Below are 234,048 nucleotides of genomic sequence, written 5' to 3' on the forward strand. Positions count from 1 at the left end.
TAATGGTTTTTTGTAAAAAAAAAACTCATAAATACAGACAGACGAAAAACTATGCAAAACAGGCCCATGTTCCTATAGTGAAATGTGTTTGTCTTTCCCTAAGCAATAACGCTATATACATGTGTCCAGAAAGTTACGGGACACCCTGTATATCACTACGATGGTGACCAGTGCGCAAACTGCGCATTATAGTAGGGATAAAATCTCGTCACTAAAAGCATGACGAGTATCGCAATACTCGTTGACGAAAATTCCTTCGTACCAAACAAAATCTAGCATTCCAGAATAACATTAGCATAATATTTATTTATGAAAATAAATACGCACTCCACAGCAAACCTGTAAAGAATGCGAATTTCCTTTGTCCTATTGTACACTGATATAATTTAGCCAGGAGTAGAATTCTAGATTATAACATCTAATATAATTATATCAAGGTAATACAAATAACTTCAAATACCTTCCTATTCTAAAAAACATATACTTGCATAAGTAAAATGCTATAGTGACTCATTAGTGCAAAAAAACTGCGCCCTGTGGAGTTTTAAATTCAATGCATGAGCTGGTTATTATGTCCCTTAGGGCTGCTTTGCATTGCACCAAACGAAATAAATATATTTAACTGTTTCAGTACAATAATTGTAGTGTCCTACAGCACATTGTAGCTACCATACTCTGGTGGTTTTATTTACTCGTTAATAATGGAAAAGCAAATAGGTACATATAAGGATGATGGGTACTTTATTTTAGGCAAGATTGTAATTGTATTTAATAATGTTAAAATGGTGTGCTGTATTTTGATCTGTTTGAAATAAGATCTGTATTTTCTAGTGTACACATGTTGAGACAGATTATTTAGGAAAAAATTCGTCTGGTTTCCACATTAAGTTCCAAAAGTATTTTTTTCAATTTACAGGTTGACAGTTCTGACAGTTGGTTTTTTTTTATTTATTTTTTTTTTTAGTTTTTAGTTTAGTTTTCGATATGTAAGCCTATGTGTATTGAAGACAAAATAATCCGTTTAATTTTATTAGAAAATAAAAAAGACCGTGACAAAACAAGAGAGAAAACTCCGGTAAACCGGTGCTTCGTTAGGAGACATCATGTTAGAAAACAAAGCGTTTTGTTACAAACATTGCATTGTGGGAAACAACAATCACAGTGCAAGAACTGTTGTTTGAATGTCGCTGCTTATTTTCAATACATGTTTTGTCCTCTATTACACTGAATGACAATAAAGGATTCTTTAAGTTTTGCCTTGAATACTTTACTCGATTTCGGTTATTATTTTATTCGGTAATAAATAATCATTTAAAAACCTTATATCCTATAAACTTTATGTTTTAACTTAACATTGAACAAAGGTATTAGGTGGACATAAGGAGCTAAATATGGGTAATTGTAATAATACTGTTCAAAAATGGTAAACCTGTATATTAAACTAAATGAGCATGTAACTTAAGCGGATATGAGATTGAAACTTGTATTAAATGAAAATAATTTATAGAGATGTGGGCTACACACGGTACGGTACTGTGATAATTGTTAAGTTCTGCGTGAACTGGACAAATCCAAGAACACATGTGGTGGTCGCCATATTGTGTGCAGCGGACCGTCACACATAATATTGGGTTGGGAAATATTACATAATAATCCATAATAATGTAAACAGACCATGTTTCGTAAGGAAAATATCATTTTAAAACCACCGGTATACGTAATGCAACATTAAATTAGTATTTTATATTTTATACTACAAAAGAGGTTTTTCTCACGAAATACATTGAAACATTTGTTTACTCAAGTCTGTCTGTGTTTCTTCATGATTTCCTTGCTATTCAAATTACTTAGACAAATAATGTCTTGGCTAAGTTTATGAATAAAGAAACACATGCATTGGCTATTTTCTTTATCAGTTAGTTTTTGTTTTATTTATTCAAGTTTAAACACATTTTAGACAGTTTAGGCTATAAGAGAGCAAAAATCCAAGTGAACATATCAACAGCACTAGCGAACTACTGTACTATTAGGGTTTGGTTAGCTCTGAAACTGTCGAGGAGAAAAGTACAGGAAGTAGGCCTAGTTAGTTATAAAAGCTAAGACTAACAACTCTTTTATCTCAGGTAAGAAAGGAAGATAAGGGTGACCAAACCATAACCATAAACCCTTCTATAACCCTTTAGTACAATCCAGAGAACATAAGACGTACAGGAAGTGATGGTTTATGAGTAATACCATTTTATAGTTATGGTAGAAAAGAAAACTTCTAATTAATCAATTAAACAGATTTATCATATAAACACTCAGTATTAGAATCGTTATTTCGAGGCGTATTTGTTTTACTACATGTTAGAATACTGGTTAAAAGAACAATACAAAACATGATAGTTATACGTATTCCATATCACGAATAGCGTACACAATAATTGCAGTACGATTGTGTCAGTCAAGTTGGGACAGCGACTACGTGTCACCTCGACAACCAGTCACCCCGACCAACCGTCACCTTTTAAGACAGGTTTTGAGGTGACACGTTGTCACGCATCGTTCCCGACTACCCGTCACCGTTTGAATGAGGTGACAGGTAGTCGGAGTGACAACTAGGCGCGAGCGTGCGAGGTGACAGGTTGTCATGTACGAAGGCGTCTAGTCGTCACCTCCAAAGAGAGGAGGTGACACCTTGTCTGGGTGACACCTAGACGCGAGCGTGAGAGGTGGCGGTTTAGCGTCGATGCAGCCGACAACTTGACACCGCCTCAAACCGTCACTCCGATAGTATCATCACTTTTAACTAAAATTACATATATGAACAAACTAGCAGAGTACCCGTCCTTCGTACGGGGCTGGCGTATACGAATACAATGTTTATTGCAGTTATACTCATGCTTTGCGTTTATTATAACAAATCTAAAATAGACATAATGTTCTACCACTGTACCTAAATAATAGAAGAAAGTAAATTTTCAAACATTCGCACAATACCGCAAATTAATAATTAAAAGAAAAATGCATACGTAAATGTAAACGATACTACTTTGCAATTTTCATTGTGTATCACAGCTTTTTGTTGCTGCTTAATTCAAATTAACTGTTGTCATAAAATAAAAAAATAAATAATAATAGTGCTGCACTCTGTTGGTAAATCTTTTAATTTTTAATGGTATTGAATATCATAGAACCAACCAGTTTAGTTGAAACAGCTAACTAAATTCTGTAATTCCTTTTAAATATGAATACTATTCTTTTCTTTAATCATACTAAATATTATAAATGTGAAAGTTTGTGTGTTTGTTTGTTCGTTTGAAGCTCAATCACGCACTAACTACTTGTCGGATCAGGCTGAAATTTGGCAGGATGATAGCTCACATCCTCGATTAACGTATAGACATATTCTTACCTCAAAAATCCTTTCGGGTTCCGCTCCAGCTAACCCAAAATATGTTTTTCAACTTTACATCACTCGTGAAGGAGATGTATACATCACGCTTGGGATAGGGAAGTTTAACATGGCGGGTTAGGTAAAAAATATACCTCGACGTTCATGTGACGTTGCGTGATGTAAAAACGCTCTTACTACACTTGTAATGTAAATAGCTATAAATGGGTTTCATTACATCACCGAGTGAGTTTTTTTCAACTTTACATCACTCGAGAAGTAACGAAGTTATATACATCACGCTTGGGATAGGGAAGTTTCACATGGTGGGTTAGGTAAAATATATTTCAAGCTTCTATATCATATTAAGACAGAGACATTCACCTGCGTGATGTAAAAACGCTCTTACTACACTTGTAATGTAAATAGCTATTGTAATATTCAGTAGATTAAGACGAAGTTAAAAGGTTAGTAAAAGGTTAGTCAGTTTTGTTGGAAGAACAGAAATGCCTCAAGTTCAAATAAGAAATATTTATAACGGTAGGAGGAGACAATTAATAATAAAATATCTTATCTGTATGAGGAGAGTAGAATAGGCCTGCTCTAACAGATACTCATCCAGATACACATTTACTTGGTAAGATATATGCCAGTTCTGCTATGCAACTTACTTTAGAAGTGAAAAACATACGAAGCACATAGTGTTGTCTTGGTGGTAAAGTTAACTTGCTTAATATCAGATCAAATTAATGCATACAAGAAATGTTTTACTTCTGACACTAACAGATCGAGATATTTCAAACATTTACGAAACCATAATAATGCCTTGACTGTGATAAATTCAAGTTAGATTATACCAAATCTTGGCGGACCTTATGTCTTTATTGTAAACTTTAGAATTACTCACTCTACCTCAATTGAAAAAAATAACGCAAATGGGTCGTTTAAGCAACTTTCAATGGTGTTGTTACTTTAGCCTATTCAAAGCAGATTATGGCTGTCCAGTTGGTAACCCAGAGTTTGTGGGTAAAAAATGGAGCACATGAAAGGGTTGATATCACCATCACCCCACTTTTCAGGATTCTCTACGGAGAAAATTCGTTTGATCAAGGGGATGCCTCAATTCAAAGAAATAAAATGGCCCAACTTAAATTACTTAACACAGGTTATCAGTGAGGCAACAGTTTTTAAAAATTTTTATTCTCAATGCTGTGATAACTTTGTTGCGACGTCATGTTAACTCGAACTGAAGCAGATCGTTTAGCATTTATTAGAAGTTATCAGTATAAAACTGAGAGCAGAAATAATGTAGGCGAACCTTGACGACGCAAATACGGATATTTATAATTAGTTTCTAACAAGTGTAACTCTAAGATGTAACTATAATTACTCGAATATAAGCTTAACGCTTTGTTCGGCGCTATGTTTCATACTATGCGGCTCATTGAGCCGCGCGGGTTCTCTAGTATTAAATAAACTAGGTAGCATTCGCAGAGGCATCCACAACATTGAGCGGAGTCATCAGGGTTTATTTTATACTAGGTGAAACCCGTAGAAATCGACGGTTAGGGGCCTCCTCGTTTATATGGTCGTGTAGCTTCATTGGCAACAAATAATGTAAATGAAATAGCAATGTGGCATATCCTAAGCAAAAAACATACTGTAAATTGGCTGTTACGTAAATATTGACATTTACATGCATTGTTAATCAACGTATCTTATAAAGGATTTAAAAAGAATATGACCTTTCTGTCATGACAGTAGCTGCTTAAATAGTATTTACTCTTACAGCCAAAATATCGTGTTACTTTCAATAATGTTACCAACCCAGTGAGCCACGGTCCGTAATATAGACCAAACTGCAAATAATTTGTCAAAATAGGTACCATTTTAGGCAAGGTTTGTGTGTTTGGATGTTATTAGACACGTTAAGAGCACACTGAACTTCTTCTGCAGATGAATAACTGTTGGAGAAATATAAGCCGAATCATAAATGTCACAATGCGAGTTTGAGTTTTAGGCTGCTGCTCAGTGCACTTTAAGAATATATTTTTTAGAGATAAATTAAATTGTTTTTGTTGCTGAGTAGCGCCAGTAAACATGCACAACACTTTTCGTTAAGCTAGTAACATTCAAAGGACCTCGAAGAGTTCAAGAAAATAACATTGCAAAAAATACTTGTTGTTCCTTTGGACAATTCAGTAACTCTCAATAAGTGTTTGTTGTTTAAAATACAATTTAAAATTTAACAGTTGTTTCATAAAAAAACAAAAATTATTATCCACATGGCCAAAATGTAAACAAATCTGTGGAGGGATCTTTAAAGGCTTCTGGGGCAGAGCCCTAAGGGAATTTACTTCGTTTTTCTTTTGATAACTCACCTATAGACCAAGACTGTTCTTTGGACACCTCTACCAAGTTTCTACGCCCAGTCGTTATCTTAAATTAGAGGAGGAAAAGTTTCTAATTAAATAATTTAGATTCCCCCATGTTAATATTATGGGAGAAAACCCAACTTCCCAACCCAACTTTGATGGAAATTCCAGTCCAAACTAATAAAGATTTCAAACAAATAAAAAAACAAAATAATAAAACACTTTGCAAAACTACAGATCAGGGCCATTCTTTTGACACTTTAATCATCAAAATCGGTCCAAAAATGAGGGAGGAGTTCTGTTTACAAAAATCAGCTTAGCGTATTATATAATAGGATGGATGGATTGTGTTGACCTGGTCCATCGAGCTTTATAATTATTCAACCTACCATTTTAAGTAAAGACTTAATTTTCGTAGAGATAAATATGTAGATGCAGTTGTATTTAATAAGTGGGATTAAAAAGGTGTCGTAATCTAAGAAATATTCAGGTAGACTTGGTCAGACTTAACCCGCTGTTGTCAAAACATAGGTATTGTTGTAAGACGAGAGGGACGAGAGGGTGCGCTACCCTTTCCCGGCGGTCATTGCCACTGTTTCTGAGAATTAAAGGGAGGCAGTAGCAATGACCGCTGAGACGCAACCCCTCGGCTTCCCAGAGAAGAACAAGAGCTACTGTATGTTTTGACAAAAGCGGATTAGGCCTGTCCGGTATCTGCGCGATGATGGACGCAAACATTGTGTGACGTGGCTAGAATTGGAACACCCTGGAGAAAAAATAAAACATGATACACAATTTTTAAAGATGTTTTGTTAACAAGCACAAAAAAACTTCTCAAAATTGTTTTCAATTCACAAAACTTAAATGACATACCAGTAAAATCAGTTCAGATTATATTTTGGCACTATATTTTGTCATTTTTCGATCTCTGAAGATATTGTGATATGATCTGAGGACTTATATACTATTATGAAATTTATAATTTATTACGAAATAAAAGTTTAATTCATTGTTCAGGACTTAAAAGACTCCATTTAAAACAGATGATTTACACAATTGGCAGTACATGTGGGTGATTGCGCCAGTGAATAACCGTGCGTATGATATAAAAAAATCATATCAGGCTTCCGGTCTTCCTATTCTATGACAAGTAACTTTCGGTCCTTACATGGTATATACTTTGTGGCTGATTAAAATACCCCCTCTGCACATTTATTCCTTGGTTTTTTTATATTTTTTTGTAAATAGTTTAATATGAATTAAAACCATATTCCAAATATATTATACGTACTTATCTTTTATCCAACCTTCAATAATTATATAATCCTATAGATATATTTTGGTCTAAGACGAACCTTCAGTGCAATACCGGTTTTCGTTTAAGCTATTAGTCATTCCAATCGGACGAGTTTCAAGCAAAGGCAAGGTGAACAACCTACATAAAAATTATTTTCTATAAAGTTTGTCTATGATTTAAAATCAATTGCTCCAGTATTGTTTATGTTTTTGACTCAAAATAACCGTTGAATTGCAGTTTTTAATTTGATTGTTGAACTATTGATTGTTAGAATCAGCTAAGTTCAAAACTCTACTATATCAAGAAACAATATTAATAAATCAAAAATCATAAATTTGATCATTTCTAGGATATGATAATTATTTCGACACTGCCGAGCAGAATGGGTCTTTTAGTAAATTCATATTTTATTTCCCGTGCATCGCAGAGAAAATCTACACAAACCTTTTAGAAATATATTTTCCTGTATATGTGCGGAAACCCTATATAAATAAAACAGGCTCAAAAATAAGTACAAAAAATAATACCTCCGCTGCAACAAGCCTGCAGTCTAAGCGAATTCCCATTTACTTGAACTGATTTTCAATTAGGCCTAAAAATGCATTTTTAGCATTCAGTTTAGCGAGTAACTAAGTTTGCTGCTACAGGGAAACTAATAAAGTGTTTTTTTTTTTTAAAAATAATAATATCTCAGTATATAATAAATAAATTTGCCAAGTTTGATCAAAATATTTCCATAAACAAGCAACTACAACATTTTACAATATTCTTCATAAGAATAACATAGGAAATTTCAGATCATATTTTTTATAAATTTTCTCTGTACAATAACTAATAATTGTACAAAAATACTTAGATATACTGAATTTTTTGTGTTTTAAGCTCTCTAAAGAGGTCTATAGACAATTTGGGAAATTTTGTGTCTTGAGGAACAAAAATGAGAAAATCCAGATTTTTAGCGGAGCGGAGCTCTTATACGTCGACTCTTATAACAGTTAATAGTAAACAGTGATTAACAGTTAAATAACAGTCAAACAGTTAACAGTTATATATATTTTTTTAAGTAACCCGTTTTATTAGCAATATGGATTGGTTTGTTAGTTCGGGGTTTAAAAGAATAGAACGACGTGTTTTAATGCGAACAAATTTGAAGTGTTTACATGGTAAGACATACAGCTTTTTAAATAATAGTATCTTAGTCGGTATTGTGTTTTTTTATGCGATAGGCTTACTTGAGAAATATTGAATTTATAATATTAGCATTCATAAAATAATTAAGTACTATGTACCTGTTGCTCGAAATCTAGCAATTGTCAAGTACCGTTGTTATAAAGGCGTTATTTAAAACTGCAGTAACTACAGTCAAAATTTTCGATTTTGATAAGTTAAAAAAACTCAAAGTTTGTATATTTGTATTAACAAGAATACCTTTTACTTAAGTCAGGTAAATGCATCCTTTAACATTTAAAAGTCTATTCTTGAACTTCCCAAGAGTTATGTGTTCAATATGTAAGATACGTTTTTTTCAGTGCTGTTTGAAAGCTTATATTTTGGAATATCAGGTTTAATTTTTAATTGAATAATAGTTTTTATCTGTTGAATTACATGGATTATAAAAATTAAATATATATTTGAATTTAATGATTGTAGTAAGCTAAAGTAAAGGAACTTAATTTTAATTTAGTATGAAACGTATTTTTTTCTGACATATCTTGTAGTTTTTTTTTTATATTTAACTAGTTCATTTTTGTGTTTGAATGCAAGAAACAAATTTCTCTCGTGGCCATAGAAGGCCTAGTGGATAATAATTATTAATTCATCCAAATACACTATGAGCTATTTCAATATATGTTCAATTAATTGGTCAAATGTCTAACGGCGTCTTAAAAATTTAGTCTCAAATGTAACATCTGTTATGATCTGAAATAAGTTTATATTTAGCACTAACATGAAAAATTTTAATCGCAAAAGGTCGTTTTTATTTCCTCAGGCACAATGACTGACTTCTATTTAAGCTGAGATCATGCAATGTTGGCTTAAACTAAAATTTATGTAACAGTGTCACTGAACTTTTTATAAAATCTCCTACATTGGAAAATGTCCTAACTGCATTTAGATTGCAAATATTTTTTTTCTTCTACTTGTTGCAGTATACAGAACCAACCTAATGTTATTTGGTTCTAACTACCTATATTTTAGTATTATTTTATTAATTTGTTAGATTTTTTAGTTTTATTACCCGGGTGGAGCCTGCGTGTATCATCTAGTTAGTGAAGATTAAACGTGCATAATTTATAATGTATTTTATTATTTATTGTAACATATACAATTTTTGTTTTCAAGCATGGTAGCGCCGATAAACCAAGTGGAGAAATCCTATTATGCGTTATAAGAAAACGTAAACAGATGGAGCGGGGTGGCAGGTAGTCGGGGTGACACGTTGTCGCGAGTGTACGAGGTGACTGTTTGTCGTAAACGGCAACGACAGATCGTCACCTGGGCCTAGAGTAGGTGACGGGTAGTCGGGGTGACACGTTGACGCAAGCGTGCGAGGTGACAGGCAGTCGTCTCTACACACGACAAACAATCACCTCCAGAGAAGAGGTGACAACTAGACGAGGTGACACCTAGACGGCATCGTTATATTTTTACGAGGTGACACGTTGTCGTCTGTGCCCAAAATACCGAGGTGATGGGTTGTCGGGGTGACACATAGACGGCGACCCGTCAAGTTATATTAGGCATACACTTAGCATACTGATTTAGAAACTTTTAACAAGGTGGAAAAAAGTTAATAGTTTCACCGCAGCAAACCTGCATTCAAAGCGATAAATTATTTCTTTAAGATGACAAATTTATTTCCTATCAGGTTTGATTTACTTAGGTTCGCTGCTTCAGGTAAGAAAAAAATGTTTTAGCGCATTTCCGTATAGGGAAGTAGCTATTACCGTAGGTGGCACGGTAAGACCTAGGCCCGGGACAGATTTAATTTTCACTTTAAAATTATCCAAACAAACCAAAGTATACTTAGTAAAGCTACAGCATGAAAATGCTTATAGTTTTGTATCCAGTTTTCAATCAAGTTAATGATCGAATTCCGAATCTACCTATTGATCTGAAATCTTAGTGCAAAGATCTGTTTTGTGTGTGTACTAACATGCAGGGGTGTCCAGAGCGGGTACAGTGACCCTGTACAAATTTACGCCAAATAATATACAATTGTCCAGCACTGTGTTGGAGTAGAGTAATGCACCAAATATAGTGTTGAAATTTTTAAAGACGTTGTCTATTGCAATACAGTACTGAGGACATGTTGGTTGAAAATGCAGATTCTGAACTATGTATTGAAAAAGTTCCAATTCGTCCATTAGTTAGATATAATTTGGTATTGTTAAATGAAATTTCCTATCGAGCATTTTATTTTTATTTTCAGCAAGTGTGTTTTTCTTTGCCTCAACCTTATTAAATACTTGAACTTTTTGTTTTATGTGGTAAGGAGAAATTGTCAAGTAAATTGATGGGGGGAGGTTTAAATAGAGGGCAGAATGAAATTGGGGGAACTGTTCCTCTGGCTTAGGGGGGGGGGGCACCTCTATCATCATGCGCATGCATAATTTACATAAAACATGTATACTCTATTAACATGGTATACTAGCTCTGTATGATTGTATATAAATAAGCTCAACATAAAAAAACATTCATGAATACATGAAAATATTGCAAAGGCAAAAGGGAAATAGAAGCTGCCACAACTAAATGACAGCTCTATGCTCAGATCAAAAGCGAACTGACACTTCTGATTCTGAGACGTGACAACTTAGAAATACCAAAACATGGTTTATTTCATTTTTATCTGTTGAGAAAAAGTGTTTTCACAACAAAGTGTTTATAAATCAAAGTGTTTGTACATAATTGAATAAGAGTATTTGTACTGTTGAAATTGCATTACATATTTTAAATACGTTTAGGTTTTATTGATGGCAAAATCCTTCCCTTTCCTATTAATAGGATTAATTTAATTAAAAGCTGTGTCTAAGGAATATGTCGGCCTTAGTCACAAGACTACAAGGCCACTCATATTACACTCATCTCCCATTCCCATTCATACTTGGCATAAAATACCTATAAGTATCTTCCTCTTGTATCGTTTCTTTCTAAACAGATCTATTCGATTTGAAATATAAACGAATAACCGATTAAATAAGTTATGTGGGTGATGCAGTTTTTTAAAGATCTTTAATAATTTTTTGTACGTTGTTGAATCTAAATTGACTGGTTTAATAAGAAATGATAGCTCCTAGCATAATTCAATTCAATCGTGTATATGCAGAAAATAGCAATAGTATTTCAATAGTTTGGTGGCCAATAGATATGTTACTATAGTTAATTAGTTAAACTGTGGGGATGTAATCTTTTTAGATGAATAGTTTAATTGAATTTGAAATTTCCAATTAAATTAAATATGAATTTCAGCCTATAACTTAATTCAATACGTTTAAGACATGAAGGTTGACAGGCCAATTAGAACTTTTAATAAGATGTTGAATATCAAGAACACTTTGCCAGCCAACGATCTTTGCTGTTGTTTAAGAATCTTTGTTTGTCGTTTATGAAAAATTCAGACTATGAATATTTTAAACCGCATAAAATACTGAAAAGTTTACCTCCACCTACAGTGAAATTGAAGTTTAGTATTTTACTTTACTAGCAGTGTGGGTGTTGGATTTTCAAATTTATATAAGATTTAGCCTACTCGAAATGTTGCATAAATAGAGGATTATAACTAATTTGAGAAACGTAAGTCAGTTTCATGGATAGTCCATGTTAAGTATATTTTATGAGCGTAGAAAACTTGTATTATATTGCAGAGCATTTTTACGAATTTCAAACTAATTCAATGTAATGACGCTTCCATAGATAGCTGTTATTATGTATGTGTGTGTAAAACATTTATGTAGCTGTTTACAATATTGCCAACTTGCAGTTTTCATCAACTGAAATAAAAGGTTTTGAGTTGTAAGTATTCGATGTTGCCAATTTAAAAGTAATATCGGACAATTTCGAAGTCACGCACCATAATTCTGCTCAATGGTCCAACACATTTTGTGAAATCTTATATCGGAATATTTACTACCTACTTACTGTATATTTACAGCTTGTACTATGAAGTAGATACTTACTGGTAGTTTAATAATAATTATCTGTAATCAAGTTTCTCAAAATATCTTAGATATAATCATTATAATCAAGGCCACAACTTGGATATAATACTAAAGAACATAGTAAACAACGTAGAGGTGTAAAATGAATAATAAATAGTTTTCCTACTGTCACCTGACAAAGTGGGCTACCTTGCACTGATTATAGTACAGAAAGTTGCTAATTGCTGCATTTACTTACTTTTGCCACACTCCTGTTTTCGGCACTCCAGTATTCCAACCAAACAACACAAAACAGCGTGCTTATTAGGCATGTAGTCCGTGTACGCTTGAAAATAATTTTGCAACACTTAAGGATACCTCAACTACGATCAGCTGGTGCAGCGTTTCCCATTTTGTTCAACGTTTGGTTTCAACCTTACCTGAAAACATGTTGTATAGTGTTTAAAATACTAAATATTTTAATGTTTTATAGTACCTATAGGAAAAATATAAGTGTAACGCGAGTGCAAAGTGTCACTTGGCACACTAGTTACACAAATAACTAATTTCTGCGATAATCGGCTGGATACAAGTTTTTATTTACTATTGAGTTACCACCAACTCTTACCAATCTCTTAGAATCTCATACCAAATCTATCGCAGTCCCTTAAGTTTTTATTGTCTATTAATAATAACTAAGAGGTTAAGAGTTTGGTATTTTTCCAATTTAATGTTCACAAGAGAAAGATAAACGTATTTCTATTTCATACAATAAATCCAGTCACAAAACAATTAAGAGTTCGCAGAAATTAAATACCAATACTGTATAATCAGTACAAGCCCTCGCCAATGATGTAATTGCTTTGATGGGTGACAAAAAAATTATTTTTTGTCATATAATTACTGAACTCGTCACAGCTCCTTTCTTTTTATCATATTTTTTAGTTTAACACCTGAAGATTATTTTCAGCTCGGTAAGAATACTAGGAAAGACTTTGCCATTACCCGTTTTCCTTCTACGAAACAATATAAATCTATTGTTATCATATACTGGCATTTTTGAACATTTAAATTTAGTTATACATTTCATTATTCATTGCCAATATCTCCAAAATAAGTCATCTGTAATATCGTCAACACATCACAGAATCACAGGATAAAACTAACTCATATTCCAAAGCAGTTGTGTTGAAACAAAATTCAAGAAGATAATTCAATTACCGATACCATTATATCCGTGGGCTTTGATAATACCATTATCATTACGGTAATGACCATTATTAACCAAAGAAAGCCAACATTATGGGTTTAAACCATTGTTTAAACCCTGTGTAGTATGATTGATTACATGATTAACTGATCACGCAATTGAATTTGTGGGATGATTTTACTACTTAATTTAGTTTTGTAAATAAGTGCTTAACATTAGATATCTAAGAATAAATCTGAGTTTTAAAAGTAATAATACTTTACTGAGAGTCATAAATAGAACGTTTGCTATGCACACTGAATTGCAAAGTCATTCTCAAAAAACACGTTGAGTAGGTACTGTAAATTACTACATTAATTCAAGCTTATTAGACGACATATACTGCGTGAACGGTATTATGCATTTTAACTGAATTTCTCATGTGTTATTGTAATTAGTTTCCCCTTTTTAAACAAGTGGGATTTTACACACACAGTATTCGGTGGTATGTAGAGGTAGACTCACTAAAAACCGATTGTCTTCTAACAATATCTAAAGTTAAAGTAATCATAGAAATCTAGAGAGTTTCACAGGATTACGACAGAAATCTAAATTAGAATAAGTTTTTCAAAGTCACAAAAAGCGATCAGACCACACGTCTGAATTTTAGGTTTGATAAACAAAAAAACAAATACAAAACCATCCCAAATACATGAATGGAATAGTGGAATATCAATCTGGTTGTCTTGGCTTAATTGTTTCCTTCTCACATTTTGTAAACAAAGTTAGAGTGTTGATTATTTTCTAGCAGTTAGGCTATCGCCGTGTTATTATAAACCCATCTTAATCTAGCGCACAATTATCATTGTCCCATAAACATTCGAAGTTAACCCAAGTTACAAGATTTTATCCACTATAGGCTCATCCAAAGATATAATACTTCATGAAACAAGGATTTTGTCAGTAACCTCAATTTTTCGCCCATCCTACTTCATTGAATAGCAGAGGGACGAAGGGTAATTAAAAAGATAATTTCTTTAGATCTCTGCCCTCCTAGCCCTTGATTTCTTTGAATTCGGAGCTTTCAACGGTTTACGTGCTCCAGACCAACGTCCTTTAAACCGGAATTTTAATGTCAACTTATAAACTTATTAACTACAGTTGAATGTTAACACTCATATTGTACACAAGATACGAAACAGTTTATAAGAATTAATTTTAAATATACAGGGTGAGGCAATGAGAACGCCACAATTTGTTTTAGCTGTCACATGTTAATTTTTGCAACAACGAATGATCAGCTGTGCTTAAAACATCAATTAAACTATGCCATTTTAGTAAATATTATGCCCGAGGCTATTAACAGTGAGATTTTGATGTGCAAACCTATTTTTAAAATAGTGGTTCTTGTGCAAAAACCCAGACATTGTTTGGACCACATTCCATCCTTGGTCAACATGGCACTGTTCCAGATTGGAAAACAATGGTGAACTGGGTAAAATTATTATAGGATAAACACTTAAACCTTAAAAATAATCAGTAGGTGCCGCAAAACCCTTTGTACACCAGCAAAAATGTTGAAAGAGTGCGAGTCGCAGTAACTCAAAGTCCAAAGAGATTTGCCAGGAAGCTGTTGTTGTTGAAAGCTTTACGTTGGCTCCTTTTTTTGAGGGGGGGGGTTTCTAATAAGCTACTTGAAGTTCAGGGTTTTTCAAAGTCACCCCACAGATTTGCTTGAACCGAAGCTAAGAATTGTCCAAAAACTAAAGTGATTCCTGAAGAAATGCTGGAGAAGTATTTGATGGAGTTTTCAAGTGCCTAATGTCAAGTAGGACAAGGACGTCACTTGCAGGATTTCGTTCTCAAGAAATGGAAAAATGATTTTGTTAAGTTAAAATGACAAAAGATAAGCTGTGTTTTGATGTGCTATTTATATCCATAGGGTGAATATTATTGAGTTTGTACTGCTTATAAATTGAGGCGCTTTCATTGCCCCACCCTGTACTACTTTCATTGATAATCGTAACCTGATTTAGGTTACAATACCAGTTTTTATGGTTTAAATAATAATCAACATATTTAAATATTATAAATTGGTATTTTTATTAAGCTAATAATGTTGTATAAATATTCTAATTATTTTTATTCTCATAATATGATTTTTTTCTGTAATGTAAACATTTTCAGCTTTAAAAGTCCTTGAAATTTTAAAGGGTATTGCTTTATTCGTTATGGTACAAAGGAGTTATTAAGTTTTGTGTTTTTGGCAAAAAATATAAAACCGCCATCTTTACTTTATAAATCAGCGTTCCCATAACCCGTCAAGTAGAGCGCGTCTGTGCAGATTTGAATATAAGAATTTGATGGATTTTACTCGAGTTGTCATGCTTAAAGGCACTGATATACATTTATTCAACCGGTCCTAGGTCTAGGTCTAGGTCGGGTGAGACCTATGGTTATAGCTTATTCAAAAAGGATCAACAATAAATAATGGTCCAAACATGTATACGGTTTTAGTGGAACAATTATAATGTAATATCCTACTGTTATAACGTACTATTATAATGTAAGGGCCACGGATCACTGACAACCCTCATTCAGTAAGCTGGTCTTGTTTGAGTGTGAAATTCCTGTGAAAGATCTGAAGAAGGCCTAGTCAGCTCAAATCACCAATACTTCTTTCCCTTGACTAAGTAGTTCTGAGCCCTAATTAAGCATACCAAGATAGCCTCATAACAAAAAAGAATTCAAAGTCATGCTAGCATGAGAAATTGCCTTATAAATAATTAAATTATTGTTCTAACTACACATACTCTATTAGCCATACCTGGACTTCTTTCTTCTTTTGATGTATTTTACAAGTTGTATGATTGTTAGGAATGCTATCACATGAATACCTTACAAGGTTTAAAACTGCACAATAACTCCAATGATTTTATATTTTTACAAAGTTCATGAGGTTGACATGTTTAGCATAGCTTGAAAACTAGGATCATTTGGACGTATTGATCGTTTAAATTGTCATAGATATTATAAACTTAATAGTGATTTCTGTAAGGCTACGTGTAAGAAAAACAGTTTAAAACATTCCAAAAGTAATTAGTAAGACAGAGAAATTATGTTTAATTCCCGATTAACATTCGTCATTTGATACAAATTTTTATTTTTCACGTCAAACATATTACCGTATATTAAATCCGGTACATAAAATGATAGGTAAAGTGATGTGAATCAAGTGACAGAGCCTGTGATAGATAATTAGTCAAAGCCTTTAATTAGTAGTTCTTGTCCAAGTTCAGTTTACTGAAATTACAAGTTACCTGATCTGTTGGGTCTTTTTGGGTAAAATAGTTATTTAAACATTTACTTTCTAGATCGGATTATGATTAGATTGACTGAGCTGATGTGTAATCGTGTGATGTCATTTTTACTTTCTCCCCTATACATAGTAACTTAGGAGAAAGTATTGTTTTCGTAAAAAATTTCGAGTCTGAATTTTGGGTGGATATATCTGTGTTGGGTTCCCCTGAAACCAAAAAAGTGGTTTTCGGAAGTGATGACTGTTTGTGTGGTGTGAGTAAAAACTACGTTGTCCGATTTTGATGACGTTATAGCTATGTGCCCGTTCTAGGGACGAAATCTTGTCGTCATTTGAAACCTTATTATATTCAGATCAACAGATGAATTTCATATTATTTGTGAAGTTTTCCAGTTATGCCTGCAAACCTATTATAGAAATACTTACGTACAACATTCAAAAACACAATATCAGACACTTTCAAGCTAAACCAAATGCTTTGCAATTAAATTTCACCCGAATATACATCTGTTTTGTCCTTTTTGATAACAAATGATTAGTTTAACAAAGTACCGGTACCAATCGAGAGTCGTCATCAATTTTTTCCGTAGATAATTGGGTAAGACTACGTACCAATAGTATAATGACCACGTGCCTATTGGCGATATGGTCTAGCGATAGCAGCGGAATAGTGGTGAGTCGAAACCGAATGTGACTCATTGGAAAAGCGATTGTCACGACCAAAATGAAATCGCGAAGATCTTCCGAGATCCGCAATATCGCGATCACCCAGTGTAGTTGTGATTTTTTACTTGACACAACAGCATTCTAAACTCCTTCGGTTGTAGGTTTTTGGCACCAATGATTCCCCATGTACAACACTGATTCACGTTTTTTTCCCGGTTATCAAAACTCAAGTACATCTTTATACACTCTGGTTCCCGACCTGGATGATGGCTAGTTATTGCATTTAATTTACAGTTACATATTATTGTACTTGAGATCAATCAAACCCGTTATGTAAGCCACACGGTTATTAATCTCTGTTAGTTTTGGATTTGCTTAAAAACGTGATTGGAAATTGCTACACAATATTCCATTCATCTTAAGTTCTAAACAATGATTGAAAAATAATAATTGTAATGACAAGTAAAACTAAATTTACCATAAAAACAGCACTGAATGGTGAACACATCCCCGAGCATTCCAAAACTCGTCATGGTAAACTTCTCCATCAATCAGAGTGACAAGTTATGATTAGTTCTCACATGTCTGTCTTCTGTTCTGGCTGAATCTATATATTTAATACACAAGCAGTTTTCTTTTCATAGTCATAACTCGATAACAACCAACCCTGGGATCTTCTAAAGTCAATGTGCATTTATAATTCTTAGCAAGACTTGGCAACAAATTGTTTGCAACTGATTGTTTGAATTGATTTACCTTACGTCGTATTTTACTGAATTATTATGCTTTTTTTGCTGTTCAGTGTGGTAAAGTTAATGTTTAAAAGAGTACTTTATTTTATGTACGAGATTGAAACTGGAAACCATGTAGTATTATTCTACATGTATACATTCTTTTAGACGTACCATGTAGTATCATTCTACATATATATATGTTCTTTTAGAAGTACCATTGACTTTATAACCTGTAAACAGACATTCGATGTAAGTGAACAATTAACGTTTACCATTGACTTTGGATACTGAAAATAGACGTTCTATTCATACGAACCAAATATATCATCGACATTGGATACTATTTATGAGAACCAGATGAAACATAGACTTTGGTTCCTGCAAGTAGACAATTCATTTACTTAAATCAGAGTTATAATTGACTTTGGATACTGTAAATAGACATTCCATTTATGTGAACCAAATATACCATAACCATTGGTATTGGAAACTGCAAGTATATATCTCATTTACGATAAACAGATTTAACATTGACTTAAGAAAAGTATTGAGTTAATATGCTAGCTCCGCTCAATATTGCAAGCAGACAACTGCATTGTACACCTAGTTAAAACTAAAGCATACTGTTTTCGACATAAATTTCGTTGAATAACAAGTGGTATTTATACGATGAAAATATAGATCTGGTTTTTAAGAGTTAAATGTTACAGAAGGGTAATTAATAAATATATCTTATTATACAAGATGCCAAATCACACAATAGCTGAAAGACTACAATGACGCCATTGTGATAGTCGATCCCTCACCCTTGATGAAGATTGAGATGTGAAGAAAAGTCATTTTAACCGCCCTAATGATCCATTCTTTTTATACTTTCTCATTGAACCCTCAGTTATCAGACACCCTCCTATTATTACTTAGCGCCTTACGACCTCCAACTTTGTTCAGGAAATTAATTATTTTAACACTTACCTGTATTTATTTATAATTAAATAACACAGAAAATAGTTTCTTAAAGTCTTAATCTGAAATTAAAACCCTACAATTATGCCTGGCGTGGTAACATTTATTTTTAAACTTCAGTAAAACTAGGCGACCCGTGCGAAGCATTCGCATTAAATCCTAAAGTCCCACTTAATGAAGTACAAAACATACATTAATACTGCGTAGTAACTGCATTCTTGATTTCAGGAATAGATGTTTGTTTACGTTTTAAATAAATAACCTTTTAAAAGTATAATGTTAATCATATATTTATATATATATATATATATATACCGGTATGTCCGTTACCACGATAACTCGAGCAAAAATTATCCGATTTTGATAAAATTTGGTATAAAAGTGTAAACCTACATTTATTCAAACGAGTTCCCAAACCAGCATGATCGGACTATGGGAACGGGGGTTTATGGGGAGTTTTACGGGGTAAAAATGGGTTTTAAATGGGGGGGTGGTGGGGGTATTTTACATGTTTACAGGACCTATTTGAACACTCCGTTGGAAGTGATAATACGTGGCCATATGCAATTTTCGTTTTGATGGCATTGTTTTTACACAGACATAATTGATAATTGATAAATAAAGTCATAAGGTAAAGTCATATAAGGGGTGCGGGTAACTTTTAAGCGAAATTCCTTCTTGGTCAGTTTGAAAGGATTACGGATTATTGCGTAGTATGACAGTTTGACTGGAGCCAACCAACTTCGCTTTGATAGTGAAGGTGCCCAAGTGAGTAACAGCCAATCTTGGATATTGCTTAGGTTTCTCATCAACATAATAGAGTAATAGAGTTCTTTTTAGCGTGGGTTGATGTGGTAACGAACCTAAACTTTAACCGCTTTCCCCCAAGTGTTTGACTTCATTAAAAAAGTGCTTAAGTTAAAAGGATACAACAGAGCGTTCTACGTCCCTTAAAGAACCGAATCAAACCCATTTCCTATCCGTATCAATTCAACACAGCATAACCATTCATTTAAACCTGTAAAGGAAAGATAAGAGGTGATGTTTGAAGATGGAATTCTTAAATGTACGCCTATAAAGAATGGTCGGTACGTATGTCAAAATTAGGGCTATGTCTTAAATAAAGAAATATAATAAAAGCTAAAGAAGCGCGGTACTTACTTTTGAGTTGTTCTTGTTTTGACTTCTTTAAAGTGAATAATCATTTTTCATATCCGGGGTTTTTATCGCAGAAAGCACAGATTAAGATTAAGTTTGTTTGTTTGAGACTTATTGACACTCCGGTTTGAGAAATAAATATTCTTTTGTTTTGATTAATTTGATCCACATGTTTCAGCTGATCGAATAACGTAAATTAACATTTCAAGTTTAAATTACTTGCAGAATGGATATGGGCCTATATATAGTTTTTACGAAAAACTACTGAAAAATTACTAAAAATTAGTAGTAATCTGTGTACTTTCGTAGCGTATTGGGTAAAAAAGCTGACACCTCGTTTATGAAAATTGGTTAAGAATTCAGGAAGTTATGGTACCGACAAAAAACATACTTTAGAAATTATAATATAGATTTACAGGGTACTTATTTGTACCAAAAATTAAGTTTTCTATTTTCAGATTAGGGTGATGATGTTAATTGAAACCAACAGCAAACAACCCTCTACTCAAAACTTCAAACCTTCTACAACAAAAATCCTCCAGCCTCTTCTATAAAGCTCAAGGCTTATCCAGATTCACAAATTGTTTGTTATGGAATAAAGTTTGTAAAAATTTACATTAACACGGTAAGGCAATAAATGCCACATTTTTAACGAAACAGTTTCGTCCAGTAACTGGTTTCAGTCATGGCCTTGGGAAAGATGAAAGGGCAGATCCTTCCAGTCCATAGAAATCAAAGGCAGGACGGAATGGGACACACTGCCACACACGAGATAAGACCGTAGGCATACATTGTCAAGGGTATGGTTGAATTCAAAAGCTTGGCAAAAGCACGTCAAAGGAACCTCCTCATGCAAAAACTATATGCCGGATCTACCATATCATGCTCAAATAAGCGGTGGGGAATGACATACCCATAAAAAGGGTGTTGCGGGGGACCCACTACCGAATTCTATATATTAATAGGCAAGCATGTTTCTTTAAAACCTTTTTTTCTCAGTTTGTGTGCATCGGAAGGAAAATCTATAAATATTGTTAGAAATATATTTTCCTGTGTATACAATTAATGTACACAGAAACAGGATAACAAAAACCCCTTGCCACCGTATTGAACCACCTTTTTGAACCATAGATTTAACATACTCAGTTTATGATCTATTTATAGCCTATAGGTTAAATTTCATAACATAACATAAGTCAAGCCTGTTGAAAAGATGGGGAATAAAAACAAACATAAAATATTCCAGCCCAGTCATACATACAGGGTTAGTAAAAAGTGTGGAGACCCCCTGTTATTTTTTTAACGGCCCATACTAGAAAAACTAAACTCGGCACAACTTTATGGCATGTTATGAAGTACTTTTTGGGCATAACCGTCACTTGGTGTACATCCCCAAAATGGGGGATTTTGGGGGAAACTCAAAAATTTCAAATTCAAAGACCAGTCGAGTGACCCCTCATTTTGAAGGTCCTGGGAAAAGAAAACAAAAAACGCAATCTAGAGGTCTTTATCTCAATCCAGTAAAAATGGCAGCCAATTGAAATTCTCAGAAGTTGAATTTAACTTGCAGCTTTCCAAGTCTGGAGACCCCTTGTAAATGTTGTAGCGGCTCACACTAGGAAAACTAAACTCTACACACCTTTTTGGCATGTTATGAAGTACTTTTTAAGCCTAATAGCCACTTGCTTACCAAACCCAAAATGGGGGATTTTGGGGGAAACTCAAAAGTTTTTAACGATAAGCCTCATCAAGTGACCCCTCATTTTGAAGGTCCTGGTAAAAGAAAACTAGCAACGCAAACTAGAGGTTTCTATCTCAATCCAGTAAAAAATGGAAGCTGATTGAAATCTTTAGAAATCGGAAATAACTTGCTAATCCAGTAAATTTGTATTTAAATTTACTCATGGCAAGAAAGTTTTGGGGTAGTTTTGATTTTTTCCATTTCTTATGTATTTTGGGGTGCTGAATCCGAATCTGAGGTTTGCCAACAAAAATTCTCGACGCAACATTGACAAAAATGAGAAAAATATGGAAAAAATTATATCTTTTGTAATATTTAGCTTATAACTCACAAACTATCAACTTTTTGTTATTAGTCTACATTATAAAAATTAAAGTACACAAAATTTGCTACAAAATGTACCCATAATGTGGTAATCTCCGATGAACCGTTTAGGCTCCAGAGCTATTTGAAAATTGGAACATTTTGTGTTAGTTTTTACATTTCTCCAATTATTCTGTCAATGACATATATTCATTGTATATGCCCAAGCAAAGTTCTTATATAAATCCAAAGTGTTAAAATTGATTAATTTTGTGTTACTGAACCGTTGACTTTTTATTTAGTGTACAGAAAAGTTACACGAACTGTTGTCGTTTAAATTATCCTCGCTCACAGTGTTGTAATGAGGCAGGTTCTGGCAAACGTTTCGATGCATTATTTGTGAGCATTCTAGCTTGTTCATCTGGACAGTTAAAAAAAGGTTAAAACTTTAAAAAAATTACACATAATAATAAGTAATACCAAAATCAAAATTATCAAAATTAAAATAACAGCAATCTGTTAATCATGTAATATCGTATGCACCTGATGACGTGATATTTAGATATACGTAAATAATAAAATGTTATGTAGGCATATACTGTTGCTAAGCATTTATATTGTGTGAAGATTTAACAAGTTAATAAATAAAGGAATTTGCGTTTGGCACTATACTTACTTTCTTACTTACTTAGACTCTAGCATCACAGCCCATTGTACATCCTCAATCGTATTGGCACCCATTATAAAATTTTCTGTGTTAAATTTCAAGACCGATGCATGGCTTAGAGTGATTGGCACTGTTACCATAGGCAAATACTAATTTTTTCACCCCCCCCCCCCCCCATTCATTCACCCGAATGTAAATGTGAACTCTAAGCGAGTTATGTCCACCCAGCTGCTTGAGTTGGGGGCAGTGAGGCAAAGTTGGGGTTAGTTTTCTAGCAAAAATTTGTATTGACTATCTTAAGTCAATAAGCCCCTTACCACTCTCATGTAGGCCTATGCCCTACGCCCTAGGACCTACAATCTATCAAATCTACACACAATGTAAATGCTTAGCAACAGTATATGCCTACATAATGTAACATTTTATTATTTACGTATATCTTAATATCACGTCATCAGGTGCATACGATATTACATGATTAATAGATTTGTGTTATTTTAATTTTGATAGTTTTGATTTTGGTATCACTTATTATTATGTGTAATTTTTTTAAAGTTTTAACCTTTTTTTAACTGTCCAGATGAACAAGCTAGAATGCTCACAAATAATGCATCGAAACGTTTGCCAGAACTTGCCTCATTACAACACTGTGAGCGAGGATAATTTAAACGACAACAGTTCGTGTAACTTTTCTGTACACTAAATAAAAAGTCAACGGTTCAGTAACACAAAATTAATCAATTTTAAAACTTTGGATTTATATAAGACCTTTGCCTGGGCAAATACAATGAATATATGTCATTGACAGAATAATTGGAGAAATGTAAAAACTAACACAAAATGTTCCAATTTTCAAATAGCTCTGGAGCCTAAACGGTTCATCGGAGATTTCCACATTAGGGGTACATTTTGTAGCACATTTTGTGTACTTTAATTTTTATAATGTAGACTAATAACAAAAAGTTGATAGTTTGTGAGTTATAAGCTAAATATTACAAAAGATATAATTTTTTCCATATTTTTCTCATTTTTGTCAATGTTGCGTCAAGAATTTTTGTTGGCAAACCTCAGATTCGGATTCAGCACCCCAAAATACATAAGAAATGGAAAAAATCAAAACTACCCCAAAACTTTCCTGGTAAAAACACAAATTAACTGAATTATGCAATTTTATATTCAATTGGCTGCCATATTTTACTGTGTTAAGATAGAGACCTATAGTTTGCGTTGTTAGTTTTCTTTTATTATGACCTTCAAAATGAAGGGTCACTCAATGGGGCTTATCATTTAAAATTTTTGAGTTTCCCCCAAAATCCCCCATTTTGGGTTTGGGAACTTATGAGAATTTCAATTTGGCTGCCATTTTGTACTGAACTGAGATAGAGACCTCTAGTTTGCGTTGTTGGGTTTCTGTTACCAGGACCTTCAAAATGAGGGGTCACTCGATGGGTCTTTGTATTTGAAATTTTTTAAGTTTCCCCAAAATCCCCCATTTTGGGGATGAACACCAAGTGGCGGTTATGCCCACTTGTAAAGTACTTCAGTAAAAGTACTTCATAACATGTCATAATGGTGTGCCGAGTTTAGTTTTTCTAGTACCTATAGGGACTCCCTATTTTGTTGACCCGGGTCAACAAATTCAATATATTTAAAAAAAAACCCACTTGGAATGTAGATATTTACATGAAACTTGGAACGAAGGTATATCCACATGTATTCTACACGTATGTTAAATTTGGTAACAATTAAAAAATAGTAACCTAGGCTATTTTAACTAAAAACCACCCAAAATAGCTCATTTTATTTTGTTGACCCGGGTCAATCGCCTAAAAAAGGTACTTAGAACTAAACTATATACATGAAACTTGGAACGAAGATATATCCACATGTATTCTACACGTATGTTAAATTTGGTAACGATTAAAAAATAATTACCTATTTTATTAACAGAAAACTGCCGTAAAAGCTAATTTCATTTTGTTGACCCGGGTCATTCGCCAATAAAGGGTACTTATAATCAAACTATATACATGAAACTTGGAACGAAGGTATATCTACATGCATTCTACACGTATATAAAATTTGGTAACAATTAATAAATATTTACCTATTTTATTAACATAACACTGCCGTAAAAAGCTAATTTCATTTTATTGAACCAGGTCAATCGCCAATAAAGGGTACTTATAATCAAACTATATACATGAAACTTGGAACGAAGGTATATCTACATGCATTCTACACGTATATAAAATTTGGTAACAATTAATAAATATTTACCTTTTTTTAAACAAAAAACCACCAAAAATATTTAATTTAATTTTGTTGACCCGAGTCAATCACCTTAAAAGGGTATTTAGAATTAAACTATATACATGAAACTTGGAGCGAAGTTATATCCACATGTATGTTAAATTTGGTAACGATTAAAAAATATTTACCTATTTTATTAACAAAAAACTGCCGTAAAAAGCTAATTTAATTTTGTTGACCCGGGTCAATCGCCAATAAAAGGTACTGTACTTAGAATTAAACTATATACATGAAACTTGGAACGAAGGTATATAAACATGTATTCTACACGTATATAAAATTTGGTTACAATTAATAAATATTTACCTTTTTTATTAACAAAAAACCACCAAAAATATGTCATTTAATTTTGTTGACCCGAGTCAATCTCCTTAAAAAGGTACTTAGAATTAAACTATATACATAAACCTTTAAACATAAAAATAGGTAAATATTTTTTTATCGTTACCAAATGTTACATACGTGTAGAATACATGTATATATACCTTCTTTCCAAGTTTCATGTATATAGTTTAATTCTAAGTACCTTTTATTGGCGATTGACCCGGGTCAACAAAATGAAATTAGCTTTTTACGGCAGTTATTTGTTAATAACATAGGTAAATATTTTTAATCATTACCAAATTTAACATACGTGTAGAATACATGTAGATATAGCTTCGTTTCAAGTTTCATGTATATACTTTAATTCTAAGTACCTTTTTTAGGTGATTGACTCGGGTCAACAAAATGAAATTAGCTTTTTACGGCAGTTTTTTGTTAATAAAATAGGTAAATATTTTTTAATCATTACCAAATTTAACATACGTTTAGAATACAAGTGGATATAACTTCGTTCCAAGTTTCATGTATATACTGTACTCTAATTCTAAGTACCTTTTTTAGGCGATCGACTCGGGTCAACAGAATAGAATTAACTATTTTGAGCGGTTTTTTGTTAATAAAATAGGTAAATATTTTTTAATCGTTACCAATTTTTACATACGTGTAGAATACATGTAGATATACCTTATTTCCAAGTTTCATGTATATAGTTTAATTCTAATTACCTTTTTTAGATGATTGACTCGGGTCAACAAAATAAAATTAACTTTTTTGGGCATTTTTTGTTAATAAAATAGATAAATATTTTTTAATCGTTACCAATTTTTACATACGTGTAGAATACATGTAGATATACCTTATTTCCAAGTTTCATGTATATAGTTTAATTCTAAATACCTTTTTTAGGTAATTGACTCGGGTCAACAAAATAAAATTAACTTTTTTGGGGCGGTTTTTGTTAATAAAATAGGTAAATATTTTTTAATCGTTACCAATTTTTACATACGTGTAGAATACATGTAGATATACTTTATTTCCAAGTTTCATGTATATAGTTTAATTCTAAGTACCTTTTTTAGGCGATTGACCCGGGTCAACAAAATAAATGAGCTATTTTGGGTGGTTTTTAGTTAATAAAATAGGTAAATATTTTTTAATCGCTACCAAATGTTACATACGTGTAATATAAATGTAAATATACCTTCTTTCCAAGTTTCATGTATATAGTTTAATTCTAAGTACCTTTTTTAGGCGATTGACTCGGGTCAACAAAATAAAATTAACTATTTTGAGCGGTTTTTTGTTAATAAAATAGGTAAATATTTTTTAATCGTTACCAATTTTTACATACGTGTAGAATACAAGTAGATATACCTCTTTTCCAAGTTTCATGTATTTAGTTTAATTCTAAGTACCTTTTTTAGGTGATTGACTGGGGTCAACAAAATAAAATTAACTTTTTTGGGCGGTTTTTGTTAATAAAATAGGTAATTATTTTTTAATCGTTACCAATTTTTACATACATGTAGAATACATGTAGATACACCTTATTTCCAAGTTTCATGTATATACTTTAATTCCAAGTACCTAATCGCCTAACGATTGACCCGGGTCAACAAAATAAATGAGCTATTTTGGGCGGTTTTTAGTTAATAAAATAGGTAAATATTTTTTAATCGTTTCGTTACCAAATGTTACATACGTGTAGAATAAATGTAGATATACCTTCTTTCCAAGTTTCATGTATATAGTTTAATTCTAAGTACCTTTTATTGGCGATTGACCCGGGTCAACAAAATGAAATTAGCTTTTTACGGCAGTTTTTTGTTAATAAAGTAGGTAAATATTTTTTAATCGTTACCAAATTTAACATACGTGTAGAATACATGTGGATATACCTTCGTTCCAAATTTCATGTAAATATCTACATTCCAAGTGGTTTTTTTTTCTAAATATATTGAATTTGTTGACCCGGGTCAACAAAATAGTCAGTCCCGTACCTATAGGCCGTAAAAAAATAACAGGTGGTCTCCACACTTTTTACTAACCCTGTATATAATTAACACATTTCGCCGCTGCATGGTTACTTGATTGTGCCTTTTGTTGGGGTCTGACTTAGGGGAGGTACGAATGAGGCATTTAGTTCAAAATTCCTCCGTGAACAGCGTTGTAGTAGAGAGCACTTTGGCAATGAAGGTTTACTAATCGCAAAAATAGTTTGTTCTGTTCATAAAATAAAATTATAAATGCAAATTCAATTTTATTATTTTTTAAATTATAAAATTAAACTATCATAACCTAACCGAACTAACCAAACTTGCTGATAATGAAATAATATAACAAAAGTTTTGTAATAGAAAAAAATAATTCTGTTTATTAAATAAAACTAGAAATCGCTCAATTAAAATTTATAATGACTTCATAATAAAATAAAACTGTCATAACCGAACCAAACCAACCAAACTTGCTGATAATAAAAAAAATCTTGGACAAAAAGTTAATGCTACCAGCGGGATTCGATCCCGGGACCTTCAGCACGTCAGCCCGGCACTCTAACCATTAGACCATCGAGGCCGATGGCTACAAATCGTTTTGTTACGGAAATGGCGTTCCCTCAGCTAATAAGAAGCCCACCAGCTGGCATCGTAGCCTCTTCTATACCTCCCCTGAGTAAATACCCTTTTGTTGATTGAAACTTTTGTAAGCAGTCTGCAGAAAATTTTAAGATCGTCGTACTACGGAATGGACACACGGCAGGGACTAAGGCTAAAGGTGTAGTGACGTCATATCTCTAGTGGCTAATGCCTTCTCTTGAGGCGACACGATTACCGTAACGAAACGATGTGATTTCAGCGGCGTTCGTGGCATAGTTGGTAGCGTTTCGGGTTAGTGTTCAGGAGGTCCCGGGTTCGAATCCCGCTGGCGGCACTAACTTTTTGTCAAACAATTTTTCATATCAGCAAGTTTGGTTGGTTAGGTTAGGTTATGACAGTTAATTTTATAATAATAAATTTTAAAATTAATTTTATAATTAATAACAAATTATAAGTAATCATTAATTAGAATTTTATCTTGTGTAGTTTTTATATTATCAGCAAGTCTGGTTGGTTAGGTTATGTTATGACAGTTTAATTTTAAAAATTAAAAATTTATTTTATAATTTACTATTTTATAATTAAAAAGTTAATTTTATAACTAAAAATAAAAAAAAATAATTTAAATTTTTTCAACTTAGCAGTTCTAGCGGCGAACGCTGACACTACAAGATGTTAGCCTTAGTCCCTCCCGTGTGCCCCACCGGTCGTACTACTGGTAAACTTCAAAGTTCAAAACAACAAAAAAAACCAAACGTCGTTCAATCAAAAAAACTTGTTTTGTTTTGTTTATGTTATGTATGTCGGTGTTGGATTATTGTGTTGTGTTTGTTTGTAGAAGTTCTATTGGTATAATAGCGTTGCTGTAGTTAATTATGAATTAATGTTGTTTTAGTAGGTTTTTGCCGTGGATAAGTTATTGAATAATTCTCAATAAAGTACGCTACAAAACATTCTTTGAAAAGGATTTCAAGGTTAGTTAATATGTTGCCGCTGAATGCTGGTTTGAGATTGTAAGATTTACTTTAGCAGATCATCCTTCATCTACTTCCCTACATTGATTTAGGTCTACAGTTTATGATAGCTAGCTTTCAAAATAGGACCTTTCATGGTGTGATACGATTAGGAGTAGCCTAAGTTAATTGGTAAAAACTGTTTAATCATTACGGTACCAAATTTTACATAGGCCTAGGCTACGTGTAGTAGGTTGATATACCTTTGTTCCATTTTACCTTTTACCTGACAAAAGCTCAATACTAATTTAGGTAATTTAATACCAAATTACTGGTGAAATACCAAACTTACTTAGGTCTATTTGATTAAGCTACTCTACGATACTTTAAATCAAACTTAACTCAGCTAGGCCTAGTAGAATAATCAATTTTTCATTCTGTTTACAGTTAAAGTAGGTAGCTAAAGAATAATAAAGGAATTTAGACAAATGAAGAAAACTATAGCAGCAAAGAAGACGACTAAGACAATACCGCCTCAGTCCCTCACTCAAATTGCAGATGGAAGTCGTAAAATCCGAAATTCAATTGCTCCAAATTTTAGTGATCCTAGTCGTAGTGGCAGACCAAGGTAAGTAGTCCTAATGATTACCTGTAGCCTACTTACTAGGTGGCGTTCGCAGATGCATCCACAAAATTGAGCGGAATCATCAAGGGTTCATATTATATTGCTTTTGTTATACTGCAGTAAAAACAGTCGTCATTGATGCATGCGTTCCGGGTCTAAAGTAGCATTTTTCCTCTTTAGGAAATAAAATTCGTTTTTAGCCTCTATGGAGTAAAACACAGCTGTTGTCAACTCAGCTGTAAATTTCTATTGTAAACGATTGAATACGTATCGAAATATGTAACGATTCGTGCTTAATAATCATTTTAACCAGTCTCTTCCCATAGCATTTTAGCATTGCAGATACATTAATCCTTCCCCACACTCAACACTGCCCACCTTTACTACTTCCTTCACCACCCCCTACGTCGCGGACCTGTTTCCCTCTCTAACCATAGCATTTAAGTATTAGATACATTTATCTAACTGCCCAAACGGTTCCCTCACTTTGCACGGCCAGCCTTTACTACTTCCTTCACCACTTCCTAGGTCGTGGGGCCTGTTTCCTTCCCTTCTCATAGCATTTTAGGATTGAAGATAAATTAATCTAACTGCCACAGACGGTTCTCACAATATGTCCATACTTTATTACTTCCTAAGCCACTTCCTACATCGTGGACCTGTTTTCATCACTTTTCATAGCATTTTAGTATTTTAGATTAGACGTTAATCTAATTGTCACAAACATTGCCCACACTCCGCACTGCTAAACTTTACTACTTCTTTCACCATTTTCTATTTTGTGGGCATGCTTCCATCCCTTCTCATAGCAATTCAGCATTGCAGATACATTAATCTAACTGCTACAAACGGTTTCCAGTTCCCAAACTCCACACTGCTCACCTTACTACTTCCTTCACCTCTTCTTACGTCGCAGACCTGTTTCCCTCTCTTCCCATAGAATTTTAAGATTGTAGATACCAAGATACCTTAATCTAATAGTCATAAACAGTTCCCACACTCCGAAAAACTCGCCTTTACTTTCCTTCATCTCTTCCTACGTCACGGACCTGTTTACCTCCCTTCCCTTTAGCATTATTGGATTGCAAATACCTTAATCTATTGGTCATACAGATCCCACACTCCGGACAACTCGCCTTTACTACTAACTTCACCACTTCCTACGTCACGGACCTGTTTCCCTCCCTTTCCATAGCATTTTAGGGTTGCAGATACCTTAATCTAATCGTCATAAACAGTTCCCACACTCCGAAAAACTCGCCTTTACTGCTTCCCTCACCACTGCCTACGTCGCGGACCTGTTTTTCTCCCTTTCCATAGCATTTTAGGATTGCAGATACCTTAATCTAATCGTCATAAACAGTTCCCACACTCCGAAAAACTCGCCTTTACTGCTTCATTCATCACTTCCTACGTCACGGACCTGTTTACCTTCCTTCCCATAGCATTTTAGGATTGCAAATACCTAAATCTAATGGTCATAAACAGATCCCATACCCCGAACATATCGTGTTTACTACGTCCTTCGCCACTTCGTACATCACGGACCTGTTTTCCTCCCTTTCCATAGCATTTTAGGATTGTAGATACCTTAATCTAATGGTCATAAACAGTTTCCACACTAAGGACAGCTCGCCTTGACTACTTCCTTCACCACTTCCTAGGTCGCGGACCCGTTTTCCTCCCTTCCCATAGAATTTTAGGAATGCAGATACCTATATCGAATCGTCATAAAAAGTTTCCACACTCCAGAAAGCTTACCTTGACTACTTCCTTCACCACTTCCTACGTCGCGGACCTGCTTTCCTCCCTTCCCATAGCATTTTAGGATTGCAAATACCTTAATCTAATGATCATAGACAGATCCCATACCCTGAACATCTCGCCTTTACTACTTCCATCACCACTTCCTACGTCGCGGACCCGTTTCCTTCCCTTCCAATAGCATTTTAGGATTGAAGATACCTTAACCTAATTGTCATAAACAGTTCCCACACTACGGACAGCTTGCCTTGACTACTTCCTTCACCACTTCCTACGTCTCGGACCCGTTTTCCTCCCTTCCCATAGAATTTTAGGAATGCAGATACCTAAATCTAATCGTCATAAACAGTTTCCACACTCCGGACAGCTCACCTTGACTACTTCCTTCACCACTTCCTACGTCGCGGACCCGTTTTCCTCCCTTCCCATAGAATTTAAGGAATGCAGATACCTTAATCTAATCGTCATAAACAGTACTTCGCAGACCTATTTCCTTCCCTTCCAATAGCATTTTAGGATTGCAGATACCTTAATCTTATTGTCATAAACAGTTCCCACACTCCGGACAGCTCGCCTTGACTACTTCCTTCACCACTTCCTACGTCACGGACCTCAAGCTAGTGTCGTCATTTGATTATATTTATTATCCATACCACGGTTTATGTTCTAATATCTGTGGAATAATGCCATCAGCTATTTATTCATTTACTGCATTCAAAAGTCAACAGCTGATCATATGTTTTTGTTTATGTGTCAAATACTGCTTCCATAAGGATTACATTGAAACTTTGAGACCCAGTGGGGCGGATTCCCGAGAGACTTTTTTAACGCCATATAGATGTTGGCACTCACCGGTATGGTCTTTATCACCATGCAAAATTTGAAAACGATTGATTCACCCGTCTAGGAGGAGTTTGCGTATTACGAAATGCATAAAAGTCGACGTATAAGAGCTTCGCTCGCTCCGCTCAAAAAACTGTTTAGTCCAAACATATTTTGGGCGAGTTCTATGAAACATATTCCCTTATTCTTGTTAATAAAAATTATTTAACCCTTAGAGTGCCAGGCGAGAAATAAAAGTAACGCTCGAAAAATGCCGATGATTTTTCCCGAAGGTCACGCTAAAAATGCCGAGCACGATCTGGCGATTTTTAGGTTAAAATTTCGTAAAAATCGAATTTTCGATATTTCGACCAACGAAAATCGATGTATCGCATCTAGTAACTTTCGACTCAATGTTAATATATGGGTTAAAAGAATCCGAGTATCCATTCGGTTGTTATGACAACTGTTCGATCATTACGAAACGTCCGGTCAGCCGGATGTTGGCACTTTTGGCTCGTTCTAAAAACGTCCGGTCGGCCGGACGTCGGCACTTTTGGCTCGTTTTAAAAACGTCCGGTTCCCCGGACGTTGGCACTCAAAGGGTTAACTTAGGCTAAACAATAAAATATCAAATAGCCTAACCATAAATCTTTCACATTTTCAAACATGTCATAAATTTTGTTATGTAGGCTAGTAACCCTCGTACCAGTATGGTAAGCTATAACCTTCAGATGAAGGTGAAACTAATGATTAGCTTATCACTACGTAGGCCTATCTTATGTTTTTTTTTTAATTGATGAGCCTATACTTTTTCATGTTGAAACTGTCTGACAAGTCGTCTAGGCCGATATGATTGACATAGGTCATGAAGGAGTTGGTAACAGAGAACTCCTAGTGATTACCGTATATTATGCAGTAGGCTACAGTATAATATAGTTTCATTATAATTGTCCACTCATCATTCTAATGTTTTGAATGCATCAAGTCATTATGTCACTATGTCATTATGTCATTATGTTTTACAGCTCAAGACCTCCTCCCTTATCAAGAAAGGCATCCACACCTACCCATGACAAATCTGCAAGAACGGATTCCCCAGATGTCTCACGAATCTTGCCAACCGAAGTACCTGCTACTGTTACAAGTAGAGGTGGGCATTATATTTTCTATTATGATAATTTATACTATTATTGAGTCACATAATAATTACTTTGGTAATAGATTGAAATAATGCCGATCCTGTCTTCCTATTAACAGAAAGCTTATTTACGAAAAAATAAAGGAAACTCTAAATTTATCACAAATTTTGTACGTACTATAGTTGATCTGTCAATTGTAGAAATTTTGAATTGTATCCTAGTACCTTGGTAATGATTAGGCCTACTGGGACTAGTGAGGATACAAAATCATTTTCCAAAGTCATCTGAACTGTTAAAATGAGCAAGTGAAATAATGCTGGCAGTATACAGACAGAGGAAATTTGCTTATGGGAAGTGGAAGACCATGCGCTTTTTAGCTCCAGTAAGTTACCTATTGTAGTGTCTGAAGGATACTTGTGACGAGTAAGGAAGAACACGAGCGGCCAGCACTTTTGGATATTCCTATAGCACAGGACACAGCATTAATACACCGTGAGGGTTGTAGTACTTGAGGGCGAGGGAGCCAGTGTTGTATTTCCCTTTGACAACAGCAAATAGTGCTAGGTCCACTTAAATGTAGGCCTACCATTAGACGTTTCCTCTGTATCTTACATCTCTGTAATGTCACCTATTACCAAAAAGCTGAAGAACGTTCCTCACTATTATTATAAAGCAACAGGATATCCTATCTCAAGGAGGCCTATGATGCATAATTTAGTTTTAAGTCAAAGTGCATTTGCTATCTTCACAAAATAGTGGTAACCATAAGTTTTATTTGTAAAAAATATGATTAAACCTCAATTACTTTATTACCTTTGGCCACCATCTCATTAGGGTCGCTGCCACTCGGTGGCAGCGGCCGTCCTGTACAAGTTACTGCCACGCTTTTTCTTCACACATGGTGGTTGCCACCCAGTGGCTGAGACCTTCCCGCTAAAAAAGTGCTGTTCTATGTTTTGTGTGTGTCAGCGTGCTGACGGTCCCCTTCCTTCTGGCTATTGATGGCGGGCTTGCCTGTCAGGGATTAGATAGGTCCCGAGTGTTGCTTGCACTAAATGCGTCGGGGCGCTCCATTATGGACCTCTAGGTTCCGACCTAGTGGAACCCAGGTGGAGTGACGCTTAAACAAGCAGCCGGAATCCCTGGTTAGGATTGAGGGGCAACCCTCTTTCCGAAGGGTCTGCTTTGGCAGCCGGCGAGCCTGATGACCTTAAGTCATCCGCCCATGATGTGCTAAAGGTTGATGCGTAAGCTTCGGCCTACATCATGGGGCCCGGGTTAAGTCTCACGACAGGTACCGGGTACGTAGTCAGGGGGCTTCGGCTCTCATGACAAAGAATAATAATAATAATAATAATAATAATAATAATAATAATAATGTTCTCTGTTTTGTAACCTATGATTCATTCACTAGGATGGAACATTGAATTTCTTGTTTTTTTTTCCTTTTTACCCCATGTTCTGTGCAGCTTCAAACAAGTAGACATTGGTTGCGAACAGGTATACAGGGATGGCAGTCAGACGAGAAAGCAAGCTGTGCGCGCATATCCGAAAGCTAGGTCTGATCTACCTTATGTGAAGGACCAGGAATTTTACATTGGCCCGCTACGAGTTGAGTCGCTAAAAAAATAACGGTGGTAGCCACCGTCCAGTGACGTAGTTCCTTGGTGACCAGTTCGCTGCCACCGAGGTGGGTTGCTGCGACCCAATAGTGTGAAGGCTCCTTAATTTTAAGTCCCGATACAATTTTACAGTTCAAGTGGCTGACGGGTGGTTGCGACATGGTGGCTGTAACCTAGTGAGAGTGCGGGCTTATTATTATTCTTTTTTACTGTTCTACATCTTCTACTCAACAGAAGATTAATGGGACAAAAAACACACTTTTCATTATAAAACTCACAACATACATTTAAAGCACATGATAAAATTAAGTTAATCATTGAGCTATAGGCCTATGTGAGAGGACCACAGTTTGCATTTAATTCTTTAAGATGCAAACAAATAAAAGACGAATAATTTTGTTTGGCTACAGATAAAGTGTTTTCTTTGGTTTTTATGGCATATCACTGTGATTTGATTTTTACAAAATATAAAAGAACCTTCAAACAACATTTAAACATTATTAATTTCATGGTTGGAATAACTTCTTTATCATAAGTCAAGCAACTAGCTAGTGATAACTTTGGCTCTCCATCCTATATTTAAACAATAAATAAACCAGTCTTTTTAAGAATAATAGCTTAGCAAATAAATCTGCATTTGTACCTATATATAAGAAGAACTATTTTGTAGCATAACAGTACTAATTACTGCATTGCATATTATTTTAGGCTACATTATGTTATGAGTAATTTGTACATGCTCCTTACCCTTTGTTTCAGTCAAACCATCTATTTCCTCAAAACGACCTTCAACTCCACCTCCAAAAACTCATTCAGTAAGTATACATCACATTGTCGATGTGGCAAAACCAAAACTTAAATATCTAAAGTGTAATGTCTTGGATTACTCTTTGTAAATTTTATTTATCAGCTGACTTTAAAATAAGTGTGTGTACTATTTTTGTTTTGTATTGTTTTTATGATGCTGAGCTAAATACAATGGTTTTTTAATGTTCCTGAGTTTTTATATTTTATTAGTGATTTTACATTGTGGCGCTACGAGCAGCTTAAAAGAATTTTGACATCCTCGGATACCCTAGTACATTTTGATCCGAATTTACCCATCATTGTTGACTCTGATGCCAGTGACAAAGGTTTAGGCGCAGTCCTAAGTCATCAATTTCCAGATGGATCCATTCGTCCAGTTTGTTTTGCATCACGCGTGTTACAGCCAGCGGAGAGGAAATATTCAATAGACAAAGAGGCTCTGGGTATCATTTTTGCTGTTAGCAAGTTTTACAACTATATCTATGCTCGACATTTTGTTCTTCGAACAGATCATAAGCCTCTTATACATATCCTGGGAGAAAACTCGGAGCTTCCCAGAATAACCGGTGACAGATTAACAAGGTGGGCAGTGATACTGGGTGCTTTTGACTATGAAATAAAACACAATGAAGGTAGAAACCATGCTCCAGCCGATGTTCTTTCAAGAATACCTGTCAAGGCTAAAGAAATCCAAGCTAGAAATGAAGAGTTTGGAAACCAAGTCCTCCAACTACGTCTTGAAGATCTCCATATATCTGTCAAATTTTTGCGAGAGCGAACTGCAGCTGATCTTGAAATCCAGAACACATTAAAGCGAATGAAAAATGGATGGCCCGAGAAGAAAATTTTGACAACTGAGGAACACCCCTACTATGACAAGAGAGAGGAATTACACTTTGAAGAAGGACTGATGCTCTGGAAAGGTCGAATTGTCATCCCCAGAAAATTACGTCACGTGGTTCTAAAAATATTACATGAAGGACATCCAGGAATTGTAAGTATGTGTTCATATGCTAGGTTCTATGTATGGTGGCCCAGAATGGACTCTGAAATTGAACAATTCGTCCACAGGTGCAGAGATTGTCAAAAACTTACAAAGAACCAGAACTTCCGTTGTTTTCTTGGACCGTGCCACAAAACCCATGGTCTCGAATACACATAGACTATGCTGGACCTTATGATGGACACTATTGGTTGGTTGTTGTGGATGCTACCACAAAGTGGCTGGAGGTTTGTCCGACAGCAAAAATGACAACGGATAAAACTATTGCAATTTTAGAAGATATATTTTCAAGACTGGGTTTACCAAAGATGATTGTAAGCGACAACGGTCCTCAGTTCACAGCCTCGACATTGAAATAGTTTTGACATAAGACATAAGACATATTTTATTTACACAATACGTTCTTTATAAAGTACATTTCATACATAAGAACAGGTGTTTCGTCATAGTGATGTATTTTATAGTAAAATTAATAGTTAAAATAATTAAAATAAACTCATGTAGGATATCAGAGAATTTTTATCTACATTATAGGGTTCTCCAAAAATTCGTCAAGTGAATAGTAGGCTTTCTCAATTATTTTATCTTTTATTTTATCTTTGAATTGAGTAGCATTTAAAGTTTTAAGATACAGGGGTAATTCATTGTACAATCTAAGTACCATATATTGAGGGCTGTTCCTAAAAGTCGTCAATTTGTGATGTGGTAATCTGAAATTATATTTATTCCTTGTATTATAATTATGTGTAAATTTGACTACATCTGACAAATTTTCCTTAGTGTTATGTATCCAATTTAGAATTTCATTTATGTATAATCCAAAAATGGTGTGAATTCTAAGACTTTTAAACAGGTTTTTACATGATTTTCTCCTTCTTGATTTGGTTAAGATTCTAATAATTTTTTTCTGTAAAATTAGTAGGGATTTAACTTCTGTTTGACACTCCCCACAGTATGATTCCATACCTCAAGATGGATTCAACGTATCCATAGTAAACTGTGATACATGTATCCTGAGGTACACAGTTTATCAGGTGAAAGAAAGCAAAAGAAATAGATCTTAGTTTGCCTTTCATCTTATCTATGTGAATCTTCCAATTAATATGAGTATCAAGCAATACACCCAAAAATCTATGAGATTCTACTAAATTTGGAATTTTATCAAGAATTACATTGTTTTTTAAAGAACATTTAATTATATGAGTTTTATCAATATTCAGCTTTAAACCATTATCTGTAAACCAATTTTTCATACAATCCAAAGTGTTTTCTATTGATACAATTAAGTTATTTACTGAATCCTCTCTTATGATTGCTGTTGTATCATCAGCAAATAAGATTAAATCTCTGCCAATAGCTTTTGGAAGGTCATTAATAAAAATCAGGAAAAACAGAGGGCCCAATATTGACCCTTGAGGTAAACCATAATTAGATAAATTCCAGTTTGACATATGTTTCACACCGTTTTTGGTCACTATTGTTCTATACTTTCTGTTCTGTAAATAAGAGTCTAATAAAGAAAAACTTTTACCCTTTATACCATAGTCTTTTAATTTAGAAAGCAAAATTGAATGATCCACACAATCAAAGGCTTTAGACAGGTCACAGAAAACACCAGCAGTAGTTTCAGACCTGTCCAAAGCCTTTGTAACATCATTGATAAATTCAATCAGTGCACTGTTGGTGCTGAATGTCTTTCTAAACCCAAACTGTTTTTCATAAAACAAATCATTGCTGTTAAAATAGTTTACTAGCCGGAAATTGATAACTTTTTCAAATATCTTTGAAAAATTACTTAAAACAGATATTGGGCGGTAGTTATTTATATCGGTTCTAGCCCCTTTTTTGTATATCGGTGTAATATGAGAGTATTTCAATTTTTCCGGGAAAATACCACATTCAAAACATTTATTAATTATATCTGAGAGGGGTTCAGCAATTTTATTTGCTACTGCTTTGATGAGTGAAATGGGGACTTCATCCCAACCCACCGATGTCTTATTTTTCAAAGAAAATATTATTTTTAAAATTTCATTTTTGTTGGTTGGTTCAAAGTTGTACAGTGAACACCCCTTTATATCCACAGATATTTTCATATTTGGATGGACACCCTTTACAATAGGATTTGGCAAGTTTAAGCTATTAACAACATTCAAAAAAAAAGAATTAAAAGTTTTGGCAACAACATTTTGGTCTTCAATTAATTTATTATTAGAGACTTTTAATGAAATATGATTGCCACAAGTATCCTCTTTTCTAATGCCTAATTCGTTATTTACAACTTTCCACATAGCTTTTGGTTTATTTAATGCATTATTTATATATTTGCTGTTAGACCTTTTTTTAGAACTGTTTACAACTTTACGAAATATCTTTTTATAAGACTTTAGATAGTTAAGAAAAATTGGGTCTGTACTGGTTTTGGCTTGCCAATGCAACTCACGCTTTCTTTTGCTAGAAACCTTGATACCTGTTGTTACCCAATCCAATATAACAGTTTTTATCTTAGATTTCTTTTTTACAGCCTTTAGTGGGAAATAATGATTCAACTGCCCCATAAAATACCTCAAAAAATGGTTGTAACTATCATTAACATTACAATTATCCAAACATAATTGACTTTTGTCAATTTCAAAAGTTTTTACATATTCGTTCATAGCATTTTCACTAAAAGTTCTTTTATAAAAAACCTTTTTGTTGTTGTCATTTATCAATTTGTTAGGTAGATTTATAAACAGTGCATTATGGTCAGATACACAAAGACCAATATTATATTTACAGATAACCTTGAGTTTTGTTTGAGTCGCAATGTTATCAATGCAAGTGCGAGAGTTACCTGATATTCTTGTTGGTTCATTGAAGTTTAGATTAAATCCATTACATTCAATAATATCATAGAATTTTGAAATTAAGTTGTTACTTTTGAGAATATCTATATTGAAATCAGAGGCCAGTATGATAGATTTAGTTTTGTTTTCATTTTTTAATTGATTCATTAAAAGTTCTAGTTTAGTGAGGAAAAGCTTTCTTATGTTATATTCTGGAACTGTATAAATTGATACCACTAGTAAATTCATTCCCACAATTTCAACAAATGAACCTTCAAAAATGAAATCCTCATTTAATACTTCCAGGTCTGCTCTTGTTTTAAAGTTAAATTCTTTATGCACTAATATACAAGAACCTCCTCTTTTTTATTATTTTTTCTTATAAACACATTTCCCAAATTAAAATGATCAAAGGTGTTAAAAATATTAAATGAGTCCTCATTGATCCAATGCTCATTTAGTGCAAAAATCTTAATTTTACGTCCAAACTGTGATAGAAACATATTTAAATCAGCCACTTTACCTGGATTTAAGCCTTGAATGTTCATATGCATAAACATATCATGAACTGATCTCTGAAGTTTCAATAAAGAATTCTCATTGTTAAAAGTACTTTCTACCCTACTACAAAAAATATTATTTACAATAGATGTCTGAAAACAGTGAGTCGTATTACTATTTACATTGGATCCAATAATTGGCTGATTTTTGAGTTTAAAAATGAGGGCACCTCATTCTGATTTTGACCAACCTCAGCACTCACAACAGAAGCCATAGCACAGACACTTGATCTTGCTCACATAACAACATTCGACACATAACTACAGCTCCGTACCACCCAAGATCAAACGGATTAGCTGAAAGATATGTTCAGACATTCAAAAGACGTTTTGGAGCATCAAAAGCAGATGGACTCACTCTATCCAAGCGACTTCAAACTTTCCTTTTTAAATACCGAACCACACCACACCAAACTACTGGCAAAACACCAGCTGAAATGTTGTATGGTAGACAACTGAGGTGCAAACTCAGTACTCTTAAACTAGATATGATGGCAAACATCGATGAAGCTTTGGTAAGACAGAAAAAGAACCACGACTTACATGCAAAATGGAGAGAGTTTCAACCAGGCGATCCAGTGTGGGTAAAACCAACGATATACACAACTCATGGATCGCTGGCTCAGTGTTGGCCGCGCGGTCGAGCTTCCCCCACCATTGACTGGCAGAAGCCGGCGCAGCCCATACATTCACCATTATAAAATACACTTTTTATTTGCTGCTCTGTTGAAATTTATAGGGATAAAATATTGCTAACACTTGTAAAACTCTTTTTACTAGTTAAACCTTTTATGTCTGTTTTGTTTCTTGCAGAAAATAACCCATCTGAATTCTTTAAAACTACAAATTCACTAAACCCCTTTTGTAGATGCTTTTAGACAACTGATATTGCTAGTTCCAAATTGTAAATGGTTAAATAATAAGTGATTACAAAAGAGAAATAGAAAGTACAATATTTGTAATTGAAATTCTATTTTATTAATCGAAAAAATAGTACATAAACATTTAGAATAATTTTGCTAAGTTTTTGCCGCAGTGGTAACGTTATGTTTGACGTAAACGCGATATTTTTTTCTTTCAATGTTTAATGACAATGTATCTTACAAAATAGGTCATAAAAAAGTATGCTTATCACGTTAATGTGAAGCATAGATTTGCGGTAAAAACTGGACAAATGTAGTAGGGTTTTTAAGAGTTCAAATGTCTTATTTTCTGCAAGAAAAGAAAAAGACATGAAGTTTAGAATAGTAAAAAGTGTTTGGCATGCATTAGCAATATTTTACATCTATATATTTAAACAGAGCAGCAACTTAAAAAGGTGCGTTTTACAATGGTGAGTGTATGGGCTGCGTCGGCTACTGCCAGTAGATGGTGGGGGGAGCTAGACCGAAAACAGCGCCCGCAGTGCTACTGAGAGCGCAATCCAGTAGTTTTTACATCGTTGGGTAAAACAACAAAACAATCCGTGTGAAGAAGGAGTAATTTTGAGAAGGACTGGTCCCGTGTCATATATTGTAATTCAAGAAGGAAGGAAATACCGGCGGCACGCCGATCAACTGAGAAGCAGACATAACTAAGAAATAGACGTATTTTTCAAAAAGAAGAGCATGTGATTTTTTTTTAAGGGGGAATATGTGTAATGTCTTGGATTACTCTTTGTAAATTTTATTTATCAGCTGACTTTAAAATAAGTGTGTTTACTATTTTTGTTTTGTATTGTTTTTATGATGCTGAGCTAAATACAATGGTTTTTTAATGTTCCTGAGTTTTTATATTTTACTAGTTGCTCTGCCCGTGCTTCGCTACGGGGTGAGAATGCAGAAAAGAAAAATTCGGTTTTACTGCAAGATACTATAATACTATGAGAAACAGTTACAACACACTTACCAGGAAACATGTAGGCAAAAGCTCAATCCTGCTTATTGATTATTTAAACTAAGATCTCTTAATGTATTACAGTACTATCATTTTATATAGTGTATAGCATTTAAAATATATGCGAAAGTATAGTTCATTGACCACATGGCACCAAAAAACCATTCTCCTTGTAAACAAATTAAATTAAATAGCAGAACAGCATTTCTGACAACAGCTGTAGTTTAATAACAATGTTTGTTTCCCATGTTAATCTTATGGAGAAATACAAAACTTTGAAGGGCCCCAGGGCCTCACTCTCTAATTATTTCCCTAAAAAGAAAGTTTCCTGCACAACTTCACGTTACGCTCTTTCCAATGACACCAAAAACATGTAAATCGGTTCAGTAGTTTCGGAGGAGTAATTGTCACAAAAATCATGCTTGCGTATTAAATAAGTATAGATTAGTGATCCTACTAATATTATAAATGAGAAAGTTTGGATGTATAGATGTATGGATGTATGGATGTATGTTTGTGACAAGTGAACGCGAAAAATACTGGTCGGATTGGGCTGAAATTTGGCATGATGATAGCTCACATTCCCGATTAACATATAGGCATATTCTTATTTCAAAAATCCTTTCGGGCTCCGCCCCAGTGGCTCTGGAGTTTCCCATGTTAACCTTATGAGAAATGGAATTATTGAATCTTAACAGCTGTTTCAACTAAACAAGTTGGTTCTGTTCTATGATGTTCAATAGCATTAAAGTTACAAGGATTACCAACAGGGTGCAGCACTATTATTTCTTTTACATTTATGACAACAGCTAATTTGCAACCAAAAGGTGAGTGAGCGTAGCGAACGAACTTCAACCTGGAGGCGAGTTAGCGTAGCGAACGAGCTCCAACCTAAAGGTGAGTGAGCGTAGCGAACGAGCTCCAAACTAAAGGTGAGTGAGCGTAGCGAACGAGGTCCAACCTAAAGGCGAGTGAGCGTAGCGAACAAACTTCAACCAGGACGTGATTGAGCCATGCGAACGAGATAATCTTGAAAATTAAGAAGTTAAACGGGGCAAAGCCCGCGGGTTACAGCTAGTTTTACATAAAGCACCAAAACTTTGGAAACATATTCGTTTTGCAATTCAATATGTGAGTTTAAAGATATACAATTTTTTATCAAAAGTGATGTTATTATTAGTTTGAAGTAAGTCTTTTAATCTCATTTATGTACTTTTCATGTCTTTGTCTCAGGAGTTAAATTTATTCCTGGTTATTTTCATGATTTATGCTTTACTGTTTGGTTATCTAACTAGAAGACCACCACGTATTGTTTATTAAGATTGTTTTTTTTTTTTTTTTTTTTTTTTTTGTTAAACGAGGTTTTAAATAACTGAAATAACAAGAAACTAATTGTAAATACACAACCTCTACAGTGCAACTTACAGAACTAAGGATAAAATTGGCTTCAGCTGTTCAAGAATGGGAAATCTACTAAGGGAGTGTGTTTTATCCATGCTAAAAATGAATAAATCGTAGAATGAACCGTCTCTAATTGTAATACATACTTATTTTTACTATTCCTTATGGCATAATGATTTAAGACGTAGATGTAGATTGTGGTTCAAGGGCAAAAGAATGCATTGAAGTAAAAGTAACATTGTTGCAGAATTCCGACAATGACATTAGTCTTGCTGATCAACTGGACTTTGAGTACACCAGGTACATACAGACCATGTTCAAACGGAAACTAGCAGAAGCTAAAGTTTCCCAAGTGAATGTAAGTAGCTTAAATGTATTCAGCAATATTTCCCTTAAAGGGTGACGATTTATCAGAGGATTTTGCCATAATATTGTTAAATTATGTAGTTTAATTTATTATAGGTCAGATTTGTGAACATCGCTTAGTGCTTGGGTCCTAAGCAGTTTTTTCTTGTTGCTGTCAATTGAATTGGTATAAAATTAAGATAAAGCACAACATATATTCCCTATTTAGTTCCTGATTTTAGTGTTGATATGAGTCTGTGAGGAAAAAACCATACTACGTTACATTACAATACTAGGCCCATCATTGATTGTATCTAGTTCTACTGTCATTAAATTAGACCAGACAACATCATACAAAATATAATCTACAAAAACCATCTTGTTGGTCATGTCTCTAGAGTTTGGTGCTGTGCCTTGTTGCCAATCGTGAAGAAATCACAAATCTTACAAGCATAAACAATAACCCCGCCGCAGCAAACCTGAAGCCTAAGTGAATTTCCATTTGCCTGATTGGATTTTCTCCTTTAAGTATATCCTTTAACTTGTCGGATTGATCCTCAATGTGAATAACATTATCTTTACCAAGAACTTAGATTAGCTGCTACAGGGAGGGTAATAATGTTGTTTTTTTCTCTTTTTGTGAAATATAATAGACTAGAGCTCGCCTCGTAGTCTAAAACTTGACCAAAATAACATATTATGCAAACTTCTCTATTTTCACCCCACGCTGTAAATATAACATGTGATTGGAATTTGTTTGGATTTTCTGTTTATATTTTGTTGTTATTTTGTCACCAACATGGCAACCCATTAAGGCCCATGTTTTTTTTTTACATTTCAAATTCATTTTTCTTGCTTATTTTTGAGTCTATTTTAATTTATAAAGAGATTCTGCGCATCTAGAGGAAAATATCTTTCATTTGGTACAAACCGTGTGAAATTCGGTCCAGTAGTGTGGTCAGGCTAGCTGTCATAAGTTTTGCAACAGTTTTGTAGTAGGCCTTTACTGTACAAGATTAAATAAAGGAATTTACTAAATTTTATGAATATATATCTTATGAACAAGCAAACTACAACAGTTTGATGATTCTCCATAAGAATTGAATAAAAATTTATTCATTATTCCAACAAAATTGGGTTTTAAGCTCTACAAAATGGTTTGGAAAGATATTAAAACATTTTATGTGTTGCGGTACTAAAATAGGAAAACATCCTAATGGGCACATATATATGAAATTGATCGGATGGTTTTTTTGGCCTCTTTGGATATCTAAACAAAAAAGTAAATTGGTCCGGGGTCTAGGTTTAACCCTAAAATCTAAGGTAATAGTGTATACCCTAGAAGTTTACTAATAATCTCTATACAGGAAATTCGCTCAAAACAAAATTGTAGGTAAGCTACTTTATATATTTTACTAGTTTAAGACATTTTTATAATTAAAGTTTATTCTTTTCAGAATAAACTTGCATCCATGCAAAAAAGAATCACAGAAGACCAAGATGTTTTACAGAAAACAACAGAGAGGCTGAAAAATATAACCTTTAATAAAGAAGTTGAAATGCTGTATAAATTGAAAAACCCTAATTATGGTCGTGTTTTGGGTAAGTTTTTCAATATTGTTGTTTTTTTTTCAAAGTCTGATTTGCTTAACCTTCCGTCAGGCACATTGATTCTCAAACGCCAAAGGGCACTCACGGAAGTTACCTCCGGGAATACAAAAACCAGACAATGAGGAGTATAAAACATTACAATATCAATAAAACTGTAAGAAAAGAGTTATTACGCTACAGTAGTGTGACGGGTAGTCACCAAAAATTATTTTCTAAATTTTGGGATTATATTTCAAAAGTAAAAGACCTGGTAAATGGATTTCACAATGCATATACCAGTGTCAGAACATTGGCATTTAGTAGACAGAATTCTTGATGACACGTAGCTTGCTCAATCGACCTACCCACAAAAACCGTAGACTTAGCAATTGTACTTTGGAGAGACTGAGGTCGGCGTTGACCGAAAGGAAGACACTTGGCCCCAGTCATCCACGGGGACACTTCGCCGGTCTCCGGGTTTTTGGTAAGGCGATTACTTTATTAATATTTCAACTTTATAATTTTTGTGATTGTCCAGGCTAACTTAACCTTTTAAAGTCAGTGATTGATTGATACTAATCGTAATCAATTTTATAATAATTGATTTCATTTATAATTTGTGTGAATAAATATAGTGACTATTAAATTCCTGTTTGAATATATTAACGTGTCAAAAAGAATTATAATTATTAGAGTTTGATATATAAATTTCATTTGCTTAGGCCTACTTAAATAAAAGGAGCCTGTAATTATTTTATCATCCATTTTTATTATTGTCTTTATTATTATCTTTATCATATTGTCCATCCACTTTATTTGAATAACGATTAAACATTCTTTTACCTCTCACTAAAGAATTCTTATTATTTAAATCGATCCCAGTTACGCCCCCGGTCACAATTTCAATCGTGGCAAATAAAGATACTGCTTACTAACTTAAAGAATCTCCCTCTCATCCGGACACCTTTTAACCGGACATCGGTTTAACCGGACTACAGTCGACGGAAATGACATCTCTTTAACCGGACAATTATTATCGGCACATTGGTTTAACCGGACTAGATCGGCAGGAAGTGGGTGGTACTGTAACGACTGTTCTCGTGGGAAAGATTTGAGACCAGTGATCACATGTCTAAATACAACCCCTAAGTTAGCAATGCTCTCCTAAATTTAAGTCGAATATCACCGTAAACGGTCCATTTTAATGAGTTTTTGGGGATGTCGGCTAACCGGAAAAACCGTTATCCGGACTGGCCTCGGTCCCAAGGAGTCCGGATAAGAGGGAGTCTACTGTATTATTTATGTTATATATAAAATAGAAAATGTTATAATAAACAATAAAATGTGCAAGTTCTGTAGATAAAGACTTACTTTTTGTACATATACAGTACTATCGTATAAAGTTAGAAAAAAAATTAAAAAAAAATCATTTGTTACAAGGACAACTAATTTTGTCAAAGCTCTTAGAAAAAAATTGCATTATTTTTGTGCACATTTTTGCCTTGCACAAAATGTGATGGGATGTCTTCTTCAGTATCTAAAAGTCAATTATACAACTAAGTTACAGTAAAATGAAGAAAAATGTAGGACCTTGTTTTACGAGACAACTAGGTTTAAGGGTAATATGACTTTTTTCAGAAACTGCGGATAATACCAACTTCAAGGAGTATTTAGAAACAGTGACCGAAAAGATGGAATCGAGTCAGAATCAGTTGAAACTGAAAAACATAGAGCTTCCAGAGGGTGGAGTCAGTGAGTATCAATATCTAATCAACTATTTTTCACACTTAGTTACAACTTGACTGAATCCATAAAAAGTGGTTTTTGAAGTAATGTGTACAGAACCTGTGGTCCAATTTTGATAAAATTTGAAGACTATTTGAAAGTTTTTTTTAATTTTTATAGATCATTTATTAATTACCTGGTTGACATTAGTTTTGTTCAAGGAAAGGCTCTAGGCTAGGATATTGATTTGTAGAATAAGGCGGATAGCAGCTAGCTTACCTTGAAGAAGTGCAGGTAGGCCATAGCAAATACTGAAAAGAAACTGAACACAATATTTCGTCCCATGAGGGACTTTATCAAGAAGAAGAAAAGTGTTATGATATTGATTATTGATGATTCTCTTCTGTATGTTCAATGGCCTAACTACACTTCTTCAGGGTAAGCCAGCTGCTATCCTCCTTATTCTACAATTAAAAATTAACTGGTTAACAAACACTTGATAATGTTGATATTTTTCAGATGAGCTTTTTGAGGTGCTGAAGGATACTCTGGCTGCTTGTGACAAGTTGAAAGCCAACAAAAATCTTGAGGTTCCAAGAGTGATTGATGACATCAAAGAAAACAACATCAGCATTCGTCCTACACTAACCAGGTAAAACTCTACCAATTTATAGTTCTCTTGTGTGCAAATATTTGACTTGAGGTAAAAACTACTGTTCACAATGGTAAGTATTTGATTGTGAAATGTATACGAGGAATAAGTAAAAGTAAGGTACTATCAGAGCTAGGAGGATTAAACATTAAGGAGAGGGCACGCGAATAGGAATACACATGTTGCGGTGAAGCCAGCTTTAGCAGAACACTAGAGGGGCACGCGGATCTGTAGAGTGGCAAAAAGCCCCGGCTATAACATGGGAGGGATAGGAAAAAACACGACGTGCGCTGTTTCGAATTAAAATTGCTACTAAGCTAAAACGCCTGTCTTGTTCACCGATGGCATTCTTAAAGTAAATTCAATTTCCTATCAAAAGGTGTCAATCATTTCTATAAAAACTATTATTTATTATTGTAGATCAAAGTTGAAAGAATTAGCCTGGACGTTTTTAAAAACAAAAATTGATGTATCTATACAAATTAACAATTTATTTGTGTTCCTTAAGAGTTTCTCAAAATAAAAAATATTTAGTATTTACCTATATTTAAAATTGATATTTAGAAAAATAATTACAATAGTTTTTTTTATTTTTTCTGTTTACAAAACAATCTTACTAATTATAGGTTAAAATAAAAAATTTCATTCGGGTGGTGAAATACGTTTTAAATTTGTATTTTTCATAGTTTTCTCGATTTGTTAATACAATTTTTTACTAGTTTTAAGGCATTTATGTGCTAGGCAGGTGATTTTAAATAGCAAAAGTTAAGAAAAAATACAAAGCCGCTCTAACTTTTTTTACACCAACAGCCGCTACAATTAGGAATTACAAATATAAAAATTTAAACAATTTCTTGGCAATCAAATTCTTGACTTTGCAATATTATATTGTACTATATTTGATCTGTTTGCCCAAAGAAACTTCGAGTAAAAAGTGTACTCAGTGATTATCGCGTCTTCTGGTGCCAAAGTGCGTTTATCATTCTTTTAAAGGATTAAAACTTATTTTATTTCTCTTAAAAAAAAATGTTCAAATACACATACTAATTTATATATATTGTACTGTATGTGTATTTGAACTCATGATTTGAGTTTTGTGTAAATTACTCACCTTTGAACGTACTATTGGTTCATAAATATGACTTTCCTCTCAATAAGTTCCTAATTTTACGGTTAGAATTTAATTTTTAAATTTTTGTAGCATGATGTAGTCTAATTTTTAAATAGTTAATTGATATTTCTGTTACCAAATCTCGCAGTAACCCATACAACGCAGTATGAGAGGGGGGCGGGAGAGTAGCGCTGCCTCCCCTCCACCCCTCTCCTCCCCAGTACGCTGGCTTCAACGAAACTACAGCCTGTCCTCTCTTTAATGTTTAATCCTCCTAGTATCAGAGTCATTGCATACTAAGAAATGTGAATCAGTTATATATTACCTGATTAGTAATTGTATTGAACCCCCTCCATTCCATAACATCAACAACTCTTAGGGTATAATCAGGGCCGGATCTACAAAATATGGGCCCCCCTGCAAAAATCCTCCAAGGGCCCTTAGAGCTGGCATCAATAGCAGGGAGGCCTTATTTGCGGGAGGGGGGGGGGAATGTTTAAAATGTGTGTAGCTGAAACTGAATTTTAACGCTATTTTAAAGATAAAATATTGATCCTGTTTGTAAAAAACATTTTCGTTAAAATGCGGAATTTTGTAAAATTAGGCTATGTACTAAAAAAAAAACAGCAAACTTCAAATAAAGCTTTTTTATTCTTATGTCAATAGGATTTCTTAGCCTTTCAAATAGGTTTACAAATTATAAAATACATATTGTACAAAAAAAGTAAAAGGTTTTACATAAACAATTTCAAGAATAAATAATAATGTATAATAATAAACAAACGACTCAATTTAAACTTAGTTTCTTTTTACACTACTTGTATATTTTCAAGATAGATAGGCCTACATACAAATCATGGTTCCAGAGGGTGGGGCAGAGGGGCCAAAGCCCCGGGGCCCTGCCTGGGCTCTGAAGGGGGCCCAGCCTGGTCAAATGTGAATTGTGAAATATTTTCTGTACATGTAATCTGCTAAAATCAAAGATTTTAGCATGGTTTTTCAGTTCACATATTAATTTTTGAGTGGAATAAAGTTGCAACTAGGAGCAAGAGAATTAATCAAACTATTATGCGTTTTAGATATATTGTTAAATGTTTAACAAAACGGCACGGAGGCGGCTAGACACTAAATCGGGAAAATAGGGGGCCGGAGATCGCTCAGCTCAGAGGCCCGTGACGGCTCTCTCTGGCCCTGAGGTCGTTAGATAACGCTACAGAGGTTATTATAAGTCCCGCCTGTACTACAGACTTATTGCTCAGCTCAACTGATAGTTGACTAAGTTGACACTACGTCCACGTCGATCGGACTGTAGTGGATCTGTGAAGCGTGCACTGCAGCTGACGAGCTGACTGGACTGAGCTGAGCATACAGACTGGACTGACTGAAAGTGACAGTAAACCACAGATTAAACTGTCTACGGCGAGGTCCCGAGTTGTTGACGAGTAAAATCAGTAGGTCTAAATTTACTCAATAATTGTAACTTTAGCTTTGATATTGACAATATTTGTCTGTCAAAACTAAACTTACCGTCCTATTCAATTATGTTTATATGCATTAAAATAATTTTAAATTATAGAGCTCTTTGGGCCCCCTAAGGGCTTGGGCCCCCCTGCATTGCGGGGTTTTGCGGTTCCTAGATCCGGCCCTGGGTATAATATTTGTGTATGTTGTATATTATAAATATTTATAACATTACTAGCCGCTATACCCGTGCCTTGCAACGGGTTCAAGGTGCAATTTTGGGGTCAAGATGAAAGAAGAGTCAATTTTGGTTCCTTGAAAATAATGGAAAGCAGCTTGAGAACACTAAAGAGAACAATTATTATGTTAGATCTGCTGTATATAGATAGATTTTTTTATTAATTTACTACCTATTAATATAAACTGGCCACATAAACATAACTGTAAAAAATTCATCCATTCCATGTATCACAAATTAGCTGTTGACATAAATTTAAACAATTAATAGTGCTGCACCCTGTTGATAAACCTATTAACATTAACTTTTAGAGGCGGTTCACGAGTACGGGGTTTCGTGGCCCGCGGTTATCGTTGATCTCGACCAATTTTAACCGACGGTCAAAAAATGGGTTCACGACATAGAGCGTTAGCCGAGATCAAGCTTAGCCGAGACCAACGCTGGCCGTCGATCAAGAGCAGGGATTAACTGGGAATTTTCGTTGGGAGGTTGGCAACAGCCATCTGCCATGCCGCTGCTCGCGGTCGACGAGCCCCAAAACAATAGCATGACGTTGCGTCATTATGATTGGTACATAAATTATTATAATTGTACAGGGTATTTACTGATATTGTATAAAAGGTTGTGGACTTGCAATTAAATTCATTTTATACTAAAGTTTAAAGTTACTCAATTGTCATTGAATTTTGAATAATACACTATTAGTGAATACATTGCATCGGAAAAATGCAATTATGTTAACAAAAAATTTAACAAATCTTGGTAATGTTTGCAATAAAATTAGGTTACCAATAATTGTGTTCAAAAATAAGACATACTTTATCAGGTTTGCAGCTTTATCCAAACGTTCAAATTATTTAATAAAATGACTGCTGTTTTCAAAGATTTATGATTATCTTTTATGTATCAGTAATTTGTATAAAAAATCTATTTGGAGGAACAACTGGCTATTATAGGAGCCGAGATGCCTTCATACGTAAACAGTATTAAACGTAAATATAAAATGGCAAACCTACAATAACATTTTATGACACCAAGATCTTTTAAAGCTGTTCACAATTGGGGCCACAAACAGCAGGCCTAAGAACTAAACCCTTTGCATTTGCGCGCGTCAGTCGGGTAGAACCCAGCCCTATAAGCATGAGAAAACAGGTGTGAGAAAACAGGTTATAATTTAAAAAATATTTTGTTATTATACAACGTTTATATATTATTATCTAACAAAAAACCACTAAGTGGTAACACTTTCCCCGCCAAGTCAGCAATCCAAAAAAGATAATAAATCATTACTTTTTCCGCCAAGAAAAACAATGTAATGTATGTAAGTTTGGCAACTTGCCGGCAGACTTTTGCTCGATCACTTTAAAAATACCATAAAACTAGTTTCATTGAGCAAGTATCTCTCCCATTAGTACATTGCTAGGTGAGAGCTTATTTTACAAAACTTGACCTTATTTGTGCCACATTTCATAAAATCATAATAGTGATGGTTTTATATTTACTGATTACCTCGAAATTATTATACTTAGTTGGACTAATTAATTAGAGAAGTTGATTTGTGAAATTATCCACGAACGTAACTTAAATGAAAAAAAACCAAGCAAAAGTCTGCCGCCAAGTTGCCAAACTTACATACATTACATTGTTTTTCTTGGCGGAAAAAGTAATGATTTATTATCTTTTTTGGATTGCTGACTTGGCGGGGAAAGTGTTACCACTTAGTGGTTTTTTGTTAGATTTTATTTATTTTTGTAGAAAATTAACCGTTCAAATAAAAATACTCTTTTCTCTGAAAAAAAAAATAAATTTTAATGCTAAAGTTGACTGAACTCTCGATCTTCCGGTAGTCTTTGCAGAGGGTACCGGTTTTGTACTCTCATCCTGCACTTTTTTGACATTTTTGGTCTGGCACCACTTCCTGTCTCTCACATAAGGAGCCGAAGAGGAGTCACAACTTGTGTTGTAAAGTGGAAGGTCAGACCTGTACTTCTGCCTTAGTCTGTTGTATTCGAGAATGGCGGATTTCTGAGGCTTCACATCTCTTGGGTTAAAGTTAATAAGATGAAGCCCTTCTAATGAAGTCACTCGTGACAAGGCAACATATGATTGGCCACATGTAAATATGGACTCCCCAATATCAATTATTACGCTATTTAAGCTGAGGCCCTGGCATTTGTGAATTGTAACCGCGTAGGACATCGATATCGGGAATTGCTCTCGATACACAAATGCGTTATCCATAACTTGAAACTTGACGTTTACTCGCTGTAGGTGATGGGTAATGCCACAATCAAAGTTAATTGTCACTGAGTCTACGTCATCAGAATTGTCTGTATTAAACCTCAACCCCGTTACTGTTCCAATGGCGGAGTTAACTAGCCCCACAGTGACGTCAATGTTTCTAAGCAACATAACTTTAGCACCAACCTTAATAGGAATAATTTTCTCCATACCAGCCGTTCTGCTGCAGTCAGAGTTGTAAGAGGACAGTATCTTTTTAACTTTGTTTTGTTGACGAGGTAGACAGTCAACTGAGTCTTTTGCAACCAAGTTGCAAACAAGGACCACTTACAAACAAGGACTGTTGCAAATGTTGCAACAGGACCACTTATTCTATTGACCATTTCATCATTTATTATGGAGCATTGGTAACCAGTTGAACAAAGACACACAGAATTGTTGGGTAAAGCAGACAAGTAATCTCCTAATAGAGAAAGGTTTTCACAAGCAGTTTTTCCATTAAGATGTATTTTCTTGCTTTCAATTAGACGGATGTCCTCAACGGTCATATTGCCTACTCTGACTTTGCTTAACACATCAGCAAACTTAGAATCTTGAGCTTGTCGCATGTTTGTAGTAAGTTCATCATAAGAGAACTGTTCAGACCAGATGTTAACACAAGACAGAGAGCCAACAAAAGAACTAAGTTTGCTACTGTCAAGTTCAATGAATGTCGAGAAATGAATGAAGGGGAGTCTTCGTGTACTGGTGGAAGTTGTAAAAGGTCTCCAAAGAGCAGTATATGTTTTTTACCAAACCAGCCGTTACTTTGGTCTGAGGTGTTGAATATTTCACACAATCTGAGATTTATGTACATCAATGTTAGATTGGAGACCATGGACACTTCGTCTATTATGAAGAGCACCACATCTTTCAGGTTGGATCTCAACATTTTTAAAACATCATCAGTAAGAGCTTTGTACTTTGGAGTTTTTCCATGCTCAACTGGCAGCTGAAACACTTTGTAGATCGTAGAACCATTGATGTTGTAAGCACTTAGTCCTGTGGGAGCTGATATTGATGTAGAGGCTTGAAGACATTTTTTAGTCCAAGAGCTGATAGTTTTTATGAGAAAACTCTTACCAGTACCTCCCACACCACTTACAAAATGTCTGAGAAATTTATCTGTCCCATCAGAGTTTGCAACAACTCGTTTGACATAATCAAACACTCTCTTTTGGTCGTCATTGAGTTTTTGGTATTTTTTCTCAAACGGCTCGTCATTCGGCGACCAATTGCTGTCCCTGACAGGCTGGGATGCGGGGACAGGTTCATTAAAGGGCTGAAAGGCTATATTGGATGGATCAGCAACCTCTCCTTCTTCTGCATTGATCTCTTCAACTCGGTTTTGAATTTTGTCTCTTGCATTCTCCGATGCCGCAATAATGTCTTTTAAACGTTTGTCATAGTTGAAGGCTTGAGTGAGAAGTGTCCGCTTGGCCATAAAAGCATCTGTGTATGTTTCATGAGACTCTTTCAGCTCATCAGTAGATCTCCAACAAAGAAACATAAGAAGTAATGCATGGTAGTATTTTTCAGGATCCTGAGTGGGGCTGTACTTATAGTGATTCAGTAAGCATGGTCTGACTCTTTTAGTGAGGAATTTGCCTGAATTCAACTTATGCACTTCACGGTCGCCTTTAGGTGGTTGAGCAGCTATATCGTACCATCTCACAAAGTCGTATAAGTTCATATCTTCTAGTTCGTCTGGTCTAGTTAGGTAGTGGTCATCAACCCACGACTCGTAGAATATGTTCGATATCTTTTACTGTTGTAACAAAGTAATAACTGCTGCTTCTACTGTTCTGTTAATAACAGCATGTACAAATTCTTTGAACCAATGGGCCATCTTTGATTTGATATTTGTTCATCATTGGCTGTTGTCCAACCTGAAGATGTCTTTATGGTACAAGTGTAATGCCCTCGTGATATTGCATCTCCGTGATGAAAAATTGCTGCTGTAGGTCTATATGTTTTATTACCTATAGTCACTTGAGCACTTGGGACTCCTACTATGTTTGTTGCGGTTATCTTTTGTAGGTTGTTGTCAAAGATTAAAAATTGTAAGATAACACAGCGGTTTGACTTTGTAACGTGTACCTTGCCCAGGCTCGATCCTCGTTGGCCGCATTCATCATTACTGCACACATAATCTAACAAGGGCTCCCAGTTGTTTATCGTAAGGCTTAAAAGATTTTTTAGCGTTACCTTACCAGCCACCACGGGGATTCTGATTATATTGTCTGTCTCTTCTTGCCCTGTGAATGTGTAATGACAGTGCTGGCATTTTGTGGTTTTCACCGTGCTGTATGAGATGGCTTCTATAATGCCCTTGTTTGTCTCCAATAAGTCCAGCAAGAACAAAGCACAGTCTTGCTGCTCTGTCAGGGTATATGTATTGTTGTTAGGGAGATTTCTTATAACCACTGTATCTAAAACAACCTCCGAGGGAGAAACTTCGTAATCATGAAGATGTTGTTTTAACTCAGGACAAATTAGTTCAGAGTTCTTTATTATCTCTCTGATGTACGGAACAGAATACAGTATCTGAACTGCAACATTCGCTTAACAAGACACACGATCATTGTTCTCAAACCCTCTTAATGCTAAAGTTGACTGAACTCTCGATCTTCCGGTAGTCTTTGCAGAGGGTACCGGTTTTGTACTCTCATCCTGCACTTTTTCGACATTTTTGGTCTGGCACCACTTCCTGTCTCTCACATAAGGAGCCGAAGAGGAGTCACAACTTGTGTTGTAAAGTGGAAGGTCAGACCTGTACTTCTGCCTTAGTCTGTTGTATTCGAGAATGGCGGATTTCTGAGGCTTCACATCTCTTGGGTTAAAGTTAATAAGATGAAGCCCTTCTAATGAAGTCACTCGTGACAAGGCAACATATGATTGGCCACATGTAAATATGGACTCCCCAATATCAATTATTACGCTATTTAAGCTGAGGCCCTGGCATTTGTGAATTGTAACCGCGTAGGACATCGATATCGGGAATTGCTCTCGATACACAAATGCGTTATCCATAACTTGAAACTTGACGTTTACTCGCTGTAGGTGATGGGTAATGCCACAATCAAAGTTAATTGTCACTGAGTCTACGTCATCAGAATTGTCTGTATTAAACCTCAACCCCGTTACTGTTCCAATGGCGGAGTTAACTAGCCCCACAGTGACGTCAATGTTTCTAAGCAACATAACTTTAGCACCAACCTTAATAGGAATAATTTTCTCCATACCAGCCGTTCTGCTGCAGTCAGAGTTGTAAGAGGACAGTATCTTTTTAACTTTGTTTTGTTGACGAGGTAGACAGTCAACTGAGTCTTTTGCAACCAAGTTAACGACAGGACCACTTATTCTATTGACCATTTCATCATTTATTATGGAGCATTGGTAACCAGTTGAACAAAGACACACAGAATTGTTGGGTAAAGCAGACAAGTAATCTCCTAATAGAGAAAGGTTTTCACAAGCAGTTTTTCCATTAAGATGTATTTTCTTGCTTTCAATTAGACGGATGTCCTCAACGGTCATATTGCCTACTCTGACTTTGCTTAACACATCAGCAAACTTAGAATCTTGAGCTTGTCGCATGTTTGTAGTAAGTTCATCATAAGAGAACTGTTCAGACCAGATGTTAACACAAGACAGAGAGCCAACAAAAGAACTAAGTTTGCTACTGTCAAGTTCAATGAATGGGGAGTCTTCGTGTACTGGTGGAAGTTGTAAAAGGTCTCCAAAGAGCAGTATATGTTTTTTACCAAACCAGCCGTTACTTTGGTCTGAGGTGTTGAATATTTCACACAATCTGAGATTTATGTACATCAATGTTAGATTGGAGACCATGGACACTTCGTCTATTATGAAGAGCACCACATCTTTCAGGTTGGATCTCAACATTTTTAAAACATCATCAGTAAGAGCTTTGTACTTTGGAGTTTTTCCATGCTCAACTGGCAGCTGAAACACTTTGTAGATCGTAGAACCATTGATGTTGTAAGCACTTAGTCCTGTGGGAGCTGATATTGATGTAGAGGCTTGAAGACATTTTTTAGTCCAAGAGCTGATAGTTTTTATGAGAAAACTCTTACCAGTACCTCCCACACCACTTACAAAATGTCTGAGAAATTTATCTGTCCCATCAGAGTTTGCAACAACTCGTTTGACATAATCAAACACTCTCTTTTGGTCGTCATTGAGTTTTTGGTATTTTTTCTCAAACGGCTCGTCATTCGGCGACCAATTGCTGTCCCTGACAGGCTGGGATGCGGGGACAGGTTCATTAAAGGGCTGAAAGGCTATATTGGATGGATCAGCAACCTCTCCTTCTTCTGCATTGATCTCTTCAACTCGGTTTTGAATTTTGTCTCTTGCATTCTCCGATGCCGCAATAATGTCTTTTAAACGTTTGTCATAGTTGAAGGCTTGAGTGAGAAGTGTCCGCTTGGCCATAAAAGCATCTGTGTATGTTTCATGAGACTCTTTCAGCTCATCAGTAGATCTCCAACAAAGAAACATAAGAAGTAATGCATGGTAGTATTTTTCAGGATCCTGAGTGGGGCTGTACTTATAGTGATTCAGTAAGCATGGTCTGACTCTTTTAGTGAGGAATTTGCCTGAATTCAACTTATGCACTTCACGGTCGCCTTTAGGTGGTTGAGCAGCTATATCGTACCATCTCACAAAGTCGTATAAGTTCATATCTTCTAGTTCGTCTGGTCTAGTTAGGTAGTGGTCATCAACCCACGACTCGTAGAATATGTTCGATATCTTTTACTGTTGTAACAAAGTAATAACTGCTGCTTCTACTGTTCTGTTAATAACAGCATGTACAAATTCTTTGAACCAATGGGCCATCTTTGATTTGATATTTGTTCATCATTGGCTGTTGTCCAACCTGAAGATGTCTTTATGGTACAAGTGTAATGCCCTCGTGATATTGCATCTCCGTGATGAAAAATTGCTGCTGTAGGTCTATATGTTTTATTACCTATAGTCACTTGAGCACTTGGGACTCCTACTATGTTTGTTGCGGTTATCTTTTGTAGGTTGTTGTCAAAGATTAAAAATTGTAAGATAACACAGCGGTTTGACTTTGTAACGTGTACCTTGCCCAGGCTCGATCCTCGTTGGCCGCATTCATCATTACTGCACACATAATCTAACAAGGGCTCCCAGTTGTTTATCGTAAGGCTTAAAAGATTTTTTAGCGTTACCTTACCAGCCACCACGGGGATTCTGATTATATTGTCTGTCTCTTCTTGCCCTGTGAATGTGTAATGACAGTGCTGGCATTTTGTGGTTTTCACCGTGCTGTATGAGATGGCTTCTATAATGCCCTTGTTTGTCTCCAATAAGTCCAGCAAGAACAAAGCACAGTCTTGCTGCTCTGTCAGGGTATATGTATTGTTGTTAGGGAGATTTCTTATAACCACTGTATCTAAAACAACCTCCGAGGGAGAAACTTCGTAATCATGAAGATGTTGTTTTAACTCAGGACAAATTAGTTCAGAGTTCTTTATTATCTCTCTGATGTACGGAACAGAATACAGTATCTGAACTGCAACATTCGCATAACAAGACACACGATCATTGTTCTCAAACCCTCTTAATGCTAAAGTTGACTGAACTCTCGATCTTCCGGTAGTCTTTGCAGAGGGTACCGGTTTTGTACTCTCATCCTGCACTTTTTCGACATTTTTGGTCTGGCACCACTTCCTGTCTCTCACATAAGGAGCCGAAGAGGAGTCACAACTTGTGTTGTAAAGTGGAAGGTCAGACCTGTACTTCTGCCTTAGTCTGTTGTATTCGAGAATGGCGGATTTCTGAGGCTTCACATCTCTTGGGTTAAAGTTAATAAGATGAAGCCCTTCTAATGAAGTCACTCGTGACAAGGCAACATATGATTGGCCACATGTAAATATGGACTCCCCAATATCAATTATTACGCTATTTAAGCTGAGGCCCTGGCATTTGTGAATTGTAACCGCGTAGGACATCGATATCGGGAATTGCTCTCGATACACAAATGCGTTATCCATAACTTGAAACTTGACGTTTACTCGCTGTAGGTGATGGGTAATGCCACAATCAAAGTTAATTGTCACTGAGTCTACGTCATCAGAATTGTCTGTATTAAACCTCAACCCCGTTACTGTTCCAATGGCGGAGTTAACTAGCCCCACAGTGACGTCAATGTTTCTAAGCAACATAACTTTAGCACCAACCTTAATAGGAATAATTTTCTCCATACCAGCCGTTCTGCTGCAGTCAGAGTTGTAAGAGGACAGTATCTTTTTAACTTTGTTTTGTTGACGAGGTAGACAGTCAACTGAGTCTTTTGCAACCAAGTTAACGACAGGACCACTTATTCTATTGACCATTTCATCATTTATTATGGAGCATTGGTAACCAGTTGAACAAAGACACACAGAATTGTTGGGTAAAGCAGACAAGTAATCTCCTAATAGAGAAAGGTTTTCACAAGCAGTTTTTCCATTAAGATGTATTTTCTTGCTTTCAATTAGACGGATGTCCTCAACGGTCATATTGCCTACTCTGACTTTGCTTAACACATCAGCAAACTTAGAATCTTGAGCTTGTCGCATGTTTGTAGTAAGTTCATCATAAGAGAACTGTTCAGACCAGATGTTAACACAAGACAGAGAGCCAACAAAAGAACTAAGTTTGCTACTGTCAAGTTCAATGAATGGGGAGTCTTCGTGTACTGGTGGAAGTTGTAAAAGGTCTCCAAAGAGCAGTATATGTTTTTTACCAAACCAGCCGTTACTTTGGTCTGAGGTGTTGAATATTTCACACAATCTGAGATTTATGTACATCAATGTTAGATTGGAGACCATGGACACTTCGTCTATTATGAAGAGCACCACATCTTTCAGGTTGGATCTCAACATTTTTAAAACATCATCAGTAAGAGCTTTGTACTTTGGAGTTTTTCCATGCTCAACTGGCAGCTGAAACACTTTGTAGATCGTAGAACCATTGATGTTGTAAGCACTTAGTCCTGTGGGAGCTGATATTGATGTAGAGGCTTGAAGACATTTTTTAGTCCAAGAGCTGATAGTTTTTATGAGAAAACTCTTACCAGTACCTCCCACACCACTTACAAAATGTCTGAGAAATTTATCTGTCCCATCAGAGTTTGCAACAACTCGTTTGACATAATCAAACACTCTCTTTTGGTCGTCATTGAGTTTTTGGTATTTTTTCTCAAACGGCTCGTCATTCGGCGACCAATTGCTGTCCCTGACAGGCTGGGATGCGGGGACAGGTTCATTAAAGGGCTGAAAGGCTATATTGGATGGATCAGCAACCTCTCCTTCTTCTGCATTGATCTCTTCAACTCGGTTTTGAATTTTGTCTCTTGCATTCTCCGATGCCGCAATAATGTCTTTTAAACGTTTGTCATAGTTGAAGGCTTGAGTGAGAAGTGTCCGCTTGGCCATAAAAGCATCTGTGTATGTTTCATGAGACTCTTTCAGCTCATCAGTAGATCTCCAACAAAGAAACATAAGAAGTAATGCATGGTAGTATTTTTCAGGATCCTGAGTGGGGCTGTACTTATAGTGATTCAGTAAGCATGGTCTGACTCTTTTAGTGAGGAATTTGCCTGAATTCAACTTATGCACTTCACGGTCGCCTTTAGGTGGTTGAGCAGCTATATCGTACCATCTCACAAAGTCGTATAAGTTCATATCTTCTAGTTCGTCTGGTCTAGTTGGGTAGTGGTCATCAACCCACGACTCGTAGAATATGTTCGTTGAACTTGGGTCCATACTTCGTATCTTGTCGATTTTTTGTAGTCTTTTGCGTCTGGTCATGCCTACATCCAACCATCTTATTGTTGTCTCCGGGTCCGTGCCGTACAATGGAATGCCCAACAGTGTGTCACTAGCTTCTAAAGAACCACACTCACGGTTGTTTAAAGCTCTAAGGCCAACGTTAAACAGTCTACTAGCTAATGATTTTGTAGAATTAATCTCTGTAAAAACTTGGCCAGCATGACTTTGTTCACTTTTGGTAGTGTACTTTGTGACATACCAATGTAGGATAGAAGTGCTTTCGCCTACATACTGGATGTCCACGTTTCCATTCCAAGCTAGCAACACGGCCGGGTTGTAGTCATTGACAAAGCTCTCGCTTGGTGTTCTGGGTAGGTCATAAAGACGTGACTTAGACTTGAGAGCTTTTCTGCCAGCTACAGACTCGACAACGTCACGCAGAACAAGATTTCCTGTGATTGGCCGGGGGAACCCGAAACGACAAGCCTTACGAAACCCGGTTTTGGTTTTCTTTGTCCGCATACAGTACGAGTTGTGGTGATGCATTTGGTAACTTGTAACTCTGTTGTTGAGAGTAGGTGAAACGGATGCATTTGGAACCTTGCAAGTAATGTACTTAAGGATAAAGTCGGCTACTTCTGCGTTGCTGGACGTCCCCATTACAGGAGCATTTTCTACCCACAGAAGAAGATGGAAATGTTGGAGACCTCTGCTTTGGTATTCTCGCCTGTAGAAGTAGTGACTTACTTTTCCTAAAGGAGCAGCATCAGAGACAATAAAATCCAACATTGCCTTGAACTTTATATGGATAAACCGTGACGCACTGATAGGATCCATAGCCACAAGTTCACTAGTTTGTTTTTTTTCTGCGCCTGGAACACTCCGGTTAACTTCCCTAATGAACAATGCCATGTCATCCCAGTTCCAATCGCTTGGGCTTATGGTTAAAAACCATGTAGCTGGTCCATAATGCTGAGCCATGCAATTGACATCATTTCTAGGCTGTATCCAGTACTGGCTAGTGTTCCTGAGTTTGGAGAATACTGATGTCAGGTTCCCCTCTAATTCTCCCGATGCAAGGTTGTTCAAACAGTCTCTAGCACTAAGAGAGCCACTGAATCCAGTGACGTTGAGCTTGTGGAATACTCCTTGTCTTAACTGCCGAAGGTTTGCATCGTGCAGCAAATAAAAAAGGTACTGCTGATTCAGTCTGAACTGAGAATGCTTTGAAAGCAACCGACATTTGATAAATTCAGCAGAAGAGAGTTTAGTTTCTCTGGAATGAAACTGGCCAAATTTACCTTCGGGATACAAATCAGGGAAACAAAGCACGTCAATCTCTTTGTTTTCATGACTAATCGGAGGTTCATTCACTTTCAGCATCTTATAGAGCTCGGTGTCATCACTATAAGATTTTGACTCATGAAGAGCGTGGATTGTATAGTGAGACTCTTCTGAATCCCATTCCTCGTGAGTTACCTGAGTTAATATAGCACGTCTATGTAGTATTTCCTGAGGTGGCAGTTCGTTTTGATGGGTAGATTGAAACAAATTTGTGTCATCATTAAGGTTGAAGAGTCCTTCTGGATCTGTAGGTAGTACGATGCTACCATAATGAGCGTTGTTTTTCTTTAAGAAAATTAAGGCTGCGTGTACCTTATCCACACTAACCAACATTTGCCAAACTTTCTTTGCTTTGGTCGGTACCCCTCTGACCAAAACGTACAGCTCGTGGTTTGGATTCAGAGGGTCACTTGGTTTGGGCAATTTTTGCAGGGTTTCTTGAAGGGGTAGTGGCAAATGAAAACTTCTTCCAACGACTTTAGAAATTTGTTGCTGAGCTCGACTTGTTCTTTTCCCAACTGTGTTCATTTTTGTAACAACCTGAAATGCTTTGGCTCTCTGAATTAAAACTTTTTCATAACTGTTAAGGCAAGTTAGCTCTTTCGGCTGCGCACAAACATAGAGATCGTTAAGAATGCAAGTAGGAGGCATCTGACCTTTCCTTAGTTTTTCGAGGCAGCCCCGACAAATCCATCCTGTTTTGCACTCTTCTTTCTTTATGTCTTTTATTCTTTTCCATATGTGTCCTACAATTTGATTTTTTAGGTTTTTCAAAAGGCTTACTTGCTGCTTACTAAACAACTTATCGCATGAGACACAGGGAAACACTGGGGTTTCAGAAGAACGCTTCTCCAATGCCTCAAATGCTTTTTGATATTTTTCGAACAACTGAGACTCAGATTCAGGGACCTTGCTTTCACTTGTGTCATCTGTAAGAAAGGCTTTTGTTTGCTCTTTAAATTCCCTTTCTATCGAAAACAACACGTTCACCTGCACGTTAAGAATACCATTTTTAATTAGCATAATCTTCTTAGTTATTTTCAACAGTCGGTAAATTTTGGAGACAAGACTACGAATTGCAGGAAAGAGAAGGATAGATTGTTCTCAGAAAAGGAAGTTTCGAAACACATGCTCCTGAGTAACAGTCCAAAGAGTGAGGATGAACACCTACACGAGATGATACACCACTTTGACATGAGTGCTCTCCCATGCTGACAATAAGCTTAGAACCTTTAGTGAGAGAGCTGGCAACTATTTCATTGTAAAGAGATTTAAGTTGCTCTAAGTGGTCAGGCTCAATGAAGCACATATCTGAGTTGCATTTCCACTGTTTCTTTGGAGAACTATGAGCTGTGCTGGGCTCATTACCAACAGTTATTTGTTTACCAGGAAACACTCTATACGTAAACTCCCACAAATAAGGCTCCGACGTGGAAACATGAAGACTGTGCCCACACAACGCCTCAACATTGTCTTCAAACGTGCTTGTTGCAGATAGCTTAGCAAGAGACTCTTTAGCACGATTTTGCAGGCTAACAAATAGCTTAAGGAAATTGTTTTTGTAATTTTTATAAGCATGCAACACCCATTTCAAGAGCTCTTTAGCCCTTAGCAACCTTTTGGTATAACCTTGCTCAAGTATTTTCTTTGCTATAAGTCTGGCTATTTTCTCACAATTTATTTTCCCCAAGAAAATATGTGAAGCTGCAACAGTTTTTTTAATTTTCCTTTTTGCATTTTGTAATGATTTTCTTTTCCCATCAGATCTATTTCTAAAAAAAAAGCGTCTGCTTTGATAGGCTGCACACTTTCGCACCCTTTCGTGAAAAACCTTAAGTTTATATCGCAAGCGAAAGTGGCCAGGGTGTTTTGCACAAAGTACTTTGTAACGTCTCCTGCGATTAGATTGTTTCATTTCTTGTTTTGCACCGTAGTTTAAACGTTGTTTAGCTTTATAATATTCTGGATCAGTAGAGTATTTCTGACGCACTCTAGCCTTGTGTGGCTCAGGATCAGTAGAATACTGCTGACGCTTCCTAGTCTTGTGTGGCTCAGGATCAGTAGAATACTGCTGACGCTTCCTAGCCTTGTGTGGCTCAGGATCAGTAGAATACTGCTGACGCACTCTAGTCTTGTGTGGCTCAGGATCAGTAGAATACTGCTGACGCTTCCTAGCCTTGTGTGGCTCAGGATTAGCAGAATATTGCTGCCGCAACCTAGCTCTGTGAGGTTCAGGATTAGCACTGTACTGCACACTTTTTCTTAACCTCTCAGTTTCAATATTAGCTAGATAACGTTTTCTGGCTTTGGATTTTTCTCCTTTAACATGTTCAAGGTACCAAGCTTTAGAAGTAGAACTCTTATTAGTGGATTGTATGCTAGCTTCTTCTGTTTTTCTTTTTTTTATAGCAGGGGCGTTTTCTAAATACCATTCTTGTTTTCTTTTTCTTGCCAGTCTTTCTTTAGAAGGCATACTGATGTTAGATTAGAAAGAAAGTAAATGCAATTAAAACATGGACGTGGTATCTTACCAAATGATCCTAAGAAATGTTCTCAATCATCTCAATGTTCTTGAACTAGATCTCTTCACTAAACATAAACAATGCTGCTCTTTTTGTAAAAATAAACAAGACATCAAATTTTTTTTATTTACAGCTGGTAATTAAAAATGGTTATAAATAGTTTGGGTGAAATATATAGACCACGGCACAACTACATCTCATTTCATTTCAATAATATTGTTTGTGTAGAACTAAATTCTACATTTTTTGGTCTTATCTGCTATAAACCAATTAAAAACTTTTTGACACACCTACCAAAATTACTATTTAACAAAAATTGCTACGTTGGAAGTTTTTGAAAACATGTGTTAAACGTATAGTCAACAGGGTGGTTGTTTCTATTTATGATTTTGTCAAGAATATGTTTATTTTAAACTAAACACACACTTTGAAACTGTATAATCTAGTCATCATCCATTAATATAGGTTCTGTGTCTGGGGCTGTAAATTCAGCAATGTTCATCTTGAACAACATAAAATGCGTTGGTGTTACATAAGTGTTCTGATAATTAAACCCGTATATCTAAAGACTAGTGTAAATTGAGCCCTTATTATAGAAGTAAAAATGTAATCAAACAGTTTAGGTTTGTTGGAAATAGCATAAGGCAAAACGAATATTGAAAAACTAATTAATCCTATATTTACATTTTAATTGCTGGTTTAACATACGTAAAGTGACTTTCCCGATTCTTTTATTTGTTTTAGTGTATCAAAACATAAAACAAACCTTAGTACTAGTACTAAGTTTCAAGTTACTAGGTTTCATATGTTTTGATAAGTAGTATTAAACTGTTAAAAATGACGAACTGCTGTACCAGTGTACCATCGGTACACTGCATTTTTCAATGGAAAGTATCGGGGAATATCACTGCTCTAAGTAATTTTATATAGTAAGTAGTTCAAATCATTCGGTATACCTGAAAAAATACTTTATGAAAGTTTTAAAATAATTTTTCAGCTGTTCCTATGAATTTCTCTAACATTTAAATTAATTGAGATTTAATCGCAGCTGGTCCTTCTTTTGTTTTGATTTTAATCCCATGTTATTTAAATGGGCCAAAATCGTACTTTGAGGGCTTGCCAAGGGTTTATGGTTCAACTCACCGACTTGAGACCCTCAAAAGGCACATCTACACGTTAAGGGCTTTCAAACAACATAAAGAACATTAAAATTGAGCCAGTGGTTTGGGCTGTAGGTCCGTCAACATTCAAGGAGAAGGAGAAGGAGGAGAAGGAGAACACGGAAAATTTGTGAATTTTCAAACTAGTTTTTTTTGGCTCAAACACAACAGTTTTTTAAATTCTTTTTTTTATTTTGTTGAGGATGAGTGCCCCTATCCAATAGATGAACAATTATTTTAATAGCTTTTGTTTCTTCAGAGCTATAGACGAGTGAAAAAGCCACTTTGTCACGTCAAGTATATATACACTGCAGCAGCTGTGTACCGCTGGGGGACTTGGCGGGGCGGAACGCTGCCGCGTTCCTTAATATATTTAACTATTTATTTATCTTTTACCTCAGCAAATTGAAGCAATTTATTGTAAATCCCGATATGACAAATATTAAGACATTATCAGATGAAAATAACAAATGTTAAATCATAAATATAATAATATAAACATAAAATTTAAAACATCCGAAAAATTTTGGATACTCAAATAAAATGACCTATGTTTTATATAAATTTTATGGAGGAACAAAAATTGTACTAATTTTATACAATACAAATTCTTAGACAAACCTAACAGTGTTTGATGGAACCATTTTTATTTTGATATTATCAGCTGAAATAAAAGGGTTCAAAATTGCTAAAATGAATATAAAACATAAGATTCGATTGCAATTTAAATTTATATGGATATGTTAAGCTATAAGTTATATTTTTACTTAGTAATAATGAATTAAAATGTCTCAACAGCTACTTTTTACAAGTTTTGCATGTTTTCGGCAATTAGTAGTAAAAAAATTAAAAAAATAAATATAATGTTGAGGGTAATGAAATTGTTCGGAATTTAATGGCGAATCCGAATATAACATTCTTTTTGCTAACAAAAAAACAATAAACGAGCAAATGAGATAATCCCGACATGATGTCAACTTAACCCTGCCCCCTAGCAGGGTTAAGTTGAAGGCCAAAACCATTGTTATTTACGCCCGAGATTATCCAGTTTGCGCTAGACCATGACTCGTGAACCCGACATTTGGCCCGGGGTTTTCTCTAATTGAACCCGTGAAGCCGACTTTTTGCGCTCGGGTTTATCCCTGTCATAATTGGGTGAAGTTTATCTGTCTGCGCCCGAGCGCGGGTAACCTCGTACTCGTGAAGCCGATTTCTAAGCCGCGGCGCAAAAAACTGGCTATAACTGGATTTTGCGCTCGAACTAAGGATAACCCGTGACTCGTGAACCGCCTCTTAATGCTATTGAATACTATCACAGAATCAAATTGTTTTGTTGAAACCTTGAAACAGATGTTAAGTTTCTTCCATTTAAATATAAGTACACATAAGGTTAACACAGGGAAACTCCAGAAGCACTGGGGTGGAGCCGTTTGGAGGGATAATGAAATTGATGGTGTATAAACCTATTCCATGAAATTTTACACGTATGTACCAAGTTTCGTGGCCATTGGTCCAGCGGTGTCCGAGATTATCACTGCCAAATATACAAACATACAAACAAACCAACATCCTCTTTTATATAATACTAGCTGAACCCGGCAGACGTTGTCTTGCCTTTGACTATTTTATAATTTAAGTACCGTAACGTTTAATTGTCTTATTGTATATGAAGTGCTTATAACTAAATTAAAATACGTACAACAACTAATGAAACACATATAGTAGAAAGGATAACCAATTCGTTATTATTGCTCTTATATTAATGCTAGGTTATGCTAGCTTAATTATTAATGGTTATTTTCATTCATGGTTATTAATGACAGTATTTTTAAGATGATCTCGTTCGCATGGCTCAATCACGTCCTGGTTGAAGTTACAAAAAAAAAAAAAACATTTTCAAACATTAAAACAAATAAAATACTCAAAGCTTTTACTTACTTTTAAATGATAAAATCAAACATAGACAGACATTAATTTACAACATCTGGTTAATATTATGGTTTGAATGAAATGAAACATGTGATTTTGCTTCTAAAAAGCATTGCTCATTGCTCACTTATCATTGATTATAAAAACATCATTATATACAGGGTGATTTGTACTCAGTGTGACAAAATTTTTTTGGTGTAAGTACAAAGTAAATGAAGTGTGATGATGCATATCAAATGTTCCAAGTCTAAAAATTAGCTCCCAAAAAATTATTTTATGTTTTTCAAAAATAACCATGTTTTTAAACCTAATACAGCGATTTCTCAATTACCTGTATATGGATTTGAGTAGATAATGTAATTTTCGTGTTCTACATTAAATTTTGAACAAGAATAATAGAAAATGACGGAGGATCAGTCGTAAAAACTCCATTGTAAATAGATTCAAAGATACAAATTAAGATGTTTGAGAAAAAATTTTAAAAACAATGGTCTATTGCATTTTTCACACCCTGTATACAAGAAAGTGTCGGAATATGTTAAAAACTGCGCCATTTTATAAGCTTTCCAACCATATGCTACACCATTGAGCTTTATGTCTGATTATGTACGCTTTAGTGGTTTGAAGACTATAAAGCATGGTGTCTTTAACATTTAAAACCTAGAAAGTCGGCATGTATTAAGCAAAAGTTGTATTTTTGATTCAGCTTGAGCAGTAAAAACAGTAAAAAAGTTCCCTGTTTTCTGGTATTCAAACCACTAAAACAAACAAAAAAATATCTAAACCTCAATAGTGTAGCATATGGTTGGAAAGCTTATAAAATGGCGCAGTTTTTAACATATTCCGACACTTTCTTGTATACAGGGTGTGAAAAATGCAATAGACCATTGTTTTTAAAATTGTTATCAAATATCTTAGTTTTTATCTTTGAATCTATTTACAATGGAGTTTTTACAACTGATCCTCCGTCATTTTTCATTATTCTTGTTCAAAATTTAATGTAGAACACGAAAATTACATTATCTACTCAAATCCATATACAGGTAATTGAGAAATTGCTGTATTAATTTTAAAAGCGTGGTTATTTTTGAAAAACATAAAATAATTTTTTGGGAGCTAATTTTGAGACTTGGAACATTTGATATGCATCATCACACTTCATTTACTTTGTACTTCCATCAAAAAAATTTTGTCACACTGAGTACAAATCACCCGTAGTTTTTTATTGTTGTTTTTAAATTGAAATATTTGTATATCAGCTTAAAATTATGAAATTTAACGGCATTCAAAAAATGTTTATGTCAAGGGTAGGTTAAGTTTTAAGAGGAACTTTGTTGAAAATATACATGTAATGACCATGAAACGCTAGTAAAAAGTTATTCATTATTAGAATAGAATGTGAAATCTACAGGAAGTGTCAAAAGTTATAATATAGATAGGTAGTAGTTACCTCTGGATTAGAAAACATCATAACTAATCTATTGGTAGTAATATGAAATTATGATTTAAAAGTTTGTGAATAGGCAAATGGTGTGAACAATAATTATCTTTTAAAATGGCAAAAATATAGCCTACAATTCAATTAATTATATCTCCTTGAGAAAAGTTTAAATTTTTAAGGTGCCCTACTCTAAACACATGTTAAGTGTTCAAAAATGTTAAAATGATTCAAGTAAATGTGAACTTTTTAATTTCACTATTTTTTACACCAAAACCTTTCAATACAATCATTTACATTAACAAAATTTTAAATAATTAATTAGGGTTAGATACAGCAACAGATATACAATCTTACTTATTTCATAAAATCAATAATCAATGAACCATAAAATATAAGAATAAATAAACATGTCACATGATTGTAGAGAATATTAGGCTATATGCCTATTTATAAACCAGCTGTGGAATTGTGAATTAATGTGGTTTGACAGTTCAGCTTGTTTACATTTGGCCCATTTGGGTGGTATAAATAGTAAATTGCAAACATTGTATGTGTTCTCATGGCAGCCATGTAGACCAATCAATATTTACTTTTAAAATCCTCACCTTTTAAAGCCAAAGGGGCAAAGCCCACGGTCAGTATCGAAGTTTGAATAGTCCTATAATGGTCCTTGGTATGGTAGCTATATTTTTGTAAAATTTAAGCCCAGTCAGTTCAGAAGTTTATGCACCTATTATTAGTAACACACATACAGACAGACACCACTAGACTTTTATATAATAGTATAGATATATATGAATAAATAATAAATGTCAAGCAAATTGGAGAAAGCGCTTCCTGAAACCTTTTATTTTGTAACAAATTTGTGTTAAAAGACTGAAATCTATACAGCTGCTATTCATTTTAAAACAGCCTTGCCTATATGGATCTTAAACATAGCAGTGAAACCCTAATGAATGTTCAGTGGTGATACACTTTTATATCACTGTTCTAATAGTTCATATTGTTTTAGCTCCTTGGAAATGGTGCCTCAAGTTGAACAACTCATCCTAGACAAATTGACTTTGGAATGTTTGCTAGAAGATGATTAGATGAGCTATCTATTGTACCTCTTACACATTGCTTTATATTTATTATTTCAAAATAAAAAAGTTTGTTATCTGGTTTTTCTTAATCTTTTTACTTTCTCCCCTTTTAGGCTACGTCATCAGGGCTACAGATATACAAGGGCTGGCTCACTCCTTTGATGTTAGCGGTCGCCGCCTGATCCTACTTCCCCTCTCCCGCCCCTCCTCAGTGACGTAGGGCTGGTACATCGGCGCGAGCGGCGACGGTAGCCTAGCACGGCAGTGCATATGTCGCCCAGCATCTACGTGCATATTAATAATTGTGTTTATAATAATGTAGTTTTATAATGTGATTTTTAAAGTGGATTTCGTTAACCCTCCAACTGGCAATGGGTGAACTGTGAAGTGGCAAGACATTTTTGGCGATTTTGCAGTCATATATTTGAAATTTCATATAAACTAAACCAACAGACCAAACCTATAGGCCCATATACTTGAAGTTTTCGTAATGAAATTAAGAATTTGAAAATGACAACAAAATAAATATTTTGAATATTGTAGGGAATATTGACATTGACATTTATTAAGTAAAAAAAAAAAAAATGTTTTTTTATTTCTAAATTTGAAACTAAAACTTTGCTGCATAAACCAAATATGTTTCCTGTAAACTTTAAGATAAACAAATTGTTTGGAATTTATTTTCCTACATGGAAATGTAAAAAGATTCCAATTAGGCCTACCATTTATTTGTACAAAGTTATGTTCCAAAAACAATAAAATTACAAGTTTCACGATTTTGCACAACAAATTTCAAACAAAAGGCAAATAAATGTATTATCAAGAGATAAAGTAAAAGTATACATTTTTGTAAAGACAATAATATTGGAGATCGAAGGAAGTAAGAGTTGTTCATGGAAAATGATCGTTTGAATAAAGATTTATGACTTTTAATAAATGTTTATATTTTTCTATAAAAACATTTTTTATTATTGACACATATGTATATTATTTTTCAACACATAAAACCCACATACCAACTATATAAAATGAAAGTAAACTTATTCCTCTACATGAATATTAATATACGGTTATTAGGGCAAATATAAATAAATAAATATTTTATAGGTTTTTTCTATAAAATGCTTCTGTGTGCCTTTTTCATGTGGCGATCGGTTAGTTTATTATGACGGACAAATGTATCAAAAACGGGCTGAATGTAATGTCCCAGACCACAAATTTAGTAAGTATATCCACATAAAACAGTCTACAAACTAAATATGTACAAATTTACAACTAATAAATATGATAAATATGATGATAAAATCACACCCGCGACATTCGTTGTTGGTAAACAGTCAATAAAGATCACAAAAGCTGGCTAAAATAGTGTCTCAAGTTTATAAAAGTAATGTCGCATTTCAGACAAGGAAGTAGAATAAATAATATCCAAACTAACCATTTACAAATTTACAACCTATAATCATGATGTAAACTGATAAAGTAAAATCACACCAAAACTCGAATTGTTTTGTTGAACTAGTTGGTCAACAGAGATTGAGGTTAGTTAGTCAGACATTTTTATTTTAATGTATTGAAATATGTATAATAAAATGCAATAGATAAATTTAAATTATTTTCCTTCCTGCAAAAGTTACAAAATACTCAGTACCTATAATTTATGTGTATACAACTTCAATGTATTTTATATAACCGCAATGAATTCTTAAAGTTGGGATGAATAAATAATAAATAAATAAAACAGTTATTACACCATAACTTAATGTATTGGATCAATAAGTACAGTATTCTTAACCATCGCTTTACAGTCCACTCCCATCCTTAAATATCTACTAAACTTTTCTTACTTTCTTTTTTTATTAGAATTGGTATTATTCGTAATCCTATTTGAAAATCGATTACTTTTATTAAATACAGTAATACGTAATACAAAATTTGCAACTTAGTGCTTATTCGACACTAGATGTGCGGCAATACCAGCGCTCACATAGGCAAAGCTATACGGTACCGGGAGCCCGAGGTACCACTGTGACGTCACAGCGGCGGAGTGGTGGGGAGCCACCTGGCATCACTTTCTGAGCTCGTGTGGCCTAGCCCTTGTATATCTGTAGCCCTGCTACGTCATATAGTATAGATGCAGAAAGTATTGATTAAAAAAATTTTACATTTACAGTTTTGGGCGGAAATATCCATTTTGGATTCCCTGAACCCGTAAAAGTGGTTTTCAAAGTGATGTCTGTGTGTGTGTGTGTCGATGGGTACCGATACACCAATTTGAATGAAATTTGATATTTGGGTATTAATAAATGATATATCTAGGCACTTTTTCCTTTTGTTTAAAACTTTTATGTTTAACTAACTATGATTTTCTCATAAAATAACAGAAAAATCAAAATTTCACAAAAAAAACGGCTTCGATTAAAATTTAAAATATTTATATTTTATAGTACTTTTAACTCTGAACAAAGTGGCACAACCCTGTAACATTTACTGTATAAAAGTTATAGCAATGATTGTGATTTTCCCCATAGATAAATAGTTTTCCTCTGGCATTTTTCCATAATTGTGGATGTGTAATTTTAGTGTCAAGTGAACGGGAAAAATGTGTTAAGATTCCCGATATCTTTTATTTTGTAACAAATTTGTGTTATTGATGATAGGATTAGGTAGTATTAAAATGGCTATTTAAGACAAAAAGGAACTATTTATTGAAGGTAAAACATCATGTAACCGGGGCGAGGGGAAGTCTGGTCGAAGTGTTCCAAACTTGACAAGATAGTCACGTGTTGTCTCTCTCACTGTCACCCCTGGGACCTGGAAAATATCAGTCTTGCTTACATTGTTTGTAATGTAACAAACAAATTCGTGGTTAATCCGCAAAATACTATTGAATAGGAAAGGGTATTAAAATACGAGACAGTATTAAATAATGGTCATTAACATATCCATATTGCATTAAAACATAATTGAATGTTGTATTTGACAGGAATCACAATGAATAACATACGTATTTTTTAAAACAATGACACGTCAATACATAGAAGATCTACAGTCTTATAGATTTTAAAAAATTTATAAGACAAAATATCGTGTATTAATTTTAATTAATTTGAAAATAATATGTATAGTAACAGTTTCCTGTTTTAAACAAAGAAATATCTCTTTTTGACTCTACTTTCATGTTTTTTAACACAATTTTGTCTGCACTTAGAGCATTGTAATGCAATCAGGGTAAGACGGGGAGGGGGGGGGGCGCTGGTCTAGTGGTAAGAGTGTGGGACTTTGCTCTCCTGAGTTCGAATTCTGCCAATAACGTATGGATTTTAGGTAAAAAGTGATCATGCCAAATTCTCTAGGCCTAGCCTGAAGTAATTTGCGAAACCATCCCGGACAAAAAAGTAAGGTTTACATACCCCAGCTACCACTGAGCTGACTGAGATCTAGATACTGATGAGGAGACGCTGCCTCTAGTAGCTCAGTCAATTGTCGTACTAGAGAGGCAAACGTCGGCCGATCACTTGGCTTCTCCTTCCAGCAGGATAGCATGATGGCATACCTGTAGGTAAATGAAATGAATCTGTAAGATAAAAAAAGTACTGCACTTCCTTTAGTCAGGACAATGTATATAAAGTTTTATGGTTTAAGGACAAACCATGATGGGTCCTTTTCAAACCATTGAAAAGCTCTCAAGATATATGGTTGCCCACGTTACTAGAAAAACAATAAAATCCCCATTATTTCTGGTTGTGAAACATCAAATAGATCTTTTCAGCAATGGGCAGCATGGGTAAGTTTTTTAGCTAATTTAAACATTGTCTTGGTGCAAGCAGGGAAGCAGGCCTACTTTAGTTTTGTATAGCAACAAAAAATCCCGTTCTCTTCTCTATTATTATTCATTTCATTTTTATCTGCCCCTTATAGTTTAAAATATATGCTCCAAACTAAGACAAGTGACAGTTGTGAAACAATGGTCAACTCACAGCTCATTGCTGCATGTCGGTGGCTGTTCCATGCGAAAGCCGTGTTTCAGCAATCGGAACATGTGATTGGTCGGAGTGGAAGGATAAGGGTTGCCTCCCAGAGTCACTATCTCCCACAGTAATACCCCAAACGACCAACTGCAAACATACAGACGCACACAAAATGTTAAATAACTCTTTGTTTGGATTAAGTAAATTCCGATTGAATTCAACTGAAAGACAATAAAGGTTTGAACAAAATTCACTGTAAGATAAATTTTTCCTACAAAACTTTATTAATTAGGGTTTTTTGTTTTATTCCAACTTTTCAATTTTTTTTATACGTGTTAGATTTACAATCATTTATAATCATTAGTGTACAAATTCACTGCCAACCAACAGGTATTGCGTTGTTCATTCTGGAAAAGGATTTAGTTTAACTTGACACAGCACAATCAATAATACATTATAATATAAATTGTAAAGAAAAGCTAGCTAACAACCAGCCACAGGGTCGCTTTACCAAAATCAGAATACAAAATATTAAGGACGGAAAATGAGGTTCAACCAATCAATATTGGTTTCCTCTTTGCCAATCACTTTTACGTACTTTAGCGCCACTTACTATACATAAGTATTACAATTCCTACTTTCCTATCTTATTTTCATGCAGCATTTAATCTTATTTGGGATTAGTTATGGATAAATTTGCAAAGAAATCTGTAAAACACAGATTTCCTTAAGTAAAATCCATCAGTCTGCTAGGGTAGATATTCTCCGAGCTCTAGTGGCCACACAAAGAAATCAGAAAAGAACTAAGTGAATTTTCCTATTGGACTAAATGGCAAATCAATACTGTAAAAGTAAAAAATTATCTGCTAGATTTTTTGGACAGCCTATTATTTGCTAATTGTTTGAAGTGCCTAGGGTGATAGTGAGGTTTTAAATTGACCCAACCAATCAAACATACATACACGTCACTCTGGGTGGTGTATATCTGATGTAGTAGTGACTCTAACGCCATCCACTTGACTGGAAGTTTCTCTGAACTCTTCTTGCAGTAAATGTTCTGCTCGTAAACGTCTCTGCTGAGTCCAAAGTCAGAGATCTTGACGGACTGGTCATGGCAGACCAAGACATTGCGAGCTGCCAGATCTCTGTGGACAACTCTGTTGCTGGCCAGGTACTCCTGTGATTATCCATAGCTCAATGAAAACGTTAATTAAAGTATTGTGTTACCTTACAATATCCTTGGGTGTCTGGCTAAAACTACATGTTTTGTGGCGACTGCCACATCATCAAAGCAAAATGGCCGACACTTAACATTTCACTGTGAAAGTGCTCCTCATATTAGTGCAGTTATTAGTAGGTAAACCCAACAAAATACTTACTAAATACTCACCACCACAACCTCAACAGCAACTGTAAGTGTTACAAATATAATATAAGACAAATACAAGAGCTAAAGCAAGAATCCATTGATAAATTAAAAACACAGAGTTGACCTACTTTAAAAGGCAGCTACACATGAAGCTCGTATCCAATTTCAAGAATATACCACTGTGAGAGCAACTGAAGCACACACCTCTATATAAATTACAAATACTGTAGTTTAATTAATTAAGTCAGACAAACAGCTCATCTACAGTAATAATACTAAGAAAACAAACAGTTGACTGTGACGTCACAAATAATGCCAACACATGAGTGACTAAACACGTCACTGTTATCCAACACCATCAAGACAACCTCACCACAGGTGCTACACCATATGTGACAAGGCAGCTGACCCAGACACCGCGTCAGCAGTGCATACGCTACGACAACACCTTTCAGCTCAGGGCCGGGGATAGTAGCTAGTAAGGGCTAGACCACTCTTTTGATGTTTGGCAGAAGCCGCCGCGCCAGGTAGTGGGGGGGTCGGCGGCCGCGTGACGTCACGTGGTTGCCTCACACAGCGCTTCTGCAATGAACCCCTTGTTTGTTTTCATTCATTGCGCTAAGTATGTAGATAAGTTTTAATGTTACCTGTGGTTTGAAGTGTTCTGAAGTCAAATAATATGTGACTGATAGTTTGTTTATGATTTTTATCTGTTTCCTATGGAATTATTGTTTGTAAAATCCCGGATAATGTGGTACTGGCACAGAGATGAATCGCGATGGCATACCCGATGTGATCAATTGAAAAGACTGTAAAAGTAAAACAGAATTAAATTAAAAAGTACATACTGAAGTAGTAATCTTAAAATCGCAACTGAAATTAGCTAGACGAAAAAATAAAGTTTTAGCTAGCATAAAACGTAAGAATATCTTGCAGCTCTAAAAAGCTAAAGAGCACGATTGAAATTGTAGGTGTTTAGAAAGTATGTGTTTTGAACAAAAACTTTAAAAAACAAGTAGCTATAACAAAGTGGGCTGAGAAAAATATGACTTCTATGTAAATACAAAACGAATAATTAATGATTAATAATTTTTAATAAGATAGTAAATTATAATCTTATAGTTACCACTATAAGATTATAATTTACCATCTTATTAAAAATTAGTGTTTTAATACCTGAATGCGTATCTTAAAAAAGATCCTATGTATCATAATATCACAATAAATTATCATCCCATTCATATAGAACATTTTTGTGTGTTATTTTCATAATGCATTCATTCTGAAGTAAACATAAAATACAAGAAAATACTTCCTTTGATTTTGTTTATAACAAAACAGGTCAGTATGTTTTTTATATATTTATGTTATCCAGCTACAATTTATTGATTTTCAAAATACACTCTTAATCTTTTATTTAATTCATATTTGCAGATAGAGCCGTCTTGAAATACCTGAGCTTGACTAATACAAAAGTTTACTTTATTGAAATTATTTTATTCTTTTTAGAGCATTTGAATTTGGTTGTATTTTTTTTACAAGAATAAATTATTTTATGATTTTCATTGACTGTATAATTTGTTATATATTAATTATTTGAGGTTTTTCGATAAGCAAATTTTGTTTGAAACAATCAAAAGTGTCACAGAACAATCATTAGTTTTAAAACTGCTTGAGTTTTACATTTTTACAAAAGTTTTATTTTAAATTTTAAAAAGTTTAAGAAAATGATAGGAAATTCTAATTCAATATTTATATCGCCACCCAAATATTTTTTTATTATTTTAACCTAATTTTAGTAAGCTTGCCTTAAAAATTGTAAAAATAAATAAACTTGAATATAATTTTGAATATAAATATTACTACTGTATTGAGAAAGGCTAAATATATGTTTTTTTTTATTTCGAGAAACCCTTAAGGAACACAAATAAATTGTTTATTTAGTTAAATATTTTATATTCATTTAAAAAACATAATTAAAGTAACCACATGTTCAAAGTCTAGGACAATTCTTCGTACTTTGATCTTCAATAATAAATAGTAAATAATAATATTCATATGAACAAGTTACACCACTCCATAGACAATTTAATTTCCTTTCATGAATGCCAGAGGTTAACAACATTGGTCTTTATATTTAGCGGGAATTTTAATTCGAAACAGGACGCGCGCGCTACCGAGCATTGCCATCATACTACAGTACAGGCGCGGCTGACAACCACGTGACGTCACAGGGTGAATCGAGCGGGATGCAGGTACACCGGCGGAGTGGTCTAGCCCTTACTAGCTACTATCTCCGGCCCTGTTTCAGCTGACTGCAGTACAAATAACACTGTATTGTTTCTATCTGACTGACAAGGAGTTGATTATCTATAAATCAAACACATTTATACTCAAAATTTGACCTTTTTTATTTTATATGAAAATGACCACCATCTACTGACCTAAGCAGCCTGCCAAAGCTTTAATAAAAAACAGTATTTCTATCAATCAGACCACCATCTACTGACAGAAGCAACCAGCCAAAGCTTGCCTAAAAAACTGTCCAATTTTTACTACACAATATTTTCAATTTTCAACAGAAGCAAACAGCCAAAGCTTGCCTAAAAAACTGTTTCCACAATATTTTTAATTTTCAACAGAAGCAACCAGCCAAAGCTTGCCTAAAAAACTGCCCCATTTTTTATCACACAATATTTTCAATTTTCAACAGAAGCAACCAGCCAAAGCTTGCCTAAAAAACTGTCCAATTTTTATCACGAAATTTTCTCAATTTTCAACAGAAGCAGCCAGCCAAAGCTTGCCTAAAAAACTGCCCAATTTTTAGGCGCTGTCCAGAAAAACCAAACTATGTCTAAGACTCCATGTGGTGCATGTAACCTCTTGGAGTCAAGTACTCAGCAATAGTTTGCACAGGTCCTTGCAGAAAGTGGTTCCATTCTAAATGTACTGGAATGTCAACAAGTGATTTCAGAAAAATCATTAAAGCTGGTTACAAATCATGGAGCTGCAAAGAATGTAAACTTCAAAGGGACTCAGTCCCTTTTCTGCCTACATGCACAACCCCCTTAATCAATCAAAAGATTGAAACAACCTCTGAATGTCAAGTCAAAACCAGCTCAGAAGACCTTCAAGCAAAAATAAAACAATTTCAAGCTCAAGAACAGGAAGACTTAGAGACATCCCTAACTTTAGCTGCCGAAGTTGGTAATGTCCTACTTACAGAAAACAATAAGTTAAAACAAGACCTACATGATTTGACTATAGAAAATACTAAACTAACCCATCAGATTTTCAACAAAAATAATTCTCTTGAAATGAGTTATGAAGCAAAAATCGAGGAACTAGAACATGAGAAGGAATCTTTATTAAATCAAATAACATCGATAACAGAAACCTTAAATAAAGCTGAGCAACAGCTAATCAAAGAGAGACAACTCAGAGCTGAACTAACAACAATGTTTGAAGATCAAGACAAGGACAAAGATCAAGTAATTTGTAATCTAGAAAAAGAAATAAAGAACCTACAACAAACTATTAAGAACCCAACAAAATATAATGTTTCTGGAAATTATCAAGCAAAAAACACTTTAACATTCAAAAACTCCGAATCTCAAACCCACAGCTCTGAGCTCCCAACACAAAACAGCTCATTGTCCCTGCTACTTGAGCTAGCGAAGCTGAAGACCTGGCAAGAAGAAACAGAAAACACTTTAACAGCAATTAAAAGTAAAATATTTCAGCAAGAGAATGGCAAGAATACAAACTTCCCCAGTGATACACAACCCACACCGTCTTGTGAAAGCCCGAAAACCGATGCAAACGGAAGAATAAGGAAACAGCTAAGGGTAATGAATAGGAATATTTTTAGTGTGTCACTCCAGATGAAAAAAAAGTAAAGAAAAGGACATAAACATAAACAATACAAAATCGAAATTAAATACTCTCCAGAGCAGTTTAAAGTCTACTCCTTGCCCTAAGTCCACTCAATGTGCACAACAAGAATCTCCCATCATTGATAAACTTCCTGCTAACAGACAGACATTTAAAGTACAAAAAGGACCTCCCTGTACCGCTAAAAAACTACAACCAAATGAATCACTTGAAGACTTTTTAAACCAACACATGGAGTACATAAATGGGATCTCACACCATAAGCTACCACAATGTAAACAACATAACCAATCAATACTGAAAGACTCAAATCAGACCCTAAACCATTTTTTAGGTGTGAAGAAACAAACAGACGACAAAACATAGAATCAACTCCCCCCCTGAATGACAACAACCAAAACACAAACCCCAAAGCACAAAGAAGAGATAATCAGGGACATTTAGTTATTACACAAAATAAAACAACCTCCATCACAATTTTTCACCAAAATGTTCAAGGTCTTAGGAAAAAGATTGAAAGAATAAATCATCTAATGAGTGAACTCAAACCCACTATCTTGGTGATTACTGAACATGGACTCAGCTCAGATATGTTATTACTCACTAAGATTAGTGGGTACAACCTAGTCACATATTCCTGCAGGGAAGAGCATAGAATGGGAGGAGTTGCAATCTATATCCAGGAAACTGCTGCTATCAAGGCAGAAGAAATAGAAATCTCCAACCAAAGTTTAGAGTTAGTTTTTGAAGCAGCATTAGTGAAAATAAGGATAAAGAACAAAAACTTCTACTTACTTGGTATGTATAGACCACCAGGGGGACAAGCTAGGTTAGCCATTGACATCCTATCAGAAGTTCTGGAGTCACTTCAAGCTGACACCAAGACCGTTGTATTAATGGGCGATATCAATATAGACAGGCTAACTGAAAATGCCAGTAGTAACTATCTTGAAGAGGAACTGTCAACTTTTGGAGTTAGAAGACTACCACTCCCAGCGACAAGAATCACTAACCACTCAAGAACCTCTATAGACTGTATCTGTACGAATACACATGATAATGCTATAGATTTTGCTATAATTAACGCTGGAATAGCAGATCACACAGGCCAAACATGTACCCTCAAAATACAGAGTGAAGTTACTGCTAAAACGGATATGTCACAAAAAAGAATTTTTTCAATAAAAAACCTGGATAGCATGAAAGACGAACTCTCCAAAGAAAACTGGATAAAGGTGCACAATGCCCCTGATGCTGAAGAGGCATACTCTGCATTCCAAAGGACTGTAAGGCTCATACTGGACCATGCCTGCCCTATCAAAAAAATAAGAGCTAAGCAGAAAGGACAGAAAATTAAGGTTCAGTATGATGAAGAAGTCAAAATACTAAAAGAAGATTTTCTAGATGCCTTACACTGATACGAGCTTACCGGAAATGTAAATGATAAAACAACAATGTCGGAAAAAAAGAAAACATATGATTTAAAGCTCAGGTCCCTCAAGCAACAAGCCACTGCAGAATACATCACAAGTGCTGATAATAAATCCAAAGCTGTCTGGGAGATCATCAACGAAGAAAAACAATGTAAACAGAAGGAAGAACCAAATCTGCAGCTGGAAATAGAGGGGAAAATATTAGATAACCCTACTGACATTGCTGAACACCTAAACCAATATTTTGCAGAAATAGCAGACTCCACTTTAGAGAAAAACAGAAGCCAATTCAAAAACAAAAAAATTACACATCCACTATTTCTACCACAAAGCAATGTCCAGCCACTAATTTTAACTCCTACAACCATTAAAGAAGTCTTAGCAACAATAGCCTCACTGAAATCAAAGCTGTCATGTGGAGTAGATGAAGTGCCATCAAAAGTTGTAAAACACTGTGCCGAACAACTGGCAGCCCCACTTGTCAGCATAATAAACAAATCTTTTAGCCTTGGACAATTTCCCTCCGCCCTAAAAATAGCAAAAATGTACCCAAAGCACAAAAAAGGCTCACGCACTAAACAAGAAAACTACCGCCCTATCTCATTAATATCAACCTTTTCAAAAGTAATAGAAAAGGTCGCTCTGTCAAGAATGATGAGTCACTTGAAAAGCAATGATCTCATCACTAAAAACCAACATGGTTTTCTCAAAGGGAGGTCCACCACCACAGCTCTAACTAGTTTAATCGAACAAATCATTGACCATCTAGAAGCACGCAGATATGTATCAACAGTCTTACTTGACTACAGCAAAGCTTTTGACTGCCTGGGCCATAATCTCATCCTAAGGAAACTCACAGCCCTAGGAATAGAGGGAATGGCCAAAGACTGGGTGGCAAGCTATTTGAAAAGACGTACACAAATTGTTGAAATCCAGCAAAACACAAATGGGAGAAAATCTGTACATAGGTCCACACAACTTTCGATTAACAGGGGAGTGCCCCAGGGCTCAGTCATGGGCCCATTTTTGTTCATCCTTTTCACCAATGATTTTCCAGATTTTATTAGGAATGACAACTGTGAAACAATAATGTACGCTGATGACACAACTCTTCTATTTATGCACGACTTACCACAAGAATTACACTCCAACATCTTATCCTCAACAGACAAAGCACTGCAGTACTGCCTTCAAAATGACCTGGCCATTAATCCATCAAAAACAACCCAGTTAAATTTCAGCCGAAAACATGAACAAATCCAAGAAATTCCTGAAATAACCGTTGAAAAAAACTCAAAACTGCTGGGCCTGACAATTGATGAAGACCTCTCCTGGAACGACCACATACACAACCTGACCAAAAAACTTGCATCTGGTGTCCATGTAATAAAGAGGATGAAATGGATAGGAGGTCTGGAAACAGCTAAGACAGCATACTATGCTGTAATAGAATCGCATATAAGGTATTGCTTAATATCTTGGGGAGGAACATCAGAAGCAAACCTCAACAAAGTGTTGGTACTCCAGAAAAAAGCTGTCAGGGCACTCTCCGGCCTTGAGCGCTTAGACAGCTGCAGGGAAGCATTTAAATCCCTTAAGCTCCTAACAGTGACAGCACTCTACATCCATGGAGTTGTCCTGTACACAAAAAAACTTAACCTTCCCAGAAATGAGAATTTTCACTCCTACCACACCAGAAAAGCAGCCGACTACAACCTTCCGATCCACCACACTACACAATACAGCAGAAAACCCTCTTATATTGGCCGAAAAATCATCAACTCTCTCCCAAACAACCTCAAGAACGCAACAGGAAACCAATTCAAACAGCAACTCTGGGACTGGCTTGTGGACCGACCGGTGTACTCCCTTAAGGAATTTTTTGACCAATTATGAACTTTCAACACAAAAGAAAATGTAAACTGTTAAAACAATCTAAATGTTAAACATTCTGAATTTTTCTGACGCCATTGTATTTCTTAAAGAAATCACAAATAAAGAAAATTGTCTATTGTCTATTGTCTATCAGGTTCATCCTTTTCTAAAATTTGTCATACACTTAAAATTGAAACACACGTCAGGACACATTTAACAAAAAGACGTCACATTGTTGTAACGTTGCTGCTGATTAACGTTGATTAAGATCATGTCTCAAACAAAACATTCAAAACCGTTAAATGTAGTTTCAACTGAAGTTCAAGACTTGTGTAGTTAATATTCAAACAGTTTTTTTCAAATCAATCACTCAATTATGAGGACACTATTCTGTCCTGTGTGTATTTTAGGCTGGATATGAATGCAATGGAGTGAGATGACCTGTGTTACTTTGTTTCTGACTAAGATCGGCTGTTACATTGTTTAGGATCATTTAAGCAGCAAACCTGCAGGCTAAGTAAAATTCCATCCAGAATTTATTTATTTTTTACGTAATCTATATGTTCAAACATTTCTTTAACAATTTAAGTCAAATATTCTTACCATGCCAACAGCAATCTGACGAGCGAATGATAGTAAATGTTCAGACAAGTTTTTTCTTTCATGTTCCTTATTTCCTGGAACAAACAAACAAATGAAAAAAATTTAATGAAAAATTGTTTATTTAGACAAGCAAAAGTTAGGGCCACCTTGCCCTTTCTTAGCTGCCCTGTCCTAGCTGGACGGCAAGAGAGGCGCAACCGACAAGAGCCACAGATACAAACACATGGTAAGTAATGGGGGTGTCCTAGCTGAGCAGCAACAGCGGTGTCGCTCCTGTCGGCGCGCTACAAGTGCTTCAAGATACAAACATGTTTGTATTTGGTAGCGCTACACCAGCGACGCGACAAAGCGGCACCCACCTCAGCTGCCTCAGCCCGTGCCGCGTCGCCTTGTCACGCCGCTCAGTTTGGACACACTTTTTGTTGCTGACAGCAGCGACCGTTGGTTGCGTCAGTCGCGTCGCTCTTGCCGTTCAGCTAGGACGGGGCCTTACACTTAACTTGTAGTAAAGTAAATAATTAAGAGAAGAAGACACTAAAACAGTATTGATATTATGATTGAAAACTTTTTTCATTCAAACTAATTAAAGGAGTTCACAAAATAAAAACTAAAACAGTTCCCATGAAAATAACAGTTTACTGGGTACCCTTAAGAGATATATATTGATGAACTTTCAAAGGAAGTCTTCATCAGGCCACAAGGGGTCCATTTTCATTCATTTAGAACACGTCAGTTATTCTATCAGACAATGATACATGAAAACACGTAGACACTAACATTTGTTACAAAGTAATATGTGCAAAGACTGTTGTGCGGCATATTGGTGTAGACTCTACTCTAGTTTCTAAATTAACGAAAATTTTGTGGCCTGATTTAGACTCCCTTTGAGAGTCTAAGGCCCGGTTCACACGAACGACAAACCTATAGCAAACTAGGCTTGGACTAGGTAAGCACGACTGGGTAGCGGACCACAGGATCATATGGAGCCACTCACACGAGCCTAGGACGGCGCCGATTAGCTAGTCGTGTTCGAGCTTGATGTCCCAAAACCTAGTCGGGCCCCGCTTCTCAGTCCGTTGTGGCAACTACCCAGTCGCCCAGTCGAACTGCGTGTAGCAGTACATGTAGCCTTATGGGAGCGATGGGGTAGTCGAGCCGCAGCTCGCATTCTTACCTTTGTTCTCATTGTGCACCAGTGATGGAACCGAGTGGTTTTGATATCAATATTTTCACCTAGACCGTGGACATGTCGCTCGTGTGATCCTGTGGTCCGCTACCCAGTCGTGCTTACCTAGTCCAAGACTAGTCTGCTAGGTAAGTCGTTCGTGTGAACCAGGCCTAAACCGATAGCCTAACTACCGGTGCACTCCGGCAGCAAAGGATACTTCAAGTGATTCGGAGATTAACAATACAAAAAAATTCTGTAAACTTTAAACAAATTTTAGTCCTCCTTAGTGAGCCTAAGTATTCAGATGAATATCTACATTTTGGTCTATTCACAAAATTAAGGCGGTTTCGAGGGGAAGTTTCCCCAGCACTTTTCTTTAGCTTTCTACCCCTAAAATTGACAATATTTTGTGAACAGAGTTTAAACCAACCAAACTGTAATAAGTTGGCAAATGTAAGGTTAGTCCTTAGCTTTACTAACAATGATTAAGATTTTTCTGTAAGTGGTTTTAAAAGTTTTTTAGACACCCAATAATTAACCTGGAATCTATTAACAAATTTTAGTGTATAAATTATATAAAAAATGTATTCTTGACAGAACAGATTTGAAAAACATACTTACTGATATGAAAGTCGTACAAGGCATTTGATACCACACCAGGAGAGCTGGTTCTGTCTAAGGTTATCGGTCTGGCATAACTCCCTGTAACAGTGGTACCGGTAAATGATTTGGTACAAGATGAGGAATTTCAAAGTGTTACTCAAATGTGCGTGCATAGTGATTAGTGATTATTATATGAATTGTTGGTTGACAAATATGAAGGTACAAAATAAACTCTTGCTTGTAAACTCTTGTATACCAATTAAACTTACTTTTGACACAAAACAATAGTTATTGTTACTACTGTAAACTACAATTTCTCAGACATATTGACTAGCCACACTCTATACATGAAAACCTAAGTGGTCAGTACAACAGTTTCTCGGATTTTAAGCTCACAAATTAGGATTTTTTACCTTTCATATGAAGAAAGTGTGATTTTTGAGGTTAGTGTGCTGTAAAATGTATTCTTTACAAACACCGTTATGAAGTGCAGTCCATTAAATGACTGCGGCACATTTTAAACTTCCAATAGCTACTTCCCAATATTTATCTTCTACTAAAATTTAAGTTGAGTCACACATAGCGCTCTGGCTTACCATTGCTTTGCACTGTAATGATATCAGCGTACTGAATATTCCCTACAGTGTACACTTCTGTAGGATTGTTCTCTGTCTGTTTCTTCCATTCCTAGTTTAAAAACAAACACTAGTTAAAATCAATAAAAATTAAAAATTTATAGGTACTTTCCTGTTAAAGGGAACATTCATTATTATCGATGATTTTTTCTCGATATATCGATATTTTTATTTTCCGATCCATTACAAATTGACAACTAACTGATCTTGTTTAGGCTAAAATATTCAAAGCTAACCTAACATAACCAACCAAACTTGCTGGACCATTTAAAAATGCCGTTTGGGTTTGATAATAGAAAAGGCAAGTTAAACACGGAATTTTTAAATGTTATAGCAGGTTTGGTTAGTTATGTTAGGTTATTTTTTTTAGAACAGTTTTATTTCATTATTGTTTGTTGATACTGAACAATATTTATCGCGTAGTTGTCAGCTGATATGTTTCAATTTGTTACTATCGATATATCGAGAAAAAATCATCGATAATAATGAATGTTCCCTTTAACAAGAAAGTACCAATGTATATAAATTCATTGCATAAATATTCATTGGTTATTTAATTTTGTTCAGGATTTGAACATGACTTGCTTATAAAGATTATATGAGTTTCCCTTTTGTCTTAGCTTGAATCAGACTGGTTGATTTATTGTGTGTCTTTGTACTTTGGTTTATTTTCACTACATACTAAAATGGGTATTTCTTCATTAGAGAGTTTGAGATGATACACTGTTCCATATAGTTTTGGTTGAAAAAATTAAAAAAAATATATATTTAACTATGTAATATGTCTTCAAAATCTCAATCAAATCTACTTGGTAGAGGGATTATGTTTAAATATTTTTCAACAACCTCCTTATTTCTGAAAAACGATGAATATACTGGTTATAAACTTGTTTATTCCCTCATAATTTTTATTCCCCAAAAGTGTTACTCCTAAATAATTTTACTCATCCTACATTCATAGAGTAGAGTAACAATAATGGCCATTCATCAACACAAATTTCTTTATTTAAATCTCAACAAAATCATCAGCACTGATGCAGTTTTTATTTTCCGCCAAGCCCAAAGAAAAATACTGAATTACTTGTCTCAGATAATTCTGAAGGTCTCCCAGGGCGCAGAACTCCACAATGAGCAGCAGACGACAAGACTGGGTGCAGCAGCCAATCAGAGAGACAATATGTTTGTGTCTTCCCACAGTCTTCATCACTGCTATCTCCTTCTGGAACTGACGGCACTCCTCTGCTGTCGGGTTGGCTAGGGACATAGACAAAAGAATTAAATATAGACAGACAGCAGCGCTACAGTTAGCTTATATTCTGGCAACCACGGCTAGGAGTGTGCTAGTTCGGCGCACACCGCTGCAGGGTCAAGCGCTAGCAAGCGTTGCCATGACAAGTTGGTATTTGGAGCCAGGGTTGCCAACTTCTAGAGAATTCCCCTGAATCCGGTGAGTAGGTAGGAGTTTGTCCCATTATTTTTTTTGTGTTTTAAAATATTCTGTAGATAAAAAAGGGGATTTTCTGTTAAAATTACGAAATTTCAGAATTTTGTACTTTACCCATATTGAAAAGTTGTTCTGTTACATAGGTAGCATTTTGTTTGGAAGTGTGGTTAGTGTTCGTAGCAGACGGTGAATCGACGACAGCAGCAAATCAACTAACACTGAGCACGATCTTACGGGCACATCTTTGATCCTTCTTTCAGTCTCTATTTAATTATTTTGTCTATGCTAAGACCAAGTAAAAACTGTTTTAATTCAAATTCTTAAACATGCTTTAGAGCGTTTTCAATTTAAAACCTTTTTGATGCAAAAAAAGTCAGTGATAATCTCTCATATAACACTTTTTGTTTAAAATTAGATGTTTAGATCTGAATACTTGAGCCATTCATCAGCACATTTTTGTTTTAATTACTGTTAGTAATTACTTGAATCCATGAATGTAATTTCAATTATCAACCAACTTATAGTCTACACACAAATGCAAACTGAAAATTCCAAAAAAATATGTTAAGTTTAACTAATCATAACTCATTGGGAATCAAATTGTTCTACAAACTGCCCTCAGTACTGTACGGTAAAATGTTTGTATATCACCGTTATGTGTATTAAATAACGTCATTTTTGTAACCTGTATCAAATAACAAGAACATTGAGCCCAAGCACGAAATAATTGCGATGATATTAAGAAGCATACCACGACACCAAAACTGTCTATTATTTTAAAACCAAATGTATACTTAATATCGTCGTAATTATTTTGTGTTTGGGCTCAATGTTCTTGTTATTTTACGCAGGTTACAAAACAGGGGTTATTTAATACACTTTATGGTGAAAAAATAAAATTCTTCCAACTATGCATTGAGCCTAGTGGGTGACTCATGGTCAAAACCCAGAGCAGTCGAGCGAGGGCTAATATAGGGGCTGGGACACCACCCGACCGTCCTAATCCCTCAGCCGCCACGAATCTTTGCGGAAGGTATAAGCCATCTTAAAATATGGAGATGGCCTTTAATAATAAACACAATCTAAACATCACAGTACTGACCAGATCACATCTGATAAAGTTATAAATTAGCTGAAACTGTGACATCACGGCTCTTTAAGGCCATCTCACCAGAGACTAAACCAAGATAAGTAAAATATCACTGTTTCATACCTCGTAACATTTTGACTGCTACTTCCAGAGGAGCCCCTGAAGGTCTGCTGAGCAAGCCTTTATGTACAACACCGAAAGCACCTTCTCCAATCATGTCACAGATCAGCAAACTGTCCTTGGGAATCTCATATTCGTCCCCGTCAAAAGGTGGAACATCGCAACTATCTTCACTGCTTCTTGATGTCTTTTTCATTGGCTGAAATGTATCAATTTGGTATAAATTGACTCTGGGAAGATAAACATTTCCTTGCTGTTACTAGTTATGCTTTGTGGTTTGCTTTAATTCAGTGTAAACTATAATTCCATAGGAAGGAGTTAAGTAACTATGTTACTGAAAATGAATATAGCCTACTGTGTGTAATTAATTATACTCATTTGAGCAGCAACAGGGGTAGTTTTGGTAATTTTTTATGTACACTACTGTGCAATAAACTGTTTTGCTATATGTTTATCAACTTTGAAAATCCATCATTACATTTGTTTACCAAAGAAATCTTCTCCTTAAAACAGGTTTATACTCTCATATAGGTCCCAAATTCAGTACCTAGAAGGGTACATCAGGGGAAGAAAAGAACCCCCAAACCCCCCCCCCTCCCCTTTTGGTGGTAGGGTGGTCAAGAAGGGGGGGGGGTAGGGTTCATCAGTAGGGTTATAAAAATTTCACAAACTCACAAAGAAGAGAGTTGAACGTGTTTTTGTTCGTGTTAAGAATATACATATTCATAAACATCAACTGTTGTTGTTCCTAATCTGTCATTGAGTGAAAATTTTGAAACATACATTTTTATGTCCCTGGCCTTTTATTTCGTAGATATTGAATATGTAGTTTAACATGATGTGTTTTAATATTTTTTGGGACGGGGGCAACATGTTACACACAATTATTTGGCTTTAAATAGGTTCCAGGTATTTTTTTTTTTTTTTTTTTTTTTGTATTTATTTAAGTTTTGAAACTCACGACCGTCACGTGTCCCTAGGGTACATTTTGCAACGTTCATGCTGTTTTTAGAATAATTATTCATGCCGAAATATATAATATCATATTTTTATTACATCAATAGTTATTAAACTTACGAAAAAGGAGCATATGATAACTTTGTTTTCATTGTAAAATGACTACCATGACTAAATAGGTCTGTCCCTCGATTTGACGTCACTACCATTAGGGAAAAATTTGCAACTTTGGAGCACGACAGTGGCAAGCCTGGCGTCGATGGAGTCAGTTGGTTTTAGAGACTATCGGGGTGTACTTCAGGATTGTAGTGCCGGTCGTTTCAAGTTGAAAGGAGGAATTACAAGATTAATAAAGGCAAATTTGTGTTTGTTGTAATTTTGGTGTGTCCATGACCGTACGTAGTCATTTGATGAAGTAGACATGGTGTTAATTTTTGTTTATAAGATATTTCAATTGCTAGTATAACCTAGAAGTCCACTTTGTATCCTCGAACATGAGGTGCAGGGCTACCGCCAGAACAGAGCCAAATAACATGTAATGTCACGACCAACGTTTCACGACCATCGCAGGTTTTTTTCACGACCAATCCAGCCTTATGGATTATACTGTGTTTGGTCGTGACAATAACTTAAATATCATTGTAAATTGAACAGTTTAGTTCAATTGAAACACATATTTTTATTATAACTAACAGTATAGTTTAAGGATTGTTTAGAAAGATTTAGATTATTCCGGACAATTCATGGCCAAACCGCTTGTCCCTGACCATCACGTTTATGATTTCTATCATATACATTTCAAAAATTAAAATATCATCTTATTTCAATGTTCTATACACAAAAGAAGCACACCTCTATAAAAGCATAAAGATTTTTCGGGTCTCAGGTAAGGTTTTTCGGAGTTATAAAAACTTAAAAAGATTTTTATTGGCTTTTTTCAATTTTTTGAGTTTTTTTATTTTTTTTAGAAAGATCAAATATATCAAAAGCTTAGTGAGCCTTTTATTGTATAATGGCCCTAAAAGTAAATTAATTTATAGCAAAACATGGTTATAAAAATAATATTACGGTAACTATTTTTAATATTCAGTTTTATGTCCGTGATGGTCGTGACAAAATTTCTTGTTTTTCCATCAAAGATGCTCTATTATAAAAAAAACCACAATAGATATTGCGTTACCATGGACATTTTATGAAACTTCAAATGTTAATGAAATAAAAAAATAATAAAAGTTTTAAAAAAATGGAACAACAAGTTTTTAAAGTGCTTTTCCTGAAAACGTACGTTACAACATTTTCACTCCATTACCTTAACATGTTCGCTTCTTTTATTCATTATCTGTGTCTTTTGCCTGAAGAAAACGAATAACAGTGTGGCAAAAAGTATCAACAGAAAGCAGAAGATTGACAAAAGACCAGCAATCCTGGCAGAGAAGACACCTTCCTTCACACTGTAGTGCCAAAACCCTGAAAAATCAACATGTGGTTAATAGTCAGACATTCTACATGTATAGTAGTCAGACCTGCTTTTAAGTTACAATTAGTTCATTTTGATTCTGTGAACTTATGAAACAACTTACATAACCCTTACCCATGTACTGGTTGTTGCAGATGTCTGTAAGATGCATTGCTTCAACTTCACTAGCACCTGCTGGAGACTCAGCATACAACACCAACAACACAGGCAACTAACATAACCCTTACCCATGTACTGGTTGTTGCAGATGTCTGTAAGATGCATTGCTTCAACTTCACTAGCACCTGCTGGAGACTCAGCATACAACACCAACAACACAGGCAACTAACATAACCCTTACCCATGTACTGGTTGTTGCAGATATCTGTAAGATGCATTGCTTCAACTTCACTAGCACCTGCTGGAGACTCAGCATACAACGCCAGCAACACATCAGATAGCTGGTCTAGACTGGACAAAACCATTTCTGAGCAGTTCTGCAACAGAAATTATTGACTTTTGAATCATGAAGTGACATATCTCTATTTAGACAATTTATAAGAAACATATCGTTTTCAAACTTAAGAGTACCTATATTATACAGCTTTTGCAAGCCTTAGTTTCAGATAACTAACCTAGTGTATCGGTAACAAACATTAAATTTAATATAAATATCTAGCTTGGATTAACAGTTTCAGTTTCATAAAATCTACACATTTTAGGCAAGAAAGTCACATATTGTTCTATCTGCCTTATTTTTTGTATGTTCTTTGCCAGCTTAATTTGAAATAAGGAATGACAAACACTTTAAAGACAGGGATTGAATAATTTGAGGGATTTTGATTGGACCTTTTCTCCATAAAGTGTTGTTGTCCTCTATTTAAAAATGAATCTGGGGTGAAAACAAACAATTTTTATAATTTATCATTATTTTATTGTTTCAGATGGGGATGTTCTATCTATGTGTGTATTTTAACCCAAATACAGTATGGGTGAAGGTGAAGGTGAAGGATAAGTGTTGAATGAAGTGTGATGCATTGTGTAGCTTTGTTACTATGGCCAGCTGTTTCATTAGTCAGGACCATTTATTAAAAGCCCAGTGATCAAGGACAGCTGATCCAGTTTTGAATCATCAAAAAGCTACACACTTTTTCTCAGAATTGAACCAGAGACCTTTTGATTACTCGGCAAGCACTAACAACTGAGCACCCAAGTACAATACTCCCTTAATCCTAGAAACAAGTGCTTGCCTACAAAACTGCATGTTGTAGAAGTTTAAACACAGCGCACCTTATTCCATCCTAAGTTTATCCTTCACTCATAGAAAAGAACTAGCTGCATGCTTATCCTAATTGGTAGATAATAAATTATAGTAGTGAAACATCTCACCCCACAGACAGTGTAAGAGACAGAGTGGTAATCAGTATCCTTGGGGTCGTACTGTGTTACGGTGAGGTTGTAGCTGTAAGGTATGTCTGCTGGAGGTTGCCATTGCACATGGAGCTCACAATCACCAGAGTCTGACAGATGGTCTTCAGCAGTCAGCTCAGTGGGAGCCTGAGGTCCTGGAACAGGAATTATTAGTGAAGTAAAATAAATCATATGAGACAAGATAACGCTGGTCGTCGTTAGTACCTATTAAATCTAAGAAAGCACTCATAGATTAGTAAAATATGATATTTGTCTTTTAAATCATTGGAGTACCTACATCCAGCTACGTCACCATGAATTCTACATTGAGAGTATGGCCATGCCTTGTGTATCGATCCTATGGTTTTAGCGCTTCCGTAATTGTAGACTTTGTATGTTTTTGATTGGGTAAAGCAGCGTTGAGTAAATCTTAAGTTGTTCATAAATCAGTCTTTCCTGTAGTAAGCACAGGTTGAAAGTAAAAAAATCATATACACCTTAGCATTGCATATTGGTTGGTATAACAAGTTGCCATTTTATTTCATCATCAGTGATCACTGGTAGCTACATCTTTAGTTTGCAGTTCTTTTAGAATGTCCTGTACAATAGTTGGATTTGTTTAGTGCTCTCATTGTTTTTTCGTGCATTTATTTCTGATTACATAACTCATTTTGAATAACAATTTTTCTATGTGCAATAGTAGAACCTATAGGAATAACAACCTAATTGATCCAAATTATGCATGGCTACTTACTGGAACATTTTATGTTGACTGGTGATGGTAACAAATTTATGAACTCCTTAAGGATATGAGTAATTCTGTAAATTACTAATCAAATCTCTGGTTGAACAATACAATCCACTGCAGTGTTTTGGGTTGAACCCTAGACAATATACGAAGTTTGTTTTTTAAGTAAGGGCCATTATTTTGTATTGCTATAGCTCCGTAGTTCGTGTGTACGCCAACACGAGACTACTCACAGCTTAACTATCATCTATAAACTGAATGGAACCATTTGCAGCTATGTAGATGATGTGTACCCTTCGTGTGTTTAGAAAATTGATTTAACTATTACATCTATACCGTTGCAAGCACATGCAAGATAAGGCCAGTCATAGGTTTTTTGACCATAAGAAACATATCCAATACTGACATTCATCGCCAGATGAATTGCAGATGAATGTCCGTGAAAATCTTTTTCCGTTTAGTCTTCTGTGCAGTGCCGGATTTCGGGTACCTGTACTCGAGCGGCCCCCACCCCTATCAAAATTCCGAGTGATCGTAGTAAAAGACTCGTGAATGACGTTAACTGTAAGATGCAAGGTTAACTGTAAGAAAGGACCTCGAGGTCCTAAGTTCGCCTTAACAAAAACGGATTTTGTCTGCCCTGGACCAAAATCTTGGGGACAACATCATCGACACCCGCAACCGCGGCAAAATCGTGAACATATCCTGTGAGCCGAAATCACAGGAACATCATCACTGTCACCAGTGATCGCGTCAAAATCGTGAACATTTCCTGTTGGCCACAATAACGGAGATATCATTATCGACACCTTGCGACCAAGGCAAAATTTAACCTTAGGTGTCACCTAAGTGTCTAACCTTAGGCATTCACAGGCCATCTAACTTAGGGCCTCAGGGTATAACCTTATTCAGTCATCTAACGATGAATGTCGGCATCGGATGTTTCTTGTAGTAAAATTATGTATCACTTACCTTTTCTCGCTTGCAACAACAGTTACAGTATTTAATCATGTAAAAAAATTTAAACACAAAAAACCTACGTCAGCTGCACATGGTTTCATTCTGTTCACAAATGATGCCAGTAAGCGGCAAGGAGCCTCGTGTCAGCATACACACAAACTACGAAGGTACGAAATAATAGGCCTTAAAAACGACCCTTGTATGTTTATTTGATCTCATTGTTATCTAGTGCATTATCAGTCTAGTTGACACTCACTGCAGACTGTGAGGTTCCCAGGGTTGAAGTAGAGACAAGGAGGTACATCAAAGTAGAGCCACGTCACCTCACTCTCTTGCTCTAGGTCAGGGCCTGGTAGAGCTCGGACTCCAAACTTGTAACTGGTGCCCAGCTCTAGATTGGACACTAGGATGTGGTCCAAGGGTTCTGGCTATAACCAAGAGAAAGATAGACATGGGTTTTACATTCAGAATTTCAACTTACCAAAAAAACTTTTTAGCTGTATGATTTTTGTTGGGTGGACTAATCTGAATGAAAAATAGTTTATTCCAGCATACAAAACCCAAACAAGTTACACTATACAAAATTTAGAATATTTCACTGTCACTATAGCAGCAGTTACAAGGGAGGTAAGAATTAAGTTGGCAAGAGAGATGTCTTAACACGTTCGCTGCTGACCGTTAGATGCCGGGACGGCGCCAGGAGCTGAACTAACGCTCGCCGCTACGTAAACATTGCTGCCGATACACTGAATTACAGTAAAAACAACAGTAGTTGTACAGGATGGCAATGTTCTGCAATAAAACTGGTTTTGGACATAGTACTAAGTGATTCTGATAGATAGCAGCACTGCCCAGGTTGTAGTCGGTAAATTAGTGTCGCTATCTAGCAGGAAAGAGGTGGGACAATTAAAGCCCTGTTCTATACGACCCTGGTGGTGATTTTGGGAAACTATATTTTTTATTGTCAGAAAAGTACGTCCCCACGAGCTGCAAATAAATATAGGACGCTCGAGACGAGCTGGCTGATCCATGGTAACGTTAAACATCAATGAACGGTGACGTTCCGGAACGTTCCTAGCTCCTGGCGCCGTAGCCCGTTTGACATTCCAGAACGTCCGTAGCAGCGAACGTGTTAAAATCTAACAATCATCTTCTCAGCTCAAACCTTCAATCCTTGGTTGACAATATTGTCAGTGACTGTGAAATATTCTAACTTATGTATAGTGTAAAGCTTGAGTTTTTGTGTTTCTTGAAGCATTGTGGACCCTCATCAAAACAAGTTTCTTAGTAAACAAATAACACCGAAGAGGGACGGACACACAGAATAAGTTTCAGCTAAGTCATGAAGAAGTAACCTGAACGAACTTGGGTAGTTGAAGAAATCATACTCTTCTTTACTATAGTTACTACTACCATAGACAAATAGAATTAAATGTAGAACGACAGCAGTGCTGCGGTTAGCATATGTTCTGGCGTCTACTACTATGAGCGCCATGTAGTTACGTAGCGGGTGCGCCTTAACTACAAGGCACTCCCAGTGTTGGTCGCCAGAACTTATGCTAACTGCAGCACTGCTGTCGGACTATATTTAATTCTGTTTGTCTATGCTATTACAGACTATCTAAAACAATCTGATTGCAAATAATTGATATAAAAAAGCCTGTGCAAAGAAGATAAATACAGGTAGGGCCTGAGCGTAGGATCTGGAACTATAGTGGCACTTATTAAGATGCACCTTATATTTGAATAGCTGAAAAATCCCTTTTAAATTGTTTTAACAATTTGTGAATCATTCAGAAGTAACAAGATGAATGAAAACATATTACACCTATTATTTATGAATATTTCAGTCTAATTGCAAAAATAAAAGATTGAAATGGTTTTAATGAAACAACAAATTATTGGAAAGTTTCAAACTAGATCACAGATGAACACAAAAAAATAGAAGCTGAAGATTGGATGAGATAATGTTTTCTTACATATTTGACTTGAGACATGTTCGCATGAGAGATGGCAGCAGTTTTCCACAGAACCAGTCCATAGTGACATGGGAAACCTGTGGTACAAACAAAGTATCTTTTTAATTTTTAGCCTATCAATAACATTGTTATCCAAAAAACCAACGATTTGTAAAGCCGTAGCATATGGTTGGTACCTTAGTGAAAAAAAAACAAAGATTTTTACATTCTGCTTTATTGTGCATAAATACAGGATTTTCATAAAATAATGGTGGGGTTTAACTGTCTGTAAAACAAGTTATAAGACCATTATAAGATTAAACCCCTGTACAATCTAATCACAGAATATGACTCATACTTGAGAGGATAATCTATTCCCCACATCTTTACCAGCTACGATAGGGGTTGTGGTTGGCTATAATTATTATAATGGGAAGAAGTAATCAACGGGTGATGGATTTGAACCAGCTTGCCTGGTGGAACCAGGACCTTGTAGGAGACCCATGACCCATGTGTGTTTTTGTAAAATGTTTTTTATAATGCAATATATTACGTACGTTGATTATACTTCTCCGTTTGCTGATTGTGAGGGTAAAGCTAATTCTACATTTACAGTACGGAGTAAGAGACTGCGTGCCCACTTTGAGGTACATCAGCGCAGAGAAAGATTGCATCCCTTAAGTCTGCATGTTGACAGTAAATAGAGACTCACCCGGGGCAAAGCTCCATGAGAGTTCGGCAGATGCTGAAGCAGGGGAATCAGCCCAGACATCTTGCAGCTGTACGACATCTACTGGTGTCAGCACTACACCTTCTGATGGGCAAACAACATCACCCATAGCAGTGCATTACAAAGAATTAATAAATTATTAGCAATAAAAAATAAAATCAAACATGTTTTTGGACAGAGAAGTTTCTGAAATCAAATATTTTAAATTATTTTGTTCTATAGTGAATGTATTGGTAAATAAAAGGGTACTTATTATAAGCACTTTGTTACATGAAAAATTACCTGGAAGTGTTCTAAACTGATGTGATATTTCCTCTTCAGTATGATGATCCAAAATTATTTTCAGAGTAATTCTATACTCACTATTTGACTTGAGACCATCCAACAAAAAGGAACATTTGTCCATCTGTAACAGCACAAGATCAATTTTATTAGCGTTTAAAATGTCAAACACAATCATTTATCTTAAAAAAAGAAGTTAAACAAAAATTAGTTGGACCAAATACCTTGTCTTTCACAATAAAATTACAGTTTCAGTTTCTATTTATGTTATATCCCAATCAATGGTATTCGGTATTTCTTTGGCGTTAATCAGTTATTTTAACATTTTTATCTGCTCTGTAAAATCTCTGAATCAAGTTTCTTTATCACAAGTTCTCAATCACACACAGTTTCTTATCATGTCTCCTTTAATCTTATTTTATGACTGCTGTTGCATTTTTGCTACTATTTATAGGCTTCAAAACTAAAATAATTGTCTAATAGGTATCAAGAAGGTTTAGTTAAGGAGCAGTAATAAATCATTTGCAAATTGAGAATGAGCTACTAGTTACCTCACAGTGGCGGTTTCTAGAGAGGGGGCCATAGGAGCCATGGTTCGGACCGCGGTGAGGAGGCGGTTCAGGTTGTTCTCACGACAGTTGTGTGATGAGTATTTTCAATTAATATCTAATTTTGTTTAACTCATTAAGAGGAATATGAAAATATTTATATGAAGGAAGGATAGCATATTTTATAAAACTCTACATATAAAAATTTAGAGTAGGCTTTTTTAATATACTCCAAAATTTACTCGTTAATGAGCCAGAGATTTTTCGTGGCAAAAAAAGTACCTACAAAAAATGCATTACTATTATACGAAACTATCACTTAAACGTACCTAAAAAAAATTGTATTTTCACACCACTGTAAACATAAAAATAAACAAATCTAACAAAAAACCACTAAGTGGTAACACTTCCCCCGCCAAGTCAGCAACCCAAAAAAGACAATAAATCACCACTTTTCCGCCAAGTAAAACAATGTAATGTATGTAAGTTTGGCAACTTGGCGGCAGACTTTTGCTTGTTTTTTTTTTTATTAAAGTTACGTTGGTGGATAATTTCACAAATCAACTTCTCTAATTAATTAGTCCAACTAAGTATAATAATTTCGAGGTAATCAGTAAATATAAAACCATCACTATTATGATTTTATGAAATGTGACACAAATAAGGTCAAATTTTGTAAAATAAGCTCTCATCTAGCAATGTACTATTGGGAGGGATACTTGCTCAATGAAACTAATTTTATGGTATTTTTTAAAGTGATCAAGCAAAAGTCTGCCGCCAAGTGGCCAAACTTACATACATTACATTGTTTTACTTGGCGGAAAAGTGGTGATTTATTGTCTTTTTTGGGTTGCTGACTTGGCGGGGGAAGTGTTACCACTTAGTGGTTTTTTGTTAGATTGTATTTATTTTTGTAGAAAATTAACAGTTAAAATTTAAATCCTCTTTTCTCTTATATAGACCAGGGCACAACTACACATAAAATGCATTGGTGTTACATAAGTGTTCCGATAATTAAACCCGTATATCTAAAGACTAGTGTAAATTGAGCCCTTATTAGAGAAGTAAAAATGTAATCAAACAGATTAGGTTTGTTAGAAATAGCATAAGGCAAAACAAATATTGAAAAACTCATTTTTATCCTAAATTTACATATCACTTTTTACATTCACTTTTTTGCTTGTTTAACATACGTAGACGAATTTTCCCGATTGTTTTATTTGTTTTAGTGTATCAAAACATAAAACTAACCTTATTTAGTTAAATAAATTTTGGCAATATTATGAAGAAACAATGTTAAAACTAACCTTAGTACTAGTACTAAGTTTCAAGTTCCTAGGTTTCATATGTTTTTGATAAGTAGTATTAAACTGTTAAAAATGACGAGCTGCTGTACCAGTGTACCATCGGTACACTGCATTTTTCAATGGAAAGTATCGGGGAATATCACTGCTCTAAGTAATTTTATATAGTAAGTAGCTCAAATCATTCGGTATACCTGAAAAAAATACTTTATAAAAGTTTTAAAATAATTTTTCAGCTGATCCTATGAATTTCTCTAACATTTTAAATTAATTGAGATTTAATCGCAGCTGATCCTTCTTTTGTTTTGATTTTAATCCCATGTTATTTAAATGGGCCAAAATCGTACTTTGAGGGCTTGCCAAGGGTTTATGGGTCAACGCACCGACTTGTGACCCTCAAAAGGCACATCTACACGCTAAGGGCTTTCAAACAACATAAAAAACATTAAAATTGAGCCAGTGGTTTGGGCTGTAGGTCCGTCAACATTTAAGGAGAAGAAGGAGAACACGGAAAATTTGTGAATTTTCAAACTAGTTTTTCTTGGCTCAAACACAACCTTTTTTTAAATTCTTTTTTTTATTTTGCCAAGAATGATTGCCCCTATCCAGTGGATGAACAATTATTTTAATAGCTTTTGTTTCTTCAGAGCTATAGACGAGTAAAAAAGCCACTTTGTCACGTCATGTATATATACACTGCAGCAGCTGTGTACCGCTGGGGGACTTGGCGGGGCGGAACGCTGCCGCGTTCCTTAATTAAGTTTTAAGATAATCAAACTGGCATCCCGAATGTTTTTGAAAAAAAGCATCCGCGATGTTACTCAGACAGGTCAAGAGCGCAGACCGATTTTCGGCGTACCCCCACCCCTACAAAACCGGTTCAGAGCCACTCCAACCATATCTACCCCCAGGCTTCATAAAGAAACGCACGTGCTCTACCCACTAGTGGCTCAGTAGTCAGTTGATTATTTGTTTTGTTGCGTTTTTTTTTTTTAGTTAGTAACAAAGTTTGACAAGATTGAACCTATGTGCATCATCCCTCCACTTAAGCACAAGCATATGACAAAATTATAATGGTAAGTAATGGAAGCGTTTAAGGCTTAAGCTTTGCTTAGCCGTTTTCTAAGTTAGGTTTAGTGTAGACTCAAGATTGAGCAACCCATTACAGTACTACGAGTGTGACGGTGGCGATGTCTACCTGACTATCTACTCACACCACACTGACATTTCTACAGAGTATTCACTCACGTAGACATATGTGCGTTCAAGTGTATACATCAACAACGTCGCAGTGTCGCACGCTCACCCGCCCAGCTGGGAAATGTCGTACAGATACCATCTATGTTATAACTTAATACGGAGTACTGTGCTTAATCTTTGTTAATACTCCCCTGGATACTGGCACGCTGTGTGGTGGAAAAACGGGCCGTGCCCACCATTCGAAATGGTGGGATACTGAGGCCGGCAGGTCGTATGAACCTCTCTCTTTTACACAAACATATTCTCTCACCCTGCTCTGCTACACTTATTTGTTAACATAAAGATTTGAAATTTATATATATTTTTTATAACAGACAATGCTTATTACTGTGTAGTTTATAGTTTGAACCTTAACATATTTTTTTTGTAGTTTATCTAAGCAAATTAAAATTGATGGTTTTTAACACCACTAAAAACCTCAAAAATGTAGTAAGCAAGGAACTATTTTATTTTCTGAAAAAAATCATTGTTGAAGGAATACAATGCGTGTCGACATTACGAAACAAAACATTTAAAAATAGATAGGTGAAATTACAGGGCCGGTAAGAACAGAAAAAGTTGTATCACTGAAAAAAGGAAGTTTTGCACTTAAACTCTCCTTTTCAGATTACAAGAGATTAAACTTTTTCTTCGTCAAGACTGCTAAAAATGTTGACTTTGCAAGTATAATTTTTCACAAATTTCCGGGGGAGGACCCTGGACCCCCCTCACGCAACATGGGGGGTATTCCAAAACCCCCTGGTAGTCGTGGCCATGCTGGCCCAGAACTAGAATACCCCCCACACCCCCGAAAGAATGCCACCCCCCCCCCCAAAAAAACCCCTGGAACCGCCCATGTTACCTCATGTGCAAATTGATGGATGAGGGGACCTCGAATTAAAATATTAAGCTGGGAGTTATTTGGCCACTGAAAAAAAAAAACATAATGAGGTATACTAAATAAACTACATGCTCTTCTTAAAGAACTCACTCGATCTGTGCTGGTCCAAGAGGTGTCCTTGACTAATGAATACTGCACTATGTATTCAAGTTCTGGAGTTTCACACCATTTGAAAGCTATCCTATCCGTACCATGACAGAGCAACTCTAAGTTGTTGCTTCCTCTCCTCTTTCTTTTTACTAACTCTCCTGCAAACAAGTATATACAATAAGTTGGATGAATCGTATTACAAATTATATTCTGTACATAAAATTTGTTAAATTTAATTCATGTGAACTAGTTTAACAAACGTAGGCCTATTGAACAAGTTTCATAAAACGTGAACAATGAATAAAGGAGCATAAGTTATGATGTCTTTAATTGCCTTGTAGGCATCACCTTGCCTTATATCACCATTATCTTAATCTTTTACAAAAACAATGTTGATGGCATTAGAACTTGGGCTTTCACAAATGAATACATATAATGTTCAATATTACTTAGGTAATATATTTAAAATTAATCAAGATTTACTTGGACTTAAAATAAGACACCATGCTTAAGCATTGAAGTAGTTTTACATCATCTTGAGTTCTATCTAACATGGGTTGAGTTACAAAAATATAGCAAACCGGACACCACAGCCTTATGTATATCATATAGAGTCCTTTAATAACATATAGGTACCTACTTTATAAAGTTATTATATAGGCCATACTATTATGTACAGCTCGACATCTTAGCTGGCACTTCGCCGATCGCTACTAGTACCTATTTCAAAACGTTATGTCCCGTCATGTGGGTAGCATCAACTGTCCTCGCGATGATAACTTTTTTAAAAACTAATAAAAGTCATAATTTCCGATGAGTTTAAAAGACTCAACTCATAGATTACGTATCTAACAGTTCCATATAATAAACATTTCTTATAAATATTTTATCATTTGTCAAAAGCTGATCTGGTTTTTAGTGTATTCTACAAATGTTTCCCACAGCCGCATTAGGTTGTCCGTGTTGATCTTCGTCAATGATAATGTAAAATTTTAAGCGTAAAATAGACGATAAATATTGTTAACTGTCTAAAAGGTCGTTCTCAAAAATCCCTATTTTGTACACTCAAAGTTAATTATTCTCACCAATTTCCTGGCCATGGAGTAAACTGTGGGTGAAAAACCGGGGGTCAACATTCGTGCCATACATTTTAAGATAAAAATCATCATGGGGGTTAAAGTCAGGGGATGGGACAAAGTTCCGGCCAGTATTCTAGGTTTTATAATTTGATTTGTTCTGATTAAATTCACAACACCGTGAAAAGACAGGTAGCTTAGTTCCGCTTTAATTTTTTCAAACTCATATTGCGCAACTCAAAAGTCCCGGCCAGAATTTTGCCCCCTAGGCTGTGACATCAGTTGACAGTTTTGCTCAGTGGGTAAAATTCGAAGGGGGATAATTCCACTACCCCACTATAATTTGTAGTAAATACAAAATATTTTTTTTAACTTTATTTTATTTTACAATCTGTTCAGTAGGCACTGTGAACAATTAGTAAAAGGCATAAAATAATATAAATAAGTGACTTGACCAAGAATCTCCCCAGTGAAAGATCTTGGAAAAATAAATAGTCGTCATGGAACTAAAACTACACAAATCGGTATGGGAGTTCAAGAACTTTTACAATTTTTAGTAATTCATTACAATCAGGCACTAAAGAGAAATAGGTAACAATTTTCCACAAATGTTGTCCTTAATCTACCTACTACAAATTTCCTTTAGTTTATATAGGTACTTTGTCAGTGCTTATAAAATATCTGCCAAGCTTTATGTCTGTACTGTATTTTGGAACCCATTTAGCACTTTAGATGCGGCGTCGGCGCACCTATCAAAGATCAATATCAATACAATGCACGATCTTTGCTGTCGCTGGTGCATGCTCTAGTCTAGTGTAGTGGTTCACTTAAGCCCCGTCGTTGTTGGCAGCGCTAGCGCCGCGCCGCTGAATATTGAACAAGTTAAATCTCTTTGGCTTTCCGCTGTCTGTCTGTCACTGTCGACTGAATTGTTCGGTGTTTTTCTTACTCGTCAGCTGGAGCTGAATTGAATTCGAGTTTCGCAGGGTATTTACTCAGGGGAGGTATAGAAGAGGCTACGATGACAGCCGTGGGCTTCTTATTAGCTGAGGGAACGCCATTACCGTAACAAAACGGACAACAGCCATCGGCCTCGGTGGTCTAATGGTTAGCGTGCTGAGCTGATATACTGTAGGTCCCGGGTTCGAATCTCGCTGGTAGCATTAACTTTTTGTCCAAGATGTTTTTATTATCAGCAAGTTTGGTTGGTTTGGTTCGGTTATTACAGTTTAATTTTATTATTAAGTCATTATAAAATTTTAATTGAGCAATTTCTAGTTTTATTTAATAAACAGAATTATTTTCCGATTACTAAACTTTTGTTATATTATTTCTTTATCAGCAAGTTTGGTTAGTTCGGTTAGGTAATGATAGTTTAATTTTATAATTAAAAAATAATAAAACTGAATTTGAGGCATTTATAATTTTATTTTATGAACAGAACTATTATGCGATTAGTAAACCTTCATTGCCAAAGTGCTCTCTACTACAGCGCTGTTCACGGAGGAATTTAGAACTAAATGCCTCATTCGTACCTCCCCTAAGTCAGACCCGTTTCGCAGCATCTCTGGTTGCTTGAAATTGAAATGTTGATATCGTCGTCTGCTGGCTGTCTGCTCTGCTGTAGCCTAGCTGTTTTGCTGTTTAAAACCCTTCAAGTATTTTTTGCCAACATAATATTTAACGTAAGTAAAATATAGGACTATCACGGAAAAGAGAAGTGTAATCATAATTATGTAGGTACCTATTGTCTTAGTTTTATAAAGGTTTTATAGTCACATAACCTGATATCCCCTAGTCTAGACTTAACCAAAGCATTATTTGCATTATACTATACAGCACTAAAAATATCATGCCAAATTCTTGTTCTCTATTCCGGCAATGATTGAATGATTTACCTATTATAATTTGGCTGCACTTTACTTGACGTCCTACACTCATTCGATTGTTTTTTTCGATTCGATATTTTCATTCGATTGTTTCATTCGATATATCGTTTGGTTAGTTAGGTTAGGTTAACCTTACCTAACTAACCAAACGATATATCGAATGAAGCAATCGATTAATCGATATACCGATTGATATTTTCATTTGAATGAGTGTAGGACGTCAAGTAAAGTGCAGCCTATAATTTTACAAAATTCATATTATGTACAGTTTCTTGTTAATAAAATAAAACTGTCCCACCAGCCATTAACATAGGCCTAACTTACTAGAACATTTTGAAAAAAGTTGATATCAGACTTCATTGCATCATGGATTTTATAGGCCTATAAAGAGTTTGGCGTTTGATTAAGATTAAATTGTGATAACACTTGAATTAATACTTTAACTTAAGCTTATTTGTTTGTTTTTGTTTTATTTTTTATCAAGGTTAAAGGCTCTTCTTTAACTCGCAAATCTTTCCAGTTGTGATTTTCAGTCCATGAATAAACAGATCATTGATTGTAAATTAGGAATAGAATGCAATTCCCAGCTACTACAAAATAACCTTACAGCAACTTACGTCAGTTCAAAATTGTAAAAGAATTGCCTAAACTTATTTTCATTCGACGTAGTTAATGTTTAACAAAAGTTATTATTTATAAACTTAGACCTACTATTAGCTTAGCCTCGTGGGTGAAACGGTGGCTATTTGATGGGATATGTCCGTTGGGAGGCCACTCTACATCTTTGGGGTACTGTCATTTGATTTGTTTTGTGAGATATAGATGGAGGGTGGGAACCACTGGGACTGCTGTGCGGATCGCTCTTACCTGGATAGGCCTAGTCATCTAAAGTAAAAAAAGAATGAACTAGATCAGATTGCAGTCTAGGTCGTGTGAGAAATGAATGGCTAGACATGGAGCAAGCCCTACTGCCTAGTTGTGACCATTGTGACTAACTTAAGTGCGACAAGTGTTCCTAGGCTAATGCCCGAAGAGTAGAGGAAGTTTTTAGTGGGTAGTCTTTGGAGCCTAAACCTGTTTGAATCCTTGACTACAGGCTAGCCACCCGTGTGCGTAAACACATTTTCCCACCTTTCCCTCAAAAGAAAAAAAAAGATTTACGGTTCTACCTAAAGGTTATGGGAACGGGGTTTTAGTAGTAATTTACATACAATTTTTCAATTTCTTTTCAAACCTTTTTTGTAGAGCTAACAAAAATGTGTACCTAAGTGTAGTGTTGTTGCACAGTTAAAGAATACCCTACAGAAAAAAAACTGTATAAAAAAACATTGTTTTGTGAATTCAAATGTTATTCTTATGGTGATTAAATTAACGGTTGTAGTTTGCCTTACACTAAGCTATAATAATTTCACTAAAACCACTTGAATTATTAACCTTCCCTGCAGCAGAAAAGCTAAGTAGGCTACTCGTAAAATCTAATTTGACTTTATGGGTAATAAATCCGACATATTTTAGGACATAGCTTATTCAAGTGAAAATTCAATCAGGAAAATTGAAATTCTGCAGCTTTGCTACTGCAGGGGTGTTTTTTTCAATGTTTTTGCTAAGAGACTACCACTTGAAGAGCACTGACAGAACTTTTTGTGAGTTGATGTCTCTTGCTTCTGTGTTGACAAGTCAGCCAGTTCAGTGCCAACTCGACAGAGTTGATCAAACACAGCTAACAAGTGCCAAATTGTGAACTGAGCAAATTGTGAAAAGATGGTTATTTTCGTTTAAACTTCTCATTACGTTAGTTGTTGACCAGGAATGCATGTACACAACAAATAAAGGTCTATATTTTACCTTGTGATTATTTATTAGTTTCAATTAAGAACCTTGTGAAGTCTGTTTTCAATCATGTTCATTTTATCCAATACGGTACATTGTTTTTTCAGAACAGAAGCAGTTGATTCGTTTGCTACCATGAGTTCCTTTAAGACAATGATAAGATTTAGTAAACACTTCTCAAGATCTGCCTCGACCGCTGCCGATGCCAGTTCCACATTTTACTGTTACAATAGAAACCCAAGAAACCTTGAAAAACTTAGAATAGCCCACAAACCAGTTGGATGGTTTCTTGAGAAACCTGGGAAGACATATTGGAACAAGTTAGTAAGATCATATTTTTCTTGTAACAAGCATAGGCTACATTAAATATTTCCAGAGTCTACACTTACGTATTATTAATTAGTCTACTTTACTTTATCCACACAATAATGTTGGATCAAAAAAAAATTGAGCCTGACTTATAATTTTAAGTAGCATTATCTAAAAAGTTCATCTTTGAAAAACCAACATACAAGCCTCCATTTTGATATCTAACTTAATTGTATACCGCCATTTATATTGCTTCTGACCCTAATTTGATCAGTTTTCATTCCACATATTTTTGTCACATGTTTAATTTATCTTTCAAATTTCTTTTGGTCGTATATGAATGTCTAAATATCACAAATGTAAATGAGTTTATTACTTTTCTTAATCCCTTTTTCCTCCTGGTGTAATCTGATCACTTTTCGTGTCCCGATTAAGTTATTTTGTTACTCTCACTTAAGCCTATCTCTAGTATACAAGTTTAATATGTGACGGGGATACAAAAAATTATTTAGCCTACAGAAATATCGATTTTGATCACATGCTAACATTGCACTTGCGCATTGAAATAGTAAATAGTTGTAAAATATATAAACGCCATTTATAAAAAACTTATTCTTTAGAATCAGCAAAACATTAAGGAGGTTCCGTCATGTAAGAGCTTTTACCAACTGAAATTTTCCTTATACTCCGCATTATCTGTTTGACAAAGCTTGATAACTTCCAGGTTAGTGGTAAAGACAAACCGAAGTGCTCGCAGTGTGACGGGAGAAGTAGTCCACAACTCAGGCACTGTTGTAGTCTCAGCCTCAACCAAGGAATGGGCCCTGGCCAAGCAGTTGTACAGGTGTGTACGTGTACCAGTAGCCATTTTAGTTTCAGAAAAGTGGGTACTTTTAGCCCTTGATAATTGAATAGGCATCAAAATATCAATGATTGATGCCTCTAGCCTAAAGTATAATTTGATCTATCACAATAAGAGTCTCAAATCTTCCCGGTTGTGATTTTCCAGACAAACAGATCACTGATCGTAATTGAAGTCACTTCTAGCCTTGAGGACAACATAATTATTAAGGCTGAAGCAAATGAACTGTTAGTTATCAGAGCAACGATGGCCAATCCACTGATTCGATGATGGCGCAAGAGTTGGACTGCAATTCAAGCGCAATAGCATTTTGGTATTAAAAGCCGTTTAAGAAAACACTGTGGTGATTCAAAGATGAAAAACGATAATGACAGACTTCTTCATGTTTAAACTTGATATCGGTTGGCCCAGTTTTATTTTGAAGAACATTTAGCCTATATTTACCGCAGATCTCTTAAGATTACACAGATGTATTTTAAACTCTACTGGCTTGTAGTTTAAAGAGATTTTTGTAAAAAAAAAACTGATTAATTTTAACCCCTTGCCAGTAAAAAAGCAGATAATAAATTGCTAGCCTATAAGTTGACTTTTCTTAGCTTATTGGTTGGTAGGCTACTTATTTTCAGTCTTTTTATACAAAGATTTCATTTGATAACCCCCACCCCTGGTCCAATGATTGTTGGGTTATTGAGAGTTTATTGTTGGCTTAGAATACATTGGTATTGTCGCTATTCCAATTAAAAGTAAACAAGGGAAAATATTGGCTACTAAATTGTCACTCCTACTTAATTGGTTGACGTTGACAAATTTATTTAGTTTAGCAGTAATATGAGACTAATGCACTAAGTTAGTAGTTTAAAACAAATGTACCTAAAGATCAGTACACTGTTTTTTTATCTTTGATTTTGAAAAATGGTTAAATTTCTCAGTTTTTTAGTAGTGATTTCTATACACTGTTACAGCTTGGGTGACACAGCTGCATATGTTAACTTGGCTCGAGTCCTGGCTCAGAGATGTCATGAAACCGGAATCTCTGAAGTGGCTTGCTTTATAGAGCGCAAACCTGACACTAAGGTATGAACTAGGCTTGTCTAATGGAAAACTATTGTACGTGGCCCCAGGCCAAAGTGGTTGCATGACGTAAGGGTTTTTTTGTCCTAAGACGCCAGGCCCTAGCTCAGGATCGTTTTCTCATTACTTCAGGCTAAATCTAGGGGTTGTGGTGTTATCGCTTCGATAAAATCCTTTGTTAATTTGGTGGATTTGGACACAGGACCGAAGCTGTGCTCTACCACTACACCAGCTCACTCCCCTGTGGAAAGGATCGAATAGTTTTTAGTTTGAGAAGGTCGGTTCATTTAACTTGAACAGTCAATTTTCTCCTAACCCTACTAAAAGTTGTACACAAAGGTTGTATGAAATCTTTTACCCAACCTAGGTAAATGGTGTCCAATGGGTACAGTTTCTCGAATTTTGATTACCGGTATTGGGTTTTTCCAGGTGTTTTCTTTTTTAAGTAGTCTATGGACCTATAAGACGGTTTTTTATTGAGGACATGTTAGGTCTAGCAAATGCTTGAATCTCAGGGAAAATCGTCATTTAAGTAAAGCAAATCCACTAGAAAAATTGGAAATCGCTAATCCAGCATGTTTGTTTGGGACTTTGGCAGTAGTGTATTTATGAAAAAATTTAAATTACTGAATGCAATCAAAAATAGTTGTTATTGCAAGAATAATGGAGATATCGCTGAAATAAAGTATAAAAGCCAGGGATGTAGGTGTCAGGCCATTTTTCTGTGTTCAGTTTTAATTTTTCAGTAGGCATACCCTCGATTCAATCTGATTGTGTGAAACCTTACCAAGCTGCCAAACGTGCCTGGAAGGCTTTTTCAGTGTAGGGAAAAATTGTATTCATCATTACCTCCTAGATTTATATGACTTTAGTTTTACCCCTTTTACCTCAACTATTATAATTTAGTATATCAGGTAGTTAGTTATCAAACATGAGTTTCATTTGTAGGCTTTTTGTCTCCAAATACAATTATTAGTTAGCAATAAGCATTGACATCATCAATATTCAATACAAAAAAATACAACATAAGGAATGTATGAATAACAGATTCATCATGAACATAAATTAAGCCTGGTATATGACTGTTGTGTTGTAGGTGGAGGCTTTCCTACAAGAGCTTGAAAAGGAGGGTGTTACATTGAGTGAACCTGAGGAATACGAACATCCCAGACCCACACAGCTGGTCAAGCCTGAGAAGCCATGGGAAGTTTATTAGTTTCTGTTTTTGTAAGTTAAATTTATAGTTAAATAAAGTAAATTGTTTTGTAAGGGAATTTTAAAATTATCCCTTTCCTGAGTCAGATCCCTGCCTCCTCAATGTAACCAGTCACAACCGCGAAGATGGGAGTTATCTTACCAATCGTTTACAAAGTCTAGACAACCCCCAAACCTAAACCTTGGATCCCCCAAACCCATCGAAGTATATAACACAACTGGAACACCGGTTAGATAGGAGATGTGGGATAAAAAGCGCGCCGTTTCGGTAACCTTCCTCCACCACTATGGGGGACCCAACGCAGATATGTCAGTTCCTCAAGCCGTGCACGCGGTTGTTAATACGCTCCTGACCGTGCATACAAAAGGTTGACTGCAATTAAAGTTATATATTCGGAATCTGCATTAACTGCAGAATATGACAGTATAAATATAATCTTATTTAAATCGTAATTCGAATTTTAACAACTAAAAATGTTAAACAAATATCACACCTTGACATGAAAAAGTTACTAAGCGAGGATTTTTTTTATTTTTTGGTCAGAAGCAAACTTCAAGCGAGAAAATTGTAGCTAATGAGATGTTCTTCAGCATATAACCAAGCAATTTCAAATAAAATTTTCTAGTCGTGTGTAATGGAGTAATTAGTAACGCAAAGAGGTTATTTATAAATTGCGCCGCGGGCCGTTCTCATCTGGTTCCGCTGATCTTTACGTTTACGGTACTCCCAGAAACGTTTTGAGTACAACCAATAGTTATATTAAATTCATTTTTAACACATAGGTAACACATAACTAAATACTGAATTATCACCTTCTAGGTAAACTATTTACATACAATGTTGCCGTAAATTAAAACATAAAATGTAGACTATAGATACAGGGACAGGGACTGGTAATCCCCCTTTGTTTAAATGTAACAAGGGATCGTGTATTATCTGCTTTGTTTGGTAATTAATGAGAAATTTCAAATATTAAGATCAAATAATTGATAAGGTCATAAATACTAAACCTAGGAAGTATTTTTCAATAACAAAAATTGAATGATAAATTTACAAATCGAATTGTTAGTCGTGTTCCTTTGACAATATGAGTATTTGTATCATGAAACAACTTACTAACTAGTGAAACAACTAACTTAGTGGGGTCGTATAGCTGCATATAGTGGCAGAATATTTCAGTTCTGGCAGACAGGCTGCAATTTTAGGTGGTCATAGTATGCAAGTTTCTGAACCTAAAACCGCCCAGACCCCAATTTTTAAGGACCTCGGTCGTCCGTAATGACGTCATCAAAATGGCGGCCGTAAGAGGATGCTGGGTCCCCATGAATTGACTATAACGACCGAATGCCTGAACCGATTTTCATGAAATTTGGCACACAAGTGCTTGAATACATTATCTCGGCCTGGGTTGAAAATGGTCAAGTTTCATCAAGTAATTTCAAAATGGCGGCTATTCAAAACTAAAAAAAATTATGAGGAAAATAATTGTGAATTGTTTTATACAGGGTGAGTTTTAAAAGAGTTCCCCCCCCAAATTTTTATACATTTCTTAAGATATCAACTTTGAACCATGTCAGATCATTGTAGAGTACTTTATTTTGACTGGGTTTACATTTTTGGCCGCCATCTTGGATCCGCCATTTTGGATACAAAAATATTTTTTCAAATGTAAAGATAGGGTTGTGACCCACCGTTTCAAACAAAACCTTTACGCTGAATACAATGCTGCAATCCGTTAAAAAAAATGTTGATCCATTCTAAAGTTATGAGAACTTTTAATAACTTTATTTTTAGTCCATTATAACATTGTGCATTTACAAACTAAGGCCATAATCTCAAAATAGTGCTAGATAAAGATAAGTGGACACCACCATTTATTGTTGACCTATTTTCACTCGGTTATGACGGATGTATTTTTTTCAGCCGCCATATTGGATCCGCCATTTTGAAATGTGATAAATTATTTTAAATATGAAGGGGGTGTTGTGACCCTTTTGACCCATCATTTTGAACTACTTTTTTATGTTGAATTTAATGCCGCAATCCGTTTTTCATTGTCATGTTTGGTTTTTGAAATATTGACATTTTAAATCAAAATAATTGTTATATTTTATCAAGAAAGCTTGATAACAAAAAACGGATAAAAAAAAACTAGTCGAAATGAAGTAATCGCTACTCTACAATTATCTGACGTGGTTCGGAGTTGATATCTTAAGAAATGTATAAAAAAGTAGGGAGGGGAACTCATTTAAAACTCACCCTGTATAAAACAATTCACAATTATTTTCCTCATAATTTTTTTAGTTTTGAATGGACGCCATTTTGAAATGACTTGATGAAACTTGACCATTTTCAACCCAGGCCGAGATAATGTATTCAAGCACTTGTGTGCCAAATTTCATGAAAATCGGTTCAGGCATTCGGTCGTTATAGCCAATTCATGGGGACCCAGCATACTCTTACGGCCGCCATTTTGATGACGTCATTACGGACGACCGAGGTCCTTAAAAATTGGGGTCTGGGCGGTTTTAGGTTCAGGAACTTGTATACTATAACCACCTAAAATTGCAGCCTGTCTGCCAGAACTGAAATATTTTCCTGCTACCCAACCTGACTAAATGTTTTAAACACACGATTAGTAAAACGTGTTTTGAGTGTCATTGTTATTCTGTATATGTTTTAAAATTCATATCATCTCACATAAGAGAAAAGGGTTTGGTTAATAATACTAAACAGTACTTTTAAGAATATGTTTTACTGCCCACAATCGTGCTTAAATATTGTACAAAGGTTGCATTACATGTTGTGAAACAAAACCAATTTCTTCAATCTCTGCCTTACACCTAACTTATTTTTGTTACATTCATTCATAATGTCCCTAGCATTGGAGACACAATTGGTTTTGTAAAACAGTGTCCCTAACAGTTTCATTCATGGGCGGCAGCCCGGTACCGGTATTGATATTTATCTTCTGCAAATAAATGAAATATATGATAACATCAATAGAATAGTTAGTTGTATTCTTTAACTTATATCAACTATTAAAAAAGGTTAAAATTTATTTAGCTTTACAATGATCGAGTAGCACAAACACAAAGAGTTGCTGGACTGAGGAGGTTGGTGCGACATAAAATCAACCTCGTCACGCTATTAATCACTATACTACAAACTTAATAGTAAATTGCTCAATCACATGTTAAAAATCATCTCTTAAACTACAACTTTGTCGCTTACAGTTTTCATCTGACCCAAAAATAAAATACTTCCTCGCATACAAACTTTTTCATGTCGCAATGTAAAAATTGTTAACCCTCTAACTATGGAAATTCTATTTTAAATCAAAAGTAAAATTTATTTATACCATAAGATTCTGCATTTAATGCAGATTACGAATATATAAACATTATTGTACTTAATCTTTGTTATTGAATGCTAGGAGCGAGTTAACAACTTCGCGCACTATTCGATGAATTGGCTAAAATCCGCTGGGTCCCCCATGTTGGTGCGGGAAGGCTGCCACAATGGCGCGCTTTCGTGAACACGTACCTAGCATTCCAGTTGTGTTATATACTTCGATGCCCAAACCTTTCATCCAACCAACTCCACTTCAACATCCAACCCAACAAGTAAGCTTACATGTTTCAACAGGCCTATTTTTTGTCCTGGATTCGAATTACAGAGGCTTGCGGTAACACAGTTTGAATTGTAGAGGTTGACTTTAAATTTTGGAGGCAACAGTTCGAATTACGGCAACCAAATTCAAACTGTAGAGGCTTGAGTATGTGGAAATTTGAATTGTAGAGGCTGCATTAAGCGTAAAAATCACTTTGAATTATCGGTATACAGTATTATTTTTGAGGTTTTCTGAGGTGAAAAGACGAACATTACTAATTATAGAGGTTCAAATTAGCGAGTTTCTACTATAAGATCAACTGAACCTGTGTTTTATTTCAATTTATACTATTGGCAACACTGTCAACAACTCACTGGCCACCATATTAGTCCTAAAGAAAACTCTCTCTTCGTTAGTTGAAAATGCTGTAAGTGAAAGTGAATATCCTAATTTTTTTGTGTTTGTGTATAGTGTAAAGTTTTGTTTTTCCTGTGCCAGTTTGGCCTTTTTCCCATTCAGGCCAGCCTGCTATTGGAAAAAAATCCTAAAAACCTAGGCCCTTGTGCTCTACGTTACATTCTTTGCCGAGTAGGTACTTAATATATAAACTTTGAGATCATTCAAATTTGACAGGGAGTGCCAGTGTGAAAGTTACATTGTTTTGCAAAAGGTTGAGTAGGCCTAAGTATTGTGGAGTTTGTGTGTGGGAAGGCCTTATGAGGTTGCTTTGAAACATTTGTGTATGCATTCCTAGAGTAAATTGGTAAAAGGCCAAATTAAATGGATTTAACTAATTTTACCCAGTAATTTGTGACTATTTTAACAAAGTATATATATTTTTAATACTATCCACTAGATGGTTTACCTTTGTTGGTAATAAGTTTGAGCTTTGAAGAAATGCAAGACTCCATACAAGTTGAGTTCTGAAACAAGTAAAACATTGTTATAAGCAACGGTATCAGCAACCCACGACCAAGTCGTGGTAGTTATGATACTTTTGTGGGGAAACCATACAAAAGTTGCAATAACTTTAGAACTGTGATTTTTACAACATTGGTGGTTGTATCATTTCATTTTAGACTTAAATGGACTATAGCATACTTAATTTCAATCAAAATAGTGTGAGATTTTTTTATGAAAATCTTATTTTCCTGTTATTTTATGGGAAAATCACCACTAAAAATCAACATTTTAAAAAATATAAAATAAAACCTGGAGATATTACAGGTCCCTAGAAAGACACATCACTTGGAAATCTACTTTTGGGTCTAGTGGGACTCAAAACTAATATCTCCACCCAGCATTCTAAATTCATACATTTTTACAAAAACAATACTTTCTCCATAGGGCCTAACTATGTATTGGAGGAGAGAGTAAAAATTGCATATTGTTTATTGCAACAATAAAACTAAATTTGTTTTTTAAATCTCTAAGAAATGGTTTGGAATGGTCAAAATCGGTTTAAACCAATGTTTACCCCATGAAAGCCCCCATAAACCATTCTTCCTATAGTAAACGTTGATTTAAGTCAGCCAAATTCCAATATTAGTGCTCTAAAAATTCTCGCAAAATAAATTAAACTTAAAACTTACAATTTCAAAACTAAGATGTTTAGAGAGAGAGAGAGAGAATCTTTATTACATAAGCGTAGAGCTTAGAAATGGTGTCAACAAACAAAAACAAATCTGGAAATATACATAAATGTTACAAAAAAAATTGATTTCATCAGTCTTTTTCACAGAGGGTGTAGAACTCTTCCATGGTGTAGATGGGATTATCTATCAGCCAGGTAAGTAGTCTTTCTTTCAATGTCTTTGCATTGCCGGTCTTGATTGTTGTCGGAAGAAGATTGTAGAGCCTGGCTCCTGCGTATGATGGCTTCTTCGCTTATCTGGCAGTTCTGTGTGGGGGCAAGTTGAAATTTGCAGCGTTCCTTGTGTAATGCAAGTAGTGTATATTTGCATTTCTAGGAGTGCCTTGGTTGAGGGCAAAATGTACGACCTCAGAGATGTATATGGCGATTAGAGTTGGAATTTTCAGCATTCTGAAGACATTCCTGCAGCTATCGTCTTGCTGGAGGCCACCAAGAATTCTTACGGCACGCTTTTGCAATTTCAGGACACGCTGGACATTCTGCTTGGAAGATTTCCCCCAAAGCACTATTCCATACCTGAAAAGCGTCTCAGAAAGTGCATGGTAAGCTACACGTGCTGTGGCTGGAGAGGTAACTTTGTGGAGACTTCTGAATGCAAATAGCGATGAGCTGAGCCGCTGGCAAATGGAATTGATGTGGGCATTCCAACAAAGTTCGTTATCTAGAATGGGTCTAAAATGTTTGGTGGTGTCCGCCACTTGGATAGTTGGACGACTTGAAACGGCATCTTTGAATTTTCCAAAGAAGAGTTGCTGAGTTTTACTCTCGTTGAAGACTAAGTCGTTATTTGCGCAGTAATCCATAACTTGATTGATTGCGATGAAGTTGTCAACTTCCAGACACTCAGGATGCTCCCTGCTGGCCAAGAGAACAAGTCATCTGCAAACATGACTGTACTGTGTGGCAGTGGGGCTCCATAAATGAAGGTAGATCGGCAGCAAATAGGGCGAAAATAAGGGGGCACAATACGGAACCCTTCGGGACGCCTCTTACTACATTTAGCAGCTCTGACCTGACAGAATTTTCTCTACCTTTTGTGGTCTGCTTGATCTCCACCAGCTGTTGTCTTCCACAAAGGTCGGATTTAAACCAGGCTTGTGGGGCTTTGCAAATGCCAAATGTCTGGAGCTTCTTCAAGATGAGCTGGTGGTCCAGGCAGTCGAACGCTTTGCTTAGATCTAAGAAGGCGCCTCCAACAGTGTCGCCATCCTCCAAATAATCAATGATATGTTCAACAATTTCTGTAACTGCTGTGATGGTAGATCTGCCCGTCAAAAAGCCCCTTTGGAAGGAGGTTGTTGGATTTCAGGTGATCCATAAGCCGTGTTAAGACAACCTTCTCCAATAACTTTGAAAATGCAGGGACCAAAGATATTGGCCTAAAGTTGCCCATGTCATCCTTGGAGCCTTCCTTGTGGAGGGGGTACACTTTGGCAATTTTCATTTTGGATGGGACAGATGCCTGAGAGAGGGATTTGTTGAAAATAACGGTAAGAGGAGAACAGAGTTCCTCCGCACAGAACTTCAAAAGAAGACATGTGGACTTGCCAACCCTGGAAAATAAGCAGAAGCGAGTGAGCTGGTCCTAACACTCAGATAACTTGAATGATTTTCTTGTAGATTTCATTTGATTTATACAACGACAACACCAGGTTACATATTTTATGGGTGAAAGATGGTTAGCGTTGAACATATACCCAGTTAAATTTATGTGAAGATAGCTTTGTTACTAACTAAAATAATCAGCTGTTTCTTTAGCCAGGACAATTCATTACAAGATAGGTTCAAGACAGATAAGTCGAGTTTCAATCCGTTACTTTACTTTTCATACTTTTACTTTATAATGAAATGGCGACCATACAAAGTAGGTATTTTAAGCCACGTATGAATGGATATGAGTGTAGGATGAGTGGCGCGATCTTATAATCTTGTTAGTGACTAAGGCCGACATATTCCTTAGACACAGCTGTTAATTAATAGCCCATACAGCTAATGGCAACTAAAGGACCTACAGTTTATAACCACATTTTTGCCTTTGGTATATACGAATTGGTATAATTATCAGGATAAGCATTAAAAATCGTATGACAAAATTCTGGATTATGGCAAGTTCCTTATTATTTAAGTGATCTTGTTGTGTCAATGGCTCGGTTGGTATCATGAAAATCAGACTTAGATTGTTAAGCACCATACTCAAGCTCAATTTGGTATAACTGAATTTTCATTTATGACTTTTAATGTGAATCAAATAAATTGCACTACAAAGTACACGATGGCATAATCTTCATAGTCTGATCAAGCTACGTTTTCGATCCCTGATTAGAATACAATTTTGATGTTTTAACATATGTTTAGTTAACTATAAATTACATTCCTGAACAAGAGATGGGAAGTCTAGTATCAATTTGAATAACACTCTAAACAAGTTATACTTTAAAAGCTACTCCCCCTTAAACTACTAACTTATTTTGGGCAACTGCTTCTAACCCACGCTGAGGAATTCCTGCTAATCAATTATTCTGGCCTCTCAATTAATTACATTTCAACATTATTCTTGGAATATATAATTGAGATAGTCCGGTTCAATAGCCATAACATTCAGTTTGTGAAACTAAAAATTTATTTAACTATACCCCCGCCACAGCAAACCTGCAGACTAAGCAAATTTCCATTTGCCTAATTGGATATATACACTAAAAAGTCTCCTTAAAAATTTCACATTTATTATCTGTTTAGATAGCATTAGTTTGACGAGTACTCTAGGTTTGCTGCAACGGGGAGGGTAAATAAGTTTTTTTTTTTGTAAAATGTAATAGTTTAGTACGAAATAAATGCATTTTTGTGATCAAAATATGCTCATAAACAAGCAAACAGTTGACTTATTCTCCATAAGAATAACATAGGAATTTTAAATTTACATTTTTTTGTAATTTTCTCCGTAACCATTAGGTGCATAATAACCCTTCAATATACTAAATTATTTGTTTTTTTAAGCTCTACAAAATAGTTTGGAAAGAAATTGCTAAATTTTATGTTTTTTTTGGCCAAAAATTAGCAAAATCAATTTTTACCTTATAAAACCCCGTTCCCAAGGTTCGATCATGCTGGTTCGCGAACTCGTATGAATAAATGTATGTTTACACGTTTATACCAAATTTCATCAAATTCGGATCATTTTTGCTCGAGTTATCGTGCTAACGGACACACACATATATATATCTAATATATAAAATTCTCGTGTCACAGTGTTTGTCTGCAAACTCCTCCGGAACGACTTCACCGATCGTTATGAAATTTGGTGTGTAAATTCTGTAGGTATGCGAATAGAAAGTAAACTATTTCCCGTTTCGAAATTCTTAAAAGGGCTCCGCCCCAGTGGCTCTGGAGTTTCCCATGTTAACCTTATGAGAAATGGAATTAATGAATCTTAACAGCTGTTTCAATTAAACAAGTTGGTTCTGTTCTATGATGTTCAATAGCATTAAAGTTACAAGGATTACCAACAGGGTGCAGCACTATTATTTCTTTTACATTTATGACAACAGCTAATTTGCAACCAAAAGGTGAGTGAGCGTAGCGAACGAACTTCAACCTGGAGGCGAGTTAGCGTAGCGAACGAGCTAACCTGAAGGCAAGTGAGCGCAGCGATCGAGCTCCAACCTAAAGGTGAATGAGCATAGCGAACGAGCTCCAACCCAAAGGTGAGTGAGCGTAGCGAACGAACTTCAACCTGGAGGCGAGTTAGCGTAGCGAACGAGCTAACCTGAAGGCAAGTGAGCGCAGCGAACGAGCTCCAACCTAAAGGTGAGTGAGCGTAGCGAACGAGCTCCAACCCAAAGGTGAGTGAGCGTAGCGAACGAACTTCAACCAGGACGTGATTGAGCGATGCGAACGAGATCATCTTGAAAATTAAACTTAACGGTACTTTCTTTCCATCGGTCTGTCTTAGGGGAAACCTATAACTTTGGCGATACGAAGTTCGCCGGGTCAGCTAGTATATATATATAAATATTATGAAAACTGTAGTGATTAGGGCTACTATTTTGATATACAAATGCATTATTAAAAATTAAGTACCCTTTTTTTGAAACTCATTTTATTATTAATTCTATTCATTCGCCTATTGTGTCTGATTATAATTGGAGTGTCCAATCAAAATTGATCACCACTTACCATCTTTTTTGTATATTTACCGTGTTATGAGAAACAGTATAAGCGTAAATATATGTTTTAAGTGTTTTATTTACTTTCCGTAAATGTAATAACACGTACAATGCTGATCAAGAAGTTATTGAATTTAACTATCTTATTTATTTTGTACTCAATCTATTATCTGCACTTCTAACTGTACAATATTTATGTAAAAATTCAGATCTTTACTTTTATTAAGTGACGTTTTTTAATTGAGAAGCAACAATTTTAATTTTTTTGATCGCATCATAAAATCTTTAGGCCTAGTTGAAATTGTAATTGTTTATTTTATATCATCTGAACACTAATGAAGCAAATTTCCAAGAATCCTCTAAGCAGAGTTGTCTACAGGGAATCCTTAACCCTTGGAATTGATATTAGTGGTATAATTATCTATGTGTAATCATTGACTATACACAGTCAATGGTGTAATTTATTGAAGAAGATATTAGTTTCATGTGTAATATATTTAGCATACCTTCTCAGTAGCGTATCTGATTATATCTCAGTAATGAACCATTAGTTGGTAGTAATGAAGAACAGGTGTAATAGATTTGTAAATAAATTGACAAATACTTTTTGTTAATTGATTAAACCTTTGACTACCTATTAATTAGTAGCCAATAGTCAATGATTATACTAAAACGTATTACATACTGAAGTGTTTGGAACAAAACCATATACATTGCTCGATATATCATCATTAATATTAATAAATATATGATAAACAGTGGCAAATTAATGAGTCATAATTAATTGTTCACTGCATATCCAAGTTCTGGAGAAAGCCAACATACTAAAACGACAATTAAAATTTGACCTCTGTTTATCCAACAATTCATTATAAGCATTTTCTAAAGGAATTATCTACAACGTAATTAATTAGGTGTAATTGTTTACCTTGCATTCTTTGTGTATAATTGTTTTAAGCAATTCTAACGCATTGACTATTTTCAACTGCAATTTTGTTGGCTTATATAACCTTTGACGATTGATAGCACTATTGATTGAAGTACTTCAACATACAATATTTGAAGTAAAACCACAGAAAGATGAATTAGAATTACTTTAAGCCATATAAAAGAGACTAAGAAAAACAACAAGCTATAGAATGATACTCGTGCATATTTTTACTTTGAAGTTTGTCTTCTGTTTCAAATGTCCAAAGAGCATTCATATTTGCAATGTTTCCTAGAAAAGCATTTCACATCAAAGTTTATACCTACCGTAATGTTTGACTTGGATTTTGTCACGGGTTGTTTGTTCATTAATAATTCCCTGACTGAACTGCTAATAAGTTATGATACTGGATCAGGTAGGCAGTAATAAAAAATTAATAAAAAAATACACTTAATAGAGGGAGTCTTAGAACAACAATCCCTGAGAAAATGATCCTTTTCGTGTTGTAAGTAGGTTTGCCTACAGTTTAAGATGAACGGAACATTACTACTGTATGAGTATGGCATTACCAATTGGCTAAATGTTGTGAGATATTGTTGCGATTTAAACCAAGTGCTTCAAACTCTAGACTAGTCAGTACCTCTCAATTATTAATCTACTGGTAAACTTGAGAAATGGGCTCTAAATAAATGAAAGTCAAAACTTTAAAAACCAATATTTCTAAAAAGTTAAATTTACAAAATGTAAAATAATTTCATATTAAACTTAAGGTAAATTAAGAAAAATTATTTGAACTCAGCTTCTAAGTATCTAATGAACACCAAACAGAATGTTGTAACATCATGTCTGACAGTTTATGTGAAGAGTTACATATGTAACAGTTCTTTGAAACGTTGGCATTAACTGTAAAATGTAAACTTAACTCCTGACCTTTATGTTTGTTGTGTGAAAACTATCTAGATTTTACCTTAGATTTGAAATATGTTTACTGGGTTGGACAAAAGTCCTCACATTGTATTTAAAGTAAAACATATCTTTTGGCTTGCAAATAGTTACCAATGTTTTAAGAACTGTACTATCCAAGCAGTCAATGAATAAACATCTTTTAATATCATCATTTGTAATATTGCCCAAACATAAATTTGCCTTGAATTTAATATTCCAAACATCAATGTCACATGAATTAGGGTTAAATTTTTCACACCTAAGTTGACTTACCAACATAGGATTATTACAAGAGTTGCTAGTAATGTATCTTCAGACATTATAATGAATTAGACTGTGGAATTGAATAAACTATCTTGCACTCTTATGTTTTCCATAAAATCATCCTCGTCGCCAGTTTTATGTTTGAAGTAAATACATAAATTGATAGGTAAATTAGTTTAATAAAATAGAACTGAACTTATTCATGAGTCAAAGCTAGAAAACAAAAACAATAATAATAATAACTTAAAAGTCAGCTGCAAATAAACAATGTTAAAACATATCATATTTCATCAGATATTTGATTTCCTCTATTTGAGTCATAGTTGACATAAAGATTTGACAAGGGAAAGTTTCAATGAATCCTATAAAAGATCATTGATCAAAATAAGAAATGTCCCCGCTTTATTACAAATGATATTGAGACGTTCTCAGTATTGAATGATTTATATAGGTTTGACGCCTCAGTGATGACAGTAGTTTTGTCTTCTGTTTGAGATTTTAAGTATGGGTTTTTTATTCTTGATATAAAGTTTAGTAACTTATCACCCTATCGACTGACGAAGCTCTGCAGATCTGACAGGTTATATTAGTTGTGCAAATTTTCACCAGAGTTACACTGTGTCTGTCAACGACACATTTCAATAGTTGGTATTCATTTTCTACAGTGGGTTTTTTCCTCTCCTATTTGTAGTACCGGTACCACAAATTAAAAAAAAAATATGTCTGGCCGTTAGATAATAGAAATCTCCCAGCTCTTAGTCATTTTGATTACCATTGTAAAAACATTCAAAGCAGCTGCTAATTACAGCATTTTAATTTGCATAACCCTACGATGGATGATACTCGACAGTGGTGGTTAAATATATACAACACTCAATTCACTTTATAAACAACTAGCTGTACCCGCAGGCTTTGTCACGTTTAACTTCTTAATTTTCAAGATGAGCTCGTTTGCATGGCTCAATCACGTCCTGGTTGAAGTTCGTTCGCTACGCTCACTCACCTTAAGTTAGAGCTCGATCGCTGCGCTCACTTGCCTTCAGGTTAGCTCGTTCGCTTTGCTAACTCGCCTCCAGGTTGAAGTTCGTTCGCTACGCTCACTCACCTTTTGGTTGCAAATTAGCTGTTGTCATAAATTAAAAAAAATATAGTGCTGCACCCTGTTGGTTATCCTTGTAACTTTAATGCTATTGAACATCATAGAACAGAACCAACTTGTTTAATTGAAACAGCTGTTAAGATTCATTAATTCCTTTTAAATATGAAAAATCATAAGGTTAACATGGGAGCCCGAATCCCGATCAGAATAAAAACTTCTTAGTTTTCCTATTTAATGCCCAAAGAATCGGTGTACCGAATTTCAGCCTCCTAGGTAAATTAGTGGGAGAGTTAGTGATGAGTGAGTGAGTGAGTGAGTCAGTGAGGGCTTTGCCTTTTATAAGTATAGATTTGGCCGATGTTACTATGTAGCATCATAGGCTATCCAACTTTTGTTTAGTCTAAGGGAGTAAGATTAATCCATGGTAGTATTCTGTTGCTTTTTGTTTTGACCTATATCTGTTCAATAGATTATAATCTGTATATTAGTGTATCTTATATACTGTTCAAACTCAGAAATTATGCACATTGAAAGGAAAATAGCTGAGTGAACTGAAAAAAATGAGTGGAAAAAATTGAGAAATAACTGAAAGAACCTGTATACAAACAATTTGGATAGCTGTGAAATCATTACCTACTTAGCTTTTTTAACACATATCAACTGCACGTGTATACTGCAGCTTATAGCTTATTTTGTACGACTAAATCTACCGCCACCACTGCTCAAACTTAAGCCATACCGTACGTGTCAAATTTTGCACACAATTTATTTTTATTATAACCTTTATATTGAAATCAGATATGAAGACACAATAGGAAATATTTTTTTTAATTCATTATTATATTTTAACATTCTTTACCAAAATATTGTATAGGCGGTAAAAAAGAACTAACACCAAAGACATTTCAAATGATTTTAACTTTTAATTTCACAAAAAGTCATCACGTACCCATAATAAATTGGATAACATTAAATCTCTTTTCATGGTTGAATTAAAAAAAAAATACTCAATTTGGCACTACAATTTGGCTAACTAATGAGTTTGTTAAAAGTAAAAAGTAAACTTGTACAAAAGCTGCTTTCAGATTTAGTATCTCTGGAATTCAAAAAACAATAGTAATTTTTAAGAATTGGGATCTTGAATGAACCATAGAAATTTAGCTACTATATGATAATGAACGTTTGTACTTTACGCTTCAAAACACTTAATTCACGTGTTAATTTAAAACATTACTTAAAAGTTAATTCATTTATTTGATGTTCCCTTTGTACACTGTATGTGTGTAGATAAGTTAGAGCTTTACCACATTTTGCCAGAGTTAAAACATTTACCATTTTTGTATTACATTTAGGAATAATATTGTACTACAAACATGGTGTCCAGTTAAAAATTAGCTTTTTAGTTGTATTTTATGTTCATTGTGCCCTATGAAAGTGAATTAGTTTTGTGGCATGTGTAAATAATAGTTAAATACTAACTCTTAAAAATTTTTAAGAAAAATGTAACACTTGTCAAATAGACTGTATTTCTGCTTCTGTGTCCTTCTATTGTTCTCAAAGTGCTCTTGATACCCTTCAAGCAAGCAATCGCTAAAAAGGATTTCTTACTTCTTTTTCAACAAGTTTCACATGTTTATAGACTACAATCAGAGTACCCGTCCTTTGTACGGGGTTGGCGTATAAGCATAAAATCACAGACAATATAATAATTCCATTGTCTGTGATAAAATGCTTATTGCAGTTATACTCGGGCTCTGCGTTCGCAATAGGGGAGGACATGGTTGGAGAAAATTTGGTTCTTTAAATTTATGGTATGCTAGTATAACACATATACTATAGCCATAATGTTCTACCACTGGAGAAGCAAGCTGGTCTAGTGGTTAGAGTGCGAGACTTCAGTCTCTGAGGTCCAGGGTTCAAATCCCGCCAATCACCAATGGATTTTATCCATGTGATAATGTCGCAACCCCTATGTCTAGCCTGAAGTAATGTGAAAAACAATCCCAATCTCGTGCCTAGCATCATAGAAAAAGAATGTTCTACCACTGCACATAAGCAATAGTAAAAATTAAATTATCAAATATTCACATAAAATATCACAAATTATTTATTAAATTAAAAACATAAACATAACTGTTAACACTTTGACAGTTCTAATTTTGTATCACAGCTTTTTGTTGCTGCTTTTAACATTGTTTAAATTAGATGCTGTCATAATATGAATTTGGTTTATTTAAGTTGTAAGTGGATGCGGTAAGAAACTTCACTTCCCAGAAACATACGTTTATTATTTCTGTTCGGCCAAAAACTTGTATATTTGTCCAAAAACCAACACTTTTGGACTTAACACTCTGGGTATAAAAAATACCAAAGTAAAATATAAAGCGAATTGTTTGATCGACTTTTTCATATTAATTTCAATACAATTATGATTTCCAATAGTTTGTATATTCTAAGTACTAAATACTTAGGCATATACATCTCTATAAAAATAACATTTTAAACTATGATTCCAAATCAAGTAGGTCTATTTCCACAACTCCATTCTACATGCATCCTTTACTCATATTTGGGTTAAAATACACACCTAGCACCTAGTTGGCGTCCCCAGCTTAATTGATAATGCTAATAATAACATATTAAACTGTTTTTTCATTCGTTGACAAAAATGTAGTGAAACATTATGAAATTGAATTTGACCCATTTATAGTTTTATTTTATGAACAGAAATATTTTTTTCGGTTAAACCTTCATTTGGGTTAGTTTGGTTAGGTTATAATAGTTAAATTTTATAATAAAAAAATAGGATTTGAGGCATTTATAATTTTATTTTATGAACAGAACTATTTTTTCGATTTATAAACCTTCATTAGATATTTTCATTGTCAGCACGTTTGGTTGGTTTGGTTAGGTTATGACGGTTTAATTTCATAATAAAAAAATATATAATTGAATTTGAGGCATTTATAATTTTATTCTATGATCAAAAATCATCTTTCAATTACTAAACCTTCGTTATAGTCAATCAGAAGCCTCTAAATGACACTGTTGGCAAAATTAATCCTGAAAAACAAATTGTGCTTGCCAAGTAGTTACGAAACAAAAAGTAGGATGCAAGACTCATAACATATGGTTATAACAAATTATCTACAGTATAGAAGCAAATAATAAAATAAAGTACAACAGAAAAGCCCATTCACAATTTCCGTACTACGGATAACTGTCAGCAAAGGCGTATTAGAAAGCCATAGACCACAATAGAAAGTTAGGAAACTTCCATGCATCCAAAGTTTTGTCACGTGTTTTGGTTTACATAGTTGGTTATTTAATATGTTGTATGATTTGTTTTAAACTTTATTTAATTTAAAATCTGTTCTGAGCTAGTGATTGACCACTGTCGACTTTGATAACACTTAGCCGAATCTGAATGGGAGGTCCAGTATATTTACGGTTATACCCTCGCGGGCGAACCCACGGGCACAAGCTAGATCAATATAAATAAAATTAAATTAATTTTCGTAGCTTGTGCTTTATGCCTTATCAAACCATCCATCCCCCCTTCAAACTTAGAGAGTCTGGTTTTAATATTCCCCGGGGGATTGTTGTTCTGCCCACTCGGAGATCCTCCAAAAATACTATGTTGAGCTTTCTAGGATTTTATTTTTTAATTGTTGTTATGGAAACCCTAAGAAGAATAAAATATCCAATGTAGGTATAAAATGTGTACATATTTACTGTGTTTACATTTAAAATGCTTTTGATTTACACTGCAGAACACTAACAGTGAATCGAAACAGATTAAATAGAATATTTAATCAAGTAGTTAGATTCGTAATTTATAAAATAAAATCCTTGAAGTAATATGATAAATTGTATTACAGTAGTTGCATTTTTTGTAGCAACCTTACCGGTCTTTATTTCAACTATTTGTTTATACTCTGTTGCAAAGCCCGGAAATGGCTAGTTTATTTAATACATACCTGAATTTATATATTTCCGTCCGGTCCCATTAATATTGATCCAGCCCTTCTATACACGATCCTTTGGGGAAAATTGTAAAACAATCATTATGTTGAAAATGACTGTCTCTAGATGATTATTTATATATTAATTAATTCATCAGAAGTTTTATTTGTTTACATTTGCAATTAGTGTTTTCCTTTTTGATTGATTGTTATAGTTGGTCTTGAATAGTTATGTCTGATTAAAATTGTAGTTCTTTTTGTACTATGTTTTCTTGAGTTTATTAAAGTTTATCCCTTTTAGAAGAGTCAGTCTCGCGTTTTAACACATTAAATATTGGACGAAATGCTAATCTATGTTAATCACATATTCTCGCCATTTTAAAAACAAAATAGTTGTTATACCGATACCAGAGTTGTTGCGAAAGAAAATGCAGACTTTTGACCTGCAGTGTACTTCTAGACACTGCTTTAAAAAGAATGCGTAAAAACTGAATTATTTCAATAAAACCAAATTCCAAAGCGTCTATTGTCCAAAAAAGTTAACTATATGTACAATTTGTGTGGTCCTAGAACAATCACCGTGCTTTCCACCGATTCTGGCTATTGCGTTCAATGTGGCCTTAGTGATTGGTCAACCATCCCATGAAAGGACATCAGTTCACACGCTTCGCTTGGCTCAGTCTCATTGTACAATACTGCACAATGCATCCAATGTTATCCAAACCAGGCACTTAATTAAATAATATCTCTCTTTGCGAAATAAATTATCAAATATTGCAGTAAAATCATAAAGTATAATTTTTAACACGATATGATTTCGGATGCCATTAATTTTTCATAATGGATTCAACTGGTGTTGAGAATAAAGTCGTCAAGAGCAGAAAACATTATTTTACATATATTTTTCATATTTTTGCTTAATTGAAATACATTATACATATATACAGTATTATTAAGTATTCGTTAAAACAGCGAGGTTTGACAAAACGTCGTGCTCTTGTTCCTCAAAACAGTGATCGTTTCGACAAGTTTGATATTACATAAGTATTGTCATCTTCACCGCTTAACTTTACGCGTATTTAAGGGAATTATAACTTACAACATTATTTTCTAAATGCGGGGAAACATTGCGATTAAATGGTTCTTTCTCTGGTATAAGGCTACGTCTCATCTAACCACCTAATGAACAATAATGCAATCCAAAATCTGTTTGTATTTTAAGTATTAAAAATATTTCATCTTAAAAAAAATAATGAAACTGAGAACTTAGTACTGTATTACAATACAAGAGCGTACATTATTTTGTTTAGGTGTTCAAAAGTCATAAAAGAACTATTTAAACATCTATTATATTATGACTAGCAGAGTACCCGTCCTTCGTATACGGGGTTGGCATATAAGTATAAAATGCTTATTGCAGTTATACCAAACTAAAGCTTTGCGTTTGCAATGGGGGAGGACACATTTTGATCAAATTTGCTTCTTTAAATTTACGGTATACGATATTACACATCTACCATAGCCATACCACCATAGCCATGTTCCACCACTTCACCTAAACAATAGAGAAAAATAAATTATAAAAAATTTACAAAATATATACAATTAGTCATGAAATTAAAAACATAAACATAACTGTAAACAATCCTACTTTGACATTTGCATATCACTTTTTTTGTTGCTGCTGAGTTAAAATTAGCTGTTTTCATAAATGCAAAAAAATATAGTGCTGCACCCTGCTGGTAAATCTTATAACTTTTAATGCTTTTGCATACCATAGAACCAACTTTTTTAGTTGAAACAGCCGACTAAATTCTTTAATTCCCTTTTATGAATACTCATAAGGTTAACATGGGGAACAACAGAGCCACTGGGGCAGAGCCCGAAAGGATTTTTAAGATAAGAATATGCCTATATGTTAATCGGGAATGTGAGCTATCATCGTGCCAAATTTCAGCCCAATCCGTTCAGTAGTTTATGCGTGATTGAACTTCAAACAAACAAACAAACAAACTTTCACATGTATAATATTAGTAAGATAAGATTAAAGTGATCCAGTCCAATTTGTAGTCATAGTTTAAGGACATTAAACCAAATAAAAAGAAAGCCATAGGTCTATTTCACATCAAAATGAAGCTAAACGCTTGTTGATTAGCCGAAAATTATTGGTATGAACGAATTCTCTAAGGGCTTTGCCAATTTAGCAATATCCAAGCAAATATCTAAATGGTAAACGTTATACTACGTTAACATTATATAATTAGTTAAATAAACAATATTTCAATTAACAACAGTTTGTTTATTTACTTGAAAGGGGGTTTGATGGGGCTTTATTTACATTGTGGAAATGTGTGAGCTGTTTAGTATGAGGGATATGTTTAGTTAAATGAAGGTGGTAAAAGTTTAGTATACTATTGCTCATAGTTTTCTTTGTAATTTATATAATAAACTAAAGAGGACTGGCGAAAATTGAAACATTATGGCAAAATACCTTTTCTATGTAAGTTACTTATCAACACTGTAAAGTAATTGACTATCGATACACTACGTTAGGGTTTGATTGTAGGTTTAGGTCTACAATTTCAAATAGTGTTTTCTTTTCAAACAAATTCATAGAGTACTGTATTTTTAAACACGCACCATCGCAACTTATACTTGGATACCAGATAATTTGAACCTCTTTTCTAAAGGGTGGACCAAAAAAACAGGGACAATTTTAAAATGTTATTACTCAGCTGTTATAAAGGCTGGAGAATTCATTGATGCGACAAAAGAAAATTTATTTGATGCCATTTAGTGTATAGTTACTATGGATAATCAATGGTTACCGCAACATCGTGTCTTTGTCATAGAGACTTTTTGAAGAATAATTTGACTTTCATTTCTACTCAACGTCAATTTCGTTTTCATTTCAACATTGGCCGTAATAGTGCAACCCCTAAGCGAAAAACTATTTAAAGTTGGGTAAGTAATTTCCAGAACACGTCTTCTGCACTCAAAGTCAAACCTAGTGGGATACCTCGGACTGTTCGAACGCGGGAAAACATTGAAATGGTTCGCGCGAGTGTCCTGCGTCGAGCGTCCAAAGCCAACCGTTTGCAAAACATTGCATTGAAATTTAAATTTGCATAGGTTTAATTTTGAGTACAAAAGCCGTGTTTAGGACATTGTTTACCCATCTTTGAGTAGTTTATTCGGTTTGGGGCTGCACCATTACGGCCAAAGTTGAAGTGAACACGAAATTGACGTTGAGTGGAAATGAAAGTCAAATTATTCTTTAAAAAAGTCTCTATGACAAAGGCACGATGTTGCGGTAACCATTGATGATCCATTGTAACTATACACTAAATGGCATCAAATAAACTTTCTTTTGCCGCATCAATGAACTCTCCAGCCTTTATAACAGCTGAGTAATAACATTTTAAAATTGTCCCTGTTTTTTTTTGTCCACCCTATAAAAGACATTTACTACTCTTAGTAATTTGTTTCTAAAGTGAATAATATAGATGTGTAACTATTTCATCCAGCACGTCTAAAGAACAGCATTATTCCCTAGGATTATGATAAGCACTTTAAAGCAGCTCCTTTTTATTTATTTTCAGATCCGTTTGAATTTAATATGTTACGAATTAAAATGGTAAAAAGTAATTCTCTCAATAGTTTTTTTAATAGTTTGAAAGAGTTATTATACAACATAAGTACTTTTTGGTTACTTATGAATGTTTTAAAATAAAACCGTATGTTTTTATTTTATTTATCATGTGTAGTAAAGCTACAAGTAACAGCACAACCAACTATCATCTATACAGGGTGAGTTTTTACTGACCGTGTTAACTTCGCCAGTGGGTTCTACTCACTAAAAGGAACAAAAAAGTTCCTATAAACCCATGTCCGATTTTCGACCGTTTGGCTGTTTTGGGGGATTTTGTGTTTTTCTTATTTTATTAGACTTTGCTCCACAATTTATGTAATAAAAACTTAACCAATTACTTTAGAGAGTTGTAGTTAAAATCATCGGAAAGAACATTAAATTTGCTATAAATCAAAGGTTTCATTCAACAATTATACCATTACATAGTCCACGTTATATCCAAAATAAAGTAAAAATGTCATTAAATTAATTAATTACGATAACTTTCATGAGCCTCCTTTGATACATTAACCTGCATTTATGCAATGTTGAAATGCATTAAAAACTTGGCATTTTAATAATCTTTCAAATGATATGCTATTCAATACTATTATTGATATAAACCAGTGAGAAATTACTAATAAACTACACTAAAACACGGTTTACAGATTTTGTTTTTGCACAGTTTTACTGTTAATAATAATTACTGTATTCATCATGTTGGCATAATCTTGATTGGTAAAAGGCTCCATATTTTAATAAATGTTGAAAAACTCTAAATTGACTTGGAAATTGACTTGTTAAAACAGCAAATTACTTAACAAGGTATGTTCAAGCAGCTGAGTTATCTAGCTATAGATGACAAATCAATAAAAGCTGACTTAATCAAGCACAAGGTAAAACTAATTACACAGCATTTAAGAATCAAACACACTACATCTTTGAAAATGTGAAAAACCTTGAGTTTATACATTTTATTAATTCAGATAATTTTAATAAATATTTAAAAGTTAAAATAATGTACAAATTTTATCAGATAGTTCAATAAAATACATCATGGAGTATACAGTAATTATTATTAACAGTAAATGTGTGCAAAAACAAAATCTGTAAACCGTGTTTTATTGTAGTTTATTAGTAATTTCTCACTGGTTTATATCAATAATAGTATTGAATAGCATATCATTTGAAAGATTATTAAAATGCCAAGTTTTTTATGCATTTCAACATTGCATAAATGCAGGTTAATGTATCAAAGGAGGCTCATGAAAGTTATCGTAATTAATTAATTTAATGACATTTTTACTTTATTTTGGATATAACGTGGACTATGTAATGGTATAATTGTTGAATGAAACCTTTGATTTATAGCAAATTTAATGTTATTTCCGATGATTTTAACTACAACTCTCTAAAGTAATTGGTTAAGTTTTTATTACATAAATTGTGGAGCAAAGTCTAATAAAATAAGAAAAACACAAAATCCCCCAAAACAGCCAAACGGTCGAAAATCGGACATGGGTTTATAGGAACTTTTTTGTTCCTTTTAGTGAGTAGAACCCACTGGCGAAGTTAACACGGTCAGTAGAAACTCACCCTGTATATTAATAGGCAAGCATGTTTCTTTAAAACCTTTTTTCTCAGCTCGTGTGCATCGCAGGGAAAATCTACGCATACTGATATAAAGATAATTTACTGTAGATGGGCAGAATCCCTTTAAAAACTCAATCTATATATTAATAGGCAAGCATGTTTCTTTAAAACCTTTTTTCTCAGCTCGTGTGCATCGCAGGGAAAATCTACGCATACTGATATAAAGATAATTTACTGTAGATGGGCAGAATCCCTTTAAAAACTCAAATACGATCAAATAATATAAGGACAAAAAAATAATTTGAAATAAAAAAAATTAACATTATGGGTTGCCATGCTGGTGACGAAATAACAACGAATTATAAACAGGAAATCAAAACAAATGGAAGAAATTCCAATCACATGTTTTATTTACAGTGTGGGGTGGAAAAGAAGAATTCTGTACATTACATATTTTTGGTCGAGTTTTCGACCATTGGACGACCTCTATTATGTTTAAAAAAATAAACCTTTATCAAAGTTAATAAAAAAATCACACCATACAAGTGACAGCACAATCAACTACGTGGTACGGTGCAACCAATATCTGACACACTTAATTACAAAATATAAGTGACAGGGAATAAATTGCGAGCTGATACCAGGAAACTGATACCAACACAGATTCATCACAATATATCATTGACTGCAGTTTCAGATACGCGGTAAAATACTGAAATTGTTGTGTAACCAACCACACGGAGCAATTTAACCTGGCAACATGACACACAATATAAATAAATATATCTTATGATTAACCCAGTCAAAAAAGTAATACAACTAATTCTTGAAAACACACTTCATATAGAGATACTTAAGTGGTCAACTGTTTGGTGTAACTTATCTCTGCACAGAACGATGAATGAGAATTATTACTGACTATACCTTTCCTCGATTTTTTGCTTTTACGAAATAGTAAATCTAAAAAGTTAATTGTTAAAGATACGACAGTTTAAATGGTCAAAGGTGCAGATAATCGTATTCAGTAACAATTCCACACAAGTCACAATCTAGTATACACTTCATGGAATTCATTGCTTGATTCATAACTTGAAAGCGGTGGTGAAAAAGTAAATTTGTGAGGCAATAAAACCAATTGAAAAACATAGTATAGATTGCAAAGATAACACTATACATTGAAAATGCCAGATCCAAATTGAAGTTCAAATGTTTGTTCTTTTTAACTATCAAATATAAATACAATGTTGTGTGTGTCGTGGAATAGAGTAATACCAAAGAATGTGTGATTCTCAAAAACCTTTTTGTCCAAATGAAATTAATTCTCTCACCAATCTTAAACACAAGTTGGTCTGCCTTTACTACATCCAGTACATTTTCTTGTAGCTGCTGGCCATTTTCATTAAAAGAGTTCACAATCAATATAAGTGGCACTGCACATTCTATAGCCTTTTGCAACACCAGAGTCACAAAAGATACCGTGAAACTGTGGTGATGCAGGTGAATCAAGGTGATTGGTATATTACATGAAAAAAATAATATTAAGAATGACGAGTAAAGAAAAGGTAAATACTTAAACTTTGCAGGTAAAAACCGGACAATTCATGTAAATCTGCACCCAGGCATGCATTGAAAATAATTGATTGATTGTATTATTTCTAGAATATTTAATAGAATTCGAAATTTAAGGGTAGGCTATCTAAGGTTTGTTAATTATATAAAAATCAAATGCAAGTATCAAATAGAAATGCAAATCAATAATTTTGGTTAAGTATTGGAAAGTCACCACTTATTAAGACTCCGCATGTCTTGTATTGTATTATCTATAAACCGATTACGTATTTGTTAGGATGTATTACAGTTCTAAGCGGAATGCTGAAGCACGGCTAGACTGAATATTTACATACCACTAATATTGGGAGCCCACGCCTCCGCCGGACGTTTAATCACGTTTATTTGTGTTCAAATATTAATCACTGCAGCTTTGTCAATACTACCAGAACATTTAATAGACAACTGCGTCATAGGGAAAACGCTTTCTACGAATTATATATATATATATATATATATATATCCGTTATACTCATTGGGGAGCGACGCGACTGAGCGAGCTGGTCTAGTGGTAGAGTGTAGAGCGCGGGATTTTGGTCCCTAACGTCTCGGGTTCAAATCCCCCAAATCAACAATTGATTGTATCTAAGTGATAATGCCACGACCCCTAGGGCCAGCCAGACATAATGTGAAAAAACAATACCGGGCTCGTGTCTAGCGTCCTAGAATCAGAGAGCACAGAATAGAAATTTCTATTCTGTGCTCTCTGGAAAGAATTTACTGATTTGTTTAGTGAATTGAATACAATTTATATACAATACACACTAATTTGAGTAATTCAATGATGAGTTGCCGATGTATCACTCTAAAATCTAACAAATGAAGTACTGATCAGAATAAAAATATTGCATATTTTCAAAAGAGAATATTTTTGGTGAGGAAATCGTGAGCATGAATTTATTTTGACAATGACAGAGACTGAACAAGATATGTTGAAAGGAAAACATCACAAACTGACGGCTTAACTTTGCTTCGTTGGACATGAAACTGGATTTTACAGAATAAGGAAGTTTTGCATTCGATAATTCTATAATACACAGGGACTGTATTATGTCTTCAAGGATTGCAACACACTAATCAAATCATTCAAAACAAATAGTTTTGATAATTTTGTCAAAAGATTATAAACACGTAAAAGATTAACCTTATAAGTTTCTTACACATTTTGAATTTTTGAAAACTGATTTTTGATAGCTGTTCAAATAGGAATATTGTAAGAAATTTACATTATTCATAAATTATGTTTCTTAAAACAAAGGAAATAATAAACTGTACGTTGTTTAGCGATTGTTACACTTGGAATTAAACACAAATTTAATTACTTTTAAGGGACGTCTCAATACCAAATAATAAATACACTTATAAAATCTCTTGTGGTAATAGTAATGAATTTACTAAGTAAGGTAAACTTTACTTTTGGTTTTTACAAGTAAGTTTAATAAGTTCAGGTGTTTTAAGGAACACCTGATTACTACAGTGTTTAAATATATGTTCTGTTAAATTTATTACTTGTTGTCAATGTTAAAATAAAAAAAAGTATTCATTGTTAGTTTTTTTTGTTAATAGATTACCTGCATCGGTTAGTCCACTTTACTCCCTTTGTTACTAAATTGTGTTGATATTAGGGCGCAATTATGGTGATCGTTTTTTATCCGTTATCTTTATCGATTTTCTACAAAGGTACATGAAACAAAATTTCATTTGTAAATATTCAGTTACATTGAAATATTGGAAATATAATTTAACACATAATTAGAAAAATTAACGGTTGCAAAACAAATAAATACAAAAAATGGACATAAGTAAATAACTAGTTTTAACACACTTAGGCCTAAGGCATTCACCGAGTTAACCACTTCAATACCTTTAAGAATATAACCACTAAGCTTAAAATCCAAAATGGTTTTCATTGCTATTTGTTCTGCACATAACACTTTACAAAAGGAACCATATTTATTGTCATGCTAGATTTTCCCCATTTTCCTATGGCTAAGCGAGGAGTCTACAAATTATAAACATATTCTTTAATAAAATCAAAGAATTTATTTATGGACCCTGAGTGAATTTAATTATTTATTATCTGTAGACGACATAACTTGAATTGCTAAAGTCGCTTCCTCTGAAAGCTTAAGCTTTGAACAAAGTTCTAAATGTGCCTCTAAGCTAGAGCGTTATAAACACAAAACTTACTACAATGAACTCCTCTTCTAAGAAATTAAATATATTATCACGATTCAAAAGTGCATGGGTCATAGTATGTTAGGCAGTTCAGAAAAATAATACACAATCAAAAGAATGCGTTTTGTTTATTAACATTGTATGGAGTATTGTTACTTATGCTATAGACCTACTCTAATACGAGCTACCATATTTCTGTTTATACACTTTCTATAGAAATACAACAGAAGTACTTAAACTTAGGTTTTGAATCAGGGACTTGTAGGTCTAAAACCTGATTGGCCATAGCTACCAACTCTGGAAAACTTTATTTTTGCTACAAAACTCATTTGAGAATTTGAAAAAAATAACATTGGCCTTATGGGTTGCCAAGTAGCTATGTAGGTTTTTACAAAATAACAAGAAAAACGTAAACAAAAAATACTTCTAACACATGTTTTTAACAAACTATTATGCAAATTAGGAAATAGGCCTACAGTACAAAAAGAAATTATTGAGTTGTAAACTATTGAGCAAAGATAATATAGAATTACTCGAGGGGAAATATTTCCAATTAAATACTGATACATCTTTGGTGGACCAGTAACATATATACGACGTCATTACTATAACGACGTCCAATGAAGGTATATTAATTATATCACTGTAATTGAGCCAAACCCCAAAGCAAAAGTAGAATATCGATTTCGCCCAAATAATACAGACGCGTAAAAGCAAAATACCGGTGCAACCAAGAATCGTAAAATGAACGATCGTTGTCAAAGCTTTGGGTTTCATGGTGAAAATTAAAGAGAGCCATTTCAATGCCAATATGATGTTGTTTATTATACTTCTAATCTGCTATCACGACCAATGATATTAATCAGCTTGTCCAATGACCAGCTGATTTGAGGGAGAAAACAAGTAGCCTACTTAAAGTAAGATCATATAAGTTTATCTCAGTTTTGTTTTGTTGCAAATTTGTACATTAAAATGTTGTTATTATTTCAGCGATTAAATATTTACAAGCTGCTATACCCGTTCTTTGCAACGGGAAGAAAATGTGACCTAGAGTTGAGAGCTATTAAAGTGGTGCTGATGTGTGTTTTAAATACAGCAACTCTATGATTTAGTTTGAAAATATAAACTGATGTAAAAGCGTAAACCTACTTACTTTCAACCCCCTACTTTTGATTGTAATAGATCCATAAGAATATGACAACATACCTTAGTGTAGCATCAATTGCTTCATATTGATGCTTCATGAATGACGTGTTTTACCATAATTCTTCAATTTTAGTCAAGCCTCTTCACATGTAGCTTACTATATAAATTAAAAAATTAAACTTAGAGCAATACTTTACAGAACGTATACATAACCTCACTTTAAAACCAAACGTAACCTTCCTCAATCTACACAAAGCGTCACAAACATCTTTTTCGAGGGGGAATATTGAACCGCCACGAGTTTTATGACCGTCCAGAGATACTTGAACCGCCACGATCATTAGAACGGATTATAAGGGTTAGTTTCACAGGGTTGAAAAACAGTTGAACTGCCACGTGGGTTCTGCAGGTAGCGAGGGAACTTTTTGAAATATTTATCCCTCCATTATCCCACTTAGATATAGGATGGAATAAGAGTTAAGATATAAGGAACAATAATAAATCAAGCAACAAACTGTAGTTATTACTACAGGCTATCATAGTACAATAACTCTAGTACAGTTATCATAGTATTATTATATTATTATATTTAAGTGTAGCCAACCTATTTCCAAGCGTACCCAGATTACGTGCATAATAAAACCACGGTGTTTTGTATTGTTTGGATTGAATCCTAGTGTGCGCCAAATCAAGAATAGTACGACAAAGTATAAACCGCGTGACAAAGTAAGTAAATGCAGCAATTAGCAGCTTTCTGTGCTATAATAAACAGTGCAAGGAAGTGCAACTTTGTTGGGTGACTGTAGGTAATAGTTATTTGTGTAACTAGTGGTGAAAGTGGCACTTTGCTGCACACGAGAGCAATGTTTACGCACGAGCCGCAGGCGAGTGCGGAATGATCTCGAGTGCAGCAAAGGCCTTTTTCACTCGTGTTACACATTATATTTTTCCTACAGTCACTATAAAACATAAATATTTAGTCTTTCAAACGCTATACAACATGTTTTTAGGTTCAGCCGGTTCAGCTAGCAACACAATTACACAAATGGTGCCCTGGAGAAAGTAGTACCCGTGGTCCGTATCACTCCGCTATTTTTCCTCGGCAAGAAATGTGCTCCGTCTTTTGAGAATATAGTTCCGTATGTTTTTGTAATTTGAAGTGGTTTCCGCGCCTAAAAAAAATGCTTTAAAGGTATTTTCTTGTTTATTAAGACCGTAGGAATGTTTTAAAAACGTTTAAAAGAAAAGTCCAGAAAGTTCAGAAATACCAAAACTATAAACACGAAATGACAGGTTAAATCGTAGTTATAATAGTCAATCAGCTGTTCATAGTATTATTATCTTTAAGTGTTGCCAACCTATTTCCAAGCGTACACGGATTACGTGCATAATAAAACCACGCTGTTTTGTGTTGTTTGGTTGGAATCCTGATGTGCGGCAAAGTATAAACCGTGCGGCAAAGTATAAACCGTGCGGCAAAGTATAAATATGCAGCAATTAGCAGCTTTCTGTACTATAAACAGTACAGGGAAGCCAACTTTGTCGGGTGACTGTAGGAAAAATCTTTTTCACCCTTATCAACTATACATCAAATATATCACAGACTGTGATATATTGACTGTGTAATACTGTATATCGAACTATGATTATTTTTACAACTGACGGACAATATGGATACAATTGTGGACTTAAGAATTACGGCCAATGTAAATCATAACATGGTTCCCTTAATGCATTTAAAGCTAGCTTTGACATATTTTTAAGTTGGCATAATTAGTTCTTAACATGGTTATACAATTTATTAAAAACAGCTATCTTATCAAAAGTATTGTATCAGTTTTGCTCATTAGGTCATGGAATCCTGGAAAATAACTGGTTTGTTATATGTTTTAGTTGGTTTATAGTTGGTATATATTTTAGAGCCAATAATTAAACAAGCCTGGTATACATATAAAAATATCAAAGTTGAACATCCCATAGTTGATATAAGCTTGTTATCAATAAATAATTCGTAATTTAAAGATGCAAATTGTATGTTGAGGATTTACGCGAAAACAAAATTTACCTGCTTACTGCATGCTTATGTTAACAGTTATGTTCAAATCTAGGCATATACCGAATACCACGCCGTCTATACTATGCGTGGATTCTTCGGGTTGCCGGAAGATTTACCCCCTGTACGTATGTCTAAGATTTCAGAGAAATGGCGATGTACGGGCTGGAATTTCAACCCCCCCCCCCCCAAGAAAAATTATTTGTGTAGCCAAGTTGGAGTTTTACCCCCTGTACAAATTACTTAAGGTTTCGCAAAAATGTCAATGTACGGGCTGGAATTTCAGGCCCAAAATGAGGCTAACACAAAGACCGGAATTAACGTACAAACGAATTCGGTCAAATTACCAATAATTGAGTTCTAGAATGTATAATGACAGCACATTCTGTAATGGATTCAAATTAACCTGGTTTTATATCAGAGCTTCTTAGCCGTAATGGCAACAGTTCACTTAAAAATCAACGGGCAATATAAATATTGGTACTATTTAATATTCTGTTGGGCAGTTTTATAAAATTGAAAAATTCTAAATAAGAGTTATTAGTTCATTTGTAATATGTGATGAATGTGATAAATTTTCGATTGAAAGTGTGCCTATTATGTGATAAAGAAGGCAATGATGGATCGCCAAACACCAATCAAAAATCCGTAGCTGTCTCAACCTAGGCTCTGAACCCGGTGTTCAAAAGCGCATGAGAATAGTTTTATGAATATAATTTTGTGGAAACGGTGGAAAAAATCATACCGTTTATATATTTCAAATTATATTTTTACTAGCAGAGTACCCGTCCTTCGTACGGGGTTGGCATATAAGTTTAAAATGCTTATTGCAGTTATGCGTTTGTAATGAGGGAGGAGAAAGTTTGATAAAATTTGCTTCTTTAAATTGACGGTATACTATGGTATTACACATCTACTATAGCCATAATATTCTACCACTTCACCTAAAAAGTAATAAGAATAAATTATTAAAAATTCTCAAAAAATCACAAATTATTCATGACATTAAAAACATAAACATAACTGTAAACAATCCTACTCTGACAGTTCTCATTACATAAATGCAAAAAATATAGTGCTGCACCCTGTTGGTAAATCTTATAACTTTTATGCTTTTGAATATCATGAACCAAATTTTTTAGTTGAAACAGCTGACTATATTCTATAATTCCCTTTAATATGAATACTCAAATCTTTCCGCTGGTTTTCGGGGTATATATTACAGTCAAACAAACAAACAGACATAGCTAGTATTGTAAGTATTATAGAGTAGGATATACGCAACATTTCTCTGCAAAATCAATTGCTGTGTTTTTAAAATATACAATGCTAAAATAATAATAATTAAAATAAAATTCAAAAGTTTTAACACCATCCCACAGTATAAGAAAAACGTACGGTCATTTCCCTTTAAATGGAAAAAAATCCATGGGAGAATCAAGATGGTAACTCAATTAAAAGTAAATAAAGAAACTAAAACCAAAACAAATCTAACAGCTTACGTATCTTCAATATTTTAAAGGTGATAAAATATAGAATATATACTGACATATAAACATCTTTGAAGTGTTTTTTTTTTTTTAAGGTTGGCACACAAATGAAGTATAATAAACACGTAATATGTTTCTAAAAAAAATAATAATAGGAAGTAACTATGAGAAAACGAAATCCTTAATACTTAACATTGTGTTTCTGAACTAGGAAGTACACAGTTTTTTGCTCGCAGTTGCCTTGAATCTTGACTCCTAGTCCATCATATATCTAAGTGGGAAGCTGGAGGGATAAATATTTCAAAAAGTTCCCTCGCTACCTTCAGAACCCGCGTGGCAGTTCAACTGTCTTACAACCCTACGAAACTGACCTTTATAATCCGCTCTAATGATCGTGGCAGTTCAAGTATCTCGGGACGGCCATAAAACTCGTGGCGGTTCAATAACAGCCTTTTCGAGTAAATAAATAAACACCAGTTCATTCCGGTTCATTCCATAAACCGGTTCATTCTGACCAGCTGTTTCATTAACTAAATTAAATTTAATAATTTAAACATTGGAAGCATGCCAGGCGTAGCCCTTTGGAAATCAGCCTGTGGGGCAGAGCCCTTAGGAAATTCGTCCATATCAATACTTTTCGGCAAATCTACACACTCTAAGCTTCATTTTGATATGCCATATGCCTATATTTTTATTTGTTAAATAACCTGAACCGTTTACATAAAATTTAATTGTATCACTTTGATAATATAATAGATGGTTTTTAATAAGTTATAAAATGTGTATGTTTCTATTATAGTATTTTGTAACTATTTAACCCAAATAACCACAACCGTGCAAGGTTTGGCTCCCCGGTACTAATTGGTTAAGTAATTTCATATTTTCGTTACCAATTTACTTAAAAAAAAATATAAAATAACAAAGAAAAATATAAAAGTGTATTGGAGTTGAAAGTGAGTGTTGAGTTGTGTGTGTGAAGTTAAAAGATAAAGTGTATTTGTATACAAATGTATCACTTCATTCAGTACCGCAGTTTCTCAGTCTCCACAACTTAAAAATCTGTATATTTCCTACCAAAAATGTCAAATTTGTATAAAATCTTGAAAATGTTTCAAAATATAATCGAATACATACCTCTGGTCAGCAATGGGCATTTATAAAAATAATGCAAATATTATAATTTCAGAGAGTACATAAAAGGGACTTAATTAAAATTTCAATCCGTATAAGGATAAATACAAGTTACAAGGACATACACAAGTTAAGCATGCATAAATACGTTGTATACATAAGTAGCTTAAATTTTCTAAAACCTGACACTAAACGGAAACATTCCAAAGCCGTGATTACCACCTCTCTGCAATTTCATTTCCCTTGTGGTCGACAACTCAATATATCAGTGACAGACCAATCCACCTTTACCTCAATACTTACACGTCCACCAGCTGTAGAAATCGACTGCTCTAGACGTTTCTTAAAACCTTTTTTGACTTATATTTCAACACATTTCAAAAGTATGTGGTACACCAAAATAATACAGCAAAATTATCTGTAACTGATAACTTATTTAGTAGGGTGAAACAATTTAACTCAATTGCAAAATGTTTTCAGTAAATTTACACGACTGTTAATCTTAAGTTACGTAGTGTTGTGGATTTACTGGGTAACAACAAAATTTTTGTTATGTAGCTGTGAGTAGTTCAACTAATTAAAACTTGATAAGAATTTGTAAAAGTTCATTACAAACAATATAAATATTTTCTCGTATTTCAGGAGCAAACTGAAACTAATTTAGTGTTTCAGGCAAATATTTTAAGCCTCTTACAGGAATTAGTCAGTTTATTCATCATTGTCTCCAGTATTGGTTTCTTTAAAATATAAAAATAAGTTTACATACTTTACGTCATCAATACTATAAATTGAATCGTGTCTGTCGCCACGCGTGTTAAGGCTGGCCGTGCATTTGGTTCTGTTAACAATTTGTTTCCATGTTCGTGTGTGTTAAATGTGTTTAGTGTATTGACGACGACAAGATTTTCTAATGATTTTTAATAAGCAAGAAGCTTGAAAATAAATTGTTTCGAAACTAAGTTAAGATTAAGATTAAGCCAAGACTAAGTTAGGATTGATAACGTAAGGTATGTTAACCTATTTTTATATGGTTAATGCGGGGAAGGTAATATCCAACCCTTACAACCTTACCCTGAATAGCTATTGCTGGAATTACCGGAAATATAATAAAACAAAGTCTTGTATGCATACTAATTAAAAAAGACATTAACTAACCACACAATATAACAGACAAGTATCTTATTCATATTTCTTGTTTATTTTGAGAATAAGTCAATTTTCTAATAAAAACGTTTGTCCACTAAGAATTCAGTTTAAACTTTAATTGTTCAAGATGGTAATAGTATTATCAAATTTACCTACTACTAGAATAACTTGAACTTTAATAAGAACTTGAACTTTAATAAAAGTTACAGGCTAAATAAAAAAATCAACCGGAAATCTAATTCAAAATCCAAAAAGTTGTTCTATTATTCGTAAACGTTTGAATTTTTCACAGTGTGGTCATTTTGTTTTTAAACTTGGCCTTAACTGATCGACATTGCTCGACTTTGTTTGTAACTTCAAACAAACCCAGCAAACATCGTGAGTAGTCTTGTTTGGCCATGTTCTACAGTCCCTCAAATGACAATGTATAAAATAAAACTCACAAGATGCTGAACCAGTCTCTAAAAGTAACGTTAATATCTATGATAATGTAATTAACGTCGTAACTTCGTATTTTCATTCAAGCTTGTTTTCCATAAACCCTCTCCTTAGGTCACTGAACTCTGTGTTTATTTCGGTTTTAATATTTGTATTGATAAAGATAAATTTAAATGGACCTATATAGTTTAATATAAATAACCCCGCCAAAACAAACCTGCAGGCTAAGCGAATTTTCATTTATTTGGTTGTATTTTCATTAAAATATCTCCTAAAAAAGTTGTATCTTTTCCACATTTAAATAATACTGTACTAGTAGCTATACACTTGCCTTGTAACAGGGTCAGTGTGCAATAGAGTCAATGTTGGGTCTTTTTAAATGGCTTAAAAATGGTTTCACTCCTACCATTTAATTTAGAAACGAAATAAAATTGTATTACTTAACTTGATAATAGCATTGACTATTGGATACTATAATAATAATAGTTAGTTTTTGTTAATTCAGACTGTAAATACTTATTTAGGCTACCTAGGAAACAAAATCAATGATACATTTTTAGGTATAATAAAATAATATGTTGAATGTTTTGTACTGTAAACGAAAAGCTATACAACAACACTAGTTCCAAACCTGTCAATAGTGTAGTTTTTAAACATACATATTTTAGTTAAATTATAATCATGCAAATGGAAGTTTGCTTAGTCTGTAGGTTTGCTGCGGCAGGGGTATTATATTACTGTTTACACAAAATGTATCTAAAAAAAGTTATTGTCATAAAACTCAAGATAAGAGTCTAGGTTAATGCGGCAATGATTATAGAATGGCAAGATTGCATTGCACTATGACTCGATTATAGAATCTTAATATTGTTTCCTTTAAACATGAATATTTTTTACATCATACTACACGGAAAAAAGTACTTTTCCATCCGTATTGATAGGCTGGAAAGTTGCTCTTTACCGTGCCTAAACACGGAAAAGTAACGTATGTACTTTTACCGTGCAATTAGTCATCTGATTTTATAAACAGCAACGGCCTATTTTATTTTCTGTAATATACAAAAATATTTTAATTTATGTTATGTCCTAAATACATTAATTGTGTTATGCGTTTAAAATTTACTAATTATTCTGTGTATTATGATGTAAAGTATCGCACGTTACTCGCACGGTATAACACCACTTACCGGGCTAGTAACATAATGTACAACTACAATGACTTATTTCCAGTAAAATATTATTACAGCATTTCACAATTATCAGAACAGACTAAGTATAGATCACAAACATAAACAAATGACGCAACTAAACGAATTCCAGTTCCAACGAAAACGGTTTGACAGTTCTTTTTAAGTAATGTTAAATAATGTTTACATTTTGTCGAGTGACATAATTTTTTATGTTCATGATCCACCCTTTCTGCTCTAATAACCGTGCAGTATTCTATTTGCATATGGTATTTAATATGTTTGAACCAGCTGTGTAAATGTGAAATCAAAATTCATTTGACAGTTCTGGTTTCAATGTTGTAATATTGTACTTTGTTACCATGGAGACCAATCAATATTCACTCGTAAAACTCTCACCTCAGAACTTTGAAAGCCCGCAGGGAAGAGTCCTAGGTCAATATCGAACAGGGAATAGTTCTATATGTATCCTCGGAGCGGTAGTTTTATTTTGTCTAATTTGAGTCGGTTCAGTAGTTTTTTAGTTTAGCTCATACAAACACACAAGACACATAGACAGACAGACACCACCTCTTCTTTATAATAGTAGGCCTACTAGGACTAATAGAGAACTACTAATAAAAACAACTGTGTTTTGAACAGGATTAAAAAATATCAGTTGCTGATATTTTTAAATCCTGTTCAAAATACAGTCGTACAGTTTATTCGTAAGTTTACATTATAGCTTATATTATAACAAAATAACCTAGTCCCTTGTTTAAAGATAATTTGGATGGAATGAATTTAGTATAAAATGTAATTGTTTAACGAAAGTGATAGGATCCATACAGCAATTTGGTCAAAGATGGATAGATATAGATATAGATGGATTTTGGTATGGATAGATGGATTAGTTTGGCGAGTACTTAGGTTTACTGCTACAGAGAAGAAGGTATTTGGCTGTTTTTTTTGGAGAACTGTTAATAGTTTAGTTCCAAATCTGATCAAACTTTGTTCATAAACAAGCAAACTACATTAGTTTACTAATCCTCCGTAAGAATATAACTTTTAAACTTTAAATTTACAGGGTTTAGGAATTTTTTCCCCAACCATTAAGCACATAAACGTGCTTCATTATACTACATTATTTGTTTTCGAGCTCTAAAAAATGGCTTAGAAAGCAATTTCAAATTGTGGGTTTTGGTCGAAAACTGAAAACATATTTTTACCCCTTAAAAAGCACACAATATATAAACCCTGTTCTCGTAGTCGAATCATGCTGGTTTGCAAACTCGTTTGAATAAATAAATGTAGGTTTACACATCCATACCAAATTAATGTCATCAACACTGGACGATGTTTTTGGCCTCTGATGACCTCGAAACGACAAATAAATCGATCTCGGGTCCACGTATTACCATGAGACATACGGTATAAGCTTAATCTCTATATGGGGAATTCGCTGAAACGGTACAATATATTGGAAACTTAAAAATTGTATACACAGCTTTCCAATCGAAATTGGTACGAATTATATTGTATATTGTATTATATATTATTGAAAAAATGGTATTGAAAATGTAAAATAGGCTATACAAAAATCATAACGAGAGGAACTGTTACATAGCAAGGGAAAATCATAGTGGTGACCTGGGGCTTAGTAAACCTTACCACAATGATTACAAATTCGCAAATACATGAGAGACATATTTTAATGATGCCTTTAACAATCTGACAACAATAAATCAGCTAGCTTTTAAGTTGTAATTAATAAAAAGGCATTTATTTGATTCAATTCTACACACAAAGATATATATATATAGTTTTAGGGTACTATGGTATTTTGATTTGCTTAGTATTATATATATATATATATATATATATATATATATAAACATTTAGATCGTAGCAATATTGTTTGATTTTAAATGGAGTTTAAATTTTTCTTCAAAAGGGGTGTTTGAAATCTATATAAATCGTATCAGAGAGACCTCTTTCAAGTAATTACGGAAACTGAATAGCTTGCTTCTAATCCACGAGAACTCAATCCTTAGTAAACTGTTGAAGATTTACCTCAAGGGTATCTTATATCCTGTTCATTATGACAGTTTTTTTCTGGTATAAACTGTGAACGTTTTCATTTTATTTGTAGACCGATATGTTTCACATCACATGCGATTAATAATGTTTCTTAATTCGAGTTAAACTAATTAATATTAAATGTTGGCCTTTGGCAGAGAACTTCATACCTTAAGAGTCCTCACTTGATATTTTGTTATGGAGACAACATTGTAGCGAATTTCCCGTGTAGGGAAAAAACTTTACCGTAGGTCTTATGGTAAGACCTGGACCTGGAGCCAATTTCCTTTCGTTTGGATACCACCAGGGGTCAAAAATACCAAATAGGCATAACATGTTTTCACTCTAAGATCGGCAATTCTGATTCCCCCACGAATAAACCTATTTTAAATACCGTTTTTAATAAGTATTTCAAATAATATTTGAAATCTTCAACGTAAAAAAATAATTGTTAGGAACAAAGAGATATTTTTGGGAAGTCTAAGTCGTAAATGCTAAAACATTACCTTATAATATTTAAAATCTCTCCAATATTTTTATCGCGGATGTAGGATTCGTGTTTGGAAACAAAATTCTCAAGATTTATTCAAACATTATAAATCTAAAAAAAACCTTTTTTTTATTTTTCTTAATCACATAGTTATTAGATTTATTACACAAACTAATAACAGAAACCCACATATACAAGCCCAGTATGTTTTCACGTAACCTTATACAAGTTGTTATTCTTAACCCTTCTAAGTAGTAAGCTGTGAATGTTGTTCAGTCTTGCAACTTATAAGTTTCTAAAAAAGAAAAATGTAAAGTATGGAGCGAAATTCAAACCTAATTTTAAAGATATTTTCTCATAACTGCTTGTACAGTACTCTAATTAATACACTTTTATAAACCTTGACAACTTGGAATGTGTGTAAATTTAATTAGACTTTTAAGGATTGAAATTATATTTGTATTTTGAGAAGCTTTGTTGTTATTTTAAGCTAAGCAAAATTGTTATATTTATCGTCAGTGATTAAAAAGGAGGAAAATACTTTATTAAAATCCATTTTTAGCCCCTGAGCTGTGATAGTAATTAAAAATCATCTACTTCAGCTGAATGTTCCACGTCTGACGATGGCATTATAATGCCGAAACGGCCGTAACTCAAGTTACAAAAAGTTGAGCTGTAGACGAAGCTAAATACCTATTCTTAATGAAAATACTTTGTATGTCCATCCCTTCCATAATCATAGCACAAGACTTTTGACAATAACTTATATGTTTCGATAAATATTTGTAGTTTTGAGAAATAAATATACGTTTCATTGTATTTAATGGTAGGCTTATTTAAGTTATAATATTTGAGTTAAATTTAAAACTTGGTTGTAACGCTAAATTAACCATCCAATAAACACAAAACTATTAAGTACAAGGCGTGGGTTATTTTCAGAAGGCGTTGCTGAGAAGAATTTAAATGTTTATAAATAACAAATATGGCTTATGTTCGAATATAGTTAAGCTATTTTAGTTTGTCCCTATGGCCAGCACCAATTATTAAACATATCAAAACTTGTTATCAAAAAATTTAAACTTTTGAAATTTCTAGAGTTAAGAGTATAGATAGATTGTCAAAACCTGGAGAAATGCTAGAGCAATGTAATAGGCTATCAATAACCAGTAAAGTATAAGTTTTCATATGTTTGAGGTTTACATTCGTATTGGTTATACCTAGGAATTTATAGGAAACATGTTTAAGGAAAGATTTGTTCAAACGTTTGGCCAAAGGGTTGAATACAATCTCGAGAACACTGTCATTCCCTTGGAAATCTTTGACAAATATGAATTCATTTCTTACTATATTCTCCAAACAGAGCCACAGTAGAGTATTGCAATATTGGCTTGTATATTAAAGCGCCCATTATCAAAGCCATATTTACATAAATGCATTCCTTTTTGAATGCGTATTATACTTGACGAAGTATAATATATCTTCATACAAAAAATTATAAGGCTTATCCCTGTTACACCTCTTTTACATGCATCCTACCTAACCGATATTGACGTTTTGAATCATTTCAATGCTTGTGATATAGCCCACTTGCGAATGGTAATAAAGAAGAGCTTCGCTTTACTTTTAATTTAAATTTATTTCTAGAGCCCATTTTCAAAGATCCAGTTATGCTGACCAACTTTCTTTATAGTGGTTGAAATGTGAATTGTAATTTAACAGCTGTTCCTTCAGTTTAATGTTTCTGCATTCAGATTGTAAACCGGAGACTAATCAGATTTTAAAAATACATTCAAAATTATGTAAAAGTGGCGTATTATTTAATGAGATAAAAAAGTCATTTATCTTAACAAAAATTTGGATCGGCTCTAAAGTGCCAGAAAGAATTCTACTTGAATTATTTTGATGACTGCGGAAACGTTTTTTATTTGTGTTCTGTAAGAAAAAGGCAAATTTAGAATAGTTGATAATGGCTAACACAATGTGCTTAAAATCTGACAATTGTTATCGTTTCACATATTTTATGTGAAATAGCACAGGTCTGCCTGGTAATTACATAATGGACTACAAAATATTGTCAAGGACTGTAAAAGGATGAAAGTTAAAGACGATTGAGTTAAGTCAATACACACCGTCAAGTCACTTTCTAAATCCCCGGCGGGGCTCTGCTCGTGTAACCTAAGTGAACACTGGGTTTACTTTTATTCCAGTTTTTCCTTAAATATAAAAGTGAAGAATCATAAATTCAAGTTAAAATACATAGGCTACAATGTAGTGAATAAGCGATGTTTGATTATATAAAAATAATTGTTTAAACCTGCGAACCATTTAAGAGGAATAATTAGGAAATGCCAGTAGTAAAGATAATAACGTTTCGTTATGGCCGCCATTTTTGAATTAATAGAATTAATATTTTTAACTAATTTTATGGTCTTTTTGGAATGTGAATGCAATTTTAAGACTTATTTTCGATTCGAATTTTCCCTATAAACCTACTTGTTTATTAGCTACATGATGTATAATGTACACCGGAAGTTATTTTTTCATAGGCTGTAACTCCCAAACGAGTGGGTTTATCGAAAAAATGCCTAGAATAAAAAAGTTTTTAAATTGCATTTTCTATCCGAAAATATGATAAAATATCTGTTCATTAAGAAATTTCAAAGTTGGCCACCATTTTGGAAAATGGAGGCTGAATATCAAAAAACTATAATCATATTTTTAACTGCAACAAAAAATAAAGGAATGTTCCCCTTTTAAAGTTTCCTCAAATTCTTACCGTTTCCGATATCCTAATGGTGGCCTCATTAAGTTGATCACCTGCATATCTGAATTTGAACGGATGGTGTTTTTGGCCTTTAGGGACTTCGAAACGAAATAGTTAATCGGTCCCGGTTCCATGTCTTACCATGAGTAATACGGTAATAGCTTACTCCCTATTTGGGGAATTCACTAATATGTAGTCTTAATCCAGAGAATACCGATAGAGAATACCCTTTGAATTCTGAGGAGGACCTTCGGTTCTTATATTATGTAAATTGTTTCCTTGTGGCACTTATCTACGAATCATGTTTTGGGAAGAAAATGTTGAACACGCTGTGACTTGTCTTAGAAAGGTAGGATCATATTAAATTCTCCGAGGATTTAGAAGAAAATAAGCTGAGAAAGGTTAGACGCAATTATGTGCAGGTAACAAAACGAAAATCTTTTGCTTGTTTCGGTATGGTTTGAAATAATGATCATTAAAAATTTTTGTCTGGTTTTTACCTAATTTCAAATCCAACCCACTGATTACAAACTACAAAGAGACATAAATATTTTTATACCTGAGTACTCAGTTTTTCATCTTTGGTGTTTTCATTTACTTATATATTTGCTATCGAAATTGTCTTAGTAAGTTCAGCAATTAAGTAAAAACATTATTCTATGCCTATGGGTTACGGATGTATAAAATAGTTAACGGGTTATTGAACTAATACATTTTTGTAGATTTACAGCATTTAATCACATTTTTAAAATTTTGATTTCATAATGTTTGTTGGGAATATGATTTAAAACAATGTGTCATTAATCAAGATTTCATTTATCGATTTAGTGAAACATGTAATTTTGTTCTGAAGCTGTATTGATAAAAGTTGCTGAAAATAAAATTCTAATACTAAGCAGGGTTGCCGCAACTAAAGTTTCAATAAATTATTATGAATTACTTTTGGTTGAAGTTTACATTTTCGCTCAAATTATTACAGAATAAAGCCAAATTAATTATAATAATGACTTGACGCCAGAGGCAATAAAATAAATGTTATTAATCAACTCTTTGTCTATAAAATAGATATAGTTACACAGGTATAGTAAGTATTTATCTCCCCATAATAATTAATTTACCAATTCAGTTTAAAACTATTGAGCCGTAACTCCATTTCTGTTTGTTGTGGGTTTTCGTCGCAACGGCCAAATATTAACCTCCTTTGGTAGGACATATTGATTAGTATTTGAATTGCTACAAAGATAGAACATTTTTTACAAGTGATGACCGTTAAAAAGTTTTAATTTTCTTCACAAAGGGACAGAAAAGAGATAGATGGTTATTTGAAGTTCTAATTAAAACAGGTACACTACCACTAATGATTGGTTGGAATCATATCATTGAGTTTATGAACAATACCTCAAATTAAGGGTAAAAAGCCAGTTATAAAAATCTGTAATTGAAGAAGACGCGTTTTCCTGAAAACACTCAGACGAGGCCTGATGTTTCGACGAGATTTCAGACGAAAGTGATTACACCATGTTCAGATATTCAGAAAAGAACGTAGCCATATTAAAGTGGCTACTTACATGATTTTGGTGGGGGGTTGTTATTTATTATCTATATTTTACTAATAGGCAAGCATGTTTCTTTAAAAGCTTTTTCCTCAGCTCGTGTGCATCGCAGGAAAAATCTACGCATACTGTTGGACAGATTTTTTTCCTGTATATGTGCATCCCTAGATAAATAGGCTAAAAAATAAACACAAAAAAGTAATTTAAAATTAAAAAAAATTAACGTAGGACTTATGGGTTGCCACGCTGGTGACGAAATAGCAACGCAAAATAATCAGAAAATCAAAACAAATGAAAGAAATTCCAATCACACGTTTGATTTACAGCGTAGGTTGAAAATGTCTGTATATTACATATTCGGTCGAGTTTTCAGCCACTGGACGATCTCTAGTTTGTATTATACTATACACTAGACTTATAAATACTGTGTGACACAAGGATTTAATTGTAGAAAGTTTAATGGCTTAAATATTATTGTAATTATTTTGTTTTATTATCAGATTCTCCTTAACGAGTATAATAAAAGTAACAACATAGTGAATGTGTTGTGGCAAACTGACATTGTCAGCAGGAAACAGTCTTCACTTTGACAAACCTTTATCGCGGAAATCAAAGGCAATATTTTCAAGGAGAAGAAGTATCGATGTCGCTACGATTACGTCTTGAGATTTCCCACTAAATTAAAGTAGTTTTGTTTGGCTTCACATTTTCAAGTGAAGACCCTACAAAAGAAAGCTTAAAATACTTTAAATGGATGGAAAGACATGCGCTGTTACTACTTTATCCTACTATGGAATTAATAACTTTAAATTTGTTAAATACTGAAATACTCTAAATCATGTAGTAGTAGAAATAAAGTGTCTGTAAGCAAAAAAAAAACCTTAACTTTGTAACAATTCTTTCAAACACCACATTATTTCAATAAGTTGGATGACTTATTTTTACTAAAAGGATTTTACAAAATTTTAAATCGAACAAAGAATAAGATCAAAAATATTCGTTATTTTAAATAACTTTTCGTTATTATTGTGGTTTTTGTTTACTTCTGAAAATCAACCGTGTTAGATTTATTGGTTTATCAAACAGTAAAATTAGTTTTATTAAAAAATACAATATTTTACTAATTCTAAAAAATTAAAAACTGTGTAGGTTAAATGAACGATATTTGTGATTTTGGAAGTAGATTGACTACAGAAAACACTGTTAACCTATTAGAATTAATGATCCTTTAAAATCTCAATGACAGTATTCAAAAGTTTTAAATGTGAAATTTATTAGCTGTTTATTTTTTAAAACCGATTCACCGTATCTGCTGCCAAATATAGAAGAGGCTGTTGAAAACACAATGCTCGTGTATGTTTAGTACAGGTGACTTAACTTGACCTTTTATAAAAAAAGTAACACTAATTATGATAGTTTAATTTATAATTAGCAAAATACCCGTCCTTCGTACGGGGTTGGCGTGTAGGCCTATAACATAGTTCGATGCCTATAACATGCGTATTGCAGTTATACTCGTGCTCTGCGTTTGCAATGGGGGTGGATGCGGTTTGAGAAAATTCTGTTCTTAAAATTTACATCATGCAACAACACATAACCCATCTACCACAGCCATAATGTTTTACCACTGCACCTAAACAATAGAAAACAAGAGAATATCAAACAATAGCACATATTATATATACAAAAATTAAATTAAAAACATAAAAATAACTGTAAACAATTCTATTTTGCCAGTTATCATTGTATATCACAGCTTTTTGTTGATACTTAGTTTAGATTAGCTTATGTCATATGCGAAAAAATTTATAGCGCTGCACCCTGTTGGTAACCTTGTAACTTTTTAATGCTATTATATATCATAGAATCAACATGTTTAGTTGAAACAGCTGGCATAATTCATGGATTCCTTTTAAATATGAACGAGGTGTTAGCCCGTCCTACGTACGGGAATTCAGTAGTCAGTTAAAACCGTGTACAATTCAGATCAGCTAGTTTACACATATAAAGACAAAGTTTCTTGCAGTTTTAATGTAAAAAATCATCTTTTAAAAAAATGTTGTGTGACCAAATATGTTTTTATTCTATCATAGGCCTATAAGATATGCATTGTAAATCCGATAATTTTACAATAAAACAGCAATTCTGCAATTTTTACGATGTGAAAAGCGTTGAAGTGAGATTTGCAGCCAATTCGCACAGACGCACACTGATTATAAGATAAGTAGCCTACAGTAGAGAGAGTAATAGCATTGACTATTGGATAATAGTCAAAGGTAATAGTCAATTGAGAAGTGTATAGACCTAGTCAACGATACCACCTTCCATAGCATACCTGCCTCTTCCATAATTATTATCACCACAATACAACTACTATACACAATTTCCAGTAGGTTTGAATAGAAACGACCTAAAATAAAACGACAATATCCAATAAAGTTCACAGTACACATAATTTAACTTTGTTGTCATAACATCAAAACTAACCGTCACACCTATCCTTTATATCAATTTCACTGCATTAATTTCTAAATAAATAAGTGTAAACAAAGAAAAGTAAAAACAATAACAGTTTGTTTTGAAACAGCTGTTAGGTTCAAATAACATTAATTTGAAAAAAGGAACTGGTCACATGTAGCAGGAATATAAAAACTAAACACGCTAATGACGTAATTGTCAATGTTTACTATCCATACCGTTATCAGTTCTATCCTTGATAATTACCCACCCTCATTGAATAATGTACATCGTAATTTCCCATACGGTATTAGTTAATTTAAACAACAATATATTCATAGTTGAAATTAAAGTGACATTTTCACGTAGGGGTCTACACTCATCTCCATTCATACTTGGCTTAAAATACCTACTTTGTATGGTCGCCATTTTATAGAACAGTATTAACGGATAATCCTCCTAGATATAGGCACCCCCAAACGTAACCACAACTGAACACGATTTCATAATAAAAGGATGGTTTGTCTAATTGCAGTATCCTAGGTCAATGTTGACGTTGTGTTCAATCTATGTCATCCATCTGTTTATCTTTGTATAAAACCCGGCTGAGGTTGTAGTAGTAATTTAAAATCGTGATTCCTGATTATTCTTGATCTTCTTTTTATGACATCAATATTTCCGGGCCTAATCCAAACAAAGTTAAAGCAGACAAACATTAATTGTAAACAAAAAGCTACCATGAAGAATTAAAACATGTGAACATTGTTATTTTTCTACTCTTTCCATGAAAATTGGAGCAGTAAAATAATTTGCATTTATCCTTTTTTATTAAGACTCGTGTACAGAGCCTCGATTTGTACTGTGGTGTAATTAATTTTTGTCTAAACTATTTTTAACTGTGATCTAATTATCCCTACTAATCCTACTTATTTCCTATAATCAATGTCAAAATAAGAGTAAATAAAATAACCTCATAGTTCCATAGTTTATATTTAACCAGCTGTTAGTTAAAACAAATTATATTGCTCTAAAACAAATCGAAGATTACAAAGATTGCTTTAAAAAATAATTTGAACATCCTAGTATTTTACTATGTATATTTAATTAATCTGTCATCCTCCTACAGAAGAATTGAACGTATCAATGATTAGCATTACACATAGTATAAATAAGTCAACCCTAAGTATGTCTGTACATTTTTATCCAAATGCTGAATTTGTGACACAAAAGCTGAATGTTTACAGCTGTTATGTTAAGCAAATTAATTTATGCCAAAAGCTAGTTTAGAATCTTAGCGTCGGCTGCTAGACTTTAAACAAATTAAAACTTAATTTCTAAAAAACTGGGACCCTAACCTAAAATTATGGCTTTGACATTCCCTAGTTCTCAAAATTATCTTTCTTTCAACACAAAAATCATGAAAATCCGTCGAGTGGTTGATTCAGAATCGTGAAATAAAAAAACACTGTTTCGTTTTAATATTATAGATACTCATAAGAATAACAAGGAATTTTGAACCCCCGTGGGGCATAGCCCTATAGGATTTTCACAACTTAAATATGCCTATGTGTTTCTCAAGACTATTTATTGTATCAAGTACCTTTCTGCAGAGTGTTAGCTCAATCGGTCCATTAGTTTTCACGTGATGGAACTTCAGAGTTACCCACAAACATATATGATTTTACATTTATAATATTAGCAGGATAGGATAAACGAGCAAACAAAATCAAATTTACAAAAAAAATTAAATTAACTTTCATTACTTCACTATGATAGGGAAGTGCTTTGTTGAGCGGAGCGAAGCGAAGCTCTTTGGGATCAACTTCAATGCAACCTTTATAACACTTAATCTCAATAACGGCTGAACATATTTAAGCCTTAATTACGAAGGTTGTTTTGTGAAATGTTTAGATGGTTTAGACGTAACCAATTTCAATTTTGGATAATGCTAATATTATTTTAAAGTAACTCAGTTTTTTAAATTTTAACATTGGTCTTATAAGTTGCCATGATGGTTACAAAATAACAACGTAATATGTAAACAAAACAAAGAATCAAAGCATATGTTCAAATCAAGCCACGACCTAAACACAGTACAAAGGGGGAGAAAGTTGGATGATGACAACTGATCAACTAATACAGAGAAATTCTTAGGTTTACATTTAAGTCGCGACCACTGATTGAATAGGTACAGTCATAGATAAATCACACTTTCTTAGGTACAGTATTTGACAGATTTGATTACGTAGCTAAATAAGGTTATAACAAATAACATTTTATCTCAAGCAATTTGTAGGTGAATCACATTCATGGATCCATCTCATAAATGGCAAACTTAAACAGGTCCACGACGAAGGAAGTGGCGAAGGAAGTAGTAAAGGCGAGAAGTGTGGAGTTTGGGAACCGTTTGTGGCAGTTACATTAATGTATCTGCAATACTAACATGTTATGGGAAGGGAGGGAAACAGGTCCAAAACGTAGGAAGTAGTGAAGGAAGTAGTAAAGGCAAACAGTCCGGAGTGTGGGAATCGTCTGTGGCAGTTAGATTAATGCATCTGCAATACTATAATGCTATGGGAAGAAAGGGAAACAGGTCCACGACGTAGGAAGTGGTGAAAGAAGTAGTAAAGGTTAGCAGTGCAGAATGTGGGAACATTTGTATTTTGTATTATATCTATACACATTTTTTTCATTTATTACTTTAAAACCGTGAAACATGATTGCTCCGCTCAACTGGCTTTCACTGCTATGAAAGTAATCCTAGTTTATTTAGAACGGAATATGACAATCCACACGGAACAATATCAGCTGTTTCTTGGTCAGGACAATATTATTTTACCCCTATTAATTGTAATCGACAGCTGGGTCAAGATTCAACCCATCATAAGCTACCGATTTATTTCAGGATCAAACCGGCCACTCAGTTGTCAAGAGGCGAACACAGCCCAAGTACTTAAACTAACTGTCGTCTTATCGACAAATACATTGCGATTTTGATTCTTGCTCTTTTCACCCAGATTGTGATCATAGATGAAGCACTAAACCAAACTTGTTTAAGTGATTAAATTGTGTTTAAGCTTTACAATGTGATTAGTGTGATACTAAACCATTTTCATTTTGTCTATTTCGCAGAACAGTTATTTCAGAAAGCACAGTATTATAATGGTACTGCAATAATCTTAAAGCTTAAACCAATCATTTACGTTGGTTGGGCAGTTTGGGGTAATACGGTTGGGTCCCCTTTAATAAACAAAAACTTCAATGGTCTATATATACCTCTACTACTTGTGTAGAGGTATATATAGCCGTATTTTTCGAGGTCTATATATACCTGTACTACTTATTACTCTACTTCAGTATCAAAGACATTGTTTTACCTTTAATATACTTATATCTACTACAATAAAATATACTTTTCATAAATGCAATACAATTCTACATCAAGTTTTGCCTTGTACTACAAGATGCCATTTTGCACCACTCACTCATCTATGTAATTGATTTTATTCGTTTATTTAATCTACTACCAACTAAATTTAACAACAATTAACAATATACATTTCAGCATTGCCAAGTATAGGAATAAAATTAAGGATACATTTTTAAAAGACTATTTTAATTTATTAACCAGTAGATTTTGTAAAGCGAACTTTTTATTGGAGCTAGAAGGGTCTAACTTACACCATATTTCTTTAATCGTTGGTTTATAAACAGTTTATAAGATACGAGATTCCTCCGAGCGCCTTTTCTCAACTTACCTACTTTAATATTCTCTTATCGAGACTTCAATACCTTAAGGAATTTGATTATTATTGCAGAACTTCGTAGAATCCAACGTAGAATCCCCCTTTAGCACAATATTTTCGTTTGTAGTTTAAATATTACTAATATCTCGAGGTTATTCAGGAAATATTATATCTCATGTTCAACGACATAATAAACATGAGATAAAGTATGTTGTCTTACAAAGAATTAATTAAGATATATGCTGTATAATAAGGTCCGTAGGTGTTTTGTCTCATTTAACGAAATTGTAACCAAAACGTAATAGTGCAGCCTATAATTTATGATAACATATCGTACAATCAATGTCTAGGTTGAATGGTTCATCTATGAACCTGTAGCCTAGAGATCTGTTCAGTAATGTGTACATTTCACGCGTAACCTTAAACCCAACTTTCTACTGTTGTGTGTGCATCGAAGTAAATATACAGAGTGTCCCGGAACTCTCTACCAATATTTTAGGGAATTGCTCCTGGGTAAGAAACATTAAGAAAAAATTATCACGATTTTTCAAATTCGTAAAACAAAATGGCGGTCATTTAAAATTTTTGTAAAATTAATGGTTTTTGAGTTATTTAAGAAAGAAAATGTTAAATGGCCGCCATTTTGTTTTATGAATTTTTAAAATCTTCATATTTTTTTGTAGCTTTGTCTAGTTGTTATAAATGTTTGTGCAAAGTTTCCATTTCGTATGTTAAACCATTCTTTAGAAAAAATAATAACTGAAAAAAACAAAATGGTGGCTGTGTGAGTAACTAAGGACTTCCGGACAATTTAAATATGATATTTAGGTATGTTTCTTACCCAGGATCGATGCCCTAAAATATTGGTAGAGAGTTCCGGGACACCCTGTATATTTACTTCGATCCACGTGTGTCGAGTTTCAGTGTTCATGCGAAGTCAGTGTATGAAATAACCATCGGACGAATGAACAAGCAGGTAGTGATCTGGAGGGAGATAACAAACGTCAACAGACGCTACAAGAGCTTTGAATCGCTGGCTTGCGCTAAGCTTGAATGGGCAAGGATAGGATTGAAATAGTATCAAAGGACATATTAAGTATACTCTTCTATTTTCAGCTCCTAGTCTTGTGTGAGGACATTATGATTAAATGATTAATTTAGTTATAATCTACTTCATTTGGGCTGCAGTACTAATAACCCCCGCTTCTGCGAAGCTACAGTAAAGTGAATATCCATTTACCCGATTATATTTGTTTCTAAATATTTTCTTCAACATGTCAGATATATTCCATATCTAAATAAGATTAGGTTTTTAAAAGTAGCTTACTTAGCATTGATAGTACAGGGAAGGACAAAAGTAGGTTTTTGTTTTTGTTTTTGTAAAGTGTTGATAGTACAGTAAGGAATAAATAAATTTGCCTAATTTGATGAAAATATACAGGGTATCCCAACCGAACAAGATATTAATATTAATAATATCCGCGAACAAGAACAGTTTACTTTTGCATAAGAATAACATGGGCATTTTAAATGTGTAGTTTTATAATGTTCTCCGTTACCTTTACTTTAATTACAAGGCTTCATATCACTTTACACTATTATTTCAAGCTCTACACGCTGGTGTGATACAAATTAGGCATTTTCATGATTTCATAGTAGGTCTAATAATTAAAAAAAAAAAAAAAAAAAAAAAAAAAAAAACAATTACAAATTCAAACCCCTATAACAACCAATTCCCAACATTCGATCTTGCTGGTTCACAAACTGAATCAAGGGTTGGGTAAGATAAGACCTACATATTCATGCCAAATCTTATCAAAATCAGACCAAAACTACATAGCTAAACACATAGATATATATATATACCATTTTTAACTAATCATGTTTTTGACCTCTGGAGACATCAAAATGAATAAGTAAAACGGTCCTGGACTAGGTCTTGTCGTGCCACCTACGGTAATAGCTTATTCCTTATTCCTTAATATAGCTTGTGATATTAACACTATACGTAGTCGTGATATAACAATTTTTTTTTTTTTTTTTTAAAGAGGTTGGCGGCCTCTTTTAACCTTGCATTTGCCCGTCCACATAGACTAAGCGCCCGTGCGTGGATCGTTAACAGCAAAGCAAGGAGTGAGCCGGTACAGTACAAAGGTGAACTGTACTGATAAAATGTTATCGGCAGTGACCAGGATCCGAACCCACGACATCGCTGCCTTGGGCCCGAAGTCCGCGACGCTACCGACTGAGCCACAGACTCACTAAAAATTACAATTTGCAAAATTTTCAAACACAAAAAATTTTCAAACAATTTTAAATTTTCAAATTACAATTTGATATCATAATAACATGATAAGGCTAGATATTAATACAAATTCGTTATAAATATATTAATATTTGTTCTATCACCAATAATCGAGATGGGAATTCATTTTAATATATAAACTTAGCAAAAAATCATCCAAAGCTAAAAGTAACATAGAATTAAGCAAAGTCACAGTTCACAATAATGGACGTTCGTAAAAGAAAATAAATAATTTATAAAATAAATAAATAATAAATTTATTAGAGTACCTATTCAATGTACCAACAAGATGGCATAAAATATGTTCTCGTTACTTAGCAGAGACGCATTTTCGTTTGCACGTAAAAAAGTAGTCTACATTTCATCGAACACGCCCGAGTTCTTGCTCATTAAAAACGGCTCCATCAATCATAAAATGTCGACAAAAATGAATGTTCATTTGGAATTATATTAATTTTAATGATGTACAAAGTAGGTCATGCAAATATTTCAATGTGCACAACACGTTTTGATAGAAAAGCTACCTTGTTCTTTCCTTTTGAAATAAATTAAGCCGCTCATTTAAATAAGTAACGTCGATCAAACAATTAAAGGTTTTAACTAGTGTGGCTTCATAACAGTGATTTAACAAAATCTATTGAAAATATTAGTGTTACACGGTCATTTTTTTAATTTACAGAAAATAAGTAGGAAGGTGTTTAAATGAAAACAATGTTTTATCCAATATTATTCTTTCTGGTTTATAGGAATTATTTGGGTAGGCCTACTCTGTTTCGTAAACTGATGACAGTTTCACTACAATTAATAAAACCCCTGCCGCAGCAAACCTGCAGACTAAGCGAAATTCCATTATACCGATTTGATTTTCACTTAACACATAAAATTTAAAAATATAACAAAACTTGTAAATAACATTAGGTTTAAAGAGTACCTAGGTTTGTTGCTACAGAGAGGGTAATGACGTGTGTTTTTTAGTAATTAGTAGCTTAGTAAAATAAAATAATTTTGTCCAGTTTTATCAAAGTACTGTATGTGAATAAACAAGCAAACTGCAACAGTTAACTCATTGTCAGTAATATTAACATGGGAATTTTAACTAACAACTTTTAGATTTATCTCCGTAACCAATAACCGTACAAAAACACGTCAATATACTAAATTATTTGTTTTTCAATCTCTTCAAAAGTTTAGACGGAAATTGGAAATTATTTTTTGAGGGTTTAAAATGGGGAAAACCAATTTTCACCCCATAAACCCCCCATAAAACTCAGTTCCCATAGCCCAATCATGCTGGTTCGCAAACTCAAAGCTTATCACACACTTTAAACTTAAGCTAAATTACAACATATTCGGACAAAAATTACTCAAGTTTTTTTACGTTTACGGATACATATACCGTATACGTTAGATATAAATCTGTGTTTTAATATACACGAAATAGGGCTGCTAAATATTAAGGCAGTCAGTTAAAAACAAGCGAGGACTCGGAAATTAATTTTTTTCATGAAGTGACATGTTTGGGACTAAGACCATTTCCAAACTTAAAAAATACTAAATACTTTCCTGTTTGCAATATTATATTGGTTTTGTGTGATATGATTTGAATTATGCTAACAGGTGGTTTTTAAAAATTATTAGGATTAAGAAATTCGTTAACTATTGATTATCTAATTGTACAATTTTGTAGAAAATTCTTAAAGGAATTTGGCTATTTAAAATTTGATTAGGATTTTTATATATAAATGTATTATTCTGTCGAATCCATTCTGTTTAGTTTGTCTAGAATTGAGATTGAGTGGGTGTGTGAGTTGAGAAATTAGAAACCACACAATACTTTTCCAACACTTCTTTTATATTCTCAACAATAATGGTGAGGTTAGAGTAACGGCTACTTTAATGTGGTTGTAAAACTTTAAAGCATTTTGTAAATATAGTTTTAATGGATAAAGTGATTGGAAACATGTGACATTTTGCGATGCGACTTCATACAACAGGTAGAAAGTGTAGGAAGGTGTTCCATGAATATAATATCCTGAGGCAGTTCATTCCTGTCTTACTGAATTTCGTGACAGCGGAATGGGACATTTCATGTTGCAACATTTTGAGTTATAAAATAAAACATATCGTGTGACATAGGAGTGTGGTTTAATATTGCACAAGCACAATGTCCTGTTAAGGCCCATGTCCAACCATAAAGACAGTTTATGTCTGTTTGAATATACAGCTTAGTTGTATCATTTGCATTTTAGACATGACACAACACATAAAACGTGTATCTGGAGTGTGTTTATTAGTTACGTGGTTATGTGGTATTGTTTATTGAGTTACACACGTCATGGATCAGTAGTTAACACATTACATATTAACATTAAAAAGTAAACTGCAGTGGTTTCCTTTTTTATGAACATGTTTTGATCAACTTGGGAGAATTTATTTATTTCATGTTGAACTTAAAACTCTAATATTTCACTAAAACACTATTAACTTCCCTGTAGCAGCCACCAGTAGTTACCAGTACCAGTAACAACAACGTACTCATTAATATAATGTTACAACTGAATGTTTTAGGAGATATTTTAGTAAAAATATAATCGGTTAAATGGAAATTCCCTTTGTCCGCAGGTTTTCTCTAGAATTAGTACATGAACACTAGCCGGCATCTGACATTGGTCGACTCCAGACTAGATATTTATTTATGAGATGTGAGAGATGATGTCATTACATACCACGTGGTCAGTCACGTGATTTTGTCGGTCAATGACCGTACAGTACATAAGGGTGAACTATAATGTCAATGTAACATTTGATTATGTTTGCGAAACAAATAGCTTGAATAAAAGTGACAGGTTCTAATGTCGATTGACACAGTATTGTAATACGAATAGTATTGTAGTGATATGATTGAATCACATTATATTGTGTGCGTAACTGTCAAGTATGTCATTATTTGTTCATAATGCCAGATCTGAAACCACTTTAATTGTAGAACCTCGATAACAAGACTATCATGGGGATTATTAAAAAAGACTTGTTAACAAGGTCGACTTCTTATCAAGGTTTGCAATAAACATGTGATTAGGACTAAAATAAAATTCTAGGTGATAAGAAAATGACTCTTGTTAAAAAGGGTGACTTGTTATCAAGGTTCCACTATGTGACTATTTAGTGATCTGATGCAGTCTACCCGTCTACCTAACGCTCTAGGACTACATGTTGATTTCGGTGTTTGGAGAACCTCTGTTTCTAAAAACCACACTAAAGTGTCGTTTACAAACGACGGACTGTTGAGAACAGCAATGCACACAAATACATATTATTTGGAAATGCCTGATTAAATTAAACCAATGAAAATATCATAAAACTAAGCTGCACACAGTGTTATTTTGTTTCTAAAATCAGTTACATATCTGTTACTATGTTTACTTAATGATAAGTGTGAAAATGTAAAGGAATGGACTATGGAACTGGTTTGCATATTATGTTGTTTGTTGATATATCTGTTGAGTAGAATCAGAGATGAAATGTAATATGTAATATAATATACAGTATTTATAAATTATACTGTATTTACTGTTACATTTTCTTAGTCCTTGAGGTTTTGATAATCACATTAGTTTTGTCTGACGTCTTTAATGATAAATCCTTATTGGCATCACTACTTATACGAACTAAATTAATAATTTACAACTTTTAGCGAATTTCCCTATAGGGAAGTAGCTATTACCGTAGGTGGCACGGTAAGACCTAGACCCGGGACCGATTTACTTTTTCATTTTGATGTCCCCAGAGGCCAAAAACAACATTCGTTCAAATTTTTATATATGTATATATATATATATATACATATATAGACTTATATATATATATATATATATATACGTCCGTGAACGCGATAACTTGAGTAATTTTTGTCCGATTTTGATGAAATTTGGTTTAAAGGTGTAAAGCGGGATAAACTTGAATGAGTTCGCGAACCAGCATGATCGGACCATGGGAACGGGGCTTTACGGGGGGGGGGGGGGTTTTGGGGTAAAAATTGGTTTTTCTCACTTTTGACCCTCAAAACACAAAATTTCCCGATTTCTCTTTAGACCTTTTTAAAGAGCTTAAAAAAACAAATAATTTAGTATATAAAAGTATTTTTGTTCGATTATTAGTAACAGAGAAAATTAAAAAAATTGTAAATTTAAAATTCCCATTTTATTCTTATGGAGAATATTGTCAAATGTTGTAGTTTGCTTGTTTATGGATATATTTTGATCAAATTTGGCAGATTTATTTATTTTGTACTAAGCTGTCAATATTTTACTCAAAAACACACTTTATTAGTTTCCTTGTAGCAGCAAACCTAGGTACTCGTTAAACCTAATGTTATTAAAATATATTTAACTGAAAATCAATTCAGACAAATGGAAATTTGCTTAGTCGGCAGGTTTGCTGCGGCGTAGTAGTAGTTTTATAGTATAGATCGTTTCTTTAGTACTTCAAAGACTATTATTGATAAGGCACAACAATAAGCAAATGTTAGTGTTGCTAATAATTTATTGTGAGGGAAAATGGAAAGAGAAGATTGACCTAAAATTTGCTTTATTTAAATTTAAAAATTAGAACTTTTCAATGTTCAATATTGAAATTTGAAATGTTAAAAATAAAAAAGATATGTAAATAAGAGGAAGATGAAGGTAAATCATGTATATGAAAATACTATTCGAAAAACTTTTTGTTTTTCTCATATCAGCCTATACAGGATTTAAAATTAATCATAACCAAAATGGCAGTTTCCACTAACTACCAAATTTAAAAGCCAAAACCTTTCTATTAAAGCCTGGTTTCATTTTGTTTCTAATAGCGTTGGAAGATGTGCAACTATTTTATGCAACAGATGTAAAAATATTATAAAGATCAAAATGTTTCTATTTCGTGTCCTCTTTCTGTGCAAAGCACGGGTCTGTGCAAAAGCATTATAATACATTATCTACTCGTCAAACATTTAGAATGGTTGAAGTGCTTAACTCAGTTGAAAGAATGAAGAGAGGTTGTTCTGTCAGCACTAACTATCGTTGACCTCGGCTCTTTGAGAAACAAACTTGGCTGTTTATGGAGCACTTAGTTGTGCATTTATCCTCAGCCTGTGATTGTATAACTATCCAGAACAGTTTGACACAAGGCTACAAGTTTGCTTATCAAAGCTGCTCCAATCTTGATCATTGAATAGAGTCTCTTCTGTTCTGTAGTGTACCTGGTTAAACTTCCTCGTCTCAAGACACAGTAAAACAATTTAATTGTTGGACAAATAGAGTTGTTATTGCTAAGCTTTGCAAACTATTTCACTCTAAAACTCGTTATAGTTACATGGTTAAAGGAGCTAGCCTGAATTGATGTACTAAATAGTTCCAGGCTAGTGATGAGTCCGGCACTACTGAGAGACTGAACTTTTCGGGGATCAAGAGCTTAAAACTCATTCGGCCCGAGGTAGTAGGCTTACGCGGCGCTATTTTTCACCATACGATACAAAATTGAGAACATATTTACAATGTGCACACTAACAGTCAGCACAACTGCAACTTCAAAGTTATGTGAAGAAATATTTTGAGGAATCAGTAAAAATAATAATAAATAGCTGCTAAGCAGCGATGAGCGTAACACAAGATTGTTGCAATACATATCGATACAGTTTGTGTACTATATTATTAATATTTTGTAAATAAGCGAACATTTGATTTTCGGCCCTGGGGTCGCGAAAATCTGCTCGGGCCTCAAATTACTATGACAGTTGGCGGACAGCAACACGTAGTTTTCAGCCTCCAATTAACGTGATTAAAACTACTAAAAAATCACAGTGTGGTGAAAAAGCATTTTAACCTCTTCCACAAAAATATATATTGAAGCGTTGGTGTACGCTTAACGGTTACGGATAAAGTAAAAGAAACATTTCATACCTCCATGTTGCAACCCCTTCCCAGTCGTCCAAGAGCCCGTCGCAGCAGTCTGAGCTGGCTCAACTCATCTCCACGCTGAGGAGCATGTTGGTCGTCGTCGAGCGACTTGTTGACCAGTTGACCCAAAATCATGCGTAGACTTCGCATCCTCACGTGGAACGCCGACGGGCTTGCTGACAGACGATACGAGCTGACACAACTACTGGCTGACATGGACGTTGACGTAGCCCTCATCCAGGAGACGCATCTGCGCGGTGGGGACACGTTCAACGTCCGAAACTACTTCACCCACCGGACAGACAGGCCTCTGCAACAACGTCCCAGTGGTGGCTCGGCGATACTGGTTCATCGTCGGGTCACCCACAGGCCGATCGTCAGGAACCTCCCACCTGGCATCGAAGTGATGACCATCGCCCTCCAGCATGACGGTACAGAGCTGGAAGTCTCCTCTGCCTACAACCCCCCAGCGAGACGCCTCGACCCCGGACTCCTGGACATGCTGCTGCCCCCCGGCACCCCGGCGCTTCTGGCAGGTGACCTCAACGCAAAGCACCAGGACTGGGGTTGCAGGAGAGGCAACTTCACTGGAGCCGCTCTCAGGCGCTACCTCACCGCCCACCCTCACATCAACGTGGTTGCCCCGGCCTACCCCACACACTACCCCCGTGCTGGACACCCGCCTGACATCCTGGACATCGGTCTGGCTGGCTCGTTCGATGGCCCATTCGAAGTCTTCGTCGTCTCCGACCTCTCCTCCGACCACGTCCCGGTGATCATCGATCTGCCGCAGGGAGGAGTCCCCGACCGCCCTCCAGTCCGCAGGAAGAGGGTGAACTGGGCGAAGTTCGCCAACCTCTTGGCCAACGCCCCTCGACCGCCTCCCCCGCCACCTGAGACAGCAGAGGAGCTCGACCAGCAAGTCCTGGACCTGTCAACGCTGCTGCAGGACACTGTGGTTGCCGCCAGCTCTGACGTTGACCCGAGGGCCCCCCCACCACTTCCCCAGGGGCTGCGGGAGGAGATCGCCCTGCGACGTCGCCTGAGGAGGGCGTACCAACAGTCCCGCTGCCCTCGAGCGAAGGCGGACTTCAACCGGCAGGCCAGGAGGTGCTCCCGACTGCTGGCTGAGCATCGGTCCCAGGAGTGGGAGGACTTCGTCGAGGGCCAGGCTGACACCAACGACGGGATCTGGAAGATCGCCAAGGCTCTGCGCGGCACGAAGACCCACAACAGGCCACTGCATGGGGGACGCGGGCTCGTCTACTCGCCCGAAGACCGTGCAGAGACCTTCGCAGACTCGCTGGAAGACAAGTTTTCCCCACACCCGGACGTCTACGACGAGGACTTCTGCGAGGTTGTTGACGACTTCGTAGAGACCTACGAGCCGGACTCCGACGACGAGGACATCCCCCACGTGACCGTCAGCGAGGTGAAGGGCCACATCGCTCGACTCCGTCCGAAGAAGGCCCCTGGACCGGACTCCCTCGGGACTCCAGCACTGAAGAACCTGCCGGCTTGGGTGATTGTCGTGATCACCTGCCTCTTCAACTCCTGCGTGAGGCTGGCCCACTTCCCTGACACCTGGAAGTTGGCGAACGTCATTCTCATCCCCAAGCCCGGCAAGGACCACATCTTCCCCGAGAACCACAGGCCGATCTCCCTCCTGCCTGTGCTCTCCAAGATGCTGGAGCGGATCATCCTGGCGAGATTCCCCGAGGAGTTCTTCTCTTCGATCAGGACTGAGCAGTACGGCTTCAGGCGGGGCCACTCCACCACCCTCCGCTGGAGCGATGGAGCGGAAGCACCACTCGACCTCAGTCCTGATCGACGTGAGCAAAGCCTTCGACCGGGTCTGGCACGAGGGGCTTCTCTACAAGCTGGCGTCCTCCCCTCTACCCGGCTCGATCTACAGGCTCGTCAAGAGCTACCTGACCGCTCGCCACTTCAGGGTGTATGTCCAGCGACAGCTGGACCTGTTGCTGCCGTGGCTGACGAAGTGGCGAGTCAAAGTCAACGCTGACAAGAGTGAGGCCATCTCCTTCACGAGGTCGAGGAGGCAGGACGATGGTCAACACCTCCACCTAGACGGGGCCGACATCCCATGGAAGCGCCGGGTGAAGTACCTCGGCGTCCTGCTGGATCAGCGACTCACCCTGACTCCCCACGTCGAGAGGGTCTGCGACCTCGCCAGGAAAGGTCTTGGCGCCATCCGCCCGCTGCTCAGGTCACGGAAGTTGTCGACGGCTGCAAGAGTCCGACTCTACACGGCCCTGCTTCGGCCTGTCCTCACGTACGCAGCCCCTGCATGGTACCACCTCACCTGCAGAACCGCTAGACGGAGGCTGCTCGTCGTCCAGAGCAAGGCTCTTCGGCAGGCGACAGATTCACCCTGGTACGTGAGGAACTCCGTCATCAGGGACTCCACAGCAGTGACAACTCTCCGAGACTTCGTCGACGGCCTTCGAGCGAGACTTGAAGAGACGGCGGATGTTTCTCCGTGGGAACACATCAGGGACCTGGTCGCTGAGGATGTTCCGCAGCTCCGCCCCCAGATCAACGAGTAACCCCCAGGAACGACGTTGACGTCTACAGGTAGCTGAGCTACCAGGGCTTGGACCCACAGCAGACCGGAAGTATATGCTCCCAGCGAGCAGGCACTTCCCCCAGACGTGGCGCTAGTCGCCACAATCTTATACACTTGGACTTGGACTTTTCTTAGAGGGAATAAGTAAACCGTTGTAGTTTGCTTGTTCATAACTATATATATTGATCAAATTTGACAGTGTTATAAATAACATAGTAATATAAATAATACTAAGTAATAGTAAGGAATAATCCTTACTAAACTACAGTTCACTCATTCGATCGCAAAAAACAAACAATTGCATTACCTTCCCTGTAGCCGTACTAATTACCCGTTAAATCCACATTTATTTAAACTAGCTGTTCCTCACGGGCTTCACCCCGTTTGAATTCATAAGTATTAATTAAACTATTGTTTGGTTAAGTTAAGCTGAAATAAAGAAAACAGAATACAGTAGTACAAACAATATAATCATACTAGTAGTGGCGAACCCAGAAAGAGTCGTCACTTGGGGCGTTTTTCCCCATAAGAATAACATGGGGATCATTTTTTAGCCACTTTTTCAAAAATCCTGATCTTTGCCTGTACACCCCTATATTAATGTTCAATACCATTGTACAACTTCATTACTATTTCAAATCCACATGCATTCACATGTATATTCTCAAAATCATCAACTTGACAGTGCGAGGTTTGTACGCGAACTCGGACGCGCTCCCGGCTCATGCTTCTCTTCCCCATTGGCAGCTCATGTGGTGCAAAAATTGGGTATATGTATCTAGAAATATAAAAAATCGCTTATATCTTTAAAATAATAAGAGATATATCAAAAATAATGCCTACCCATTTAAGTTTCAGATTTGATTATATAAACCCATATCTGGCCCTATAAACCCAGATCTGGTTATATCAAGCCAGATCTGTCCATATATGATTCCAGATGGCCCTATAAACCCAGATCTGGTTATTATCAAGCCAGATCTATCCATATACAATTCCAGATCTGGCCCTATAAACCCATATCTGCTTATATCAAGCCAGATCTGTCCATATATAATTCCAAATCTGGCCCTATAAACCCAGATCTGGTTATATCAAGCCAGATCTGTCCATATATAATCTCAGATCTGGCCTATAAACCCCAATCTACCCATATATAATCTCAGATCTGGCCCTATATACCCAGATCTGGTTATATCAAATCGGATCTGGCCATATATAATTCCAGATCTGGCCCTATATACCCAGATCTGGCTTTATAAACCCAGATCTGGCCATATATAATTCCAGATCTGGCCCTATATACCCAGATCTGGCCATATATAATTCCAGATCTGGCCCTATATACCCAGATCTGGCCATATATAATTCCAGATCTGGCCCTATATACCCAGATCTGGCCATATATAATTCCAGATCTGGCCCTATATACCCAGATCTGGCTTTATAAACCCAGATCTGGCCATATATAATTCCAGATCTGGCCCTATATACCCAGATCTGGCCATATATAATTCCAGATCTGGCCCTATATACCCAGATCTGGCCATATATAATTCCAGATCTGACCCTATATACCCAGATCTGGCTATATCAGGCCAGATATGGCAAAGTCCAGATCTGGCCGTATAAACCCAGATCTAGCCAATTTTACAAATTAGATGCTGTGTATAAGTATAAAAGGAGCGAGTTGAGTGGTTCCTTTCTTCAGTCATCGTCGCGCGGCCCACCCACCATGACCATCTCTTGGTAAGTTTAGCATGTAAACAATAGTATAATTTGTATTACAATTTTTAATATTTTATTTTAAATTATAAAATTTATAAAATTCTTAATTTATAAAATTTAATTGTAAAATTTTTAATTTATAAAATTTATATTTTCTAAATTTAATTTTTCAAAATTAGATTTTTAAAATTATATTTTTAAAATTATATTTTCAAAATTAATTTTCCAAAATTAAATTTTATAAATTAAAATTTTTACAATTAAATTTTATAAATTAAAATTTTTACAATTAAATTTTATAAATTAAAATTTTTACAATTAAATTTTATAAATTAAAATTTTTACAATTAAATTTTATAAATTAAAATTTGTCAAATTAAATTTTATAAATTAAAATTTGTCAAATTAAATTTTATAAATTAAAATTTGTAAAATAAATTTTGAAAATTAATATTTCAAAATAAAATTTTCTAAATTAAAATTTTGAAAATTAAATTTTATTAATACAAATTTGTAAAATTAAATGTTCAAAATTGAAATTTCTAAAATTAAATTTTATAAATTAAAATTTGTAAAATTAGGTTTTATAAATTAAAACTTCTAAAATTAAATTTTATAAATTAAAATTTCATAATACAATTTTCTAAATTAAAATTTCTAAAATAAAATTTTACAAGTTAAAACTTCTAAAATTAATTTTTCTAAATTAAAACTTCTAAAATTAGTTTTTCCAAATTAAAATTTCTAAAATTAAATTTTATGAATTAACATTTCTAAAATTTCTAATTTTATGTTAAATATTGTTAAAAATATCTTAAATTCTAGTTAAAAATTTTGAAAATTTCACAATTTCTGGATTAAAATTTTTAAATTTTCCAAAAGTCTATATATAGAGGTGGCATCAGCCTGAGACCTCATTCTTAAACATGAAACCGTCATGTCAACAGTGCTCTGTGTCGTTCTCCACCAAAAATAACTTGATTCGGCACTACAAGTTGAAACACCAAATGATGGTGAAACTGTGCAAAGTTTGTAATTTAATCTGTGATAATAACATGGCTCTAATATCGCATTTATTACAAAATCACAAGACTTGTAATTTTTGTAAAAAAAATGTTGTTGGACATTTTAGGAGACACGTAAGTTCTTGCAACAATTGCCCATACACAATGATAAAATTTGTTGGTGAATCGATTAAAGCTGAACTTAAAAATACTCTTCAGTCTTGTCCTCTTCCGATAAAATGGACTTTAGTAAGGAGAATTAAATTTATAAAATATTCAATGGATCAAAATGGGCAATTATTTAATGAAAAAGAATGTATTGCAGATTTTAGAAGCCTTACTACCTTAACTATTGAGAAAAGAGGTTTAATACACCAAATTGAAAATGCACTTTTAAAGATTGATGCTTCCATACACAAATACCAAGCCCAAGGTAGTGGATGGATATATGACCATACTAAGTATTGGCAGTTGCACGTTTACAAGTATAAGCCCTTAACTCCAAAGTCATATATCCCCACACCAAAAACTATTCAATCGAAACATGCAGTTTTAAATATAAGAAATTCTGATAATAAATGCTTCCTTTGGTCGATATTAGCAGCTTTATATCCAAGGAATGCTAAAAATGAAAATGCTAATAGAGTCTCTAATTATGTACCATACGAAGGTCAGTTGAATATGACAAACATGAAGTATCCTGTGAAAATATCCGATATAGATAAATTTGAAAGACAAAATAATATAAGTGTTAATGTATTTGGGGTTGAAGATGAGAAATGTATATATCCATTAAGAACAACCAAATTAAATAGTAATACTCATGTAGATTTATTATTATTACAACAAGGTCGTAAATCACATTACTGTTTAATTCGTGATTTTAATAGGTTAATGCTACAGTGTACAAAAGATAACAATAAGAAGTATTTTTGTAAGTTGTGTTTGCAACATTTTTACACTAATGATATATTAGAACGTCACATAACATATTGTAAAAATTTTGATGCTCAACGAGTGGAAATGTCTAAACAAGATACATTACAATTTAAAAATTATAAATATCAACTTAAAGCTCCATTTGTGATTTATGCAGATTTTGAATGCTTTATAAACTCTAACAACCATATTCCATCGGGATTTGCATTTGTCGTAGTAAAAGATTCAAAAATTATTTCTGAAGAGTTATATAGTGGTGCAAATATCATGGATGTGTTTTTCAAAAGGTTATTTGAGACTTATGACTTCATTAAACGTCAAATGGCAATATATATTCCTCTTCAAATGACCCCTGAGCAAGAGGTATCTTTCCAAAACTCAACACATTGTCATATTTGTGAAAAGCCCCTATATTTTGATAGGGTGAGAGATCATTGCCATTCCTCTGGCCAATACCGTGGAGCTGCCCACAATGATTGTAATTTAAATTATAAAGTAACAAAGAAAATACCAGTATTCTTCCATAACTTGAAAAATTATGATGGTCACATAATAATGCAACATTTGGGAAAGTTTAATAAACGTAAATTAAATTGTATAGCTAAAGATATGGAAAAATATATATCATTCTCTGTTGATGATTTAGTATTTTTAGATTCATACAACTTTCTGTCCCTTCCATTATATAAATTGGCTTCCAATTTGAACACATTTAGATTCATACAAAATCCACTACTACAACGTAAAGGTGTATATCCCTATGAATATATGACGGGACCAGATAAGTTCGCAGAGTCTCTACCCCCAATTGAAACATTTTACAGTTCTATAACTAAAGAACATATCTCTCCCAATGAATATGAACATGCTAAAAATGTATGGACCCATTTTAATATAAATAATTTACAAGAATATCATGATTTATATCTTAAAACAGATGTATTGCTACTGGCTGATGTGTTTGAGACATTTAGAGACCTGTGTTTAAAAGATTACAAACTTGACCCTGTACATATGTATTCACTTCCTGGACTTACATGGGAGGCCTGTCTTAGAATGACAGGAATAAAATTACAATTATTCAAAGATATTGACATGCATTTGTTCATAGAAAGTGCGATTCGAGGAGGAGTCAGTATGATTTCTACACGTTACGCTAAAGCAAATAATAGATATATGGGTGAACACTATGATCCCAATCAAGAGAGTGTCTATTTAATATATTTAGATTGTAACTCGCTATACTCAACAGCGATGTGCGAGCCGCTACCTATGGATGGATTTTGTTGGTCGAATGAGATAGACTACAAATATAATCAAAATGATGAGTTTGGATACATTTTAGAAGTTGATTTAAAATATGATAAAAGCTTACATGATTTACATAATGACTATCCATTAGCACCAGAGAAAATGAATGGCAAATTAATGCCAAATTTAAATGACAAAACTAAATATATTTTACATTATAAAGCATTACAAAAATATGAGGAATTGGGTTTGATTGTAACAAAATACCATAGAATTTTAAAATTTAGACAGTCTAAATGGCTTGCGCCCTATATTAATTTTAATATTGAAAAACGCAAATGTGCTAAAACTGATTTCGAAAAAGACTTTTATAAATTGTTAAATAATAGTCTCTTTGGTCGAACAATCATGAATCAAGTCACTGGAAAGTTTAAAGATGAATTAGGTGGTCATATTATGTATGAATATTGTGGTTTAAGACCAAAGTTATATTCTTACATTCCTCTAAAATGGTTATATGAAGAAGACAAGCAAGCTTTAGAGGTGAAGAAAGCTAAAGGAGCTGATGGTGCCACTGTTAAACATCTCCTCAGACATCAACATTATTTGAACTGCCTTGCAACTGGGCAAGATTACTATGAGAATGTGACAAGAATTAAATCTATAAATCATCATCTTCAAACCTTAACCATGAATAAAAAAGTACTATCCTTTGACGATGACAAGAGGTTTATTCTGGAAGATGGGATCAACACTCTTGCGTTTGGTCATTATAAAATTGATGTTCAAAATGTGTAGATATATAATAAATGTTAAAAAAAATCTTTCATTTATTTACCCTTACCATCCTCTTGATAGAATTGGTCAAACATAAATCTATATTTGCCATTATTCTTTGGCCTTTCTTTGTCTATTACGAGAAAGCCGTATTTAGTTTTATCCCAACATTGATGACAGAGATTTTTAAATTGGTCAAATGAAAAGTCATTACCAACATGATTGTGATATACATGTTTTAAATTTAAATCATCTTGTTTAAATAATATTAGGAAATTTACATTATCACGTAAATGTTTGTGTACTTTGCTGTAAGATTGACACAAGTAAAAACAGTTAATATTTTTATGTCGACCCATTGAGAAAAATTGTGTAATATTTGGACTATTTATGTCATCAAATACAACAACTGACTGTGATTTTACATCATTTGGTGTGATTTCACAGTCAGTAAACATGTGTAATTTCACTTCATCACACAAATTAAATATTTCAATTATTTTTTTATATTTTTCTTGTTCTAAAGATTTAGATATTAAATATAAGTTTGTAAATTTTAATCCTTCCTTTCTTACAATTAAATTGTAAATTACAACCGTCTTCCCACTTCCACTTGGACCACTAATAACACATCGAATATTGGTAGGAAATAGACCCAACTTCTTTGGTATATACTCCTTAGTATGTGATATTTTAAATTTATGTTTTTGTTGAATAAAAGACATTTTTTATATAATAAAAATGGTAAAAAATGACAATAAGAAAACATGTAAAAAGGGCAAAGGTTTATTCCTAAAGCCTTACAGGGGTCGAGGGCTATTGAATACTCTTATAAATAACCTTCCATTTCCACTTCACATACCATCATATCAATACTGTGGACCTGGGACGAATGTACATGAGAATTTAGCTAAAAATGTACCTCCAAAAAATAAACTAGACTCTTATTGTAAAGAGCATGACATATTCTACATGAATAATCCTGATACTGCTGCTCGGAACAAAGCAGACATGAGATTAGCAGACTTAGCTTGGACTAGAGTAACAGCCAAGGACGCAAGTCTTGCTGAAAAAGCCGCTGCTTATGCAGTGACAAATTTGATGAAGGCTAAAGCAAAAATGGGAATGGGATTAAAATTTAATAAAAAAGATGGACAACTACCAGCTGTTAGAGGCCGCAAAAGACGTGCCTCACTTCAGGGGAGTGTACCTAAAAAGCGAGCTAAAAAATCTAACACCAAGAGTAAAAGAGTGCGGAATAGTTAATTTAGATAGTTCATCTGGCACACATTGGACAGCATATCGTAAAAATAAAGATATTGTAATTTATTTTGACCCATTTGGAATTCAACCTCCAAAAGAAGTAATTAAATATTTTGAGGGATATAAAATCTACTATACAACCGATCAAATACAAGATTTAAATAGTTCTATTTGTGGAATTTTATGTTTATCATTCATAAAAAATATTTCTTTATAAAAATGGATTCATTTACTATAACATTTTCGGGTACAGAGCCAGAGCTTAAGTCAGTATTCTTTCCTCCCATAGAATTAAATGATGATTATGTAATTGGATTGGTAGATTTTCAAAGTTATAACTCAATATTTAATGTTAAAAAACCACTAAATACTTTAACATATTACAAAGTAGAGAAAATGACATTACCAAAAGGAGAGATCTCAGTTGATGATTTAAACCAGTTATTAAATGGAAAACTTAAAGTTATAGTAGATAAAAATGGAGAAGCATTAATTAATACTAAATCCAAACTTTTATTCAAAGGGCTTATTCCAAAATTAAATCAACTTAAAGCCAAAAAATTAACCATTAGTGAAGGTGATGATGTTTTCTATTATGACCACAATGCTCCAGTTACAATAGAAATTTCTGAAGGAACATATGAAGTGGTTGAGCTTGCAAAGGAAATTCAAAAGCAAATCCCAGATTTTTTCCTTACAGCTAATAATAAAACTATGAAAGCAACACTACTTTCTAGCCACGTGTTTGATTTTACAAAACCATGTTTAGGGTCTGTTTTATTGGGATTTAAAGGTGTTTCTACTCCTGGTGTTCAGTTTGAATCTACAAATAAAATAAACATTAATAATGTAAATGTGATTAGAGTAAAATGTAATATTGCAAATGGGTCCTATTTAAATGGCAACAAATCACACACCATACATAGCTTTTATCCAGAAGCTCCTCCTGGCTACAAAATTATTGAAGTTCCAAGAAATATTATATATTTTCCTGTAAATAAGAGAAGTTTAGATGTTGTCAGTATTACATTTGCCGATCAGCACGACAAGGCAATTGACTTTAACGGAGAAGAAACTACAATTACTTGTCATATAAAAAAGATATGAGAATTTATAAGAATTTATCTATAAGTGTACAAAATGCTAGGTTCCTAAAGTCAATAGGACTAAAGTTAAAATTTTCTATTAATAAAAATGGAAGATTTTCTAGACGTTACAGGGAAATCCCAATTCGACGATAGTGTGGTTAAAATTACAAATCACTCCTATGTTCCCCACAACACTTTAGCAATAAATAATTCTGATGAAATTCGAATATGTATTAATAATCAAGATTTGCTAACTCTCCCATGTAGAAGTTATCTGTATATTAAGGGAGAAATTGAAAATCATGATAAAGGTCATTTTATAAATAATACATTTGCGTTCTTATTTGATGAAATTAGATACGAAGTTGCAGGTAAGGAAATAGACATTGTAAGAAACCCAGGAATTTCTAGTCTTATGAAAATATTGAGCTCTTACAATAAAACAACTAAATTAACAAATGTAGCATTTGATTCTGACACGAATTTAAAAGAGTTCCATAAAGGTGGCAAGTTTAGTACATGTTTGCCATTAGAGCTGTTAATGGGTGTATTCGAGGATTTTAATAAGGTATTAGTAAATGTCAAACAAGAATTGGTGTTGAAAAGATCCAAAAATGATTTGAATTGTATATTAACAACCGCTAGTGCTCCAGCCAGTGGCACTGCTGATTTGATTCCTAAAATTACACTTAACTCAATTCAATGGGTGATGCCACATGTGATACCATCAGATGGAGAGAAGTTACAATTACAAAAGATGTTATTGCAAAATAAAAATTTGCAAATTGCATTTAGAAGCTTAGAGCTGCATGAACTTCCATCATATCCCAATACCACAAGACATACATGGTCAGTAAAGACGTCTTCAAGTTTGGAGAAGCCTAGGTATATTATATTTGGTTTCCAAACAGCTAGGGATAATAGTGCACGAAAAAGAACTGATGAATTTGATCACTGTAAATTAAAAAATCTCAAAGTATTTTTAAACTCTGAATATTATCCTTATAGTGATTTAAATCTCGACTTTGAAAATGGAGATGTCTCTAAAGCTTATGAGATGTTTATGAGGTTTAGAGAGACTTACTATAATACTATCCCAGATCCTATGATTAGTAGGGCTGAGTTTATGAAGAAATATCCACTAATTTTAATAGACTGTTCTAGACAGAATGAAACAGTGAAGGAAGGAATTGTTGATATTAAATTAGAGATTGAAACTGCAGAAAATGTACCAGCAAATACATCTGCATATTGTTTGATAATACATGATAAAGTGTTTGAGTACAATCCTTTGTCAAATGAGATAAATAAAATGTAAATAAAAGATGAAAAACATTCAACAAGAATTGGTTGACTCTGCAAATCAAATACGAGAGAAATATAGAGCTTTAAAACGTGGCAAGTTTCTAGAGGCTGAAGAGAGGTTCCAAACATTCCAACCTTTAATAGAGCCATTACAAGAATTAAAGAAAATCACATCAGAGAGGCCTCGAATGGAGATACTCCCAATGACTCCATCTAGAATATCAATGATACCAAGATTACAACCATTACAACCATCCACCCCACAGAAATTAGATTTTGGTCTTTTAGCATCAGACTATTTAGGAAATTACCTCAGTAAAAGTAGTATGACAGACACTACATATGGTATTAGACGAGAAGCAAATAAATTTTTTATTGGAAATAAGGAAGTTGATATTGCCAATGATGATGTTACAGTTGCAAATAAAACCTACAAGGGGACAAAAGGTTTATGGGAATTGTTAACGTTAAAAGAACCTGAGAACTATACTCAGGCTGATTTGCAAAATTATAAAGAGATTTTGGAAGCTACAAATGGACATTTAAAGAGTTACAAAGATGGTGCACCAATTTCAAGTAATAGACATACTAAATATCTTAATATAATTAAACCTCTATTTAAATCTGTTGGTGAAGGTTTGAGACAAGTGACTGGTAATAAAATAGACTATATTTATTGGGATGATCCTAATGAGCTTGTAGATAGGTTAAAACTTCTTTGGCTAAGTCGCCAAGCCGGTAACTCAGGAGTGGATAATGAAATAGATTCCATTATTGAGGAATTGAGAGAAAGTGGAATTATTTATTAAATAAAAATATGTTTATAGATAAATTTTATCGTTTATATAATCCATATAATAAGCCTGCAGAACCCAGGGCTAGTAGTGAACCTACTTTAAATTTACAAGACGATAGTTGGAATGGTTTAAACCATAAAATTGGTAATGTTAAAGATGGGGAGTTCGTAGATGATGTATCAACTTTGGGACAGACATTAACTAGAAAAGGTGATGTCTTCTTACAAGGTAAAACTAAATATGAGTTTTTAGAATCTAAGAATAAAAATTGGAATGCTAAAAAACAGAAAATTACGAATGTGGAAAAGGGTGAAAGTTTAGATGATGTGCCCACTTTACAACAGACTTTAATACGTAAAGATGGTGGTACATTTGTACAGGACAATAATAATTATGAATTTTTAGAATCAGAAAATGGTGTTTGGAATGCTAAGAAACGAAAAATTACTAATGTAGAAAAGGGTGAAAGTTTAAATGATGTGCCCACTTTACAACAGACTTTAATACGAAAAGAAGATGGTAAATTTGTACAAGACGATAATAATTATGAATTTTTAGAATCAGAGAATGGTGTCTGGAATGCTAAGAAACAGAAACTTAGCAATTTGATGGAAGGTACAGATAGTAAAGATGCTGTGAATGTTTCACAAGTTCCAAAAATGGAAGCAGGCTATTGGAGTTTTTATAATAAAAGGTTAGTACGTGTTAAACCTGCCATTGATGAAACTGATTGTGTTATAAAAGAACAGACTATAACTTTTGATAAAAAAGAAAAATGTTGGGATGCCAAAAAACAATTTATAAGGAATCTACCAGAGGGGGAACATTTGGATGATATTTGTCTAATGTCACAATCTATGCATTACGATGGATCAAAATTTGTATATGGAGAAAAAATTTTTAATTTGATGGAATATAATCCTGATTTATTAGTTGCTGACCCCACATCTTTGAGTGGATTTAAGTATATAGATAATAGACCATATATACCAGAAAACTATGTATTTAAAAGAATGGAAGATAATCTATTGATTGGGGCTAATGGTGATGTATTTAGAGTTACAGGAAAGGATGATGTTATAAAAAATGAATGAAATTGCATACGAACTTCATAAGCCTGCAAGAAAGAATTTCATTAGAAGGTCTTTTAAAGTATTGGGTATAAACGAAACCATACAAATAGATTTAATTGATATGCAAAACTATGCTAGAGAAAATTCTGGCAATAAATATATTTTAACTTTAATAGATACATTTTCTAAAAAAGCTTATGCTGCTCCACTAAAGAATAATACAGGGTTGGTGGTTACAGAAGCCATTAAAACCATTCTACCAAAGGGGGTTAAAAACATTCAATCTGACAATGGAAAAGAATTTTACGCCACACTACATTATTTTGACGAACTTCCCACGCAAGGATTTAGTCCAGAAAACAGCTGTTTGCCGCCAGCTTATTCAAATGGGGTTTCATTGCGTACTACTGTACTGCAATGAGTTTTACCGGACACCAATCAGCTGATTATACTGTATTTAGATGGAAGTGAGTGGTTATAAACAAAAACATAACCTCTCTTAGTGGTTATGACTAGTGATTTTTAGACCTTTAGTTGGTGGAAATATATAAGGATTTGTACGGATTTAGTAGTATGGCGTAAACTATCGTACGTAACTCGTCCAAAATGTGTTTACCGGACTCGTATGGTAATCCCGTACTCGACTTCGTCTCGCACGGGAACGACCACACTCGTCCGGTAAACACTTATTTTCAGGACTAGTAACGTAATATACTATTTTAATCAATATTTTAGCAAACTAATGAAAAACTTAAATATTAATCACTATCACACTTTTTCTACAACTAAGGCTGCAATTGTGGAGAGGTTTCAGAGAACTTTAAAAAATTGGTTATATAGGGAATTTAGTGCTCAGGGAAGTTATAAATGGTTGGATTTACTTCCAAAGTTAATTCGAAAATATAATAATAAGGTGCATAGATCTATAGGTATGAAGCCTAACCAAGTGAATATTAAGAATAGTAAATATGTGCATGAGAGGTTGACTTCTAAAGTAGTGCAAGTTAAAAAGCCAAGATATAAGGTGGGTGATAGTGTGAGGATTTCCAAGTATAAACATGTTTTTAGTAAAGGATATACTCCAAATTGGACAGGTGAGCTATTTACAATAGCAGAAGTTAAGAATACAAAGCCTGTGACTTATATCTTGAAAGATGAAAATGGTAATATAATCAGGGGAGGCTTCTATACAGAGGAGTTGTTAAAGACCAAGTATAAAGACATGTATTTGGTAGAGAAGGTAATTAGAAGGAAGGGTGATTTATTGTATGTCAAATGGCTTGGGTTCCCAAGTAGCCAGAACTCGTGGATTTCCACTAAGGATGTCCAAGGGAGCACGCCATGAGCCGGGAGCGCGCCCAAGTTCGCGTACAAACCTCACACTGTCAAGTTGATGATTTTGAGAATATACATGTGAATGCATGTGGATTTGAAATAGTAATGAAGTTGTACAATGGTATTGAACATTAATATAGGGGTGTACAGGCAAAGATCAGGATTTTTGAAAAAGTGGCTAAAAAATGATCCCCATGTTATTCTTATGGGGAAAAACGCCCCAAGTGACGACTCTTTCTGGGTTCGCCACTACTCATACTAGTGCACCTATTGCTCGAATTCGAGCAATTGCAAAGTATTACACGCGTCATTTAAAAACGAATAACAGTCATAATTTCCAACTCAAAGATAATGTAATCAATCACTCCACTCCAGTTATCGAAACTTAAAACGAACTCACTCTGAAAACAAACGCTCTTGTGTGTATCATGTGTTTACTATGAACAGCTGTAATTAATACAAATTATTCGTCTGTTAACAAAATAAACTAAATCTTTTCATCATAAGATATACATTGGAATTTTGATGGCCTGTAGGGCAAATCCCGAGGACTTTTATTACAGGAATTGGTGAAAGGGGGCGTCTACACAAAAAATACTTAATTTTGACACATCGGTTGTAAAAATCCGTCCATTATTAACAGAGGAGTAGTGTTTCGTAGAAATAGCCTTCACGTATTATATATAAGGATTAATAATCACACCTGATTTTAACAAGATAATAAATTAAAAGAATATCAAACAAATAAGTAAAGCTAAAGGTATTTTTATTATTAGGTATATGGAAGTTCCCTTTAGAAAGGAATTATGAACTTAAAGGACACATTATGAAATAATGGATAGTTTTGCGCAAGGTTTCTCGTCATGACGATCATTTTAAGTATGTGGTTTATGGGGTGTGACTTTTAGTTTTCTCAAAAGTTCTTGGGTACTTTGGGGTTTATATATGGATAGAAAATCATTATGCCATGCTTCCCGAAAAACTCGGGAAGCATGGCATAATGATTTTCTTATGATTAGTTTAATGATTAACTTTTTTGTGTTAGAGTACAGGTTTGTTACGTTATGAATATTTAATGTTTCTAACAATGATAATAACATATTCACAGAGAGTTTCGCGTGCAAGTAATCCAATACTCTGGGGCTTGATTGGTTATTTGTTGGCTTCAAGACATGTTTAATTAATTCAGGTGTTTTCCTGTTAAAAGGAAAGTTGAATATTGTGTGGCTAAATATCCAGGCAGACAACATACATTGAATATTTATAGACCAAGTTACTGCTCTTTGTGTATCTGTCAACCGTGTATCGGCATAATGTATTCTAACTCATCTTTCGATCTATGAAATATTTAACTACTGTTGCTATAAAAAGGACACTTTAGAGATCATTCTGATTGTCAAATATTTTCGTCATACTGCAGCAAACACATTTTTTTTTTACTCCGTTCTCTCACGTATTGCTAAAATAGCTATGTTTCTCCCTAGAGAGTGAAAATCAGCTGGGATTGATGACGTCAGCAGTACATTTTGCTAGCTTGTTAACTCCGATTGATGCGTTAAAACAAAATATCGCTTGTATAGATTTTGTTAAATGGATTGTTGTTCATTGTTTTCAACTGAATTAAAATTTGTTTACGTTGAATATAAAAGAAATATATGAAAGGTGGAAAATGGCTCGATAGGACAAAATAAAATAAAATAAAACCCAAAATAAACTTGTTATTTAATAGGGAATAAATCAAACGTTGTTAAGGAAATATTTCAGTGAAAATCCAATCAGGCAAAATAAAATTGACTTAGTCTGCAAATTTGCAACGGAAGAGATTAACTGTTGTTACGGGCTTTACGAATACGGTTTAATAGTTTCCCTAGTAATACAGGGTTCTAACAACATGCAATACGAGACTACACTGTAGTATTTCTCCATTCAACCCTGAGAAGGTCGGAATCCTTGCGTGTAGCGACATCCTTGTACATAATGTACGAGTGTGTTGAGGTTGCTCGTGGCATTGACCCGCAAGGTCGAGGGTTCGATCCACTTCATACACTAATACCTGATAGTTGTGTGTTTGTATGTTTTACCACGAAAATGAAGGATTTTTGTCGATCAGTCTAACGAGTGTAAAAAAACAATGATTATGTAATTTGCCCAATCGTGTTGAGGAATTCGCAAAATTTGACTTACTTGATTGATAAATAAACAATGTGTGCTTTGAAGCGAACTCGTTAAAGCGTTTTATCTCCATTATCGTTCACTGAAGTGTGTGAAAGAATCTCCACGCCAGGTATATTAAACCGTTCAATCCCTGCTTCATTTCATTTATTCATTTAACGGTTACAACCAATACAGTTAAATTAATACATTGTTGTGCATGCTTAATAGTAACAAATAAACTGATCAAGAGTGAATACATGGACGGCTGTTCAATTATGTTAATACTCTAAATAGATAAAAAGTGACAAATATTGAGTGCAATAGAGTAACAATAAATAAATATTCTCAGAATAAATAACAACTTACAATGAAAAATTAATAACAGTGAGTAACAATTAATAAATAACAACAGTGAGTAACAATAATTAATAAATAACAACAGTGAGTAACAAATAATAAATAACAACTCTTAGATAACAATAACCAAGCCAGTGATGCAATAAAATATGTAGTGTGTAACAGTAATAAATATTCTCTTTGGTAACAATGACCTAACCAACAAATATCATATAAAATGAAACATGCAAATTGAGAATAATCACTATCAGGTAATACAACAGCTACAAATTTCAGACTGTCCGAATCACAATATTCAGACTGTGTTGCAGGGAATCACTGTAGTAGCCTCTGGACTTCTCTCTTGAAGGAGTTGGCCGAGACGCCGAAGAAGTTCAGCTGAGGAGCAAAAATGCTGCCTAGTCTTAGCAGTCTTGAAGTGCCATGGTGATAAGCGTAGTAGCAGGGCTCAAACCTTCTCCGGAAGATGGTCCCGGAACGTGTTCCTCTAGGAATTGTGAAGTCAATGCCGGACAAGAGAGCAGGGCAGTCCAAGAGACCATTCACCAGCTTGTAAAGGAAGAAGAGGTCAAGATTAGTTCTTCTTAACTGGAGTGGTTTGAGATCAAAAAGCTCTTCGACCTCTCTGATAGGTGTTTCTATGTAGTCAAAGCCAATCCTACATCCCAGCAGTCTGACAAAACGGATTTGGATCTTGTTCAGCATATCTTGATGTCCGAGTTGATACGGTGACCATAGAATGGATCCGTACTCCATAATTGGTCGGACTAGAGTTTTGTACAGAATAACAAGTGGTCTTGGTGAGTTGAAATCCCTTGTGGATCTCATAATGAACCCAACAAGAGAGGATGCCCTGTTAACTATGTAATTCAAGTGCCTTTCCGGACTGAGGGTAGAAGTCATTACTATCCCCAGGTCCTTGGACTCATCAACTCTTCTCAGGACAGAGCCATCAATCGAGTAGTCATGGAGAACACCGCCCTTTCCACGCTTAAAGGTCATGACCTGGCATTTTGAAATGTTGAGCTCCATGGCATTGGCATGGCACCACTCCTCGATACATGCTGAGTGGAGTTTTGTTATCCCGCTGTGAGTTTTAAATTATTATTAAAATTCTTGTAATTTTGATTAAGGAATTTTATAAGTCGGGTGTAAACATCCTTTTGAGAGTAGTTGTTTGAATTTTTATTCGATAAAACGTGTAAAAGGTCGATATCAGCAATATTTTGGTATTGTCATTTACTTTTGAAGTATACATTTTAGATGTAACCAGCTTTTACTATAAAAAAGTAATTTAAGGAGATAGTGTGTAAACTAAGCATTTTCATTTAAGACATTGCTTAACTTTTGAAGCCAAATCGTAAATAATAAATAAGATGGCTTTAAAATAAATTTTTTACGACATTTTCACAATAATTCTTTGACACAAAACTTTCTGTTTCTGCGAAGACTGGATAAAATAATCCTCTTCATACTGTATTGAACGACGTCAACATTTAAGCCCTTTCTTTAACATCTTAAAATGTATCAACTTATATATATATATATATATTTATCTCATTTATATAAAAATATGTTTAAGAAGTAGCTATGGATAAATTCGATCTGGTTTCTAAAGCGTGTTTTTAGAAGTGCACTACCTTAAATCATATAAAGCATGATGTTAAGTTGATTACCATTGTCATAAGCCTAGTTAATTGGTATTTTTATGGCATTTAGTAGTAAAAAATAATGTTAGGCTTATGAACACAGTGGCTGGCTCGAAATAAGCGCAGTCTGGAAGTCCAGTTTTCGATCATTTTATCCAGCAGCCAAGGCCGCATACCGGGAATCACGACAGATTTTTGCGATCCGTAAATATACATTTACGCCACACTACATTATTTTGACGAACTTCCCACGCAAGTATTTAGTCCAGAAAACAGCTGTTTGCCGTCAGCTTAATCAAATGGGGTTTCATTGCGTGCTACTGTTATGCAATGAGTTTTACCGGACACCAATCAGCTGATTATACTGTATTTGGGTGGCAATGAGTGATTGTAGACAAAAACATAACCTCTCTTAGAGGTTATGACTAGTGATTTTTAGTCCTTTAGTTGGTGGTAATATATAAGGATTTGTAGAGATTTAGTGGTATGGCGTAAACTATCGTACGTAACTCGTCCAAAATGTGTTTACCGGACTCGTATGGCAATCCCGTACTCGACTTCGTCTCGCACGGGAACGACCACACTCGTCCGGTAAACACTTATTTTCAGGACTAGTAACGTAATATACTGTTACGGAAAGTAAATAAAAATACGTCTAATAACACTTTAAACATTTATCTACACTTATACTGTTAACGAACAAGAAGGTAAATATATATAAAGGATGGTAAGGTCGATAAAATCGATCACCGATTTCAATTTGACACTTCAACCATCATCAGACCCAATAGGAGAGACAAACTGAAGTGTTTAATCGAAATTGATCACCCCTTACCATCTTTTATATTCACCGTCTTGTGAGTTACCAGTATAAGTGTAAATATGTATTAAGGGTTATTAAGCGTATTTTTATTTACTGTCCATTGTTATGGCCAACTGTTTCAATTTGCTGAGCATTAGTGTACAATGTTTAATAACTGTTTGTTTGATAACCAAAGATCAGTAGTTTTCCAAGGAGTAGTATAACTTCAAATCGATCTTGTTGGTCTTTCCAGTGGAGAAAGTTAACAAAGTTCTAAAAAACACCAATTCGTCGACGAAGTGTCATTAAAGAGTTTGGTAGATAATTGACACCCTGAAGGTTCGTTAGTCACCGTAAATAATGAGTGTTAATTGACTTCCAGGACCAACGTCTACCTAACTGATAGCATTGATTATGTACACTGCAATGCCTTACATAAAGCTCCCTTTAGTGTAAAATGTGTGATTTTGCTGTCTGTAAGCAGCTCTTTAACCACTCTTAATTAGGTAAAATTGCAAAAAAAAATAAACAAAGGTCTTAAATTCACCTTGTGACATCGCAATGAATATATTTGTGAACGATATCGATAAAACTAGTTACGTAACATATATTAAAAAGCACAAAGTTAAGCTGATAAAAATTCGTGACAGAGGATGGTATTGAAATTATGAGGTCAATATTAGGTTGTATCGTAATTAATTGCTTGGCTAAGCTATATAGCTATATAGCTGGTTTATTCTCCAGTGATGGAGTAGGCCATAGAATAGTTCAAATTAGTTGTGTTAAATTCCATTTTGTAGCCCCTGGACTGCGTAGTATAGACTAAACTATTACGTATCTCGTTTTGCAGTTCAAATAGTATTTTAATTCCACTATGTTCCGCTAAATATGGCAGTACCGGTATGGCATTTCAGTGGTTAACAGAAATATTGTATCCTAACTCGTTAAGATGTAAATTTTAAATACAAAAATATATACTTTGTGACACGCAAAATAAATTTAAACATTATATATGTTTAACTTATATTGGAGATATTAGCAAATTAATGTAATTTAATAATACATTTAAAACTTCACAAATGCCAATCTATACTATTATAAATAAACGGTATCAGCATTCTGACACATACTTTCTCCCATAAGTTTGTCTACAACCCTTATCGTGTTTAAGGTGAGATGGATTTGGGATTTGTACAATTTTGTTCAAAATTTAAAGGACTATAACATGCTAAATTTTTATCAAAATCGTTCGGGCCATTTTTGGACAAATCCAATTTTTCTGTTATTTTATGGGGGTTTTATGGGAAAATGACATAATTTACAATAACTTTTGAACCGTAATTTTTACAGAAATAGGATTTGTACCATTTTGTTCAGAATATAAAGGACTATAACATACTAAAATTTATCAAAATCGTTCGGGCCATCTTTCGGAAAATCCTATTCTTCCGTTATTTTATGGGGTTTTATGGGAAAATAACATATTTGACCATAACTTTTGAACCGTAATTTTTACAGATATGGGATTGGTACCATTTTATTCAGAATTTAAAGAGCTACAACATACTAAATTTTTATCAAAATCGTTCGGGCCATTTTTTAGAAAATCCTTTTTTTCCGTTTTTTATGGGTTTTTATGGGAAAATCCCCATTAAAAATAAAAATGTCTAAAAAATTAAAAAAAAACTATCAAAACTGTAAGGAATATAACATACTATGTTAAATCAAAACCGGATTTTTTTCTAAAATCCTATTTTTCGTTATTTTATGGGGTTTTTATGGGAAAATAACATATTTGACCATAACTTTTGAACCGTAATTTTTACAGATATGGGATTTGTACCATTTTATTCAAAATTTAAAGGGCTACAATATACTAAATTTTTATCAAAATCGTTCGGGCCATTTTTGAGAAAATCCGATTTTTCCGTTTTTTTATGGGGTTTTATGAAAAAATCCCCATTTAAAATAAAAATTTCAAAAAAATGAAAAAAACGCCTGGAGATACCATGGATTAGAACCTACATACCAAATTCCATCGAAATCGGACCACAGGTGTAGTCTCTAGCTCTGTACACATCCAGACACACAGACACACACACACACACACACACACGCACGCACACACACACACACACACACACACACACACACACACACATCACTTCGAAAACCACTTGTTTGGGTCCAGGGGGACCCAAAACGAATATATCCACTCAAAACTCAAACTCGAAAATTTTGACGAAAACAATACTTTCTCCATATACTATGGTATAGGGGGAGAAAGTAAAAAGAGGTGGTTGCTGTATGTATGGGAAAAGTAAACGCAAAAAATACTGGTCGGATCGGGCTGAAATTCGGCATGATGATAGCTCATATTCCCGATTAACATATAGGCATATTTTTATCCCAAAAATCCTTCCGGGCTCCGCCCCAGTGGCTCTGGAGTTTCCCATGTTAACCTTATGAGAAATGGAATTAATGAATCTTAACAGCTGTTTCAATTAAACAAGTTGGTTCTGTTCTATGATGTTCAATAGCATTAAAGTTACAATGATTACCATCAGGGTGCAGCACTAGCACTATTATTTCTTTTACATTTATGACAACAGCTAATTTGCAACCAAAAGGTGAGTGAGCGTAGCGAACGACCTTCAACCTGGAGGCGAGTGAGCGTAGCGAACGAGCTAACCTGAAGGCAAGTGAGCGTAGCGAACGAGCTAACCTGAAGGAAAGTGAGCGCAGCGAACGAGCTCCAACCCAAAGGTGAGTGAGCGTAGCGAACGAACTTCAACCAGGACGTGATTGAGCCATGCAAACTAGATCATCTTGAAAATTAAGAAGTTAAACGGGGCAAAGCCCGCGGGTTACAGCTAGTATTATTATAAATTGATATAGTTTATTATTATTATTGATATAATATACCGGGTGTGTACAAAACAGAAGTAAACAGCTTTGTTTAATAATTACTACGAGGTTTTACTGACTAATAAAGAGTAACATACACCATTAGAAAGATAAAACCTCAAGTTATTTCCTATGTACTACAGGTGTTGAGCCACTGCTTTCTTTGCAGACATCTATTCTAAAATCAAATTCTGGCCAAAAGCATACTCGCGCATACGATCACATAAGTTCTCAAGGACACAACAATAAAAAATCTTTTGTTAGAAATAATATCTGAAACAGGTTAGACTATCGTAGACACAAATTACAGTGTATGCAAGAGTTTATGATGATGTGCTTGTGCTATACGCCATTTGCGTGTCTTGAAAAACAGCAATTAGGGGGAAAGAAGTCTGAATCCAACACTTATGAAACAATGAAGTCATGACCAATAATTATCTGTAAAATATTATTTCCTTTATTATGTAGAAGAATGTTGTATTGCAATCCGCTTGTACATGTACGAAAACATGTAGAACTGTAATGAACAAAGCTATAATACAAAACAAATTAGTTAGTTTCGTTGCTATCAATCCCAATATATTTGAAAAATTACTTATGCAATTTCACAATAAATTTAATCATCGTCTGTAAGGAAATGTATAACTAAATTTAAATGTTCAAAAAGGCCAATATATAATAATTTGTTTTATTCACAAGCGCTTTCGGAAACCAGGTTTCCATCGTCAGGCTGTGTTTAAACTGGTACAAAAAGTAAATATTTACTTAATAATAAATTAATTTTAAATAAAATTAAAACAGATTATGAAAGCGCTTGTGAACAAAACAAATTATATTGCCCTTGTTGAACATTTAAATTTAGTTCATTGCATTATTAATTGCCAATATCTCCAATATAAGTTATCCCCTGTACAGTAAGTTATGATAGGGTGAATGTATTCACAAACATAGGCTCATAATTGATCTCACAGAATATTGTTAGTGTATTTACTTTTGTTTGTTGTTGAATTCAGTGTATGCACAGAGAGGTAGTGATATATGTAATGATAAATCGTGAATATTTCGACGTTTGTTTCACAATGAGTTGATATTTATAGTTATTGTGCGTCACAATCCCTATATCATTTCTTAAATGATCCATCTACATCCTCGAGACACTGTTTGTCAGGCAAAACCTATCCAAGTTTCATGTCGACTGTCATTGCATTTATCCCTTGCGCTCCGCGATCAACTGTAAAATTCCCAAACACTCCACAACGGAATTAAACTTTTTAACAGCCTACCCATCGATCTTAAGTTAGAGAAAGACTTGGATTCAAGAGAAAACTTAACTTAACTTAAGTCCATGTTGCTTTCGAGATGTTGCTACAGCGTCCGTGAGTTTCTGGCTGGCGGTTAAAGATGTTTTCCTTTAAATGTTATTTATTGTATACGTTTTAAGTTGCTGAATTGTATTCAGTGCATTGGCGTAGTTAATGCAAATTGTATTTGTCAATTTGGCAAATTAATAACTTATTGACTTATTAAATTCGAATCTATCTACCAGAGTAGGTAATGAATATACAACTTTTATACAAATCTTAAACCAATAGTTTTGAAAAGTTACACGCCATATTTTTATGTTAAAGACTACTATCGTGGTAAAGTTATACATCTTTGTTGTCTGGGCGAATTTCATTACCCTATTACTGTAGGGGCATTGCAAGACCTTGACCTGGGACCAATTTAATTTTTAATTTTAATGTTCCCAGAGGCAAAAAGAACATTCGTCAAATGATTTTATCAAATATGTGGACACACATACATATATATTTTATGTCAGTTAACTCGAGTCACTATGGTACAAATATGCTTGAAGATGTAGATCGAGATTCCCAACTTTAATGAATTCACAAACCAGCAAGATTGGGACATGGGAACGGGGAATTATGGGAGTTTAAAGTGCAAAAAATTGGGTATTTCAATGTTTAACTTTAAAATATGGAAATGACAAATTTTCATTACGACCAACGTCTATAGTGCTTAAAAACAAAAAATACATATTTTTAGCGTTGTTGTACTTTTAATGGTTACGGAGAAAAAAACTTTGCATCTAAATTCCCATGTTATTCTTATAGAGAAAATAGAAAACTGTTGTTGCTTGTTTATAGATATGTCATGTTTATTAAATTTGGGAAATTGATTAATTTCATCTTATACTATCCGCAAAATACAAACATCTTATACAAACCACAAAACCTTAATGGCTTGGAATTGCTTTTAGAGCGTTTAGTCTTACTTTGACTATACAGTAATTAAAATGTCACTGGCGTAGAAAAAAAGGCCAAAAAACACTTTTTACCTTCCCTGTAGCAGAAACCCTAACTCGTTAAATCGATGGTTTTTTAAATGGGAAATAAAACGCAATTTTTCTGGAAATATTTGGGTATAAAGCCAAGTCAAATTGATATTAGTTTGTTTGTTTGCTGAGGCGTAGGTATTTATATTAAAACTAAATGATCATAGTTAATTCGTTCATTTTTCATCAGCCCTAAAAATTTGATGTGTAACCTATTTTTCGCTTTAGTCTTTGTAGTATAGAAAAAAGTGTTGTTCAAAACATGAGTGAAAATAGTTGATACATATTATCGACCATTTAAAGTGCAAGATTTTCAAATACATATTGACTCACTTCCTAATCATGTTATGAAATATACTATTTAGTAACAACATAAAAAATGTGTACATAGCCTATTTTGTATAAATAAACTGAATACATCGCCAGCTATGTGTGACAAACACATGATGTAATTGAACATTGCTTGTACATTTCAGTAAATTGTTGACACAATATTTTAACATTATTTAACAAGTGTTCGGCTATTGTAGTGTGCTATGATGCTATACCAAGTTTGCATTTCTCTGTATTGGAATTTAATCTCAACATGTTGTGTCGACATTGTAAAATTCTCTTGTGATTCTTGGAAAACTGATCGCTGTGAAAACCCTCCATCGTTGTTGTGAATACAGAGAGACTATAGGAAAAATGTGGTTGGTTGCAAGATTTGGAATGCAGTAGATTGTTTCATTACTAGTACCGAAAGTGGTATTTTCGTGTACGCATTCCAAGTTTTACAGGTACACTCATATTCATGTATCAGGTGTAGCTGAGGATATTAGATTCTGTTTAAATTAAATTTAGTAAATTTGGTATGTGTTTCTGGTGACTGTAAGCTTCAATTTACGGAATGGAATGATAATATTATTTCGTACTACTGTAAAACTATAGTCAGTGTTTATTTAAACGAAAACGTCATTTTTAGCAACTAGGAAGTGTAAATGAAAATAGTTTTTATTAAATTGACAACTGAAATTATTGTGAACTGGTGTTTAGAGTTTAGCATGGTTTTTTATGATATACATTCACTAAACAATATCACTGAAAAAATATATATTATTTCTATTTCTTCTACTTGGTGGTGTTCTATGACTTTCCTATGTTTCCATAGTTTGCAAATCCGCTCTTTCAATGATTGCACAAGAAATGCAGCACAGTATTCAGTATTCTTTTTAGTATATCAAATTTCCCAGGATTTCTAATTTTTTCCCATTATAATATTTACGCCAACCCAAATTCAAATAGTAAATATTTCGTTTCAACCAAGTCAGTAAATTTGTTTAGCACAATTGCATTGGATACAAGCTGAGAGGAGTTTGCAGCTCTCGATCGTTTTAAGTTCTCGACTTCGTCTCAAATAAAGATGAACTCGAGCCGGTAAAACACAATTTTCGGCCCTAGGTACCTACCCATTCTACGGTATACGAAATTTGTCATTACTTCAACTCAATAATAAAATAAATACAGTCGAAATGCTAAAAAACGGCAAATTTACATGTTATTAAGTGAACCATAATAAACTCAATGAGATAACGATGCAATAACTTTTGTATCATATTGAGCTAATTTGTTAAACTTCAGCCAATGCTTCTTCTATGCAATAATAGTATATTTCGTACCTAGGGCCGAAAATGAGGTTTTGCTGGCTCGAGATAGTTTTTATTAAGTTCGAGACGAAGTCAAGAACTTAAATCGATCGAGAGCTGCAAAACCATTTCGGTCCGTGGTACGAACGCTATTTTTCACCACACTATGCCCTATTACAACTATTCGCCACTCTAATAATGTACACAAACAGTCAACACAATGTTATGTGAAGAAATAGTTTGAGGAATCAGCACAAATAATAATAAACAGTTGCAATGACTGACCCAAATGACGATGACAGCTGGCATGGCCAGCAAAACGTAACTTTCAGCCACCAATTAACGTATGTAAAACAGCTAAAAACATCATAATGTGGTGGAAAAAAACTTATTTAACACAAAATTATGTATAACAGCTAAAACATTTGTTATTACTACAGTATAAGAAAAACCAATTAATTTGGCCCACTTCTGCTTCTGCCTAATTCATAATAAGCACTAATGTAGTCATGCTGACATGTAGTGCAACATAACGAGTTATAGTTTCAATGTAAAAAGAAATTGGTGACACGATGAGGGGGTGGGTTGGGGTTGTTTACGTAAAGCTCATCTGTTTGCCTCAATCAAGGATTTCAATCCAATATAATGCAAATTGGACATAAAGGCTTTGCGTTTGCAAGACAAACAGATTTTTTAAATAGTAGTTAGTAGCAAATACATATATAATTTAAATACCGAAGGTACCTTAGTTTAATTATTTGCTTTCCCATTTGGAGAAAAGTTTGCCCACCTTGCTCTATGACACAACATGTTATGAAGCCGGATAGTTAGGTTTGACGTTTGTTTATTCAACTAAGTTAATTGCTTGAGTAGTAAACTGTAAAACACCCAGTTATATTGCAGAGTAGTCTCTTTCAATTCAGAATTACATTTTACGTTATTTTGTATTTCTTCATGATTTGTACAAATTAATAGTTTGATTACTCATTTTCATCGAGAGTTCTAAAACGTGTTGAAATCAGCAATTACCTCTACAACACATTGTTAACTTCCTTGGATTAATTTTGAATTAATATCTTTTTTGAGCACCCCAAATTGAAAATTTAAGTACAACGTTAAACTCTTTTTAAATAAATTAAAATTAAAGCATTTTTTTATAAGAATAATCTCATAAGTAACGAATCTCTGGAAACGCAGCTAATAACATTTCATGCGTATTTCTCATAATTAATGACATATGGTATCTTGATCTGGGGTAACTCTTCTAATGCAAACAAGATTTTTAAATAAAAAAAAGTAATTCGAGGTGTTGGCAAAGTTCCTTTTAAAACACCAGTTCAAATTTTTCATGTTATAAATTTTTATGGTCATTATGTTTTGAAAATAGCATGCTGGGTTCATAAAAACCTGTCCACTTTTATGGAGACCCAAACTAAACATAATTATTGCAATACCAGAAATTAGAATATCATCAAACGTAGCTCACAGTTTACAAATATTCCATTTATTAGCACAATACATTGGTCCAAAAATCTTAAATAACTTACCAAGAAGTTTAAGAACTTTAGAAAATCCTTCTGGCTTTCTTTTTTTTAATGCTCAAGATTACTTGTTTTTTATTAATTGGAAGATTACAGTATTTGGAGGACTGCTAGAATTAATAAACCAACCCTATCATTATAGTTCAGTTTTTCACCTGTAGAATATTATATTTTGGAAAGATTCAGTTGTTTTTGTATGTTAGTTAATGTATTAGTTTTAAACCTTTGATTTGACCATTGTCAATAAGCCTGTTATTATAATGTGATGACATGTAATAAAAAACAAGTGTTTAAAAACGTGTAATTAAGTTTTCTTTGTATTACAAATATCACAATATATCAACCAACACAACGTTTTGGTAAGCGGTATTAATATACAAAAGCTTATAGATGATTATAGTCATTAACACAAAGTAATTAGCTAATTAGTCAAATGTATTTGATATGATATCGTTCTATTACGAATCTGCGAATGTATGTTTCCAAACTCTGAGAAATCAAAGGGTATGTATGACTGCTTGTAAACTGTTTAAACACTAAACGGCACTGATAATTAACAGCTTTAGAGGATTCAACCTTACTTAAATGGCAATAGTAGCAAAATAGTAAATTTGCTAGTAAAGGCAATGTTACTCCCTTAGTAAATTATTAAATTGGTGATAGTAGCAAAAAATCCGTTGTAATAGCTTTTAGGGTCTCAAAACGTAAATAAAATTATTGTAAACATTTGTACAAGTATGAAACAAACTGTTTACTGGTATCGAATAGTCCTTTTGGACTGTTCTTCAACAATATGACATGATAGGTATTTAAATCAGTCTTCATTAGTGTTGATAAAAAGAGTTAATATTACCTTTTTCTGGCATCCATCATGTTATCATAATTTATCATCCATCTAAATATTTTGGAAACACATTTCTGTTCTGATTTGCAAACTTTTACATGATACTTAAATTGATTCTTGTGGTAAGTCGGTTGGTAGTGTTTCGCACCACGGTGTCATGTGGTTCTTTTATCTCGTCATTCTTCCAAATGCTCTTTCAGGTAGTAATATTGTTTAGCTAACCCGCCATGTTAAACTTCCCCATCCCAAGCGTGATGTATACAACTTCTTTACTTCTCGAGTGATGTAAAGTTGAAAAAAACTCACTCGGTGAGGTAATGAAACCATCGAAGTATACAACACAACACACTGTTGTGTTATATACTTCGATGAATGAAACCCATTTAAATAACATTGAGTGATTAACTTAAAAAATATACCTCTATGGAGCCAACGACGTTCAACGCTAGAAATCAGCTGTGCGCTTGAACTTTATTGTTATGTTTTGAAGAATTTTCCTAGCTTTTGTTTGTAAATTAACGTTACTGTTAGAAGATGAGTGAAATGGATGGTGAAAAATATTGTTCGTAACCTCCTGTATATTGTTGGGTCAGGTAAAATCTTGTACGTTACACGTTACGTAGGAGCGTGTTTCATCACTTAGGTGAATTATGCAACTCGCCTTCGCTCGTTGCACAACGTTCACCTGCGTGATGTAAAAACGCTCTTACTACACTTGTAATGTAAATAGCTATTTCATCACTCTGTATTCGAAAATAGCCAATAGCCAATTCCCATAAACCAAAAACAAATAGTGATCAGCTGACTTTTCCTGACATAAACATTACTTTCGTTACACAAACAATACTTTTCCTGACATCAACAAAGTAAATTTTGATTTTTTTAAGTTTAATGAAGTAGTTTTTTTTTTTCATCGTGATAAAAAGTATCGTTCAGTACTCGTCACGAAAGTTCCTTCTCGGTGCTCGATAGTGTTTGAGTGTGCATTTAAAACACGATCTTGTCCCGAAATGGGTCACTATTGACTAGTAGTAAAATACTAGAGAACCCGTGCGGCTCAATGAGCCGCATAGTATGGAACATAATGCCGAGGAAAACTTTATGCTTAAATTCCAGTAATTGTAGCTACATCTTAGAATTGTTTAAACACTTGTTAGAAACTAATTTTAAATATCTCTGTTTGCGTCGTCAAGGTTCACCTACATTATTTCTGCTCTCAGTTTTAATTGATAACTTATAATGAATGCTAAACGATCTGCTTCAATTAGAGTTAACATGTTGCAACAAAGTTTTTCCAGCATTGAGAATTGAAGAAAACTGTTGCCATAGGCCTACTGATAACCTGTGTTTAGTAATTTAAGTTGGGTCTTTTTATTTTTTTGATTTGAGACATCCCCCTAATCAAATTTTCTTCGTGGATACCCTGAAAAGTGAGGTGATATCAACCATTTCATGTGCTCCATTTTTTGCCAACTGGACTGTCATAATCTGCTTTGAATAGACTAAACCACCAACAACATTGAAAGTTGGTTAACGTATTTTAACGTATTGTCTGTTAGTCTCACGTTTTTCTGTGGAGTTTCTCTAAATACCTGTTGTTGGTTAGCAATTTTCGTATTCGTTTTTATTAATTTAAATAGCAAATATTTTATTATTTTTTCATGTCTAAATTGTACTATAACTTATTATATTAAAGTATTTCAGTTACTAAAAAAAAAAGAAAAAAGAAAAAAACTTGACCGTAACAACTCGATCGTTGAATACATAAACACTGATTCCTTCACTTATGTTTGGCCTAATATTGCCACTAACTTTCAATAGCAAGTGAGTTGTTGAAACTTCTTATTTTTTACTACTTGAAATGTCTGGATTGTGTTGGTAAATTCAGTCAATAAACATTGTATAAGTTTTTCCGAGGAACTGGCAACATAACCTAGAAGTAAACAATCCATTTGCGTTTTTTTTTCAATTGAAGTAGAGCGAGTAATACAAAAGTTTACAATAAAAACATAAGGTCCGCCAAGATTTGGTATAATCTCACTACTTGAACTCATCATAGTCAAAGTCAAGGCATTAATATAGTTTATACTATTCATTTGATCTGACATTAGGCAAGTTTACTTTACCACCGTGACAACACCATGTGCTTCGTTTTTTTAGTAGTATTATGTTGGTGTAAATCTTGGTAAATTAATTTGTAAAGTTATTAAGCAACGCTAAATAGGATCACTATATGGTTAGATATTTTTCCACAAATGAAAAATTCTTTTCGTTCTTCTTTAGATGCACCTTAGCAATATCATATCCAAAACTGGTTTGCAGCTAGTTACAAAAATTATGTTTTCAAGAAATTTGTGTAATATTTTTACAAAAAGGTTTTCCTAGTGGGTTAATTTGTTTTCAATATTTTTCAAACAACAACACAAATTATTTTTAACTGTTCGATATTGTAAAACAGATATAAAACTATTATTAATTGAAACAAAAATCGTGGGATAGAAGAATCATTTATTAAAAGTGAAAAAAACTTTATTTGCACGTTACTCGGACCTTCTAGACCTTCTAGAGAAATTTTGAAGTTGTTATTTACTTTAACGCCACAAACAATAATCAGAATCTTTTGTGTTTGGTTTCAAAACATTGGTAGTTTGTTGTAACGCTCTGTATTCTATTTACCAACGAGACTACAAACAATGACTCTTAAAAAACTTGCTAAAAACAAACGCATGGAGCATTTTATCCTCGTACTCTCGTTGTGACATTTGACAGTGTAAACTAAACCAGCGAGATTATTTGGATGGTTTTGTACGTAAAGATGTATCTTAAAAACTATTGCTCATAAAATATTCAGTTATTTAGCTTACCCCAATTCTGATTGAGTAAACTATTCCAAACTTGGTACATGATCTCATTAGCAAGTTATGTAATAACATTACTTCTTATGTAAATGTTATGTTTTAAACACAATACAGCCCATTTTATTTATTTTTACTTGGAACGTCTTACATGCATCATAAATTACACTTGATTTACTTTGTAATTACACCAAAGATTGTTGTAACACTGATAACCAGACCTGTATGTCTTTAACTAAAGACATATTTTGACAGACAAATAATTTAATGACTCATTTTAAAATAGTCAGATTTTATTTAGTGATTAATAAAATTTAAAACCAAACATTTACTGAGTAATTTAAGACCAGAAAGAAATTAGTGACATATTAACAACCCGAGATATAAATCTTTTAATAAAAAACTGATTTCTAAAAACTTAAACTTAATATTATGTGAATTTTCGTAGATCGACTCTTGTGTTATAACTCTACTCGTCCGATTTTGATGATAATAGCTCAAATGAAACTCCTTACGTCACTGAATACTTTAAGGATAGAACGAACTGCAAACGTTTATAATAACTGGAGGCATAAGAAAAATATCTTTAAACATTTTCAAAGTATGAAACGTCCATAGCAAATATATGGGGGAGAGTGTTCATTTGGATAAATCTTCCAAATGGAAAAGGATATTTTAAAAACAGATTGAAATCAGTGTCACAACAATATCATTACATTTAAAAAATCATATTAATAACCAATATGGCGGATCCAAGATAGCGGCCAAAAACAACAGCTAGGCCACACTTTTAGACAAATCACCCGGTAGTACACGACACTACAAGTCATTACCTATCTATCGCTACCAATTATACAATTGCTTCATTATAAATCCCTCGTAATTATATAAACCCACAACTATAGTGTTTAAGTAGGTGAGTAATCGGATACTTCAAGTGAACTGTTTCAAATAATCTACTTAGCCTTAACACTGATGAGTGAATACTAAGTGGTGTTAGAACTTTGACTGATCCCAAGCAACGCAACTCAGTCTACACTACTTGTGCTAAAACCGGATCAAACTCTACTAGGCGTCGGAACTGCTTCGCAACATTCATCCGATTAAACGTCGGTTCACATCCTTACAAACTGCCTAATTTGATGTATTAAGCTCATATTGTACCCCATATTCATCCATATTTTGATCAATTTATAGTTTCTGCTATAGTCCTCGCCACCCTAACTTGAGGTTGCACTAGATATACGACGTGCGGCCTTGGGCTGCCTCAAGTTTAGCCATTTTATAAAACTCGTTCTATGAAGTTTGTAACATGTCTCACTGGAAGCACTTCTAACCAAAGATGAAAATTCATGTGGAGCTTATCTACACGATATCCTGCATATACTCGAGGACAACAATAGAATCCAGGCAATTTCCCTATAACCATCTTCAATCATTATTTTATATGGTTTGCTCAATTGTTCAGGTGATCATTGCCAAATGTTGAAGCAAAAAAAAACATTTTGTCTATTTTGATTCGGTATAGTTTTACTATGTATTGTTTATACGTTTTACGTGTTTGAATTCGTATACAAACACAAGTTAGTGTTATCTTTACTAAGAAACAATGCTTTACAAATAATATTTCAAGCGTAATTATAACCTATAATACTTTATCAATCTGTAACTTTAACAATCCGTGAAACATTCTGCAGACATTTTATTTCAACCTTATAAAACCGTTTATTCCTATCCAGGCCGACAGACGAACACAGTGGACAACTTGAGTGGAAGTGAACCAAACAGATTAATTCTCTGTAAGTAACAAATTACTTCAGGTACTTTGCTACTTTATACTCCTTTCGAGATGTGTGTCAACTGGGACGGTGACGTCGTTCTGTAATCCTAGGAGGTCACGAATTGTGGGTATTTATAGGCAAGCACTGTGGATGCGATGCTCCCTGGTGTGGATCCACACTATCCGCAGTGCTATCCTGATAATTACGCCAATTCGTTAGTTACATGAAAACAATTTGGTTCGGATTCCACTATAAACTGTAGGCCCCTTAGTTGTCATTCGCTGTATGGGCTATTAATTAACAGCTGGGTATTTCATTCTTTTTGTCTATGGTCGAAGGAACATGTAGGCCTCAGTCACTAAAAGTCTACAAGATCGCGCGCCACTCATCCTTCACTCATTTTTGGGTTACAATACGCACAGAGTGGCCCCATCTCAAATAATTGAAACAAATGATTGAATTGGATACAAAAATTGTTTTGAAGAATGTTGCCTCTGTGTTCATAAGATGAGGAAATACGAAAAATAGTAGTTAAATCGATTAATTATTCTCGGAGCTCCAAGAACTAAGATAATGAAAGACAAGAGATAATTGAGAATAGTGACAAGATGAAATTGATAGCCTTGGATTAGTTAAACTGGGTAGTGCCTATTATCTTACATCTCCACGTGCCTTAGTCGATCTTAGACGTGAATGCCTGCTCAGATAGCCTTTTAGTTTAACGATCTCCCCTGTAATCATGAACGTGGTCATGAAATGTTTAGTTAACGTTTCACAGCAATTTAAAGGATTTTTAAAGGGAAAACGCTACGAAGGAAACAATTTCCAGGTTTAGAAATAACTGTCTCTCTTTTGTTTTGAATCCGTTTAGGGAAATATATTAAACAAATTAAATATCGTATTCTTCAAGCATTTTAATTTGAAAGTTTCGCTGGAATCTACTTCAAATTATACTCCACTGTTAAAACAAACTTTTTAGTGATACCTAATGCATTTAGAGGTAAAAATATTTAAATCAAAAGGAAATTAGTAAACTGCTAATTAAAATACAATTCGTTTATTGCATTATTATAATTTCAACTTCTTGTTAACAAATAAATCATTCTACTTTGTCTACGTTTATTGCAAGCTGTGATCAATTTTGTTGATAATAATGCTATGCTGTATGCTCATTATGTTTATAAGGATTATGATCATTAACGTCTTTTTTTGTTTTAAACACCAAAATTAGGTTTATATTCATACAAATTTACTCAAATTCAAAAGATTCAGTAAAGATAAAATGACTAATTACTTAACCCTCAATTACTTTACCCATCAATTATCAACTAATCAAGATGGGGACGCCATGTGCGTATTTTAACCCAAATATGAGTGAAGGATGAATGTAGTAGATGCGAGAGAGCGTAGGTAAAGTATTTAGGGCCCTTCTGCTATTGTCAAAGGCTGTAATGTGTTCTGTAATGGCAGACAAATTGTACTGCACGTCAGTACCAAAGTTACAAACAATATTTTACTATGATTTGTCTACAGTTTTCAATCACCGTGCATTCATTCCAAACTGAAAGTAAGCAAGTACTAACTAATTTAATTAAACAAATGTTAAAACAGTTTCCACTATGCATATTACAGTTAGGTAAATCTTAGTTAAAGTTAGTTAGAGCTAGTTAAGTTTCTTAAATCTTATGGTTAACAATTATTAAAAACACATTTGAGTTTTTGTGTTCTTAGAGAAAATTTTATGAACAAGAAGATATACCAATACAATAGTTCTAATCCATAGAAAAATAGTATTTGTTCTGACGTTGTCTATAGTACTTTTTAAGTAACTACAAAAAGATATTATAATTCGTATTCTAAATAATTTAGAATATATATAGTTAGCTATACCATGCTCTAAACTAGTTATGCTACATAATGTCATGTAACTAGTTATAGTTACGTATACGTAAGGGCATTATTTTGTAAAAATGGTATACGTAATAGAGACATTGGCCATAAACAGAGGCATTGTAGTAGCATTGGACCATTAACATTCGATTATGCTTTGACAAAAAAAAATATAATTTGTCAATAGTAATTAATAACATATAGTTTAAGGCTCTTTGGCAGTTTTCCAATTTTGACTACCCCTAGAGGCTTTTCAAACCTTGTTTCAGTCAGTAATTGACAAAATTAGTTCGAGGAAAGAATTCTTTGAAACTTTAAAAAAAAACTACCTTACTAAAGCTTAAAATTATTGTTGTTGCACCGTATGTTTTAAGCCATTAAAAGTATAGAATATTGCATTAAAGCTAATAATCAACATCAAAAACATTATTATTTTTCTCAAGATAGGTGGATAGTGATATTCAGTTTTAATATTTAATCTAAAATATACTGAAAAGCCCAATTATCATTTACTACAATTTCACCTCCAAAACAAAATTTAATCCTTGATTTCTGAATGTCAGTAAGGATTTTTAAAGATAAATTTATTAAAATGTCTAAAGTGAGTTATATTTTTGATGCAAATTTCTCTATTTATTGAAGAAGAACTCTGCAAGGAGGAGTATTGTGTTGATCTTATTCCGCACTAAAAATACTTGACATTTGTTTGAATGGTAAATTGAACACTAACTGCACTCTATTCAATAGCAGTGTATGTGATTCATAAAAACCTTTTCACAACTGAACGTTTAGCATAGAGCATACAACTTCGTAAGATAGGACTTTAATATGTTTCATGACGATTTCTTACCGAGACTCCAATTAGGGTCTACTTAGTTACATATTCTTTATTCTATTTCACACGGTGTACACAATTTTTACAAATATAATCATGCAAATCCAAGATGGCCTAATTTACAATAACTCTAACCTTAATGATATCATATAATTCTTACAGAATGGTGCTTGACTGAAGTAAGGTAAGCATGTAAGGTAATGGCATGCAAGAAAAAAGTACTCAAAATAAAATAACAGGCAATAAATAACTAGTAATAGATAACAGGCGACAAATAACAGGAGATAAACAACAGGCAATAAATACAGGCAATAATAACAGACAATAATAACAGGCAGTAAATAACAGGTAATAGAAAACAGGTGCTAAATAACAGGCAGTCGATAAATAACAGTCAATAGATAACATGGAATATATAACAGGCAATATATGTATAGTGAGCAATAAATAACAGGCGATCAATGATAGGGAATGTATAACAGGCAATAAATACAGACAATAATAACAGTCAATAAATAGAGTTAACAATATGGTAATAATACAGACAACTGACACACGGACGAAAAATACAAATAATGGATGTTAGTGTATAATATTTAGTACGTTCTGGTAAAATGTACAGATTCAGCCTGTTACAGTCCAGGTTGTCCTGTGTATAATATCTGCGCCATTGTAGTCCATTTAATGTGATTGAGTAAGATGGTTTCATCGATAAACCACCGATTTTGTACTTCTATTCTGTCGATACGTGGAATTTAGTTTCAATTTCATGTTTCATTTAACCTCCCTTGTAGGGGTTTGTGTTATTTGTCCATAGGCTTTAAAATGAGTTTTTGTATTTTTATTTTGTTGATTTGTATTTGTTTAGTATTATTACTTGTTTGACGTGGGTATTTCTGTACTAAGAAGCACATCCGTATAGTGGTTTTGTGATTTATCGGTTGGTTGACTTATAATGTAGAATACACATCGTTTTCGCCTGTTTGATATAGGGACTTCTATACCCACCTCAAAAGGGGCGTGATAATTCATAAGTTTTAATCTCGGTACTGATGTAGTTTAAAAAATGTATAATATTCTCTGAAAAAAAAATTGTAAAACATCTCAATAAATATAAATTTTAAATCTTTTACATGATGCGAGACTGTCTAAGCCACTTGTATACGTCTTATCCTCTTTGTTAGTTCTGAATGTATGTATACATCAAAGGAAAGCGACACTCTAATTTAAAACTTATTTCAAAGCTCCTAGTTCAAACAACCATATTATAGTCGGATTGCAATATATTTCTAACTTTAGTTTCTTATTGGAAAATACTTTACTGTATTACAAAGTTCGTAAGGGATTCGAATGAGAAGTGGTTTGACTTTGATTTTCAAGCACCACACTACAGCACGAGCTGCATTAGTACAACTCAACCAGTGGATTTAACTTGAACTATTTAGCTTGGAGGAGTTGAAGTATTAGTCTGTATCTGCTGCAACCAATTCAAACGCAGATTCCATTGTTTGTCTTTATGACTTTCAAGCGAATTCTCTAAAGGGTAGTTTTTGACGCATGCTTTATAATCCGACCTACCTTCTGAGTTATTATACTTTTTTTGTTTTAAGGTCTCGCTGGGGAGTGAGCTTGTCTAGTGGTTAGAGCACGGGACTTCAGGCCCTAAAGTCCCGGGTTCAAATCCCGCCAAATCATCAATGGATTTTATCGAAGTGATAATATCGCAACCCTTAGGTATAGCCTGAAGTACAGTAATGAGAAAAACAATTCCAGACTCTTGGCTAGCGTCTTAGGACAAAAAAGGTATCATTAAGTCACACACTGTTTGTTCAAATTGTCAAATATAAGTTGCAAGAAAGAATTTGGTCAACAGTTAAAAATAAACACAACGTTTCAGCATGACATATGTAAATACTTCTTGTAATTTCACGTTAAAAGAAAAAAAACTGATAAAATGTTTACCCAAAGAAAATAGGAAATCTATAGTTTTCGAAGTTCGTAAACAATATATGTACTGTTTCACAATCTTGTTTATTTCATAGCGGTAAAAGTCAGTTGAGTGGACTGATAACGTATCATGTTTTTTTATGAAGTAAGAAATTCAGCGTTTATTTGTGGATTAAATTAAACTATTTTATTATTGAAATTATGAGTTTGACAAGTATGGCAAGTCTACTTTCACCGTTTAAAGTAGAGTCACGTATTTATATTGCATTTAGATCAATATTGACATTTAGACATGGCATTAGACAATTTAGTCGAAGACGCACTCATTCGTTTTGTACATGAAACACACACATAAAAAACAAGGTTACGATTTTACAATAGGTTAAGAGGTCTACTTGCACTGTTTAAAGCCCATAGTAAAACCGGGTGTTTAAATATTAGCCAATTTTAAGTCAAAGTATCAGGGGACCGAGCATTGCTCGTCGGTGGTTAATTTTTATGAGAGGCAAAAATATAAAATTATGATTTCCAACAAACTTTTGTGTTCTTGAAGATCAATAATATTACAAAATACTGTCTAAAATATGAAACAAAAAGAATGTTATTAAACAGTTTGATCATACTGAAATATTAACTCTATTTATACAACATTTTGTTATCGATGTTGTAGTCTTAAGTTATTAAAACTATTGTAAATATTTTTCATAAGATTAATATTATAAGCTACAATGGAATGTGTAATGCTTACTTTTCAATATTTTAGAATAAAATGGGATAAAGAATAAAAACTTTTTGTAATACATTGATGCATTAATTGAAACAAACAAGTGAAACAAAACACTGAGTTTTCTGTATCAGAGTTCAATCATTATTTACTGTACATAAAGTTTTCCCCATTGACTATGCGGTATTAAAATGAAGACATATTCAATGAAAGCCATATTTAAAAGTAACAATCTATCTATATATTAATAGGCAAGCATGTTTCTTTAAAACCTTTTTTCTCAGCTCGTGTGAATCGTAGGGAAAATCTACGCATACCGTTGGAAAGCTATTTTCCTGTAGGTGTGCAGAATCCCTTTATAAATTTAAATAGGCTCAAAGATAAGCACAAAAAATGAGTTTAAAAATTTGAAAAAATTAAAATGGATCTTATGCGTTGCTATGCTGGTTACGAAATAACAACGAAATATAAACAGAAAATCAAAACAAATGGAGGAAACTCCAATCACATGTTTTATTTACAGTGTGGGGTGAAAATAGATAAGTGAGTACATTACATATTTTTGGTCGAGTTTCGACCACTGGACGACCTCTCGTAAACTATTAAAAAGAAAAATTATAATAATAAATAATTATTCAGCCATTTAGATATATGCATTTAGGTACGGTATAAATATAGTGTTATTTCACGTATTTAGTCTTTGGGATTGAATTTACAAGGGATTTCAAATACTTTTTTCAAGGAAAATCTATTTTAAACTAAAATATTTTGGCAAAAAGCGTTTCACATATTTTGTATATTGGATACATTTCCATTCATACTGACCATTGTATCCAAGAAGGGTTATTAATCTAAAATGGGTTTTCATCTTGAGAACGGGAATTGTATCTGAATTTCAGATTCGTAGTTTCAAATCTAATTACGAGTATAACATTTATTTGGAAATGCTTGTTGATCTTTTCCGAAATGGAATTTTTATAATGATATTAAAGCTTACGTTTGATTCCTTGGAAAGAACTTTGTACTGTGAAAAACCACGTCAAAGATGACAGACGTCAATCCTTATTCTTATGTTAAATTTTTATAAAATTATATCTAATTATTTTAACTTGGAATGTTTAATTTAAGATCAGTAAAAATGGATTCATTCACAATCCATATCATTCATTATTTAAATTAAAAACTGAACGCGTGAATTTTCAACTACATTTTGTGTCTTGAACTTTAAAAGTTAATTCCGTAAAATTTCCATTAAGTTTGTATACAGTGTAAATATAGTTGTACATAAATACAAAGAGCCTAGGACTCAACCCTAAGACAATTATCACCTTACTAAACAACATATTAAAATATATCAATATAATGAATTGTAATTTGAAAATAGTAACGACATCAACCGACGTTACTTTTTCGAATTGAGTTTTCTTACTATCTGTTCTCCATAACCCTTTGAAAGCCACAATTAATAGCCTACCTTATATCCCTAACCCCAATAGTACTAATATTTTTAGTGTGAATAAAATAGCTAACTTGCATTAATTAATCCTACTCATATCAATACATATCTGTACCAAAAATTTATTTAAAGTAGCAAGATATAATACTGAGTAATATTAGTCTGAAAATATAGTTTTGCCAATCTTAGTAACCTTAACATCAACTTTACTCTTATTTTATTCATTTGTGAGGAACATGTGTTGGTTGAGGGCCCGATTTTGTTTTGGCCACTGTCTCTAGCGAACGAGAAAAACTATTTTATGATACACGATTTGACATTTTTAAACTCAAAATACGTACATATTAATAAGCATATTTTGGGTGACCCCAGGTTCTTTTGAAAATTATTTATTAATAAAAAACCAAACGAAGTTGGTATAGCAGTTCCTAGGAATTCAAGAATGGTTTTTTTTATCCCAATCTTGAATTTTCCGGGGCTTTTTCAACTCTCAAATCTTACAAAATTATTATTTCATACCAAAAGGTTCTTTACATACTATCAAATATGACTTAGCACTACACATTTCCTAACTAATATTGTAATGTCTAAAAAATTGTTATATACTAGCTATGGACCACTACATATAATTTAGAATATTATTTAGTTGGTGAATTTACCACATGCAACAAAATTACTTTTGCCGTGTTCTCAGCAGCTTAACTGGTGCTGCAATTATTATTAATGTATAGTCTGAGTCTAATAAAATACAACGTGGTGGTTACATGGAAATTCACCACTGGTTACAAAAGCTTGGAATTAAATTTCTAGATAAATAATTAAAAGTAACCTAAACAAGGCAACATAACACAAATTGTTAACTGACTCTTAATCTGTCTACATCCATTTGATTGTTCCAATACCATTTCAATGGCTTCAGCTCATTTTCAGCCTTACATATTTGGACAAAGGTTATATTCAAGGTACATGCGACTAACTTTTTCTGTTTATTAAGCATAATTGTAGTCAGAACATCAGTATATTCTGTCAAATTATCTCACGTATCATAAATTTCCCGTAGGACCATCAACTTGATGACAAATATCAACTATTTTAAACTGTGTAATCATCAATTTTACAACAACTATGTTTCAATTCAACTTTTTTTATGTTTCATACGTAATAATTGGGTTCTTTTGTGGGCAACCTTTTAACATTTTTGTTTCAAAGTCACTTAAAAAAAAAATTATAAAAAATTATTCTTATCCAATAACTTAATCAAATCGGTTGGGATTGTTGATAAACGTACATCGGTTAGAGTATTTAAATATTAGACTATAACTAATCAGTGAGTAAGGGTGAATACGAGACACGAAACTAAATTTACAAACCTGTAATGTTTTGAAACATTATTGATAAATACAGGGTGTCCGGTCATAAGTGTTAAATAAAATTTTGCATTAAACTACATGGTAATGGTGACAGAATGTCGCAAATATTAGGTTCCTAACTTCAACAGTTAGAGAATAAAAAATAAATTAAGATTTTTCAAAAATTATTGTAGTTGTTATGAAAAAGGTTATTTTACTCTGTTAAAAATGCACTTACTGTCAATTTCAATGTCATTTTCAGAATCCTCACAAAATTTTAAATAGATATAACACATAATCGTTGGGGTGCGGAAAAATATTCTATTTAAAATTCTTCGTTAAACAAATCATTTTTATATCGACGAAAATGTAAATAACATTCATCAATTTATTTCTCGGTTGTTGAGTTCCGGCGAGGTTATCAAATATGACTAAAAACTTCCTTATTTAAAGGGCTTTACAATGGTGTATAATAGTTTTTACCGTATTTCAAATTTCCTAATGTAATTCGATCATTATTGTGAAAAAACATGGTAGGGCAAAGAAAATCTATTGTGAAGAATAATACATTTAAGTGCAGGCAACAAATAATTTGATTTTTTTCTCGCATGCAACGCTTTGTTTATAACTACCAAGCTAAGAAAAGAAACATAGTAGTAAAATGTTTTTGTGATAAAGTTACTGTTACCGTTTATTTTTCATATAAGGTTTAAATTATCTCCCGGAATTTCTATCTTGTTGAATGGATTTAGTCAATAGATTCAGGTATTTTACTGATAACATTATCCAAGCGATAAGAAAACAAAGCGAACCAGTAGTCATATTTTAAAAAGATCTATCAGTCATATGTGGACAGTAATCGGTCAACTATGTCTTTTTCGATTCGGGAGTATGTTGAAATGCATTTTATTTATGGTTTGTGTAACGGTAATGCGTCGGCTGCTCAGAGAGAGTACCAGAATCGGTATCCTGATCGCACCACCCCCAGTACTCAGGTGTTTACTAGAGTGCATCAACGTTTGCTGGAAACAGGATCGGTTGAGAAGAAGAAGAAAGAAGTAGGACCTGTGCATGATGTTGCAGCTGAAGAGGGTGTAATTCAGAGAGTTATAGATAATCCTACTACTAGTGTTAGGCAGCTTGCCCTTGAAACTAGTATGTCCCGGTGGAAAGTACATAAAGTGTTAAAGAGCAATAACTTCCATCCGTATCATTTTACAAAGGTCCAAGGATTGGAGCCTCGTGACTTCGAATCCAGAAAGGAGTTCTGCCGCTGGCTTCTTCAACGTGATATTGTTGAATATCACTTCCTTAAAAAAATACTATGGACCGACGAATCCCGTTTTACCAGAGAAGGTGTGATAAATATTCACAACATGCATCTTTGGAATAATGAAAATCCAAAAGCCTCCAGAGAAGCTTCTTTTCAAAAAAGGTTTGGGATCAACGTGTGGGCAGGTGTGATTGGAGATCGGTTAATTGGTCCTCATATCTTCGAAGGAAATCTGAACGGTGATTTATATCTAGATTTTCTTCAGCACTCTCTACCTCAGTTGTTGGATGAAATTGATCCTCAACTAAGAGCTGAAATCATATTTCAGCAGGATGGTGCTCCACCACATTTTACTGAAAGCGTTCGGTTGTGGCTATCCCAAAACTACCCGACATGGATTGGACGTGGAGGAAGTGTGACATGGCCTCCTCGATCTCCAGACTTGAGCCCGTTAGATTTTTTTGTTTGGGGTTACATGAAAAGTCTAGTTTACTCAACTGTTGTAAACTCTGAAGTTGAGTTACGGGAGAGAATATTTGAGGCTGCTGGGAAAGTAAGGGAAAAATTGACGTATGAGGTCACAGTTGGCGCAATCCGCAAAAGAGCTAGGGCCTGCTTGCGGGAAAACGGTGGGCACTTTACACCCAAACTGTGATTTGTGCTTCGGACAAAGTATGTCATTGATTTGTTTAATGTGTTAACTATCCTTTCATATTTAAATTAAAGTGTGTATTGTGTTTTTTACTAATGTGTTGTGTTTTTAATTACACATTTTCCAAAGTCTTAAAAAAAAACTCTTTAGTTTGATGGAAGTGTAGTCTGGTCAATCATAAATTATACACACCCTCATCATCAGTGGTCAGCTCATAAAATAGTAAGTAAAAGTTTATTATTTTTTACAATATCTGTTTTGGCTTGACCGTGATTTTTCACAATAGTGCGTAAAATTCACCATGGATTTGACAGTAGGTAAATGTTGTTATACATCATTGTAAAACGCTTTAAATAAGGAAGTTTTTAGTCATATTTGATAACCTCGCCGGAACTCAACAACCGAGAAATAAATTGATGAATGTTATTTACATTTTCGTCGATATAAAAATAATTTGTTTAACGAAGAATTTTAAATAGAATATTTTTCCGCACCCCAACGATTATGTGTTATATCTGTTTAAAATTTTGTGAGGATTCTGAAAATGACATTGAAATTGACAGTAAGTGCATTTTTAACAGAGTAAAATAACCTTTTTCATAACAACTACAATAATTTTTGAAAAATCTTAATTTATTTTTTATTCTCTAACTGTTGAAGTTAGGAACCTCAAATTTGCGACATTCTGTCACCATTACCATGTAGTTTAATGCAAAATTTTATTTAACACTTATGACCGGACACCCTGTATTTCTAAAAGGTGAAGCCCTAAGATGTGTTCAGTAACGTTAATAAAAGACGAAACAAAACCTTTTTTTTTTACTCAAGAGTTTTTTCACACAATAGGCGAATTTCTAAGTCTGCAAGCGTTGGGGGAAATTGGGATATTGGAATTTGAGTGAACAAACAGCTTCATTATACACCCAGGAAGCCTTTCTGATTGGTGTTCACAGAGCCCTAACCTGATAAAAGAACTCGATGACACTTTAGGTTGTTTTGTGCATTTCAGTAAGTGAATTATGACCTTACCTTTGTTAAATAGTGTCTATTCCCATTAAACTTCACGTCAATAGGTAGCGTCACTTGTAGCGATGGCAAGACATGGACCAAGGACTGATTAACTATTCCGTTTTAAGGCCACCAGAGGCCAAAACTGCACCCCTTTCAAATGATTGTATGTGTGTGTCTGGCGCGATAACTCAATCAAAAGTGATCCGATTTTGATTAAATTAGGACGCTAGGCACGATTCTGGAATTGATTTGCACATTACTTTAGAATAGACCTAGGGGCTGAGGCACTATCACTTAAAATCCATTGGTGATTAGATGGGATTTTAACCTGGGACCTCAGGGACCGAAGTCCCGCGCTCTAACCACAAGACCAGCTTGCTCCCCTATAGTAGTAGTTTAGTACTCGACGCCTTTGACGAATTTCTGTTGCTGTTGATGTGTCAATAATGTACAATTGGCCATACACGGGGTCTTCATCATGTTGAGGCAGCAAATCTGAGATTGAACGATAAATCTGTCCTTGAATTTTGAAACAGTATGGTCCTTTTCCTGGAATATCTTTCTTGCTGGCTGAAAAATAAGCAAAAGCCATCGCACTGTTGCATTGTCGAATGAATTTATACAGTTGTGGGCTCTCTTCAAACAAACTTTTAAGTTCTACATTAGTTTTTTACTGAGGAAGGTTAATAAGTCCGTTATGGCAACATGTCATAAAATGATTATTCGTTAGTTCTTCTCTAAAATGAAGAGCACTACATGGAATGCACTCTTGGTCCAATAATCCTGCATCATGGATCTTTACATTTCTCTCGTCTACCATGGGTCTCCTAAAAAGGGGTTGTAACATATCTTGATTAAGTTCGTCATTATCTACAAGAGTAAACAACAACAGAGCAAGAGCTCTCCTACGCGCACTGTCATTCCTATGAACAGTTCCCCGCCTTTGTGGTATTCCCCTGGCGTTCATATTAATTACAGTACTTATAATGAAAAGAATATATATCCAGCAGCCTACATACCAAAACATCTTGAATCCCTGGTGATTTTATAAAAGTATGATCGAATATGATTACTCTACGCTACGTTGTATATTCACTGCACTAAAAAAATTTACTTACGAAGGAATGCAAATACACCATTTTAGAACCAATAACATTTATAGGTTATTTTAGTTGTATATATTTACACAACCTTAACCTTAAAATGTGTAGAAATATAAAGAAAACAACATCATTTAAAATAAACTTGAACATATGATTTAAAAATAAAAACAAAACAGAAGTTAGATTTAATTTCGACTCTTTGATTATTTATACAGAATATTTATTCTATGTCGTTTATTCCTTTAACACGACAATAACGTAAAAGCATGAAAAAATGAAACTTGAGTATATGATTTAAATATAAACAAAGAATGCAGACGTTTTTCCGACTAATCTTCAATATTTCAGTTTTATTATAGTATACATTTCATAGATGACTGGCTAAAAGTAAACCAAATGCGTGTATTGATCACTGTTTTCAAATCTGTGGCACAGCTGTTTAAATTTCAAAAGATGTAAACAAATTAAACCCCATGCAGTCACTCCCATCCAGTCACTCACAATTTCTTTACAAAATTTTGACTTACGGAATTATATATATAGATATAGACTGTCAAAGAAAGGTTCCGCGATGTGCCGCTCGCAGTTACGTGTAGTTACGGCGCACACGCTGCAGGCGAGGAGCCGTATGCTAGGCCGGGTAAATTGACATTTTGGCGTTACAGACAGAATAACAGACAGACAGACAGACAGACAGTAGACAGACAGAGAGAGAGGCAGACAGACAGACATAAATTGAGATAAGACTAGTTTTGGCTAACTTAAGCTATAAAACGTAAAAATAACCAAAAAAACTGCAAGATTCTACGCAATGTACAGACAAAACTGTAATTTTATTTATATAGATAGACAAATAGAATAAATATAGACTGTCAAAGGAAGGTTCCGGCGCTCTAGTAGATTAAGTTCATAAATACCTACTTTTGAATGTGTTCGTATAAAAAACGTCACGTGTATAAGTCGACCACTTGTTTGAAAGAAAGACCTGATGGTATCTTGCAGCGGTAGTAACTGAGCCACATCACCACACTGATATATGTAGTAAGACAACAAACACTTCATCTTGGTTTTCAGGTTTCGCTTGACGTAAGCGTTTCTTAATAATTGCTAGTAGCTTCTGCCCACACATATAAATTTCCTCGTAAACTTCAACACGGACGTTTTCGGACCAAATCTGATGATTTCGGTTGTTTTACTCCTGTACTTCAATAAAATCTCGTATATTCTATCTCAATGCCGAGTTAATTGTTTGGCAATTAACATTAGAAGAAGCACAACCAGTTGTTGCTAATACGAGAGCACTGCCATCACCAACATTTTTATTCCGTTGTATTTACTATCTCATTTATATCTACTGACTTTTTTTATACAGCCATAACACTGTTTTGATTGCGAGATGAAAATAATGGAACACTTATACAAAAACGCGTAATAATTAACTTGTTCTTTATGTCTAAAATATTCAATCATGTTCAAAGTTAAACCAAGAATTAATCACGCACTTAAATAATACAAAACAAGAAGATTAACAGCAATAATATTAGAACAGAAAACAGTATAAGTCATAAAGAATCAATGTCACTATTCCAAAAGCAAACTTATTTGTATTATTATTTAAATGAAACTCTCAAAAACGCCCAAACCACATGTTAATGTTTTAGTATTGGTTAGAACTAGTCACGTAATTTTTATGATCCATACCTACCACTAATGTTTAAATATCCACCATAACTCAGTTCATCAGTTACAATAACTACTTCGATTCAACAGCTGATCTTATGCATTTGTTTTTGAGTCAAATTTTTCTTCCGTAAGGGTTACAATTACATTTTGAGGGCGGATTCCTTAGAGAATCTTTTTTACGCCATATAGATGTTAGGACTCACCGATATGGTTTTTATCACCATGCAAAATTTGAAAATGATTGCTTCAGCCTTCTAGGAGGAGTTTGCCTATTACGAAATGCATAAGAGTCGACGTTTAAGAGCTTCACTTTCTCCGCTCAATAAGACAAGTTGGATTGTTATAGATAACTGGATCTTTGTAAATGGACTCTAAAAATACATTAAACGTGAGGAGACGAAGCCTTAAAAGGAAGCTTTTAAAATTGCCAACCGCAGGGTGCGCTAGATCATGAGCTTTAAAATTACACCTCAATCGTAAAAATCGGTTTCAAGTAGGGCGACTGGAAAGGGGATGTTATGAAACATACTTATTGTATTATAGATTATTATATAATATGTCTATGTATAGTTTTTCCAGTGATAAGTCTTTTGTGGTTTGGGGCCCAATTTTTTACATTTTAATCTGCTAACTTAAATTTTAAAAGATTTAACTGTTGTTTACACCTTGACAAAAATGAATGACCCGTTACACCTGGATTTTGCGCAGTAAATATGAAACGCGGGCATTCAAAAACACGTCGAATGAATTTAAGAAAAAAATACAAAACCATTTACAGTATATAGATTGGTTAAAAATACAAGGGCTGGAAACTAGTTAAAAGTTTAAAGTTGCCTCATAAAAGTTGCTCCAACTGCTTACTTTGTGTAAATTATAAATGGAATGCGATCTTCACACTTCACTTATTCTTTTGAGTGTGCAGCATTTAGTAGAGATAAAAGTTGTATGCCAAAGAGAAGGATTTAAATGGTCAACAATATACAGTAATTTCTTACTTTCTCCTCGTATCAATAGCTATTAAATTTTGTACATCAACTACCTAAATAATTGATTATTATTATTGATTATTTGTTTCAATGAATAAAAAACAAAATTACGTTATTGTACAAACATTGTTTTCCTATGAAACCAGTATTACAGATCCTCCTGTGAAGCAGGAACAATGTTACAATTCTCTTAAATACGATACAATTCCACATTTTACACGTTTATTCGTATAAGAACGAAAACAGCCATTTTGCATAATGTGATGGAACTAGCTTCTAGAAATGTTCGCTAAGGATTTCTCAGAACCCTATTAAGTTTGTGTTATTGCCATCCATTGACTTTCCAATAACAAATCTTCATAAAATGAACCACATCTCCGTCTGTCAATGTTTGAAATCTCGAGAAATGAAGGTTTTATTGATGATTAATGGAAAACTGTCGGTGCTGATTCCTACACAACTGCACTGGGTACTTTACTACACTTTCACAAGTTTGCACTGTATTATGTAACAATTAGTGCCATTGAAGGTTGATTCGTTTACGTTACTGATCTGTTAGTTTCTTTCTTATAGATTTAATAAAACGACCGTTAAGAGAATAAAACGTAAAAGAAGCAATATATTCAAACGGGACTTGTATGGTTTTTAAACATTAAAATTGTAAATTTTAACTGGACAAGCCCTTAGTGGGTAGGGTAGTTTTGATGGTGTTTTGACTTTTAAAATTCTTTTATGTTTTTATGTGTGGGATAAAAATGTATGTTTTCTGACACAATATCTTGTCAAAAAGTTACATTATGTGGTAGTTTTCTCATTTTTTTTTGCATTTTTGAACTGGTTTTATTACAGCTCAGAAGGTATTAAGTTTTATATTCGACGATATAAACTTTACATCTATTAATGTAGCCTACAAGAGAGATGCGATATAATAAGATGTTAATCAATCAAATCTATCTACACACAAAAACATACTTATTGTAAATAATTAATTTTATGAATTACAATAATTAAATTACATATTGGCTGATGCTTAGTAATTTATTCGTCATATACTTTCATACATTTAGATCTAATATATTCTACGTTTAAAGGATATTCTCTACAAATCTTAAGTTTTTCCTTTCAACTAAAATATGTATGGAAAACCTCGGATTTGGAATCCAAGCAAAGAAACGTATATTTAAAGAAATCAGAACCTAAAACTTTCCTAAACAAACTACTGTAAAAGTTTTCTAGAAATAAAAATGTTTACTTTTGGTAGTAGATGTAATAAGTATTTCCCGGATATTTAGGTACTGTATCCATTTAAACTAAATCTGTAGTAAACAAATAATGGTAAACCAAGCACGTGAGTAATCAGAGATTTCTATAAAGTAATTATACATCTAATGGATTTTGTATATAATTACTAGATGTTTGAACAGTTTGTGATTAATTTTACAAAAATACTTATGGGGAAGGGGGAGTGGGGGGCTCAGTTCAAAACCTTCAATTTATTTTGAACCACACATCCTAATATAAATACGAGACACCAATATTATTATTTTCCTGTAGTTAAAAAACATTTAAGAACAGGTACAAATTTTATATTTAGAAACGAAACATCTAAACTCACCACAGAGCATCCCTCAGCCATACACAATCCCTTTGCCGTCTTAGTTGACAACTTTGCCTGTAAAAATGTGGGAAAGGTTAACACCAGAATCACGACCATCCACCACCGCATGACGATAACACCGCACTGACAACACAAGTCAGCGCTGCCAACCTACCAAACTCGTACCGGGGTGACCACCCCCTAGTTAACACGACAGTGATTCAAATTTGAACTTTTTTTTGTTTTTTACCTCTGATAAAATGAATAAACGGTATCAGTAAACTGGCTGATACTTTCTTGAATTAGGCTTTACATAAAAAATAAACAACATTAAATATTTTTTTTCTAATTTGAGAAAAAATTGAAAACGGGTAACCGGTGGGAGTGACTATGGTTTGGGGGGCCCAAAAATTTCAAAAACAAATTAAATACCCCCGTCGCAGCAAACCTGCATACTAAGCGAATTTCCATTTACCCGGCTTGATTTCTACTAAAATATTCCCTATAAATTTTCAGATTTATTTCCATTTTTAAATAACATTAATTTTAGTGAGAAGTTAGGTTTGCTGCTACGGGGAAGATGTTGAGGTGTGTTTTTTCAATTGAAATATTGATAGCTTAGTATGAAATAAACCAAATTGCCAAATTTGATTAAAATATATCCATAAACAAGCAAACTAGAACAGTTTATTTATTCTCCATAAGAATAACATGGGAATTTTAAATTTACAATTTTTTTTAATTTTCTCCGTAGTCAATGAACATTCAAAAACACTTCAATATACTAAATTATTTGTTTTTTTAAGCTCTTCAAAATGATCTAGAGAGAAATTTAGAAATTTAAAGTTTTTAGGGTCTAAAATGAGAAAAACCCATTTTTACCCCATAAAACCTCCCATAAACCCCTGATCCCATGGTCCGATTATGCTGGTTCGCGAACTCGTTTGAATAAATGTAGGTTTACACATTTGTACCAAATTTCATCAAAATCGGATCAATTTTGCTCAAGTTATCGCGCTAACGGACACATATATAAATATACTAGCTGACCCGGCGAACTTCGTATCGCCTAAGTTATAGGTTTCCCCTAAGACAGACCGATGGAAAGAAAGTACCGTTACGTTTAATTTTCAAGATGATCTCGTTCGCATCGCTCAATCACGTCCTGGTTGAAGTTCGTTCGCTACGCTCACTCACCTTTGGGTTGGAGCTCGTTCGCTATGCTCACTCACCTTTAGGTTGGAGCTCGTTCGCTGCGCTCACTTGCCTTCAGGTTAGCTCGTTCGCTACGCTCACTCGCCTCTCTCGTTCGCATCGCTCAATCACGTCCTGGTTGAAGTTCGTTCGCTACGCTCACTCACCTTTGGGTTGGAGCTCGTTCGCTACGCTCATTCGCCTCCAGGTTGAAGTTCGTTCGCTACGCTCACTCACCTTTTGGTTGCAAATTAGCTGTTGTCATAAATGTAAAAGAAATAATAGTGCTGCACCCTGTTGGTAATCCTTGTAACTTTAATGCTATTGAACATCATAGAACAGAACCAACTTGTTTCATTGAAACAGCTGTTAAGATTCATTAATTCCATTTCTCATAAGGTTAACATGGGAAACTCCAGAGCCACTGGGGCGGAGCCATTTTAAGAATTTCGAAACGGGAAATAGTTTACGTCCGATTCGCATACCTACAGAATTTACACACCAAATTTCATAACGATCGGTGAAGTCGTTCCGGAGGTGTTTGCAGACAAACACTGTGACACGAGAATTTTATATATTAGATATATATATATAAATATATATATATATATATATATGAATTTGAACGGATGGTGTTTTTGGCCTCTGGGGACCTCAAAACGAAAAAGTAAATCGGTCCCGAGTCTAGGTCCTACCATGAGACCTACGGTAATAGCTTATTCCCTATATGGGAAATTCGCTAAAAGCATACGAGCCATAGTTTTGTAGCTATAGGTTTTAAAAGGTTAAAAGTACTATGACATACTAATTTTAATGACAAATACCACATGCCAAATCTATAAATTAATAGGCAAGCATGTTTCTTTAAAACCTTTTTTCTCAGCTCGTGTCCATCGCAGAAAAATCCTTTAAAATTGAAATAGGTTCAAAAATAAGCATAAAAAATTAATTTAACATTGTTTTATTTGCTTGGGCCTTATGGGTTGCCATGATGGTGAAGAAATAACAACAAAATGTAAACAGAAAATCTAAGCAAATTGAAGAAATTCCAAACACATGATTTATTTACAGCGTGGGGGAAAAAGAGAAGCCCGTAAATTATATACTTTTGGTCGAGTTTTTGACCACTGAACGACCTCTAGTATCATCAAAATCGTACCAAAGGCCTGTAGCTCTCTACACTTCCATGCACGCACTCACACACTAACAAAGTTATTGGTTCGGGTTAAAGGGGAGCAAAATATCAGCTAACCACATCTCATGTTATCAGTGCCTCAATATTTACCTAATAATAAAAAATTTAAAATTTTCACCATAAATATTTAAAAAATGCGATATCAATCGTTTGAACTTTCATCGTAGTTTACCATGTACAAAAAAATAAAAAAATAAAGGCTGTAAATACATTTTTAGGGATTAACGTGTACGTGGTTGTGCCTGAATACGTTGTCTATGACAAAGCTATTTTTCAATGATTATTATCTCTGCTATTTGATTTTCCACAGACAATGTTGTGTTTGGTCAACTAACTAATTAACACGTAATTACTAGAATTCCCAGGTTTATTTAGCGAAGAACACAAAGTTTTGACAACACTGCGTGGAGTGATGTGTTCTTTCCTGGATTCGTTTACGATTCAATTTTAATTTACTGTAATTTTTTTAGATAATTTGTTTTGTTAGTACACTTATATATTGTTTGGTCGTTCAGTAAATGGGTCCAAACCAAACTGTACATACTATTTTTTAAATGAATAAAACCATAAAAAAATTTTAAACCATACATGTGTATTTATTTTTTAGACTGTTAACAACTATGTGTTCAGTTACACTTTTACATAGTGCTGTAAACCGGATATTCTGAATTAATCTGAGTCAAAACAAGTACGTTTGACTTGTTACGTCTCCGAGGACATGTGAATTATTTGACCACATGAATAAAAGTCTCAAAATGGCGGCCTGAATTTCAAATCTTCAATTTGAATATGAAATTGAGGCGTTGCCCAGAGGTCTGTGGGCATGATTAAGTCAAAAGCTGCACTTTCACAACTAAGTAAAACACCTATTCTGAATAATAGCCCGATTGTTTCTTTTCATGGTAGTTCTACAAGAAAATATGGGTTTAGTGTCAAGGGGTAATTGAATATTATATGAGATATAACATTTTATATCTTCATCAAAGATTATCAAATAAAGCACTAAAATCAATACATGTATAACACTTTTTTTCTTTTAATATGTTTTAAAATTACCAATACTTTACTCCTGTACGGTTTCTTTAAGAGTTCAACTGGTGAGAGACAAAGTTTTTGTTCCACATTATTAAATCAATAGATGCTCTAAATTAAGCATCTTTTTAGTTCGAAGGTTTTCCAGGGAATGACACCGGGTTGGATAAATTAACTTCTATAAATTATCAACCTTGTGAGAAATGGTAACAGCTTTCAATCTATTATTTCAAAGATATTATTTTAGTGTTTATTTAGGACTGACCTGCTTGCAAACACAAATCGACAAATCAACAAACACATTCAAATATCCAAACAAGGTATAAGTTCCTTTATATTATCCTAGAGTTCTCTCTCAAACATCCTGTTAAAAGTGTATGTTAATGGTAAACGCTGCCATGGTAACGCATACGTCACTCTGGTCTAGAAGCCATGAAACAGGTTATAGCAGATAGGCTATATATATTGAGGTTTCAAAACATCTTCGGAAAAAGGTTGGGTGACATTTTGTATTAATACTACTACAATATTATAGTACTTACTATATTTTTCTATTCAAAATATTGAATTAAAAATGTTCTAGCCCAACCTTACCTAACCCAAATCAACCTAACCCATCCCAACCTAACATTACGTATTTTTTTCTATACCTAGAGCGTAGTAAGTAGATAAGTCAAACTCCCAAGTCTCAGGTTACCATGCTACTAAGATTATTAACAGGTTAGTTTAAAGCCTCCAATTTTTACCATAACCCGGAATAGGTTGAAATAAGTGTATATAAAATATTTAGTTAATAATTCACTGGAAAGAGTCAATTATTTATTTTCATACTCTGACGGGGAGATCATGGTTGGAATCTCCCAGACAACTTAGACATTGTTACTCCAAGTTTACGGAATATGCGGTTTACACAACTTCCTGGTTGTTGGTATGTAAAGTTACTCGATTCACTACAATGTCCACTATCCGCAAATACACACCGGAACCACCGAAGAGTTTCCTATACACAGGGAAATTGCAGTGATCTACATACAACAATACTGTGTAACTGTTCAGCGACAAACTGCATTTAAAAATTTACATAGTCTTTTTTACGGCATGCCTAAACTATAAACGATCTTTCTGTCATATGTGAGTATTACTTATATTCATTTTAATCATTATTTACATCAGCTGAGGTTGATATTTGTTTAAGTTTACTTTTAATACAGTGTATTAAATAATTTCATTCAGAATACCAGTCTTTAAAATATATTCAATCTCATTATTAATTATTCGACTGTTTCATCTTTTAGTTTAGGCTAATAATAGTTCATAATAAATTTTGTTATGTAACTAGCCACCCAATTGCAAAAACAAAATATATCTTACTAATATTATAAATGTGAAAGTTTGTGTGTTTGTTTATTTGTTTGAAGTTCAATCACGCATTAACTACTGGACTGATTGGGCTGAAATTTGGCATGATGATAGCTCACATTCCCGATTAATATATAGGCATATTCTTATCCCAAAAATACTTTCGTGCTCCGCCCCAGTGGCTCTGCAGTTCCCCATGTTAACCTTATGAGTATTCATATTATTTAAAGGTACCTAAATAAATAATTTAGTCAGCTGTTTCGCTGTTTCAACTAATAAAATTTGGTTCTATGATATGCAAAAGCATTAAAAAGTTATAAGATTCGCCAACAGGGTGCGGCACTATTATTTTTTTGTATTTTTGACAACAGCTAATTTGAACAAAGCAGCAACAAAAAACTGTGATACGCAATGAGAAATGTCAAATTAGGATTGTTTACAGTTATGTTTATGTTTTTAATTTCACGAATAATTTGTGATAATTTGCGAATTGTTTATAATTTATTATTTTCTATTGTTTATGTGAAATGATAGAACATTTTGGCTATTGTAGATGTGTAACTGCAAATTTAAAGAAGCAAATGTTATCAAACTGTGTTTTCCCCCATTCCAAATGCAGAGCTTGAGTATAACTGCAATAAGCATTTTATACTTATATGCCAACCCCTTACGAAGAACGGGTACTCTGCTAGTTTTCAAATATATGTTAACTAGTGTACCTGTTGCTCGAATTCGAGCAATTGCGAAGCATTTCAGGCGACTCAAAGATTATGGAAATACTGATCTTGTTTTTTTAGTGTTTCTACAAATCTTTCCCTCTCATAGCCGCATTAGGTTGTCTATAATAACGATTATAAATTAAAAAAAAAAAAACATTATTTCTTTTCTTCTACTTGGTTGTGTTCGATGACTTTTCCTATGTTTCCATTGTTTGCAAATCGGTTATTTCAATGATTGCTCAAGAAATGTAGCATATTGTTAATTTAGTTTTATTTTTATCCTATATCAAATTGTCCAGGATTTCTCGCTTTTTTTCATTGTAATAATTTCACCAACCCAAGTTTGGTCTACAGATGCAATACGCCAAAGAATATCACCTACGTACAATCTCCATGAAGTGGTAAAAAAGGCAGAAACCAAGCCATACAATAGATGTAAGTTAACTCCATAAGAAATAATTTTAAAAGTTACTGTGATATTAGGATTTTCCACTGATTTGGTAATAGAACATTATATTGCAAAACATGACACGATACAGAATAAAATTGATTTTAAAATCAGAAAAACTCATTGCAAATAATGTACTTCATTTTGAAAAATTAAATATTAATAGCTGTTTCATTAAAAAGTAGTGTAGAATTATGCATATGGTCGTAATGTAAACAAATCTGAAGAGGCAACTTTTAAGGCGTCTGGGGCAGAGCCCCAAAGGAATTTACCTCGTTCCTCTTTTGATGGCTCATCTATAGACCAAGACCTTTCTTTAGAGACCCCTACCAAGTTTCAACGCCCAGCCGTTCCCTCAAATTAGCTGGGACAAAAATCCAGTTTTTCCTCCATAAGAATAACATGGGATGGGAATTCAAAGGCCACTGGGGCAAAGCCCCAAGGGAATTTATTATGTTTCTCTTTTGATGGCTCATCTACAGACCAAGACCTTTCTTTAGACACCTCTACCGAGTTTCTACGCCCAGCCGTTCTCTCAATTTAGCTATGACAAAGAAAAACAGTTTCAAATTAATATATAGATAGCTTTTTTAAGTGGTGAAATGAAAAAGAAACCAACATAATATAGAAATATAAAGCAGATTTTATTTTGCAACGGCTTGCACCTCCATTTTTGCAGACACTGAAAAATATTTCACGATCGTACTTTAAATGATAAACTCGAAGATAAATGTTAAATAACGAGAACATCAAGCATCGCTTTTACAAACATGTTTTTTAACGTAGATTGTTATATATTTTTGGTAGCAAAATGAAATATACAATTCTACCTAATTACTATTACATTTCAAATGATTCTTTAAGATTATTGATTGAGCTTTTTAAATCCAATCGCACATTATATGCATAGTCGAAAAACTTCAACCTGGAGGTGAGTGAGCGTAGCGAACGAACTAACCTGAAGGCAAGTGAGCGCAGCGAACGAACTTCAACCAGGACGTGATTGAGCCATGCGAACGAGCTCATCTTGAAAATGAACGAGCATTTGGCATAAAACCACATTAGGACAGGACGACGTCTGTCGGGCCAGTTAGTTACTTATAAATATCTATCAGACTAAAACGCGTGATAAAAGTTTTTACAGATTAATATAAATAAAGTCCTAGTTTTACCCGTTGAACGTTCAATAACTTAAGTTTTTTAAAGAGTTAATTTTGTGTCTTATACACCTAAACGTGAATGTTCAATTTTCCACATGACTAATAAACTATATAATCTAATTATAACTATTGTTAATTAGTTTACCATTATGATTTATAAACAGCTTCATCTAATTAGCTCATCCAACTTGATGATTACAAATTAACTTTGAAGCGCGACAGATTTGTGGAAAGTGGGGATGCTTTGACACTATTAATGACTAAACTTTTCTTTCTTATAAACTTTATCAATTGAGTTAGTTGAGACTTTGATCCTAATAAAGAATTCCGAAGACGTGATTTTTTTTTATTTTCTCTTGAATCCAAACGGAAAAATAAATATACGATAAATAAATAAATAAATAAGTATGATAAATATACAATAAACAAAATATCAACAATGCCTTAGTCACAAACATTTTTTCGTCATACTGCAACAAAAACAGCGTTGCGGGTCCAAAGTTTTAGTCTCTAAGGAGTAAAAATCAATCAACTGTTGTAAACAGTTGTAAATTTCGATTGTGACAATCGCCGCTAGCAGCGCTTCAGTGTGGCCGCTCGCATTTACTTCCATTGTACAAATTGCCGCGCGAATATCGCACCGCTACCGCTCCGCCGTACCGCTCCGTTGTGTGCACCCCTTTGGGGACGCCACCTAGATCCGCAATTTAACCCTATTATGAGTGAAGGATGGATGTAGAATGGTGTGAGATGATCTGTGTAGCTTTGCAACTAAGGTCGGCTATTTCAATGTTTAAGAATATCTTGATAGGATAGAATCGATGATTCATTTAGTCGAAAATGTGCTTAAAAAATTGTTTGGCTACGATTCCCTTGATAAAAATGGTGTGTTGAGTCCCCGTCATTTAGCCGGAAACACAGTTATCGCTAGTGAAGATATTATTTTCAGCCCCACAGCCGAACCAACGACACGGTTGTGTGGAGCTGAACAATGTTTACCTCAAGCACGTATTTTTCTTGAGGCGGAATCTTGTTGAAATTAATGATACTGTTTTCTGGAAATAGATATAAAGTGCCATCCTTGGAAAAATACAAAGACAATCAAGAAACTAAAACAACTCGAGCAATCAAGGAAAGTTTAGAAAATATTTATTTCCCCACGTCAAAAGAATCCTTAAAAAATGTATCACTCTCAGAAAAAATATAATTATACAAACTTACAAAAGTTAATGCATTCAAGGACTGACTGACTGACTCACTACTGATTCATCACTTTTCTCCAACCCCGGACTAAAGTTCGTTAGCAATATCAGCAGTGGCCACTTTGAAGTGGACATGAGCCCGTCAACAAAGCGTTGGTTTATAGTACCTAGTTAAAAGTGTCAACATGTTATGAAACAGATGAATGAGAGCGTTTGCAAATGTTATTCGTGATATTGGTATAACAAATACAGTATTGAATCTTCTAAACAAAACCCAACTGTGACTGAGGCAAAACGGGTTAAGCGAAATAGAGGTGAGGGTAATTAGTGGTGATTCTTAAAGGAGCCACAACAGATCAACCACAAGATACTGCTATAAACACAGATTACAAATTCTGAGCTTGACCGAATTCCTGTTTTAAAATACATCCAAAATATTCCCGACGGGCTTAAGCCTGCTTTCTCAGATACAGACCGTATATAGTGGAGGTAGAGGCACCGTTCAATAAATGACAATTAAAACTATTACAATGTAACAATAAAAATTGTGTATATGACCTGATATACGGTTCATGGCCAATCTTTGTGAAAAAATACTTTAAAATAGAAAGGTGAATCAAAGAGGATGAGTGATGGCAGCGGGAAAGTGTCCTTAATTGCCTTAAAAACTGTCCAAATCCTTAAATAGTTTATTTTTTGTGATCACCCTGATATTAATATTTTGTTTATACAAATAGTGCTATTCAGATGACTTCGCATGGGGTAAAACAATTTGTTGAAAGTGGCATTTTGCCATTTTAAGTGCTCGTCCGATGATGATTCCAAATGTTTTCTGCTGTATTTCACAGTTATATAGATAGTAATAGTATGTAGTACAGTTAGTAAATGTCGCACATAAATAAATAGAATTGCGTTCAACAGCGTAGAAACCTTTATGTTGAAATTCAAATAAACAGTGTTGATAGTAAAAATATAATTCGCCATGATTGGTTTAGTTTTATGTTCGCAACCTGAGGCGCTAACTATAAAACGCGCATTTAATATAATCATAAATAATATTTTTGACGTTGTGTAAACATTAGTATTCATTAGTATGGCAATGCAGTGTAATTTTCAACACATTTCACATTTTTACCAATCTTGCATAAATAGTTTTCATCCACCTATTTAAACAGACAACTTTTGTGCAGTAAAAAACATTCATGAGTAATGTGCGATAAATAACCATGGGTTCAGAAATAAATATTATTTATGTACACAATATTTGGTTTAAATTAACTTTATAATACAATTTTAAAACCAATTGGAATAAAATGCGTTGCACCATGATCAGAACGTAGTAAATCGTGCTAACTATTTTAATTATCATCATTACTTTAAAACACCGACGCAATCCTAGGTGTGTAATTTAAGCTGAACATGAATGCATAATGCGCTTAATCTATGGTAGAATGGAGTGAGATGATCTGTGTGGCTTTAGTCACTGACTATGATATGCCGTTCTGATCATATTTGCTCAATGATCAGGAAGGCTCATAGTTTCGAACCATCAACTACCGATTGACTTAAGGATTTAACAGAAACCATCTTGATCGTTAGGCGAGCACTACAACAACTGAACCACACAGTTCACACATCAGTTGCAGTTTGTCAAAAGTTCGGAGGTTGTTCAACTTGGGGGCTTGCACCATTGACTTTGGATACTGCAATTCGACTTTCAGATTCCACAAAGCGAAAACAAGACTGTATTATACAACGAGGTGACGCTTTACAATCTCAGTTTGCTGGTTTCAGGCTGTTAGCAAGACTCTTGGGTGTTTATGAAAACTGAATATATAGTTTTTTATGATGTAGTTTATAGGGTACGATCCATTTCATTGTTATAATACTAGGGTACAAGCAGGAGCTTAGAAATACGACATTGTTTAGCCGTACTAGCTTTTAGCGAATTTCCCTATAGGGAAGTAGCTATTACCGTAGGGGGCACGGTAAGACCTAGACCCGGGACCGATTTACTTTTTCATTTTGATGTCCCCAGAGGCCAAAAACACCATTCGTTAACATTTTTATATATGTATATATATATATATATATATACGTCCGTGAACGCGACAACTTTGAGTAATTTTTGTCCGACTTTGATGAAATTTGGTTTAAAGGTGTAAAGCGGGATAAACTTGAATGAGTTCGCGAACCAGCATGATCGGACCATGGGAACGGGGCTTTACGGGGGGTTTTATGGGGTAAAAATTGGTTTTTCTCACTTTTGACCCTCAAAACACAAAATTTCCCAATTTCTCTTTAGACCTTTTTAAAGATCTTAAAAAAACAATTAATTTAGTATACAAAAGGATTTTTGTTCGGTTAATAGTAACGGAGAAAATTAAAAAAATTGTAAATTTAAAATTCCCATGTTATTCTTATGGAGAATATTGTAAAATGTTGTAGTTTGCTTGTTTATGGATATATTTTGTATTTTGATCAAATTTATTCATTTTGTACTAAGCTATCAGTATTAAAAAAAACCCACTTTATTAGTTTCCTTGTAGCAGCAAACCTAGGTACTCGTTAAACCTAATGTTATTAAAATATATTTAATTGAAAATCAATTAAGACAAATGGAAATTCGCTTAGTCGGCAGGTTTGCTGCGGCGGGGGTATTTAATTAGAAAAATAACCTGCAATTGAATGGAACATATATGGTTAATTGCTCGGTCCCCCGGAACTAACTTTTATGCAACGAATAAATTGGACACGATTCTTTGAAATTTAATTCGAAATCTCAAAGAAAATTTAGTCCAAACAACAGTAGATGCAGTTACTCTTTTGTAACTTAGTAAAGATAAAGGAAAGCAATTAATTTCGCACTTAAATATTACAAACTCCCATTGGGAGAAATCTTAACCTCTAGGCCAAATACTGCTTGATTGAATTACTCACTAATGGAACGTACAGTTACACAACGCAAACTGTATTTGTCTAATGCCACTGATGAATAAATATGCCTGGAGGTTTAAAACGCGCTAAACACCTCATCACTAAATAAATAAACGGTGTTAGCATTCTGACTCATACTTCCTCGCATTAGCTTATCAACAACCCTTATGAGCAAGTGGTGGGAGTAACTATGGTATTTTATGGGTAAAATCACGAACGCTGCAATGAACTTTGAACCGAAATCTATACAGCATTTGGGGGGTTTCCCATTTTTTGTAGTGTTAGTGTATGTAAATAAAAATCGGTCGAGCCGATTAATAAATTGATAATTGATAAATAGTTTTCTCGAAAATACTATTTATTTACTCATCAAAAAGCAAGCTACAAAAATTTATTTATTCTCAATAAGAATAACAAGGTAATTTTGTATTTACAATTTATTGGAATTTGTTCTTCAAAAGTTAGCTTTATCATAGGATTATTCGGTTTTTGAGCTCTACAAAATGGTTAAGAAACTGTGAAATTTTATGTTTTACCCCATAAACTCCCGTTCCCATAGTCCGATCATGCCGGTTTGCGAACTCGTACGAATAGAAATGTAGGCCATTACTTTGAAAATGGCCTTACTGGTGAAACTAGTCAGTTAATATCTTAATGTTTTGGCCTCCGGGGAACTCAAAACGAAAAAGTAAAACGGTCCCGGGTCCAGATCTTACCACGACTAAGTTTACTACGGTAGGCCTAATAGATTATTCCCTATAAGGGAAATTCGCTAAAAAGAGGGAAATTTTACTTCTATGGTAAAATAATTTGTTAAAGATTTTTTTAACTATATAATCCTTATGCAGGTCCATTGAGAAAGGAAATATACACCTTAATTTACCCATCCTAAATCAATGATACAGACAACTAAATCAGAAGACAGCTATTAATTTAAAGAGTAAAGAGACAATAAAGTTCACTGAAAACCCGCATAAGCATCTTGCAAGGAATATTGTATCTAACATCATGACGTGTAGTTCAGCAATTACATCAGTATCAGCACTGCCTCAGCATAACTTAGCACTAATAACACCTTAGCATCACCCATCAGCATGTACTACCTCTCCAAGGTCAAAGTGTAGTCTATGTTACTGACCTGCAATACTGTATATAACTACTAGGGATGTGACGTGTGGTTCAGCAATTACATCAGTATCAGCACTGCCTCAGCATAACTTAGCACTAATAACACCTTAGCATCACCCGTCAGCATGTACTACCTCTCCAAGGTCAAGGTTGAGTCTATGTTACTGACCTGCAATACTGTATATAAATACTAGGGATGTGACGTGTGGTTCAGCAATTACATCAGTATCAGCACTGCCTCAGCATAACTTAGCACTAATAACACCTTAGCATCACCCATCAGCCATGTACTACCTCTCCAAGGTCAAAGGTTGAGTCTATGTTATTGCATAGTTTTTCAATTCATTACACACCATTGTACACTCATCCTTCACTCATATTTGGGTTAAAATACGCACCTAGGTGGCATCCCCAGCTCAATGATTGATAATTAATAATTGATACACATTGCAAGGCCTTATTAATTCTTTACTGAAAATGCATTCATTTCATACTAAACTATTACATTTTACAAAAAAATACCTTTTCACCCTCCCTGTTGCAGCAAACCTAAGTACTCGTTAAACTAATCTATACTATTATAAAATACCCCCGCCGCAGCAAACCTGCAGACTAAGCGAATTTCCATTTGACTGATTGGATTTACACTGAAATGTCTACTTAAAAATATAACATTTATTCCCTATTTAAATAGAATTAGTTTAACAAGTACTTAGGTTTGCTGCATCAGGGAGGGTAAAACTGTTCTTTTTTTGTTAAAATGTTAATAGTTAGTAAGAAATAAAAATATTTTCCAAATTTGATCAAAATATGTTAATAAACAAGCAAACTACAACAGTTTACTTATTCTCCATAAGAATAACATGGGAATTTTAAATTTACAATTTTTTGGAATTTTCTCCGTAACCATTAGGCGCATAATAACGCTTCAATATACTAAATTATTTGTTTTTTTAAGCTCTACAAAATGGTTTGAAAAGAAATTGCTAAATTTTATGTTTTTTGGGTAAAAAATAGGAAAAACCTATTTTTACCCCATAAAACCCCCCGTAAACCCCCGTTCCCATGGTCCGATCATGCTGGATCGCGAACTCGTTCGAATAAACGTAGGTTTACACGTTTGTACCACATTTCATCAAAATCGGATCATTTTTGCTCGAGTTATAGTGCTAACGGACACACACATATATATATATATATATATATATATATATCTAATATATAAAATTCTCGTGTCACAGTGTTTGTCTGCAAACTCCTCCGGAACGACTTCACCGATCGTTATGAAATTTGGTGTGTAAATTCTGTAGGTATGCGAATAGGAAGTAAACTATTTCCCGTTTCGAAATTCTTAAAAGGGCTCCGCCCCAGTGGCTCTGGAGTTTCCGATGTTAACCTTATGAGAAATGGAATTAATGAATCTTAACAGCTGTTTCAATTAAACAAGTTGGTTCTGTTCTATGATGTTCAATAGCATTAAAGTTACAAGGATTACCAACAGGGTGCAGCACTATTATTTCTTTTACATTTATCACAACAGCTAATTTGCAACCAAAAGGTGAGTGAGCGTAGCGAACGAACTTAAACCTGGAGGCGAGTTAGCGTAGTGAACGAGCTAACCTGAAGGCAAGTGAGCGCAGCGAACGAGCTCCAACCTAAAGGTGAGTGAGCGTAGCGAACGAGCTCCAACCTGGAGGCGAGTTAGCGTAGCGAACGAGCTAACCTGAAGGCAAGTGAGCGCAGCGAACGAGCTCCAACCTAAAGGTGAGTGAGCGTAGCGAACGAGCTCCAACCCAAAGGTGAGTGAGCGTAGCGAACGAACTTCAACCAGGACGTGATTGAGCGATGCGAACGAGATCATCTTGAAAATTAAACGTAACGGTACTTAAATTATAAATAGTCAAAGGCAAGACAACGTCTGCCGGGTCGGTCTGTCTTAGGGGAAACCTATAACTTAGGCGATACGAAGTTCGCCGGGTCAGCTAGTAAATATATAAATATATAAATATATAAATATATATATATATATATGAATTTGAACGGATGGTGTTTTTGGCCTCTAGGGACCTCAAAACGAAAAAAAAAATCGGTCCCGCGTCCTGGTCTTACCATGAGTACTACGGTAATAGCTTATTCCCTAATGGGAAATTCGCTAAAAGAGGTGGTTGCTGTATGTATGGGAAAAGTAAACGCGAAAAATACTGGTCGGATTGGGCTGAAATTTGGCATGATGATAGCTCACATTCCCGATTAACATATAGGCATATTCTTATTTCAAAAATCCTTTCGGGCTCCGCCCCAGTGGCTCTGGAGTTTCCCATCCCATGTTAACCTTATGAGAAATGAAATTATTGAATCTTAACAGCTGTTTCAATTAAACAAGTTGGTTCTGTTCTGTGATGTTCAATAGCATTAAAGTTACAAGGATTACCAACAGGGTGCAGCACTAGCACTATTATTTCTTTTACATTTATGACAACAGCTAATTTGCAACTAAAAGGTGAGTGAGCGTAGCGAACGAACTTCAACCTGGAGGCGAGTGAGCGTAGCGAACGAGCTAACCTGAATGCAAGTGAGCGTAGCGAACGAGCTAACCTGAAGGAAAGTGAGCGCAGCGAACGAGCTCCAACCTAAAGGTGAGTGAGCGTAGCGAACGAACTTCAACCAGGACGTGATTGAGCCATGCAAACGAGATCATCTTGAAAATTAAGAAGTTAAACGGGGCAAAGCCCGCGGGTTACAGCTAGTCCTATATATAATACGAGTAAAGTTTGAATACTTGTCAACTCGATCTGGGAATCGGCCCTAACAAAAACGTTTATATTTGCGGAATAACTAAGTTCTGTGTCAAAAATAAGCTCTAGACCAGTGGTATAGCCAGGAAAAATCTATTTTCGCCATAATATGAGTACAAACTTTTGAAAATTTAACATGGGCCTTATGAGAAAACATTCCGCCATTATTGTAATTTTGTTTACATTTTAAGACATAACGTGACGTTCTGTACCCACGGGCACCTCAGCTTGTGCATGCACATATGGCCTATTTACAAAAGACAGTACAAAAGAAAAGGAGTCCGATGAATACCATTAAGCGTTGATTAACAATACACCGATTCGCATAGTTTCTGGTGGCCTTACTGAATTATTCCAAGCAGATTATTTCGTTTAATTGTTGTTATTAGTTTTGTGGTAAATATTAATCCGGAGTGTGGTAACTGTTTATGACGATTAGATTAAGGTATCTACAATCCTAAAATGCTATGGGAAGGGAGGGAAACAGGTCCGCGACGTAGGAAATGGTGAAGGAAGTAGTAAAGGTAAGTAGTCCGGAGTGTGGGAAATGTTTACTGTATGACGATAAGGTATCTACAATCCTAAAATGCTATGGGAAGGGAGGAAAACAGGTCCGCGGCGTAGGAAGTGGTGAAGGAAGTAGTAAAGGCGAGTAGTCCGGATTGTGGGAACTATTAATGACGATTATATTAAGGTATCTGTTATCCTAAAATGCTATGGGAAGGGAGGGAAACATGGTCCGCGACCAAGGAAGCGGTGAAGGAAGTAGTAAAGGTGAGTAGTCCGGAGTGTGGGAACTGTTTATGACGATTAGATTAAGGTATCTACAATTCTAAAATGCTATGGGAAGGGAGGGAAACAGGTCCGCGGCGCAGGAAGTGGTGAAGGAAGTAGTAAAGGCGAGTAGTCCGGAGTGTGGGAACTGTTTATGACGATTAGATTAAGGTATCTGTTATCCTAAAATGCTATGGGAAGGGAGGGAAACAGGTCCGTGACGAAGGAAGCGGTGAAGGAAGTAGTAAAGGCGAGTAGTCCGGAGTGTGGGAACTGTTTATGACGATTAGATTAAGGTTTCTGTTATCCTAAAATGCTATGGGAAGGGAGGGAAACAGGTCCGTGACGTAGGAAGTCGTGATGGAAGCAGTAAAGGTGAGCGGTCCGGAGTGTGGGAACTGTTTATGACGATTAGATTAAGGTATCCACAATCTTAAAATGCTATGGGAAGGAAGGGAAATAGGTCCGCGGCGTAGGAAGTGGTAAAGGAAGTAGTCAAGGCGAGCAGTCCGGAGTGTGGGAACTGTTTATAAGGATTAGATTAAGGTATCTGCAATCTTAAAATGCAATGGGAAGGGAGGGAAACAGGTCCGCGACGTAGGAAGAGGTGAATGAAGTAGTAAAGGCGAGCACTGTGGAGTCTGGGAACTCGAAACCAATTGTAACAGTTCGATTTCTGTATCTGAAAGTGAAATACTGAAATGCTATGAGATGGGATGGAAAGATGTCCAAGACATAGGAATTAGTAAATGCTAGCAGTGCGGAGTGTGGGAAATGTTGTTGGCAATTAGATTAATGTATTTAAAATACTAAAATGCAATGGAAAGAGATGACAACATGTCCACGACGTAGGAAGTAGTAAAGTTTAGCATCGCAGAGTGTAGGAACCGTTTGTGGCAGTTAGATTAATGCATCTCTAATACTTAAATGCTATGAGAAGGGAGGGAAACAATGACGTAGGAAATGGTGAAGGTAGTAGTAAAGGCTGGCATCGCAGAGTGGGGGAATGATTTTCCCCGAGCAAAGCTCGGTCTCCAGGTACTGTTATTTAAATTGGGAATAAATGCGATATTTTTAAGGAGACATTTTAGTGTAAATCCAGTCAGGCAAATGGAAATTCGCTTAGTCTCCAGGTTTGCTGCGGTGGGGTATTTTAATATTAACCCTACGTTTCTACAATACAGAACCCTTACTAATATACCAATCCGTTTACTAGATTAACACTATAATTAGTCCTATTTGTAAACAGTTTGGTGTTTATCCTAGACCTACTGTAATTAATGTTGTGATTAATCAATAAAGTATAGTCAGTTGTCATTACGATCGTAATTCAACGTTTACAGTCCTGTGAATTTCAAACTCAAACCTCCCTAGCGGCTGTTCATTTCTAGATCCAGACAGTCTCATCAGATAGTCTTAGTTTGCTTATGACGCGTGCAAACCTTGTTAATTTTGCATCGTTTGGGTCAAGGCTAAGGGTGAGAAGTCGATGAATCATGTTTCAGTTTGATTGTGATATTGCGTTGCTAATAACTCATCTGTTGTGGTTATTAGTTTAGAACTTTCACCGTTGAGTAAAATAATAATCAACTTAATTACTTAATTATGACTTAATTATGTATCCTTATAATTTATAAGGATGGTTATAAGGATGTTTAAGTGTTTACCTAGCCACCATGTTAAACTTCCCTATCCCAAGCGTGATGTATACAACTTCATTACTTCACGAGTGGTGTAAAGTTGAAAAAACTCACTCGGTGAGGTAATGAAACCCATTTAAATAACATTGAGTGCTTAACTTAAAAAATATACCTCTATGGAGCCAACGACGTTCAACGCTAGAAATCAGCTGAGCGCTTGAATTTTATTGTTATGCTTTGAAGAATTTTCCTAACCTAGCTTTACTGACGTTACTGTTAGAAGATGAGTGAAATGGATAATGAAAAATATTGTTCGTAACATTCTGTATTTTGTTGGGTCAGGTAAAATCTTGTAAGTTACACGTTACGTAAGAGCTTGTTTACATCACTTAGGAGAATTATGCGATTCGCTTCCGCTCGTTGCACAACATTCACCTGCGTGATGTAAAAACGCTCTTACTACACTTGTAAGGTAAATAGCTATTACCTAACCCGCCATGTTAAACCTCCCTATCCCAAGCGTGATGTATACAACTTCCTTACTTCTCGAGTGATGTAAAGTATCAAAAACTCACTCGGTGATGTAATGAAACCCATTTAAATAACATTGAGTGATTAACTTAAAAAATATACCTCTATGGAGCCAACGACGTTCAACGCTAGAAATCAGCTGTGCTCTTGAATTTTATTGTTATGTTTTGATGAATTTTCCTAACCTAGCTTTTGTTTGTAAATAAATGAACGTTACTGTTAGAAGATGAGTGAAATGGATAATGATTAATATTGTTCGTAACCTCCTGTATATTGTCGGGTCAGGTAAAATCTTGTACGTTACACGTTACGCAAGAGCGTGTTTACATCACTTAGGTAAATTATGCAACTCGCTTCCGCTCGTTGCACAACCTTCACCTGCGTGATGTAAAAACGCTCTTACTACACTTGTAAGGTAAATAGCTATTACGTGGTTCAAGTTTAGCTATGTTTTACAATTGGTAAATTCATTGTACATAGAAATGTTGTAAGGGCGAATTTTTAACCAAGCAAATTTTAACAAAAAAGTAAAATCAAAATATCGTTTTCTATATGCATGACCCTGGAGTTCCGAAGGTGTATTGCATTTAAAC

General features: G+C 34.3%; 4 protein-coding genes across 7 annotated transcripts; 2 read left to right on the plus strand and 2 right to left on the minus strand.

The window, feature by feature from the left end:
* Positions 1-28,946: 28,946 nt before the first annotated feature.
* LOC129005173 (uncharacterized) lies at positions 28,947-70,334 on the plus strand. Of its 2 annotated transcripts, none has more exons than XM_054433993.1 (9): positions 28,947-29,134; positions 29,561-29,741; positions 33,353-33,477; positions 35,848-35,903; positions 43,810-43,920; positions 45,365-45,509; positions 47,136-47,249; positions 47,742-47,874; positions 70,181-70,334. In XM_054433993.1, exons 2-9 carry the CDS (start codon positions 29,602-29,604, stop codon positions 70,257-70,259), a joined length of 903 nt encoding a protein of 300 aa, XP_054289968.1. In that variant the 5' UTR covers positions 28,947-29,134; positions 29,561-29,601; the 3' UTR covers positions 70,260-70,334. The 2 variants fall into 2 exon arrangements, with proteins under 2 accessions (XP_054289968.1, XP_054289970.1); XM_054433995.1 differs by having other exon boundaries at positions 29,590-29,741.
* Positions 70,335-72,937: 2,603 nt separating this feature from the next.
* LOC129005208 (tyrosine-protein kinase receptor torso-like) lies at positions 72,938-91,269 on the minus strand. Its single transcript, XM_054434041.1, has 12 exons — positions 91,222-91,269; positions 91,007-91,103; positions 90,725-90,882; positions 88,462-88,657; positions 86,886-87,058; positions 85,766-85,856; positions 85,188-85,268; positions 83,399-83,472; positions 75,187-75,401; positions 74,234-74,371; positions 73,667-73,809; positions 72,938-73,067 (listed from the first exon to the last, which is right to left on the minus strand). The coding sequence occupies exons 1-12, from the start codon at positions 91,267-91,269 to the stop codon at positions 73,033-73,035; spliced, it is 1,449 nt and encodes a 482-aa protein (XP_054290016.1). The 3' UTR covers positions 72,938-73,032.
* A 2,956-nt stretch (positions 91,270-94,225) lies between these two features.
* LOC129005209 (uncharacterized) lies at positions 94,226-215,470 on the minus strand. The gene is made up of 7 exons (XM_054434042.1): positions 215,360-215,470; positions 113,773-113,830; positions 101,042-101,199; positions 96,960-97,083; positions 96,660-96,761; positions 95,969-96,045; positions 94,226-94,417 (listed from the first exon to the last, which is right to left on the minus strand). Exons 1-7 carry the CDS (start codon positions 215,468-215,470, stop codon positions 94,226-94,228), a joined length of 822 nt encoding a protein of 273 aa, XP_054290017.1.
* On the plus strand, positions 103,701-109,347 carry LOC129005172 (39S ribosomal protein L18, mitochondrial-like). Of its 3 annotated transcripts, none has more exons than XM_054433991.1 (5): positions 103,701-103,802; positions 105,944-106,156; positions 106,870-106,989; positions 107,970-108,081; positions 109,175-109,347. In XM_054433991.1, the coding sequence occupies exons 2-5, from the start codon at positions 105,972-105,974 to the stop codon at positions 109,292-109,294; spliced, it is 537 nt and encodes a 178-aa protein (XP_054289966.1). In that variant the 5' UTR covers positions 103,701-103,802; positions 105,944-105,971; the 3' UTR covers positions 109,295-109,347. The 3 variants fall into 3 exon arrangements, with proteins under 3 accessions (XP_054289966.1, XP_054289967.1, XP_054289965.1); XM_054433992.1 differs by having other exon boundaries at positions 103,759-103,802; positions 105,949-106,156; XM_054433990.1 differs by having other exon boundaries at positions 103,785-103,853.
* Positions 215,471-234,048: the final 18,578 nt, after the last annotated feature.

Source organism: Macrosteles quadrilineatus, unplaced genomic scaffold (genome assembly GCF_028750875.1).
Source record: "Macrosteles quadrilineatus isolate MER2022 unplaced genomic scaffold, UCM_ALF_1.0 Scaffold_17__1_contigs__length_3442018, whole genome shotgun sequence".
Classification (NCBI taxonomy): domain Eukaryota; kingdom Metazoa; phylum Arthropoda; class Insecta; order Hemiptera; family Cicadellidae; genus Macrosteles; species Macrosteles quadrilineatus.

Excerpts from the sequence above, each read along its gene's own strand:
- LOC129005173 (XM_054433993.1), top strand. The coding sequence starts at position 29,602 with ATGAAGAAAACTATAGCAGCAAAGAAGACGACTAAGACAATACCGCCT. Across the intron at positions 33,478-35,847 it reads TGCTACTGTTACAAGTAGAG|TCAAACCATCTATTTCCTCA; the intron begins GTGGGCATTATA and ends CCTTTGTTTCAG. Across the intron at positions 43,921-45,364 it reads CTAAAGTTTCCCAAGTGAAT|AATAAACTTGCATCCATGCA; the intron begins GTAAGTAGCTTA and ends TATTCTTTTCAG.
- LOC129005208 (XM_054434041.1), bottom strand. The coding sequence starts at position 91,269 with ATGCATCTTACAGATATCTGCAACAACCAGTACATGGGTAAGGGTTAT. Across the intron at positions 85,269-85,765 it reads CATTACAGTGCAAAGCAATG|GGAGTTATGCCAGACCGATA; the intron begins GTAAGCCAGAGC and ends CCACTGTTACAG. Across the intron at positions 83,473-85,187 it reads CTTGTACGACTTTCATATCA|GAAATAAGGAACATGAAAGA; the intron begins GTAAGTATGTTT and ends TGTTTGTTCCAG.
- LOC129005172 (XM_054433991.1), top strand. The coding sequence starts at position 105,972 with ATGAGTTCCTTTAAGACAATGATAAGATTTAGTAAACACTTCTCAAGA. Across the intron at positions 106,157-106,869 it reads GGGAAGACATATTGGAACAA|GTTAGTGGTAAAGACAAACC; the intron begins GTTAGTAAGATC and ends GATAACTTCCAG. Across the intron at positions 108,082-109,174 it reads AGCGCAAACCTGACACTAAG|GTGGAGGCTTTCCTACAAGA; the intron begins GTATGAACTAGG and ends GTTGTGTTGTAG.
- LOC129005209 (XM_054434042.1), bottom strand. The coding sequence starts at position 215,470 with ATGCGGTGGTGGATGGTCGTGATTCTGGTGTTAACCTTTCCCACATTT. Across the intron at positions 113,831-215,359 it reads TGGCTGAGGGATGCTCTGTG|AACTCAACTTGTATGGAGTC; the intron begins GTGAGTTTAGAT and ends TACTTGTTTCAG. Across the intron at positions 101,200-113,772 it reads CAAACTTATTACCAACAAAG|GAGAGTTAGTAAAAAGAAAG; the intron begins GTAAACCATCTA and ends ACTTGTTTGCAG.